This window comes from Podarcis gaigeae (genome assembly GCF_964106915.1).
Source record: "Podarcis gaigeae genome assembly, chromosome: 8".
Lineage (NCBI taxonomy): Eukaryota > Metazoa > Chordata > Lepidosauria > Squamata > Lacertidae > Podarcis > Podarcis gaigeae.
In genome coordinates, this window is record NC_139684.1 from 74,225,504 (window position 1) to 74,450,279 (window position 224,776).

The following is a 224,776-nucleotide window of genomic DNA, read 5'->3' on the forward strand; positions in this document are numbered from 1 at the left end:
GGCTGCGAAAGCTTTTTGGGCAAACACTTCCTCAGCCTGCCTTACCTTGCAGGGTTCTTGTGAGGATCGGGATACATGCATGGTCCTTGTAGGAAGGGAAGGGGGGGGAATTCAGTGGACCCTGACTTTCCTCCCCACCAGCACTCCTAGCCCAGGTTCCTTCAAGTCTCTGTGCCTCTCAGCACCACTGTAGCAGCTCTGTTCTCTGCCTGCGAAGCCTCGTTTTATGGCCAATAGCAAATTGTGTTACATAGCCAGTTAAGAGGTCCTGTGATTGGTGAGCATGCCCCAGATAGCAGTTCTAAGGAAGAGGATCCACAAGCTGCAAAGATACCTGCACTTCTGTGCAGAAGGCGACGTACATACCTTCCCACTGAATTGTTGCTACCTCCTAGGCCTTCTCTACTTTTCTCCACATAATAAGCCAAAGGTATGATCCTGTGAGCCTCTGCACACATTTCCCTTCCTTGCTTGTTGGAGTTGCACAGAGCTGGGCAGCATTTGAGCGGCCAGTCCTGTTCCTTAGTACTGCAGATGATCGCCTTGGTGGCCTGTTTAGATTTTTGGGAGGTCACTCACTTCACTAGGTATGAGGGAACCTGTCAACTTCCATTCCTTTAAATCCAGAACTTTGCATTTCAACATCAGTTTGCTTTTTTAAAAATTTATTTTTAAAGCCCTCGTGATTTTAGTGCAAATTTCTACAGACGGACATATTCTGGTGTGCAGTTTTGGTCTCCCATACAGTTTTGCAAAGCAAATTTCTCTAACGTAATACAGTTTTGCGTGTTTGTTTGTTTTTAAACAATGCACACATTTTTTGCACACACTTTACCTTAGCATATGCATTTCAGTACATGTTGCAAAATTCAGAGAAATGCGAAAGCTGAAGGATGGCTGCATTTCAGGTCACGAATTATGTAGGTTAACCTTTAAATGCAAACTGAATTGGATTTCTCCCCAATCTCTACCATGACACAACTATGCTTCCCTCTCTTCCTGTCTGGTGTCTAAAGGATAGTGACTTCGTGGTTCTGATAAACCACTGTTTTGTCAGGTCGCTTGGGGGCCTGTGGGATTAGCAGTTAGTTGCCTTCTGCTATCCAGCTGTACCTCTTGCTCCTCTGTCATGGCTGAACAGCAACACATTCAAGTTTAGGCCCAAGGATTGGGACCAGATTGCTAGTTCAGAGCAAAAGATTTCACCCAAGCCAGAAGCTGCTCTAGAATTTTCACTAGCAGAATAGGCAACCCAGGGAGTGGCATTGGCTCTGAGTCTGCCTTCCATGGTTTTTCTAGGAGCATGCAATGAAGCAAATTATAGAATCACAGGGACCACCAAGGGTCATCTAGTCCAACCCCCTGCAACGCAGGAACTGCAACGAAAGCATCCAAGACAGATGACCATCCAACCTCTGCATAAAGACCTCCAATGAAAGGGAGTTCACAACCTCCTGAGGGAGTTCAGAAACATTGCATTTATACCAGCAAATTCGTTTGATTGAAATTTTGATATTGCACCAGCATGGGAATTACAAGGTGAATTTATTATTATTATTTTGGGTTCTGCTAAAGGAACACCCATACATTATTGTGAAAATGAGGAGAATAATTGGATGAAAACCTGGTGCAAATCCATATATAGATTTTCCAGAAGGTAGCTGTTCTAGTCCGTTGCAGGAAAAACAACAGAGCCCTGTGGCACTTTAAATACTAACAGATGTATTTATTATGGCATAAGCTTTCGCAGATTGAAGGCCACTTCATCAGATGTATTTGTAAATGTATTTCTAAGGAACAAGGCAAGGCTATGGGAACTTCCTGCTCTTCCTGGGGGAGCAACTGATTTACAGTATTCCCCATACAATGGGAAACACTCACTGTAAAGGAGCAGGACTTTAAGCCACTTTGTGTTGGGATTTTGGCTGTAAAATTCAAGGTTGTAAAACAGTTGCTTTTTTAAAAAAAGGCTACCCTGCATAGGAGGGTCAAAAATTCACAGGAAGCTATTCATAGGAAGTTTAAAGATTCAAGCAGGGTAGCTGTTTTGCTCAGGAAGTTTTGCACAAGAAACTCATCCCAGGAACCTGCCAGTGAAGGGGAAATAGAAACACAACCAAGACCCTCCTGATTGGTAGGTACATAGGACCACAGCAAAGTTAGACCACTATTCCCTCTAGTTCACTGTTGTCTACACCAAGTCACACTGCTTCTTCAGGGTTTCAGGAGATGTCTGGGATTGAACTAGGCCTTCAGCATCCAACGTAGATGTTCTGCCACTGAGCTATGGGTTGTGAGGGGTAGTGAAAAATACTGCATGTAAGTCAAGCTGGAGAATGGGGTAGCTGGAAGTTTGTGGAGTCAGAAACCTGGAGAAATGGAGTCAACGAGCTGCGAGAGATGAATGGTTGAAATACTTTAAGAGAACTCAAACTCTGGAAAGTGTTAGAGAACACAGTTGGGCACTGGGGCAGGAAGGAGGCTAGAGAGGAACACAGAGGACCCAAAAAATGGTTGGGAATCACAGGTGGGGAGAATCTTGCTTTCAGGTTGCTCATAAGCATCTGGTTGGGTCATGTGGGGAACTGGATGCAGGGATACATGGGCCATTGTCTTGATCCAGCAGGAATGCTATGATGCTCATGAAACCGAGAGATGCAAATTGTTAAGTTTTGGCTTGTTTAGGGAAACAGCCTGTAATATATTTAGCTGGGTGTATCTATCTCTGTTCTCTCTCTGTCTCTGATCCCCCCAGCTTAGGAGCAACTACTCAAACTGTAAAATGGGCTTTCCTTCTCAGTTCAATTCATTGCCTTACTAAAAACTAAAAACTTAAGTAAAAGCATAGGGACGCAGGTGGCGCTGTGGTCTAAGCCACGGAGCTTCTTGGGTTCGGATCCCCGCGACAGGGTGAGCTCCCGTTACTCAGTCCCAGCTCCTGCCAACCTAGCAGTTCGAACGCATGCCAAAAGTGCAAGTAGATAAATAGGTACCGCTCCGGCAGGAAGGTAAACGGCGTTTCTGTGTGCTGCTCTGGTTTCGGTGTTCTGTTGCGCCAAAAGCAGCTTAGTCATGCTGGCCACATGACCCGCAAAAACTGTCTGCGGACAAACATTGGCTCCCTTGTCCTGCAAAGCGAGATGAGCACCACAACCCCAGGGTCGTCTGCGACTGGACCTAACTGTCAGGGGTCTTTTACCTTTAAAAGCATAGTTAGGGGGGTTTTATGGGGGGGGGGAATGGGTATGAGGCCTTGTTATTCACTCCCATGCCTAAGTGCCATACCACTCTATCCAACTTAGGTGTGGGTTGGGCTGCCCAAAGTCCAGAAGGTTAAATGGTTGCTTAGTGGGGGAAACCAGTAAAAAAATAAAATAAAGATATCCACTTGGTGGCAGCAGTGAAGTTAACAAGCGTAACTTGTTTTTGCTGGTTTGCTTATAAGCTTTCCCTCTTCACAGTGCAGGAGACAGCAACAGGCGGCTAAGATTTTCTGCAGTGCCTCTGATGTAGCACAGCTTGGTGGCATTGGGGGACATTAAAAATGGCAGCTAGTAGCCCCCGGCGGCCCAGCATGGCAGCCTGGGGCAGCGGTTGGTACTGGTGGACCCTGCAAGAAAACTGGGAACCCGGCATCTGCCTGAGGGTGCCGGGTGCAAATGCTGCACCTGCATAGTCTATTTGCTGTGCAAGATGCAATCAGTGATGCCTGGCCACTTGCTGAGGGTGGAAAAGTGGTTTAAGAACTTGTCTCCCAAGAGCAGAGCTGCCATTCCAGCAGAATCTGTGTGCCTTTGACAGCTCTGCGACTCTCCTCCCTCTGCCCTATCTGTGCTGTCAAAACGGCGTTGATTGCAAACTCCTGGGGGGCAGAGAGCTGTCCTTTTGCTTACGTTGCAAAATGCCACGTAGATGGATGGCACTGTGTAAAATAGGAGTGGCACAGTTGTTTCTGAAGAAAGAAACTGGCTTCTGTGGGTCCTTTTATATATTACATTTAAAAAAATGTGTGCATTGGAAAATGCGAGCGCACCATCACCTCTAAAGTGAGATTGCGAAAACACAAGCAATTTATCTAGAAGTGCTAAGCAGTCCTTTGATCCAAGTATTCTGATTTCACAGGTTCACAGACTGGGGAGCAAATTTCTCGCCCTGACTTCCTAAGCCTAATGATGTCTCTGGGGCTTATCCAGCTCATCATTTCAAAGGTCCAGGTTGGCTACAAAGGTCACACATCTCACCTTACCTGGGCTAAAGAGCTAAAGCAAACATGATTGGATTCTTTTGTTTTCTGCAGGTGGCAATCTGCCTGTTGCTGGTTCCTCCTGGCCTCCCTTTCTTAACATCTATCTATCTAAGGCACGCAGGTGGCGCTGTGGGTTAAACCACAGAACCTAGGACTTGCTGATCAGAAGGTCAGCGGTTTGAATCGCCATGACGGGGTGAGCTCCCGTTGCTCGGTCCCTGCTCCTGCCAACCTAGCAGTTCAAAAGCATGTCAAAGTGCAAGTAGATAAATAGGTACCGCTCCGGCAGGAAGGTAAACGGCATTTCCGTGCGCTGCTCTGGTTCGCCAGAAGCGGCTTAGTCATGCTGGCCACAGGACCCAGAAGCTGTACGCTGGCTCCCTCAGCCAATAAAGCAAGATGAGCGCTGCAACCCCAGAGTCGGTCACGGCTGGACCTAATGGTCAGGGGTCCCTTTACCTTTACTTTATAACAGGGATGGAGAACCTGCAGCCCTTTTGCTGTACTTCAGTTCCCATCGGCACTCTCTGGCATGCCCAATGAACAGAGGCGATGGGAGCTGTAGTGCAGCAACATTCAGACGGTCAGAGGTTCCCCTGAACTACAGAGGAATATAGGGCCTGTTGCCCAATGGCAGACCATGATCTTTGTCTGCAGAAAGTTCAGCCACCAATATCCTCAGGCGGCAGGCTTGGGAACAGTCTCTGAGACCATGGAGATCTGCTGCCAGTCAATACTAAGATGGATGGACCAATGGTTTCAATCGGGTCTAAGGCAGGGGAACCTTTGGTCCTCCAGGTGTTGCTGAACTACAAATCCCATCATCCCTGGCCAGTGGCCATGCTTGCTGGGGCTGATGGGAGTTGAAGTTCAGCAGCATCGGGGAGGGAGTAAAGGTTCTTTGCAAATGGCCTAAGGCTTTTCATGTATTCCTCTCTATAGTTTGGTTCACTGAGCACAATGTGGTGCGAGAGAGGGGATTTCAGCCTGGCTCTATGCCACAGCCTTGCCCATGAGTCTTCTTCCTCTTGTCCAGGTGTGAAGTCCCACTGCTTTTGGCAACCCAGCTGCAGGTTAGTCACCTCTTATCATACTTTTCAGGCGATGAGTGCAATCGCATCTTGTAGCCAAATTGGCACCCACCCACCCACAAGAGGGAGATGCTCAGCAGACATGAGATGCTGATTAGCTTTGGGGAGGAAATAGACCCCTACGGCTGGAAGGAAGTGAACGTGGAGCTCCCTGCTGCAACATTTTCTTTGTGGTTTCCATTTGTAAATCTGAATGTGCACTCTGTTTTTTAAAAAAGGAGTTCTCTTGTGCTTTCTGTCCTGCAGTACCAACATTCACTCACACAAACACCACCGAATCTCCAAGTCTCTCATGGTATATTGTGTAAATAATAATAATAATAATAATAATAATAATAATAATAATAATAATAATAATAATAATAGGCCCTATGGGGGATTTCCCTGTACATTTTCGGCTTACCTATGCTGTGATGTGTTTCTTTCTTTTAAGTATGGTCAAGTTTTCACAAAGGGAAATCTGTGCTTGTTTCTCCCTTTTGCAGTATTTTGTTGTTATTTTTTGAGAGGGGGTGGGCACATTTATGAGATCAAGCAAACATGGGAAATTATAGCAATGCCTCATCTTGTGATGAGATTTTGCTGTAAACAAACAAACAAAACCGATGGTGTAAAGTTAAACTTGCCCCAAGTGAGCTCCTAGGCATGTGCTCAGCAATGAGAATATTCCAGAAGAAGATTATGGATACAGGGAGTCACCAAGGGGCTACTTCCTGCGTTATATATTCCTTACCACCAGATGCATTAAACAAAACCAAAACACATTTTGGCCTCCTGTGAGAGATGCAAACAAACAGTTCAGCAATTACTATCCATGGCCACGATTCACAAACCAAGACTAATGCTTTGCACTTAACACTGCTGACTTCAGAGTAGCTGAGCTTGCATAAATCCTTCCATTTGTAGTTTATGGGGCTCCGATAACAGCTGCCAGGTTGCCTGATACGTAAATCAACTGCCTGCCGTCTGCATGGGCAGCAAGGATGGGAAACCTGTCGTCCTACAGATGTTTCTGGACTACAACTCCCATCATCCCTGGTCACCGTCCATGCTGGCTGGGACTGATGAGAGCTGGAGTCCGTCCAGCAACAACTGAAAGGCCACAGGTTCATCGCTCCTAATGTAAAGTAAGGAAGGACATAGAGTTATAGGCTAGGAATGTCATTTGCTCAGACCAGAGCAGTCAGTGCCTCTTGGAGAAATGAACAGGGTTGCCATATTTTTAATGGCAGGGCTCTTGTGTGTTTAATGAGATTTAGCATGGAAGGCCATCCTGCCTTGCATGTTGCCCCCAGTTAAAGATTTCTTGCAACAGGGCTAGAGAAGACCCTGATCACCTCTGTGTTGCCAGTGTTTTGTAGGAGGGATTCCGTTGCATGCCACACATTTAAGATTGCACAATTAAAGTGGATTAAAACACTCTTGCACAGAAAATTCACTTTTTAAAAATAAATAAATAAATTGTTCTTTTGTAGTTAGTCAAGTGATCAGGCAATGCACTAAAAATCTGTGGGATAATTGATTGATGAGTGGGAAGATGTAGTCTCCATACAAGCAAATCTGGAGGAATACTCAATAATATAGGCCATCTGGAGAAGAGTTTGATTAGAGTTTGCAACTGGGTTAGGTGGACTGATGTCCTGGCAGAATAAAGGTGTTTCCAGGCAGGCAGGCAGGCAGGCAGGCAGGCAGGCAGGCATCCAACAAGTGAAGCTGCGCCTGTCCTGTTTCTGCCTGTGTCATGCAACTGTTACTGTGACTGAAAATAAAACATGACAACTCCCAGAAATGAGAGCAAAATGCTTGCCCAAATCCATTGAGGATTGGGACCTGCATTGCTTCGGCAGTGGGTTTATTTCCTAGGGAACAATAGTCCAACTGCCTACAGCACCTTTCATCAACCTGGTGCCCCCCTGATGTTTTGGGCAACACCCCTCAACCCCAGCCAGCTCAAAGAAGGCTGCCTGTCCTACAGTAACAGCCCAATCCCTGCATTATCAGAAGCCTTTAGAAGAACATGAGAAGAACCTGTTGGGTCAGGCCATTGGCCTGTCTAGCCCACAATGTGCTCTCACAGTGGCCAACCTGTGGGAAACAGGTAAGCAGGACCAGTGCGCAAGAACACTTTCTCCCCTTTACAGCGACAGAACAGAGGATTGCCTCACTTCGCCTGACCCTGTACTGCCAACCCACTTCATTCATCCCTGGCCTCTCTCCATCCTTGTCTTGTCCATCTCATGCAGACTGTGGGCCCCCGGGGTCAAAGAATGCACCATTCTGCCTATGCTCTGTGCATCCCTCCTGCGCCACACTGTTAAATAGCCATAACTGCTGATGTAGATGGATGAATGAATGAATGAATGGGTGAAGGTGCTGAGAAGATGGAACTGAAGTGGGAATGTTGCAGCAGAGGATGGAAAGGATGATGATGATGATGATGATGATGATGATGATGATGGGTGGTTCTGCTACAAAGACAACCTGAATGGAGGAAATGCAGAAGGACCTGAGGCAGATTGGAGTTCCATGAAGCACAGGGCAGGAGAGGAAATGTAGGGCTCAGCTGGGAAGTAAGGATGGGTAAATCTGTCCATTTCGGTTTCAGTTTCTTTCCTTTCTTTTTTCAGTCCAGAATGTTCAGTTTTCCTCATTTCCACAACAGTTTGCATATATAGTCCTCATGGAAATTAACCAGCATTTCAGTGCGTGTTCCTCTTAGTGTAAACATTTCTGTATGCAAACTTGCCTGATTTACACATGTTTTGCAAAGCAGTTTCCACAGATATAATGCATTTTTAACATAATTTTCACAAACATGCATATTTTTAATGCACACATTACAGCAATATGCACAGTTTTGGGGGTGGTTTTTTTTGCAGCTGACTTGGCTGGAGAACTGCACTGCAAAATCTGGAGATGTGCCCTTTTTGAAGGATGGTTGGTTTTTTTGTTCATGTATGGTTCCGAAAGGTGAGGGTGGGTACATTCACCTTTAAATGAGAACTGAATCACATTTCTCCCCCACCCCTACTGAGAAAGTTTCCTGTACAGATTGAAATGAATGGGAGCTGCAGAACTGTCCAGCAAGAGTTCTTGGCCAAATTCCAACTTCTTCCAGGGGAAAACAGCCAGCTGCAGATCATATCTAGCAGCCCCCTTCATTACCCTACTGCTCTTGACCTCCGTCTGCAGCAGTGCTTAATTTATCAAAAATGGAAGGGTTCAAATCTGCCTGGATGCCCTCTCCTTAACCCTGGGCACAAGGGAGAACAGATGTGATGACTCAGTCCTGAAGACAGAATACAGACAGAAGACAACAAAGGTGAGTGAAATCTGGACTGTGTACAGACAGTTGTTTCTCTGGCCGTATGGGGGACCTTCCCCTCTTATCTCTATGTAAGTACACACAGATAATGGAAGAAGAATGGGATTTACTGCCCGGGGTAGAAGGTCTGCTCATTCCGTTCCCTTGCTTTTTAATTAAGGGCCCTTCCCATTCAGTACATGTTTACTCGGAAGAAAGCTTCATGGAGCCCAGTGGGACTTACTCCCCAGTAAGCATGCTTAAAATAGCAGGCTTAATCTCATAGCAGGTAATAAGAGTGCTGAAATTGACTAGACCAAATAAGTATTTCCTGGTCCAGTCAATTTCATTCCTAAGGGGAAACTGTCCATGTTTCCTGCTTGCATGGAGATGCACCTGTTCTCTCATGTACATTTTTTTAAAATAGAAGTGCATCATAATTTAACAGGGGCGCTAAACTGCCTGGGACTGTCTCACCAAAACACACATACAGCTCATACAATCCTGGGTGCCCTGGCTGGAGCTCCTTTTGGCTTTCCTCTGCTACTGTTTGAAGCACTGTGGAACTTTCAAGGAACATTTTGGCTAGAGACCACAGCAGGCCACAAAGAACAAACAAAACCCCATGCATTGAAGGTGAGAAAGCTCCACAAGATCGCCTCTAGCTCTCTGATAAGTTATCATTGGTACTCAGCCATTCTGCAAGCCCAGCAAGGGCAAATAAGGCTTCAAGAGAGACTCCTGCTTCCACCAGGGTTTTTAATGTGAATGGAAACCCTGTGCTGGCTTGGCCAGCATGCTCACCTACATTACAGATGCCTTTCTCTCACTCCCCACTTCTGCATGTACAGCAATCAGATGTTAACACAAGCAAGCACAAGCGAGTCTCTACAGTGATCCAAGCACCATATGCAATACCAGAGCACCACGCTTCCTCCTTTCTGCTGGAGGCACAATTTGAGCATCACCAATCCCCCCAATATCTGCTACTGTAGGGCTGGGGAACCCATAGTTCTTAAGACTACAACTCCCATCATCCCTGATCATCAACCATGCTGGCTGAGGCTGATGGGAGCTGGAGTCCAAGAACACCTGGAGGGCCACAGGTTTCCCATCCCTGTCCTGACATGGGCTTTCCCACCTCCACTGAGTGTCAGGAGCACCTCCAGCTACAGCAATAACCTTGAGAATGTAGGAGGGACAAGGAAATCCTATTCAGGAGGAGATGCCTCTGACATGATACCAATCTAACAAGGTGAGAACTAGAGCGCCTTCCTTCTGGAGATGAAGAAAAGATCCCACCACTCTGCTTCTGTTGGGTGGTGGTGATCCTTGTGTGTCCATGCTCTGGATTCTCAATTATAACCAGGGCTCTGTGTACTGACTGCCAAATGAAAAATTCTGCAGCAAGAGAATGTAAATTCTGCAATATGCATAAACTATGCAAATGAACTCAATATATTTTTTCTCGTCTTGTTTAATTCATCCTACTATTTTTTAACCCCCCCCCCCATTTTTACATCATCATTCTTCTGCTACTCAAGGAGAGGGACAAGGAGCTAAGACCACTTGGGATCTTGTTCAGCCACCTCTTTGGCTTCAGAGATTCAGCAGGCATAGCACAAAAAAGTTTTGCAAGCATACAGCCATAACTATAACAGCTAGGAACTTGCTCTCCCCCTCGCCCAAAAGAAAGAAAGCTGGGATTCCCAGAAAACTGAAATCAACCTCTACCACATTCTGAGTTTTCTGTACTCCTGCAGAATCTTGGCATGTACACAGCTGCATAGGACTGTAGATACTCCATGTTTAAAAAGAAACTAACATTATTCTGCTAACCTACATTCTGTGTCAAGAAATGCTGAGGTCTAGCAACTTGTGTAGGACAGTGGAAACTGAACACATTTGCATGCATTTGCACGATATATCTTACAAACAAGCAGTTTCATTTAAGTGGATTGAGAGGCTACATTACCATTGCTGACTGTAAATGCATTATTATTATTATTATTATTAACCTAGTCAAAGCACATCTTATAAGTTTTGAGGGTTGGACTACACCGACGTTATAGGAGATCTGTGGCTGCTGTCATAAACAGCAACCCTTCATCTCCTCTTCCTCCTTCCGTAGTGGCATTAGCAGCTACAAACAAAACAGGGAGACACACTGATAACTGGAAAGATGCCAGAAGCAAGGCCAATAAGGTGCAGATGTCATCTGACCAGTGATCCCCAGCATTTCTGTTGACTTCCTCCTGACACATTTGGAAATACAACCCCTTTATGGGCATGTGGCATGCTAGAAGGAGATGCAATTTTGTGTCGACTAAATGCCAGCTGCAATGAATTGGGCTTTCCTTATAAACTTGCCACCTATCAGCCTCACATGTGGCATTTATTCAGTTCTCAGCATCTCCCACAACATTTAGTTTGATGCCCAAACCATGCAAAAACCTGCACACCTCACAAGCAGAAACTTCTCTTTCAAGCTACCTCCAATTGTACTGGGGATGGGGGATATATCTGCAGGGAAGGATCACCCACATAGCCTTGCAAATAACTCCACAAAAACTACTAGCCTGCAGGAGGGATTTGCTAACCGGCTCAGGGGCCAGTTTCTTGTTTTTCTGTGTTGGCCACTGAAGTGGAGAATCTCCTCCATGGCCAGCATGAACGCAAGAGGTATTATTAGCCTCATAGCAGTGGTTCCATCAAGACAGGACTTCAGGGCAAGTGTCTAAGGCCCCACTTGGCAGAATGAGTGGGAGGGAGTCCCAGTCACAGCAGGGCCAGCAGATTGCAATGTGAAGCAAGTGAAGCGATGGACACTGCTACCTAAAGAGAGGACCTCAAAGTCCAAAGTACAGTCGTACCTTGGAAGTTGAACAGAATTGGTTCTGGAAGTCCATTCAACTTCCAAAACGTTCAAAAACCAAAGCACGGCTTCTGATGGGCTGCAGGAAGGTTCTGCAGCCGATCAGAAGCCGCGAAAGCCCCGTTGGACATTGAGCTTTCCAAAATAGTTTGCAAACCAGAATGTTCGGGAGCCAAAACGTTCGGGAACTAAGGTTCGACTGTACCTATCTGCATCACTGCCTTTACTGAGACTTTTAATAAACAGGCTGCGGAAAGATGAATAATCTCCACTCTACCAGGCTGCTTGCATTTCTGGATCTATAATTAGCTATGCCTCATCACATCCACAAAGATACCCGCTGGTATTTTCCACACATTCTCGAGCTTATCTTTACAAAAGGACTAGAAACTTTTATTTTTTATTTTTTATGACATATCCAAATGCTGAATTCTATCCCAAACGTTGGACTTTGTGTGTGTGTGTGTGTGTGTGTGTGTGTGTGTGTGTGGTGCATGTGCAGAAGTGCTGAATACACAAAACCCTGATTATAATTCCGTCTGAAAGGGAGCCTTTGAAGTCAGGGCTGGGGGGTCCCGAGATACAATCAGCAATAATGACTCGAGAACTAGGAAGAGCAAAGAAGAAAAGAGGAAGGGAAATAGAATAAAGACATAAATAAGGAAGAATTCAAGTGCCACGGTGCTTTTGTTCAACAAAGATACAGAGGAGAGATACTGGTGTGGGTTTGTGCATATGTGTATGTGTGTGTAAAGGTGGGGGGGGGATGGGAGTCCTTAGCTCAAGGAAATTGCCGAGAAAAGATTTTGTGAAAAGTACAGAAAAAGAACACCATTGATTTTAGAGAGCTGGCAGATGTTCCAAGCAATGATTTTTCCAGCGGAAATATACACCCCACCCCCAATGAATGAAAAACAAAAACCTAACCCAATCACTGTCAAAAGCAGGAAAATTCCTGTGCCAAACAAAGAATTAAACCAGCCATTCCCTCTTCCTGGTTTCTCTCTTTAGGCCGCATAACGTTACCTGGCAATCAACATTGTCAGGAGAAGGTCGTTCTTACCCCTGCTTTTTAAAGGGTGGAAATTCCATGCCTCAAAAAACTTAGCAGACTTGGCTCTATGACCTTTAACAGTTCTTCCAAAGACTCTGGCATGCCGTCGTGTCTAAGGGCTGCGGGTTCGGTTCTCGGTGCTGGTCCTCAGGCAGCGTTGGTGGAGTGCATTTATATGATGTCAGCCTCTCTCGCAATGCCCCAAAGGAGACCTCCTTCATGCCTAGGCTGAGCTCAGCAGCCTTCCAAATATTGCTGATAGTTTTCCTGGCCCCAGGCTGCAAAGAATAATAACAAATGGCCTGCAAATCTGTCTGAATGAATCTGGAAGGGGGCAGAAGGAATTCCACCACCTATGGAGGTTCTCAGCCCAGCTTGTAAATCATAATAATTAAAAGGGAAGCTCCTAAATGTTGTCAGCTGCTGAAATCCTTGCTCCCAAACAACAGCGAAAGAAGGAACCAAAAGGGGGGAAAGGAGGTTAAAATAACAGAAAGAACAAAACCCTTTGTGAAATTGGTATTCCGGGGTCTGTGCATTCGAAGGACGAAAGGTCCCGTCAGCCCAAGGAGGAAAATGTTGCTGTTCCATTTAAGTCGCAGAGGTGAGGGGTGGGGTGAGCAATGTCTGCAGTCAACCCTATAGAGCCCTGTGTCTTTTCGGTTGTGTTAAATAACAAGTTCAACTGGGAGTGTCTGAGATGGAGTGTGAAGATAAATGGCTGTAGAAACAAATGCATATTTTTTTTCCATTTCGTTTTGTTTTCTTCTATCCCTCACAGTGATGGGGTTCTTGATAAATTTCATTTCTCTCTCTCTCTCTCTCTTCATCTTTTCCAGAAAGTAGAGATGCCTCCCCCTCTCTCTCTTTCTCTCCCTCTCTTGGATTCATTCCCTTTCACCTGTTTCCTTCCGTGTTTCTGCTTCAATTCCCCAGCCGCCCTAAACCTTAAACAGCAGAGTCACAAAGGCGGATGACAGCAGGCCCAGGAAGAGGGGAGATTCCATGCTGGAGGCTGCCATGTTGTCCAGAGAACCTGGTCCTAAGAGGAGAAGAAGGGTTCATTTTAACTGGAGTGTTAGAAATAAAATTGGCCCTCTCTACTAGGATTAGGCAAATGTGTCAATTTTGAGTTCCCTCAGTGTCTCAGTTTTTCCAGTCTTTGAAGTTCCGTTCTCCACAATTGTACATCACTTTCCAAATATATATATTTTTGGCTACCTTTGAAGGTGACTCAGAAACTACAACTAATCCAGAATGTGGCAGCTAGACTGATGACCAGGAGCAGCCACCGGGATCATGTAACTCTGGTCCTAAAGGATCTACATTGGCTCCCAGTACTTTTCTGAGCACAATTCAAGTGTTGGTGCTGACCTTTAAAGCCCTAAACAGCTTTGGCCCTGTATATCTGAAGGAGCGTCTCCACCCCCACTGTTTGGTACAGCTCTGAGGGCCTTCTGGTAGTTCCCTCACTGCAAAGCTAAGTGATGTTACAGTGAAGCAGGTAGAGGGCCTTCTCAGTAGTGGCTTCCTCCCTGTGAAACACCCTCCCATCACATGTCAAGGAAATAGACAACTATTTGACTTTTAGAAGCCATCTGAAGGGGAAGCTTTTAATGTTTGATGTTTTATTGTGCTTTTATATTTGTTGGAAGTCACCCAAGGTGGTTGGGGCAACCCAGTCAGATCAGCGGGTACAAATAATAAATTATTATTATTATTATTATTATTATTATTATTATTATTATTATAAATTCACCACCATTCTAGTGTGCATTTCTCCCTTACACCTTTCTCCTAATAAACACATTTCTTTTGCAATTTTGTCTGATTACCGTAACATGTTTACAAAGCAATTTCCCCTAATATTATGCCTTTGGTGTATACTATTGTCATTAACTGATGCATGTTTTTTTAATGCACACATTACTAGTGCGTGCAGTTTTGTACACCTTACTTGCTTGGGGAGCTGCGTTGCAAAATTCAGAGATGGGTGTATTTTGTAAGCGGGCTGAACATTGTTCTGGGAAGTTCTAGTTTTCACCTTCCAATGCAAAGTGGATCAAATTTCTCTTGCACCCACACTACTTCTCATACGCCCAGCCAGTCCAGTGGCTCTCGGAGCCAAACTGAGGGTGCAAGTGGTGGCAGGCAAACCTGCCATTGGGAGGAGAAGGGCCCTTCATAGTGGGCCCAGTTAAGACACAACCTCCATCAGGGATGGGGGAGGTAGTAGCAGGAAGAGGAGAAGAGAGACTCACTGATAAGCCGTAAGCTGACATTGAAGGAGCCTAAGTTGTTGGAAGCCAGGCAGGTGTAGTTCCCATAATGACGAGCGGTGACGTTGCTGAAGAGCAGCATGGAACGAGTGCGCTCGTTCTGGATCTGCAGTCCATCCACGCCGCCAATTACTCTGCTAGGAAAAGGGAGTGGGAGGAGAGCATGGGCGGGTAACATTGTTAAAGCATTGTGCTCTGAGAATATGGGGAATTATAGAAAATACCAGCTTCCAACTGATCTCATGCCCTGTCCCTGATTTGCCCACGATCAGCGTTCTATTTCCTGGCTTCTTTGCATGAGAGTTAGCCCTTTGTTAAAGAGATATAAGTTTCCAGTAATGGCCCTTGTTTATTAGTTCGCACCTCCCACCACTGCGACCCTTGGAAGCTGCTCACGTGCCCTGGCATGTCTGTGCATGGTCGAAATCCCAGTGCACAAAAAGGGGGTCTTTACCCTCTTGCACATTTGCGTTGCTGGATCCTTTTCCCTGCACCATGGCGCAAACACTTTGGATCGCCGCTGGTAACTTGCGAGGAGAAGAGGAGCAGGGACAGAGGAAGTGGGCAGGGGAGATGCAAAAGGGGGCACTTTTCTGGCAAACCGCACATAGGTATTAGTCTGAACCAAGTCAAGAAATTGCAAAGGGGCAGCTTGCTCATGCATCCTTGGAGGTGCTCTGGAAACAAGGCTCGGTGTTTTGGAAGCCTTCGAATCCCGGGAGGCATTTGGACAAGGAGTGCTTCAAAGGCATCCCCAGAAATCAAAAGCTACAGGAGGCTGAATTGGCCAATGCTGTCCAAGGGCTCCCTTTGCAGTTTCCACACCTCTCTATACCACCTTCCCACAGTCCCAGTGGCTGTTTATCTCTGCTCTGGCCTGCCAGACAGGCGATCCATCATCTGTTGGACCACAACCCCCACAGCGGCAGTAGATCTGGATTCACCTGCCTCCTTTTCTCTGATACAGTGGTGTGTGTGTGTGTGTGTGTGTTTGTGTGTGTGAATGCGCATGCACACATGCACATTGTTGCTTGCCACTCCTGAGAGGGAAGCTTCTTCTTTATTAAATGTGGCAGCAAGGATGGTATATCCCACGCCAGCCCTCCAACCAGGCAAAGTATTCCACATACAGACTCTCCTATTATCCAGGCTATTTTCTCTCCCCTCACCCCTGAGTTTTAAATCTATGAAGCCATCTAGCCTGGCTTGGTTTGAACAGCTGCAAAACCCGTGACTCACCAAACTGAATGCAGCCCAACAACCATGTTATTATCTTTCCCCCCTCCCCTTGCTTGACTGCCGTCCCTGTTTTTGCACTCCTGAGCAGCCAGAAAGAGCAGGAGTTTTATTTGGCCTGCAGTGTGCTGGTTATTGGCTCCATTGGTTACAAGAAGGGATGGGAGAAGGAGGTAATTTCTGCCCTTCCTTGGTTTCTCTCAATCAGCGCCGCTTCCGTTCCCCTACAGTTCAGCTTCCACGAAGATCTATGTGATTCATCTCGCTATGCCCCAAATCTACACCATCTAGTCCAATCTCCTGCTTGTTGTGTGAGTTCCAGAGCAAAAATAAAAACATGAGATGAGTCTGGCACATCAGGCCAATGACCCATCTAGTGAAGTGTCCGATCTTTGCAGTGGCCAACTAGATGCCTATGGGAAACCCACAAGCAAGACCCGAGCACAAGAACCTTCACACATCCTGTGGCTTCTAGCAACATTATCAGCTCTGACCAACCTGGTGGTAGCCATTGATAGCCTTATCGAAAATGAGCATTCTTCACAAATGGCTGTCCCACCACTACTCACAGAGAAACCACCACCCCTATAGGAAATGGGGTTCTATTATTAAGCCGAGTCATGAGGTTTCTCTTAATGTTCAACCAAACAAATACCCTGTCCTTTGGGGGCAACAGAGGACAATCCTTTGCCTTTACCAGTGTGGCAGCCTTTCAGGTTAAACACCACCTTCCCCTCTGATGCTACCACTCTGATCAAATTTAGAGCCCTCTGTCACTGCTTTGTAAGTAAAAACAAAAATATTGGGAGAATCTGGACATGGAATATGCTATTTGGCCCTTAGCCCCAGCTCAAATTAAACCCCAGTTGCTTGTTCATCAACCAGAACGTCATAATTTTATGGCTTCTAACAATTTTCTTGTATAAACTCCACATTGCTTTTACTGACAGCTATCAAATCACTGGGTATATATATATATATATATATATATATCCTTGTGTTCCTGGGTGGCTTCCTCCTACCCTCCGCCCTGACTTTTTGCGTCTGATGTTCAGTGCGCCCACAGCTCTGTCATTGTTTCCTAATAAAGTAAGATAAAAAGTCATGGTTTCTTTTCGCTGAGCAGTTCTAACCACAAACAGCCCCCCTGAGACACAAGAGGTTTGAACCATGAACTGTTATCATCAAGCTAGCGCGGGAACACTGGAGGGAAACAACTGGGAAGCTGATCGGGAGATAATTGCAAATCATCTTGTCAGGTGTCAATCCCTGCAGAACCAGAACTCGGCTCCCGAAAGAGAGGCCTCAGCTGTTCAGCTAAGTGCAGAAATTCCCCCTCCCCCCTCTGCCTCTTCCTTCAGGAGCCTTTTTCTCCCCACAGCACTTACTCCTTCCTACCAAGTTGACAAATGAATGCAAACATGGAAAAGAGCAAAATCCAGGGGCAAATTTAAAGCTGTGCAAGTGGTGCTCAGGCATTGGGTGCTGAGCTGGTGGGGGGGATGGGATGCTATCTCAAAGACTGGTAAGCGAGGCTCTGGGCTTTGGGAAGGAGGCATGAGAACTCTGACAGGGTCCTAGTGCCCTCCTCCTCCTTCCCAGAACCTAGTTAGCACTTTCCCATATTTAGGAGGAGGTGAGAGGGCTCTAGGACCAGCCAGAGCCCCCGCACCTCCTTTCCAAAGCCCAAATGAGGGCGGAACAGAGGCAGAACAGGGTGGAATGGGGTTATGCGCACTCTGCCTACACAGGTTCCCCAGGAACGGAACCCCTGTGCAAAATGAGCACATGCCCCCAACCTTTGTTCCCATCGCTTGACTGCAGAACTGCATTGCAAAATTCGGGAAAGCGTGAATTTCGATATTTTGGGTTCCCCTTTAAACGTGAACTAAATCAAATGTGAACTAAATCAAATCTCTCCCTCATACCAATGGTCAAGGGTGATGAGAGTTTTTGCAGAACAGCACCACCAGGTGGGCTATACAGCATTGGCCACGCCTGCTACAGACCTATACAAATTGCCATTTCCCACCTATACCAGATGAACACAACCCACTCATCACACACCAGGGCCTGCCAGAGGACTTGACAACAGCTCTCCTCTCCCCCCCCCCCCAATCCCAGGCAGGCAACCACACCACACGGTTTAGCAAGCCCCCCGGGAGACGAGGGACTATACGTGACTGATGGGCCGTGTTCTGCTTGGAGAGTTACAAATTAATCTGCGTTAAGCGACCATGAGTACGCGCCGTGGGTTTGTTTAATAAGATTGCCATTTGGAAGGTTAAAGCATGCGGTGCTGTCTAACTAATGAGACGCACAGCGAAGTTACATGGTGGGAGGGGGGAAGAGAAGCTGCCTTCTACTAAGTCAGGTGATCCGCCTGCCTATCTCAGAGCTCTCATTGACCACGTCTCCCCAGGATCTCAGGCAGAGAAGGGTCATCACCATCACCTGCCACCTTGATCATTTTTGCTGAGATTAAATTTGGGACCTTCTGCAATCATTGCCTGTGCTGCCACACTGACTTTTGAGTGCCAGTCCTGTAATGCCTTTTCCTTTTTATTTATTTGCTTAAACAGGAGAGTTTGGAGGAGGGCAAAGAAAAAGACGACTGCAGAGCAGACTTTCTCATACTTGGGTCCTTACCGCTGGTCCTAGTAGCTAGGGGTGATGGGAGTTGTAGTCCAACGACATCTGGGGACCCGAGTTTGAGAAAGGCTGCTGGAGAGTAACGACTGTCTTGCCAGATGGAAACAAGATCAAGAAGCTCAGCAGCCAGCCCTGATTGGAGAATTGGGATGCACCTCTGATGCAAGCCTATCCCGGTCTTATCTTGTGAGATATTGTTTCCCAGAGAGAATCCAGGGAACTGCAAGCTACCGAAGGTTGCTGAGAATTCCCTCCCCACCTCCCCACTCACAATGGCTTGGGCTGTGCCTGCAGCACAACCAATACTGAGTTTACAGAATGGACTGTACCACTTCAGATGGCAGGAGGGGGGCGTCATGTTTTAATGCTGCCAAAAAGTGGGGGGAAACATCCCTGCAAGTAGAAAACTAGCATATAAAGGGAGCAGGCCAAAGTTAGAACCTTTCTCCCCACTGTGCCTAGGTCTTTTTTACTCCAAGTATTTTAAAGGGCCTTTTGTCATTGTACATGGAGGAGCATTCAAACGCACACCCCCTATACCTGCAGTAGTTTGGTCCACATTATTACCACATTCCACCACGTGGGTACACCACACCAATTTTACCCTGGGGAGAAGAAATGGCTTGTGTCAACAGGTCCTTAAGGAACACAGAAAGCTGATTATGCCAGGTCAGGATATTTGGACCCCTAGCAGGAGCTCTGCCTGGTCTGAGGCAGTGGTCTTTCCCCTTCCCTGCTAGCTGATCCTTTCAACTTGAAGATGTAAGTGACTGAGCCTAGGATCTCCCTGTTGCAAAGCCGCTAAGCTGCGATTCCCCCTCCCAAACGTATTGGAGGGATATCAATGTTATGGATCTCTGGCCATGGCCAAGAAATGGGCAGAAGAATGACTTACTGTTTGTCGTCTTTGAACCACTGGAATTCTGCAGGTGGCACAGCCATGGCCTCACAGCGCAGAAGTGCATTCTTTCCCATCGGGATACGTGAGTCCTTTACATCTGTGATGGTTGGAGGGTCTGGGAAGAGACAACAGTTGATGTGAAAGGCATGTATTAGTCATGATATGCAGTGTCTTAGCTGTTCCTCAATAGATGGTCGCCAGTTGCCAACCTCTGGTAGAGATGCTTCCCCAAAGAATTCTGGGAACTGTAGTTTGTTAAGGGGGAAGGTTCTTAAGAAGGCCCTGTTCTCCTCCCAGAGCTGCAATGCCCAGAGTTCCCTGTGAACAGAGATCGATTGTTGAAGCACTCTTGGAATTGTGGCTCTGTGAGGAGAACAGAGGCCTCCTAACAACCCTCAGCACTCTTAACAAAGTACAATTCCCAGAATCCTCTGGGGGAAGCTATGCCGTTGAAAGTGGGGTCATATCGCTGTAAATGTATGGTATGGACTTGGGGGAAACACAACAGGGGAGCGTAAAGCTGTGCAAGTTCCAAAAGTTCTTCTCTGACTTGCATAAAAATCTGAGTCAGAGAAGAATTCCCTGCTCCCCTATCATAACATTATAGGAAGTTGCCTTATACTGAGGCAGATCATTTGTCCACATGGCTTAGCACTGCCAACACTGACAGAAGGTCTCCAGGCTTTCTTACCCAGAGATGCCAGGGATTGAATCTAGGACCTTCCGTAGGCAAAGCTGATGCTCTACCACAGAACGACAGACCTTCCCCTGGCATCTGGATCTGATTTCTTTCCGCAGGGCCTGTAAGACAGAGTTGTTCTGCCTGGCCTTTGGCTTGGAATTAATTTGATTCCCTTTCTTTTTCCCTTTCTCCTTGGAACTCTTATTTGGGGACTTCCCTGGCTTTTTTCTGGCCCATGTAGGACCAGCCTTGGTGAAGACTTGACGTTTTTATCCCCCCAAAAGTTTTTGATTGAGTTTCTACTGAAATGAGGTTGCATTTTAATGTTTTAATATTGTATTTTAATCTTGTTTTTGTAAGCTGTATTTCAATCAATTGTTTTTATATTTGGTGTTAGCTGCCCTGAGCCTGGTCTTGGCTGGGGAGGGTGGGGTATAAATAATTTATTTTTTTTAATTATTATTATTATTATTATTATTATCCTCCAAAAGAAGATGTCTTTGGAAGAACCACATCTCCCATAAACCCCTACACCACGGCACAATGTTTGCCTGTGCAAGGGAGTGATAGGAGGGAGGGAGGAAAAAAAAACCCCTCTCCTCTTCATGCCCTTTTGCTGCTTCTCTCACTATCACAGATTTAAGGGAAGGGAAGGGGACAATGCCAACTGCATAATATGTGCCTTTTCACCTAGTATCATAAAGGCCTCTGCTGAGAGAGAGAGAGAGAGAGAGGAAGTGGTGATCCTAAACCTATGGCTCCAGTGCCCCAGAACTTGCCCCAACTTTCTTTAGCCTTTCAAGCCATCGATCCAAGAGCCTGGTCAATATTTATAAAGCCTTTGAGAATCTGGGCTCTGCACATCTTAAAGGCCATCTTTCCCCCCACTGTTTAAAAACGGGCTTCCCTGCCAGCAGCCTGAAGTGCTATAGCCCAGCCTAACAACTCACAACTCCTTATTACTTCATTCCGCCATGTGTGTAAACCAGCTCTGAGCACCCATGTTGCCAAATAGGTTGTGAGAATTGGCCAGTGATGTCTCAGAAAGAAGAGGATGATACTTAAACTCCTCCATCCCCTTCCCAGTTCAGGGCTAACAGAAACTTGGAGGTGATTTATATTCGGGACAAGATAGGGTGGGAAAGAGTTAAGCATCCCTCTCCCAGGGCCACTTCTAATTTGGAACCCCAGCAGTTGAATTATATCTATATGGATCAGGGGACTCATCTGTACACATCATTTAAAGCGTTATAAACACGTTATTAAAATGTGCGCTGCAGAGCAGTGATCCATTGCCATTGGGAAATTGCATTGAGAGCAATAGGACATTTTTAAAAATAGCCTTTAATAGCGTTTTTACAGATCAGTGTAGATCCAGCCAGGATCTCTTACAAGAGATCCAGTCAATTATCTCATAGGTAATGTGTAGTTTAGCCAGGGGAGGAGTAGAAAAGACTATTATTAAGGGAGCAAAGGTCAGTCCCACGGTACATAAGATGTTAATACCCTGTGATTGAAAGCTGGGGAGAAGATGGGGAAGTGGGAGGCAGTGAAAACACTTACAGCTCCACGCTCACCTTTGGAGTCATTCCTGCATTCCTGATTCCCAGTTAAGGGCTGGGTCTCAGCTAGGGTTGGAGGAGAAATTCAGTTCTGTTTGCATTTCACTGAGAAGTCACCTAAGACCCACTTCTCAAACCAAAACTCAGCAAGCCTTTGAAATTCACACTTGTCCGAATTTTGTGATGCAGTTCTCCAACTAAACAAGATGCACAAGAGTAAAGGGGGAACCCTCCCCATCAAACTCCCCATATGCTCCATTGCAAAATTACTCCAGCCAAGTGTATGCACAGCATGTATGCACAAGACTAAAGTGTGCATATAAATGCATATAATTGTGGAAATAATATGCAAAAAACATATTATGTTGGGGGAAATCACTTTGTAAAAAATGTATATGAAGGAAAAAATTGTACATGAAAAAGTTATGCATTAGAAATCTGTATTAAACATTCTGACGAATGTTCATGAGGGTTTTTAAGAAACAAAACCACAAATTACTGCCAAAATGTAGATGATTACATTTAAACAGCAATAAAACCTGATAACATCTTTGTAAAACTAAGCAGAGTCTGGTACGGTTTCAAATTGGATGTGGGACTGCGTGTTGAGATGCCTGCATTGCGGGGGTTGGATTAGATGTCCCTCAGGGTCCCTTGCAACTCAATGTTATGATAAGAGTGGGGGGAGGGGACTTAGAAAACTGAAATAGACAAATCCGTCCATCCCTAACTTTATAGCTGAAGCTCCAGGCCCCAGACATTGCAACCTTTGATCTGGCTGAAGGGGACAGAACTAAGAGGCAAATATGAGGACCACTTACAGTTGACAGTGATGAGGACCCGTTTGCTATCAGGTGTTGAGACTCCGTTCACTGTGATGCACTCATACTCCCCAGCCTGCTGCCTGTTGATTTCCGTGATTTCCAGGTACTCTCCTTCACTGGTGAACCCATCTGTTGGGGAGGGAGGAGGGGGGTGGCGGGGAGGGGGTCAGGGCCAGCAGTAGGGAGACAGACACAAACACAGACTTACACACAAGAAAACACATATGACAGCAACACTGTTATCCACACCTCGGATACGCAGGGGCTGCCTCGCACCGGGGCTGTGACAACAGCACAGGGGGTTGTGGGTTAGAAGGGGGGGGGGACAAGCTTGCACAACCTGCGACCTACCAAGCCAAACACATCCCAGCAACTAGGGACAGCCTCTAGTTAAATAAATGGATTTTATTTGATAAATGGATGAGCTCCAACCACCCCTGTTCTCGTAGCAAGGCTGGCACCAGGAAGGAGGGGACCTTCAGAGTTCCCACCAGCGTGCACCCGTTTGGCACCAGCACCCCACAACCCAACCCCAATTGGGATTACAGCAGGCTCCAGTGGCGAACAGCAAGACCATTCTGACATTCAAAGTATTGGTGCTGACCTTTAAAGCCCTAAACGGCCTCGGTCCTGTATACCTGAAGGAGCGTCTCCACCCCCATCGTTCAGCCCGGACACCAAGGTCCAGCTCCGAGAGCCTTCTGGCAGTTCCCTCATTATGAGAAGTGAGGTTACAGGGAACCAGACAGAGGGCCTTCTTGGTAGTGGCGCTCGCCCGGTGGAACGCCCTCCCTTCAGATATGAAGGAAATAAGCCATTATCTTATCTTTAAAAGACATCTGAAGGCAGCCCTGTTTAGGGAAGTTTTTAATATTTAATGCTGTATTGTTTTTAACACTCGATTGGGAACTGCCCAGAGTGGCTGGGGAAACTCAGCCAGATGGGCAGGGTACAAATAACTTATCATCATCATCATCATCAGGCCACAATATAGGTGAGGCAGTGGTAAAGGACCCCTGGATGGTTAAGTCCAGTCAAAGGCAACTATGGGGTCCATGTCACTGATTTTGCTTTTAGGCTGAGGCAGCCGGCGTTTGCCCACAGACAGCTTTCCAGGTCATGTGTCCAGCATGATTAAACTGCTTCTGGCACAACAGAACACTGTGACAGAAGCCAGAGCGCCCGGAAACGGCGATTACCTTCCCGCTGCAGCGGTACCTATTTATCTACTTGCACTTTGACGTGCTTTCAAACTGCTAGGTTGGCAGGAGCTGGGACAGAGCAATGGGAGCTCACCCCATTGCAGGGATTTGAACCGCTGACCTTCTGAGGCTCAGTGGTTTAGACCACAGCACCACCTGCATAAGGCCTCAATGTAGGACCTCACCAGGGCTTTATGGGGACATCAATATGACAGCTTCTGAACTGCCTAACGTGGCCAGCCCCAGAGAGACAAGCAAGCAGGAGGGCAGGTAGGCAGCTACCAGCAATGTCAGGTTGTATCCAAGGATGCTGAGTCGTGCCGCCATTTGTGTTTCCAAGGTCTGCCGCCTATTTTCTGGGAACTGTGTCCCTGGGGAAATCAGTGTTCCCATTTGCCCCTGATTTCATTTTCATCTTCCTGCCTTTGTAGAGATGTTTGGGAATGCCTTTGGAATATGTTTTATTTATTTATTTATTATTTACATTTATTAGCCAGCTGTTCAACTAGTCCTCCAGGCAATGCACAACATGAATTAAAACGTCAAAGCAGATTAAATAACACATGCTTACACACACACACACACACACACACACACACACACACACACACACATTTCTGTAAGGGTACAGATAAAATACCCGAAACCCTACCAAATTAGAGACTAAAATAGGAATCAATATCAGCTTTAAGGTATTGAAAGGCTTTTTTAAAAGTTTAAAAGCCTGGGAGGACACTAGGCACGAACTAGGGTTTAGAGCGGTTTGTCACCCCTGTGCAGCTCACGATACTGCTCATTCATCAAAACCAGGTGAGGATTTATTCCATCTTCCTGTGAGTCTGTATCTTAGGTTTCCCAGCAAGATTCAATTGCTGCTTGATTCTCCTCACTCCTCGGACACATTTTAGGCAACTCGTCAAAACTCAAAATCAAATCCCAGTATCGTAAGTGTGAAAATCCCACACACCCCACAAGCTATGTGTGCTAAAGCATGGGGAGCAGCTTTGCCTACGAGGTGGAGCTGTGCTTGCTGATAAACAAATCAAAGCTCTGCACCAAGAAAAAGTGGAAAAGCTGCATTCTGCAGCTGGAATAATTAAGCACTGCCTTGTAGAAGTCATGGGGAGGAGTGAGGGGGCTATGTTTAGCAGGGGATTAGATTCTCACTCTCTGAAGAAGAAGAAGAAGAAGAAGAAGAAGAAGAAGAAGAAGAGGAGTGAGGAGCCTTTCACTCCCTTTAAGGTGTCTCAAAGAGGCTAACATTCTCCTTTCCCTTCCTCCCCCACAACAAACACTCTGTGAGGTGAGTGGGGCTAAGAGACTTCAGAGAAGTGTGACTGGCCCAAGGTCACCCAGCAGCTGCATGTGGAGGAGTGGAGATGCGAACCCGGTTCCCCAGATTACGAGTCCACTGCTCTTAACCACTACACCACACTGGCTCTCTGCCACTGCAATATCTTTTCTGCTACAATTCTGGGATTTCACTCACCATTGAAGATACTCTTTCAAGCCCATTCTGCAATTTTAAGGAGTGGAAACTTTGTTTGTTTGTTTACTTATTTAAAAAAAAATAAAGAAAGAGGAGGTGCTAATTTCTGTACCCAGTACCAAATTTCACCTGCTTAACAGATATACATGGGTACGAGTTTCATTTCTTTGGGGCAAAACCTGCTTTGAGATGTAGGCGATCACCGGCTCTGATTTTATTTATTTATTTTATTCATTAGATCTGCATACTGCCCTTCATCTGCGGATCTCAAGGCATAAAAATACAAAACGGAAACACAAAAGACATAATAAAAACAATAACCGGAACAAAGAAAACCCATACCCCCTCTCACATTTAAAGAACACATTTAAAGGGGCATACAATGCTAATCAGCCAAAAGCCTGGTTGAGGAGGAGCATTTTCACCGGGCACCCAGAGGAGGCACAGAAAGAAGGGCCTCAGGTGGCGATTTCAGGGTCTGGGTGGGTTCATATGGTTCTAATCTGTAAACAGGTTTCCTTCTTCCTGCCTTCATTCATTTGCAGAGGAAACCAGTTGCTCAGAGGGGTGAGTAAGTTTCTGCCAGAACAGGGGACAAAGGGGATACCTTCAGCCTCCCTCCCCTCTCCAGCCTCCCTTACCTTTCAACTGCCGCCAGGTTACCGTCGGCTCTGGCTTCCCCACTGCTAGGCAGAGCAGATTCACGTTGCTTCCCTCGTTCACGGTCACTGCTGACGAAATGTTCACGATCCGAGCAGGGACTGCAGAGTTTGGAGGGGAGAGGCAGTGAATATCAAGGCGCATCTGGCCTCCCAACACTAGGGGGCACTGTCTTCCTTGACACAACCCTAAGGACAGTGTCTCTGAGGTTTTGAACAGCCAGTTGCCCTGCAGCAATTAACAAATGATTGTGTTTGACTGCAAAGCTACGCTCTGGTCGCTTGACTACTTAAGAGCATAAGAAGCCAAAGCCCACAAAGCCAACATTCAGTTCTCACAGTGGCCAACTAGAGGCCTATGAGAAGCCCATGAGCAGGACTTGAACACAACACTGCTCCCCCCAGTCATGATTCCCAGCAAGTGGGATTCAAAGGCATTTTGCCTACAACAAGCAGAACATAGCTAGCATGGCTACAAATCATTTACAGGCTTGTCTTCAAATGCTCTTCTTACATATTACATTCAGTGGTAATGTCAGGTATCAGCCTCACTGGGTACCAGCTGAGCCTCAACTTCCAGTAGGGGGCAAGGGAGCACCTTGGTAATATGGCAAAGGCCAAAAGTTGATGCCAGGTGAACGAGGTGCTGGACTTTGGGAAGGAGGCGTGTGGCTGTGGCAGGGTCTCAGAACCCTCCTGCCTCCTTCCCAAAGCTGGGGAAGCATTAACTAGGCTTTGTGAAGGAGGAAGGAGGAGTCTAGGACCCTGTTCAGAGCCTCACACCTCCTTCCCAAAGCCCAGCACATCCTAGGCTTTGGGAAGGGTGTGGGAAGACACCCTCTTGCCCCCTGGGCCCTGTGTGTAGGAACCAGTCGTGCTGCCCTGAATCTGCTTCTGCTGTTTCTAAGAATTCTTTCCCCTGCTCCTCCCCGTCCTTCTTTGCTGGGACTGTTTGTTCGCTTGCCCTCTTGAGTTTTGGCAAGTGCAATGAGGAGCTGTGGATACCCTTGGCTCGTCTTGCCCTCTTTCTCCTGCAGACTGGGTCTGGAGGCAGAGGGCAAGCAAATGGGCAGCAGGAAGACTGTTGAAAGACTCATTCGCTGAAGGCAACTTGCATAGAGGCACCCATAAAACCTAGAGCTGACACTGATTATGTTCAGTGTTTTGTCATGCCCTGGAGTGAGCAAGAGTAACTATCTAGGATGGGCCCACACAGACAGAGAGACAGTGGAGGCTAGTCCACTGGGATGGTGGGACACTGCCCAGCCAACCCCAGTCTGCTCTTAGCCAGCCTGCACCTGCTTGTCTTACTACCTCCACTCAGTCCCAGGGGTGGCCCTGGCTGTCAGCTTCCTCCTGCTGCTCCTTAGTCTCAGTGTGGCCCTTGTGGAACTCAGGAGGGAGGAGGATGGGGACATAACTGGAATCAGCAGGCTCTGGCGCCATCTACTGTTGGGCTCCCTGCCTTCCACTCTACCAGTCCCATTGGACACCGGCCAGCATGCAGAGAAATGAAGGTTTGATTTTTGAGCTTTCATATCTGACTTGATGATGCCCCCAGCTGTCTCCCTTTAATTTATTCCATGGAAGTGTGGGGTTGCCATTAACACCAATGTGAAGCCCTGCACTTGCGACTGAGTGAGGGTTACATATTCTTTTCCCACCCAACATCACAAACATTGAGTGGCCAGGGTACAGCAGATGGGGATTCCACAGGAGAAAATGCAATGTCACTCCGGGCAAGGGGTCAGCAAAGGAGCATTGCAACCCCCTCCCTTTCTCCAGGGGTCCTTGCAATACATACTAGTCTTCCTGTCATGATGTCAGCCACTTTGCTTGCCTTTTGTTGTTGTTGTTATAAATAGCTGTCCCACCCCAGAAACAGCTGCATTTTGAGTGCCTCCTCAGCAAATCCTCAGGCTAGTGCTTTCGGGGTTAATTCCCAATAGCTGCTTTCTCTGCCCCAGCGGAAGAGCCCCCGAAAAAGAAATTGCTTTTTTCCTGACTGGGCCTAATGATCCCCATTGTCTGCCCTGATAGGTTGAGGTGACGTAGGCGACGGCGAATGATGGAGGAGCTGAGAACAGCTGTTTCCTGACGCCCAGGCGCCTCGTTCCGGACCGGGGTCCAATCAGCTCCTATTGTACTGGCTTCCCAGCTCCAGCAACCGTGGGAAAAGGGGGGGGGCTGGGTGTAATTATGGAGTAGGCTAGTATTGCAGTTGTGGCTTTTGCCAATGCTGCAGAAATCCCACAGGCGGCTGGGAACCAGCGGAGGAGAGGAGTCTCTGTTTGGTTTTGACAGCTGGAGAGAGATTCCAAGTTGTCTCGAGCCAAAGTGCAGCTCTCCTCTGAGATGGAGGGCAGAGTTCTGGGGAGCTAGACCTACACAGTCAGATGCAAAGGATGGCAGGACTTTTGCACCTTTGCTAGTTGGGCAATTTGGAGAAATACTGCTGGAGAAACACCTGGTGCCATCAGGAAAGGATTTTGAATTCTGATTTTTTTTAACCCACCCTGGGGCTGCTGCTGGTAGAGGGTGGGTATGAAATTATAACAGTAACAATAGTAATAGTAATAATAATAGCAATACCGTGCACAATGAGGTACACCTGCGAGGTGTGGGGCTTGTCCTGTGTCTGGAAGGAGCAGGTGTAGAGCCCTTCGTCGTACACGTCCACATGGGTGATCATGATGCTGAACTCCGAGGGGCTGTTGGTCAGCAGCTGCACCCGTGAGTCGATGGACCACTTGTCATTGCCGGCGTACAGGATGTTGGAGCGGTTCAACCACGCCACGCGCGTCACCTGCTGGTCTATGTAGCAGCTGCAGAGAAGGGAGAGGAGTTAAGCAGCAAAGATGAGTGGCAGAACGATGGAATATAAACGGGGCAACAGCAGAAGTAGGGGCAGGGCAAGGCTGGTTCCTATATTGGATTCTGGGGGATGCTGTGATGGACGTAAGAACATCTGGACCAGGTCAAAGATGCATCTCGTCAGCATCCTGTTCTCACAGCAGCCAACCGGAAGTCTATGGGAACCCCACTGCTATCCTTACGCCTCCCCCCCCATGAACTTCTGATATCCACTGATATTCTAACCCCCCATGAACTTCTCCAATCCCCTTTAAAAACTATTCAAATTGGTGGCCACCCCTAGTTTTCGCAGGAGCGAATTCCGAAGTCTAACTATGTGCCGTGTGAAGAAATACTTTATTCCGTCTGTTCCGAATCTTCAAATATTCTGGATGGTTAGGGTCAGGGAGGTCAGTAAGGTAAAGGTAGGAATGAGAGAGTTTCTCAATTCAGTTTCCTCTCAGTGTTTTATTAATTTTTTAAAGTCTCCGATTCTCTACAGTCACACATCAGTTTCCTATTTATTTAAAAAACAAACAAAAAAGTTCTCATGAAAATTCATCAACGTTTTAGTGTGAATTTCTACCAGTGTTGCACATTTGTAGGCAATTTGCACGTTTTCGCAAAGCTGTTGCTGTTATATTTATTATCATGCACCCCTTCAACAAAATGGTCCCAGAGTGGGTTACAGCAATGTAAAATACACTATTAAAAACAGCTTATCACCAGTCATGCCTTTCTGCGTGATTCTTCCCGCTAATGTATGCATTTTCAGCCATGCTCTACCCTGATACACATGTATTTTCAGACATGTATTACAGTGGTACCTCAGGTTAAGTACTCAATTCGTTCCGGAGGTCCGTTCTTAACCTGAAACTGTTCTTAACCTGAAGCACCACTTTAGCTAATGGGGCCTCCTGCTGCCACCGCAAGACTTCTGTTCTCATCCAGAAGCAAAATTCTTAACCCGAGGTACTATTTCTGGGTTAGCGGAGTCTGTAACCTGAAGTGTACGTAACCTGAAGCGTATGTAGCCCGAGGTACCACTTTACTTGGCTAGGGAACTTGGCTTGAAAATTTGGAGAAGTGCAAGTTTCAAAGGTTGGGCTGTGCTTCGGTTCGTGTGCCATTTCAGAAAGGACAAACTTAATCAAATCCCACTTCCTTTCAATCCCAGCCATCGCACAATATATCTGCCTCAAAGAGGGACACATATACAGCACAAGCGGGGCCTACTTACACTGGCATTTATGTACCCAGGCCCTGTCAAGGGAGCACCCATAACCTCAAGGCCTAGGTTGCCTCCATGACCCCAGTCCAGGCAACAGCCGCCATCTTGGGGCTTGAGAGAACAGGGACCTCAGCACCTGAACAATATCCTGCTCTGTGTATCGCTCGGTTTGTAATCTGAGGGAAAGCTGGGCCCTTTTCCGCCTCTGTAGCACACAGGCAAGCAGAATTTATTACGCAGCATTGTAACATGTGAGGGAGAAGTGTGGTGGGGAGGGAGGAGAGAACGAAAGTACTCCTGAGTTTTCCTTACAGATTGCTGAGGCCTTTGGCGCTCTCTCGTTCTCTCCCTCTCTCTTTCCCTCTCTCCCAAGCCCTTTGAAGTCCAAAAGCCCATGTTATTACAGCTCTCTCTCTCACACTCTCTCTTTTTATCAAGCCCTAAAAACTTGAACACCTTCCAAACTGTGGATTTACAGAAAAAATGAGTGTTGGGGAGAGGGAGGAGAGGGGGGGGGGACATTAAAATATCCCAGACTTTGTGAACTCAGCTGCTGAATTTAAATCCTGCGCGGGCACGTTCAAAAGCAACCCTTGCCTTGTAAATGGGCTTGGGGTGTTCTTGGTGCAGCCACCCTCTCCGAGGCCCTGGCATCTGCCCACCCACCTCCTTGGCATTTCGCTACTATTCCTGCCACTTCATTTCTCTTCTCTCTCTCTCTCTCTCTCTCTCTCTCTCTCTCCCTTCCCCTCTCTCTCCTCACCCCCCCTTGCCCTGTGGCTCCCGGCCTCGAGATTTAATTATCGGAGTGCTTTTTCTCTCGCCTTCAAGGCGAGTGGGCGCTAAGTAATCCCGTTTCTAGGTCCCTGACAGCTGTCAGGCCCAGATTGGACAAGTCTTCCAAAGATAACTGGGGAAAAGCTGGTGTGGGGAGGGGGAGGGCTTTGTGTTCCCCCCTTGAATTTGCAGCTGACCCTGATGTTTTATATAGATGCTATTCCTCCACACACCCTGCCCTGCCCCTCACATTCTGCCACGGACCCAGAGCTGAGATATCTGCTAGTGGCATCTTGCTGCACAATGCCTGGCGAAAGTGTCCGGGAGAAGGTCAGATTCCTGGGACAGAAAGGGCCAAATCTACAATATACCTGGTTATTTTTCCTGATTTTTTTTAAGGAAAGCTTTAAGGAAAGCAAAATATTGCTTGGTTGGTTGGTGGGTGGGTGGGGGGTGGGTGGGTGGGTAGGGCCTGCTTAACCCTTTCCTCCTGCCAGCCATCGGGAGGTAGGACCACGTACAAAATATACAGAATGGCAGAAAGCTATTGTAACAGAAATTGGGATCACCCAATAAGTCCGATGGGCTTTAGCTCTGGGACTGGCAAAAAGGAAGTGGTTCCTTCTTTTCAGAAGGTGGGATTAATGGGTGGAACTCACTGCTGCAATATGTCAGGCTTTGGGGGATCCGATCCCTCTCACAGTAGCAGCCAAGAAACAGAAAAACAATAAAAGTTCTTACCATTTAATTTATTAATATTCACAGGGAGATATGAAGGAATGCAGTCTTCCCTAAATAATGGTGTTGCTCCTAGTAAAGTCCCCCCCCACCTCTCCTATTCTACATCACCCCTGTGTCGGCTAATCTGACCCTTCTGCCTCTGAGATCTTTGTTCTACTACCCTCAATGCATGTCGGGTCCTGGGGGTGGGTGGGGGTAGGTGGGTCAGGAATGCTTTCCAAAGACACCAAGTCTGTCAGTTGTCCCTCCCTGGTGCTTCTTCTTCCTGCTGTTCCTCTTCCAATATCCCCCAGCTTCTCAACTCTGCAGCCTCTGAACTATGCCCTTCTGCAAACCACTGTTCTGAATCTATACTGGCGCCCCCACCATTCCTCCTCAGTCCAGTCCCTGACACCATAAGAGTTGTGATGGTAGCTAGGGGAGAGAGGATTAAAACCACAAAAAGAGCCTTGCTGGATCAGACCAAAGCTCCATCTGATCCAACACCCTAATCCCACAGTGGCAAACCAGCACTCTAATAGCAGGACATGAGTTCAAATGCTCTCTCCAGCACAGAGTACTCAGTGTTGCCTTCTGCTTCTAATGCAGCAGGGAATATATTGCATAGGCTCCATGCCTAGTTACCACTGAAGGCCCCTGTGAGCTTGTCTGGTTGCCCTTTTAAAACCACCATCTTTTTAAAAGGTGGTGGTAGACGACAGGCATACCAGCAGCCACAAGCCAGGATCTTAAAACCTCCATGCAGAGTTGCAGTATATCTCAGCATCCAAGGAAAGGAGGCAGCATAGAAAGGCATCATTTCCATGGCCGTTGTGGGAAAGAGAGAGCACTGGACTAGTTGGATCTCTGCTCCAGCTCTGCCAAAATTCCTCCATGGAGATAGGGTACTGGGTGGGGGTGACCTGCCCCTGGGAGCTAACAAAAGACGTAGGCTCTGTACTGCAGCTCGCTTAGTATTCCTGCCAAGCAAGTCAGCCAGCGAGCGAGGGAGGGAGGGCTCCTTTCCACCTCCTCCCCCTTCTATTCTGCAGAGAGAGAGCAGGAGGGAGAGGTCTTGGGAAGTAGGTCAAAGCCTCTGCTGATTCAGGCTGGTGGGAACCCGGCACACTGCAGGCTGTTTGGAGTGGGGGGCTGGTGGGTGGGGGGAGGAGGAAGGGGGGAATGGCAGAGAGACGATCTCCGCATGCTGACTCACAACTTCCAGCTGGGCGTGTGTGGAGGGGGCTGGATGCAGAGAGGGCACATGGGGAGGGGGGCTCTCCCTGCTCTCCCGCCCCATGTTGTAGACCCAACATTCCCTCAAAGAGCATCCTGGTTGCTTTGATGTCTACTGAGTGAACAAAGCAATTTATATTTTAAAAGGAGCAGGAGAAGAACAAAAGACAAACACGGCCGGATCAGGCCACGGGGCCCATCTAAGCTAGCATCCTGTTCTCACAGTGACCGGCCAGATGCCTGTGGGAAATCAGGATTTGAGCATGGGAGGACTCTGCCCTCCCGTTGCTTCCAGCAACCAGTATTCAGAATAATAATAATAATAATAATAATATTATATAATATTATTATTATTATTATTATTATTATTATTATTATTATTATTATTTATACCCCGCCCATCTGGCTGGGTTTCCCCAGCCACTCTGGGCGGCTTCCAACAAATTAAAATACAGTAATGCATCAAACACTAAAAGCTACCCTAAACAGAGCTTCCTTCAGATGTCTTCTAAAAGTCTGGTAGTTGTTGTTCTCTTTGACATCTGGTGGGAGGGTGTTCCACAGGGTGGGTGTCACTACCGAGAAGGCCCTCTGCCTGGTTCCCGGTAACTTGGCTTCTCGCAGTGAGGGAACCGCCAGAAGGCCCTCGGCGCTGGACTTCAGTGTCCAGCAGAAGGATTGTTGCCTCCAGCTTTGGAGCCAGAGATTAGCCATCGTGCTGTCCCTACCCTCCAGCATTCCTCAGATGAAAATGGGGATGCTGTCCTGGGCTTTGAGGCACACCTTCTTCTTCTCATGCTCCATATGGCTCTGTCGTGTGGCCATCTCCACCTCTAGCACAGCCACTTTCTCCTGCAGTTTCACCACCTTAGTGCCAGGTGGTCACAGGAGTTTGCCATCATTCCACAGCCCACCGCTGTCCCTCCTCCTCCTCAGAGACTGGAGCAGGGACACAGATGCAGTGGCTTTGTGGACAAGCCCCACCCTCTTTGCTCCCCAACCCACTGCTTTCTTCATGGGAGACTGACTGACTGAGAAGCAGGGAAATGGTGAAAGAATTTCTTAGGGGCATTCAAGTGACCCATATCTCGTTTTCATTTTTTAAAAAAACACAGGAAGTGGCGCCATTTTGAGTTGGGGAAATGGAGCGGGAGGCCTAGATCTAAGAAATGTGTTAGTGGGACGCATGGATCTGAACTTCCAGCAACATGTTGAAATACTGCACTCAAGGGAAGGTCCCTTGGGAATTCGGGACTTGGCGTGACCAAGTGAGAAGCCGTGATGGCTTAAGGGTTTTTGTGACAGTCCCGGAATTTTGGGGGCAGTTGGAAAATATGTTTGTCTACTCCTCGTTTAAAGCCATCTGGATTGGTGACCATCACACACACACACACAAACACACACACACACACACACAGAGAGAGAGAGAGAGAGAGAGAGAGAGAGAGAGAGAGAGAGAAATTTATCGCCAACCACTTGCTTCGCATTCGTGATAGGGGAGGAATTTGATTTTCTTTGCATTGGAACGAGAAACTACCAAGCTCTCACTTTTTGAACTAGCACGCAAGCCATACAGTCATACTCCTTCAGTGTGGTTCTCCATCTAATGTGCCAAAAAGAGAGAGCATTTATTGGTGAACATATGCAGAAAAATGTATGCTAGTACACACACACACACACCTGTTATATAGGGGAAAGTTTCTGGCAAAACATGATTATTCATCAAAACTTCATACAAACATGCGTATATTAGTAGAAATTTGCACTAAAACATTGACAATTTTTCACGAGGCTTCCTTTGTTAAACCAACAACTCACAAATGGCTGCAGAAATGTGAGAAACTGATCCCAACATGGGGAAAACAAGAAACCAAAATTAACAGGCACATCCATCCCTATTTCACACCAGGCATAATTTCATACACTTCTATCATGTTCCCCTTTTCTCCCTGTCAAGGTCAATTGCCTTAAGGTATATTAGCGCTCAGCTCTGATTGAGCTCAATTTTGGGGAAATAAGCATAAAGGAGGGGAGGGTTCTGCTCTCCTAGTGTGCATCTCTCTTGTGATTTTAAAATGGAACCCTTGCTCCCCGTCTAAATGTTTTTAAAGGCATGGAACTGCTCCTGCCATGTCCAGTCTGGGCATTTCCAGGTTGGGGGGGGGCTTCAGCAGAATGGCTTTTGATGGGACATCCTGGTGCTGGGTCTGGCGGGAGCTGGAGTCCCAACAATGCTTAGAGGACCACATTAGCCACTTTGTGACTAAGTTGTGAATATCATGCCTGCAGGAAGAAATGGCAATGAGAAGTGTAAGCCTATCCATACCAGTGAGATCCTATTGTGCATGCACAACAAACATTAAAAACTTCCCTAAACAGGGCTGCCTTCAGATGTCTTCTAAAAGTTAGGTAGTTGTTTATTTCCTTGACATCTGATGAGAGGGCATTCCACAGGGAGGGCACCACTGCCGAAAAGGCCCTCTGTCTGGATCCCTGTAACCTCACTTCTCACAATGAGGGAACCACCAGAAGGTCCTCGGAGCTGGATCTCAGTGTCTGGGCAGAACGATGCTGGTGGAGACGCTCCTTCATGTGGAACTGAGGCCGTTTAGAGCTTTAAAGGTCAGCGCCAACACTTTGAATTGTGCTCGGAAATGTACTGGGAGCCAATGTAGGTCTTTCAAGAATGGTGTTATGTGGTCTTGGCAGCTACTCCCAGTCACCAGTCTAGCTGCTGCATTCTGGATTAGTTGTAGTTTCCGAGTCACCTTCAAAGATAGCCCCATGTAGAGCACATTGCAGTAGTCCAAGCAGGAGATAACTAGAGCATGCACCACTCTGGCGAGACAGTCTGCGGGCAGGTAGGGTCTCAGCCTGCGTACCAGATGGAGCTGGTACACAGCTGCCCTCGACACAGAATTGACCTGCACCTCCATGGACAGCTGTGAGTCCAAAATGACTGCCAGGCTGTGCACTTGGTCCTTCAGGGGTGCAATTACCCCATTCAGGACCAGGTAGTCCCTCACACCTGCCTGCCCCCTGTCCCCCCAAAACAGTACTTTTGTCTTGTCAAGATTCAACCTCAATCTGTTAGCTGCCATCCATCCTCCAACCGCCTCCAGACGGACACAGGACCTTCACCACCTTCACTGGTTCCGATTTGAAAGAGAGGTAGAGTTGGGTGTCATCCGCATACTGACGAACACCCAGCCCAAACCCAAATGTCCAGCCCGAAACATGAGGTGCTAAAGTACTTGGGAAGGGCTGTAGCTCAGTAGTAGAACATGTGTGCTGCAATCAGAAGGTTTCAGGTTAAATCCCTGGCAGCTCCAGGTAGGGCTTGGAAAGAACCCTGCCTGATACCTTGCAGAGCTGCTGCTGGTCAGTGCTGGACAATGCTGTGCTAGATGGGGCCAGTGGTCTGATGGAAGATAAGGCAGCTCCCTATGTTTCGAGGGCTAATTGGTCAGATCATAATACAAAAATCATCCGGCGAGCGCAAGAAATGACGGCCGCATCTGGAACTGGCACCGAGTCTGCTCCACTGAGACCCATTAGTGCATGGAACACCAAAGAAGAGAAAGAGCAATGAGCAAGAAACAAGCAGAGGTCCTTTGTGCTGGGAACAAGAGGTCATCATAGGGCCAGACGGATCCCTATAATGCAGCCACGTGAAACCTTGGCTTGGTGGCTGCTTCCCCCATGAAAAGAGGATAATCTCTGGCAGCCAGCAGTCATTGAGAGCTGCAGTTGTTCTCTTGTTGAAAGTCAGGTGGGCATGTGTTCCAAACAATCTGTGAGATGCGCTAATGGCTGTCCTTGAGCATGTGCAGAGTATCTTCCCTCCTCTACTACAGCTCTTGTGCTCTAGGACAGCATGAGTTCTAGTCAATCTGGCTGCAGCCCACAGCATCTCACTTACGCAACTAACCATCACTCCTCCCCTAAGCATGTGCAGAGTGGAGAATGCCGTTTTAAAACCCAGGTTTGGTGTCAGTCCTTGCTCAGAGAGGGAGAAAGGAGATCTCAGTGGGGTGGGAGAAACTTCTCCGGCTTCCTTTCTGTGTGCTAGGCTTTAGTTAAAGCAACGGCAGTTAAAACAATACGGTAACCCTGGCACAGGTTTTGTATAACTGGACTTAATTTTGGAACGCAGAATTTCACATAATTCTGCGCTACTGATGTGGTTGAAAGATGCAAGGTGTGCTCTCCCTCACATTTTTGGGTGCCGTGCTGCCCCGCGAGAGCACGCCCCCCCAAAAAAACCAGGATGTTCCGATTTAAACAGGACAGTTGAGGGGTATGAACCTGATTTGGGGGTAATGGAATTCCCTCAGAATACAGGGAAGGCTCTCCTATGTGGGCCTACTGGGAAGGGTTATCGCTCAGTGACAGAGCATCTGTGTGCAGGTGCCAAGTTCAGTCCCCAGTGTTAGGGATGGGAGAACTCTGGAGGGCTGCTGCCAGCCAGTTACAGGCAACACTGCTTTTGGTGGTCTCTCGCACTGACCCAGTTCAAAGCAGCTTCCCTATGTCCTCTTGCTTCGAAACAATGCAGAAGTATTCGCACCAAGGCCTAGTGAATTTATGCCGCATTTGACAGAGTTATTAGCCATCCCGAAAGTCACCGCCGGCTGCTATTAACGCGTTATGAGAAGGTAATTGTGCGTTGTGCCGTGAGGTGGGGGGAGGGGGGAGAGGGCATATTTTATTTAAATACTGTCAAGATGTTGCGATGAAACTTTAATAGGCAGGGAGAGCTAAATGATTGAACTGCGGGACGAAACCTGCTCTGGGTTCAGACATCAACGGAAGGGGGAACGGGAGAGCAGGGTCAGGGAAAGGTCCCGCTCTCTGCTGGAGCAAAGGCTGTAGATGAAAGATGGCTGCGTCACCAGAGAGTGTGCTTCTGTTTTGCTTTGCTTGGAAGGAGCCACTCTTCCCTTACATGGGAGGTCTGTGATGCTTGGTGGTCCCTGGGCCCAGCAAGCCCAGCACTAGACCTGTGTACGGTGGCCTGCTAGGTGCTTACATTTGCTAATCCCCATTCATCCTTTTACCTCAGGGCAATTTAATAAAGAAAGTCAACATGTGGGCAGCAGGCAGCTGCCCCCACAAATCTTGCTGGGCTCCAAATCCCCTAGGTTGGGAGGAAAGGCCACAGCTCAGTTGGGAGACCACCTGCAGAGGGTCCCAGCTTCAATCCCTGGCATCTCCAGGTATTGCTGAGAATGTCCCCCACCTGGAAACCTGGAGAGCCAGTCAGCATAGCAGTGGAGACCAAACCATGAGGGAAACTGGGGCACTGCCCCACTGACTTCAGTCTTCCCCCAGCTAGCCCTTACTTGTCTGCCTTCTTACAGTCTGTGGAATGGCTCTGCCTGTCTTCTTCTTCCTTCTTAAACTCTGTGTTGCCCCCTCCAGCAGGGAGGAGAATGGGGACAAAAGTGGAATTCGTTGGCTCTGCTTGCCATTCACTTTGGCGCCACCTGCTGTTGGCCTCCTTGCCTTCTGCTCTGCCAGCAGCAGTGGGCACTGCAATGTAGGGAACGTGAAGCTAGATGGGCCAACGGGTCTGACTCCCTATGCTCCTATCAGCCCAAGCTAGTGCGACCAGTGTTCAAAAAGGATGGGAGCTGTAGCACAACAACATCTGGAAAGCCACAGGCTCCCTATTCCCAAAGACAGAGGTGTGGGGTTGAGTGGGCGCTGACATGGAAGGTCTAGTAAGTTTAGAACAGGAGGAAGATATGAGTCCATACAGCTTGAGAAACTACAGCAGCCTTCCTCAACCTGAAGAGGTTTTGGACTATAAATCCCATGAGCCCCAGCTAGCAGGACTCTACTGGCTAGGTTGGATGGGAGTTGAAGTCCAAAACCTCTGAAGACCACTAGGTTGTGGAAGGCTTTGGTCTGGTCCATGGTAATAAATTAATGGGGAGGGCTCATCACTCTCTCAGCCACCCACATACACACACACACACACACACACACACACACACAGTGGTACCTCAGGTTACATATGCTTCAGGTTACATACGCTTCAGGTTACGGACTCCGCTAACCAAGAAATAGTGCTTCAGGTTAAGAACTTTGCTTCAGGATGAGAACAGAAATCGTGCTCCGGCAGCGCGGCGGCAGCAGGAGGCCCCATTAGCTAAAGTGGTGCTTCAGGTTAAGAACAGTTTCAGGTTAAGTACGGACCTCTGGAACGAATTAAGTACTTAACCTGAGGTACCACTGTATATATATACACACACGCACACACACAAATACGCATTCCTCAGTCAGGGGGAGAAACTCACCTTAGTGTTGCATTATCCCCTTGACAAACTGTGTAATTGTCAGCTGGCTGGTTAAAATCAGCACCCCGAACCAGCAGTCCTGCACAGTGAAAGACACAGAGAGAAGTTGCTGTTAGAGTGCGGCCGAGGGATTGCCATGCAGAGTGATCCAGTGATGGCAAAACAAGCAACACCTCTTTTAGGAGTAGAGCTTTTAAACCGAAAAGCCGAAAGGCCGAAACCTCTTGTCGATGTAGAAACAGGCAAGCTTTCTGAGCTCTCCCATTCTTAATATCATCCTGTAAGAATTCTGCCTGAAGAAGAGTTCTGTATAACCTAGAAGTGACGCAGCCCTGCACCAGCAGAGGATGATGTTCACAAATGATTTATGATTAGATATCACTCGGCTGTCAATATATTGAGCTGCTCTGAACTAGGAATGCTTGACTACATCAGTTTCCAATTCTCTCGGTTTCTTGTTTTTCCCCCAAATCTTAAATTTGGCTCTCCACATTTCCACATCAGTTTGTGGTTTATTTTTTTTAAGTTCCCATGAAAATTCACCAGCATTTTAGCACACATTTCTACTAATACACACATTTTTGTGAAGTGATTTCCCACAACAGAATGTGTTCTTGTATTTATTTTCACCGCACTAAACATACTTTAGCCTAGTCCATGCATTTATGTACACACAGCTTGTCTGGGTAGCTGGACTGCAAAATTCAGAGTGCTGTTCAAATTTCGAAAGATGGCTTTGTTTCAGCTTCAGAAAGTGACAATAAGGCAAGTTCACCTTTAAATGTAAAAGCAATTGAATGTCTCCCCCATTCGCCCTTTGAGCTAGCCACTCTATTTTGGGGTACAATAGTAGAAAGCAACACTGCGCCTTGTTTACTTTCTTGTGATATTCACATGGCAATCTCACAGTCCCACCCTGGAGTCAGCACTGATGAGGAACAGAGCATGCAACCCTACTGATTCTCTCAAACCATTGCCTACAGTAGACATAGGCAAACTCCAGCCCTCCAGATGTTTGGGACTACAACTTCCTTCATCCCTGTCCATCGGGCCTGTTAGCTAGGGATGATGGGAATTGTAGTCCCAAACATCTGGAGGGCCAGAGTTTGTCTATGCCTGGCCTACAGTTTAGCACCCACAGGCAGGTCCAGAGACCTTTTTTAGTTAAAGGGACCTTTCTTGGCTGTCTTTCCCCCCCTTCAGCACTGCAATGGTTGTACTGCACACACACACATCATGCAAGCCCCTCACCTGCAGTTTGAAGTGGCACAGGCTAGGAATAGCATTGCCACATGATCTGCTTTTTGTGTAAACTAACTGTAAATCTCCTTTCCCATTCATTTACATCTCCTTGGGGTATTAATGACTCATTAGCATTGCTGTAGTTCTCTTTGAGGTATCATTGACTGAACAGCACTTAAGTGTGTTGAAGTGCACGGTGTGATTTCTTCTTTACCTGACAGCAGATGCAAGCATTGCATCGCTTACCCGCACTGTCAACGACGCTTCTGCTTAAAGCGACAACAACCTTGACGATGCCTTCCCCTGCTCCGGACCCAAACACACAAACACGCAAATATGAAGACATGTGTCAGAAGAAGTCCATTTGGTCCTGACTCATAGGATCTCCTTTCTCTAAACTCATAGGATCCCCTTTCTGTTTAGCCTGGAGAAGAGGAGGTTAAGGGGTGATATGATAGCCATGTTCAAATATATAAAAGGATGTCACATAGAAGAGGGAGAAAGGTTGTTTTCTGCTGCTCCAGAGAAGCGGACATGGAGCAATGGATCCAAACTACAAGAAAGAAGATTCCACCTAAACATTAGGAAGAACTTCCTGACAGTAAGAGCTGTTTGACAGTGGAATTTGCTGCCAATGAGTGTGGTGGAGTCTCCTTCTTTGGAGGTCTTTAAGCAGAGGCTTGACAACCATATGTCAGGAGTGCTCTGATGGTGTTTCCTGCTTGGCAGGGGGTTGGACTCAATGGCCCTTGTGGTCTCTTCCAACTCTATGATTCTATGATTCTATTCTATGATTCTAAACATTGTGTTTCTCTAAAGCACAGGTGTCAAGCACAAGGCCCGCGGGCCGAATCGGGCCCGCCGGACCTCGTCATGTGGCCCGTGTAGCCGCCGCCGGCTGCCAGCCTTCACCTTTTATTCTCGCTTTTTTTTTTTTTTACACAAGAAAGCCGCCTCTTCAGCGCATGCACGGCAGCCTACAAGCCAGAGAACGTCTGCCCTCTAGCAGCGCCGGCCGTTCTACACAGGAAACCTCCACTTTACATGCATTCAGGAAACCTCTACTTGTTTTTATATTGAGTGGACACATGGTCCTACAGATACAACCGGCCCTTTGAGGGTGACCAAACTGCGGCCCCCAGTGAATTTGAGTTTGACACCCCTGCTCTAAAGCAAAAGGAACAGAGACAGAAAACAGAGCGCAGCAGTGCTCTGTCCACCTGCAGTTCCCAGCAACCTGTCTTTGAATGCATACTCTGCCTTTGAACATTGAGGTTCCATTTAGATAGAGTGACTGATGGATTTCCTAGCCACCTTCACCTGGATCTGACTTGTGAGATTCCACCTGTGCGAGGCAACCACTGACTGAGTATATGGCAACCACCGAGGACACTGGAGTGCCAGCTCCTATCAGGGCTGTTAAGAGAACATTTGTGAAACAATCTGACTCACGGTACAAGCCTCCCTTCTCTTCTGAATTGGGGTAGAAGGTGCATGTGCATACATAGCCTAGATTGCCCGAGGGCTCATCAACAGGGATGCCTCATCAAATGTGCCTCAGTTTTCTATCCCTGTCAAAAATCCACCGACTCTCTTTCTCCCTCTCCCAGTAATCTAAGGTCAGGAGGCTTAGAGGCTGGGCTGACAATAGCTGGAGAAAGGGTCCAAAAGACAAGTCCGTAGATCCTGAATGTCATGATGTGCAACCTGGTCATTAACAGGTTCTGATGCTGCAGAGTTAGGAATGTCATGAGTCAGATGCCTGGCTTGACTCTTATTTGAGGGGGCTGGAGGTGTTGTTGTTGAAGCACAACGGTCCCTCGGGATGCCCAGACCCAGATTGTTTGTCATCACGAGCTTGCGATTTGAAAGCGAGCCCAGGATTTCAAAACATGCAAAGGTTGGGCAGCAGTAGTAGAGATAAACTGCACCATTTGTCATTTCCAAAGTCTGGCTCGCCCACGGCAATTCATCACTTGATATGATGACTGCTGCCATCAGGAGGCGGTGCTGTCATCAGGGCAAGAATTTGGGGCAGAAGTCAACAGAAGGAGCAGGAGAAAACACACAAACGCACACTAAAGAAACAGAGCAAGGCTTAGCTTCTCACATGCCAAAGTACCGTATTTTTTGCTCTATAAGACGCACCAGACCACAAGGCGCACCTAGTTTTTGGAGGAGGAAAACAAGAAAAAAAGAATATTCTGAATCTCAGAAGCCAGAACAGCAAGAGGGATCACTGCGCAGTGAAAGCAGCAATCCCTCTTGCTGTTCTGGCTTCTGGGATAGCTGTGCAGCCTGCATTCACTCCATAAGATGCACACACATTTCCCCTTACTTTTTAGGATGGAAAAAGTGAGTCTTATAGAGCAAAAAATACGGTAAATGAAGTCAATACACATCCCAGTCTAAAGTAGCCCAGGAACTATGGCCCAGAGTCTAAAATTATCTCCCTGCACTGCTGCTCAAAGGGATGAATAATTAAGGTGAAAACCCACAGAGAGACTAAAAAGAGAGGGAGTGAGCTTCCAAGCTGCCGCTATTTTGGGGTGGGGTTCAACCACATACCAGCAAATTCAGGTTGCAAAGTTATAGGCTAGCTGGGAGCTCTTGCACAGCACAACTGCTTCTCCAGAAGATCAGACATTTTTTGCAACAGGGAAAGGGAAGGGAAAATTCACTGGGAATGCAACTGGGAATTTTGCACCCCTGCAAACAAATCAGGCCAAATGCCCATTGAATAGCTAACATCGTTTAATCTCCCTGGATAAAATGACCAGGATGCATGTTCAATAAGCAGGTCATCTAGAAGCATCCAGATAGAGGGGGAGGTGTACGTCAAGGCTCAGAAAGCCACATCCTCTGATTCGGAAGGCCTTGAAAGAAGGCGGGGCTAGCAAACTGGGGGGAACCCAGAAAGGAGCACTCCAAGCTGCAACATTTGGTTGCGGCTCCCACTTGCTTGCTTTGCTACAAAGCTATGGACCCTTCCCTTTTGGAAGGCTTCTCTTTTCTTGACTTCCCGAGACAATGAAAATTTTATACCCCTCCGGTGCTGTAGCTAGAGTGGGAAGCCCCCTGCTGATTCCAGGTTGCAGCTGCTCCCCTTCCATGGGAAACTGGAAATCAACCAGCCCTGTGACATTTTGCACATCCAAAGAAGGCTGATCGCTGAAGAATTGATGCTTTTGAATTCTGGTGCTGGAGGAGACTCTTGAGAGTCCCATGGACTGCAAGAAGATCAAACCTATCCTGAACCTATTCTGAAGGAAATCAGCCCTCAGTGTTTACTGAAGGACAGATCATGACGCTGAGGCTCCAATACTTTGGCCTCCTCATGAGAAGAGAAGACTCCCTGGAAAAGACCCCGATGTTGGGAAAGATGGAGGGCACAAGGAGAAGGGGACGACAGAGGACGAGATGGTTGGACAATGTTCTTGAAGCTACCAGCATGAGTTTGACCAAGCTGCGGGAGGCAGTGGAAGATAGGAGTGCCTGGCATGCTCTGATCCATGGGGTCATGAAGAGTAGGACATGACTAAACAACAACAACAAGCTCCAGGCACTGAAAACAAGGCCTGAAGCTCAGCCCTGGCCTTAGAGCACAGAGGCATTGCTCCTGTCTGAGATACCCAGTCACTACCCCCACCCTGCCCATATTCCATCAGAACTGGGGTCCAGGCTGTGATTGACAGGCATCAGCATCTGGGAGAGATCTGAGGGTCAAAGCTTAGTCAGCAGCTATGCAGCAGGGGACCCGACCAGCATCATTTTTATTATGGATTTATTTATTTATGTCCTCCAAGTGATTTCCTTCCACTGCCTAGCACAGTGCAGGTCACTCAGTGGTGTCACCAGCATTTGGGGGCATCTGCTGCAAAGATTGGAGCCAGGGAAAGAGGTGGAGGGGTTTGGACAGAGTCAGCCCCCTATCCTCTGCCCTATGCATGAGATCACACCCCTTTTTGTCCTATTCATGGTTAATGATGCCTCTTCACTAGAGCTATTAAAAAGTGTGTGTGTGTGTGTGTGTGTGTGAGAGAGAGAGAGAGAGAGAGAGAGAGAGAGAGAGAGAGAGATTTTCAAGCAAATTCTCCTCGCCCTATACTGGCCTGCAAAAAATCCGAATCTCTCTCTACTCCTAATTTGCCATCAGTCATGGGCTACCTGTTACATACTGTCATAGCTATCTTTTTGTCCACAGGCTTCAAATATCAAGGACTAGCAGCTGCTCAGCAAATACCATCAAAAACACTCGCTGTTGTGATGGACCGGTGTAGTAAAGAGAGAATCTGCACATACCAAGGACTCAGACTGGGTTTGCATGCTCCCAACATGCAGTGCATTTATGGGAGCTCGGCACACGGAGGTGTTGCATATACCCCAACATGTTGGGAACCCTGTAAGTGTAGGTCAGACAACTCAGATTTGGGGTGGAGGGTAGGGGTTGCCTTTTGGTGCGATAGCACCCCCAGGTTCTGTGCTTTATTTTTCCTCAAAGAGTCAGGAAAGCCGGGGGGGGGGGGGATCCATTTAGGCACAGTGTCATTCCCCGCAAAAGTCCCCATGCTACCAAATTTGTTAGTCGCAACCCAAACACAGAACATATTTGGTAAAGTCCTAAAAATCCATTCCAGCAATTGTGAATTAAAGGGGTTGCATCCACTGTTAGTCGTACTCAGATTCACACCCATTGACCTCAAATCGTTTGTTTGTTTCCCAAAATTTACACGCCGCTTGACTGGAAAAGCAACCACCACCCTCGGAGAAGTTCACAAAAAGAATAAAGCAATGGAACTATCAGTAGAAACAATATAAAAGCAACTATTTACGATGATCAAAAATAGGGGAAAGCAGCCATAGGCTAAAAAAAACAAAGAAGACACATTCTACAAATTGGGATACAGGTCTGAAATGAGTAGAACTCCCTATGGAATGAGTGGTGAAACACACACACACACACAGAGAGAGAGAGAGAGAGAGAGAGAGAGAGAGAGAGATTTACACAGATATATATAGATATATTTCCAGTTTCTAAATCCAGATTAGGAGGGTGTAATCTAATTTTGCTTGTGTGTTTGTGTGCCTGTGGAACTCAGACCAGGTAAGGCAGCCTGCCTGACCTTGCCGATTCTTAAATCTGTCCACAGATCAGCAATGCATTGTGTGTATGTGTGTGTGTGTGAGAGAGAGGGAGAGAGAGCAGGAGCCTGCCTGGGCCCCTCCGGTGAAGTGCTTGATTAAGATTCTGTCTGGCTGACGAATGGAGCCGGACACAAGTCGGAGAGGCAGACGATTGCTTTGCATGCAGAACCAGGGAGAAGGTGACGAGGGAAGAAAGAGACATGGACAGAGATCAATCACAGCCCGCGCAAGCCCCGCTAGCTCTCCTCAGCAATGCCTCGCAAGCCTCCGGCTGTCCTTTCTCTCTTTTCCTCCCCGCCACCACCAAGCCCCTCTCCATTTCTACACAGCTTGTGCTCCACCAATCCTATCAACGTCCCTCAGAGGGCGGAGGCTGTGTGCTCCAGGTTTCCCTTTGGCCCAGCTCCCCATCCCTCTCCATCCCAGATAGCCCTCCCCTATGACAGATTGCAGTGGGCAGGTATCTAATTGGCGGCTCTCACTTGGATGTGACATTGTGTTTACTTCATGTTCTCGCTCTGGCTACGAGTGGCGACTGTCAATATCCAGCAACTGGCACCGTGGCACACAGACAGCTTGAGGGTCACAGCAGATGCTGCTAAGCCAGCAGTCCCTCCTGGACCAGGACGTCTGCTTAATGCATGCGCTTAGCACCATTGTCAGGGCCTGGAAGCGCCTAGGACACATCATGCCTCACCAGAAATCTGTGCACACATGCACACACTCACTGACCCTGTTACTTGGTGCCCACAGGCTGTCTGGAGGAAGGGCTAGCCCCTGAGCATGAACAGAGTTCTTTTCTTTTAACATCAAAGACAAATGGAGGGGCAGCCAACGTGGGACCTTGCAGATGTTGTGGAGGGCAACTCTCAATCTCCCCATGCTGCCTGGGGATCATGGGGTGTTGGCATCCAAGAACACCTATGGGGGTCACCACATTGCCTTAAAGGTAAAGGGACCCCTGACCATTAGGTCCAGTCGTGACCGACTCTGGGGTTGTGGCGTTCATCTCACTTTATTGGTTGAGGGAGCCGGTGTACAGCTTCCGGGTCATGTGGCCAGCATGACTAAGCCGCTTCTGGTGAACCAGAGCAGCACACGGAAACGGCGTTTACCTTCCTGCCGCAGTGGTACCTATTTATCTACTTGCACTTTGACGTGCTTTTGAACTGCTAGGTTGGCAGGAGCAGGGACTGAGCAACGGGAGCTCACCCCATTGCGGGGATTTGAACCACCGACCTTCTGATCGGCAAGCCCTGGGCTCAGTGGTTTAGATCACAGCACCACCTGTGTCCCTAAAGTACTGTATAGCATATATTCAACACAAAAAACAGCAACAATTTGTTGTTGACAAAGGACAGCTGGACATATAAAGAGCCCCATTACCTTCAGTAGCTAAATCCGGCCGTGTCTCCATGCCATTCATGTTTTTATAAAACTTGGTAGCTCAGGAAGAAAAGGCGGCATTGCGAACTCCCCCAGGCAATGGTTTGCTAACATTTCAGGAAGGGTTGTAACTCAGAGGCGGAGCAGTGGCTGTTGGCTACAACAGGATGCATCCTTCAAGCCTGATTCAGCAGTGGGGAGAGGTGGGGGCACATCTCCTCCTGCAGGCACCCATTGGTGACCCCTCCTGCAGACAACATTGAGCCGTGTGGACCAAGGGTCTGCTGTAACTCAGTATAAGGTAGCATCCTATGTTTTGTGGTGTCGCCTCCCCCTCAATAAAGATTGGAGTGCCCCAGTTTAAAGACAAAAAACAGCCTTGCTAGATCACATCAGAGGTTCATTGTTCTAATACTCCTGATTCCCATTTTTAATAAAAACGCACCCCCAGATGCCACCAAGTGTAGGGAGGCACTGTATAAAGTAATAATAACAATCAATTACTCTGAGTGGAGCTCTACGGGAGTGTCTGGTGTGGAGGTTAAAATAGATGATGTGCAATAAAACAACAACAACAACTGTTGTCCTTATACTCTCCTTCCTTGGAGGTTTTTTAAAGCAGAGATTGGATGGCTATCTGTCATGGATGCTTTCGCTGAGATAATTATATGCCTCTGGATTTTATTTACTATTTATTATTATTCCATCCCTCCTTCCCTTCAAGGAGCTCCAAGGGGCATCTCTGACTCCTCTTTCTATCTTCACAACAACCCTGTAAAGTAGGTTAACTTGAGAGACCATGACTGGCCCAAGGCCCTCAGTGGGCTTCATGGCTGAGTGGGGATTCAAAACCTTCTCTCCCAGGTCCTTGTACAAGAACTATTAACCGCTACACTGCACTGGCTCTCTGCTATCTGATTTCCATTGGTGGAAAAAACATGCAAGCTTTCCTCTTAAACAGAACACACACTCTCTCTCCATCATACAATACTGAAAAGTCACTCGTTCCCTGGTATATAGAGGGTGACGTTACATATTAAAGCAGAGCAGAAGGTTAATATGGATGAAAAAAAATCCTCGGGGAATGATATTCTGTTCCTTGCCCTCACCCAAGAAGCAGACATCACAGTTAATTTTGCTTCCCTTCATCTTCGTGTTGCAAATGCCCCATTTTCAGGTGCCAAGTTCCGGTATCTTTCATAGTAATGGGATATAGACAGCTGTTGCCGTGTTGGTCCCAGAGATTAAGGAGTGACAAAATGAGTTAAGCAGTGTTTTTATTGCAATGTGAGGTGGTGCCTAAGGACTCCCCTGTCTGCACTGACTGACTTTCAAGCACGATTCAAGGAGCTGGTTTGGATGAGGGATGGTGCCAGCCTGGTCCCTGAAGGGCCAGATTTGGGAAGTGGCAGGGCAGGGCAAGGCGGCAGTGTTATTGGGGCCATTTCCAAGCAATGGGGGGTCAAATGCTTGTATTCTGAAACAGGGCACGGGGTTAATTTAGCTGCCATGGGCTGAAAGAAAGAGGGAATAAGCAAAACACAGACACCACACCCAGCATGGAGACAAGTATGTGACCACGTTGCCATGCCAAATACACTGTACAAGGTCTAACCGGCAGTGACTACGACTTGCCTGCTCATGGTCTGTTTATTGTTATTTGCAAGCAGAGCTTGCAACAAGCCTTGCAGTGCAGATTGCTCCTATTCAAGAGTCCAGCTGGCCAGCAATGATCCATTGAATTCCGCCTATTGCTTTAAAAAATAAATTTTAAAAAATTATTATTTATTGAATTTATATACCACCTTATACCCAGGGGTCTCAGGGCAGTTCACAGAATAAAATCAAGCTATAAAACCACAAAATACATAATAAAAATAAAAACAACAACAACAACTCAATAGCTCCCCCCAAACCATATTTTGAAAGGGCATAGGATGTAAATCAGATCAACCAAAGGCCTGGTTATAAAGGAACTTTTTGCCTGGTGCCTAAAGGTGTATAATGAAGGCGCCAGGCAAACTTCCCTGGGGAGAGCATTCCACAGATGGGGAGCCACTGCAGAGAAGATCCATTCTCATGTTGCCACCCTCTGGACCTCTTGAGGAGGAGGCATATAAAGAAGGGCCTCGGAAGATGATTTAAGGTCTGGGTAGGTTCCTATGGAAAGAGGTGGTCCTTGAGGTATTGCAGTCCTGACCTATCTAAGGCCTTATAGGTCAAAACCAGCACTTTGAATTGGGCCCTGAAACTAATTGGTAGCTAATCTCCTTCCACCCACAACAGTCAACATTCTGACCAGACTGGTTTGGGGATTTTCCACAGTAGCATTGAACTCTTTGGACGGACAGAAGGGTTGGAGCTCTGGGGCAGAGATAGCATGGTAGGTTTGCTGAGGAGGTGGCAGATTCAGCCTCCAAGGAGTGCATCTCGGCTGTTGCTGCTACTGTGGCAGCTGGAGATGCAAGCCTTGGAGGCTGCACCGACTGTCCCTGTGGATCCAGCCACCTGAGACAGCCATCTCACCTTGCCTCATGGGAGGACCGGCCCTGGTTGCCTTTTTATCTAATCGCAGTCCTCCTCCATTTGAAGCAAACCATGAAGAATTGTACCCAATGCCCATTGAAATGGGTGGGCATGGCTAACGTAGGTCCATTAATTGTTACAGGTTACTCTGACTCAATTTGCCACAAGTCAGAATTGGCATTCGTTTGAAACTGATAGCGTGCACCTCTGCCTTGGTAAGCGCTACATCTAAAAGGGAGGACATAGCATGTCAAAATCTGCATTTGCTCAGTATGGAGGTTGACAAGGGTGAGATAAGGAGAGTGCCCTGCCAAGGACTGGCAGAAAATAGCCTGGCACTGCAAGGGATGAGTCTCTGTCTCCCCAGGTCTGACCTTCCTGACTCCATCAGGTAGAAAGGTTTATATTGACAGGCAGCCATGTGTGCCAATGGGACATGGAAGAAATTAACCAAGGAGGGGGGAATACAAGGTTAGGGCTCTCCATACGGATGAGCAGAGGCTGGTTACTGAGCTGGAAAAACAATGCTTGGGAATGTGGTGATGTCTAACCCAGAGATGCATTGACAAGATACATCCAGATACTAAAAGTAGATTTAGGAAGTTCTAACACAGGTCACATCTAGAGATGTTGAAGAATACCTTCAGGAATGCAGCCAGGAGTGGAAATTCCTGCAAAATCAGGAAATCATGCAAGTGAATACAAGTGCCATTTGCTACCACTCTTTTCTTTTAGTCTGCAAATATTGTGTAATTAATTACTTTTTTCAGTATTTCAAAGCATATTTTTTTCCCTCAGAGAATTCTGGGTGATGTAGTCTGCACATGCGCGCGCACACACACACACTGAAAGAGAATTCTCAGCAACTCATAGCAAACCATAGTACCCAGAATTTCTTGAGGCAGGTATGTGCTCTGAATGCATTTCAGTGGTTTAATGCAGTGGTTTCCAATTAGCAAAGTACTGCAGACCCCCTGTTTTTCAAAAGCCAGGCCATGGGCTCCTTAATTTTGGAAAATTTTGATGTATCTATGGTAGTTTTTGCTATGCAAATGGTGCCACGGACTCCCTGGGTGGGTTATGTGGAGCCCCTGTAGTCTGTGGGCCACCAGCTGGGAACCACTGGTGTCGTGTATACATCTCCTCAGTCTAGAATGTGCATGAGCATCGTGAGTGGAAGAAGTTCATATACTCAACCAGGCAACTGCAGACTGCAGCACCATCACTAGTACCCACTGGTCACCACAAGAGTCTCATCTGCAGCCTACAGCCTTAAAGAGAAGCCAGGGAGTTCTTTTGGAGCAGAAGGGGAAGAAACTCTATCCGGAACACAGTTATCTGACAGAGCACATCTGCACTGGTCAAGCCAGTGACATGCACTTGGCTCTTCATCCTAGGTTATTGGCAGTGGGGGTGTTAGCTACAGAAAAACTCTCCTTGTGTTATATTTATGCATAATGGGTTAAGGGTGCATTTTCCCACATAGAGGGCCAACTTCCATGCTGTACCCCCATTCTTCCTTGGAAGATTTTATTTTATTTATAAGCTTCATAGATTACCCACCATCACATGTATCCTGGAATGGCTTACAAATATAAAACAATCATTGAATACCTTATAACACAATGTATTCATTATAGAACGAAATGCATTTTTTTGGTCCATTTTTTTTATTTCTTACTGTTCTTTTTAAAGAAAAGAAACCTTTCAGCAGCAGAATCACCTACCTCAACTCTGTATTTGACATACTTAAAAAAACACACACACAAAAGGCTAAACTAAAAACCCACCTAAAATGTCCTGGAGGTATATATTATATATTTAAAGTGGAATGACAAGGTATGTTCCCAAGGAATAAACTCAATGAAACCCTGCTGTAGGCCTCTGTAGAGAGCGCCCTGCTGAATACTGAATTCAGGCTCTACACAGGTGCTGGACATGAAAGAGGTTTATTAAGCCAGACAAAGACCTCCTCAGTCCATCTCCCTTGCCAATAACACATCAGGGCCACAGTGAATTCAGCACACTAAATATTGACCCCGTTCAGCACAGCATAGCCCCACTCCTGACTCGCCCTCAAAAAACAAACCAACAAGGGTTGGGAAGTGGCTCTTGATTTAAAGGAGACACTAGTGACCCTTCTGGAGACGCTCAACACCAAAAATAGGCGATGACCCAAGCTAAGCGGAGGCACTAATCTCAGGGTTCTTGCCAAGGAGGGTTTCAGGACCATGGATAGTGATCCTATCGGTGAGACAAAGGTGTGTCATAGAGCAACTGACAAGTGCTTCTAGCATGGGTGGTGCTAGTGCCCATTGCAATTGGCAGAGCAGAAGGGGGGTGCGCTCAAAAGTAGACAGAGGTAGTGCCAATGGTAGGTGGGGGGTGAGAGCCAATGAGAAGCAGAGCCAACTAATTAGCGTTTCCTCCCCATCCTCCTGTAAGGAAGATCACTGAGACTGAGGCTAAGGAGGAGGAAGCATATAGGCTGTGTCATGCTCCTGGGCTGGTTTAAGTCAGAAGAGAGACAGATGGGAGCTGGTTGAGATTAGGCTGAGGTTGGGGGAGCAGTCCTCCACTCCCCCTAATAAACCGGCCTGCACTGCTAGGTATTCCTTGTTCTGGTCTGGAGCCATGACACTGTCGCATTCCCTGTTCCTTTCATTCCATGCATCTCTTAGAATGTGGAGATGCATGGACTGGTCCAAGCCCACTCATATATAGGACCATAGAAGCATAGAATTGTAAAGTTGGAAGGGACCCCAAGTGTCATCTAGTCCAACCCCTTGCAATGCAGGAATCTCAGCTAAAGCATCCATGACAAGTGGCCACATGGGGCTCAAACCCATGACACTACTGGGGAATGGCATTGAGATAAAATTATTGCCTGTACATTTTTCTGCAGAACAAGCTCCTGTTACAGGCACTGGACTAGGAGATGAGCAACCCTTTCCCTATCCCATAATATATCCCCTTACTTTTTAGCCTAGCCTATCCTTCTTTCTGCCAACCTAGCAGTTCGAAAGCACGTCAAGTGCAAGTAGATAAATAGGTACCGCTCCGGTGGGAAGGTAAATGGCATTTCCTTGCACTGCTCTGGTTCGCCAGAAGCGGCTTAGTCATGCTGGCCACATGACCTGGAAGCTGTACGCTGGTTCCCTCAGTCAATAAAGCGAGATGAGCACTGCAACCCCAGAGTCGTCTGCGATTGGACCTAACGGTCAGGGGTCCCTTTACCTTTACCTTTACCCTTCTTTCACTGCACTCAGAGCCATGTGCAGAGTCTTCCAGCATCACAACAAGCCTGTTAGGTAGGCTAGGTTGAGAACGCATGATTGGCCCAAGGTTAGCCACTGAATCTCATGTCTCACAGAGCATGCTAATAAATGTTTACTCAGAAGTAAATGCCACTGAGTGGTTCAATGGGGCTAACTCCCCAGTAAGTGTGCAAAGGGTAGCAGCTACAGCGGAGATTTAATCTCTGGCCTTTCTGGTCCTAGCCTGGCATTCGAACCCCTAGACCACAACAAATGTCTTTATTCCCGCGTTACAACCTGGAAAAAGCCATCAAAAGCCCTGCAACTGTTGTTTTCTCCTCTCTGCAGTAAAAGAATTGAGTGTGTTCAATTCAGAATGCAGAACTACAATCCAAATGAAGAGGCCAGTCTAGGACATCCATGAAAGTTTATGGCAGGCTCCTTGCATGTGGTGCCCTCCAAACATCACTGGACTTCAATTCCCATCATTCCTGACCACAGGCCATGCTGGCAGGGGCTGATGGGAGATGAGGTCTAAAGCAGCTGGAGAGCACCAGATTGGGGGAGGCTGCTCTAGGAAAACTCGTTTAGTCCTGCCCATTGCTCAGAATACCTGAGGATGCCCCCTGATTTTTGTCCTTGGTTGGATGACTGAATCCCAAAATTCAGAGGAGTGCAAATTTTGGAAGATACTTCAGTTCATATATTATAAGTGTGAATTGGACAGGTTCCCATTAAAATCATGAGCCAAGCTTCTCCCCTATTCCAACCTCCAGCTGCTGCTCCACAGCTCAGGCATGAACCCTAAGTTGCAGGTAAGGAAGCTGTGACTCTGGAGATGTTGATGGACTACAACTCCCATCATCCCTAACCATTGACTGTATTGGCTGGTGCTAATGGAAGCTGGAGGCATCCACATTGGCTACCCCTGATTTAGGGTTTCAAAAGCAGTAACCAAAATCTTCCGTTAAACCAAGGAAGAGACCGATAGCCAAATGCAGCTGGAACAACTGAGATCTCACGTCATGTTCCAGAGGACTTGGTCAAAACTTTGACAGTCACATTTTGAACCAGCTGCAGATACAGAAATAGACTTAAGGAGGGCATGGGGCAGTTTGAGGAGCCCCCATTTTCTCCACCCCAAGCTGTTAAGCCTCTCCCCCCCCATTTGCCGCTACCCCCTTAACGCTGCTCCTCTCCGGCATTCACTTCACTGGCTCTGGCTAATTAGAATGATTAATGGTGCCTGGGAATTATGTAAATTGGAGTGAGGTGAATTTGAGAGACAGCAGGAAGAGGGTGATGTGGTGGTGCTGAGAAGTCAGGCCTGGGAGGCTTTGCTTTAAGTTGCAGGGAGGGAAAGGAGAGTGTGGGCTAAGGTTGTTGTTTTTTCTTTCCTCAGTTGCCTTCTGGGAAAACCCTCGATTTCCTCCACAGCTCACAGGGGGACAATGGCAGAAAATGTCAGTAATGGTGGGCATACTTCAGAGAGAGAGAGAGAGAAAGAGAGAGAGAGAGAGAGAGAGAGAGAGAGAGAGAGAGAGAACGCTTGCCAGCTACATTAGTGGATGCTTCCTGACATGTGAAGCTTGAGGGAAGGTTGGCCAGGCCTCAGGGTGAGGAAACTGCGGCCCTCCAGATGTTGTTTGACTCCAGTGCCCATCAGCCCCAGCTAGATTGGCTAATGGTCAGAGCTGAAGGCCACATGTTCATCACCCCTGATTTAAGGCGTGCTTTCACAGAACATTCCTGCCAACCTAGCAGTTCGAAAGCACGTTAAAATGCAAGTAGATAAATAGGTACCGCTCTGGCGGGAAGGTAAACGGTGTTTCTGTGCACTGCTCTGGTTCGCCAGAAGCGGCTTAGTTATGCTGGCCACACGACCTGGAAGCTGTACGCCGGCTCCCTCGGCCAATAAAGCGAGATGAGTGCCACAACCCCAGTGTCGGCCATGACTGGACCTAATGGTCAGGGGTCCCTTTACCTTTACCTTCACAGAACATGGAGGAGAGGAACATGGGGAAAATGGGAAGCTGCCTATACCAAGTCAGTCTAATGGTCCTTCTAGCTTAGTATTGTCTACACGGACTGGCAGCAGCTTTCTGGAGTTTCAGGCAGGAGACACCCCCAGCCCTACCCAGGGGATTGGGGCATGGAAAGCACTTTGCTGTGGCGCTTCCACATGATTTCTTCCTAGTAGGGCTGCCAGGTAGATCTGGCGAACTGACCATTTGCCCTCAGTCTTTTCCCAGAATGCTCCACGGCAGACACAGAAGATGCACAGGAAGAACTCAGGTGGCAAGTCAGTGATGAAAAGGTTACCGGAAGTGAGGGGGAAAACATGGCCTAGTAGTTGCATCAGCAACCTCTTGAGAACAGAAAAGCCTTGATGGGTCAAATGAACTCAACAGAGGGAGCGGAAGGACAAGGAGCATGAGCTCTTGCCCCTTGGCCCTTCTCCTTCTAGCATATTTTCATTGTTCGTCCATTACAACTTCAGCTTTTTTCTCTGCAACAACGAGGACTAGAAATTTATTTTTTCAAGTATGGGATTAGACTGTAGGACAGACAGAAGACACTGCAGGAGACACATGTGGCGGATATGTGAAAAAAAAGTCATTGTATTCCCTGCCCCCTGGCAGACAGATGTTCTGTTCAGAGTTTGCCAGTTGCAAAAGAGGCAAAAAATTAGCTGCTGCATCTCCCTCCATCGCTGCATCTTCTTACTGGGAAAAGCTGCTTCTGCTCAACAACTTTTATTTGCAGGGAAATAGGCAATTGTGCCTTCTTTACTCTTTACAATATATTTAATACTCTTTCTATGCAGAGCTTCTCTGTGTGAAGAACAACTGCTCTGAATGATGTGGCCAGAAGTGGTTGCACAAGATTTGCCTCTCCGCATTCTGTACATGGGCAGGCATGCAGCTGTGAAAGGGGCAGCAGCTTAAACTTATACACAGGGAAAAAGCATTTCTATGCAGCCTCCAAGCCAGACTACACAGCAGGGGTAGCGCAAGATATTTTGGTGGCTGGGGCAGAAAGCCCAAGTTGACTATCCCTCCTAAGACCACCAACCTATGATTTTAAAAACACCCATTCAGTGGGTGGAGACACATAGGGGAGGGTTTGGCCACTATGGGGTGGAACTAGTTTAACTTTTTAACATGGGGCACAGCCTGGCAGATCAGGGCAACTGATGGAAATGTCATTAAACTGCAGGATTTCCAAATTTGTTTTTAATTTACTAAAATATTTCCACCCCACCTTTCAGGTGCAAAAGCACCAGCTTGGGGGGTTGTTCAACAACAACAAAATACCCAAGGCAGAGCTGAAAGCAAAAGTCCCAAAACGGACAGGTAAGATGCCTGATGGCTGGTCACTTTCCTTCCCTTCCCATTACTCTTCCACAGCTCCTGCCTGTTTCAATGAAGCTTTTGCAAGAAAACACGGGGAGGGGAAAGAGATTCACTTGACGCATCAGATCATTCTCTATCCTGTTTGCTGCCATGTGTGACATGCAGATCTGCAAGCCATCATCAGCTCCAGCTCTGCTCATCTCCCCAGTGCAATATTAGGTACATTATCATTGTTTCATCATCATCATCATCATCATCACCATGCTACCTTGCCTGATGCAACCTTCTTCCCTCTTCCTTCCCTCCCCTCTCCTCCATCCAGAAATCTACCGCCAAATTTCATGCATCTCAGCTAGACCACATTTCAGGTTTCAGCACTGCCTATCCATCTCCCTGCTGCATCCAGCACAAATGTCCCATCCTAATTTCCAGGGCCGGCCCAAGACACTGTGACAGTTGCAGCATTACGGCCCCTTCCTGGGGAAATCCAAATAGATGTTCCATTCTGCCATCATTTCTCTGGTGTTAGGAACTGGAAAGACAGTCATTATGTCAGAACAAAATGAATCTTTGGGATGACATGAAGACAGAATATAAAGCTGGCCCCCCTCTGCTGTAGCAAAATTCAAGCCTCACACTTTTAGCACCTCCCCTGCCCTCCCATACCAGCCCAAACTCCTGCTCATGTCAGCACCTAAAAAACCTAGCCTGCATTTTCTGAACTTAAATTCAGGTCTCCACATTTCTGCAGCAATCTGTGATTATTATTTTTAGATCCTCATGAAAATTTACCGGCATTTTAATGTGAATTTCTCCTGCTGAGCACTTTCATTATATGTGGCTTTGACTAACATTTACATTTCACCAGGCAGTTTCTCCTAATGCCATGCATTTGTGTATGTCATTTTCACTGACACATGCACATTTATGCAGCCTTTTGTTTAATTTTGTACACATTTCTTCATTGGAACATTGCACCGCAAATTTCAGAAAAGTGCAGATTTCAAAGGATAACTAAGTTTTTATTTGCAAATTGGTTCAGAAGGTGTGAATAAAGTAGCATCTCATTCAATTTCAATTTCTGCCCTGTCCCTAAGAGGCAACCACCCCATTCTGCCTAGTCAGCCTTGCTTACCTCTAAAGCTCTCCCTCTCCTGGCCTAACTTCTGCCCATAACTACATGTAATGCAAAAAAAATTCCTTCCAGTAGCACCTTAAAGACCAACTAAGTCAGTTCTTGGTATGAGCTTTCGTGTGCATGCACACTTCTTCAGATACACTGAAACAGAAGTTTCCAGACCCTTCTATATAGTGAGAAGGTGGGGAGGGGTATTACTCAGAAGGGTGGTGGGAATGGGTGGTTGGCAGATAGCTGTGATGAAGAACTGACTTAGTTGGTCTTTAAGGTGCTACTGGAAGGAATTTTTTTTGTTTTGACTATGGCAGACCAACATGGCTACCTATCTGTAACTGATACATGTAATGCATTTGCCTGTATTTCACCCCTTGTTTATCCTTCCCCCTCCATTGCTTTGCAGCACCATCCCACTGCCTGCATCCAAATAGTAGACTCCTAGGAGCATGAACCTACCTTGTTGCACTGTAAATGTGCTTTGCACACTGATGAAGCTATATAATAATAATAATAAAGAGGGCTGTGTATGACGCCCCCCCCAACCCAATCCAGGTTACATTCGATCCTGATCTGACCTGAACCAAATAGATTATGGGAAGCAATCCTAATGTTTAATTGCATCCTATTAAACATACAGTCAGGAGTGCGAAGGAAAAGAAGCAGGTACTGCATGAGCTGGTGAATGGAGGATTCAATCCTGTTCAGTTTGGCTGTGTGCGTGCGCGCCCCTGCTGGGTACAGATTCATGCAGTCCAAGTGAAGTGTGGGGTTGTTTGAAAGCCCATCTGCAAACAACTATTCCTTAAACCTTGCCTGCCTGCCTCTCCATCATTCCCCTCGCTGTCTGACCATGTTGCCTTTGGGCAGCTCCGGATGATTCCTAGTGGGGCTACCCAACTCAGGGCAACCCAGGGCTGTCTCAGGGCCCAGATCCACCCAAACTGTCCCAATTTTGTTCTGGATTCAGCCCGATCTGTTGCACAGCCCTAAAACAAAATAACCAGTGATATTGCACACACAGTTACTCATCCACACGACATTAAAGGCGACAGAGTGGGACCGATTCCATTATTTTTGAAATATTGATACACAGGGCCTGCCTCTCTCTCTCTCTCTCTCTCTCTCTCTCTCTCTCTCTCACACACACACACACACACACCAATTGCTTAAGCCTGTCTAATCCCCCCTTTAAGACCATCCCTCCTCCTTAAAACCTTCATAATCCTACAAAGAAACTTAAAGGAACTGAAATCTCCTGGCACGGCCTCAGGAGCTTCTTCTTCCCTCTCATCTCTTTTTTACACAAAATCCCCACTCAGAGCCTTCCCCGATCCACCCATCGCCAGGGAAACTGAGACAGGAGGCCGGGCCTAGGCCTCAAATGAAGAGCGCAATTTCAAATGCAAGAATCCGATCCAGAGGCTCAGTCAATTCCTCTCCCCGCAACCACCGCAGTGGAGAACTTTGAGGCTGCTGCTGTGTTCCTACCGCATGCTTCTTTCCAAGGCTCTACCACGAGACAGGTCTGCCCCAAGGCTGCACCCACTCCTGGGTTTGGAGGGCTGGCAGGTAAGATGTGTGGAGCGGTCCCCACTGCCTCCTTACTGTCACTGCTGACAATTTGCCTCCTCATCTCCTTCTGGGTCTAAACTGCCCCAAGAGAGAGCACATGGCCAGTGGGAAATAAAGTTTGGTTGCCTCACTCCTCATCACTGCCTACATAAATCTGTTTTTTTTATTGTGCATTCAGGATGATTTGTCATCATGATGCTATTGGGGTGGTTACACATGATCCTGCTATAAGTATGATTTTCCTCCCTCCCCCACCTCCGAAAAAAGGTTTCAGGGCAGAAACTTATAAAACAGTTTCATAATTGGGCTAGTGGAGTTTGTGCATGTTCACCAATCTCATGTTTTGGGAATTTTCCTGCATGTCTGAATAGCCTTGGGTTCCACACCACTGGAAGTCCAATACGAGAGTCAGTAAAGCCAGTGATTTGCCTTATTTTCAGGAGGAAGGGTTGGAGAGCTGGCTTCACACTGTGTAAATTGCAAGGGGGCAGGCTGGGGGCATACTAGTTTGGAATCCCAGGATTTAACCATTAATTGTAGATCCCCACTTCCCCTTTCCCCTTTGTTTCTGGGGCTGTAGGTGACCAAGAAAAGGTGGTGGTAGAAGCAGCTACCAGAGAGTGAGGCTCACTGGCAACACTGCAGGGCTGTTGTGTAGCAGTTAGACAAGGAAGGGTGTGTGAGAGAGGCTCCCCTTCACCCCAGACACAACGACCTCTAACCACCCCCACCCCCCGAAAAAACCACAAATTGGAATGAATGCTCAATAAACAGCTGGCATAGACTAATCTCCCTGCAAACAAATCAGGATGAGTCCTTTATCAACAGGTCATCTGGAAGCAACCGAACCTCTGCATAAGCTTTGCACAGGAAAAACAAGAAGTCTGGCTATTGCATTTGAATAAACATCCACAAATTTATTAGTTGAACACATGATAGATAAAGTAAGGATATGTACAATTTTATAATATTCAGAGAACAATATGTGCAAAGAAATCAGGGAGGGGAGCTGAGGGAAGTCCTTGGTGGGGGGAAGAGGGAGGGGTGGGGGGAAAGGGGGGGAAATAATGTGATATTGATATTTTGTTATGCTGAAATTGTTTAATAAAAATACTTTTAAAAAAGAAGAAGAAGTCTGGCTATTACAGAGAAAATAACTTACCAACTACTGTATATGTTTCTAAGGGTAAGGAAGACCCAGAACATTGGTATACCATTTGGTGGGATTTTATTTATTATGTGTCTAACTCAGTTATGCAAAACTCTTTTCCCCCACCAAGTCATGAAATATGGCTTTCATGATGTGCTTTTCCGCTTTTATTTTTCTAAATTATCTTGTTCCGAGTCTCTTCTTTTTATATATATAAAAAATACAACCTCTGTGCTGCTCCTGTGTTTTGTAACTTTGATGGTGTCCTTTCCTGTGTGTACTTTTGACTTTACACTAATAAAAAAAACCCTATGAAACAAACAAACCCTGGTGCACCAGAAAGGAGAATTTTGACAAGCGCCGCTTCTCCCCAGAAGGCACAATATAGGGGAGAGAAGTTGCCCTCTCCAGCTCTCCCCTCTGTGCCAGTCTTCTGTGTTGATTAGCATTTAACAGTCTTATCACGGCCGTCTCTTATCCTTCATGCGCTGCACCAGCATAAGGAATGCTCACTCTGTTTCAGATCATGGGCGCCATTTCAGATGTGGGGCCGCTGATCAAGTCTGTCACGCCTCAAGTGACAGCAGGGGAGGGGTAGCATAGAAGGGGTGGAGGAGGAAAGTTACCACTGTCTGAGCAGTGTGTTTGAGGGGGGTGGGGGTGGGGAGAAATGCGGCAAGGAGATGGCTGGGTTCAAAAGACCTTTAAAAGTGGGCTATACTTTTATGGGGTCCCTTTCATGGGGTTGGAAGAGGCAAGATTCTCATCTACATTTCATGGCTCACTCTTGGCAGAGTGAGAGCCAGTGTGGTGTAGTGCTTAAGAGCGGGAGACTCGTAATCTGGTGAACCGGGTTCGATTCCCCACTCCTCCACTTGCAGCTGCTGAGTGACCTTGGGCTAGTCACACTTCTCTGAAGTCTCTCAGCCTCACTCACCTCACAGAGTGTTTTTTGTAGGGGAGGAAGGGAAAGGAGGTTGTGAGCTGCTTTGAGACTCCTTCGTGTAGTGATAAAGCAGGATATCAAATCCAAACTCTTCTTCCTCTTCATGCAATGTGCGTGTCCAATTGATGCATGACTGCCGACACCACTTTTGGGCCCTGGAAGGAGGCAGAACGGTGGTGGAATGGGGTGGAGCAGGCTGACGGGCAACCACTAACATCATTCTGATGTGGCCATGGTCTAACTACCGTAGAGGTTTCATGCAAGCAAGTAAGGAGCAATGCTTGATAAGCAGGTCATTGGGAGGAGCCCTAGGTCTCCGAACTACAGTCGTGTCATGGGCAGAGACGAGCAACCCTCACTTTTCTTCCTCTCTTGTAAAGGAACTGGTGTCTTTGTCATGATAACTTAGAAAATTTAATTGGTCAAGACACAGGTGGCGCTGTGGGTTAAACCACAGAGCCTAGGACTTGCTGATCAGAAGGTTAGTGGTTTGAATCCCTGCGATGGGGTGAGCTCCCATTGCTCTGTCCCAGCTCCTGCCAACTTAGCAATTCGAAAGCACGTCAAAGTGCAAGTAGATAAATAGGTACCGTTCCAGCGGGAAGGTAAATGGCGTTTCTGTGCGCTGTTCTGGTTTGCCAGAAGTGGCTTAGTCATGCTGGCCACATGACCCAGAAGCTGTACGCCGGCTCTCTCGGCCAATAAAGCAAGATGAGCGCCGCAACCCCAGAGTCGGTCACGACTGGACCTAATGGTCAGGGGTCCCTTTACCTTTACCTATCACCATTCTGAATGTTGAATCAGAAAGCAGGCCAGGAAGAAGGAAAAATCAGATTTGGTCTGAAATACTCGCCTAAATAGCAAGCTGCTAAATAGCTACTAGCCATCAAGGCTATAAAAGACAACTCTGAAGTGCTTTTTTTTCTTAAAAAAATGTTTAGGGGTACTCTCATATTGAAATACTGCCCCTCAATGAGGCCAAACTTAGATTCACAAAATGTTTAGGGGTATGCGTACCCCCAGGAAAAAAAGCACTGCACCTCTGTATACTAATTGCTGGGGGTTTCAAGTGAGGAGTGTGAGATCAAGATGCTGGATGAGGTGGGCTTCTGGGTCTCATCTAGCATGCCTCTCATTATGTTAACCCTGTTACTGATTCTCTGTTTTTGTTCCCCCCAGCTTCTCAAGGGACTGTGGGGGGAGCATGCATGGGACTTACAGGATTGCCAACTTTACCTTCCACTCCCATGCCTTTATCATCAGCTTGGCGTTCAGCCAATTGCAGGTGATTGCGCTTATCTCCGGACTGTGAAAAGCTTCACCTGCCAATTTGCAGCTCCAACTCCTATAAAAGGCACAGGAGCAGGCCAGGTGTTTGTTCTCCCTGATGAGTTGGCAACCGCACCTCCCAGCTTGCTTAGCTTCAAAAGAGAGAATCGCATCTGACACCTTGAGACCGTTATCTGGGCATATAAGCTTTTGTTCCTCTTCCCTTCCTTTTCGACTCGTCTTCCCCACACCTTCCGTCCCCGCAGCCTGCAGAATTCACCTCCTCCTCTCCCGATCTGCCCCCGCAATCAATCTCTGCCAATAAATGGCTGGCATTCCCCAATTACTCAATTAACTCTTGACCCCTCTGATGTGCCATCAATCACTCTTCACCTGGGCAGAGTGTGTCACTGCCCTTCTTCTCTAGGCGCCAGCTCAGATCCAGCTCAGCAACTGAGTCGAGGCCGAAACCAGACAGGTGCTTAGCTGCCTCCTGAAGACTGCTTGATTTGGTTTAGGAACACTTCCCCCAAAGTGCAAACCCAGCCATTTCCAAAAGCTTTGACGAAATGCTTTCATTATTTTTAGCATTTGTATGGATGTTCTTTCTTTTTTTAAAAGAGTATTAAATAGATCTTTATTTTTCTTACAGCTTGTGTTTCTGTGCTTATTTCATTTTTACCCCTTAGCACCATGAAGCAGTCTATAAATTTGTTTAATAAATAAATCTTTTTTTAAAGGGGGAGGGGGGAAATCTGGTAGGAAGCCCCAAGTCTCCATCTGGAGAGTCTTAGAAATCAAAGGAGGCTGGGAGAAGAGACAAATAGGCAGGAAGCTCTAATGAGCTACTCACAGATGACATCTGTTCAGAGGTGTCCGGGGCAGTGAATTCATTTGGTGTTTCATCCAATGTTTGGAAGACCTTGCCATCCTGGAGGGGCAATGTCCAGGAATAAGATAATATGCATGTTTCTGTCTTAGAGTTTTCTTTTCTTAATCTGCGTTGTTCCTGCACTTTTTGGCACTCCTTCTGCCCCCAATCAGATCAGCTTAATCTGTTTCAGACCTTCTGAAAGCAGGTTAAGTGAATGTGCGAAAGCTAGGGGGTCAGACTCGCTTCTCGGACCCTGACCCAGTGGCGGAGGAAGGGGGTGCAGTGGGGGCGGGCCGCTCCAGGTGTCACGGCTGAAGAGGGTGACAAAATGCCGGGCAGCACTCACCGCGGGGCCTGCAGTGCACCCAAGCCACACATCTCTCCTGGGAGAGGCTTCGGTGCACGCAGGCTCAGCTCTGCCCAAACAGTCCGCCCGCTGCCTTCCCCCCAGCTGTAGGGCAGCTGAGTGACAGGTGGCAGGCAGACCCCAGAGGCCCCACGGTGCGCCTTGCCCCTATGGGTGGTGTGCCCCACCCCTGGGCGCCCTGTACCAGGCACCCGAGTGGCTTCCTCCACCGCTGCCCCGACCTCTGTGCTTTGATTGTGTGAACACAGCACATCACATCCAACTTGTCTGCACGTAGGCTATGCACCCTACTTTGCAGAGGACGGTCCTCTATTTTGAATGACTTTTAGGTGAGAATCCTCTGTTTGACAGCGGTCTAATCTAAGCCCAGTTTAAAGAAAAAAGGAAGCTTAAGAAGGGAGATCAGGAGGGGCCTTGAAGTTGCCCATCAGCGCTGAGCATCTGTGTAGCAGACAGAACACGTCCCCTGCTCACAGTCTCCCCACTATGGTGGCATGGATTGTATTTTTATTTCAGCCATCATTTTAAAATTCACATCTATATGTGGAAATCAGCACGTGCAAATTTCATCTGACTCTGTGCCCTCGTTTGTGGTGATGCATCTCTTCTAATGCAGGCTGTTTTTGCACAATTGGGGACCCATGGGGACCCATGAAAATAGGGGCTGCAGGCATGCATATAAAACCCCTCTTCTCACCCCAAGGAACACAGTCCAAAGACTCTGCCAGCCCCCATTGTATGCAACTCCATCTTCCAGGGGGAGTTGCCAGCTACTTCAAGGATTTAGGGCACAGGCCCATGACACAAATATGCATAAATGTACAAAGTGCCTCTGGGCAAATTAAGCTGGTGGGTGGCTGAGGTCTCATAGGCATTGTAATCCGCAGCGCACCCAGCTGCTTTGTAAGCAAGGTAAAAAAAAGGAGGAGGTTTTTTTTTTTAAGCGAGAACAGAAAGGGCAGGAGTGGGAATTGGTGACTCAGCCTAAATTTCCTTGGTTCTCATTTTTCCAGCTTCCAGTTCTGTTCTCCATATTTTCATATTTTGTTCTGTTGATGAACATCCATCAGCATTTACGGGACAATCTCTCTCCATAGACACAATTTTACCTAATACACACTTTTTGTTTGCAACACACTTTCCCCAAATATAATGCATTCTTTCTATGCTGTTTTTACACATAATGTGCATTTATGTGCACACTTATGTGTACCCTAGTACGTGCATTTTTGTACACGTTACTTGTCTGGAGAACGGCATTGCAAATGTGTAGAAGTGAACGTGTTCTCAGGCTTTTGCAGGCCATTAGTACCAGCTGGTTTCATTTATTAACAACAGATTGTAGCCAACAGAGACAAACTCAAAACAGATCCATTGGAATGCGTGAACCTCAATTAGTTGTTCATATTACCTTCAATGGGTTTACTCTGAGTAGCATTGGATTCAGCCTTTTCTGTCTGGACTGACCTGTTGGCTGCTGTTTGGTTTCACACTGTAAATCACAGTATTTCTTTTTAACCATATGTCACCTTTTTGCAATTTTACAGTTGTTATAGATGTACAGTGGTACCTCTGGATGCAAATGGGATCCGTTCCGGACTCCCGTTCGCATCCTGAATTGAATGTAACATGCATCTGAGCATCTGCACATGTGCAGGTTGCGTTTCGCTGCTTCCGTGCATGCACGTGACGCCATTATGAGTCCCTATAGATACAAGCTGAAGTCAGAGACAGTGATGTTTCTGAATACCAGTTTTTGGAAATGACAGGAGGGAGAAAGTTCTCTTATGCTAAGTTCGTGCTCAAGGTTTTCCCTGTGAAAACAGGATGCTGGGCTACATGGGCCATTGGCCTGATCCAGTAATTATCAGGGGCATTAACCCTTTGGCCACTGCGATGGGCCCAATGTGAACAGGCCTGCCATTTACAAAAGCGGCAAACTTTCACCAAAGTGAACAAGAGCTCTCCCTCTGATGCAAATTGCTCAAGCAGCACAAACTATTTGATTTGGATCAGGACTGGTGCTTTTTTCTGGAAGATACTAAAGGGTACGCAGTACCAGCACCTTTTTTCCCTAGAAGGAAAGCACGGATGAAGACCACGATGGGTGTGAAAGGTGTACAGCCCCCCCCCCCCTGCCCTCCATGTAATGGTTGCAACCTGGATCTCTCACACAGTAGTGGCAGTTTGTGCCAAAACACCAAAAATGAGCAAGCAAACGAACCTGAACTTCATGGTGTCGTTACACAGCTAAGGCAACATGCAGCTTTCATGTCCAAGCACATGAGGTTGCAGGTGTTCATACTACAGATAAGATGCATCACCCATCTGACTGCTATAGACTGGGGAGGGGGTCTGGAGCCAAAAGAGTGACAACTCCAGTAACTATTATTAATAACATTTCCATAAGACATCTCCAACAGGCAAAAGAATAAAGGACGGCAGTTTGCCAGGGGCCAGGAAACAAGAGCATCCCCCTGATAAATTTGGCACATTTGAAATGTATGCCTTAACAGTATCTCAAGGGCTCCTTCTAGTTCAGCGCCAGACCTCATCTTTTCTGGGTCTCTCTTCTCCTTTCCTGTCTAATTTTTATCCACCTGTCTCTCTCTACCTCCGCCGACCTAATCCAGTCTGTCTCTCCTTGGGCCTGGGGCTCACGGTTAGCTGTCTCTGTCTGCTGTGACCACATCCCTTCATCATCGCAGAGGCAAGAAAAGTGAGCCAGGGAACGCCAAAGCGGGGAGATGTCTGGATTTTAATAAGAAAGTGGCTCTCCGCGAGCTTATTGATTGTGAAAAGGCCACTAGGGTGGGAGTGGCAAGAGCGCGAGCGAGATGGGTCTGCCAGCCATGTTCAGCCTCATGCTGTCACTGAGGCAGCAGTTAAACCAAGGAGAGAGAGACAGACAGACAGACAGACAGACAGACAGCACCACTCCCTAGATCTAGACCTGCTTCCGATGGAGGCTGCTCCATTAGAGTGAATGGGGCCCTGCTCCACAGTTTGCCCTCGGCCTGCCCCCACTTGCCTGCCTTCTTACTTATAAATAGCCCAGGGCTGGCCCTGCCTGTCAGCTTCCTTCTCCTCCGTCTCTGTTTTGCCTCTATAGAACTGAACAGGGAGGAGGATGGAGATGAAACAAGCATGAATTGGCTCTTCCTGCCACTGGCTCTAGCGCCACCTACTGTTGGTCTCCCTGCTTTGCTCCCTACCAGATCTAGCAGGCACCAGGCACTGCTGCGTGCTTCTTGAAAGCCAGGGTTTGGAAGAGGAGGTGAAAAACAAAGTAGAAGTTGACCAAGCCCCAGAAACACACACATCAACAAAGGGCCAGCTGCCTGCCAAGCATCACGGTGATGTCAGCCGATGATCATTGGGGCGTCAAAGAGCCCTGTGTGGTGCTTTGAAGTGGCACTGAGGAGCAAGCTGAAAGCCACTGCCCACCAGTGATGGGCAGTGACTTCAGACCTGGTTTCTGCAGGAATCGGCTGCATGACCAAATTCATGCTGGTGATGCAGCCAACCCAGCAGGTTCGATATCCCCCATGGTAGAGTTCCCCATGGATTTTGACCTGCCCCACATTTGACGTCACAAACGATGTCCAGTGTGCAGCAAATGGTCACCGTTTGGGGGGAAATGGCTTCCTGAGCAAAGCTGGGATCCATGCTGAGCAAAATTTGGCCCATGGGCCTGAGTTCACCCACCCCTGTATCAAAGCATGTGAGACAGGTTGCCTATAAGATACACTGGAGAGACTAGTTACAGATAGGTAGCCGTGTTGGTCTGCCATAGTCAAAACAAAAAAAAATTCCTTCCAGTAGCACCTTAAAGACCAACTAAGTTAGTTCTTGGTATGAGCTTTCGTGTGCATGCACACTTCTTCAGATACCTGAAGAAGTATTTCAGGTATTTCAGTACTTCTTCAGGTATCTGAAGAAGTGTGGAAGGAATTTTTTTTGTTTTGATTGGAGGGACTGTCTTCTAATGACCAAACAGAAAAGAACTGCCCATTAAGGTATCTATTGCAATGCATCCAACATATCCAGTGTCTTGATAAGCACCTTCCCAAGCCTATCATGTTTACCATCACCTGCATAAAAAGCACCTAAGTTTCTGAAAGGCCATAAGAGTCCGTGTTAGAAACTGAGATATGAAAGCAAGGAGCTGAATGGCACCTTAAACCTACGTTATGGGTGCAACAATGGAATGTCTAGGTGCACTTTTTTAATAACAAGAATACAAAGCTGAAAAAGAATGAACTGCAGCTAAAATACTAAGTCCATTTTTCACACGGTCTAGTCCTTTCCCTGCCCACCCCCACCCCCTAATATTCTTAAGAGGGTCTCTTCGCCAGGCTTCAGAGAGTAGCTTGGAGGTGGGGAGGCAGAAAAAGGTCCTCCTTTCCTTCCACTCTGCAGTTTTTATCTGAAATCTTAGGCTCAGTACTGCGCCCAGAGGTCAGAAACTGCTCGAGCTAATGAAATTCCGTGTCGCAAGATGTGCCTAGAAGAAGGGGAGTTTTGAACACTGATAAGAGTGCCCTGGGAAGGGTGTGTGAGACTGATCTGCAAGAAACTTCACTACCAAGCGCAGATGGGCCCAGGCAGACTAATGTCTGGGGTTCATGCAGTCCCACAACTCCTTCCCTATGTCCCCATTTTGGTACTAAGCATAACTTTTCAGAAGAGGCCTCACAACAGCCCTTTGAGGTAGGCCTGTGTGTAGATTTTGTATAGTTTATTTGCTACTGGATCAGGAGGTTCCTCTTCTGTTCTTGTTTAGGAGATAATACAAAATCTTGCCCAGACGGCGTGTCCCCTAAGCCTTCCACAAATGCGCTGTCAGGAGTCAAGCTTTAAAACCACAGATTCCTAACAAGACAGAAAATTGCACTGTCACCTTCACGGACAAGCGTTCGGCTTTAATCATCCAGCGGCACTACCTGAAAAGAAATATTTGCTTGCTTTTATCTGGCCACAAAGCTTCACAAAGAGGAAAGAATGCTGCAGGTAAATCCAATCCTTCATGCTATGGGCATAGCAGCCAGCGATATCTTTAAAAATCCCTTATTTTTGCCAAGTGGATAGTAAGTGAGGCTGTTTTGGCCATGTCTGGTACCCATTGCACCTGCTGATGATGATGATGATGGTGATGATGATGATAGTACCCCACCTATCTGATTAGGTTGCCCCAGCCACTCTGAGCAGGTTCCAACATATATGAAAACATAATAAAGCACTAAACATTTTTTTTTAAAAAAAACTCTTCCCTAGGGCTGCCTTCAGATGTCTTCGAAAGGAATTGTACAGTGGTCCTTTTGGGTGACTGGGGCACTGCCCCACCAACCTCAATCTGCCCTCAACCCGCCCCCACCCAAATGCCTTCTTACTTGTATCCAGTCCAGGAAGTGGCCTTTGTGGTCAGTTTTCTCTTATTTAATTGTTTATTGAATTTATATACCACCCTATACCCGGGGGTCTCAGGGCAGTTCACAGAAAAGATTGCAATATATAAAATCAAAATAAGAACAATAACCCAATCACACACACACACACACACACACACACACACACCAAGCCACATTCTAAAAGGGTGTTGGATTTCAATAAGATCAACCAAAGGACTGGTTAAAAAGGAACGCTTTTGCCTGGTGCCTAAAGGTGTATAATGAAGGCGCCAGGCAAACTTCCCTGGGGAGAGCATTCCACAGTCGGGGAGCCACTGCAGAGAAGGCCCGTTCTCGTGTTGCCACCCTCCGGACCTCTCGAGGAGGAGGCACACGAAGCAGGGCCTCAGAAGATGATCTCAGGGTCCGAGTAAGTTCGTATGGAAAGAGGCGGTCTTCCTTAATCTCAGTGCTGCATTTTAAGAATTCAGCTGGGAGGAAGATTTGGACAGAGCTAGGGTGACTTGCCTCCAACTGTCACTGGCTGTGGCACTATCTGTATTGGGGTCGCTGCCTTCTGCACAAGGAAGCTCTCAAGAGTCTCACCAACCATTTTGCCCAAGCCTGCATGAGTTTGGCCTTATGATCAGTCTGATAAAGGCCAGTATTCTGGGTCAGGATGTTGCCAGAACTCTGTGCCTCAGCATTGGCCACCACATGCTTGAGGAGGTAGAGATGATGTTATCTACTTGAAACCTCTCCATCAATGCTGAACTGGACAAGTGTATTGGCAAGGCATCCATGGCAATCACTTTTTTCTATGGGAGAATGTGATGCTAATGACCAATAGCAAGATGAAGGTCTACCAGGCTTGTGCGTTGAACACACTGCTTTATGGTAGTGACTTACACCAGTTCCACATTTCTAAGAGCTCAGTGCTTTAGTGTGGCAGCATCTACACTTTGGAACTGCCTGCCTATTGATATCAGGCAGGTGCCTTCACTGTATTGTGTTCAGCGCCAGCTCAAAACATTTTTGGTTAGACACCCCTATCCCAATATTTAGAAAGCTGATAAGAGTTTTCATCTGCTGTTAGCATATTCTTATTTTAACTTTCTGAAAGTCTTCCATTATATAGTCTTTTCTATTTATTTATGCGACCACGGCTGCACGGATGTTACTGGCCCAGAGATGGAAGGAAGATAAAATTTCCTACCAGTGAAGAATGGCAGATGAAGCTAATGGACTATGACGAAATGGCTAAAATGACCAGGAGAGTCAGAAATCAGGAGGACCACAATTTTAATAAGGAACGGGAAAAATTTATACCCTATCTTAAAGACCCTTGTAAACAGTTAAAATCGTTAGTAGAATTGGAATATCACTTGTAGTGTAAGGTTGATTCTGGATATAATGGAAGAGGTAAAGGGTTTGGATTATCATAAAAGATGCAGGAGGAATTGATTAATAATAGGACCCACAAAGAGGAGGGTGGAAATCCAGGAGATTCCTCCAGGAGATTCCTTGGAATCTCATTTTTATTATTTATGTTTGATATATCTCTGTAAAATTTTAAGTTGAAAAACCAAATAAAAGAAAGTCTTCCATTCTCAATTCTTCTGATTGAGAATCTTATTGTTTTATCTGTTTTGAAAACATTTTAATCTGTGTTCCCCCCCCCCCACCATCAAGCAGTGTATATGTTTTATGGGGGGAGACTCATTAGTGGGGAAGACTGTAATCAGATGGCCAATGTGCAGGTATGGACGCAACCTTTAAAGTCACACCCATCCCAGTTTTGTCTGCCTTGTTCTGTTACCATGCGGCTTTTTTAAAAACGGGAAAATCCTTTAAAATCTGCAAGGGAAACACAAAGTGACTTTTTTAATATATAAAAAAGAAACAAAAAGGAAGATAAAAGCAGTGGTGGTCTGAGGTTTGCAGTGCAGGCTGGTTTCCCCCCCTTTTACATTAAAAAAGAAGATATTCTAGCTACCTGGAGTGGCTATCATTAGGGGCCCCCAGCTGCTGTGTGCTTAGTTCTGAAATACAGCAAGTCCCCTATGGCAACTCACCAAGGGTTTTTTCCCCATTCCCCTGTGTGTTGTTTTCATACAGGTCGCCCCTGAGAGCAATGACATCACCATCAAGTCGTGCTGCTCCCAGGAGGACTTGCTGTATTTCAGTGCAACCAGCCTGGCAGCAAGGAGCCCCACACGCTGGCTCCTCCAAGCAGCTGGCAGATCTTTTTTTTTGGGGGGGTGACATATAAGGACAAGAGGGGAGCTGGACCATCAGGAGGGAAGCCCTATCCCACCTGGGGCAGGAGGAGTTGCTGCCAGGGAGATATTGCTGCAGAGAAGAGGCTGTGCCAGACCATCAAGGGGCAAAGATTTCTGCCTGCTCTGTCCCGTCTCCCTGCCTGCCAACATTATAAGGAGGACCTGTTCCCTAAAGATTTGCTTCTGCTCTACTTGACATTTTTGCAGGCACTACCCTTTGCACGGGGGACGCGGGTGGCGCTGTGGGTAAAACCTCAGCGCTTAGGACTTGCCGATCGTATGGTCGGAGGTTCGAATACCCGTGGTGGGGTGAGCTCCCGTCGTTTGGTCCCAGCTCCTGCCCACCTAGCAGTTCGAAAGCACCCTTAAGTGCAAGTAGATAAATAGGGACCGCTTTATAGCGGGAAGGTAAACAGCGTTTCCGTGTGCTGCGCTGGTGCTGGCTCGCCAGAGCAGCTTCGTCACACTGGCCATGTGACCCGGAAGCAGTGGCGTAGCGTGGGGGGTGCAGGGGGGCCGGCCGCACCGGGCTCAACATCTGGGGGTTAGGGTTAGGGGGCGCAAATCCACGGGTTAGGGGGCACAATTACTTGCCTTGCCCGGGTGCTGACAACCCACGCTACACCACTGCCCGGAAGTGTCTCCGGACAGCGCTGGCCCCCGGCCTCTTAAGTGAGATGGGCGCACAACCCTAGAGTCGGACACGACTGGCCCATACGGGCAGGGGTACCTTTACCTTTACCTTTACCCTTTGCACAGAAGCATGAATAAATTTCACTTTTAGCCCCCCCCCCCCATTCTTAAGGTTTCGGCGTTGTTTGTGAATTGCATTTCCCACACATTGAATTTTGTATATGTGCACTGCCCTTTGTGAACCACCTTGAGGGTCTTTTGGGCAGGAAGGAAGTGCAGAAGTAAACTCTGAACAATACCAAGCGAGGAACCAGCAACTTTAGTGCCGGTGGTCGTACAGTGGTTACAGTGTTGGACTAGGACCTGGGAGACCAGGGTTCAACCCCACACTTGGCCATGAAGCTCAGTGGGTGACCCTGGGCCAGCTACGACCTCTCAGCCTAACCTACCTCACAGGGTTGTTGTGGAGATTAAATGAGGAGGTAGAGAACCACGTACACCACCTTGAATTCCTTGGAGGAAAAGGTGTGGCATAAATGCAATAAACAAATATATTCACATACAGTGGTACCTCGGGTTACGGATGCTTCAGGTTACAGACTGTTATGTACTGAAGTTCTCACCCTGGGCCAGCAGGGGGATACTGTAGATAGTTTTCACTCAGGTCTGCATATGCAAATAAGGAACTGAAAGTGACATTCAGTGATTGGATAGTTACAGAAAGTTGTTACTGTTGCTTTGTAGTTGCTTTGTAGTAGCTCTATATAAGCAGGTTGGCTGAACCCTTCACTTCAGTTCTGTTCTGGCCTGTGAATAAACAAGAGCTGTCTGAAGAATCGCTGTGTCGTCTGATATGTTCACCCACAACTTAACACAGACGCTTCAGGTTACAGACTCCGCTAACCAAGATATAGTACCTTGGGTTAAGAACCTTGCTTCAGAATGAGAACATAAATTGCGCAGCAGTGGGAGGCCCCATTAGCTAAAGTGCTACCTCAGGTTCAGAACAGTTTCAGGTTACGAACGGACTTCCAGAACTAATTCAGTTCTTAACCCAAGGTACAACTATACATAATTTGCAAAACGATCCACGGCATTGGAGATTCCAGTGATGGCTCATGATCCAACCCTGTTTATGAATGAATCAGGTGAGTCTGCTTTGAGGTCCAAGTTCAGCAGATTCCTCCCGAATCTCTATGTGTGCCTGACCTGGGCGTGGATCAAAACAACTGGAGGCCTTGGGCTTGGAGAGCTTGGGAGGCCCAACCTTAATAGCATCGGATCATGAGAAACAAAACCTCTTTCTCTTCTTTTTCTACTCAATGAAAGTAGAACTTTGCTCAAATTTTAGCACTGATGAAAATATTGTTTATAAAGTTATAACCAGGGCTTTATCTCAGACAGAATTCACCGGAACTCAGTTCCGGCACCTCTCAGGTGGGTGCCGTTGCCATTATACGAGAACAAGGGAGGCGTTCATGGTGAGTTCTGGCATCTCTTTTTCTAGAAAAATAGCACTGTTTCAGTGTTTTATAATCTTTAATAAGTTTACAAAAGTATGGAATTAATGAAGGCATTCACACAGAACATGCATAGGGAAATCACAGCTATGTTATAACATTGCACTACAGTGGTACCTCAGATTAAGTACTTAATTCGTTCCGGAGGTCCGTTCTTAACCTGAAACTGTTCTTAACCTGAAGCACCACTTTAGCTAATGGGGCCTCCTGCTGCTGCCACGCCGCCGGAGCACGATTTCTGTTCTTATCCTGAAGCAAAGTTCTTAACCTGAAGCACTATTTCTGGGTTAGCTGAATATGTAACCTGAAGCGTATGTAACCTGAAGCATATGTAACCCGAGGTACTGTACCACTGTATATACAAAGTCAGAACTGTTTCTTTCAAACTTGGATGCAAACTTATCAGTTATGTCATTAAAATCAGTAAGTTGCAGTTTATCATTTTCTATGCAGAGAATGCTTGGATCGGACAACCAATCTTGGGACATTCTTTACCACAGAGATCATTCTTTAGCCTATAAAATGATATTTTGCCAGTACAGCTTGTAACCATGGAACACGGGAACAATCCGAAACGTGATTTGTCTTTGAACGTTTGAGTGTTTCCATCTGTTATTTCCACCGCTTTCGTTTACCAGCACCACTTTCGTGTCGTTTGCTCGTTATTATTTTCACAAAAAAGCCAAACTTAAATATTATTGGCATTCACAATGATATAAAAGAATCCCCACTTGTTCTCAGAACACACACTGTAATGACAGACAATGATCTGAAGAGTTGAATTGCTTCACAGCTGACTTTATCATTTGATTCTGAGTAGCTTTAAAGTCTCCACGAACTTCACTCAACAGTAAGTACGCACTTGCGTAACTGGTTTACAGTCATCGACTCATACGTCACATGTTTAATGTTACTAAGCAACTGGGACTAGATAGTAAAATCTGCCTGTGTGTTTTTTTTTTATTGCAATTGGGTGAGCCCCCCCCCCTCCTCCAGATTATGGGACCCTGGGCTACAGCCCACTCAGCCAGTAAGTAAATCCAGCACTGGCCAGTCTCAGTCTTCTGGCCAGAGTCTGTTAATGGGGCATTCCAGTGCCTTTGCTATGTTTTTTCAATGATTCTTTATCTTTAAAGCCTACTTGCAACAGGCAGCCCTTCAAACAGAGGACTGCCCTCTGTTAAGTTGGGCACACGGCTAGCCTAGTGGCTTTGCTCTTCCATTACTTTACAAGGTGGAAATGGAGTTGAAAAGGATGGAAGAACGTGGGATAAGGAAGGCAGTCACCAAATCTACCATGTGGTGTGCAACAGTTAGAATCATAGAATTGTAGAGTTGGAAAGGACCACCAGGATCATCTAGTCCACCCCCCAAAAAATGCAGTAGTCTTTCACCCAATGTGGGACTCGAACCCACAACCATAAGATTAAATGTCCCATGCTCTACGGCCTGAGCTTTCATGATTCTGTTGTCCATATCATCAAGAATAATGTGAAAATACATATCTGTGTAGTTCTGTAAAAGTCTAATGAAGTCTAATGAAGGCACTAAGGGGGCTTCTCTTGAAAGTGACAGAAGTCAAAAGTATTTTCCACATTAGATGTCTCTCAAGTGGTCTCTAGCAAATAACTGGCCTACTAGAGTTCAAAATTGACTACAGGAATCAAGCCCTTTGGGAACTTCTGTTTTCAGTGTTTGCCATTTGGGATCACAAGCGCTGCTGGGATTTTTCAAAGGAAGATGACAGAACTCCTCAGAGACATGAAAAAAGATATTTTCTTCGTGAACGATGTCCTAATCCACAGCATATCAATGGAAGACTATGACACAATGCTGGGCATCATCTTGAATCGGATCTTTGAAGCAGGACTCAAGTTAAACAGAGATTTCTTTATTATTTTTGGAGGTGATGGTCAAAGTGAAATATGGTTCGTGGGACTAATAATTATACAACGTGGGGGGAAGCCATGACCAGAGGAGGTTAATGCCCCCAGACAGCTGAAAATGCAAACTAACATTACAGAAATGAGATGCTTTCTATGAATGCTAAATTATCTCGGTCCGTGTTCCCAAAACATCTCAACAGAAGCACAACTACTAATACTGAAACCGCCATTTCATGGTTTGGGGGACCAAATCATAACACTGTCTTTAAACAGATTAAAGGATATGATCACCAGTAACCCAATCTTACATGTTTATGATGTCAACAAGCTCACAAAAACCATCACTGAAGCAAATAGTGATGGACTAAGTAACAACTGCATTGATGACAGGTTTTTTTCTGCTCCTACCAAAGGAGAAGAAAAACACACTAAGCAGAATAATAGAAGCATAGCCACCTGACTCCACCCCCTCGCCTCTCCCCCCTTTTTTCTTTTCTTTTCTTTTCTTTTCTTTTCTTTTCTCCTCCCCCTTTTATTCTTCTTCCTAATTGTTTAAACCAATTCACAAACCAAGAACTTATACATTGACCACTAATAATGAAACATGTTCTAGATATTTCCCCACATTTATTATGCTATTCTTGTGATATACAAATGGCATGAGAAAACTTGGTATACAGTGGTACCTCTGGTTACGTACTTAATTCGTTCCGGAGGTCCATTCTTAACCTGAAACTGTTCTTAACCTGAAGCACCACTTTAGCTAATGGGGCCTCCCACTGCTGCTGCTGCGCCACCGCCACGCAATTTCTGTTCTCATCCTGAAGCACTATTTCTGGGTTAGCGGATTCCGTAACCTGAAGCATACGTAACCTGAAGCATATGTAACCTGAGGTACCACTTACAGATAGGTAGCCGTGTTGGTCTGCCATAGTCAAAACAAAAATATTCCTTCCAGTAGCACCTTAAAGACCAACTAAGTCAGTTCTTGGTATGAGCTTTCGTGTGCATGCACACTTCTTCAGATACACTGAAACAGAAGTTTCCAGACCCTTCTATATAGTGAGAAGGTGGGGAGGGGTATTACTCAGAAGGGTGGTGGGAATGGGTGATTGGCAGATAGCTGTGATGAGCCTGTTGACGACTCTTAACGACTGCAATAGGTCTTACAGGAAGAAGCAAGGGGTGAAAAGGTGAAAAATGGCTTTGTCATGTATAATGAGATAAGAATCCAAGGTCTTTGTTCAGGCCAGGTTTCTCCATGGGAAGAAAAGATTTGGAAAGAATAACGCTGCAGTGCCAACATCTTTTAACAAATGATGAAATTCAACCCAGTAGGCAAGTATTTTCTGGCAGTTGGGAAGGGCTGTTCACAGCAAGACACTTTTATCACAAATCCCCACAATGCCAGCACACACTTAAATGTTAGAGGAGGGCGTTAAAGTTTATGTTCACGTTGTGCGTACTTCTCTAGCAACATCTGAAAGTGGGCTTCATCAGATTCCAGCAGTTACTCACAGACATCCAGATACATATATCAGATCGGAATGCCTAACTAGCTCAATAATGCTTCAGAGATAACTTTGCTTACTGTGGACAACTGAATGAATCAGAAGGCCTGAGAGCAAAAGGAAACCATATTGTTATGTGGAAAGAAATCCTAAACCTTATCCACAAAGGACACAAATGCCCTGCCCCAGCGAAGCAGACACTGTAGAGGCCTGGTGTTGAAAGTGATGTAAAGACTAGATCCCGTGGCTAATGCAAAAGAAATAGATCAATGCAACAGAAGGAACCTTTAATCATCAGTCCCTTACCCAACAGACCATGGAAAAGACTAGCAGCTGACCTGTGCGAATTAGAAGGTCAACACTATTTGGTTGCTGTGGACTATATTCAAGATATATTGAAATACTGCCCTTGCCCGACATTAACTGCTGCAGTTGTTGTTGCACAACTGGAGAATGCACCTTTGTTTGTTTGGCATTCCAGATGAACTTGTGACCAGCAATGCAACCCAATTCATGCCTGCAGCATTCATCACTGAGGACATCTTATATTCATCACTGAGGACATTACCACTAGCCCTCACTACCCTCAAGCAAATGGTGAGACAGCGAAAGCAGGACAGGCTGTAAATCTCAAGACAGAATAATGATATACCGCTATGTTAAGCTACAGGTCAACATCACTGACAGCTACTAGAAGTATCCCAGCAGAACAGCTAAAGGAAAGGCAAATCAGAAGAAGACCCCTTTCCACTTCTAGAGAAGAATCTCATTCCAACACGGCATGACCTGGAACAAGTTGCCTCTTCAGATTACCAGGGTAACAGAAGTTATGAATGTTTCTATAATCAGTACAATTTAGCACAAGAACTATTGTTTTCTGCTTGGCAGGGGGTTGGACTCAATGGCCCTTGTGGTCTCTTCCAACTCTATGATTCTATGATTCTATTGCGTTTAGAACTGGGAGAGAGAGTTTATATCATATTTGATGGAGAAAAAGCATGGCAGACTCCAGTTACTGTATAAGGAATAAATGAAACACTGACATCCTATCCTATCCTATCCTATCCTATCCTATCCTATCCTATCCTATCCTATCATATTGAACAAACTTAGTAGATGTGGTTAAGGCTGATGGGAGTCCAACAACATCAGGAAAGCCACAGGTTCCTGCCTGTCTTCTATGGCCACAGCCACTTTGTAAGAATGAACAAAGTCCTTTTCAGGTGTTCAATGTCCTTGCATGTAAGCAAACATGAAAGGAGAAGCAAGACCACAGTGCCCAGCCCCACGCTTTCTAGCGTGTCACTGCTGCAGTTTAGTGCCACCCATGCATCTGAGGGCAAACGACTGATGTGGGGAGACTCCTCTACTCATGAAGTCTTCTCACTTAGTTGAAATCCCTGGCTATGATTTATTAATATTAAGGAATCAAGTGTATTTTGCATGCGTCTCAAGGCTATTTACAAATATATCATTAAAAAAAGCTAAAAACGATGTGTTTAAAAGAGTACAAGCAACTAAAAATAACTTTAAAACAATGCAAAATGAACACCTAAGGCAGAGATATTTTTTCATCCAGCTGCCAAACCTTGCCCAAACAAACACATGTCTTAAATTGTTTCCAGAAAGTGATGCGCTCAGATCATTGCTTGCTCCCATCAAATCATTTGGAAGACTCTGAGATTTGCAAATCAGTGACAAATGCACTACCAAACATTCCAACAGTGTTGATTTAAAGCTGCATTCCTTTGATATATTGTAAATATTAAATAAATAAGTGCATGGATAGTGTGATTATAAAGCTTAGTCACTAGGGGGTGCTGGACTTAGCTGAACCTGGGTGGAGTTAAGTGTTTCCCTTTCTCTTTTCTGTTCTTGTACAAGGGAATAAAGTTCTTACCTAGCTTCCACACTGATATGTCCTCTAAGCCTTCCATGACAGCCAGCATTATTCCCCCTTCATTACGTCCTCAGAATAAATCTAGGCAACGTGTGAATAGGTGGCATATAAATATGACGAATAAGGGAAAAGCCAGGAGAATCCACTTCATGTCACGAAGGCTACAGCCATCATGAAGACTTTCAGTGTTCCTGTGCATGCCCAGCAGCCTCATGGGATATGTAGTTCCCATAAAGTCCAGATTCCCTTGACACTTGCAGCCTTAATAGTATTATTTCAGGCTCCTGGCCATCTTCTCGGTGGAGTGAGGGCCAGGGAAGTGACTAGGAGGGATAGCTCCATACCATAACTGTGGGTTGCTGGTGCCCATTGGAACTGGTGGGGAGGAAGGCAAGGAGCCCAGCAGTAGGTCGGGCCCAAGCCAATGGCAGAAGGGGGAGATTTAGTCTCCATCCTCTTCTCTGTTGAATTCCATGAAGCCAACACTGAGACTAAGGAAGCACACCCTCCAGTGTGTTGCGGTGGAAAAACCGGGATGCCCGTCTTCAGAGGTGTACTCCAGCGTGAGTCACGTGACTTGCGAGAGAGCACGGTGCCCCAAAATGGGATATCCTGATTTAACTGGGACGGGTGAGGAGTATGGGGATGAAAAAGCTGACAGACAGGGCCACCTTGTGGTCTGGTTGTAGATAAGAAGGCAGGTAGTGTTGGAAAAATGCCCTGGGGTGCCCTGCAGCCCCCAAACTCTGAGTTAATACAACAGAAGAGATAAGACTGTCTTCTGTTCCCACACTCTTCCTCGACAGGTATGTGATTTACACCAATCTCATCTGCAGGATCGGAGGCGTGAAATACCAACAGGTAGATGGGGGGGGCAGCTGCACCTTAACTTTATTTAAAGATGTAATAGAGTATTGAGGCTATTGAGCCCTGTCGCCTAATGATGACATCATGGAGGCCCATGCTTGACCCAGACGCATTTCAAAGGAAACATTGACTGGAGGAGAGTCAACATTCCCATTCTGAAAGATGTCCCTTATTTTAACTTTGGCAGGCACTGGCAGCACCTCCGATTTCTGCTCCTGTTCCTTTTCACACAAAGAAATGAAGCTGGTGCAACTTTTTCTGTCACAGAGAGAGATAGTGAGAGAGAAGGCTTCACTTGCTTCTGATGTCATGAGTCAGACTGCTGTGAAAAGCACAAAGGCATGCCAGTCATAAAAAGGAGAAGAGGTAAAGACAAGGTGACTTTTTTGTATTAGATTAAGAGTAAGGAGCATTTTCTGGTCTGAGGGCCACATTTCTTCCTGGGCAACCTTCCAAGGGCCACATGCTGGTGGTGGGTGGAGCCAGAGGCAAATCTAGGCAGAGCAACAAATATAAAATTTGCATTTGTACAGCAGGCCTGTATCTATTTACACTTGCACACAACCTTCTCCACCCTCCATCCAGACAAGCCAGGGCATTATGAGCAGCTCAAAGACATATCCCACCCAGGTAAAAACACTTGGGAGTGTGAAGCAGAGCCAGTCTGGGGATGAGGACTATGGAGGGTGCTGAGGGCCAGATAGAAAGGTGTGAAGGTCCGCATTCAGCCCCTGAGCCTGAAGTCCCCCAACTCTGCTTTAGATAGAAATGGAATCATAGAATATTGGAATTGTAAACTTGGAAGGGACCTCAAGGGTCATCTAGTCCAATCCCCTGCAATACAGGGATCTCAACTAAAGCATCCATGGCAGATGGCCATCCAACCTCTGCTTAGAAACCTCCAGTGAACAAGAGTCTACAACCTTCTGAAGGAGTCCGTTCCACTGTCAAACAGTTCCTACTGTCAGAAAGTTCTTCCTGGTGTTTAGTAGGAATCTCCTTTCTTGTAAATTGAAGCCACTGGTTTGAGTCCTACCCTGGTTGAAGATGGCTATCTTCAAATCCTATCTCCTCTTAGCTAGGCTAAGTGTTCTCTTCCAGGCTAAACACACCCCACTGCTTCAAGTGTTCCTCATAAGGCTTGATCATCTTGGTTGCCCTCCTCTGCACACATTCCAGCTTGTCAATATCCTTCTTAGATTGCGGCTATCAGAACTGGACCTCAGTGTCCGGGCTGAACGATGGGGGTGGAGACACTCCTTCAAGTATACAGGTATATTCGAGCAAGGATGAGGGCCTGGCAAGATCTGGATGAATCCCTGCAGAACTTGATGGCTCAGGGAAGGGCACAAAGAGTCATGGCAGTTGCCTTACAGAGTATGATGGAGCCCTGTAGAATCTGATGGGTCAGGGCAATGTCTAGTGGTGAAAGCTTGACCGAATCTGCTCAAGTGCTTGACCTAGAGCATGAGAAGAGCCTGCTGGATCAGGCCAATGGCCCACCTAGCCCAGCATCCTGTTTTCAGAGTGGGCACCCAGAGCACCCGAACACGAGACATCTCTCCCTTCCTGCAATTTCTAGGAACTGGGATCCAGAAGAACGACTGCCTCTGATCATGGAGGCAGAACAACCACTGACATCAATATCCTCCACGAATTTGTCTAATCCTCTTTTCAAGCCATTTGAGTTGGTGACCATCGCTGCCTCCTACCTGCATAGTTTACAGCCTTTACAGCCTGTCTGAATCTGAAACGAATGCCTGTTCTCCTCAATCTCCTCTTTCCAAAAGAAGCCCGGGACCTCTGCTCACAAAACCGCTGACCCACCGCTCTCTGCTAGCAAAGCAGCCTGCGAAGAACTGATGGACAGCGGGGGGAGAGGGAGGGGGAGTGGGAAGGAGGAGAGAACCCAACCTCCTGCCACTGTAATTACTCAAGGATTTTCCATCTCCTGATCCCAGCCACCAAGTGATTAGAAACTGGGAGGAAAAGTGCTTTTACAGCCTGCGGCATCCCCTAGGGAAGAAGGTCACCCCGAACTGCTGCACATCTGCCGGATGGAAAATCCAAACTCGCTCCAGGCACAGATTACAATGGAGACCAGGTTGGCAGTGTAGGGAGCCTGGGGCTTTGGGATTAAATAAAAAGGGGGGGAGGGCATCTTGCCTCCAGCAGGTGCTCTGCCAGCTCTGATCCAGCCCCACAGCATTAGAAGCCCCCTTCCCACCAGACACCCTCTCTTATTCCAACCACTAGGGTGCACTTCCCTCCCAGTGCCAGGGGTAAAGGCAGTTGTTGGCAGTCTAAGTCCGGTTCTCATCCCAGAGTTTCTTTCCTTAATATTCCAGGGTTATTTTGAAGCATGGGGGCGTGGGGGGCAGGAATGCAAACATTACCAAGGGATGAATTGTCCCTCTTTTCAAAGGTTTTGTATGAGATGATGGAGAGGCAAGGGCAAGAAGAGGAAGCTGGGAGTAGCTGATAGATGATAGATATAGATAGATGATAGATATAGATAGATAGATAGATAGATAGATAGATAGATAGATAGATGATACATAGATATATAGATACATAGATACATAGATAGATACATAGATCTATAGATGATAGATAGATGATAGACAGACAGAAGATTAGATAGATAGATAGATAGATGATAGATAGATAGATAGATAGATAGATAGATAGATAGATTAGATAGATAGATAGATAGATAGATAGATAGATAGATAGATAGATAGATAGATAGATAGATAGATGATAGATGATAGATGATAGATGATAGATATAGATGATAGATAGATGATAGATAGGTAGATGATAGATAGATGATGATAGATAGATAGATGATAGATAGATAGATTGATGATAGATGATAGATAGATACATATTGGAAGCTGTAGCATTTGGCCACCTTGTAATAACCACCCGTCCTATTGTTTCCCTGTTCCTTTGTTTGACGTACAGGGAATCAGGAATCTAAATGTGACCCCCCTCCTTCCCCCCCTCCCCCAAGCCGGCATTTTCCGAGGGAGCTGATCTGATAAACGTGGAGACTGAGTCTGCGGCAGAACCGCCTTGGCGCTATTTCCCGGTTCACTTCACCTGCCCACCTCCTGATGCTGTGTTGGTGGGCCATTGCGGTGGAAGACAGCTGCAGTTAATCCCTGTGCACTGCGAGGGGCAGCAGAAGGAAGGATCTGCTTGATTCTCACCGAGACACAATGCAGTAGGAACCTGAATAGTAATCACCACCCGGCTCTCCCCTGGACACACACACACACACACACCCTTCCAGTCCAGTAATAAGGGAAGGGGTTTTAAGATGTAGCCAGAAAGCTGACGTTCTGCTCAGGAGATATGCTATACCCCATCCATCACACTCGTTCATCTCTATCTTCCCTAGTAACCACCCTCTGCAGTAAGGCATAGGAGTTTCCAAAAGTGACTAGGAAGCAAAACAGACACCAGACTAAAGAAGTTGGGATCAGCGAGGTGGGGATGGATGCATTTCTTTTCACATTTAAAGGCGAACTCCCCTAATGTGCAATTTCCGAAACAATATGCAAACTGAAACACACCCATCCTTCAAAACTGACACTCGTCCAAATTTTGCAACGCAGTTCTCCAGCCGAGTAACGCATACAGAAAGGTAAAAATATGCAAAGAAGAGCATATATTACAGAAAATAACATACAAAACTGTATGATCTTGTTAAGTCACTTTGAGACCTTTTTTTTGTGTGTAAAGCAACTAACCATTATTATTATTATTATTATTATTATTATTATTATTATTATTATTATTGGAAATTGCATACAAAAATGTGTAATTGGGAGAAATTTGCACTAAAACAGCAATCATTTTCAGGATGAAAATTTTATAAACAATAATAATAATTTGATGTGTGAATGCGGAGAAGTGAACACTGGGAAATGAGAAACGGAGAGAAAGCAAAATTGACCCATCCCTATAAGGAACACGATATAGATATAGATATAGATATATAGATATAGATATACACACACAAAAATGGAAAAATAAATGTTGGAGAGGATAAGAGGGAGATACAAATATATGTGGTCAACCACATGTTCTGCAAGATTAGTGAATATTCCAGGTTCAGTCCCAACCATCTCTAGGCTGGGAAGCAAAGACACCCCGCCCCCTGCCTAAGAGCTGTCTGCCAGAGAGGACTAAACTAAATTAGATGGAACAAGAGTCTGATTCACTACATGGTGGTTTTTTTATTTAACTTGCAAGAGACACCTAAGTTCCCTTGTCTGAGACAGGGAAAGAGCACAGTTTTCGCACCAGCTGGGAATTTAAAGGCCCTTTCTGGTGCTGTCGCTGTACATGGCATCTTATAGAACTACATGAAGAACGGGTCCCCGCTCCCAAGGAGCTTACATTCCAAAACAGAAAGCAGGGGACAGACAGAGGGACAGGGAACACAAGGGCAGACCTGATGGATCGAACAACAGGGCCACATCCTGCATCACACAGAAGCCAGACAGATCCACCCAGAAGGTTACCACAAGATCCTGAAGGTAGTGGACTGCTTCCCATCCCCATGTGTACACACACACACACACACACACACACACACACACACACACAGCATTCAGAGGCACCGGAGGTACTCTGCAACAAAATATTGCAGTGCGCAGTACTGCTGTTTAGGATTCTAGCTGTTCCGTTTCTGACCTGCCCCCCAACATCAGAACAACAGTAAGGTATTCCCCACCCCCAGTTCAAACAGCTCAGTCGGTAAAAGCGCGAGGCTCTTAATCTCAGGGTCATGGGTTTGAGTCCATGTTGGGCAAAAAGATCCCTAAATTGCAGGGGGTTGGACTAGATGACCCTCATGACCCTCCCAACTCTAAAATTCTATGATTCTATTCTATGCTTCTCTGGTGGCCTCTGAGCATGCTCAGTCTTTATTGGGCTGTTTTTTGTCCTCCCCTTTTAAGACTTCTTATAATAATTATAATAATAATAAATTATTTCTACCCTGCCCATCTGGCTGGGTTTCCCCAGCCACTCTGGGTGGCTTTCAACAGAAAATCAGAAGCAGAATAAAACCTCAAACATTAAAAACTTCCCTAAACAGGGCTGCCTTCAGATATCTTCCAAAAGTCGAATATTTTTTTTTTTGGGGGGGGGGGGTATTATTCAAATCTCTATGTTCTCCTACTACTGGCTGTTATATTCCTCTTGTTGGTGGATTAGGGAGAGTGGAGAAATCCAAAATAGCTCGTATTTAAAGGCAAACCTGCCTAATTAGCACCTTCCAAAATATTAAGCGTACCGAAACACAGTCGCCTTTTTGGAATTCTCACTTCTCCGAATTCTGCAATGCAGTTCTGCAGGCAACTAATTTGTAGCAAAACACAGACATCTGGGTAAATTGTGCACTTTGCAGTGTGTATATTAGCGAAAATAACATACAAAGGTGTGTTATATTAGGGGAATCGTTTTGCAAAAAATGTAAGACTAAGTTGCACGCAGGCGTGCATATATTAGGAAAACTTCACTGATGAATTTTCATGAGGACTTCGTTTAATAATAATAATAATTGGAAACGGATGTGGAAATGTGGAGAACTGAAGATAAAACAGGAAAAAGGAATCTAAACAGAAAGAAACCGAAATGGACAGATTCACCAGCATGGATGGTGCAGTTTTGGATACAAAAGCAACAGCCCGCACCTCTGAACATTAGAGATAGAGGGAGCTCCTCTAACATGGACACAGGTTGAGAGGAGAATTCATGCAAGCACACTCATCCCTCAGGGCTGCCAGATTATAACCCAGTGATTCTCTCTGCACATTTAACTCCTGCCGGGCGATGATTCAGGGGACTGAGCTGCTGAGGCTTCTCCTACTTGTTTTTCACTCTCCTGCTTTTTGCCCACCCCATTCCTGATCCCTCCTTCTGCGGCAAGCAGGTGCAGTGTAGAAGAGATAGGGAGAAGGGGCAGGCAAAAAAATTGGGAGGAAATGAGCAGGGGTAGGCATTCATTGGTCGATTGAGAGGGAAGGGAAATTCTGCATGTTTCAACTTGGCAATTCTGTCTTCAACGCCTGCGATGATTCCTCAAACGATGATTTGCTGTGATGAATCATCGCAAGACAATTTGCATGGGTGAAAGAGCCCTCGCAGGCAGGCGACGTACCACACAGCCAGCCAGAGCTTTCCATACCAATGGATATATGGGGAGGGGCTGGGCACACAGCGTGCTGGGATCTACGGGCAGATCTTCTGAGGGAATTGCAGTAGATCCACATGGATTCCGATTCTCAATCGGTTAATAGGAATCTCCCCCCACTTCCCACTAAGTTAGACTGCTGAGATGAAGAAAGCATGGAGTACAAACAAGGAGTTTGAGAAGCTGTTGGCCCTCTGAGGGCTGTTGGGTTCCTGATCCACAGCAGCCCCAGAAAGCATGGTCAAAGGGCAAGGATTAGGGCAACAGAAGCAGATGTGTAGGGAAAAAGTGGTTGGTGTGTTCTATGGTAAGAGGCATGGGGAAGGACCGTAGGTCGCTGGATTTGCTGCCTTAGCTGTGTTCAGCTGTTTACTTCCAGCTGTGGATGATAGGATAGCACCAAGATATTTGCCTCCCCAAGCAGTCTCTAAGGTGAACAAAGGCAGGGCTTCTGCACCTTTAATAGTTGGCATGTACCTGCTGAAATTCCTCTTTTGCACAACTATTAAAAGTGCAGAAGCCCATGTTCTCAATCAGTTCTTTGGCGATCAGCCTTCTCCTTCTTCTTTGTGAATATATTTGAATATAATTATGTCTACCTTGAATCCCAAGACCTGCTGGCCACTGCACAGAAGTGGAAGATGCTGGAGTGTTTGGGCTTGGATATAGGTTATCATAATGTGTGGACTACCACCCTACTGATCAGTCACACTCCTTGTGGATATTGTAGGAGATCCACTTTTATCCACAGCAGAGCAGAAACCGCTCCTCTGTAGTGTAACCCCATGGCCAACTTCAAACCCTGGATGTAGATGTTGTTGTTAACCTTAAAATGTCCACAGGACTCTGGGTTGGTTCAGTTGTAATGCCAAACCATGTTTTGCGCTAGCAATAGTTTAGAAGCCAAATGATGATTTGTGTTCCAAAACTACATAAGAAGAACCCTGTTAGATCATAATGAAGGTCCGTTTAGTCCACCACAGTGGTATGGTGGACAGAAACACACTCTGGGGTGATTTTTTTGGGTGTGCCTTGGCAAGGTATATAGTGATATCCTGCCTCAGAACATGGCATTCAGAGGTATAGTACTTCAACCATGGTTATGGGCCACTGCTTTAAGTACATAACAACAGCACTGTAAGCTAATAAAGGCAAACCATGGTTTTGCAGTTTTCCTTACCCCACCCCAGATCGTTTCTGAAAATACTTGGCTGATAACTTGAACAGAGGCATTTGAGGATGCAGTGATGCTACAAACCATAGTATGCTGGTTCAGAGGTAAGCAGCTTCAAAACATGGTTTTGGAAGAAGAGTTTGGATTTGATAGCCCACTTTATCACTACCTGAAGGAGTCTCAAAGCGGCTCACAACCTACTTTCCCTTCCTCCCCCACAACAAACACTCTGTGAGGTGAGTGAGGCTGAGAGACTTCAGAGAAGTATGACTGGCTCAAGGTCACCCAGCAGCTGCATGTGGAGGAGCAGGGAAGTGAACCCGGTTCACCAGATTACGAGTCCACCGCTCTTAACCACTACACCACACTGGCTCTCTGGTTCCATTAATGCTTATGATCCTTCTGATCTCTCTCCCTTATCAACTTCCCAAAAGCCATTTAGAGAACAGAGAACAGACTTCGAATGAGAGAGCTTCCAGGCTGCCTCTGCAGTTATTACCGGAACATGATTTGACATCTGTTCAGAAACCATGGTTTACCAGATGGAGTCTGTTTGGACATCACAACAAACCTTGGTTTGGCATTACATCTGAACCACTGATTTAGTTGCCTTCACTACAACAGGATACCCTTCTGGGGATTAGTTCCATTAATGCTTGTGATCCTTCTGATCTCTCTCCTTTATCAACTTCCCAAAAGCCAGTTTTGGGGGATGTGCCCTAGAGAACAGAGAACAGACTTTGAACGAGAGAGATTCCAGACTGCCTCTGCAGTTATTACCAGCGCACCTGCATCAGCCATTGCTCCCTTTTATTGTAGAGGGTGCAGAGATGCAGCCAGCTCTGGGGCAGCTGGGGGAACATCTGCCTAGGAGGGACACTGCAACGCGTTTACTCGCCCAGCTGAGATGCAGAAAAAAGAGGAGGGAGCAGCCAGGTGGAAAATGCAGAAGCAGCAGAAGGGAGAGATGGAAGCATGGAGGGGATGTGTGTGAGGGGATGGATTAGAGCTGGGGATAAGGAAGCAGCCAGGGCTGCAGTGTCGGCAAGGGAGGGGGAAGGAGGGAGGGAGATTCCCCAATGTATACACACAGAGAGAGCTGTGCTCAGCCTCTCTCTTTCCCACACATAATCAAGCCCCCTCCATCACAGTCCTCAGCATAAAACCACCCCCAAATTACACTTTAAAATGCAGAAGCCAACACACTCTCACATCCTTTGATCTGATGTCAGGACATGTTTTTCACCCCCAGCATATCCTGCGGAAAGGATTCGGTGATTCTGCAATCGGAATAAATTAAATAAATCCTCCCTTTGCTGGTTTTCCACAAATGTGTATATATGAATCCACAGAAGTGTGTGTATGAAAGGCATTGTTAGCACAACATATTAAACCATAGTTTGATGCTCATTTTAAACCATAGTTTAAAATGAAAGCTGTGGTTTCAAGGCGAGAGCCCAGCACACTCAAGCACGCTGCTGAAATTCAGGCGCCTTGCTTTAGCTCAGTGTTACAGCCAAACCAAGGCTGTTGGGTTTTTCTCTCCAAGCAAATCACAAGTTATAACCATGTCCTTGGCTTACAGCTCATGGTTTGTTTCGGAGAAATGAATCTCGGGCCTGGGCTCATTCATAACATTAAGCCAACCCATGGCTTGCTTCCCTGCAGCGCAACAGTAGCAGCGGAGGAGGAGTGAAATGTCTAAATGTTTACTAGCATTCACCTTTAAAGCACAGCTAAATTTCGCTATGATCATATTGACACCATACATTTGAAGCACATTTAAAGCACATGGCTTCCCCCAAAGGATCCTGGGAGCTATTTTGTGACTTGGTTGGACGAACTGTTCTGCAAAATTTAGAGAAGCGCAAAGGGCTGTGTTTTCGTTTGTAAATTGTTTTGGAAAACACAAATTTGGCGGGTTCACCTTTAAATGCAAATGGAATTCATTTTCTCCCCTAGCTCTATCTCCACTACACCTGAGGGCAACAGGCTAGCTTAGGGGCCATAGGGAGGCTGCATGGCAACATGCAGCTCTGTCTTTCTGCCCAAGAGGGACTCAAGAGAAATGGCTAGGAGGTTTGCTGCTGTGCTAGATGCTCTCTACTCTCTAACATCCTCATTCTGCCTAATGGTAGGGCTGGCCCCTCTCCACAGCTCACTCTCTTCTCTCCAGTTCTCTCCCCATCAAAAATGTGACCACTATGCAGTTCTCCGTTTGCTACCCGGCACTTAACAGCAACGTTCCTTTCAAGCCGCACAAGCCTCGAAGAGAAATTCTCCTGAGAAATGTCTCCGTCGAAAGGCCCTGACTAATGCAGTCCAGCAGTTTTTCAAACTTTCTACTTCTGGGAAGTTTGCGTCTGCCACAGAAACTCTGTGCATTGTTAAGGGGGCTAGTCCAAAGCTCAGTGGTGGAAAACATAGGTCCTAGAATCGTAGATCTGAAAGGGACCACAAGGGTCATCTAGCTGCAACACCTTGCAATGCAGGAATTTCAGATAAATATTTCCAGGTTCAATTCCTGGTGTCTGTTGGTCGTGTTGGGAAAGACTCCTGCATAAAATCCTGGCAACGCATTGCCAGTGCTGAGTTAGATGGAGCAGTGCTATAATTCGGCTTATTCTCACACGTTATGTTGTAGGTCAGGAGCGGATCCTGTCAGCACAATGCTGAACACCTGAAAGGGGCTATATTGAAAGTTGTTAGGAGGCCCCCAAACAGAGCTTCAATTCCCAGGGCTTTGGGGTGTGTGGAGCCATGACTGTTTGAAATGGTTTGCTACTGCGTTAAATGCATAATGCAGATGGGGCCTGATTTGTGCTAGTAGTAGATGCACTGAAATGGATGGACTTACTTAAGCCCATTGATGCAAGTAGCTCTATTCTGAGTGTGACTAATATTGGATACCACCCACTGTCTTACAAGACATCTCCTGTGCAGAGGTGCCAACTTGCACCAAAGATTTAGGGGGGGGGGTCGGGTTGCACCTGTGATGTGTGACGTTTCAGGAGATGCCAGGGGATGCGGACGGATGCAATGGCCAGCGGCTTCTCTGCTCTTACACTTGGCAGTTTTGCATGGCTTGGCTCTGGGCTCAGTCTCCTCTACCCCCTGAGGACAGGGAACATTGGGAGACTATCCCTCTATTTTGAGAGGGTGGGAAATGCTCAGCCTCCTGGAGTTGGCCCCCTGCTCCTGTGTCACAGGCCCTAAATGGCCTCAGCCCAGTATACCTGGAGGAGCGTCTCCACTTCCATCGATCAGCCCAGACACTGAGGTCCACCTCCGAAGACTTTTGGCGGTTCCCTCCCTGCGAGAAGTGAGGTTCCAGGGAACCAGGCAGAGGGCCTTCTCGGTGGTGGCACTGGCCCTGTGGAACGCCCACCTATCAGATGTCAAGGCAATAAACAACTATTAGACTTTTAAAAGACATCTGAAGGCAGCCCTGTTTAGGGAAGTTTTTAATGTTTGAAGTTTTATTCTGTTTTGAGTCCTCTGTTGGGAACTGCCCAGAAGTGGCTGGGGAAACCCAGCCAGATGAGCTGGGTATAAAGAATAAAATTATTATTATTAATATATCTTCTCAGGTAGCAGTTGCTGCTCACCATTTCTTAAGATTCTATATTAAAACATTTCCGTGTGTTTTTGCTCCTGCTCTTCAAACACCCAAAAAGAGCCCTGTTGGATCAGAGGAGTCTGCTATCCTGTTTCCCACCACGGTCAAGACAAAGAAGCCTACAAGCTGCACACAGGCTCGGTCCCAGGTTTGAGGGGGTCCTCAGCAAAAAGCCTTATGGTGGGGCCCCTCATACACTGGCGTTTAGGGGGCTTACCAAGCAACAAGAAGGAACCAGGTGCTAATGAGTAATGAATGACTGGTGTTGGAGCCACCGTTTATATTTCCCACAATGCTCCACACCAAGGCCATTACCGAAGACTAAAATGGTGGCTTCCAAACTCCTGTGAGTGCTGAGGGGGAAAGAGTTCATAGGTAAAGGGAGGATGTGTGGTGAGTCCTGGCCATGTTCGATGGCCTCAGCAGTTCCCCAAGAATGCTGTGCATTTATGCTGGACCTCCACACAACCAGAATAATTGAACAAACTTTCCCTCTCAGAAGCAAAGAGCTACATACATTCATGCATATATGCATACAGGCACACAGGCTGAGAAGCGGAACGCCCTGTACGTCAGACCAGAATTCAAGAGAGTCTTCACGCTCAGCGTCTCAGAGATGGGATTACACCACGTCTCAGGGAAGATCTTTCTCTGCCTGTTTGGAAAAGGAGGTCAGAGCCTAGGCAGCAATGGGACAAACAGAATAGTGGCTCAAAGAGAGAAGACGGGCAGGCTGCACTGCTACACTTAAAGCACAGAGAGAACCAAAGCAAAGCAAAGTCATTCATGGCCACAGATAGACAAAATTTGGGGTGAAGAATGGCTTCTTAGGGTTCCTTGTTTTGCCAGTTTCCAGGGGTAACTGCTTTACTCAGCTTATTACATTTTGCATTTATTTATCTTCTTTCCCCCTGTGTGGGACGCAGGTGGCGCTGTGGGTTAAAGCCTCAGCGCCTAGGACTTGCCGATCGAAAGGTCGCGGTTCGAATCCCCGCGGCGGGGTGCGCTCCCGCTGCTCGGTCCCAGCGCCTGCCAACCTAGCAGTTCGAAAGCACCTCCGGGTGCAAGTAGATAAATAGGGACTGCTTACCAGCGGGAAGGTAAACGGCGTTTCCGTGTGCGGCTCTGGCTCTGGCCAGAGCAGCGATGTCACGCTGGCCACGTGACCCGGAAGTGTCTCCGGACAGCGCTGGCCCCTGGCCTCTTGAGTGAGATGGGTGCACAACCCCAGAGTCTGTCAAGACTGGCCCGTACGGGCAGGGGTACCTTTACCTTTACCTTTTTATCTTCTTTCCTACGTTTATATAGCTCTCTTATAAATAAAGTTCTCTGGGTAGCTCAAAAAGCAAGCAAGCAAGCAAGCACGCACACACACTCAAAAAGAAAAAAAGAAAAAAAGGTGGAACACAGACAAACCACAATTTAAAACTCAAATCAATGCAACTGAATAAAATAATATAGAAGTGCAGCCAACCCATGTGGTCTGTCTGGCACTTTCACTATACATTTTTCATTGCGTGCTAAAGATGCACCTCTTATCCTGGCCTTTGACACGAGAGAGGTACATTTTAAGGCCCCAACCCTGTTATTGTGATTACAATTTGTTTTCAGCTGTTTTCAGCTGTTGTATTTCAAATTGCAGCGACCCACCCTGAGACCTTGGGGTGAAGGGCAGGGAATAAAACAAAACAACAACACAGTCCCAGAGTCAGCACACTTCCGTGCCCCAAAGGAGGCCACCTCTGACACACACACACACACACCCGGGCCCTCCTTTGCATTTTTACCAGCAGGAGCTGCCATTTTAATTTCCCTCAAGTCCCCTGAGCGATGTGGAATTGTGGGGAAGTAAAATGGGGGGTCCCAAGCTCTCAGTGCAGCTGCACACACACACACACACACACACACACACACACACACAAGCACATGCATATTTCATGCAAATCTGTTTCACTGTCTTTTTTGGGGGGGTGTAAGTGGCCACACTACACTGTGGAGGACTTTGGTGGGGGTCTTTTCTTAACCCTTTCTCCCTGCAGTGTTTTTCTGATTGAAATCTCCCCATCAAAGCTGCTATTTCCAAGAGCTGCAGGCAGGTGTTTGGAGGCAAGAAGCAGCCTCAGGTTGTGGGAAGGAATTGTAGAGCAGACAGAACATCAATACAGATAGCCTGATATGTTGAAAGGTTTCTTTCTTTTTATTTAATGCATTACTTTTTTGGTGAGCCACTGGGCAGAATCCTGCTCGCACACTTTCCCTTATGTTGGCACAAGTGAAAGAGACACCTAGAGACACCTTGCAACTCTGTGCAAACTTACTTAGGAAAAAGCCTCATGCAACTTAATGGGACTTTCTTCCAAGACAATATGCATAGGATTGTGCTGTTAATTTCTTTTGTCTATTAAGGAAACCTGATTTTTATTATGTCGTCAATGAATATACCTTCCTTCTCTCTCTCTCTCTCTCTCTCTCTCTCTCTCTCTCTCTCTCTCTCTCTCTCCCTCCCTCCCTCTCCCCCCCCCCCATTAGCCATGAAGCAAGGGAATGGATATAAGTCAGGAAAAGCGAAGTGTAGAAAAAGTGTTATCCCACAATGGTGTGGCAGTTCCAGTCAAAATCGCCCCTCCTTCTAACTCCGAGATCAAGCTCTGAGGGCCTTCTGGAAGTTCCTCCCTGTGAAAAGTGAGGTTGCAGGGAACCAGAGAGGGCCTTCTTGGTAGTGGCACACACCCTGTGGAATGCCCTTCCATCAGATGTCAAGATAAGTAACTATACTACCTTTAGAAACCATCTGAAGGCAGCCCTGAATAGGGAACTTTTAAATGTTTGATTGCGGGAGGCAGTGGAGGACAGAAGTGCCTGGCGTGCTCTGGTCCATGGGGTCATGAAGAGTCGGACATGACTAAATGACTAAACAACAACAACAAATGTTTGATGTTTTATTGTGCTTCTGTATGTGCTGGAAGCTGCCCAGAGTGGCTGGATCAACTCAGTCAGATGGACGGGGTACTAATAAAAAAATTGTTATTGTTATTCTGGAGGCTGCTTCTAAAGCAAAGACCATAATGCTTGGGGATCCAGTCACAGACTTCCCACGACACATGTCTTCTTTGGCCCTACATCTAATTAGTAATAATTCACAATACTTGAAAAGCACAACAGGAATATGCATCTGAACATGCTCTGGCCAATCAATGCCTGTTGCCAAAATCTGCACATACTGAGTACATTTATGCAGGATTATCACTAGGTTGGTCTTGTGTTCTACTCAACACAGGACTATCCTCTATTTTAAAAGGATGTCAGAGGGTAGTCCTCTGTTTAAAGCTGTCCTTTATTGGAGAGCTGTCTAATTCAAACCTGTTTTAAAGATAAGGAACCATAAAAAGGGAGATCAGGACCCTGGACAGCAGATTGAGTAGACACATGAATCACCTGGTACAGAGGTCAGCAAACTTTTTCAGCAGGGGGCCGGTCCACTGTCCCTCAGACCTTGTGGGGGGCCGGACTATTTTTTTTTGGGGGGGGATGAATAAATTCCTATGCCCCACAAATAACCTAGAGATGCATTTTAAATAAAAGGACACATTCTACTAATGTAAAAACATACTGATTCCAGGATCGTCCGTGAGCCAGATTGAGAAGGCGATTGGGCCGGATCCTGCCCCTAGGCCTTAGTTTGCCTGGTGTCTTCCTCACTATGGTGAGGTGTATTAGAGTTAGGGATGCTGAAGAGTTTTGACCAAAACAGAAACAGCAGCAGAAATTGCCAGCGTCCACTTACACGTCCTGTGCCCTGAACAGAAATCAATACGGCAAACACTATCAGTATTTTCTAGTGTTGCTGCTTTCAGTCCACAGCCGACACACAACTGATTAGGTTTCACCCCTACCCAACATTTGCACTTCATCTCCTTTGCACTGAAACAAATGGGGTGGAATAATGCAATGGCAACGTAGCTTACATAACTCCCAAAGTAATTATGCAAATTCCTTAAGTTGTGTAATTTTGCCACAGCGAACACCAAGCTGGATAACATTTCTGTTGGAAGACTAACGGCAGCAGAATGGAACCAGTGCTGCAGGCGGCAAATACTGAGTAGAATGGAAAGTGATACCATCTTAAGTCCCTAATTATTCTTCTATTTAAATTATACTAATTATTTTGAAATTCGCACCTATATGTCTTAAGCTACCATATGCATATTTCATGCAAATCTGGGCCCTTTTTGTGATGTAAATGCAATTTGGAGGCAATGCATAACTGGCTACCCTACCTGCCCCTGTCTGAAATCTGTGGGTTGGGCTCCCTCCCTCCCTCCCTCCCTCCCTATTCTTGCGATGAGGATCAGAGTATTCCCAGACATACCTCCAAGACTGAAGGGTAAAATGTCCCTAAGAGGACCCAGAATCATTTCTCCTTGCCATCTTTTTCACAGAAAATGTAAAACCTGCCTTTTGGGGGAGTGAAGAGCGAAGCTTTTGGCTGTTAAGCCTTTTTAATTTGAGGCTTTATAAGGCTTTATATGAGCATTGCCGAAATTTTCTGGTTCTTGCATTGCTGTTTTTAAAACTGAGGAGAGTTTGTTTGTTGTTATTGTCTTTTTATGGCCGGAGAATGTTGCTGCAAGCCCCCTTCCGCTTCGGAGAGGGAGGCTTTCCGAGCCTTTTAAATAAAGAAATAAAGCCCCCCAAATAGCACACCAGCCTCTGAAGCACTTTCGCACATGTCGTCTTGGCAGTCCTTACAACAACACTGTAAAGTAGGCAGTATCCCCAGATTGCAGGTGGAAGGCAGCTATTCCAAAAACCAAAAGCAATACACAAAGCGAAACACAACCGTCCTTTGAAATATGCCCTTTTCCAAATTATGCGCTGCTGTCCTCCGGCCCCATACCAATAAAATGCACCTATCAGCCTGGGTAGCTCACTTGGTTAGAGCATGGTGCTGATAATGCCAAGGTTGCAGGTTCCATCCCCGTATGGGACAACTGCATATTCCTGCATTGCAGGGGGTTGGACTTCAGGATCCCTTCCAACTCTATGAGTCTGTGATTGCGAATAACATACAAAAATGCATTGCATTAGGGAAAACTGCTTGGAGACAGGCTATTCTCACTGCTGCCTCTTCTCCTGCCATCTCTGTGGGTGCAAGGAGTCCCAAGAGTGAGGAGAAGGATTGGCAGCCTCCGTTTCCATGCAGATCTCAGTGAAAATAGCATGCCCCAAAAATGCATTCTATTAGAGAACATTGCTTTGCAAACAGGCACAAAGCAAAATTGCATACAACCATGTGCATACTGGGGGAGATGTGCACTAAACGCTGATCCGGGAATGTGGAGAGCCGTACTTTGGAAATGTAAGGAACGGAGAGAAACTGAAATTCACTCAACCCTAACCTAAAGGTGGGGTCTGAGCCAAGAAACTACTTGCTTCCCAGCTTGCGGGACTCTACCAGCTCTGAAGCCCAGGCTCAGAGGCGTGGTTGTGCTGCAACTCCCTGCTGCCACCCAAAGCACTAGTCTCTATTCTAACTCTTGTGAAACACAACAACAGCAACAACAACAACAGCCACAACACCACTTTTATTATTTATACCCTGCCCCTCTGGCTGAGTTTCCCCAGCCACTCTGTGCGGCTTACAGTATATATAACAACTTGTAAAACATCAGACAATTGTAAAACATTAGACATGGTAAATGATGGCAGGTAACACTTGCTATTACATCCTTTCTTCTTCTTTTTTTAAAAAAATGTACAGGTGCTCGGTCCAGAAATAGCTGTGCACATGCTCAGAATGGAAGATGATAGTGGAGGGCAGGGTGAGGAGTGACTGAGGAGAGGGGCAAGAAGGGTATCCTGGGTACATGCCACACGGAGAAGTGGCTAGCAAACAGCAGAACCTTGGGGAAGGGGAGCAGAAAGGAAGGTGGGATAGCAGCCGGCAGGGAACAAGACTCAAAGCTCAAGCCAGACATGTCACATCCATTCCCCACTTTTTAAAGAAGATCAACTGAGAGAAGGGACCTACTTGGAGCCGGCCGTGAGTAGGGATGGAGGGTGAGGGGGATTTGGTTTTGTTTGCATTTCAATGACAAATTGTGAACCTAAACATACCTCTCCTTCTAATTTAGCAGTTCTCTGACTTTTGGGATGCAACTCTCTAACCCGTGTGTACAGAAATATACATATATTAGGGGAAGGTTTGTGTTAAAAAGGCATAGTGAAACTCATGCATTGTCTATGGGGGAATTGCTTGCAAAATGGTTACGTCTGCCCAAAGTGCAAAGGGAAGCTTTGCTTGTTAGAAATAATTAACAGCAAATTTCTGCTGAATTTCCACGAGGATATATATATATATATATATATATATATATATATATATATTCACAAACCGTTCTGGAAATGTGGAGAACTGAATTAAGATCAGGAAAAGGAGAATCTGAGAAAAACCAAGATCTGACCGCTCCGTGCATCTCTAGGTGTGAGAGCCTCAGTTCTGCTCAAATCCTTGCAAGACCTCCAACTTGAGATCCTCAGCTCTCAGAAAGTAAAAAAATAACAATAACAAACAGGCAGTCCAAGGAGGGAGAGAAGGACAGTCAGATATGAAAACACACTTCATATTTTCACCAGGGACAGCCCCTGTTTTCTGAGGGCAAGTCAGGCAGGCCCTCTTTCTGCCTGTGGGGTATGCATTGTTCAACCATTTGGGACAAGTTGGGCAAGGTATTATTTTCCAGGGCTCAGCTCCCTTTCTGAAGCCTCTAGAAGCGAAATCTAAGAGTTGGGGAGAGTAGATCTTACAATCCACAGGGCCCATCTGTGTGCTCACGTTCAGCAAGACCACAGTCTGCAATGCCACACGTTGCAGCTGCAGAGGTGCATTCTGAATCATCCACCTCGCAGGATTGCTGCGATGGGAAAACACAGAGGAGGAGAACCATGTACGTGAACACAAGTTCCTTGAACGATATAAAATGTGGGGTATAAATGTAAAAACTGAACAAGTACAAACACCTTTCTGGCTTTTAAATCAGCAAGGGATTTTCTATTGCAAATCCTTGGGGTAGACTGGGGTGGAGGAGGAATCCTTTTTAAAGGGACTTATACATGGAATTTGACAGTTCTGACCCAGCTAAGCTTCACCCACATCTCTCAGATCAAGCCCCAACTTCTATGTATGAGCTGCATCTGCATGAATGGCTACAATAATTATATACATTTTTAGATACAGTTATGTTTTATACAGTTAAGTTGAGGTTCCTGAAGCCAAAGCAGGTACTGTGATTGTCCAGCAGTTTGACTTCACCCCTGGAGGCACCTTCCATAGTCTCTCGAGACAGAAGGATGCCAGTGGTTGACCCTACCAGTTATATGATTCTATGTGTATTGTTGTAGGCATATAGAACCATAGAGCTGTAGAGTTGGGAGGGGCTCTGAAGGTCATCTGGTCCAACCCCATACAATGCAGCGATATCATCATGCAGTCCCCCATCCAATTTGAAACCATACCAGACCCTGCTTAGCTTTGCAAATGTGCTATACAGTACGTTTATGTGCTGGCTACTTTAGGAAACATAGACTGCAAATGTGTAATAATAATAATAGGTCTGTGATATCATACATATGACAGTGCATAAAATATCACATACTTTATTGCATGTAGCAATGTGTATAAGAATGCATAGGATATGCAAGAACCGTTCATATTTTTAGACGAACCAGGGGGAAATGAGCTTGCTTCTTGTCAAGATTAAGATAAGAAACAAGATTGGAAATAGGGGGAGAGAGAAAAGCACGTTGATAAGCCTGAAATAAAGATTTTCAGAAAATCCAATCCAATAAGTGGAGGAGCGAGCTCAGGAAGTAGTTTTTGACGGGAGAATCGAGACATTACAAGCATCTCCCTATTTTTGCCTCTGAAGTCAGAGCCAGTTCCAGGATTGTGTCAGAGCTGTGTGTGTGGACATGCTCAGAATAATACCCTCCTCTTACACCAGTTCCCCCACCCACCAGCAGCTAGCTCACCTGGTGGCGGTGTTCCTTCTATCAGTGCTGAGCAGCTGCCATTTGGATTTCCCACAATGGACCCAAATGAAACGTTGCTCCAGGGCATTGTGGGAAACTGAAATAGCAGCTGCCTGGGGTTGAATCGCTGGTGGTGGTGGTGATGGGGAGATACATAAGGAGGCCCAAGGTAAGTTTGAATAACAAGATAGGAGTGGGGTGGTGGTACCCCAAGACGGGTGGGAAGACAGGAAGGGAGAGGAATCACTTAGCATGGATCCAGAAGAGTCACAGGCTGACGGACAGGCACGGGAGGTTGCCGCGTGATAGATGGAGAGAGGCGAGACGGTTGGAGCCGAGGGACTCTGCAAATGCCGTCCAGTGTAAATATGCCTCGCAACAACAAATCAATGCTCCCAGGAGAACCTTCGTCGGCTTTGTGGGCAGAGCAGGCAGGAACACAAGACCACCACCCCCCCTGCAAAATAACCAGCCAAGACCTTCGAGTCGCCGCGCTGCAGTACCAAGACACGGAACAATAACCAACTGGCCCTGTCCTGACCCGGGGCAAAGGAGGCTGCAATAACAAATCAAAGATCCTGAAAGGCCCTGCAGTGCCCAGATGGTTTCAGCACTCCAAGAGTCTGTGCAGTTACAAATTGGGCTGCGTTCTCCATGTCACAGGCAAGGTGCTCCTTTGACCTCGTTCTGTGGCTGCACCACGAGGCTTTCCAGACTGGTGCAAGTGTCAAGCGTTTTCCATCTGTCCTGCCTCAGGGAGGAGGAGAGCAGGGAGGAACAGTAGTTCTCTGTCTAGGTAGCCAGACAACAGGTGGGGAGCTGCAGCCGAGCAAAGACTGCCAAGGGAGAGCATCCTGTTCTCCTGAGAAACTGCAGCAGAGGGCAACTTTATGGAACAGTTGAGAGCCAGTGTGGTGTAGTGGTTAAGAGCGGTGGACTTGTAATCTGGTGAACCGGGTTCGCTTCCCTGCTCCTCCACATGCAGCTGCTGGGTGACCTTGGGCTAGTCACACTTATCTTATGTCCCTCAGCCTCACTCACCTCACAGAGTGTTTGTTGTGGGGGAGGAAGGGAAAGGAGATTGTTAGCCACTTTGAGACCCTTTAAGGGGAGTGAAAGGTGGGATATCAAGTCCAAACTCCTCCTCCTCCTCCTCCTCCTCCTCCTCCTCCTCCTCCTCCTCTTCTTCTTCTTCTTCTTGCCTGCCTACAACAGGAATGAGGAGCTTATGCCCTCCAAATGTTGTTGGAGTACAACTCCCATCATTTTTGACCACTGGCCGGAGGCTAGCTGGGTCTGAACAGAAGCTGGATTCTGACAGTATTTTGATCCCATTTCTGTTCTACAGCCATAACCGACTTCTCATTAAGCCCTCGCTGTAGCACCTAACTTCATGTCTTCTCTTATCATGCAAGTTTGTCTGCCTGCCTGTAACAAACTAGTTCCCAGGATTATTTCTGAAGGGGGCGTATGCATACCCTCCAACATTTCTCCCATGAAAATACAGATGTCCTATTCAACAACAAGAAAATTTTTATTATTTATACCCTGACCATGCGATTGGGCTGCCCCAGCCACTCCGGGTGGCTTTCAACATATATAAAAACATGATGAAACATTAAGCATTTTTAAAAAATAAAACATTCCAATATAGGGCTGCCTTCAGATGTCTTCCAAAGGTTTTATCCTTGGCTCAGGGGGTCACATAACTGCTTACCCTCCAGTATTTCTCTGATGAAAATAGGAACGTTCTAAGGAAAAGTGGGACATTCTGGGATCAAATTAGAAACCGGGCAGCTTCTGTAAATCTGGGGCTGTCCTTGGGCAATAGGGACACTTGGAGGGTCTGCAGATACTTTAAACATATGCAGCCTCATACTGAAATCCTATGTGACCATATGTTAGAGCAATATCTATCATCTTTCTTTCTTTCTTTCTTTCTTTCTTTCTTTCTTTCTTTCTTTCTTTCTTTCTATCATCTCTATTTATCTATCATCTATCTATCTATCTATCTATCTATCTATCTATCTATCTATCTATCATCTATCTATCTCTATCATCATCTATCTATTCAGTGCTATTTTCCTAGAAAAAGAGGCACAACAACTCACCATGAATACCTCCCTTGTTCTCTTAGAATGGCAGTTGTATCCACTTGAGAGGTGCCTGAACTGAGTTCTGTCTCAAAAAAGTCCTCTATCTATTGATGGATTGACCAATCAATGTATTTATATTTATATTACACTCCAGGTAGAATGCATGGTTTATCCTCATGACAACCCTATGAGGTGGGTTAGGCTGAGAGCCGGTGTTTGGCCCAAGGTCACCCTGTGAGCTTCAGGGCCAGGTGGGGATTCAAACCCTGTCCTCCCCAGTCTTCATCCAACACTTCTGAGTAAACATAGGCTTGCAATACCAGCCCCTTCTTCCCACATAGCTCATACATACAGGCACAGGGGTACCTCAACCCTCTCTTCCCTCCCCTTAGTATGCACCTTGGCTTCTCATTTCCCATTTCCCTCGGTGTTTGTTTGTTTTAATTCAATTTAAAGTGTCGGCAGTGACCTTTAAAGCCAGCCGAAACTGCCTGGGCCCAGAGTACTTGAAGGACTATTTCCACAATGTGAGGTTTAGGTCATCCTCATCAGAGGCGCTGCTCTGTGCTCTTCCCACTCTTTGAAGTGGAGCAGGCAGCTATGCGCTAGAAGAGGGCTTTTCACCGCTTGCCCCCAAGCTCTGGAGCCTTCCCCCATGGAGGTTTTTGTGGCTTTCTTCCTTTGGGATTTAACCAGCAGAAGGTCAAGAGAGCCTCTTCTTTCAGGGGGCCTCTGGTGCCGTGGCAATTCAACAGAGTATTTTGCTGCCGCTGTTGTTATTAACCTATTTATTTATATTCCCAGAGCGTTCAGTGGAGTGTACTTCCAGGTAAGAGTACATAAGGCCCTATCTGCACGATACATTTAAAGCAGTATTGTACCACTCTGAACAGTTATATATACCTTTCCCCCCAAAGAATCCTGGGAACTGTAGTTTGTTAAGGGTGCTGGGAGTTATTAGGAGAGCCCCTGTTCCCCTCAAAGAACAACAATTCCCAGAGTTCCCTGGGAAGAGGGACTAACCTTTGCAAATTGTAGTTTTGTGAGTAGAATAGGGGCCTCCTGGTAACTCTCAGCACCCCAACAAACTATAGCTCCCATAATGCTTTGGGGGAAGCCATGACTGTTTAAAGTAGCATAGTACAGGTGGGGCCTAACTGCATCTAAGGCTGGAATCCTAAACATAATTCTCTGGCAGCAAGCCCCACCGGATATGCTGGGATTAGCTTCTGAATAACTCGTCACAGGAATGCAGCCCTGGCACTGTTGTTGTTTTTTTATGTCAGTGTTTGCCTTGGGTGTATTTTTCAAAACACGCATTTTAAATGTATCATGGCTTTGCTTTTGCATCATGGCTGCTTTGATTCCCCCTGCCCAAATGACATTGCTTGGTTAATTTATATAGAAAAGCAGGATGGTGATCCTTTTTAATATATATATAAAGAAAGCACAATCATACACACACACACACACACACAGCTTACACAAACAACCCATGCCCAATTCAAAACAAAGAACATGCACAGATTAGAAATGAAGATGGCAGCAGGGAACTGTTAAAACCCCCCACACCAATTTAAATCAAATAGATCCACTAAGATTAGATAAAAGCAGCAGATAAAGGCAGCGAGGACACAGATCGCTCCGTTTAAAGCCATGGAGATTTAAAAGGAAAAGAAAAAAGGACTTGACCTGATTCCAGGAGGATGCCACTGCTGATGCCTGATGAACTGGCAGGGGGACAGAGTTTTACAGATGCGGCTACCTAAACCACCTTTTTCTCAAAAGCCATTCCCCACCACCCACCACCCCGATAAATTACCCCATACTTCAGAAAAGGGAAGACTGCGCTGCAAAACTTTGCCTGAATAACGCTACAATTTTTTTTATGACCATCATTATTCCCCACCAGCACATGTGCATTCAGTGCCCCATAATGATGCCAGAGTTGGGGCACTGTAGACGATACAAAATGGTGGCCATCATTGGGAATGGTGAGCTCCTCTGGACAGGCAGTGTATTAAGCAGTCACCCTGATTTCCTTGCCCAAGGCTTCTATGATGGTTAACTTATGGCCTCATTCACACCATGCATTTAATAATAATGATGATGATAATCTTATTATTTGTAGGCCACCCATCTGACTAAGTTGCCCCAGCCACTCTGGGCACCTCCCAACAGAATATTAAAAACACGGTAAAACATCATACGTTAAAAACGTGCCTAAACAGGGCTGCCTTTCAATGTCTTCTAAAAGTCAGATAGTTGTTTATTTCCTTGACATCAGACAGGAGGGTGTTCCACAAGGTGGAACTACCTGGAACAGTCATGGCTTCTCCCAAAGAATTCTGGGAGCTGTAGTTTGTTATTCTCCACACATCCCCACTGCCACATTCCATTGGTGGGTCAGGGTCAGGCACTAAGGTGGGCAGAGCAATAATTTTGATGGTTACAGGCTATGTTTCAGTCGTGCAAAAGTCAGAAGAAGAGTTTGGATTTGATATCCCGCTTTATCGTTACCCGAAGGAGTCTCAAAGCGGCCAACAATCTCCTTTCCCTTCCTCCCCCACAACAAACACTGCGTGGGGCTGAGAGACTTCAGAGAAGTGTGAGGTCACCCAGCAGCTGCATGTGGAGGAGCGGGGAAGCGAACCCGGTTCACCAGATTACAAGTCTACCACTACACCACACTGGCTCCCGCCGCGCCAAGCAAGCAAGAGGACAAGCAACCTTCCAAGTGTCCCGATTTTCCAGGGACAGCTCCGGAACTACGAAAGCAACCCCAGCTTCTGATTTGATCGCAGAATGTCCCCATTTCCCCTGCTGGTGCTGCGGCCACCGAGCTCAGGAAGGAGGCTGAGATGGTGATTGTCCTGAACGGTGGCAATCTCTCCATGGCCGCTGCTGCCAGTTGCCTCCTTTGGGCAGCTCATAGCAGCTGCAGGAGAGCAGGCTAAGAGGAAGAAGGCTGCCATCACCAAGGCCCAGCCCCACGTGATGAGTGGACTCTGAGGTGCAGGAGTCGACAGGGTGGGGGAAAAGGGGGAGCAGCGTAGAGCGCAGGGAGTCCTGATTATTTTTTTTAACACAACAAAATCTTTGTGCATTTGTGTCTAATCCTACCCCTTTCTGAAACTTATGTACAGTGGTACCTCGGGTTAAGAACTTAATTCGTTCTGGAGGTCTGTTCTTAACCTGAAACTGTTCTTAACCTGAGATACCACTTTAGCTAATGGGGCCACCCACCGCCTGGAGTGTCTGTAACCTGAGGTACCACTGTATTGGCTTGTGCTTTTCTTTTAGTAAATCTAAAAAGGTAAAGGACCCCTGACAGTTAAGCCTAGTCTCAAACGACTCTGGGGTTGCGGCGCTCATCTGGCTTTGCTGGCCGAGGAAGCCGGCGTTTGTCCGCAGACAGTTTTTCCAGGTCATGTGGCTAGCATGACTAAGCCGCTTCTGGCGAAACCATTGAAGTGCACGGAAACACCGTTTACCTTCCCGCCGGAGTGGTACCTATTTATCTACTTGCACTTTGACGTGCTTACTAACTGCTAGGTAGGCAGGAGCTGGGACCGAACAACGGGAGCTCACCCCATTGCGGGGATTCGAACCGCTGACCTTCCAATCAGCAAGCCCTAGGCTCAGTGGTTTACACCACAGCGCCACCTGAATAATAAAATAAAATCAGGGCCAAGGGGTTTTCTCGGGGCGATGGAGGGCGTGTGTGTTGTGTCCCATTGGTACAGTCGGGGTGGTACTCACCCTTCTTCTGATAGGAAATGTTCTCTTTGTGTGAGACACATTAAAATGGGGGGTTGAGGAGGATCAGTTGTGGGGGGGGGGGGAGTGAATGTTGGAGGGCATGCTATGCAGGGGTGGCATTATCAAGGAGGTTATTCTGACGCAACCCAATACTGCCCAGAACAGGCAGCTTATTGCTCCACCTGAGATACACAGAGGCTTCTACAATGCTGGATTGCCCAGTTGCAGAGATGAGCTGCTGTCTAAATACAAGACAGACCAAAAGGGGGAAAAAGAAAACCCATCTTAACACGAGCCCCAGGGATGTCGGAGCTGGCTTAGTAGGTTAGTGCAGAGTCAGGATTCCTTAACAGACTGCAGGAGAATCAATACGAGGAGGAGGGAGGGAGGCAGAGAGGCTGGGGACCGCTGAGATGAAGGGTCTGCGCTTTCCAGAGATAGCAATGCAAGTTGGATGGTTTTTAAGCAAGCTGGACTAGGGAAGAGGTCCAAAAGCTGAGGTGGAAATGTACACATATGCGCGTGTGCGCGCACACACACACTATGAAAATCACTGATCTCTGAGTTTTACCTTAGAGGGGAAGGAAATTTGGTTTGGCAGACCCCCTTTCCCCAAGGAAATGTGTAGGCTGTGGGAACCTCTACAGGGCCAGCCTGCGATGGAGATTCTTGGGAATGCAGAACACAGTCTTACACCTGCTTACTTAGGAGTAGGGATGGGGAGTAATTCGATTCAGTTCACCTTTAGAGGTGAACCCACCTACGCAATACGAGAATTTGAAACACAGCCATCCTTTCAGAATTTGCACTTCTCTGGATTTTGAATTGCTGAAGCAGTTCTCCAGCCAAGCAACGGGTCAAAAAATGCATCTATTGTGGGGAATCGTGCATAAAAATGCAGATAGTGGTGTAAATGACATACACAGACTGCTTTGCAAATGTGAACATTGGGAGAAATCTGTGCAGAAATGCTAGTGAATTTTCAAGATGACTTTTTTTTTTTAAAAAAAAGAAAAAGATCAGGGTCATGGGTTCGAGTGTTACATTGGGCAAAAGATTCCTGCATTGAACGGGGTTGGACTAGATGATTAGAGAACAGAACTTAGGACTGCAAAAAAGAGAACCTGAGAGATGATGATGATGATGATTATTTATACCCCACCCATCTGGCTGTCTTTCCCCAGCCACTCTGGGCAGCTTCCAACAAAATATTAAAAATACAATAAAACATCAGGCATTAAAAACCTCCCTAAACAGAGCTGCCTTCAGATTTCTTGTAAAAATTCAGATAGTTGTTTATTTCCTTGACATTTGATGGGAGGGCATTCCACAGGGCGGGTGCCACTACTGAGAAGGCCCTCTGCTGGGAGGATGAAACATGGCAGAATAACTATGAAGACATCTGAAGGCAGCCATGTTCAAGGAAGCTTTTAATGGCTGGTGTTTTATTGTGTTTTTAATATTTTGTTGGGAGCCGCCCAAAGTGACTGGCGCAACCCAGTCAGATGGGTGGCTAACAATAACAACAACAACAACAACATATACCGCCTTCAGCTAATAATAATAGTAATAATATTTCCAAAGCCATAAGCAAATGATACAAGGATGGATTAGTGTAAGGCTGACCTGTGGGCTGTTGTTCTTTTAGAAACTTGAGTACTTTTTAAGAAACTTAAAAAAAATGTTTCTGCAACTCATGGTAACATATAGAACTGATAATGCAAACACCCATTTGAATCAGAAAAAGTGAAGTATGCAGTGAGGAGGGAGGGAGGGAGGGAGGGAGGGAGGGAGGGAGGGAGGGAGGGAGGAAGGAAGGAAGGAAGGAAGGAAGGAAGGAAGGAAGGAAGGAAGGAAGGAAAGCCCATATGCTCCCCCCCCCAACTATTTTGCTTTCAGGGTCTGTACATCAAGGCATTTCAAGGGCTGACACAGGTTTTTCACACTTGAGGGCAACCATTTCAGAACGGGGAATCTTGTAGAACAAATGGAACCTGCTCACCCAGCTGCACTTTGGCATCTGCTCCATTCATAAGAAAAATATGCAAAGTATGTTAATGATATGCAAATTAATGGCGACACTCCATCTCGGGAAATGATCCCAACGTGGGGCTCTGTAGTGAACAATTCGCCCAGTCCTGGGTCAGATAGGCAGATAATCTGGAGGTGGGTGAATAGATACATCATATGAGGAGGGATACCAACAAGAGGGCAGGGGAGACAGGGATGATGTGTGAGTATATGGTTAGCATACAGAAGACAGAAGGGAAACGATTGGTATTACATTTGTGATGGATGAGAGGAAGACACGAGCTTAGATGGCTTGAAAAGGTGATTCAGCAAATTCATGGGTGAGGGTCTATTGAAGGTATTTTGCCCTGTCAGCTAAATTGAACTTCCATCTTTAGTTGCAGTATACCATCAGATGCCAAATGCTAGCAATAAATAATGGGTGACGGCCAATGGTGGCATGCCTTGCTTAGGGGACTTTGTAAAGGCCTCTGGTTGGCCACTGTAGGCGATCTCTAATTGAGGTACTGGTTCTTGTTCAACCAATCTTACTTTGAGTAGTTGAATATACCCCGCAGGGTTGCTGTGGTAAGATAACATGTTTCCCCGATGCCCATGTGGAAAGCTGCCTTTATGAGACCGGATGGATGAATAATATAGCATGGGTGCGTGTGTGTGTTTTGATTCTATCTTGCTGTGTTTTAGTACCTCAGTGGGGAAGCCATTAGGAAAGCGTAACCGAAACACTTAAATGTTTTAAAATTTATTTTTAAAGCCAGCCTCCAAAGGATTACTTGCTCAGACCTGAAGGCCTTGCATTGCTTTCAGAAGATATTGGAGAAGTGGATCCATTTCAACCCCCTAGGTATGGTCTGAATATCAGAGCAGATACATAATATGAAAGCGTGGAGTCGATAATTATATGATATGTTATCAGATGTGGAGAGGTGGATGCAGAGACAGAACAGTGGCCAGGCTCGGAGGTGGATAGAGAACCCTGATCTGCAACTAATTTTAAGCACAGCCAACATCTTTCGCCCTATTCCTTGATTCCTTCTGAGTCGGAGCTCTCATTCGGCAGTTATCAACTGAAGAAGTCCTTTCATTACACAAGCCCATTGCTTGGGCCCCATCTGCACCATACATTTAAAGACAATTCCAACTAGACACCCATTGATCTATCCATTCATCCAACCAACCAACCAACCAACCAACCAACCAACCAACCGGGAAAGGCTATCAGAACAGAAATGTCTTCAACTGTTTCTGGAATGTGCAGATAGCGGGTGCCTCTCGAATCTTGAAAGGGACGCTGTTCTACATAATAGGGGCAGCCACACTGAAAGCCCTGTTCCGAATTAGTGCAGAGTGGGCTTCTGGACTCTTTAGTGCTTAGAGGAGAAGCTCTCCCACAGACCACGGTGACCTCCTGGGTATAGGTAAAAGGTAAAGGTAAAGGACCCCCGGACAGTTAAGTCCAGGCAAAGGTGACTGGGGTTGGGTGCTCATCTCACTTTCAGGCCAAGGGAGCTGGAGTTTGTCCACAGACAGCTTTCCAGGTCATGTGGCCAGCATGACTAAACCACTTCTGGTGCAACGGAACACTGTGATGGAAACCAGCATGTATGGAAACAGCATTTACCTTCCCACCGCAGTGGTAACTATTTGTCTATTTGCACTGGTGTGCTTTCAAACTGCTAGGTTGGCAGGAGCTGGAACAGAGCAACGGGAGCTCACCCCATTGCAGAGATTCAAACCGCTGACCTTCCAATCGGCAAGCCCAAGAGGATCAGTGGTTTAGACTACAGCGCCAGCTGCATCCCTAATGATGGACCAATGGTCTGACAGTATAAGACAGCTTCCTATGTTCCTGAACTTGTCCTAGTAGTAGAATGGCAACAGCTTAGCATTCTTTCAATAAGGTAGACCAGCGTGAGGGACATGTTGTTGGATTCTACCTTCTACAGTCCATGACCATTGGGCCATGCTGGCATGGGCTCTGTCAGAATCTGTAGCTTACCTGGGGTTTTCCCCAAACCGCCCCAGTATGGACAGCACAGAAATTTAGTGGCTTGGATTGGTATCATCACAGCTGTGTGGCAACCCAGCCACAGAAAACAGTTGCTGTCCAGAATAATAGCGAGACGAGCGCCACACCCAATAGTCGCCTTTGACTGGACTTAACTGTCCAGGGGTCATTTACCTTTACCTTAAACTGTGATAAGCCTTATATAGACTGGGTTAGACCCAGGTGTGGTCTGACTCAGTATACAAGGCAGCCTCTTCATCTTTTGAAAGGGAGAACTCATATTTTGCATAGATAAGGGCATAGAAATGGTTTTTTTTTTTGTTTGGTTTTTTAAAGGGATCTCATAGCAGGGATGGCAAAGACCCGTCTAGGATTCTGGCAAGCTGCTGCCAATCAAAAGAGGAGAACGAGAGCTATGCGATCCGACACACACATGCACACCCAGCAGAAAACCTCGTATGTCCTACCTGCCAATAGGGATGTCGGAGAATTCCGACAAAGACAGAAATCGGAGCAGAAATTGCTGATGTTCGCTTACTCATCCCATGCCTTGAATGGAAACCGATCCAGCAAAGATGAGTGGCATTTGTTGAGGCTGTGGCTTTTGATCTGCAACTCATACGCAACTGATTCCCCTTCCCCCTGTTTGCATTGTGTTTCCTTTGTGCTGAAATGAATGGGGTGGAATAGAGCAACAGCAATGTAACTCACATAATTTCACCACATTGGGTAACGAGATGGATAGCATAGATTTGGGCGCAAGATGAACAGAAACAGAATGGAAATGGTGCTGTGTGTGATCAATGCAGGGCAGAACAGGAAATGATGCAAGTTTGCAAAACACACTGATCTCCTTTTCAGATGGAGGTGCTCAAATGGAAAATGGAAGGCTGACATCACAGCATGCCAAAACATCTTACAGACTGGGTGGTGAAAGGATTTATTTAGCACAAAGGAGGAGGAAAATGTAAGCCAGGACTGCCATATCTGAGTTGTGCCTTTCCTGGCCCTTTTCTCCATGCCCTGTGGTACTTCTACCTGTTCAATCAGAAGGGCTGGAAGGTTGCTATCCTGCCTCCCCCCCCCCCCAACCAGCTCTTATTTGGATAGCTATAATGAACTGTTATAAATAAACAGAGGAACAATTACCACCAACAGATGAATAAACAACGTTCATCAACAATATCTGATATCATACAAAACGTTGGTCTCATTACCATACATTCATTAAAAACGTAACAAAATAATTGCGGATCACACGGCACCATTGGGGCACTGAGAAAGAGAGGGAGAGAGAGAGAGAAGAAATTCAGAAATGGTAAATTAGATTGCAAACTGTCTGGCCTTTGATTTTATCTGTACCTTCTGTCTTCCCAGACAAAACCCTGAGGGCCAGAAACTTAGTTGGGGGGGGGGGGAGAGAAAAACAACTACAACAAAACTGGAATTCTCAGAATTTTATTCTGCTTTTTCTCATGGGCTCATGATTTGTTTGTTTCTCCTGTATCTCAACCTTCTCATGAAGAACCCAGGGTGGCTAAAAGCTATCAATAGCACTTAAAACAACATTAAGAACCCAATTCAAAATGATGTGTATAGACAATATAACAGTCAGTGAAAAATTATGCAGGTAAACTCATTTCCTCTGCATTCTGAAGGCCTGCAGAAATATGTATGTTTCAATCTGGCATCTAGAACTTTAAAATGATATTGTTCCATAACTGGGTGCCACCACCCAGAAGACCCTGTGGCATGTGATAGTAAGGCCTCTCCCATTGATCATAGAGCCTGGGTTGGCTGGTATTGGGGAAGGCATTCCTTTAAACCATGTACTAGGACTGCAATACATGGGATTTCCCAGACATATCCAGGATTAGGTAAAGGGACCCCTGACCGTTAGGTCCAGTCATGACTGACTCTGGGGTTGAGGCACTCATCTCGCTTTATTGGCCGAGGGAGCCGGCGTACAGCTTCCGGGTCATGTGGCCAGCATGACTAAGCCGCTTCTGGCAAACCAGAGCAGCGCATGGAACACTTTGATGGAAACCAGAGTGTATGGAAATGCTGTTTACCTTCCCGCCGGAGCGGTCCCTATTTATCTACTTGCACTTTGACGTGCTTTCGAACTGCTAGGTTGGCAGGAGCAGGGACCGAGCAACGGGAGCTCACCCCGTCACCAGGATTCAAACCACCGACCTTCTGATCGGCAAGTCCTAGGCTCTGTGGTTTAATCCACAGCGCCATCCAGGATTAGTCGATCGGAAATAGTATCCTTAACTTTCCTTAAGTATAGCTCAAAAACTCAAAAACTTAAGCAAAAAAAGAAAGAAGCTGAACAACTTTGCCTAGTATACACTGGAACCTCGGCTCCCAAACGAACGAAAATCAGAAGTAATTGTTCCGTTTTTTTAACGTTCTTTGGAAGCTGAACACCCGGCGCAGCTTCTGTGGCTTCTGATTGGCTGCATTTTGGTATACATTACTGAGCCGGAGAACTGCAATGCAAAATTCAGAGAAGCGCGATTAGAAGCCAAGGCCACCATAAACCACAAGCCCTGCCTTCCAGGCCTGCCAAATTCTACAGGGCTCCACCCCCAGGCCCCACCTAGGTACCAGAATGTCTGATTTCAGGAGCAGGCAGCCTTGTTTAGCTAACAGGCCACGCTCAGCTTGGTGGGTCTTAAGCCTGTTACAGGACAGCTTCCCATCCTGGTTTCTGAGCTTAACCTCACCATTGGGGATACAAGGGGATGAAAAGCTGAGGCACAGCCTTGATGGAAGCTGTCTTTTCTGTTTCAGATGCAGGCAAGAGCTCAGGCCAAGGCTTTGATTTGTTCTGATGTGCTATTTTTGCAGCACCTTCCTTAGAATAAAAACCAGCAAATGATCGTTAGTTGTGATGGCATGGAATGAGAATGCAATGGAATGGTTGCATTTTAGACTTGGACATTGCATCAAACATGGCAAGCATCCTGGAAAGAAAGAATGGATATCTGGGGAAACAACAGATTAGCTATTTGTATTTGATTTGGGTGGGTTTTTTAATTTTTTAAAAATAGCTTTAAATTGCTTGCACAGACCATGTTGCTTGAAGCAGACAGGTCTGATCTCTTCAGCTTGATATAAAAATCCATATATTTACTCCTTTATGATTTTTTTATCCCCCACATTTCCTTGGAAGAGTCCTCAATGCATCTCTTCCCACTTCTATTTCCCACAACAGTCCTGTGAGGTAGAACACAGTCCACAATTGCTCAGTAAGCTTTGTAGTTGGGTAAGTAATTAAACCCAGGTCTCCATGGTCTAAATCCAATTGCTCTAAGTGCTGATGTCATACCATTGTGGATGGGCCATATCTTGAACTGCAAGGCCTCTCTGACTTGTGATTTGGACCCAGGGTTCCTGCATAACAACTCCACTTTTCTCACTCAGACCTTAGAGCAGAGACACTGAGCTTCTTGGTGCCAATGCTCTGAGCATCATTGATTCCCCCAAACATCTCCCCCACTCTGTCAATGTCAGGTGGCAGGAGGAACGTCCAAAGCTGTGACATGTTCTGATGCTTCTGGGGAACAAACGAGGCCTGAAATCTTTAGCTCTAATTAAATGAATAGCATTTTATGCCTCTTCTAGTATGAATCACGGAGTGAATCAGAAGGAGAGAGTTCTGCATGCAGAGGAAGACGAAACCACACACGCACACACAGCAAAGCGCTGCAGGTAACACTGGACTTTCAGGCCTTCTCCTTCCAATTTCAGACAGGGGCTAAATTCAGCTCATCCTCCAAACCATGTTCTGCATCATCACCAATGAGCTGCAGAGTTGAGCACAGTTTCCACACTCCCCTTCCTGTTTCCTGCATAGCCTTAACCATTGTTTGCCATCCAAAGTGTCCAACTATGCTTAGTGTAACTATGGTTAGTGGATATTGGAAACCATGGTTTGGACTGGGTTTCCAGTCCTGCTCCAGATGGAAAGCGCAAACCTTCGTTTGGGACATCATGGCTTAACACCCTAACAGGAAACCACTTGAGTTTACGGCGGCGATTTCATAGTTTGGAGCACCATCAGAAGCAAAGCACAATTCACACACATTTTGACCTGTGTTTTCTACTCTGTAAATATAAAGAGCAGTAATCATTTAACTGCCAGGCTGGCAAGAGGAATTTCGGGACTGTGGTGGAGTCTCCTTCTTTGGAGGTCTTTAAGCAGAGGCTTGACAGCCATATGTCAGGAGTGCTCTGATGGTGTTTCCTGCTTGGCAGGGGGTTGGACTCGATGGCCCTTGTGGTCTCTTCCAACTCTATGATTCAATGATTCAATGATTCAATGATTCAATGATTCAATGATTCAATGATTCTATGATTCTATGATTCTATGATTCTTGCTCCCCATCCACACTTTTCCTAGAAAGTCTGTGAATTCTGCAAGTGACCCCACCACATTAAGTACACATGTGCATGGGACAGCATCCTTGCTCCAAACTGCAGTTCCCAAATCCCCTTTCTCAAATCTTTCCTTGTTTGCAAGCCTGCCTCAGCTGCCATCAAACTCCCTGGCTGGGTAGCCTAGGATGAGTCAGTTTCCGCCTAATCTTAGAAGGGTAAAATTATGTATCAATCCTATTTCTATCCAGCGTCTAATCCAGATAGCTTTCCACTTGAAATGAGCTGTTGTTGTAGGAGGGCAGACATGCATGTGATTTCCCTACCCACATTATGAAGCCATACATAAGCACATAAAAAATAATCCTTCCAGCAGCACCTTAGAGACCAACTAAGTTTGTTATTAGGGATGCGGGTGGCACTGTGGGTTAAACCATAGAGCCTAGGACTTGCCAATCAGAAGGTCGGCGGTTCAAATCCCCACGAAAGGGTGAGCTCCCGTTGCTCGGTCCCTGCTCCTGCCAACCTAGCAGTTCGAAAGCACGTCAAAGTGCAAGTAGATAAATAGGTACCACTCAGGCGGGAAGGTAAACGGCGCTTCCGTGTGCTGCTCTGGTTCGCCAGAAGCAGCTTGGTCATGCTGGCTACATGACCCAGAAGCTGTAAGACGGCTCCCTCGGCCAATAAAGTGAGATGAGTGCCGCAACCCTAGAATCGGTCACGACTGGATCTAATGGTCAGGGGTCCCTTTACCTTTACCTTTAAGTTTGTTATTGGTATCAGCTTTCATGTGCATGCACACTTCTTCAGATACACTGAAACCAGACCCTTATCTATAGTGAGAGGGTGGGGAAGGGTATTACTCAGAAGGGTGGTGGGAATGGGTGATTGGCTGATAGGTGTGGTGAACCTGTTGACGACTGTTAGCAACTGCAATTGGTCTTACAGGAAAAAGCAAGGGGTGAAATGGCAAAAAATTGCTTTATCATGTATAATGAGATAAGAATCCAATGTCTCTATTCAGACCCGGTCTCTCCATGGTTTTAAGTTTGGTAATAAGTTGCAATTCTGAGTAATACCCCTCCTCACCCTCTCACTATATATAAGGGTCTGGTGACTTCTGTTTCAGTGTATCTGAAGAAGTGTGCATGCAACTGGTATTCAGAAGCAGAGCATCGGCAGGGAAGGCGACAGTAGATAGTCTTATCCTAAAGCCATTCAAGTTGGTGACCATCAGTGCCTCCTGTGGCAGAGAGTTCCAAAGTTTAACTATGCACTGCATGAAGAAATACTTTCTTTCATTGGTCCTGAATCTTCCAACACTATCGGATGCCCATGAGTTCTAGCGTTAGGAAAGCCGGACAAATCCTTTTCTCTATTCACCATCTCCATGCAACGCATAATTTTACAAACTTTTCTCATGTCACCTCTTACCTTTTCTCTACAGTCCCAGGTGGGCTATACAACCCAAGAGCTTTGGAGGATGGGAAGGAGAGAAACAATCAGGCTGTCCCCGGTGCGCTTGCTGTTGTGCAGATCAACAACAACAGCGAAGTGTGACATGGTTGTTTCTCTGTGGGATTTGCAAACGACAAGACGGGCTGAGACAGAGATGGTGGGAAAGGTCAACGACTGCCAAATGAGGCGAGGGAGTTGTAAGAGACCCAAGAGTCTGACAGCAGCAGAGATGCAGGCTAAGATGATGTGGAAGTGGTCCAAGAAACTCTTGGGTCAATGAAGGTGAAGCTGGAGAGTGAACAAAGCAGGGATGGGGAAGCTGTGACCTCACATGTGCTGATGGACTTCAACTACCATATACTGCTGCTCTGTAATTTATGCTACCAGATACCTTTGGACTACAGCACCCATCATCCTGGACCATTATCCATGCTAACAAGAGTCCAACAACAGCTGGAGGGCCACAGGTTCCCCATCCCTGGCATAAAGGGGGTGAACATGCTGAAAAGATGCTCTAGCTGTCACCAGGACTTACTAATTTTATTTGTTGCATTTATTGTTGTTGACATCTGTCTGTCTCAAGAGACAATGGAGTGCGCCTCCAAGGGTGACGTCAAACCACTGCATTTGCAGCAGTGAAGTGACTTCTCCGGGGCGCAAGCCTGGGCAGTGTACATGGAGGTCCTGGGCTGCCCAGACGACAAGACCCCCACACTTGACCTCGCCGATGTGGTCCAAAGGAAAGCAGAGCAATATGTTTGGCACCTGGAGTTGCCAGAAGGAGGTGTACAAGGCAACATGCAACCATCTTAGGGAGTCCACTTCAGATTTCACTAGCGTTTATTCCTTAATCTTTCCTTTTCTGGAAGATATCCCACAAAGCAGTGGGGGGCTAGGTTCAGAGTTTTCCTCCTCCTTGATGGGCTACATTCCCAGGCTGACGAGCCCAATCTGCCCCTCAATTCCCTCTTCAGCACTTGCAGAAAATGCCTTCTTGACTGTTGGACCCACTATTGGTCTTGTCCAGTCAATCCACTGGTGCCTGTCTTCACATATAGGTGGAGTCCCTAACTCACTGAGGGTTTGAGACCCATCGGCTACCCTCACCTGGTTTAGCCAGCCAATCAAAGCCATTTCCTGGGGTGTGGCCACTGTCACATGCTAAGTTTTTGGGAGCCATAGATGAGAGCTGAGTGCAGGGTGGGGACCAAAGCCAGACAAACTATCCCAGAAGGAGCACGACATGTCCCCCGTTGGAGGTACTACCCGTCCCCTAACACCCCATACATCCTATTTACACCCTACCATTTTCTCCAAGGAGCTCAAGGTAGCGTACAGGGTTCTCCCCCTCCTCATTTAATCCCCACAACAACCCTGTGAGGTAGGTTACGCTGAAAGGTAGTGACTGGCCCAAAGTCAGCCACTGAGCTTCATGGCCAATTGGGGATTTGAATCCTGGTCTCCCAGGTCCTAGTCTATTTAATAATAATAATTTATTATTTATACCCCACCCATCTGGCTGGGTTTCCCCAGACACTCTGGGCGGCTCCCAACAGAATGTTAAAAACACAATCAAACATAAAACATTAAAAACTTCCCTAAACAGGGCTGCTTTCAGATGTCTTCTAAAAGTCAGGTAGATGTTTATTTCTTTGACATCTGATTGGAGGGCATTCCAAAGGGCATGTCCCGCTACTGAGAAGGCCCTCTGCCTGCTTCCCTGTAACTACCACTTCTTGCAGAGAGGGAACTGCCAGAAGGCCCTTGGCGCTGGATCTCAGTGTCCAGGCTGAACAATGGGGGTGGAGACAGTCTTTCAGGTATACTGGGCCAAGGCTGTTTAGGGCTTTAAAGGTCGGCACCAACACTTTGAATTGTGCTCGGAAACGTACTGGTAGCCAATGTAGGTCTTTCAGGACAGACATTATCTCTGAGGCCACTCCCAGTCACCAGTGTAGCTGCCGCATTCTGCATTAGTTGCAGTTTCCAAAGGTAGCCCCACATAGAGTGCATTGCAGTAGTCCAAGCAGGAGATAACTTGAGCATGCACCACTCTAACCACTACACCACACTGGTTCTCTTGTGCCTCCATGCTGCTCTGAACCTAAGAGATGTCAGGCAGGAAATTCCAGTCTGTGGGCTCCACTGACCTGCTCTGGCCAAAGGGGAGGAACTGTAGAGTGATCAACCACACCACAAAGGAATCCTCTTAACAACGGGTCAGAGTATGGCCTTGGTAATGGTGACCAGGTAAGCCTCGCTCTCTGGTGCAAGCAACTGGAAGACAAAGGCTTGCCCTAAGAGGCAGGGGATAAAGAAACAAACAGGAGGCAGGTGTAACAGCCCATAGAAAGTAGCCTGGGGAACCAGAGCATGAAGGAAGAGGAGCCCCCCCAGTTCACATGTATATATGAAGTAGCCAGCACTTGATCAATGATGCCAGTCCCACAGAGGGCGCCATCTGCACACTGAACAGATAGGGATGAGAGGGATTCAGGGCAGTTTGATTGTAATGCAAAGCTGCCCAATTCGTACTTCCTGCAACATTACGTGGAACGAAACACAAGTGTCCTTTGGAAATGGCAGGTTTTGGAATTTCACGAGGCAGTTCTCCGCACAAAGACTGCATGCAGAAATGTATATGTTGCAGGAGAAACTGCATTTGTGTGTGTGAAAATAACTTACAAAAAGGTACTCTATTGTGAAAGAATTGGTGATTAAAAAAATGTGTGTAGTAGACAAATCTGCCTGCAAACTGTGTGCATCTGGAGATACACACACTAAAAAGAAAGGAAGACGTTTGTACCCTAACAGGGAAATGCAGTGCCATCAACTCACAACTGGAAAAACGAGAAGCTGAAATGGACAAATTTGTCCATCCTTAGAGAGGGAGAAGGCACCTGCAGGTCCCAAAACATCTCTGCATCTAAGCTACAGACCCTCCTCCCAAGCCACTCACCTGGTATGGTGGCTTAGCGTTAGGGCAAATGTGGGTAACCCTTGGCCCTCCAGATGTTGCTGAACTACAGCACCCATCAGCCCCAGCAAGCCTGGCCGACGCCTGGGGATGCTGGGAGTTGTAGTTCAGCAAAGATATGGTGGGCCAAAGGTTCCTTTCACCTGCCTGTGTGTCCTGCTTTGAAGAGGGCAGCCCTCTATCTGAAGGAGCCAAGCACATCAGAAACTAAGGGGAGTTTTGCTTTCTCCACCTCTTCTAAGTTAAAGAAAACTACATCATGTGCAAAGACACCCCCCAAAAAAAACCCCACCACCACCACCCCCAGAGCCACCACCGCTGCCAATTTCTCTGCTGCTTTTGTTTATTTGTATTGCTTACTGCAGAGAGGGAATGCGCCCAGCTGCTGATGTTTATCCTGATTATGTCTCCATTCCTCCAACGCATAAAATATTCCTCCGCCACAAGATTCTGGTGTGATATAAATAGGCAGATTTTTCTCTCTCACTCGCCTTTCCTCTTTCTGCAAACAAACATACCTAAATGCAAACTCTCGCAAGAGCCCTGACACTCGCACAAAGTTTGATGGCCCGGTTTTGGCAGGCGCTTCTTGTTATCTAGGGCTGATTGGCTGCTTCTTTTATCAGCGTGGCACTCGGAGCAGGAGGTGAGTCTCTCCAAGGAGACATAAAAAGGCTGACAGAGGAGGCAGCAGCCCTTCCAGGAAAACTCCTAACATGGATGCAACCCTGCCGCTTCCGTCTCCAGCCTACAGGCAAGGCGATGCCTGTTTGAAAATTCTGCAGACTGGCAGGGAAAGACGACGATGAGGGGCTGGGTCAGCCTCACTAGCATAGCAAGGGTCTTTTAGATGTGCATTTCTAGCATTGGCATGGATGTGAGGGAGACTGGGATTAGCATTGGGAGGGAAATTATCTTGGATTTAGGTATGTTTGCAAACCTCCTATCTTTCAAAGGAGATCTGGGTGTGCCCTCAGTTCACAGGAAAAAAGGCATGCACCCTGCACCAGAACCCTCTGTGATGCACACATGTTCAGGTGACCCTCCAAGCATGCCTATTTTCCAGGGACAGTCCCAGATTTACAGAAGCCATTCCAGTTTCTGATTCGATCCCGGAATGTCATGGCTTCCCCCAAAGAATTCTGGGAACTGTTGCTTGTTAAGGGTGGTGAGAGCTGTTAGGAGGCCTTCACAGAACTCCAATTCCCAAGTGGGCTAACAATCAATTCCTTTTCCTAGAGAACTCTGGGAAATTGTAGTTCTATGACGGGAATAGGGGTCTCTACAAACTACAGTTCCCAAGTATCCCTATTTTCCAGGGACAGTCCCGGATTTACAGAGGCCATTCCAGTTTCTGATCTGATCTCGGGATGTCCTGCTTTTCCTTAGGATGTTCCTATTTTCATCAGAGAAATGTTGGAGGGTATGGAGTTATGCGACCCCTGAGCCAAGGAGATAAGTAACTATACAATCTTTAGAAGACATCTGAAGGCAGCCCTGTATGCGAAGGGTTTTTAAAAAAGTATTTACTGTTTCATTATGTTTTTATATATGTTGGAAGCCACCCAGAGTGGCTGGGGGAACCCAGTCAGATGGATGGGTTATAAATTATTATTATTATTATTATTATTATTATTATTATTATTATTATTATTGAAGTCCCTATGTTCATTGGAGAAATGTTGGAGGGTATGCAGGTTCCAAATCAACCACTGCTGATTTTCATTTGAAAGTTGACTAATCTCTCTGTGTGTCACACAGAGTTAATATTCACAAGAAATAGTCGATACACAGGTGGTCTTGAATATTTTTAGGGTTCAGGAAGAGTTGATGGGATGACCTTTGGAATTTAAAATTGTATATTCTCCACCATATGGCCAGTCTACACTCAGATGGGGTACACTGTTTCTGGGACCGCACTGTTTCTGACTAAAGGTAGTTTGCATGCTTGAATGTTCTCCTTACATCAATATCTCCCATCACTGTGAAAATGGCTGCAGCATGAGAGTGTTCAATCATGCAGTTTTCAACATTCAGCCAATATATAGTGCAGGCCCAGAAACCCATTAAAACGTGATTTTTCCGAATGTATAGACAGACTCTCAGTTTGAGTGATGCGTCAAAGTAGCCCAGTTTCTGTGCCCGGGAAAGCAGAATTCCGCAACCTGTGTGAATTTTTCAAATGAAACTGGTTCGCTTTGCATTGCATAATTTAGCCTGTTTGCTGTAAGAAAAGCAAAGAGCATTGCCAAGTGCTTCAATCTTGACCCCGCTGTGAATCTCAGCTTTTACTTTTTAAACAGTCACACTTTGAACGCTTGAGGCTTAAAGTCTCCTGGAAGGAACCCTGATTCTGGCTGCCGGGGTTTTGTCAGGCATCACCTACACACTTTCAAGCACACCTGTGCAGCTGGGTGTGTGGGTGTCTGCAGATACCATATCCCAGGGGCATGAGGGCTTCCACTTGAGTAAGAGCACATTACCTGCTCTCCTCCCACTGTGCTTGCCTCGTGCCCTCCCCAAATCTGCTCTGAAGGGATCTCCAGAAAAGGCTGGGACTCTTCCCTGTCTGAAACCCTGGAGAGAGCCCTTGTCACCCTTGTCACTGAGTTAGAGGGACCAATAGTCTGACTCATTATAAGGCAGCTTTCTATGTTCTCCTTGGCCAGCTGGACCAACTGCAGAGAGATATACAAGAGGGAAAAGGATAGGGTCATCCATCAAACTGGGGAGGGGCACCAATGAAAGAGGCCACAAGGGGCCCCTGCAAACTCAGAGCCAACCCTGGTTGGTGGGGGCCCAGAGGGCACAGCCTATCACCCTCCTCTTTGCACATTTAGCAAACACCTGGAGTCATGAGCAGCGCTTCTGCCTTCCAGGGATGCTGAGCTGTTATGACTGATCTTCTCTTTTCAGGCAGGCAGACAGGCTTCCAAGGAATTCCCTGTACTGCAGCTTGGAAGGCGCCGGACAAAGGCTTTGGAGGCTTAGCACGGCTCCTTTTGTCCTGCGCTGTTCTTGGCCAGGTAAACCCTCAACCGCCCCGTCAGCTTGTTTCCCCATCTGGCTCTCCGCTTCATTTACAGTCTGCAAGACACCCTTCAAGGATCCTTCCTGGACGACCTTTCCTCTGATCTCCTCGCGGCTGTCGCTGGCAACCTAACCTGTCACTTCCTCCCCGTCCCTTTGCAGAAATGATGATGACATCGGTTCCCTTCCCTGAGCTGCCAGATCGCGAGAGCGGTGGTTCTCTTGTCCTTCAGAAAAGGGTGTCCAGCCGCTGCTTCTCGGATTTGTCTGGGCTGTGGGTGTTTCCCCCGCCCCCGGGGGAAGGTGGAGGGGATGAGGTTTAGCAGCAGCGTCTAAGCCTCGGCTCCCCCGGTATAAGACAACAGGTACAAATCATAGCCTGCCACTGCAACCTTCCCTTTTGACAAAGCAGACGCCGCATCGCTCTGCTGAATGCTAGCCCTGCTCAGTCTTTATAACACATCCGATCAAGGCAGATGACTCTCACGCCCATTCCCAGCGCTGCCCTGCCTTAAATCTGGGTCCTTGACAGCTCTCTGGAGCTTCCATCAAGCACCACAGAGGGCGAGAGCATTGCTAGGTATAGGCATAGCGTGGGCAGCCAGGGGGAAGGTATCCCTGAGTGCATGATTGGGCAGGCGCAAAACCAGGGACTCACCCTTCCTGCCACCAGGGATCTCTGGACCCCACAGTCCAGCCTTGCCTTGCCATCACGACCCTGCCACCCTCACCTGGCCAGCCTAGGAAGGATGCACCTGCCAAGGGCCATGTTGGCTGGCCGGGCTCCCCCCTGCATGAGTGGGCAGGCAGGTGGTGCAGCACAGCCCTGTGAACCCGGCGATGGTGAGGGCTGGGCTGGCGCAGCAGGTATTGTTCACCCTCTTTGCCCTGCCCCTAGTCCTGCCTGGTGCAAGTATACATGCAAGCAGACCCCGGGCACTAGCAAAGGATGCAGTGCCACTGATCGGGTGACCTGCCTGGCTGTTTGGGGCTTAGAGGCTTCTTAGGGTGGGAATAAGGAAACTGGTGGTCCTCTAGATTCTCACTGTTGGGCTCCAACTCCCATCAGCCCTAGTCACTATGGCCAGTGGGCAAGGATGATGAGAATTGCAGTCCATCAGGGTCTTCTTCTAAAGCCACCCAAGTTGGTGGCCATTACTATTTCCTGTGGAAGGGAGTTCCATAGTTTAACTATGTGCTGCATTATCTCGGGCCCAGAACGGCTGGGCCTCACAAGACTCAGGGTCAGCCACTGTGCAATAATGACTATGGCTAAACCTGCATGTATTCTGTAGCCCAGGGGCAGTGGCTGACCTTGGGGCCTCAAATTTCAGCAGCACCCTTTGTGATGCTAAAGTCTGGCATCCCCTCGCCTCTCATGCCATATTCTAAATAATAGTTTTGGCGTCCCTTGTGGCGCCCCTGAGCTCAATGCAACTGAACCAGTTGCACTCTACTAAATCTGGACAACAATTCCCATCATCCCTGACAATTGGCCAAGCTGGCTGGGGCTGATGGAGTTCAACAGGTTGGAGATAGTCCATGTTGACTATCCTTGGGGCAACCATGGAATTCAAGGGCAGACATTAGGCTTTGGGATCCTTCATGTTTCAGCTCTTTTTTAAAAAAGCATTCTGGTTTCCAGATGTTAAGAAAATGCATACCCCGCAACATTTTGGGAGGCTAATTCAGAGCACCCCCTGACCCCGTGACCCAGTCACTTGCCTGCTTGCCCCCTCCTTGCCACTGCCCCCTTCCTTGCCCACCCACTCACCGCTACAACCCTTTCGCTCACTCCATCCCCTTCTCCTACCTTTGTCTGCTGTCTTCCAAGTCCTGCTCTGCAGCCTTGGGAAATGCCTAGCAGGAGGTTGGCCCAGCCTGCACAGGGTCTGGAGACGCAGACCAGACCAGCTTTCTCTTCCTCCTCCTGCATGTAGATGTACTTCCAGAAGTGCCATGGCGAAAGGAAGGAGAGGAGTGGTGACGCATGGGGTCAACGTACGTTTTTCTTCCATTATTTGTTCCTGTGCTCTGGTGTGAGCCAACTGACTTGCACTGCAGCACAGAACCAAAAAACACCCATATTTAGGTCCCATGCTCTGTCGCGGCCAGAGCTCAGGAGCTAAAATGGGACGTCCAGGATTGGGCTTAGAAGCCAGGGTTGCTTCTGTCAATCCAGGACGTCCCAGTAAAATTGGAACACTTGTATGAGCTATATCTCATGAAATCTTGGAAACCTTAGCCTGGGCAGAGCTAGATTTCCTGTCGAGGGGTCAAGGTTTCAAGGCCTTCCCGTGACCAGTGCAAGCAGAATAAAGTATGCATAATGAACAAAGCGCATGCAAAAAATGTTTAATTTGAATGATTCTCATGAATCTAACTTATTTTGTGCATGGCACTGTTTAGTGAGGAGCACGCACAAACCTGGGTAGGCTCAAAGCTGTGCTCTTGACAGGTTTGCACCTTCAGGAAGCTCTCTGCTTCGATGTGACCCAAGAAGTAAGATTCTAGATCTCATAGTCATTGAGAAAAATCTCGGTGGACTTCCCCACCTTCCCTCCCACTTTCATGCATGCACAGAAAGCCTTGTCACTCGGCTTGTTTGCATGGGTTATTTCAGATCACAGAAACTGGGCTACCCAGTTACAGAATCTGGGTTTTGATTTTTGACACGGAGCACACGTGGGGAGGGAGGCCTTTCGGTGTGACCTTTATTGTCTCCTTGCAATTCATATGCAGATCCAGCTTGTTCCTTGTCACAGGGAGGCCCCCTGAGGCGTCTATCTGGGAAAGTGAATGAGCTTCTGCTACAGGGCGGGCTGGAGGAGGCCCAAATGTTTCCTGTAGATGTTTCTGCACCCTTGTCTGACTTGTCATGTTCTTTGAAGGTTTCCTGCTACACAGTACAGCTGCGAACTGTTTCAAGGATACAATAGCACCTTGCTACGCTTCCCTGACAGGTTTAAGAGCAGTTTATACATTCGGCAGGATCCATGCGGCATAGCTGCTCCCGGACGGTGCCACGTCACGCTCCGTCTAGGGGGGGTTGTTGTCAGGTTTCCATTTGTTTGCTTGGCATTATTTGCATGCCCCCTCACCCCCCATGAGGAATGAAGCATCTGCCTGATGCAGGGGGTGGGAAACAGACTGTTTAGGAGAAAAATTATGTGCAGGTCATTTTCTCTGACCTGCTAATTTTCTGCACGCAGTACTTTCCCCCTCTCTCTTTCATACAGGAGCACCAAAACACACACGCAGCAACACTTCACTGGCTGAAGCAGCCCAACCCAGAAAACCTTTACCACTTGAGTCTGCAGAACTGATAACCCAAGAGCCTCAAGCCACCAGTTTAGCATTTGTACTGGCAACGGGGGCTGGTAAAGAAATGACTATGTCCTGGAAATGCTGCTTTCACGCTTTCTGTGACATTGGCAGGGGTGGTTAGGATGAGGGGTAGCCAACTGGCAGCCCGCAGGCAGCATCCGGCCCATGGTTTTCTTTGGCTCCTGTGACCCTGCAGAAAGCCTTCTGGATAGAGGGCAGGAGGATGCAGGGGCAGAAATGCCTCTGCTTCCTCTTCCAGCTGGCTCCAACGAGGGCAGAAGGACTGCACCTCAGTGGTAGAACATCTGCTTTGCATGCAGAAGGTCCCTGGAGGTCCCTGGCGTCTCCAGGCAGGGCTGGAAGGAAGTCCTGTCTACAATCCCAGAGAGCCGCTGCCGTCAGTTTGCACAATACTGAGCAAGGATGGACTAACCTCACATGGTATTAAGCAGCTTCCTCTGTCTTAGTGCTGTGCTGAAAAGGTCTCCCTTGGATGTTCTTGACCTTAACTATTCTCCATTGGTTAATGAGAAAAGAAATGCATTCGGAAATTATCAACTGGGAGAGAAAATTTCTGTGAAATGCTCATGGGTTCAACTTTTCTGTTGTGCTCACTGGGGGGCATCTTTGAGTGTCCTTTCTGTCACTCTACAAATCATCTCTCCAGTGGCCTGCGCTCTGCAGCCTTCCTGGGTGCCCACCCTTCAATTATAGGAGTGCATGGATATCTCCCCCAATGGACCTTTTTCAGATCAGGAAGCTCAGGCAGTCAGGGAGGCTGCAGAATGGTGGATATATGTTGTCTAGAAAGAAAGAAAACATGCACATCGCCCTTGGCATCCTCACCATGCTGAGGTTAAGCTCCACACCCACTGAAATTGTACAAAATTTCCCGAGAATGAGGCAGAAAACTGGAAGCTTCTTTTGCAGAGTAAGAAAGTGTTTGAGCAACCGCAGAACAGATTTCAGGACAGACTGCGTCTTCCAAACACAACATCTTCCAAACACTACATCTTCCTATACCCAAAGTGGAAGGGAAGACAGTACAGTCAGAAGATGTGGTGATGGCCACCAGCTTAGACAGCTTTGAAAGAGGAGGTGCTAAAATGGGTATTTGTCATTATTGCTATGTGGAACCTCCAGGTGCCACCAGGTGCTAGTTGCTGAAGAGCAACTTTGAGCAAGGACTATTGCCTTCATGAGCTGCTCTTACATTCATGGAATCAAGGCTATCAATGACTACTAGCCATGATGACTATGCTCCACCTCCATTGTCAGAATCTTGCCACTGGCTTCTGGTTGGCCACTGCCAGAACAGAGTGCTGGATTAGATGGGCCATTGGCCTGATGGAGCAGGCTCATCTTATGTGAGTTTCCTGGAGACATTTGTTTGGCTACTGTGGGAAGCAGGATGCTTGATTAGGTAGACCCATGTTTCCCAAGCTTGGGTCTGCAGCTGCTTTTGGACTACAATTCCCACCATCCCTGACAACTGGTTCTGCTAGCTGGGGATGATGGGAGTTGTAGTCCAAAGAAAGCTGGAGACCCAAGTTTGGGAAACACTAAGGTAGACCTTTGGTCTGACCCATAAGGACATAGGAAGCTGCTTTATACAGAATACTGCCCCATCTGACTCAATATTGCCTCCACTTATTGGTAGCTGCTCTCTGTGAATTTTGGCAGGGGTCTCTCCCAGCCCTACCTGGAGATGCTGGGGGGTTGAGCTTTGGACCTTCTGAGTACAAAGCAGATGCTCTACCACTTGCTGGATGGTAGGGGCTCCACCATCCAGGAAGATGCTTCTGCTCATGGAAAAGGCAACTCAAAGTACTCCTACCCTCACTAGAGCCAGCCGGTGCCAACAGCAGTAGATCCATAGTTCTTTTCCACCTGGACTGTCTCCTCTCCCACCATGGGGCCATTGGACACCAATTGCCCTGCAGGGAACAACATGTTTATGTTCTGTTTTCATTTTAAGTGTGTGGTTCTTGGTGTATCCATTTGACGTCCATAAATGCTGCAAGCTGCATTAGAGGCCTGCAGTTGAAAAGCAGGATGTGAAACTGCTAAATAAATAGCCGCAAATAATCAACCACAAACCTACCCCTAAGAAGCTTAGTGGCACAGATGGGGAGCATGTAGACTACAGCTCCCATCTTCCCTTGGGCATGCTGGCTGGGGATAATGGGATTTTGAGTCCAACAACATCTCAGATTTAAACAGTTGGCAGCGTTGGCACAGTTGGCAGTGTGGGCAGCCACTATAGGTGCCGATGGAAACACAGGTGTAGAACAGTGTTTTTCAACCTTTTTTGGGCAAAGGCACACTTGTTTCATGAAAAAAATCACGAGGCACACCACCATTAGAAAATGTTAAAAAAATTAACTCTGTGCCTATATTGACTATATATAAAGTAATTCTCTTGAATAGGAATCAAATAAACACAAAGAAAGTATTTTACAATTACTTTATTATGAAATAGTAAGTAAACAGAAATATGAAAAATTATAAAATACTTTATTTTTAAATCTTTTGAATTTTTCAATTTTTCCCACGGCACACCAGGCAACATCTCGCGGCACACTAGTGTGCCGCGGAACAGTGGTTGAAAAACACTGGTGTAGAAGACCAATGTGGCAATCACTGCCTGGTGATCTACAGCCATTCAAATTTGACATATGCCATAGTTGCTGACTACAGTAACCCTTATGCCAACAGCAAACTGATAGTACCAGCCAGGATTGGGAAAATATTCTAAACTCATGCAAGAACAGCAGGAAACGGGAGGGTGTTTGTGGTTGCTGACTTTCAGCTATCTGGTCCCGAGGTCAACAAGGATGCCCAAACAGGAACTTCATCAGATTTGGTAGCACAGGGAATTCATTGAAAACTCTGCCTTCAGCACGTTCACCCTGCTGGTCCCAATTCCAAACTCTGCTGTTTCAGCAGAAAGTGTTATTGGAATCTGTTTGGTCACTTGAGGTGGTATACAATGCTAGTGCTACTCCAAGCAGTCCTACTAAAGTCAATGGACATGACTAACTCAGATCCATTAATTTCAATGAGTCTACTCAGAGTAGAAGGTAATTTGAAACGACCCATCAGTGGAAACCAAGGACTGGCCTAGACAGACCTTTGATTTGATTCAGCAAGGCGGCTCTTAACATTGGAACAAATGCATATTAATCATGGTTCAATTAAAAGACACACACAAAGAAATTCGTTGTTCAGCATCGTCAACATGTCCCTGAACACAGAGCAGTTTGGGGAAGTAATGGAATTTTACTGGGAGCTAAGGTGAAAGTTTCTTGGAAATCCAGAACACAGCTTTTGTAACGGCCTCACAACCAAATCATTTCTGCCGTAACTATAACAACACCAGCAAGAATGCTGTGGCCGGGATCCAGATATGTACTTCAGGCATGCCCAAGGGCTTGGGTACATCCAGTGGGATTTTTTTCTCTCCTTTGAAAAGCAGTCCCCACTCCCCGTCAGTACCATTTCACAAATTGATTTGGGATTCCCTTGCCATGTGGCAAGTCTCCAAATCTCTCTTGGGTGTGCCAAACTAGTTGTGCAAGTTCTTTGGAATCTTTGGGGCTGCTCTCCATTAGTGCTGATAATCGAGAATCAACATCAGCATTGCAAATGATGTCCAGGCCAGTGCCCACCCACTTGCATTATTAATAAAGGACGCTCCCAACAATAATAGGAAAGGCAGCCTCTGATTTCAATCAATGCCTTCAGTGATAACTGAGAGCTGTTTTACCAAAGCTGTGTACACAGTACACATTTAAAGCACACGCACACATTGAAAAAGAATAATGGGAACAATAGTTTAATGGTGGAATGGTGGACCTGTGAGAGCTGAACTACAGTTCCCAGGATTCTTTTTTTGGGGGGGTGCTTTAAATGTGCTTTAAACAATATACACAGCCTGAGTCTGAACTGTTAAAGCCCTCTCTCTCTCTCTGTTAAGGAAATCTTAAATCAATTAACTGTGAGTTTTAGTTGATTGATCAGCTGATTAAATCTGCATACATTTGCATATGAATACAACACTGGGGGAGGGGCACTCTTTCTTTGTTTTTAGATTATGCATGCATGCACCATCATCTCAGAAAAGACACTCCCTCCTGTGTCCCTCCTGAAGTTAGGAGGTAGACCTCACTAAGAATGAACAATCCAACCATGGATTTAAGAATTGCCCTGCTTGATCATCCTAAATGACTCTTGAGGTCTAGAATCCTCTTTCCACAGTGGCCAATTAGATGCCATCTGGGAGACCCCTCATCAGGGTATGAAGTCTCCTAGGACATAGTAATCAGTTGCATGCTGCCTCTGATTCTGTGCCCAGTCGCTGTGATTAGTAGTTATTGATAGCCTTAGTTACAATGAAGGTGCCTGATTCCCATTTTAAAATACCTAAGTTAGTGGAATTGAGTACTTATATTTACTTTTCAATAAAAATAAAAATAAAATAAAATGCCCCCCTTTAATTTGGGGTTCCTTTTTAATTGATCAGAAGGCTTTTAAAAATCCAACTGATTAATCAATGCTGTGCATATATACTTGGAAATAACTCCTACTGCAGCGACAGATAGGTAGCCGTGTTGGTCTGCCATAGTCAAAACAATAATGAGATAAGAATCCAAGGTCTTGTTCAGACCAGGTCTCTCCATGGTTTTAAGTTTGGTAAAAGGTAAAGGTAAAGGTACCCCTGCCCGTACGGGCCAGTCTTGACAGATTCTGGGGTTGTGCGCCCATCTCACTTTAAGAGGCCAGGGGCCAGCGCTGTCCGGAGACACTTCCGGGTCACGTGGCCAGCGTGACATCGCTGCCAGAGCCGCACACGGAAACGCCGTTTACCTTCCCGCCAGTAAGCGGTCCCTATTTATCTACTTGCACCCGGAGGTGCTTTCGAACTGCTAGGTTGGCAGGCGCTGGGACCGAGCAGCGGGAGCGCACCCCGCCGCAGGGATTCGAACCGCCGACCTTTCGATCGGCAAGTCCTAGGCGCTGAGGCTTTAACCCACAGCGCCACCTGCGTCTGCCTTTTAAGTTTGGTAATAAGTTACAATTCAGCAGCTTCTCTTTCCAGTCTATATAGAGAGCTGAAGGACACTGTTGGCATTTGATGGCATACACAATGTTAGACGATGAGCAATTAAATAGTCCTGAGATGGTATGTGTGATGTTGTTGGGGCCAGTAATGGTGTTGTCCGGGTGTAATGTTTTTCCTTCAGCTCTCTATATTGGACAAACAGGCCAAACCTTACGCCAAAGAATAAACGGACATAAATCTGACATCAGGAATCAGACAGAGAAACCAGTAGGAGAACACTTCAATCTCCCAGGACATTCTATACAAGATCTCAAAGTAGCTGTTTTACTACAAAGGAATTTCAGAAATAGACTGGAAAGAGAAGCTGCTGAATTGCAACTTATTACCAAAATTAAAACCATGGAGAGATCTGGTCTGAACAAAGACATTGGATTCTTTTCTCATTATACATGACAAAGCCATTTTTCACCTTCTCAACCCTTGCTTTTTCCTGTAAGACCTATTGTAGTCGTTAAGAGTTGTCAACAGGCTCATCACAGCTATCTGCCAATCACCCATTCCCACCACCCTTCTGAGTAATACCCCTCCCCACCTTCTCACTATATAGAAGGGTCTGGTAACTTCTGTTTTAGTGTATCTGAAGAAGTGTGCATGCACACGAAAGCTCATACCAAGAACTAACTTAGTTGGTCTTTTAGGTGCTACTGGAAGGATTTTTTTTTGTTTTGTTCCTACTGCAGCGGTGGGGGACGTGAGTCCCTCCAAAAGTTACTAGACTCCAACTCTCATCAGCCACAGTCAACATAGCCAATAGGTAGGGATGAGGCCCAGAAACATCTAGAGACCCACAGGTTCCCCAGTCATGCCCTACTGTGAGGGTAGCCGATGGGTCTCAAACCCTCAGTGAGTTCGGGATTTCCCCTGCATGCGAAGACAGGCTCTGGTGGACTGAGCGGATGAGACTAATAGTGGGTCCAGTGGTCAAGCAGGCAGTTACTGCATGTGCTATAGAGCAGCGGTTCTCAACCAGTGGGTCCCCAGATGTTGTTGGACTACAACTCCCATCACCCCTAGCTAGCAAGGCCAGAGTTCAGGGATGATGGGAGTTGTAGTCCAACAACATCTGGGGACCCACAGGTTGAGAACCGCTGCTATAGAGGGAAGTTAGGGACAGGTGGGGCTTGTCAACCTGGGAAGGTAGCCCATCTAGGAGAAGGGAAACTGGTGTTAAGCCTCTGCTGCCTTGCAGCTATAGTCATTTGTGAGAAAGCCTTTGGGAAGAAATCCAGAGGAAAAATCTGCACCGCTGCCTTGTGGGACATCTTCAGGAGAAGAGAAGACTAAGGAGTAAACCCTACACAAATCTGGAGTGGACTCCCTAAGACGGTTGGATGTCCCATTTTACTCCTCCTTCTGGCAATTTCTGCAGCCAAGCTGGTGCCAAACATATTGCTCTGCTTTCCTTTGGACCCCATCGGTGAGGTCAAGAGGGTCTTGTCATCTGGGCAAGACAGGACCAGCACACACACTGCCCAGGCTTGTACCCCGGTGAGGTCACTTCAGTGCTGCCAACGCAGCAAACAAGGCAGGAGGCAGCAGTTATGAGTTACCAGCCTCTGCAGCCACGGCAGGTGCTGTGATTCTCCAGCAGCTTGACTTCACCCCCGGAGGCACACTCTATTGCCTCTTGAGTCAGATGGATGTCAACGACAAGCTAGTAAGGAGAAATTCCTCCCTGGTTAAGGACAAATTCCTGCTATGCTTCCACAGTTGGAGGCAGTAATGTTTCTGAATACCAGTTGCTAGAAAACACGGGGGGCGGGCGGGCAATGCTCTTGTGCTTAAGGGTTGCCCTCAGTCATGTGTCTGGCCAATGTGCAAACAGGATGCTGAACTAGATAAGCCATTAGTCTGATCCAGCACAACATCTTTTTATGTTCTTAGGTTCTCAATTGCGCTCAATTGCTCGATTACCGGGTTCGCGTCTCCGCTCCTCCGCTCCTCCTCCTCCACATGCAACTGCTGGGTGACCTTGGGCCAGTCATACTTCTTTGAAGTCTCTCAGCCCCACTCACCTCACAGAGTGTTTGTTGTGGGGGAGGAAGGGAAAGGAGAATGTGAGCCGCTTTGAAACTCCTTAAAGGGAGTGAAAGGCGGGATATCAAGTCCAAACTCTTCTTCTTCTTCTTCTTCAACCTAAATACTGAAGCCCTGCAGGATGGATGGATAGCCACACATAGATTTTTGTGCATGCAACTATCATGTGCAGGGGGGAACGCACAAAACTGACTGGAGAAATTTGGGTTTTTCTGAGACTCCTTGCTGTCATTTCTAAGACCGCAAGTTGTCTTAAAAAATGAAACAAAAAACCCCAAAAAACTTCCAAGTTGTGCTTGAAAAAGTGTGGTCAATACCTGCCAGAGAGGTGGCTGAAAATGGTTTGTCAGTGGCCATTGAAGGGAAGTAGAATTCCTGAATAGCAAACTGTCCTTCCCTGTAATGAGTCAAACCAGAATAAATGATGAAACATTTTAAGTAAAGACCACAAAATTAATTATGCAATAGAAGAGATATCAGGCAACATTGCTCAATTTGCATAATTTAGACAAGCCCCAGAATTCAGTTTCTCTTTGTGCAAAGTTTGTATACCTGGGTGCAGGGCTATATTTTATTTTATGAACAGGGCAGGTTTAATTTGTAAAAATTTATTTTGGAGCACTCACAACCCTTGTTAGGGCTCTGTAGTTCTGGGGAGAGAGAAGTTCTCTTTCTCCTCCAATGTCTTTTCCCCCAAGGAACTGAGAAATGAGAGCCTTAGCTGACTTTTTACATCAGTTAGCGGTCTAGGATCCCTCTCTCAGAATTAAGTCCTACTACTTGGCAGATTTTGAGGCAAACGTCACACAAAGGATGACGAATTTTGGCATTCGTGCAGCCAGAATTAGACTGAAATTTGCAGAAGTAAATCCGATTAATTGCAAGGAGGAACATTTGTTCCACTCGATGATCCAAATTGCGCCGACGGACGTATAAACCTGTCTGCTGCTTTTTATCCCAGCCATGAGTTTGTCTCCCTGCCTACCTGTTTCTTTTTTTAACTGTTTCTTTGCAGCAGGATATTGCGGTGGCCCAAAGCCAGCTATCGTAATACAGAAATAAAAGAAAATAAGTACTTTACACAAGTCTACAGATTTAAACAAGGAAAACTTTCAAGATTCTGTTCCAAGAAATACAGAATGTATTAGGAAAAGGCAAAGATGTAGATCATTGGGGCTTCTGCTCAGAGTTCTCACACACTGAAATCACCAGTGGCTGGTGATTCTCTGGCAGGAAGTACCTATAGGTAAAGGTAAAGGGACCCCTGACCATTAGGTCCAGTCATGGCCGACTCTGGGGTTGCAGCGCTCATCTCGCTTTATTGGCTGAGGGAGTCGGTGTACAGCTTCTGGGTCATGTGGCCAGCAGGACTAAGGCGCTTCTGGCGAACCAGAGCAGCACACAGAAACGCGTTTACCTTCCCGCCGGAGTGGTACCTATTTATCTACTTGCACTTTGACATGCTTTCAAACTTCTAGGTTGGCAGGAGCAGGGACTGAGCAACAGGAGCTCAGGCCATCGTGGGGATTCGAACCACCGACTTTCTGATCGGCAAGCCCTAGGCTCTGTGGTTTAACCCACAGCGCCACCTGCGTCCCAGGAAGTACCTATAGCCACAGCAAATAACTGGTAGGAGGGCTGACACCCACACTAGACATTTAAAGCACTTTTATACCACTTTGAACAGTCACCACTTTCCCCCAAAGACTCCTGGGACCATAGATGCCAACTCCCTGGGACCCTAGGTGCCTGAGCACCCACAAAAATTCCCCATGAAGAGGCTGGGCACCCACAAATTTTGGTACCAGGGCCATTCATGCTGCATGGCACCGATGACCCCGGGCACCCATGGTCACAGGGCCAAGCTGGCACTCCTGCCTGGGACCTGCAGTTTGTTAAGGGAGCTGGGGAGTCACTGCTCTGTAAGGGCTCCCCTAACAGCCCTTAGCACCCTTAATACACACAACAATTCCCAGGATTCTTTGTGGGAAGCCATGACTCTCTAAAGTGGCCTGATGCTGCTTTAAAGGTACAGTGTAGCCAACATTGTATAAGCCAGGAGCGGAAAACTCTTTTCCACCCAAGGGCTACATTTCTTATTGGGCAGCTTTCTGAAGGCTGGCTAATAGGTGACAGTCCATGCATGCAAACGTCAGAGGTTTCTCTCTCCATTCATGCAATAGGTGTTATTACCGTTTGATACCTTTCAGCCAAGCAAAGTATTATTATTATTATTATTATTATTATTATTATTATTATTATGCCCTTCATCAAAGAATCACAGGCTGGTTCACAAGTACAGTGGTACCTCGGGTTACAAACACTTCCGGTTACAGACTCCGCTAACTCAGAAGTAGTACCTCAGGTTGAGAACTTTACCTCAGGATGAGAACAGAAATCGTGCTGCGGCGGCGCGGCGGCAGAAAGAGGCCCCATTAGCTAAAGTGATACCTCAGGTTAAGAAGGGTTTCAGGTTAAGAACGGACCTCCAGAACGAATTAAGTTTGTAACCAGAGGTACCGCTGTACTGGAAGAAGAGGCAGGGCTAGCCTGGAGAATGTCCCAAGTGCCCAGAAAAAAAGCCTGAAAGAATTTGGTCCCTGAACCTGAGATCACCACCCATGATGTACTAAGACCGCAACTGTTCGCTGATGATCAGCTCCTGGCACAAGCTTCGGACATCACCAGAGCCTGTGGCTAGCCAATCAGCAAACAACACCTTTGCCTGGTGCTGACTAAGGCTGACACATGCAGCAGAATGAGACGGTGGAATCCCAAGGTAAGGAGCAGCGAGTGGACTGCACCACTTCAATCCAAAGGTTGAGGCTCCAGTTTTGAATCCTTCTGCAAGGGAGAGGGAAGGAACAAACTCTCCGTAACTCAAGATCTTGACCCACTCCCCCTTGAGCTAGTTTGCAGGATATTTTATTTTATTTCGCAAAGGGAAATATTTTAAAAATTGTGACACACACACACACACACACACCCTTCATAATTCTAGAAGTCAGGCACATACAATGAAGCTGAATGTTAGAATATGCAGGATGGACCAAGGAATGCATTTCTTCAAGTAGAGCAAAGAGAAACTATGGAACTCACTGCTGCAATAGCCACCAACCGAGCATCACAGAATCATAGAATCATAGAGTTGGAAGGGATCCCAAGGATCATCCCTGCTGCAGTGCAGGAATCTCGACTAAAGCATGGTAGATGGCATAAAAACCTCCAAGGAAGGAGAGTCCACAACCTACCAAGAGGGACCATTCCCTGAATGGCTTTTAGAAGAAGAAGAAGAAGAAAAGTTTGGATTTGATATCCCACCTTTCACTCCCTTTAAGGAGTCTCAAAGCGGCTCACATTCTCCTTTCCCTTCCTCCCCCACAATAAACACTCTGTGAAGTGAGTGAGGCTGAGAGACTTCAGAGAAGTGTGACTAGCCCAAGGTCACCCAGCAGCTGCCTGTGGAGGAGCGGAGACGCCCCCAGATTACGAGTCTGTCGCTCTTAACCACTACACCACACTGGCTCTCTAGATAGCAAGATAGCAAGATCAGGCTATCAATGGCTACTAGCTATATTCTCCCTTCACTGTTGGAGGCAACGGCCAATTGCTGGCCAGCTCCTGCTTGTGGGCTCCCCATTGGCCACTATGAGATCAAGGTGCTGGACCAGATGGGCCTTTGGTCTGGGACCCAGTAAGGTTCTTTCTGATGGATGCCATGATAGCATATGCACTCAGATAAATCATGTCAACCTCACATCTAGGCACAGGTTTTCCAGGTGCCTTTTCCACCAAAGCTAACTCAGAGAAATCACAACTGACTATTCTGCCACTGACAAAGTTGAGAGTGCCAACCATATTGAACCTATAGCAAAGCCAATGTTGTTGCATCACCGCCATGTACTCAACACTCAGGATCAAAGCAATCTTCAGAGTCTGACCACTCAGTACGTACAGTATGGTTTAGTGCCACTGTTGTGGAAACTCTGCAAGTAGCTGGCAGCCCGTGCCATCAAAACCGACAGGTACAAATTGGACATTAACAGATTTAGACTGGAAATCAGAAGGCAGTTAATATTAAGAGGTGTAAAATTATGGGGCAGTCTCCCCGGAATGGCGATTTGAGCGAAAAGACCCTTGTGAACATAGGGAAGCTGGATAAATTTAGAGGGGATCAACTGGTGATTACTTTTCTCAAGCTTCATGGGAGTCGCAAAGGTTTTGTTTAGGCCCAGCTTCTCCTTTGCATGCAGAAGGCTGGCTCCGCCATTAGGCAGTATGAGGCATCCGCCTCAGGCGGTTTGATCTTGAATGTCATGAAAGGGCAGCAAATTGTTAGTTACTGGATTTCTCTTGCCAGAGCGCTGGAGAGATGCTTACTTTCTGCCTCAGGTGCCAAAATAACCCAGCTGGCCTTGGATAGCATGCACCTTGACTTGGGGCAGGGATGCATTTGCAACGAGGCAGCGCATGGTCTTGGGCCAGGCGGCTGAGATGCAGCAAACAAAATGCCACTCTGGATAGATCTGTAGATGTGGGGAAGTGCTGTGGCTCCATAGCAGAGCACATGCTTTGCTTGCAGAAGCTCCCAGGCTCAATCCTCAGCATCTCTGTGCGGCACTGGAAGAGGCTCATGGAGAAACCATGGAGAGCTGCTGCCAGCTAGTGCTGACAGCACTGAGCTATATGGATCAATGGTCTGACTCAGTGCTCCCCCCCCCCCAAGAAAAATAGGTCCCTCAACTCACCACAAAGTTGTTACAATAAGTCACCAGGTGACTCTGAGCATCCTGAACAGATGCCAGTTTGCCAGCAACTGTGTTCACCACCCATGGAAGTGCTTAAAACTATGGCAAGCTGTCTTCCTAGCTGGTTTTAGGGATCACCCCTGGTTCTGGTGCAAGTCAGATAAATGTGCTTCCATCTCCTCCTTCTCTTAGATTCGGGCAGATGGTTAGGGCAGCTCAGAAGGGCCCTCAAGCAAACGCACGCATGTGCAATGGTAGAAGCCTGTCTGGAAAGCTTAAAGCCTGTGTTCCTCTGCTTTTGCCTTTCCTTGGTCACCGAAGGTAGATCTACCAGGTATGTTTAGCCTGAGTAAGAGAAGACTGAGGAGTAGCACAGTAGCATCCTTCCAACAAGGCTGGTTTGCTACTGCACTCCCAAGGCAGGCAAGAAAAGACCAAACTGGCTTAAGTTGCAGGAGGGCAGATAGCAGCTGAACATTAGCAGAAACTTATTGATGGTACATCATTTGTTTGATAAAGGAACCAATTACCTAGGGCAGTGGATGAGCTCTCCCTCACTGGAAGTCTTCAGGCCGAAGCTGGGCAGCCATCTGTTTAGGGTGGTCTAGCTCTGGATTCATAAGAACACAAGAAGAACCTGCTGGATCAAGCCCATGGCCCATCTAGTCCAGCATCCTGTTCCAACCAGATGCCTGTGGGAAACCTATGATCAGGACCTGAACACAAGAACGTTCTCCCCTCCTGTGGCTTCCAGCAACTAGTATCCAGAAGCATTATTTCTTCCATGAATTTGTCCAGTCCTCTTTTAAAGCCACCCAGTTCCCTTTACTGAGCAACTCTATGATTCTGGCATCTATTAGCATGTTCAGCGACTGCACACACACCATACATTTAAAGCATGTGACTTGCCCAAGAATCCCAGGAACCATAGTTTGTTCCAGGTGCTGGGAATTGTAGCTGTGTGAGAAGGTACAGTTCCCAGAAATCTTTGCAGGAAGCCATGTGAATGTACGGTGTGTGATAGTGTGTGTCTCCATGCCAAGTGCTGGGGACAAGCCAGAATTGTGTTGTGGTTAGAGCGTAAGACTAGGGCCTGGGAGACCAGAGTTCAAATCCCCACTCCACCATGATGCTCACTTGCTGACCTTGGGTGAGTCAGTCTTTCAGCCTAACTTACCTTACAGAGTTCCAAAAGGCATTTGACTGGCTGGTGTGGGAAACAGGATGCTAGGCTAGATGGAGCTTTGGTCTTGCCCGGGGGTGTGCACAGATATGCTTTTTCTTACTTCCTGAACTTTTGGAGAAGATGCAAACCTGACCTTTTCGACAAATTCACGGAGCGTTGGGCTACTGACAGACTATTAGCCACAGCAGCTGAATGGAACCTTCAGGTCCAGTGATAGCCTACCTCTGAGTACCAGGTAGCTTTCATGTCTTGCTCATTAGCTTTTAGACAAGTCAGACTAATGGACCATTTAGGCCAGTATTGTGCACACTCACTGACAGCAGATTTTCTGGGTTTCCCCAGCACAGCTTGAAGATGCTCCGGGGATTGAGCCAGGGAACCTCTATACTCAAAGCAAAGGCACTGAGTCACAGCCACTCCAACCCCACAAAAAAAAAAAAATAGATTTGTTCACCGGCGTTCCTGTTGCTCCTATCGATCCTTTGCAATGGCAAAGGATATTGAGAAGCTGGAATGTGTGCAGTGGAGGGCAACCAAGATGATCAAGGGTCTGGAAACCAAGCTTCATGAGGAGCGGTTGAGGGAGTTGGGTATGTTTGGCCAGGAAAAAAGGAGACTGACAAGATATAAGATAGCCATCTTCAAGTATCTCAAGAGCTGTCACATGGCGGAGGGAGCATGCTTGTTTTCTCCTGCTCTGGAGGCTGAGCCTGAACCAATGGCTTCAAGTTGCAAGAAAGAAGATTCTGATTAAACATCAAGAACTTTCGGACATTAAGAGCTTTTCGACAGTGGATGTGGTGGACTCTCCTTCTGTGAAGGATGCTTCAGCTGAGATTCCTGCATTGCAAGGGTTGGACTAGATGGCCCTCGGGGTCCCTTCCAACTCTACAGATCTATGAGTCTATAAAATCACAGCGTAAAGCCAGTAGGCACAAGGTCAGTAACAGCCAGTGCAAATAGCACAAACTCAGACAACCTCATCCTGACACTCCCAGCCATACTAATGCCTGCAACAGAAAAACCTCTGCAGCCTTCCACGCCACTGCCAATACTTCTGAACATAGTAATCCCAATCATATCAGCTGGGAGTAGATGTCAATCATGCATGCAAATAAGCAGGAATTTCAAGGAGTTGTACTTTCTGTGTCCTGAGCCTGACGTTACATGCCGCAGATTAATGTTCGAAGTGGGAAAATCAGACATGCTCCCTGCGCGGGGACAACTGAACCATTTCCCACCATTGGCAGCAGGGCGGGTGGGGGGTGTTGGCAGGGGGGGGGCCACAAGCCACTGCACCCTAAAGCCAATCAGGCTGATTTACACTTTCACTTCCCAGTCTGATACACAGATTGGGGTGGAGTTACTCTTTGGCTTTTGCACTTCTGCATTTTGTGAGACAGTTCTCATTTAAAATAAAGCCCCTCACATTAGATGCATATTTTAGTTCCAAATCGGGGGGGGGGGATGCTTATTTTAGAATGAAACCTATACAGAAACGTGTAGACATACATCTTTTTAGAATGGAAAGTGTGCAAAATATGTATTTTACATTTGAAGGTGTACAAAAATGCCTTTTCCTGCAGGTTTTTTTTTTAAAAAAACAAACAAACACACACACACGTTATTGCAGAATGATGTTGAAACTGGGTAGAAAAGATTTAGATTCTGGCATGGATCAGGAATTCAGTGATAGGGCCACACTTTGCTTGCATGAGATGCTTGCAGTTCAGCCCGATATTTTCAGTTATAGGAACTCATAGGAACACAGGTCCCATGCCACAACTATCTATTTGCCCATCTAGTCCAATATTGTCCACTCTGACCAGCAGCAGCCCTCTAGGATCTTGGGTAGACGTGGGCTTTCACAATGTCAGTTACCTGAAATATTGAATAATTTTACCCCATCCAAGCATCTGTTCTACGATTAAGCTATGGTCTCTCTCCCTAAATTGTAAAGCATGGGTAGGCAAACTAAGGCCCGGGGGCCAGATCAGGCCCAATCGCCTTCTAAATCTGGGCCACAGACGGTCTGGGAATCAGTACATTTTTACATAAGTAGAATGTGTCCTTTTATTTGAAATGCATCTTTGGGTCATTTGTGGGGCCTGCCTGGTGTTTTTACATGAGTAGAATGTGTGCTTTTATTTAAAACGAATCTCTGAGTTATTTGTGGGGCATAGGAATTCGTTCATATTTTTTTCCCAAAATATAGTTTGGCCCCCCACAAGGTCTGAGGGACAGTGGACTGGCCCCCTGCTGAAAAAGTTTGCTGACCCCTATTGTAAAGGTACAGTAGATGGATTTGGGGAAGAGGGTAACAGCTCCTGGAACCTCAAGTGCCCTCTGCAGTCACAGCAAGTAGTCCTGTTGGGCTGGGTGGGCCAGCTAAACTGCCTTCCATCATCCTGCCCCCATCACATATATCCCAATCGCACCAGCCATGCTGGCAAAAACCCCAGATACCCACTTGAATTTACATCAAAACTCTGAGCTTCATCAGGCTCTGCCAATGAAACTGCTCATTCTGGTGATGCCACCACTGTGTGGCACCAACCAACAGTGGCTGGCTGGCAATGAATGTCACCCCAGCAGCCAGTGAGAACATTGGCCTCAAAATAGGCCAGAATCAGAGCACCTGCTGTCCACAGACCTGACCCATGGCTTGAGCATGGGCACTAGAAAGAAAGAAAGAAAGAAAGAAAGAAAGAAAGAAAGAAAGAAAGAAAGAGAGTGTGTTGCACTGATGGAAAAGGCCTTTCCATAAAAGGCTGATCCAACTATTCAGAGCCCACAGAAAGGTAGCCGGGTTAGTTTGCTGTAGCAAAAATAACAGAAGAGGCCTTCAGCACCAGAATATGAACAAACTCCTTATTGGATACATAGGCAGTGGTCCACAGAAGGTCATGCAGCTACAGACTTGATGGTCTCTAAGGTGGTATGGGATTGGTCTGGGTTGTTCATGCTGACCAGAGGTCTTCCAATTCCATCAACTGAACAATACCCACACCAGAACCTCATTGCCAACAAGGGGATGCAGATGTCACAATCACCCAAATGACCCTTGTGATTTGATTTGATTTTACTACCATTAATACTAGTGTTTCCTGTCACACCAACCTCTGCAAACTGGGAGAGGGTGGGTGAGGAAGTTCTTCTCCTTCCCTCCCCACCTTCCTCTTTCTTCCTCATAAGGTATGAAGGCTCAGGACTACTCAGTTAAATTGTTTGGCAGTACATTCAGGAGAGATGAGAGAGAAGTAACATATAATTAATTTATGGCATTCACGACCACAGGATATGATGATGATGTCCGCTAGCTTTAGATGGATTAGGCAAATTCATGAAAGATAGATCTGTTGATGGCGGAGACCCAGGACAGCCTCCCAGTATAGAATGTGGACCTCCTCTTTCAGGAATTGTGCCTCTCTCTCTGCATGCCAGGTGCAGGGGGAATCTGGGAGATGGCTGTCCTGTCACGACTGGAAACAGAACATTGGAATAGGTAGACCTTTGGGCAGACCCACCAGGGTTCTCACATTCCCATTTCAAATGATAAAGCCATCCACAGAGTTCCAAAGCACTAGCCTGGCATTAGCCTGACCTGCAGTGCCACAGCTCCAAGCAACCACACTTACAACTCCTCACCTAACCACCCCACGGTCAGTGCCAGCAACCGCACCATAATGCCAATGTTGGCATCTGCGCGGAGATCAGGACCATTGGTCAAGCTGTGGCAATGATGCCTGTCCACCTCACCACCACCACCCAGTGACAAGATTAGGTCTACTCACAAGGCCAGGATTGGTGGCATCAAATTCTCACCAGGTGATGGAGCGATGGGCTTTGGAAGGGCGGCAAAGGGAGACAGCAGGCCAAGGATGAGAGCCAAGCATCAAAACCCAAGCAGACAGATCCTCTGCATGTTTACTTGGAAAGGAGTCCCCCTGAGTTCAATGGGACCCATTCCCAAGTAAGTGCTGTACATAATGTTGCAGGCTCACTGTCCCAAAGTGAGCACCATGGCATGGTGTCTCTGTGTGCATCTCTTACCTTCTACAGCGTCCATCCCAACATCTATCCTTTGGGTTTATCTATGCCTCTATAAATATTCTGGTCATCATCAGCACCACCATCACCTATCATCACCTCTCTTCCTTTCCCCAATCCCATCTATCTCCTTCCCTCCCTCCCTCCCTCCCTCTCTCACACACGCATTACACAAGTCCCCTTTTTGCTCTTTGTTTATTCCCCCACAAATGTATCCATCTGGTGATTAGCATCCATACAAGCCGTTCATTCATAGACCAGGGTGTCTCCATCCTTCTCCATCTCTCTCCTGTATGGTCATCTCTCCAACATATTAGGAACACACAAATCCCCTCCTGTTTCTCTCCAGATCTGCGCCCTGCGCCCAGGAACCCCTCTCTTCCCTCCACCCGCCAGAACCCTTTGCAGATCTTTAGGCGGCTTGCTCCCTCTCTGCCAACAACTACCCCGTGGCAAACAAGTCGTGCAAAGAGGCAAGCGGCGCACTTAATTAACGACCGGCATCTCCGACGTTAGCTATCCGTGGCAGGAAATGTACAGTAAGCATTCAGATACGCAGACCGAGCGGTCCGGCGGAGAGAGTGAGCCGGATGTTGGAAAGGAGGTGCCAAAATTGTGCATTCACAAAGCACGCATGCAGTTGTTGTGACACCTCATTGGGAGTGGGGGGGGGGGAGGCGAGAGAGAGCTGGGTTTCCGTGGCATGCATTTGCGACCAAGAACGACGTATCCCTAAGGGGCCGCGCGGATATTTGCAACGCGGTTGGGGGTGGGGAACCCCACGCTTATACTTGGGACAACTCCAAGGTACCTCGGCGAAATGTAGCCCCCCCCCTCCCAAAAAAAGACCCCAATCGTGCGCACAGCCACGCACATCTGTGGCGCTCGGTTGGTCTGCAGACCCAGGGACAGAGCACCGCGCAACTGTGCTACAGAGATGCTCCCAGCGCATCGGTGCAACTGCGCTACCCCTGTGGCACGCCACACAGCCGTGTCTCCCCGTGGCGCGCACACAGGTACGCATTGGGTATTCCGTCCGCGCACTCCTGCTCTCCCAGCCCAGCCCCCCGCGAACCACCACCAGCACCACGCAAACCCCGCCACCGCCACCCCGCGCAGCCGGAATGCAGCACCTTGATAGAGGAACAGCATCCCCATCCTGTAGAGGAGCGTGACCAGGAGTGCGCAGTGCATGTCTCTGGATGGTCCTGGGTGCCGGCTGGGGGGCGATGCTGCAGCAGCTGCCGGAGGAGGAGGAGGAGGAGGCGGCAGAGGAGGAGGAGAGCGAGACACAGGCAGCGATGGAGGGAGATACAGGCTGGCTCTCGCATTCAACCCACCGCCAGCCTTGCTGCATCTCATGAGAGGGGGGGTGTATTGTGGAGGGAAGAGAGGAGGGAGGAGGAGGGGAGAGAGAGGGAGCTACTGAAGGGGGTGAGAATTCTGACAGACAGCTGGGCAGAGATGAGGGACGCGCCCGGCAGGGCCAATCCGGAGTCCGGGTGGCTGGGAAAGGGGCCGGGCATGCAAATGAGGAGGGAGGGGGACCGCCAATGGGAGGGAGGGAGATGAGGCTGGTGGGACGGGCCGAGGAAGGGAGGGCTGATTTATGAGGGGCTCTTTGTTACTGCAGCAATGCTGGGGATGAGGAGAGTGGGGAGGAAAGAGAGCAACCCCCCCCCCCACGCACACACAGCCAGGGAAACCCAGAGAGATCCCGGCTAGGCTGTTAAGCCCCTCTTCCCGCCCTCACCCAGCCCCCTTCCTCCGGCTTTCCCCATAGAAGAGCATCTTCTGTGGGTACCTCCTGGGGATGGAACGGAGGAGGGAGTTAACTCTTGCAGCCCATGTCTCAGCTCGCTCTCTCTCTCTCTCTCTCTCTCTCTCTCTCTCTCTCTCTCTCTCGACTGTCTCTCGTCTAACCCCCTTTCCAAGCGCGACGACCTCTTGGCCCTGCAGGCTTCCCCTTCCTGAGTCCCTGCAGTCCTGGATCACCTTCAGCTATGTTAGCCAACCCCATAGATCCAAGATGTTTTTCTCAGCTTTTTGCACCTTACCTAGACTCTCTGCTAGAAAGGCAGTGAGATGTAGTGGTTAGAGCACTGGACGGGGTTACCTGGGCAATATTGGCCCATGTCCCCCTTTCTTTCTTTCCTTCCGACCCTCCTCGGATGCCCTTTCACACCTCTGCCTCCTTAAGGCTTGCACAGCTGTTTGTTGCAGCAGCCCTGGCTACAGTGGTACCTCGGGTTAAGAACTTAATTCGTTCTGGAGGTCCGTTCTTAACCTGAAACTGGTCTTAACCTGAGGCACCGTTTTAGCTAAGTGCTGCCGCTGCGCCACCACTGCGTGATTTCTGTTCTCATCCTGAAGCAAAGTTCTTAACCTGAAGTACTATTTCTGGGTTAGCGGAGTCTGTAACCTGAAGCGTATGTAACCTGAAGCGTCCGTAACCCAAGGTACCACTGTACAAGCTCCCCAGGTGAATAGTGCCTCTGGGGCAGGCCAGGGGGTGCTTCCCAGCAGGGCCATCTTAAGCATATCTGGGACCATGGTGCAAAGATCCCTTCTGTGCCCCCCCCTTTCCAGAGTTGTCTACCTTTTCCCAAGCATCTGCGGGGATTGCTCTCCTCCCATGGAGGCTTGGGAGGGAAACTGCATGCCCACCAGCCATATAGTTGGCGGGGCACAGCTGGCAGGTGTGCAGGGAAAGGGGAGGCCGCCAGCAAAGCCGCACAGCTCCCCCACTCGCTGGGGCACCCCTGAGAGGCAGGCGCCCTGATGCAACGTGCCACTAAGCCCAATGGGAAAGACGGTTCTGCTTCCCAGGCCCCTGTGGGGCAGTGTGAGGAGACACCTCTCTTTGGGTTGGAGGGGGGCGCTCAAAGACCAGGGGCAGCAGCTGTGGCTGCCCAGAGGACTCCCAAGGAGAGGGGAGAAGAGAGGAGGCTGAGGGAACACTCCACAAGGGAGGGTGTTCAAAAAATGGTGCGAAGGTGCTGGCTCTGCAGGCAAGGGGTAACATAACTAGGCTCCTGAGTCCCACAGGGGTGACACAGAAAGAATGTAGTTGGTTAAGGGAGTCATGGACTCAAAAAGGTTGAAAATCTTTGGCTTAGAGTAAGGGCTGCTTACCTTTAGCCCCCTAGGTGTCTTTTGATGACAGCTGCCTTCAGCCCTGCCCATACGAACATAGGACTCAGATACATTAGTCAAGAAAGAGTGTTTTGAATGCATTATAAACATGCAACACCAGATGGCACCAGAGAGCAAAAAAAATTCTAAGCGATTTCCCATAGTGTTTTCCCCCCCTTTTGTTTAATTTAACGTTTTAATTTCTGACTTTTTTATAGCGTGGTTTTTCCCCCTGTGTGTAGATCCACCCGTAAATTTTTTTGCATGACATGAAGAAAGTGGATCAAAATAAGTTTTCCTTCCCATCTCAGAATTCTAGAACTTGCAGGCATCCAATGAAGCTGAATGTTGGAAGTTTCAGGGAAGACAAAAGAAGACACCTCTTCGTTCAGCATATTGTTAAACTATGGAACTCGATTTTGCAGGAGGCAAAAAAGAGGATTGGACAAATTCATGGATGATAAGGCTTTCAGTGGCCACGAGCCAGGATTACCAGCCACAATGCTTCTGAACACCAATAGCTGGAAACTGCAGAAGAAGAGAGGTCTTTTGCCCTCAGGTCTTGTTTGAAGGCTCCCCACAGGCTTCTGGCTGGCCAGTGTGAGAACAGGGTGCTGGACTAGATGAGACCTTGGCCTGATCCAGCAGACTCTTCTTGTGTTCTTATTGGCCATGCTGCCTGGGGTTCATGGGAACTATAGTCCAGGAATGTCTGGAGAGCCACAAGATTCCTATCCCGCAGTCTTAGAGGAAGATTGTGGCAGAAATGTGGAGAGGAAATAAACACAGGGTACATTCACACCACCCCTTTAGAGCACAGTGAAGTTATTTCCAGTGCATTCCACAACTCTCCCCCACCCACAGGGGTTCACATCGGCACGTCTTCATTACTGTCGAATTCGTTTCTGTTGGTGTGAAGCCGTTTTGAGAAACAAGCAGGCGCCTTCAAGCAGTAATGTAGTGCAAGACACATATGCATTTTGGATAACATCCTGTGAATGAGGATCTAAAAACCCAGCACTGGAGAACACAGTAAACAGAAGTGTGATCAGAGCCACAGGTGTTTTTTTTTGGGGGGGGGGGGCTTTCAGGCAGCAAGATGTAGAAAAGGGGAGTCTCCACAAGTGTAACTTGTCAGAGGGAGAATATGCTTCGAGTGCCAAAGGCCAGGAAGCAGCGATAGCAGTTGCCAATGCTGGGCTAGAAACAGTCAGACTCCCAGTTGCTTATGTATTGCCCAGTGGAGAAGCTTGCGGGTGGGGATTTTAACCAGGAAAATGGTGCAGCAGGGAAAGGGTTAAGCTCACAGATTTCAGGTCAGGTTGTTCCCCCCTCCCCTTCTGCAATGTAATAATTCCTGTTCCTGTTTCCCTTATGGTTTTAAGTGTTATTATAATACTCTGTAAACATGTTTTCTAGAATGTATGTACACCGCCCCCCCTTCTGCGGTGTAATAATTTGTCATTGTTTTCATTGTCTTTTAAGATGCCATTTTAATGATATGTCAACATGTTCGTAAACAGTGATGTGTAGCCATAGAATATATGTATCCCACCCTAGAACTTTTTCTCTTCTTCCCTCCCCCTTATTTCCCCTTCTCCCTGACATCTATGTCAGGTCTTTTAGACAGGGGCTGGGGAACTTTTTTGGGGAGGGAGGTGGGGACACAGATCCTTATCTCTCCTCACCTCTGCTACCCACCTTTAAATCACAACATGACTACCCACCTTTAAATCACAACATGTCAGGATGACACCAGGGGACTGATAGTTGGCAGCCCCGCCCACCTGTCAAAGTTGGCCCATGGAGATGAGTGGGATCTCCCACAGGGATTGAACCCTGCCCATCAGCTGGCACCATGCAGTGGCATCAGCTGATGGGCAGGCAGATGTGGTTTGGAGGGAAACAGCTCTGCGGGTCAACTTGGACCCCCTGGCAGGCCAGGATTTGTTCATGGAACATGGGCTCCTCACCCGTGTTTTAGATGATAACCATTCAGGGATTCGTGCTTCTCTCTCGCCAAAAGAGGAGATATAATAGCCATATTCGAACATCTCAAGGACTGTCCCATGGAAGAGGGAACAAGTTTGTTTTCTCCTGCTCTGGAGGGTAGGACTCAGACCAATGGCAGTCAAGTTACAGGAAAGGAGATTCCGACTACACATCAGGAAAATCTTTTTGACAGTAAGGCTGTTTGACAGTGGAATGGAGCCGGAGTGCCAACTTGGCCCAGTGACTGTGGGCACCATGCAGCGTGCATGGCCCTGGCACTGAAATTTGTGGGTGCCCAGTCCCTTCATGGGGAATTTTGTGGGTGCTCGGGCACCCAGAGCCCCAGGGAATTGGCACCTATGCTTAGGAGGTTGTGGACTCTCCTTCCTTGGAGGTTTTGAAGCAGAGTTTGGGACCATCTGCCATGGATGCTTTAGCTGAAATTCCTGTATTGCAGGGGGTTGGACTAGATAACACTAGGGGTCCCTTCCATCTCTACAATTATATGATTATATTCTCTCTCTCTCTCTCTCTCTCTCTCACACACACACACACACACACACACAGAGAGAGAGAGAGAGAGAGAGAGAGAGAGAGATCACGAGCTCCTTTAGGCTGTTTTTGGGGAAAGTTGATACAAATTTAATAAATCACCATCCTCTTCTCCAATATAGGTATACAGTGGTATGTCAGGTTAAGTACTTAATTCGTTCCGGAGGTCCGTTCTTAACCTGAAACTGTTCTTAACCTGAAGCACCACTTTAGCTAATGGGGCCTCCTGCTGCCGCCGCACGATCTCTGTTCTCATCCTGAAGCAAAGTTCTTAACCCGAGGTTCTATTTCTGGGTTAGCGGAGTCTGTAACCTGAAGCATATGTAAGCTGAAGCATATGTAACCTGAGGTACCACTGTAATACATTATCACTGAAGGGCATGCAGCAACATTCAAATACATAAATACAAAAGCATGGTCCTCTTCCAAATGGAAAACCCAACTGTGGGAGATCCTTAGCCGCAACATTTATCTCACAGTAAGGAGTCCAAGTTGCAATCCTGGAAGCAAGGAATGACACTCAGACTCTTGGGGAAATCTTCCCTCTGCTCCACTGCAAGGCATCTCCGTAGCACACGGTGCTCCGCTGCTGCCTCCCGAAGCAGGGATGTGTAAATTGTGGCCCTCCAGGTGTCATCGGGCTCCAGGTGTCATTACACGCAGCCAGCATGGCCAATGCTCAGGGATGATGGGAGTTGTAGTCTAGCAGCACCCAGGGGGCCACAAGTTAGCCACCCTTGCTGCCAAGCGATCTCTGCCCCTGAGCAACCACCTAGGCTGTTAGAAAGGCAGGGGAAACAGGCCAGCGGAGGAGGAGACACAAGCCCAGAGGCACAAACAAAGATTATTTGACCTTAAAATCGAGGGGGGGGGACCCTCCACCCCCTGTCTTTAGATTTCTGCTGCCCAGAAATTTACCGGGTGAAGCTTTCCTTCCTCTGCTTCCTTCCAGACTGGTAAAAGCTTTGCCCTACTGAACTTGCATGCGCCTGTCTGCTGCGAAAGCCACAAGTGCAGGCTCACAGTCAAAACTGGGGCAGAGTCAAGTCTATTCCCCCATATGCAACCCTCCCCGCTCCTCCTTAAGGAGGGGAGGCAGCCTTGACCTCCCAGTTCAAGGCTGCAGGCCACTGGGGACGGGGTCAGCAGTGCCTGTAATGAGGGCGCCCCCTAGTGGGCCGGAGACTCTCAGTACAATATCACCGTTCCAGAAATGCTGATGTTGGTGAGCTAGTGATGGATGCTAATTACCAGGGGTTTAATTGCTCCTCTTTACACCATTAGCTACGAACCACTCAGCTTCTGGGATAGGGAGAGGATCATTAATATGAGCGATTCCCAGGGAGCTGGGTTGGAAAGAATGTGGCGGGGAGAGCTCCTCTCTCTCTCTCTCTCTCTCTCTCTCTCTCTCTCTCTCTCTCATCTTTCCGCTTCACTCAGTCCATCTATCTACAGTGTTCACGTTGCCTATTTTGTGCTTCCTGCTCTTTCAGCGGCACTGCCAACTCCCCCCCCCCCACACACATACACTAGGGAAGTGTTGTGCAGTAGTTAGAATGTCAGACTCAGACATGGGAGACCAGGGTTCAAATCCCCATTCAGACACATGAATGGGTGTGACATTGGGCCACTCAGTGCCTCTCAGCATAACCTACTCACAGGGTTGTTGTTTGGATTAAATGAGGAGGGGGAAACCATTTGTTTGCCACCTTGAGCTCCTTGGAGATAAAGGTGGGGGTTATGTACTGAGTTGAATAGGATCCAAACTGCAGCAGTCTGATTGGTCCTAGAACAATAGGATTCAGAATGCAGCAGTCTGATTGGTCCTAGAACAATAGGATCCAGAAGGCAGCAGTCTGATTGGTCCGCAGGAGCCACCCAATCCAACTCCAGGTGGAAGTGAATCCGCAACCTGATTGGCCTACAGGAGAACCCCGGAAATAGCCAATCACGTGGGGCCCATTGTGTAAATAATGTATATAAAGCAGACAGTTCGGGGAAACTTACATTCCTCACTACTGTGAGCTGAATAAAGAGCATGAAATCCACACTCGGTTCCGAGTATATTTCAGTGGAATAGAAATTTAACAAAGAAATATAAATCAATCTTAGCAGCTATGGGAGAGGAGGAATGCGTCACTTGCTAAAGTCCTGGGGATAGGGTCAGACAGGGGAGGCCTCAGTTTGAATTCCCCCTCAGTCATCAGACCCACTGGGTGGCTTTGTGCTGGTAATAGCCTTTCTCCCCAACCCACCTCACAGGGTTGTTGTGAAGTGGGAAGAGAATCAGCACATGCTACTTAAGTTCTTTGGAAGAAAGAGGCAGGGGTGTAAAATGAATGGGTGGATTTCTGCCTGTGATACAGCAGTGGCACAGGAGCCCTGGCAGAAAATCAGTTGGCAACCAGGCTTCACCAGAACTCAGAAGTTAATCTGAGCCCAGGGATCAGGACGTTTAGGGAACATTTCGCCTATGAGATCCTCCCATCTCAGAATCCTCCACATTTCGCGTCAACGTATTAGATCTGTCCACGACATTATTCTTAAAAGGCATGCAATGCAAACCTAGGCATACTTCCCCAGTCATAACTCTCATCAAGTTTAATTATTTAGAGCGCTTGTACCCAGCTCTTCTGCCAAAAAGGCTCCCGGAGCGGCTTACATACAGTCAATATAAAGACCATCTTTGTCCAAAGACTTGCAATCTTAAAATAAATCCAGCACACAAGGGGAAAGGGAAGAGGAAAATCAAAACTCAGGCACCAATTTAGAGAAAGGCACATGAAAATGCTGATGAATTTTCAGAGAGACTTTTAAAAAATTGATTCAGAAATATGAAGAACTGAATTTAAGAAGGGGAATGTGAAGGCAAAACTACATCAATGCATATGGAATGCATTTGATGCACACCTAAGACACGACTTTTCCCTCCAAAGATTTATGGGAATTGTAGCGTCCCTCATCACGGAGCTACATTTCCCATCACCTTTAACAAACTACAGCAGCTTGTTGCAAAGTTGCCAATCCTAGGAGCATCGCTCGACGGCTGCAGAATTGAGTGAGGACGCAGTATCAAGGGACGACTCGGTGCGTGTGTAAAAGACATCACAGATCAAGCATCACAGCTAGAATTTTCGTCCTACTCGGTGTCACCTCAAAGGCATTGCTTTTCACTCAAGCCGGCTCACACATTCAGCTATCAACTGTCAAGAGCTGGCTGGATGTACTTACTTATGTTCAGCTACCCGCATCCCTTTCTACCAAAAGCTCTCCTGTCGCAAGGCCCTATTTGAGCTCCTCTTTTAGCCAACTCTGAGCTTTCTCCTCCTTCCCTCACCTTCCCTTCAAGCGTTCCTTTAAAAGGAACATGAGAATAACCTGCTGGATCAAGCCAATGGCTCCTTTGGCCTAGTATCCTGATCTCCAAGGTACCTGTGGGAAACCAGGAAGCAGAACGTAAGCCACCAGAGTATGGTTACCAGATTTTTTTCAATGAATCTGGGGACACGTTTTTTTGTTGTTTTTTTGAAGCTGAGTAGCAACAGGGAGTCAGTAGTGGGGATGTTGAGGCAAAAGCACACATGCATATTCTATAAAGGTGCAAAGGGGGGGGGGGAGCCATGTATGCTGCCCTAAGCTTTGAAAGTTGGGATAAAAATGGGAAGAGTTAAATAATCAATAAGTCCTGAGCATGACTACTCAGGAACACTGTTTTGCCATTCTGCCCAGCCCTGATAGCAGGAGAGGGTGATGACATATTTGACTATTTAGGGCATGACACATAAACTATGGAACCTCCCTCCCCAGGAGGCACTTTTGGCCACCAATGTGGGTGGTATCCAAAGATTTACCCTTATTGCAAATATAACTGGCTTTATCATTTCCCCTTGTGAATGTAACATCCCATGCCAGACTTGCTTTCCTTTCCTTTAGGGCTTAGTCCCCAGGAAACATGGCAGCAGCAGCCTTAGCAGCCCAGAGCCAGTCTGGTAGTGCAGTTGGCTCTGGCTGGCTTCAGGAGCTGCTCGCTGCCCGCTGCTGCCACCACTGCCGAAGGGGAACCAGGGACGTCCGGCGGTACAGATCTCCTGCCCCCATCCCCCTTTGTTTTGACTTATCGGGGGAGGTTCGGGAGTTGCGGGCGGGCGGGCGGCCGTTGCCCAGTTTTTTAAAAACTCTGCTCATTTATGTTTCACAGGGTGTGAAAGAAGGTCTTTGCAACTTTATACAATATGCATGCGTGCTTGGGCCCAGGGTCTTTTGCCTCACATTCCCCACTATTGACTCCCTGTTGCTAATCATCTTCAAAGGAGGAGGAGGAGGAGGAGGAGGAGGAGGAGGAGGAGGAGGAGGAGGAGGAGGAGGAGAAATGTCCCCAGATTCATTGAAAAAAATCTGGTAACCATACACTGGAAGTCAGGTTTAGAGGCTCCCCTGCCCCTGACCTTTCCCTGCAAAAACCCACTCAGTAGGACGCAGGTGGCGCTGTGGGTTAAAGCCTCAGCACCTAGGACTTGCCGATCGAAAGGTCGGCGGTTCTAATCCCTGCGGCGGGGTGCGCTTCCGCTGCTCGGTCCCAGCGCCTGCCAACCTAGCAGTTCGAAAGCACCTCCGGGTGCAAGTAGATAAATAGGGACCGCTTACCAGCGGGAAGGTAAACGACGTTTCCGTGTGTGGCTCTGGCTCGCCAGATGCAGCTTTGTCACGCTGGCCACGTGACCCGGAAGTGTCTCCGGACAGCGCTGGCCCCTGGCCTCTTGAGTGAGATGGGCGCACAACCCCAGAGTCTGTCAAGACTGGCCCGTACGGGCAGGGGTACCTTTACCTTTACCTTTTAGGAGGAAACGACAATTTGGGTAAGTGTGGATAAGCCCTTAGTTTTTATGTGTTTGTCTCATTATAAAATTCAAGAAGAATACAGTGGTACCTCGGGTTACATATGCTTCAGGTTATGTACGCTTCAGATTACAGACTCTGCTAACCCAGAAATAATACCTCGGGTTAAGAACTTTGCTTCAGGATGAGAACAGAAATCGTGCAGCAGTGGCGCGGCAGCAGCAGGAGACCCCATTAGCTAAAGTTTCAGGTTAAGAACGGACCTCCGGAACAAATTAAGTACTTAACCTGAGGTACCACAGTACTGTAAAAAAGAGAGAGAGAGAGATAGAGAGGTCTGGATAAATTCATGGAGGCTACCAAAGACTACCACCTACAATACCTGTGTCCTACCTCCACGGCTGGAGTGAGGCTTCTGAATGTCAGTTGCAGGAAAACACTCGAGGGGGTGGAGCTCTTGTGCTCTGGTCCTGCTTGTGGGATCCCAACAGGCCGTGCTTTTCCCCTAAGAAAAACAGATGCCAAAACTCAACATGAAATTGTTACAGTAAGTTGCTGGGCGTCTCGGGGCAGGACTGAACAGATGCCAGTTTGACAGCAGCTGCATTCGCCGCCCGTGGAGGTGCTAAAAACCATGGCAAGCTGTCTCCCTAGCTGGTTTGGTGCAGGTCAAATAAATGTACCCTGCCTCCTTTGTTCTCTTAGATTCAGGAAGGTGGCATCTCGGAAGCCCCGTACACAAACGAGTGGGCTTTCAACAGTAGAAGCCTGGCTGGAAAGCTTAAAGCCTGCCACCGCTGCTTGGGAGACGAAGAAAAGGAGATATGAATTGGCCCTGCCCTGATCAATTGTGGCTAGGAGCTTGGTGGACTCATGGATCTTTAAGAAAGTATAGACTCACACACAATGACCAGCTCCCGTTTCGACTTAAAATGTTTGTTTGGGGCTTCTCGGAGTACATAAAGGCAAGAAGCGGCTCAGGACCACAATACCTCAAGACCACCTCTTTCCATATGAACCTACCTGAGACCATCTTCTGAGCCCCTCCTTCATGTGCCTCCTCCTTGAGAGGTCCAGAGAGTGGCAACACGAGAATGGGCCTTCTCTGCAGTGGCTCCCTGACTGTGGAATGCTGTCCCCAGGGAAGTTCGCCTTCATTATACACCATTAGGCACCAGGCAAAAACGTTCCTTTTTAACCAGGCCTTTGGGGACGCAGGTGGCGCTGTGGGTTAAAGCCTCAGCGCCTAGGACTTGCCGATCGAAAGGTCGGCGGTTCGAATCCCTGCAGCGGGGTGCGCTCCCGCTGCTCGGTCCCAGCACCTGCCAACCTAGCAGTTCGAAAGCACCTCCGGGTGCAAGTAGATAAATAGGGACCGCTTACCAGCGGGAAGGTAAACGGCGTTTCCGTGTGCGGCTCTGGCTCTGTCACGCTGGCCACGTGACCCGGAAGTGTCTCCGGACAGCGCTGGCCCCTGGCCTCTTGAGTGAGATGGGCGCACAACCCCAGAGTCTGTCAAGACTGGCCCGTACGGGCAGGGGTACCTTTACCTTTACCTTGGTTGATCTATTTGACATCCTATACCCTTTTAAAATGTGGCTCTTTTCTGAGGGGGGTGTGTGTTATTGGGTTGTTTTTATTCTGATTATACAGTGGTACCTCGGGTTTCATATGCTTCAGGTTACATACACTTTAGGTTACAGACTCTGCTAACCCAGAAATAGTACCTCAGGTTAAGAACTTTGCTTCAGGGTGAGAACAGAAATCGTGCTCCAGTGGCGTGGTGGCAGCAGGAGGCGCCAGTGACGTAGCGTGGGTTGTCAGCGCCCGGAGCAAGGCAAGTAATTTGCGCCCCCTAACCCATGGATTTTAGCACTCAGGCAGAAAGCTGCGAGTGCGAGCGCACCCCCCCCCCCCAGATCTTGCGCCCGGCCCCCCCTGCACCCCCCACGCTACGCCACTGGGAGGCCCCATTAGCTAAAGTGGTGCTTCAGGTTAAGAACAGTTTCAGGTTAAGAACGGACCTCCAGAACGAATTAAGTACTTAACCTGAGGTACCACTGTATATGTTGTGATCTTTTCTGTGAACTGCCCTGAGACCTCTGGGTATTGGGTGGTGTATAAACTCAATAAATAAAATAACAATAACAATAATAACAACAATAACAACAACAATAATAATAAAGAAGCAGGCAGGAAGGGGTGCCGGGCCCACAATGTGGCCCACCTGAGAGATGCCAGAACTGCGCTCCACGTTCCTTTTTAACCAGGCCTTTGGTTAAGGGTGGTGTATAAACTCAAAAATAGAATAAAATAAAATAAAATAATTTTTAAAAAGAAGCAGGCTGGAGGTGGTGCCGGCCCACAATGTTGCCCACCTGAGAGATGCCAGAACTGCGCTCCAGCATGCTCCAGCTGAAAAAAAAGCACTGCCCACAGGCATCTGGTTGGCCAGTGTGTTAAAAGGATGCTGGGCTAAATGGGAGATTGGCCTCATCCAGTAGGCTCTTTGTACATTGTTGTGTGTGCTCCATCTTTATTGCTGTGGGGTCTTTAAAGAGACAGGAACTAACTCTGAGTGACCACTACTGCCCTACCCCACCTCTGCTAAATCCCAGGCTCACTTCTGGAGCTGCTAGGCATCTAGGAATCCTGCCCCCACTTGGCATCCTTTCCTGCCTGCTGGAAAAAGGCCCCAGAGATGAAGCTTCCAATCCCCCATACGCTAATCACCAAACAGCTGCAGCCGACGCAGCGGGTCAAGGAGTCAAATTCTGCAGTTAGATTTAATAAAGGGGTTGGGGAATTTTATGACTGCTAATAACATCTGTTGCTATAGCAATGAGGCTAATGATAGGGACGTGGTAATCGAATTTCACGCTTCGAGGCTAGATAGGGGCCATTGGGCTGATCTATTGGGGCAAAGGAAGGAGGACCAGGTTAGGTGGGCCCATTGGTCTGGCATGAAGCATCCGAGTGGGTCTGAAAGAGATGGCAGGACTGCCAAGACAGTGAGGAGAGAAAGCATCTTCTGGGATATGCCGCTGGCTCGCTGTTCTCACCTTCATGGCAGAAAGGAAAGGTTTAGTGGCTGCAGGCTCTCTGTCCGGGCTATAATTCTTGGTTTATTGCTCTTTTCCTTACTCTATTTTGCTGGCAAATCCTGAGCTAAGCAGCCCTTGCAAGAACTCAGCTGCCAGCAAACTAGCAGCCCAGGTTTAGAAAAGGCTTCTCATCATTAATGATTTCCACAGCATAAATTGCAGATGGAGAGGGGGAGTCCTGATTGGCCAGGATGGGAGTAAGCCTAGAAATCTCACTATTTGCCTTTGCCTGGTCAACAAGCCCATTACCCTCTCTTCCCAACGCTCCTGGCTTCAGAACTAAATCCATCAACTGATTGCTGGGATGCTGGGCCTCAGAAACACCCATCTCTGGTGCCAACCATTCAGCCCGGCCTTGATGCAGGAAGAACTGAGGGCCTCCCCTACCCTCTGTACACATGCTGTTAATTGCTGGGCAATAAGGCAAAGACGATGTGTATTCTTCACTTTATAAAGAAAAATAAATCTGCACCTTGACAATCCGAATCTTGCATTGCGGAAAGCTAAATTCTACAACTTAGGTATGATTATTTGCTCTCCAAAGTTGTATAGTGTCTCTCCTGTTTCACATAACAGTTATGCCTGCTAAGAAGCTGTGAAGAAGATATACCAGTCAGAATAGCCAGAATGGTTCTGCTCAGCCACCACGGCTGGAAGCAGTGATGCTTATGAATCACCAGTTGCTGGAAACCACAGGAGGGGAGAGGGCTCTTGGGCCCGGGGCCCACTTGAGGGTTACCCACATGCGTCTGGGTGGCCAGTGAGAGAACAAGGTACAGGAGGGGGTGGCCCACTGGCCTGGCCCTGCAGGTTCGAAGAAGAAGAAGAAGAAGAAGAAGAAAGAGGAAGAAGAGTTTGGATTTGATATCCCGCTTTACCACTACCCTAAGGAGTCTCAAGCAGTGGCGTAGCGTGGGGGGTGCAGGGGGGGCCGGCCGCACCGGGCGCAACATCTGGGGGTTAGGGTTAGGGGGTGCAAATCCACAGGTTAGGGGGTGCAAATTACTTGCCTTGCCCCGCTACGCCACTGGTCTCAAGTATGGACGCGGGTGGCGCTATAGGTTAAACCACAGAGGACTTGCCAATCAGAAGGTCGGCGGTTCGAATCCCCACAGCGGGGTGAGCTCCTGTTGCTTGGTCCCTGCTCCTGCCAACCTAGCAGTTCGAAAGCACATCAAAGTGCAAGTAGATAAATAGGTACCACTCCGGCGGGAAGGTAAACAGCATTTCCGTGCACTGCTTTGGCTCGCCAGAAGCGGCTTAGTCATGCTGGCCACACGACCCGGAAGCTGTACGCTGGCTCCCTCGGCCAATAAAGCGAGATGAGTGCCGCAACCCCAGAGTCGGTCACGACTGGACCTAATGGTCAGGGGTCCCTTTAACTTTAAGGAGTCTCAAAGCAGCTAACATTCTCCTTTCCCTTCCTCCCCCACAACAAACACTCTGTGAGGTGAGTGAGGCTGAGAGACCTCAGAGACTAGCCCAAGGTCACCCAGCAGCTGCATGTGGAGGAGCGGAGACGTGAACCCGGTTCACCAGATTACGAGTCTACCGCTCTTAACCACTACACCACACTGGCTCTTATGTTCTTAAAGGCACTTGCCACCTCCCTAAGATTTCAGCAGACACCACCAGCACATCATGAAGTTTGGCGAATCCTCACCATGATCAACTTGTAAACCTATGTCCCCACTGTGGAAGGATGTGTGGATCCAGAGTTAGCCTCCACAGTCACTTATGGGTGCATTTTGATCATATGTGGAACATTTTATCATATGTGGTGGGAATGCAAATGCATTAAAAAAAATTTGGGAAATGATATACAGTGAACTGAAAAAAATGTTTAAACTGAATTTTGTTAAACACCCTGAAGCCTTTTTGTTAGGTATCTCAAATCAAGAGCTACCAAAAGTAAAATGGACATTATTTATGTATGCTACGACAGCGACAAGAATCTTGATTGCACAATATTGGAAGGCGGAAGAATGGCAAAAAAAGCTGGTGAACTATGCAGAATTGGCTAAGCTAACAGACAAACTACGAGAGGACAAAAAGGACTTCAAAAGAGTCTGGGGACCATTTATGGTTTATTTGCAGAAACAACAGAACAGACTGTATTCACTGGCAGGATTTGAATAAACTTTCACAACTTCATTTGAGTAACAGATATTTTAGAGAAATAATGAGGGATTTTATTTTTGTGTAGAAAAAGCAGGATACGATAAATAAAACTAAATAACTCAGCAGAGGGGGAGTTGAGGGAAGTCCAGAGGAGGGGAGGGAGAATAATTGTAAATAGCATGATGAATGAGATCTGTATCATTAATTGTTATAAAATTTAATAATTTTTTTATTAAAACAAACAAAACTTATGGGTGCACTGTTAAGACCGTGTTCATGGAAGATAATCTTACTCAGCTACAAGTAATCGCCAAAGAGAAGAGGGGAGAAGGAGATTATCCTGTGCCAATGAGGACTAGAGGTTTGCCTCTTCTGAAGAGAGAGAAGGAGAAATCTGGGATTCGCAGGCAGCGGAGCTCTGTGCCTAGTGCTACATTCTGTTTTTCCTGCAGCTCCGCAAGAACACTGCCCTTGACAATTGGTTTGGCAGATACGTGCATGAACGGATCCAAGCAGCCAGCACCATGAATGAATGCTGTCTACTAATGATGATCTCTGGCACACGGCCAGGGAGGTTGTAGCGAAGGAGACTAGCCCTACAGTGAGGAATCTTCTGCTCAAAGCAGAGTAACTGGCACAACCGTGTTCCAGATCTCTGTGTGCACACCACGCGTGCAGATGGCAGAATCCGCTGGATGGATGGGTTTATTTTTAACGCAGGGTTCTTTGGAATCATGCAAGATTGGACTGCATTTTTCTCTCACTCCCCTGTCCCCTCTGCCCCCACTGAGTTCCTTTGCTTGGCACCAAACCTTTCCCCTATTCCTCGCTATAATAAATGCCTTTTGGCTAAATTGTATCATTTACCCGCTGGAGCAATCTGGGATTCACATATCTCCATTCCTTCCCCCAGCCCCTGCCCACCCCTGACCGCCTGCCCGCACATCCTAATTTCAATTTAACTGTTGACTTCTTAGGAAATAACTCAGCCGCTGTCTTGCCAAATTCGTCGCCTCTGCTGTTTATATATTATTTGTTTATATTAATGTTTTTGAGGCTGCCTCACCACCCAAGGGCCTTCAAAGTGGCTGACGAGCTGAAAACACAATGGAACACAAGATCAAGAGATATTAACGCAGAAACAGACAGCGGCGAGACTTAATGCACAGCAAAGCCACCTCCAGCTCTGGTGGCTTGGCCCTTCCTGGTCCCTTGGCAGGAGTGACGTCCTCCAAGAACGACCTTGAAGCTGGGCTCAGTGTGCCCTGAAGGTCTTGCACCCTCCATGCTGCCGGGAAGATGAGCCTGAAGGGGCCTCTTCCACTCCACTTCTGCAGGCAGAAAGGAGGGGAATGTTATTGTTAGACAGGGCATCACTGTACAGTGCTTTTGAGGGTCAAAGCAACTCACTCTTTCTTTAGGAATACAGGACACTGCCTTATACTCAGTCACAGAATCATAGAACTGTAGAACAGGAATCACAACTAAGGAATCCCAGACAGACAGACAGACCAACCATTGTTTCATGTAACCCATTAATGACTACACTGACTGGCAGCAGCTCTCCAGGGATTCAGGCAAGGGTCTCTCCGAGTCCTGCCTGGAAATGCCAGAATTCGAACCTGGGACCTTCTGTGTGTGAAGCAGGTGCTCTGCCACGGAGCCACAGCCCTTCTTGCAACCTGGCTTGCAACAACTCTGTGAGGTAGGTCTGTATTGTACTCTTGTTGCAGGTGGGAGGCTAGGCTGAGGAGGGGGTGTTTGACAGTAACTTTTTCCAGCCTGCTTTCTCTGCATGCGTAACCTTTTTGGGCACACGTGCCAGTGGAATGTAGGGCAGAGATGAAAGTGGGTGTGGCTAGAGGCAAAAGTAGGTGGAGCAACGGATGCGACGCTTAACCTTCGGACAGCTCTGTGGCTGGCACTGAGCCTGCCACAGGGTCTTTTCAGTGGTGGCACCCCATATGCAGAATGCACGACTGTCTTCATCATTAACATTCAGGAGGGGTTGTTTTTTTTTTTAAAAAAGGCCCTGTTTACTCAGAAATTTGATGGCTGAAGAATACTGCTCCTTGCAACCCCAAATTCACTGGATGAAATAATGTTTTAATGGTCACTGCCTTTTGAATGCTTTTGTCTCTGTTTTTATAACATTTTGGATGTTTTTGAATGCTTTTTTTTTAAAAAAAAGATTCCTCTCACAGAGCTCGAATTCCCAGAGTTCCCCCATGAAGAGGGATTGCCTGTCAAACCACCCTGAGACTTGTAGATCTGACAGGCAAATAGGGGTCTCCTAACGACTTTCAGCACCCTTAATAAACTACAGTTCCCAGGATTCTTTGGGGGAAGTCATGTGCTTTCAATGTATGGCATGCAGGCAACCACAGTGACCAAATGCTTCGTATGGGAAGCTTGCAAGCAATACCTAAGTGCAATCAAAGTTCTCCCCCCACTTGCGATTCTCGAAATATCTACAGATATTCTCCAGGGTCTCAAAGAGGGGTCTTTCACATGTCACCTGATTCTTCTAACTGGCAATGCCAAGGATTGAACCTGGAGCTTTCTAAGTGCAGAATGTGTGGTCCCTTGGGGAGATAAAGTGATGGGAAAAAGCATCTCCTGCTAAATTGATTTCTGCCACGTTCCTGTTAGAGGCACGGGAGCGTGAAAACGAAAGCGGCGGCTGGCAACCTCATTGGTATGGCTTGCTAGCCATTTGCTGTAGACCTCCAACAGGCAACAGTGGCTGTCAAATTATGCAGACTGTGCAAGGGTTGTGGCTAAGGACCCCAGCTCCCGCCAGCGCCTGCCTGCCTGCATGCCCAATGGTCAGGGTTGATGGGCGTTGTAGTCCAGTAACATCAGGACACCACCTGGTTGGGGGAAGGCTATATATAGCATGGCAGACAAACCAGGGTTGCATCTGGCACTGTCTGCCCCTGCCATGCAGCAGTGCCCTCTGGGTAGGGGACTCTGTTGCTCCCGTGCCATTTATTTGCTAAACAAATGGTAAATACTAGTGGCGGTTGCGGCAGACATTTAATTAGGGATTCATTAAGTCCATTGTATTGGAGGAGAAAATCCATAGCAACACTCCAGGAGGAGACGGCAGGAGTTCTGGCTGATTCCCCCTCCCACATATAAACACAAAAGCATCACATCCTCTATCCCATCTCTGGTTGGTCCATGTGATCTACTTACCCCACCTGCTGCCAGGACACCCCCAAACTAATGGCATTTAATGCTCTCAAACAAACAAACAAACAAACAAACAAACAAACAAACAAACAGGAATGCTTGCTGCTGTCAGTATGGCTTCCTCATTGTGCCGCTCACATGGGTGATTTCTTGAAGCGAATGGGGCGGCTGCCCAACTCAGTGCACTATCATAAGCAACTGATGGGGTTGGGATGGGGGAACAGTGGCGTAGCGTGGGGGGTGCAGGGGGGGCCAGCCGCACTGGGTGCAACATCTGGGGGTTAGGGTTAGGGGGCGCAAATCCACGGGTTAGGGGGCACAAATTACTTGCCTTGCCCCGGGTGCTGACAACCCACGCTACGCCACTGTGGGGGAATGTAGGGTTGCCATATTTTGAAAATAAAAACCAGGACACCTCGAAAATTGTTGAACTTTTTTTTAGGAAGGTCCCAATATTGTTGAGCTTTTCAAAAGAAAAACCCCCAAGTTGATCTTTTCTAAGACAAACCCCAAAGTTGTTGAGTGGAAAAAACCACAGCATTTTTACGATTGACTTGCCTAAGATCCAGAACAAACTGCTGCCTTTCGGAAATTCCCACACCCACACACCCAGACATCAATTCTGCCTTTGAAATGTATGGCTGCCCTAGGAAAGGACTTATCAGAGAGCTGTGTAATCATGATTTTTGGCCTCACTCCTCTGTGCTTCTTAGATTCTTTACTTAAACAAGTGAAAAGAAAAAGAGAGAGATAAGCTGGTCTGACTATTTAAAAGGGCAACAGGCTAATGAGCATGTCCAGAGTGCCTTTGCACTGTTATCTAATGTATCTGTTTGTCTATCTATTGGAATATTTCTATACCACCTCATCATGAAATATCAAGGTGGGGTATGCCGCTAAAACATAAGACATCATTTTGAAAACAAATAAATACACACAATCGCCAAGGCGACTGGCTAATGAAAATCAAGCCATTTACAAAGACCCATCAGCACAGAAACATCTTCAAGAGTCATCTGAAAATGACAACGGAGGGTGCCTGTTGAATCTCTGCTGGGTGATCATGAGACCACCTTCTAGTTGAGGTTGGTTGTGTCTCTGTAACACTTGGAGCAACTAACGATAATCCTCAGAGTGATGGAGCTTGGATATAAGGACTCAAGCGGTTATTAAGGTCTCCCAGTGCCCAAGACGATCAGGGCTTCACATATCAACACAAGGAAATTGAACCTGGACCAGCTAACGGAGGTGTTTCCTGCTGTCGGCCACCTGCCCCCATCAGCAGTCTAGGCACTGCGTTGTGCACCAGCTGCAGCTTCTGGGCCAGGCCCAAGGGCATAGAGCACGTTGCAGTCATTCAGGCTCAAGGTCACCAATGCATGGACTGCAGTGGCCAAGTGATCTCTATCCCAATATGGCCATAGCTGGCATAGTAGTAGCCAAGTGGGAGGACAATGAAGGTGCTCTATAGAAGCACCACAGCTCAGAAAGAAAGAAAGAAAGAAAGAAAGAAAGAAAGAAAGAAAGAAAGAAAGAAAGAAAATGCACTTCTCTCTTCCTATCTGGCGAGGAAGATGAAATCATAACCATGAGGAAATGTTAGTTCAGACAGCCCTTGGGATTATATACCCCATGTGCCCTGTAAAATAGTACAGGTAAAGGTAAAGTTAAGGACCCCTGGATGGTTAAGTCCAGTCAAAGGTGACTATGGGGTTGGGGCGCTCATCTCACTTTCAGGCCAAGGGAGCTGGTGTTTGTCCACAGACAGCTTTCTGGGCCATGTAGCCAGCATGACTAAACCGCTTCTGGTGCAATGGGACACCGTGACGGAAACCACAGTGCACGGAAATGCTGTTTACCTTCCCACCCCAGCAGTACCTATTTATCTACTTGCACTGGTGTGATTCCGAACTGCTAGGTTGGCAGGACAGAGCAACGGGAGCTCACTCCGTCATGGGGATTTGAACCGCTGACCTTCTGGTCAGCAAGCCCAAGAGGCTCAGTTTAGGCCACAGCGCCATCCACAATAGTACAACACTATGAAGAAGCTGTGTTTTGCCTTAAGAATGCTGATAGTAATTTTAAACACCCGTAAGAATTTTCTGACAGTACGAGCTGGTCAGCATTGGAACAGAACCCCTAGGAAGATGGAGGGGTTTTTTTCCATGGATGTTTCTAAGCAGAGGTTGGAGGGCCATCTGTTATGGATGCTTTACTTGCGATTCCTGCATTGCAGAAGATTGGACTAGAGTTGGTGCCTTCCAACTCTACAATTCTATGATTCTAGGAGGAAGGGTAGTGTGGAACATATGCTTTGCCAACAAGTGCAATGGTCACAGGTCAGCCCACAAACCTTGAGGGTAAGATGCATTAGACCAGGGGTCAGCAAACTTTTTCAGCAGGGGGCCGGTCCACTGTCCCTGAGACCTTGCGGGAGACCGGACTATATTTTGGGAAGGGGAAAATGAATTCCTATGCCCCACAAATAACCCAGAGATGCATTTTAAATAAAAGCACACATGTAAAAACACGCTGATTCCCGCACCGTCTGCAGGCCAGATTAAGAAGGTGATTGGGCTGCACCTGGTGCCCGGGCCTTAGTTTGCCTAACCATGCATTAGACCGTAATCAGGGATGGTGGTGGAAGCTGTGGTTCCACAGTGCCTCGATGGCCAAAGTTTTAACATCCTGGAGACAGGTCTTTGGTCTGATGCGCCCAAGCTATTCTTACGTTCTTGTGCTATTCTAAACACACTGCTTTAGAATGATTAGAAGGGTGCCTTGGAGGAAAAACTAAGAGAAGAGACAAGCTTAAAAGCATCATCAAAGATATCTATCACTGGGTTTCATGTGTGGATTTAAAATGCCTGCCCCTCCCTCCTTGCCCCCTGAGGTAGGTTTTCTAAACCTCATTTCCAACAAGATTCAATAGGGGCAAAAAAAGCTTTCAACAAGATTTGTAATCAGGGTTATAGTTTCAAAAGAAGAGGGAGCGCTCCCCCCTCTCCCTTATTTTGTATTATTATTAATAATAATATTTTGAAGGGGAGTTTCTGATGATTGTTTCTTTGAATTCTGGAGTATAGAAACAGAATCTGCAAAAAAAGGGGGGAGAATATAATGAGCCTCGCCGAGTCCTCCTCATTATGCAGTACAAGAGCTCAACCACTTCATTAAACTCGTGCCACACATAGTAATGAAGGTCTTAAGTGGCGTCATGGATGGTGAGCCCAAGATGGTTAACAGGTACAAAGAAGCCATCTCGTACTCAGTCGGCCCAGATGGGAAGAGGAGAGATACTGACGGTAAAAAGGGGGGGGCGGGAAAGTGAAAAAGAAAAGCTCTGTGTGTGTTGGAATGAAGGTGAAACTTGGATGCAGGAGGTAAGATAGACAGCTCCTCCTATTCCCATCAGACCCACCCCTTAATTCCACACACCCCATGACATTTTAAGTTGTTTTATCTCATGGCAGTAGACTTTGAAGTCCAAAATAAAGTGAGCACAATTATAAACACACAATCCACCTTTGAAAGAACACAAAAACTTACAGAGATGGGTTTGGGTTTGGGGGCAGAGATGTAAGCTTGAGCAGGAGATTGGGGGTCCGATGATGCTCATGGGATGCCGGGAGGAGCCAGCCTGCTCAGTTGAAGGAGGAAGAGGCTTTCTAGCTTGGTTTTGGCCTGACAATTATTCTCATTTTTTTATTTTGAAACCATGCATGTGGTTTTCACCGAGAAAGCACAACAAACCAGATTCTTTGATTTTGCCATTTCTATCTGATCTTGAGCCTAGGGTAACTGCTGGTTCCCCAAAGGGGAAATGTAGTTTTCAGGTAAGGATGCCCACATCTGTCATTTTTAGGGTGTGCCTTTCATTTTCCCATTTTCCCAGTCTCAAATTCAGTTCAGCACATTTCTGCATGAGTTTGCATTTTTTTGTGAAAAAAGAAAAAAGTCCTCATAAAAATTCATCAGCATGCTAGTGAACATTCCTCCTAATACACATTTTTGTGCAAACTGATTTCTCCTAATTGAATGTTGTTTTGGTATGGTTACTTTCACCAATACATGTATTATTATTATTATTATTATTAAAATGCATTTTTTTAAAAAAAATAATTAAATGCATTCCGTCCCATAATATATGCATCTTTGTTAACATTATCTGGGTGAGAAAGTATATATTGCAAAATTCAGAGAGGTGCAATTTTCAAAGGATAGATGCATTTTGCTTTGCGAATGGTTTCAGGGAATGCAGATTCGGTAGGTTTCCATCAAAGGGTGAACTGAGCTGAGTTTCTCCTCCATTTGCATCTCTGGAGGCCTCGGTCCAGAGCTTCTGCCCTGATCAATTCCACAGTTTAATGGTGCTGGCAGGTAGGAAAAACAGAGGAGAGAGCAAAATCTTCCAGTGCACAGATTAAGGATTGGAATTTAATGGTTTAACTAGATTAAACAGATGAAGAGATTAACAGGGTTAGATTAGAAGGATCATTTTAAACACATTAATGTATAAGATTAAGTGCTATCAATTAGCTTGATCCGTCTAAAGGCTAGCAGAGAGGAAGGTGGGTGGATGGGATCAAAGGGGATGAAGAATTAGGATAAACGGTAATAGCTGCACAGGTTAAGTCAATGTTTATTTATTCTCCAGCCCACTCCTGTGGCCCAGTGCGTGCCTTTAACTTCTTCCTCTTTAACTGCACCAAGACTGAGGGCTTATCCACGCTCTGGGGCAGAAAAAAGTGCTCCGATATGGAGTTTTAAAGCATAGGCCTATGTCTGGAAACCGAGGTCCAAAAGGTAATTGTAGATAAACCCTGAGACCTAGGCAGAAATCACAGGGCCTTGCCCTGAGTTCAGGGGCACTGACTTATAAAAAAATATTGGGGGGGCCCATACCGGGGTCCTGCCCCGGGAAGTTTTCTAAGAGCCGCTCCTGGCCCATTGCTGCTGCTGCCACCCGCCTCGTGGCCCCCTCGCCAGCTGAGGGAGGGAGAGAGACCGAGAAGGAGAGAGATGCGTGGTGGGCAAGGCAAGTGCCTCCCACCGCCCCTGGTGCCGGCCGCCCCCTCCCCTCCCTTCCCCGCGCGCGCTCGCTCGCTCGCCCTCCTCACCCCAGCTCTTGGCCGTTCGCCCCAGGAACTCGCCGCTGTTGGGGTTGTAGATGAACCTCCGCCACTCGGCCAGAGACTGGCTGAAGGGCTTCTCCTCCTCCTTGGCCATAGCGAGAGAGAGAGAGAGAGAGAGAGGCTGGAAAGAGAGAGGGAGCTCGGCGGTTCACGGGCGGCGGTTTTTCCCCTGCCGAAACAACAGCGGCTCCTCAGAACCGCTAAGTAACTCTCCCTCAGGCGCCCAGCGGGAGAGCAGAAGAGAGGAAAAGGAAAGAGGGGCTGGGCCAGTCGCATGCACCGAGCAAAACTACTCGCGCCGCCTCTTTTACTACCGTAATAATTATTTGTTTTAACTCATTACTGAATGTATTTTAAAAGGTAACCATCGTCAAACAAGGAAAATAAAAAATACCAACATAATTTTGTGATTTTACAAAGCATAATATAACTAATAATTTTCTTAAATTATTGGGGGGGGCAGAGCCCCCCCAAATGAATTTTTGAGGGGGCTCGGGCCCCCTCAGGCCCCATGCAGTCGGCGCCTATGCCTGAGTTAGACCCCTTGGTCCATCTACCTCAGTGTTGTCTGCACTGATTGGCAGCAACTGTCACTGAAATTCTACTCAATATTGATCCAGAGTAGATTCCAATGTATAGTTAGCAGAGGAAAAACTTAAACACACTGCAGGATTCCCAAAAAATAGACCAGAGGCATTACATCTAGCAGAGCTTTACTGCTACTGAAGGCAAATGAGCATAACGGTCACAAATCCAGTATATTGGCACTGTCCATAAGGAATCCAGTTGCAGCAGACTTACCTTAAACTTAACAAACTTATAATAAGACTAAAACCTTAACACTTATATATACGGAATACCACACCTGAAAGAGAGACAGAAAGAGAAAGTGTGAAACCCAGGCTCCTTCTGGCCCTACTATTAAAGTCATCACGACCTTGACAGAAAGAGATAACAGAACCAGTTTCAGCCAGCTGTACCCAGCTTCTCTGAAGGGATAACCCAAACATCATGAACCTTCTGTTTGTTTCTTTCACAAAGAGAAGCTTCCAGAACCCTCCTGAATGAAGTAGAATAGGAAATATCTCTACACATCAGATCAATACTTCCTGTACTAGGAAATGCAACTGACAGCAACTCTCCAGGATTCCAGTCAGGAGCCGTTCCCTGTCCTATTTGGCACTGCTGGGAACTGAATCTGGGACCTTGTTCATGAAAGGTAGCTGCAATATCACTGAGCTACAGCTCTTCCCTTCTCCCTTAAGAGGTTCAGCTCTTTCACTGCAGGTGTGACCTTCAGAAATACAGTCTGGGTATGCACGCCTTGCAACTTTTTCTGATGCAAAATTGGGACGCGTGTGTTCCAGGATGCACTCCCAGGCAACTCATGAGATGTGTGCCTCACTCTCCACCCCCCAAAAAAGTGCTTTTTGGGGCAAGAGCTTGCACAGTGCCCCAAGTGCAGTGTGAGAGTGCATGAGAGCATGGCGTCCAAGATGGCCGCTGAGTTCGCATGAGAAAAAATGGGATGTCTCATATTTTTCCCAGGGCATTTGGAAGGTATAGGTATGCTCAGAGGTGATCTTTCCTTTGTGACTTTGCTGCTTCTTTCTAGGATCGATTCTTAGCATACGATGCAACCATTAAAAGCCAAGGAGAACAGGATGGACTTTTCCTAGTATATAAAAGATACAGTGGTACCTTGGTTCTCTAACTTAATCCGTTCCAGAGCTCCGTTCCAAAACCAAAGCGTTCCAAAACCAAGGCACGCTTTCCCATAGAAAGTAATGCAAAATAGATTAATCCGTTCCAGACTTTTAAAAACAACCCCTAAAATAGCAATTTAATGAGACCATTGATCCATAAAATGAAAGCAATAAACAATGCACTGCAGTCACACAATCAATCAATCAATCAATAGCTGAACTGAGTTCCACACACACACACACACACACACAAAAGAGCCATAAAAATAAAAACGCAAAATAAATAGCAAAAACAGAGAGACCTCAGCATAACACTTAAAATGGAAGTGTGGCACTCAAATAGGAAGCGTAAAACTCAAAACGGAGCACGTTTGGCTTCCAAAAAAAGTTCACAAACCAGAACCCTTCCAGGTTTGCAGTGTTTGGGTTCCAAGTTCTTTGAGTACCAGTGTACCACTGTAATGGCAAAGGTGTCAGGAGCACATATCTAGGAAGAGGATGCTATTTTGGGGGGTCCTCCCCAACTGCCACCTGGCAGTGTCAATTCTGTCAGGCTGTAGAGCAGAGGGAAAGCAGGGAGAGCAGGGAAAGCAGAGCTCACCTCTGCTGTGAGACCAGCTGCCTTTGGCTTTCCCTGGTTTAATGTATGCCAGGGGGCACTGTGATTCAGGTTAATGCTTTTTGGGCGTCTTGAGTTCCTGCAGTTGGCCCATTGCAGAGCACCAGAGTGCACTTTTGTTTCCCGTTTTTGTTTTGTAGTAGTAAAGGACGGTTGCGCTTAGAAGGCCTGCTTCCTCCTGATACACATTTTTGGGACCCCAAAACAACACCCGAATCTCAACGAAGTGGTCCAGCATTCTGACTCAGTATCAGTTTCAGTTTCCTACGTCCCCAATTTGGGAGAAAAGGGCAGTCAGAGAACTGGAATGGAAAGAAAAATGGGAGCAGAAGTTCGTCCCAGGCCTGGAACAGAAGTCCTTCCAGTGAATAGGACTGTTGTTTGCTGTTGTTCTTCAGTCTACAAATGATTCTATTTATTCAGATTTTTAATAGATCTTCATAGCTTTAACCAATTAATTTCAAACTTCAAATTTGTTATGCATTTCTCTTATAATTTGACTTCCCACCTTCCTCTCCATGCTGTTTTATACCCATCTGTTTTGTATACTGCATAATATTGCACATTTCACCTAATAAATATTCCTCTATTACATCACATTTCATTTAATATATATTCCTCTGTTTCATATATTAACATTTCTTTCCATTGGTCAAATTTCAAATCCTGCCCATGATTTCATTTGATTATGATATTTTTTCGAACCATCCAAAAAAGGCTTGAACTCTTCCACATATTGTCCGTCGTGTTGATCTCTTATCCAAACGATGCGTAATCAATTGCTTTCTCCCAATTTGCATTGCGTTCCCACTGCACTGAAGCAAACAGTGTGGATTAATGTAGGAATGACACTGTTAATAATGTAATCAGATTATGTAAAAACTCGATCGCCACAGATGGCAAGAAAAATAGCATAGTTCCCCTCACCAAACACAAAAAGGCAAACTGCAGCAGAATGGAAACAGCGTTGTGTGTGTGATTAGGACGGATCAGGATGAAAATCGCTGCAAGGATCTGGCTTGTGGGACAAAACAGATTCCCCACCCCTGTGCTAAACTAGGAAGGTCGTTCCATAACCCTATTGCTCTGGCAGATTAAGTCATGGTCCCTATCCAGGAAAAAGTCCCAGAGTTGCAATCACTCTGCTGCATTTCACCTCCACTAGTTGGAGGTTGAGGTCTGCTGAGCGCAGGCTGGACCTTCTCAGAGTTGAACTGGAGGATGCAAATTCCCCCTTCTCCCCACCCTTTAGCACAGCCCCCAGGAATTTGCACAACTGGAGTGCTTATTCCCACCTGCGTTAGACCTTGCGCCAGTCGTTCCCTCCATCTCTGCCCGCGTATGTGTGTGTGTGCGTCTGGCTGCCATAGGAAATCAATTGGCCAGTTTACTGTCTGGTCGATTCCCAAGTGGTTTCTAGGTTACTTGGGCCATATTGACGCAGCCAGTGCAGCTCTCGGATCAATGGGAAGCCATCAGTGTTACCTTCACGTCCTTGAAAGAACTGAGTGGCCCAGGCACAGAGAATTTCTGAACCAGGAAGGCCCCACTTTGCAGCACCTCCCTCGAGCCGAACTGAGAAGATAAAAGTGTAGGGAAGCCCCTGTTTACAGTGTTGACTCCTCATAGCTGTGCCGAGATTATTAGTGCTAATAACTGGCCCATCTGTGGATTGAATGGGGGAGTTCAATAGGGCAACTGATTGCAGAATTCCAAATTAAGTCATAAATTGTAGAGTTGCAAGGGAACCCAAGGGTCATCTAGCCCAACCCCCTGCAATGCAGGAGTCTCAGCTATAGCATCCATGACCTCTGCTTCAAAACCTCCAAACAAGGAGAGTCCACCACCTCTAATGGGAGTTCATTCCACTGTTGAATAGCTCTTATTGCCAGCAAGTTCTTCCCAATGTTTAGTCAGAATCTCCTTTCTTGTAACTTGAATCCATTGGATTGAGTCCTACCCTTGGGAGCAGGAGAAAACAAGCTTGTTCCGTCCTCTGTGTGACAGCTTTTTAAATGCCTGGGTGAGCAGGAATGTTTTCAAATTTCTCCTTGAAAGTTAACAATGGAGACAGGCGCACCTCACTAAGGATAGCATTCCACAACCAGGGGACTACCACTGAAAAGGCCCTGTCATTGTTTCCCAGTATGTTTCCAAGCACAATTCAAAGTGTTGGTGCTGACCTTTAAAGCCCTAAACAGCCTCAGCCCAGTATACCTGAAGAAGCGTCTCCACCCCCATCGTCCATCCCAGACACTGAGGTCCAGTGCTGAGGGCCTTCTGGCAGTTCCCTCACTGCAAGAAGTGAAGTTACAGGGAACCAGGCAGGGGGCCTTCTCGGTAGTGGCGCCCGCCCTGTGGAACGCCCTCCCATCAGATGTCAAGGAAATAAACAACTATCTGACTTTTAGAAGACATCTGAAGGCAGCCCTGTTTAGGGAAGTTTTTAATTTTTGGTGTTTTATCGTGTCTTTAATATTTTGTTGGGAACTGCCCAGAGTGGCTGGGGAAACCCAGCCAGATGGACAGGGTATAAATAATAAATTATTATTATTATGGGCCAACACCAGCTGGGCAGCCCCTAGCGGTGGCACCTTCACCTACGTGTCAATTGTAGGATCAAAGATGGATGGTATCACCACAGCTTCACTCCACACAAACACCCCAAACTCCATCTATAGCACACAGACCATCCTGCCAGTCCCTTGTCCTCAATAAAGCTGTTTCTCAGCAAGTTGCTTAACCTTCCTCACAAATTCGGCACTGTTTATCAATATTCTATTGCTGACTGCCCTCTGTGACACCATGGCAGTTCAGCCAACAGCTTGGAATGAGCAGCTTGATAAGAGGCAAATGTAACTTTACTCAAAGGCAGATCTAGGGGTACATACCAGGTCAGTCACACTGGGTGTGGAGCTTCTGGGGTGCTACGGAACTATGACCCCGCAACTATGAAGTCCAAGGGCACCCACACGACACCACTAAAATTTGAGACACCAAGGTCCACCATTGCTTTACTCTTTAAACAGTTGCATTTCAAATTATGAGGTATTTGTTCACCTCCAGTATTCAAATTTGAAGTTTCAACTGAAATTTTCACATCCCCTGCCCAAAGAAGCACTGGAGAATCTGAGAGGCTCTCCTAAATCTTGAATCGCTTGCAAATAATTAGCTGCGACTCTAACTTTCTTAGAGTGTGGAAATAAAGGACGAGTGCAGCTTTTGAAGTTGCACTCACAATGTTCTCCCAGTGTGCTGCAAGTGCGAATGAAGACCAGCCCCTTCTCAGGTGATCCACACTGATCAGCTGTGGAATGGAGATGGGACAAGTTTCATCTCTATCCTGGTGTGTAGGGAACTCAGTGACATAAGAAGGGTGATGGCTTTCCGTGCTCCAGGGAGAGGGCTGGGGGCCAGATTTACAGCCAGGTGAGTCATATTAGACTGGAGGTTCTCTATCCCTGTCATAAATGATCTACTTGAGGTAAGATGGAAGTTTAAGATAGCAGACCGTCCAAGTGTCCCTATTTTCCAGGGATAGTCCTGGATTTGCAGAAGCCATACCAGTTTCTGATTTGATCCTGAAATGTCCCGCTTTTCCTTAGGACGTCCTTATTTTCATTGGAGAAATGTTGGAGGGGACACCTCTATTTTCATTGCCAAATTCTGGGGGTCTGGTTGGCCAGATTAGACTCACAGGCCAGACCCTCCCCTCTAGTCGTGTCTCCGTCCAAGTGTCCCTATTTTCCAGGGATAGTCCTGGATTTGCAGAAGCCATACCAGTTTCTGATTTGATCCTGAAATGTTCCGCTTTTCCTTAGTACGTCCTTATTTTCATTGGAGAAATGTTGGAGGGGACACCTCTATTTTCATTGCCAAATTCTGGGGGTCTGGTTGGCCAGATTAGACTCTCAGGCCAGATCCCCCCCCCCCCCTCTAGTCGTGTCTCATCCCTGTGAATTAGTCTAAAAATGGATAAGGAATAGCTAGAATTGAGAGGACAGGGTTTCATGAGTCACTGTTGTAGGCCCAGCCTATATCGAACATACAATGGAGCCCTTTGACTCACTTCCCGCTGGTGCGTGAAAGAAGGAAAAAAGGGGCGGAGGGGGGGGAGAACGGTGCCTGTCAAAAATGATGCATCTCTGCTGCGGTCTAGTTCTCTGTCTCTCAAACCACAGGCGCTGATATTCTCATTGATTTTCATGCTTCCCTCCCACTTGCCAACCCACAGGCTGCAGGAGGAATCCTTCATGCCGCCTTGTCCGCAGGAGAACCGCTCCCACTCAGAACAGAGACTTCTGAGGTGAAATATGGCGAGTCATTATCCTGGGTATTAGAGCCATGCACACAGCTCATCACCTCTCCTCATCCCCTTTCCCTCTGACTATCACAAATCTGAGATCTGCCTGTTCTGTCTACAAGCGTTAGAACATACCAAGAGGCCTACTGGCTCAGGCCAAGGGTCCATCAAATCCACCGTTTGGTTTCCACACTGATCAACCACATGCCTCTGGAAAGTTTGAAGGCAGCAACGACAGCAATGGCCCTCTCTTACTTTTCCTCTTAAGAATGTAAGAAGAGTCTCTGTCATGGGCCAGGAGTCAGCTTCACCTGCTGAACAGCAGCCTTGGTTGTAGAAAGCCTGAAAGCTGTTTACAACAAAGAAGAAACCATAAAATTATCACTTTAAAAAATGTCCAACTGTAATTTAAAACGTATGGAACGTTAAAACTACAATAGTATAGACTAAAACAAGTTAAATCGCCTACAAACCTTCATCAAAGATCACAGGGTAGTCGGCAACATTGAAAACAGAAAACAACAACAACTATTATTATTATTATTATTATTATTATTATTATTATTATTATTATCATCCCATCTGGCTGGGTTTCCCCAGCCACTCTGGACAACTCCCAACAGAATATTAAAAACATGATAAAACATCAAACATCAATATCTTCCCTAAACAGGGCTGCCTTCAGATGTCTTCTAAAAGTGAGACAGTTGTTTATTTCCTTGACATCTGCTGGGAGGGCATTCCACAGGGAGGGTGCCACTACCAACAAGGCCTTCTGCCTGGTTCCCCGTAACCTCACTTCTCGCAGTGAGAGAACCACCAGAAGGCCCTTGGAGCTGGACCTCAGTGTCCGGGCTGAATGATGAGGGTGGAGACATTCCTTGAGGTATTCTGGGCTGAGGCCGTTTAGGGCTTTAAAGGTCAGCACCGACACTTTGAATTGTGCTCGGAAACGTACCGGGAGCCAATGTAGGTCTTTCAGGACCGGTGTTATACGATCTCGGCAGCCACAACAGGACACCATTAACTCCCTACCACAACCCAATTTCAATTACATAGCAGTTAGAGAAGTAGGAAAATTGAATTCCAAGAGGGCCGGCCCTACCTTAAGGCAGAGTGAGGTGGCTGCCTCAGGCAACAGATGCTGGCAGGTGAGAAGCTGTGGTGAGATATTGGGAGGACAGCAGGCTCAACAGAGTGCTTTAAAAGCATGGTGTGCTGGTGGCCCAAATGTGAAACTCCCTCCCACTGAACATTAGACAGGCACTGTCTCTGTTGCCTTTTGCCCACTCACCCACGTTGAGCAAAATATTCCTGTATTGCAGGGATTGAACCAGCTGGTCTGCATGGTCCCTTCCAACTCTACAAAGACTTTCCCAAGAAGCCCTTTCCGTTGAGCTCTTTCCTAGCCTGCCTCTCTGTATTGGAATCATTTTTCTGATTCCACTTCATCACGTGTTGTTTGCCACCCTGGGCTCCTTTGGAAGAGTGGGATATAAATTTAATAAATAATACTGATGTGAACAAGGGGCTGCAAATGTGATTCGAAATGCAGCTCAAGGCAGAGGGGACACACACAACTCCACTTAGCGTTTTAAACTGATAATGCACACAGAGGCGGAACTAGCTGCTGTGCACCCGGGGGCAAGGCCATGGGGGTGGGGTGAGTGTCCCAGAGTGTCCCATGGGGGGTGGAGCAAGCCGCCCATGACAGGCTGCTTCCTGGATGGGGAGAAGGGAGCTGCGCCACTTTGCCAGCAGCCTTCCTCCCTTCCCTCTTCCTTTTGACAGCTCGAGGGAGGCTTTTTCCATCCCCCGGAAGTAGCCCGGGGGTGGGGGGCAATGGCACGCCGCCCACCCATGACCCCCAAGCTTGCCCCGAGCCATCAAAATGAAGGGAGAAGGGGGGAAGGCCGCCGGCAAGGCGGCACAGCTTCGCCCCTTCCCCTGACGGCTCAGGGTAGGCTTAAGAGTCACGGGCAGGCGGTGCGCCAAATGTCACCCCCTCAGTGATGATCGAGGCGGACCGCCGCCCCTGCCCCCCCCCCCCATTCCTGAATTCCCACACAGTCCCATTCTAACCTAAAGCAAAATGGAAACCAGGACAAAGAGAAGCCAGTTCCTCCTCGCACAGTGAGTCTAGGGCTGAACCACAAACTGATCCCTGGTGTTCCCGGTCTTCCTCCAGCCTCACACTTTCTTTGCTCCCCACCGCACCATAACTAATTCTGTGCCTGTTTGCCCCTCCTCCCTCCCTCCCTCTGGTCCTGAGCAAATGCTCCTTCGGCCCATCAATATCAATGCATGGATCCGATTGCAACATTACTTAAACCTTGGAGGAAAAATAATTTCAAGGATAAATTATTAATTTGTATCGAACCTGCAGTAATTGTCCTATTAAGTCTAACAAAGCCATATGTTTGGTTGGGGTATTTATTCAAGGCCGTAATCCCCATCGACGTCCTCAATTCTAATTAACGGACGTTTAGCAAACAGGTTCCATAATTGATATACCCCCACCCAAATCGATCACCTTTGTAGAATCCTCCCCCTTCCTTCCACCCCTCTCCATCTGTGTCCCTAACGGCCACTTGGAAGGATAACAATTCATTTTCTTTCTTTCTTTCCTTTTTTTAACAACAACAACACTACTTTGATTTTTACCTGGTTCAAAATGCAGATGCCTCTGGCATAGGACAACCAGATGCAAAGGAAGGTAGGGCTTCTGAATTGCATTTAAGGGGGGATTTAAGCAGTTGCAGGTTTTTGTTTTGATTTTTAAACTCCTAAACTTCCATGAGTTTCTTCCATGTTTGCATGTGAATCATAGAATTATAGAGTTGGAAGGGACTCCAAAGGTCATCTAGTCTAAGCCCACATCGGAAACATACTGGGAGCCAACGTAGGTCTTTCAGGACCTGTGTTATATGGTCCCAGCTAGGGCTGGGCGATATCTGGCTCTAAACATTGTGATATATCATCAGCTAAAAATCATGATATACAGTGGTTCCTCTGGTTACATACTTAATTCATTCTGGAGGTACGTTCTTAACCTGAAACTGTTCTTAACCTGAAGCACCACTTTAGCTAATGGGGGCTCCCGCTGCCGTTGCACTGCCGCTGCACGATTTCTGTTCTCATCCTGAAGCAAAGTTCTTAACCCGAGGTACTATTTCTGGGATAGCGGAGTCTGTAACCTGAAGCATATGTAACCCGAGGTACCACTGTACCAATATATCATGATGTCTGAAATAAGGGTGTAACTATGTAAAGGCATCAGCCCTGAGTGCTCACTGGAAGGACAGATCCTGAAGCTGAGGCTCCAATACTTTGGCCTCCTCATGAGAAGAGAAGACTCCCTGGAAAAGACACTGATGTTGGGAAAGATTGAGGGCACAAGGAGAAGGGGATGACAGAGGACGAGATGGTTTGACAGTGTTCTCGAAGCTACAAACATGAGTCTGACCAAACTGCGGGGGGCAGTGGAAGACAGGAGTGCCTGGCGTGCTCTGGTCCATGGGGTCACGAAGAGTCAGACACAACTAAACGACTAAACAACAACAATGTAAAGACAAATGGGGTAATGTCCTGGCAACTGCTACTACTTAGGGGTCTAAAACCGATCCATTTTTACTTACCTTTAACATATTGTTACATCTGTTACAGTGCAGAGCAACAGGCGCAGCAGGAATCATGAGAAAAGCGATGGACAGCTTCATGGTTTTTCAACATATCACATTTTTTTTGCATATTGTCATATATCATGATATATTGCCATGTCAAATATTATGAAACCATTATCACAACGTGGACTTCAAACCAATATTGAATTATATATTGATGCACTGACCAGCCCTAGTTCCAGCAACCATATACATTTCAGCAATCCCAAAGTTTGAGAGTCAGTAGCACAGATGTGGTCAAGGTTGTTGTAAACAACCCCATTGAAGAAGATAACTGTGGTGAACCAAGCCTCATTGCTGGTTGCGAAGGGGTCCCCATAAGAGTTGAAGCTTCATTGCCCCAAAAACGTAGGTCCTAGGATGACTCTTTGTTGTTTGAATGGAGAACAGGAAAGGGAGCGTGAGTGTCCACAGAAACTAGCCTGCTGTACAATGATTTGCATTTGTTGCTCCATCCACTTTTGCCACTAGCCCTGCCCATGTGAGGGACTGGGCAAAGGAGGAATGGTGGAGACTGTCTCCCCAGCCTGACCCTTCCAGAGGAGAAGAAGACACTTCAGAATTACAACAGGGGTTTGAGGGAGGTCACAGCTCAGAGGAAGATGAGAGGGAAAGTTGGGAAATAATGGGAGAGGAGGAGGAGACAGAGATGGAGCAGTTGGCTGACATGTTATCACTAGGAAGCATTCCAGACCCACCATCTCCCAGGACCCAGCGAGCCTTAAAAGTAGGAGAGCAAAGATTTCGGAGATAGGTGGCCGTAAGGTGCTGTTGACAAATGAGAGAAGGGGAGTGGAGATTTACTCAGGACAACACCATTATTCCAAGAGGCTGCATTCCCAAGCCTCCCTCTGTAAATATTGAATAAAAAGCAGATGGTAAGGACTTTTCCTTGTTGTCAGGGGACTCCCATCGCAACAGGGGAGGGAGGCAGGGGGATACAGAGAGCCCCTGACGCTTCTGCGGAGCAGCCCCTCATTGAGCGGAGGGGGAAGGGGGTAGCCAGGCGAGGGGAGGGCTTAAAGATACTAGTGAGAGCCCAAGCGCCTCACCCAGCCTGGCTGGCCAGGAGACAGACACGCCGTTTCCGTTGCCCAGCTTGCGCAGAGGGGTAAAACGTAAGGAGGGGAGGTGGAGATTTGGAGTGTCTAGGTTGTTATGTTGGGGAAGAAACCCGAAGGGGCCACTCCCAGAATCTGCAAGTGACTAAGACGGACATGAACTTTGTGTTTCTGCACTCTAAATAGTTTTGCACCAATAAAACCTGTAAAAGACAGGTCGGAGTCCTGCCTGGTTACTCACGAGCAACCACCACCAGCACCTGACACTTGTCTTATCCGTTCCTGGCAACCTGCCATGGGCGTTGGTTCCTCTGCCCCTGACAGCCCACCATGTGGCCCCCAGGAGTTTGATCAGAAGGGAATTCGGCCCTCGGACAGAAGAAGCACCCCTCATTTCTGTTCTAGAATATGCCCACAATCCTTTTCAAGGAGTTGTGGTTGCTCAGGGCTGCCCTCAAGAGATAAGGCAGTCTCTGGAAGCATGTAGATTTGAAAGCCCCTGCCTTGTTAGCCACCAGAGCCTACATCCTTCAGGTGAACTAACATGACCGGGAGTGATGATAGTCTGAGCAGAAAACAGAAGCAGAGTAGTTACCGCAGAAGTACCACTCAAATAGAATCGGTTGTAACGACCCTGCAAAAATACGACCACTCAGGCACTTCTCCTCCTGCTGTTTGTAATAGCTGGTCAGTCCGTCCCCAGTGCTAAGTATTTATTGGAGTGTGTGTGTTTTTATTGCTTGGAAGATGCTGCAGGAGAAGGTCAGAGGTTTACGATGTGGTGATGAAGAAGTTATTATGGAGCTTGCAAGCTAATATTAGCTGAAAATTATCTGGAGTTAATAAACACAGCTTTTAGATATACAAACTCCTGTCAGACGCGGTCAGATGCTGAGGTGCAGAGTGCAAGTGGCAGGATTGGAAGAAGAGAGTGAAGCGGTCGCTTTGGAGCATACCTGCTCCTTGCTTCCTTCTTTCTGTGCAATTATTTCCCTTCTCATACAGAAACTAAGAACAAAAATAAGAAACCAACATGACAGACTATTCATGGAAGAATGGAAGCCCCCCGCTTTTTTTGGGAAGATCTGAAGAAATGTCGTAATCCGATGAAATCACAAGCAGTTTTTGAAACAGGAGCAGCGGAAGAAAAATGATAATGTTTGACATAGAAGAAAATGTCTTAGGTGAAATGTTTGTTAGAATGCAGCATGCAGATTGGGATGGGATCAAGAACAGCATGGAAGGAAGGGCGGGATGTCAAAGTTGAAAGAGAAACGTATAACAGATTTAAAAGCTGGGATTTATATGTAAAGATTTTAAAGTCTGATAAAACATTTGACGCAAACAAAATGCATTGCTCATGCCCAGGTATTATCTCCGGCACCACCCACCACTAGATCCAGCCCCCAGAAGGGCTACCCACAAGGTTCCCTCACTGCGAGAAGTGAGGTTACTGGGAACCAAGCAGAGGGCCTTCTCGGTAGTGGCACCTGACCTGTGGAATAACCTCCCTTCAGATGTGAAGGAAATAAACAACTATCTGACTTTTAGAAGACATCTGAAGGCAGGCTTGTATCAAAAAGTTTTTAATGTTTGATGTTTTATTGTGTTTTTAATATCCTGTTGGAAGCCGCCCAGAGCCAGATGGGTGGAGTATAAGTAATAAATAATAATAATACATTATTATTATGAATTATCACTAGGGCTCAAAAAGTTTCCCCACCCAATGTGGAAAGAACTTCTGTTTTAGCAGAGGATCCAAAATACACAGCCCCTCATAAATCAGGAAAGCGTTTGCATGGAAACCTGCCTGATGGAGCAGGAATTAACCCCCCCTTGTCAGCTGATGAGTGAGGGTTAAATCCTGCTCACGTCAGTTGTGCTTCTTTGCTGGGAACAGCAGCATGCATCAATGGAGCATTTAGGCCTTCCCTCATGATGTCACAAGTGATGTTGGCTGAAGGGTAAGTGAGCACGATTTGGGGGAAATGGCCTCAGGGGCCAACTTGGATCCCTGGTGCGCAGGCAGGAGTTTTCCTGCTTTAAAGCACAGTCCCTCTTCCTCATCTAGTCATTTCGCTTTGGTGGAGCACCACCCCAGAAGCACGAGTAATTCAAGAATAAAACTCAGCACCTCTTGAGGAATACTTAGCTCTGCACCAACATTGGCTCCCAATTCTGTGGAACGAGAATGGCAAGAAGAAGAAGAAGAAGAGTTTGGATTTGATATCCCGCCTTTCACTCCCCTTCAGGAGTCTCAAAGCGGCTAACATTCTCCTTTCCCTTCCTCCCCCACAACAAACACTCTGTGAGGTGAGTGGGGCTGAGAGACTTCAGAGAAGTGTGACTGGCCCAAGGTCACCCAGCAGCTGCATGTGGAGGAGCGGAGACGCGAACCCAGTTCCCCAGATTACAAGTCCACTGCTCTCAACCACTACACCACACTGGCAACACCAAGCCATGTTGATGTGTTGCTACAAAGGTGTACAGGGCAAATATGGCAAGGGGCGCTTGCACACCCAAAGGGCTGTGAGAGGAGGAGAAGGAGAAGGAGAAGGAGAAGGAGAAGGAGAAGGAGAAGGAGAAGGAGAAGGAGAAAGGGAAGAGTGTCAGGGATTCACAGGCTCACACAAAGGGCAAGCTGTGATGATAGAGGGGAGACAGCCGTAACGCAGAGTCACAACTGTATTAACCTCCAAACCAGTGATTGCTTGTGACCTATGCCCTCCCCACGTCAGGGTGCTGGTTCCGCTCCCCCGCCCCAGCCACCGTTTTCATGCAGCTGAATCTTTGTCTCTTCAAGGTTCAACCTAACCCCAAATATTTCTATTATATTCATATTGAGAGGGGAGCAATATAGATAAAACCTCTGACCAAAATTATGTTGTTATGGCAACACCTCAGGCCTAAACCTCTCCACGCAGCCTGGGAAATATTGTCCAATACATCATGCACCAGGAGACCTGACAGGAAGAAAATTGTCCTTAACCAGCGCCTGTCGGGGTGATTTATAATGTGTTAATTTCCCCGTGACAATAGGGTATTTAACTTCATTTGCTACCAAGTTCCCCCCACATTGTCCCCCCTGGCTAACGGGGGAGATTGTCGGCTTCACCTCTTTGGGGCAAGTTCCTTCTCTTGCTCCCCTCCCCAATTAAAAAAACAACAGCTATATTTTTCCATACTTGGTTTAATTTAATAATGGGGGAATGGAAGGTCTTTAAGTGACATTGTGCTGGGCTTACCACATGGCCTCAGCTGCCCCTTTGCCAGGCCCATTGCTGCGATCGCTCTACCACTGCCTCAAACCTTCCAGATAGATAGAACATGGGTAGCCCAAGTGATGCTCTCCAGATGATGAGGACTACAACTCCCATGATCCCTGATCATTGGCTGTGGATGATGGGAGTTGTGGTCCACAACAGCTGGAGGGCACTACATTGCCTACCCCTAGATAGATAGATAGATAGATAGATAGATAGATAGATAGATGATAGAGATAGATAGATGACAGAGATAGATAGATGACAGAGATAGATAGAGATATAGATATAGATAGATGATAGATGATAGATAGATAGATAGATAGATAGATAGATAGATAGATAGATGATAGATAGATAGATAGATAGATAGATAGATAGATGATATAGATAGATAGATGATAGATAGATGCTAGATAGATAGATAGATGATGATAGATAGATAGATAGATAGATAGATAGATAGATAGATAGATGATAGATAGATAGATAGATAGATAGATAGATAGATAGATGATAGATAGATAATATAGATAGATAGATGATAGATAGATATAGATAGATGATAGATGATAGATAGATAGATAGATAGATAGATAGATAGATGATAGATAGATAGATAGATAGATAGATAGATAGATAGATGATAGATAGATAGATAGATAGATAGATAGATAGATAGATAGATGATAGATAGATAGATAGATAGATGATAGATAGATAGAAAGATAGATGATAGAGCTACCTGGAATTGGTGAGCTTAGTTTCTTTGGTTGAAAGCACTGAACACTGATAGTGTCTTTGTAATATCTGTTTAAAGCAGGGATAGGGAATCTGCGGCTCTTCAGATGTTGTTGAGCTCCATCTCCCACCAGTCCCAGACAGCATGGGCAGCGGTCAGGAACAATTCCCCATCCTTTATTGACAAAGGTACAAGCAGAGGAAAAGGAGAGGCTAAGAGGTCCTTCCTCCTACGGGAGAGGGAGAGAGGGGGGAGGGGGACCCACAGAGGTCTTCCTTGGCGCCTACAGGGTCCCTTGCCTCCCACTCCCCCCCCCCCAAAAAAGCATTGAAAGAAGCATTCTACTGCAGCCAATGGAACAGCTTGCAGTGAGTGCCTAGTTGCAGTACGGGTGTGTGAGAGAGTTAGAGAGATCCCACCTTTCAAGGTTATGCCGTTTTAGCTAAGGACTGACAAAGCCTGTCAATTTCAGCTTCTCTCGGGGTCTCATTTTTACAATATTAAATCCAGTTCAACAGGTTTCCTCATCAGGTAGGGCTGCAATACTTCAAAAAGTAAAAGTCAGGATACCCCAAAAGTTGTTCAGCTTTTTTTAGACTAACCCCGAAGTTATAGAACTGTTTTTTTAAACAAAAACCTCACGATTTTTCGATTGACTTGCCTAAGATCCAGGGCAAAGGGCCGCCTTTTGGAAATCCTCCCCCCTCCCGACATCAATTCAGCCTTTGAAATCCGGGTAATCAGGAAGACCCAGCTGCACAAATACAAGATGAGAGACACCTGGCTTACCAGTAGTGCATGTGAAAAGGATAATAGGGGTCTTAGTGGACCACAAGCTTCGCGTGAGTCAGCAGAGTGATGCAGCAACAAACAAAATGCTATTCTAGGCTGCATCAATAGAAGTATAGTGTCCTGATCAAGGGAAGCAATAGTTGGCATAGAGCACCACAAAATTCAGATAAGTACAAATGCCGGCGGGACAGCTGTTTCCCTTTCTGGATTGTTGCAGGAAGTGCAAATTAAAGGTAAAGGTAAAGGGACCCCTGACCATTAGGTCCAGTTGTGGCCGACTCTGGGGTTGCGGCGCTCATCTCGCTTTATTGGCTGAGGGAGCTGGCGTACAGCTTCCGGGTCATGTGGCCAGCATGACTAAGCCACTTCTGGCGAACCAGAGCAGCGCACAGAAACGCCGTTTACCTTCCCGCCAGAGCGGTACCTATTTATCTACTTGCACCACGTGCTTTCAAACTGCTAGGTTGGCAGGAGCAGGGACCGAGCAACGGGAGCTCACCCCGTTGCGGGGATTCGAACCGCCGACTTTCTAATTGGAAAGTCCTAGGCTCTGTGGTTTAACCCACAGCGCCACCCGTGTCCCTAAGTGCAAATTAGTTTCACATAAAAATAAGAACCTAACCAAATTGCTTCCCAGTCCCTCTCAACTCCCAACTCTTTCTCCATCTGTTGCTTTATCCAATCTGTTCTCACTCACACCCACCTTACATTTTACACCTGCCCCCTTCCTGGGGAGGTCACCTTCTCCAACCTATGATGGCTACAGAATTGCAACAGGGAGGTTCCTCATCTGTGAGGCAACCATCTCATAATAACACCTTGATGAACCAACTGACCATGCTGGACAATCAACCAGCAAACGTAACAAACAAAGGAGATGGGACAAGACCTCTCACAACAAAGGGAAGTTTCCAAAATCCCATCCTATTCTCTCAACATCCTAGTCCTGCTTGGGCATTTATCATACTCCCCAACATTTCCCCAATGAAAATAGGGACATCCCCTTCCATAATGATAATTTTACTATTTATACCCCACACATCTTATTGGGTTGCCCCAGCTCTCTGGGCAGCTTCCAACATAAAGTGGTACCTCTGGTTATGAACTTAATTTGTTCTGGAGGTCCGTTCTTAACCTGAAACTGTTCTTAATCTGAGGTACCACTTTAGCTAATGGAGCCTCCTGCTGCTGCTGCACCGGCGCCGTGTGATTTCTGTTCTCATCCTGAGGTAAAGTTCTTAACCCAAGGTACTACTTCCGGGTTAGTGGAGTCTGTAACCCGAAGTGTTTGTAACCTGAGGTGTTTGTAACCTGTGTTTGTACCACTGTATATAAAAACATAAGAAAACATTAAACATTTTTTAAAAAACAAAAAAAAAATACACTTTCCTATACAGAATTGCCTTCAGACAGCTTGGGGATCGGATAACTCCATACCCCCCAACATTTCTCCAGTGAAAATAGGGACATCCTAAGGAAAAGCGGGACATTCCAGGATCAAATCAGAAACCGGGACTGCTTCTCTAAATCAGGGACATCCCTGGAAAATAGGGACACTTGGAGGGTCTGATTTATATTCATGCATATTGCTGGTTCTGCCCATCTCATGCATACAGTGGTACCTCGGGTTAAGAACTTACTTCGTTCTGGAGGTCCTTTCTTAACCTGAAAGTGTTCTTAACTTGAGACACCACTTTAGCTAATGGGGCCTCCTGCCGCCGCCCCGCCGGAGCACGATTTCTGTTCTCATCCTGAAGCAAAGTTCTTAACCCGAGGTACTATTTCTGGGTTAGTGGAGTCCGTAACCTGAAGCGTCTGTAACCTGAAGTATATGTAACCCAAGGTACCACTGTGTTGACTCCTTACTTAATTTAGTACCCTGCAGCAGTGCTATTTTCCTAGAAAAAGAAATGGCAATGGCACTCACCTGAGAGATGGGGGAAAAACAACTCTGCCCTGCGCAGTCAAGGCCCTTCTGCGGCCTCCAGCAACTAGTAAGGAGGAAGGCAGACTAAAAATGGTAGAGCTGCGCCTCATTTGCCCAAATGCACTAGCCAACACTGCTTAGAACTGTTAGAAAGAGATGGAGTGGATGGAGTGAACAACACACCTCCCACCACAGCGGCAGCCCCAAGGCTTAGTTTCTCCTATATAACTGAAATGCTGCTGTGTATTTTCTTTGGGGGAAAGTCGAGGAAGCTGCATTTGGAGAATAATAATAATAATAATAATAATAATAATACCCCGCCCCATCTGGCTGGGTTTCCCCAGCCACTCTGGACGGCTTCCAACAAAAGATTAAAAATACATGAAAGCACCAGTCATTAAACAGGAAAGTTGCAGCGGGTCGAAGACCTGCCCTGTTCCTTGTTTATTTGTTTATTTAAAACCTGTACGTCGTCTTTCCACTTATTTCGTTAACAAAAAGAGCATTCTTAAAAAGCACTGAGCAACAGATGAAATAAAAGCATGCCAATACACAATCATGAAAGAAAACATGTAGCATTAAAATCCATTCCAGCTGTCATCAAACCAAAGTAAGAAGAACAAAGTGAGCAAACTAGGCACAGTCGCAGGAAAGGCTCTATTCCCAGTTGCCTGCCCGGAAAATTACCTCTGATCTTGGAGGTAGCATATAACAGCTTGGAATCAATTTAGTTGAAGGATCGCCTTTCCCCAAACATGCCCACTCAACCACTTTGATCAGCAGAACTGGCACTTTTGCCAGCGGCACGTACTCTCTGTTCCATACTTGGAAGGGATCCATCTTCCAGGATGGCAGCCCCTAAACTTTGGAACTCCCTGCCCATGGATAATGGACTTTTTCTATATTATTTTTGGTGCCATTAACACTTTAGAGGTCTGGATGATAAAACAGTATATGAATCCTGTTAAGCAAAGAAACAAAGAATCTTCATTGCCAAAAGGCACTGATGGTCTTATTCCCCATTCATTTGTCTAAGCCCCTTTTAAAGCTATCCAGGTCAAGAGTCATCACTGCTTCTTGTGGCAGTGAGTTCCACTGTTTAACTAGGCTGTTAACTTTCCTTATACAGTGGTACCTCGGGTTAAGAACTTAATTCATTCTGGAGGTCTCTTCTTAACCTGAAACTGTTCTTAACCTGAGGTACCACTTTAGCTAATGACATTCAGAAGCATCACTCCAGCCGTGGAGGTAGGACACAGGTATTGTAGGTGGTAGTCTTTGGCAGCCTCCATGAATTTATCCAGACCTCTCTCTCTCTCTCTCTCTCTCTCTCTCTCTCTCTTTTTTTTTTTTACAGTACAATAGTACCTCGGGTTAAGTACTTAATTCGTACTGGAGGTCCATTCTTAACCTGAAACTGTTCTTAACCTGAAGCACCACTTTAGCTAATGGGGCCTCCTCCTGCTGCTGCTACCATGCCGCCGGAGCACGATTTCTGCTCTCATCCTGACGCAAAGTTCTTAACCCAATGTACTATTTCTGGGTTAGCGGAGTCTGTAACCTGAAGCGTCTGTAACCCAAGGTACCACTGTATCAGGAAATGCTTTATATTGGTGGTGGTGGTGGGGACCCTTTGCAAAGCTGTGTTTGGTAGGCAGAATTGCATTTAAAAATGCATGTAGTAAGAGAAATCTGCCCTAAAATGCTTATTAATTTCCACAAGGACTCTTGACTCGTGATGTGGAAATGTGGAGAACTGAACTGCAAGCTGCAAATATGAGAAGGTGAAATGGTCAGATTCTCCCATCATTAATCTAGTGTACATTCATATGGTCTCTCCCATGCCTATGCTTTTTAACATTTCAACTCAAGTTCCGACACGCTGCATTCTACTTCTCCCTCCTGTGGCGCAATGGGTTGGTGTGCCTTGCTGTTAACCGGAAGGTTGGAGGTTTGAGCCCACTCAGGGATGGCTGTGGGCAAGATTCTTGCATTGCAGGGGGGGGGGGGGTAGGAAAAGAAAACCCTTGGGTTCCTTCCAGTTCTATGATTCTATGTATGATTCACCTCTTCCCTGTCTGGGGAAACTGGGTCTTTGGGCATGTGTATGTGTGTGTGCCCTCTTTATATGGATTTAAGGTTTTGAGCTTGCAAAGATTCAAATAAAAAGTCAGGGTGGGGGGATGGAATGGGGGAAGGGTGTCTTTTGTGTGTGCATGCGAACGAGGCGATGGGGAGATACCACTTTGGAAAGCGCTGTGGTCGTCAAGGCGTGTCGAGGTCAGGATTAGCGGCTGCCAGCTTTTCAAGTTGGGCTTTCTGTGCCAGCCAGCTCCCCTCTCCTGCTGCGAAGGACGAGGACAGAGGGGCAAAGGGGAGGGTTCTGGCCAGCATCCAAGGCCTGTGGCTTCTGATGATAAGGAAATGGGGCGGAGGGAGGGAGATGCCGCTCAGCTGCCACTGGAACAGAGGCCAGGAGCAAAGCTAGGCATATATAACCAATTTGGTGCCAGCCTGGAGTTACAGCAACAAAATGAAGGGGGTGTGAGGGGGAGGGGGGGTACGTGATCCTTTTCCAAATCAAAGTAAGAGCTCTGAGGATCCCCAGAGCAAATCTGCTCTTTTTTCTTTCTCTTCCCTCACACTGCCCAGCCGTGCTCCCTGAACTGCTTTGTTTTCTGCCTCTGCATTTTGTCACGTGGGCTGAGATTTACCGCCACTTTTTTGTGGTAGAGCTGCTGCCCTTGAATGGCAAAGCTGGGATTCAACAGGTCCCCCTCTCCTAACATCGATCATACCCTCCAACATTTCCCAAATGAAAATACAGAAATCCTATTCTATTATAATAATAATTTTATTATTTATAACACAACCGTCTGACTTGGTTGCCCCAACCACCCTAGGCAGACTCTGTTATGTACTGAGGTTCTCACCCTGGGCCAGCAGAGGGATACTGTAGATAGTTTTCACTCAGGTCCACATATGCAAATAAGGAATTGAAAGTGACATTCAGTGATTAGATAGTTATAGAAAGTTGTTACTGTTGCATTGTAGTGGAGCTCCATATAAGCAGGCTGGCTGAAGCCTTCAGTTCAGTTCAGTTCAGTTCAATTCTGTTCTGTTCTGTTCTGGGTCTGTGAATAAACAAGAGCTGTTTGAAGAATTGCTGTGTTGTCTGACATGTTCACCCACAACTTAACAGACTCACATATACACACACACACACACACACACACACACACACACAATAAAACTTCAACCTCTCCCAAAGAATCCTGGGAGCTGTAGTTTGTTAAGCATGTTGAGAATTGTTAGGATACCCCTCTTCCCGTCATAGAACTACACTTTCCCAGAGTTCTCTAGGAAAAGGAATTGATTGTTAGTCCAGTCAGGAATTGTAGTTGTGTGAGGGAATTAGGGGCCTCCTGAGACATCACCTTGCCAACAAAGGACCATATAGTTTAAGCTATGGTTTTCCCAGTAGTGATATATGGAAGTGAGAGCTGGACCATAAAGAAGGCTGATCGCCGAAGAATTGATGCTTTTGAATTATGGTGCTGGAGGAGACTCTTGAGAGTCCCATGGACTGCAAGAAGATCAAACCTATCCATTCTGAAGGAAATCAGCCCTGAGTGCTCACTGGAAGGACTGATCCTGAAGCTGAGGCTCCAATATTTTGGCCACCTCATGAGAAAGCTACTCCCAACCTAAGGGGGGGGTTGCGGGATCGCGCCCCTGTCCACGCTCCCGTGGGGCTGGCGTCAGCCCCGCGGGACTCTGGGATTCTCCAGCCTCTTGAATATTCATCGCCCCCATTGGCTGGCAGCAGAGGCGGGGTTTCTAGGTGCACTTAAGGTCAGGGCAGCCCTGGATCGCCCCTTTCTTTCTCTTCAGCAGCAGCGGTTTCCCACCCACCCGCCCTTTAGGTTCGCTTGCAGACTTTGCTATGGGCTTCGGCTGGTCGCTGCAAGGGGCCTGGTAGGAGTTTTTCCATTTGGCTAATTGGCTGTATTTTAGAAGTCATTTGGTTTTTTCGCCTACCTCATAGCAAAACATCACAACTCCCTGGTTTTGGCGGTTAGGCATTGGCAGGTGTATTGTTATGCAAATGAAGTCGGGGGGGAGGAACACCATCACCTCCCCCAAATCCTGAAGTGTAGTTCGTTAAAGGACTCCGGGGGGCGTCGCCTCGTCCGAAACCTACGGAGGCTAGGGCCTAAAGCACGCTCCCGAGCGGTAACCCCTTGGGGAGCGCCTAGGGATGTGCATCTCGGGGGCTCCCCCTGTTGGTGCTTAACCCTTCCCTGTTAGACCGGATAGTCTGTTAGGGCCAATGCCTAAAAGCCAATACCACTCTTACCTGTAATCAATAAAGTTGTGGCCATTTTCGCCCATTAACTTAAAATTCCGTGTCCGTTGTCTTTACTTACTCCATCAGTGGGAGGGGGCGGGTATTGCCACGCAAGAGTCGGACACGACTAAACGACTAAACAACAACAAACAGCGCTCACCACCCTTAACAAGCAACAGTTCCCAGAATTCTTTGGGGGAAGCCCTGACATTCCAGGATCAAATCAGAAACTGGAATGGCTTCTGTAAATCCGAGATTGTCCCTGATAAATAGGGACACTTGAAGGGAGCTGCTCCCAGTCAGTGTCAGCTAATGACCTCTTGTGTCTCTCAGGGGCTGAAAATGCACCTGTTTACCTTGGTGTTCGACACCTGAGATGTGTGCTTGCAGGACCCACTCTGTTCCTGTCATCTGTTTAAACTCCTTTTAATTCTGTATTTTAAATTGCTGTAACCCTCCATGTGACTTGCTGTGGAAAGGTGGGCAATATGTTTAATAATAAGAATAGCATCAGCCTGTTTTGTATCAGTGGGGCCTCTCTACAGGGGGAGCCGCAGCTTGGGGCTACAGCCAGACCCTCCAAGTGTCCCTGTTTTCCAGGGACAGTCCCGAATTTACAGAAGCTGACTCAATCTCGGAAGGTTCCACTTTCCCTCAGGAAGTCCCTGTTTTCATGAGAGAAATGTTGGAGTGCCTGTCATTCCCAACCCTATCTGGAGACACAAGCGAAGGAACCTGGGGCCTTCTTCATGCAAATCATGTGCTCTCCCACCAAGCCGCGGTCTCTGTGTGCTGCGACATCTGCCTGCATCGGAAAACAAAGGCACAGTCGTTTCAGAACCATTGCTTTTGCTCCAGTGCAGATGTCTGCAAGCTTAATCGACGTGTTTCAATTATATCAGTTAATAGGATCAATTGACAAAGCTGGTGACAGTCCTGGTAAATACTGGGAGCCATTCTTCCTAGCCCACATGCAATCTCATTACAGGAACCAGCAACAGTAGAAAAGGCAATTGAGCTTCCCCTGTGCAAATTCCCATTAAAATATATAAACAACCCTTAACCATACATATGTAAGATCATACCCGTAGCACTCTATGAGTTACCGTAATTAACCTGGAATAACTACCATCCTCTGCTTCAATCCACATAACCGCTAATGTAGATGAGAATCACCATAAGAACGCAAATTGAAAAGTGGGGCGGGGAAGGGAATGCACCCTATATTTTCCACCCCGATTGGGAGTGTGACAAGCTGCTTAAAGGGTGTTAAGGGGTAACTAATCTGCATTGCGTGATCTTCTTGCATGTCCCCCCCCAACCGCCTTTCAGAAATATCCTTGCTGCAGTGCTCCACTAGTTAACCCTGATGGAAATTAATTCCCCACTAGTTTGTCAGTTGGCTTCACTCACACTTCATTTTGTTGGGTCTAAATTGGATGATCCATCACCGCTCCAAAGAGACATGTTCCTTTCCCCGCCGTTAAGCAAAGCACAGAATAGAAGCGTCATTAAACTATAACTTATTCTGGGCTTTAAAAAGATCGCAGAGAGCATGAAAAGGGGCTCTCTGATCCGTGGAAAGGCAGCGTTCCCTAATGGTCACAGCAATGATCTTCTGAGCCGGGTCTCCTGGGGACGATCTGTAGCTCTGGAAGGGGAGCAGCCCCCCTGAGCTCTCATAAAAGGATGCCAGAGGGAGAGAGAGATGGAGGAGAATTTATTTCAATCTGTATTTTAGTTCGCGGTTCGCGAGATCGGAACCGAGTTAACCATCAGGTGCTCTCTGGTTCATGAAACGAGGACCAAACCACGCGTTGTGCAAAAAAGATGCATAGTTTCAGGGGAAGTGCATAGGAAGGCATACAAAAGTGTGTGTTTTAAAAGGGGAAAGGTTAGATTTGGGGGGAAATACGGTTTTTTTGAGAATGCGGTTTATTTAAAAATAATAAAATGCAGGAAAAGGGATGCGATAGACGTATGAGTGAACACGTGTGAAACTGACACAGAATAGAAAGGGGACTGTACCTCTGACATAAGGTATATATCTCTCATAAATAGCATACCCTTCAACATTTCTCTCATGAAAATCCTAAATAATAATAATAATAATAATAATAATAATAATAATAATAATAGCACTATTTATACCCTACCCATCTGACTGTGTTGCCCCACTCACTCTGGGCGGCTTCCAAGATATATAAAAACATAATAAAACATTAAACTTTTTTTAAAAAAAAAAAAAACTTCCCTATACAGGGCTGCCTTCAGTTGGCTTGGGGGTCCATACTCTCCAGCAGTTTTCCAATGAAAATAGGGACGGCCTAAGGAAAAGAGGGAAATTCCAGAATCAAATAAGAAACTTGGATGGCTTCTGTAAATCTGGGACTGGAAAATAGGGACACTTGGAGGGTCTGAAATAGGCCCCGGATCCAGTCCCTTGTATCTCTGCAGAAAAGGCCTGGGAAGACCTCTGCTGGAGACTTTGCAGAGCCACTGCCCATCAGATTAGGTGGTACTAAGCCAGACTGACCAATGGGCTGATTCATCACAAGAAGATTCATAGCATATATAGCCGTGATCACTAGCTTAGATTACTTTTTTAAAAAAAACATCAAAGGCAAATGCAAGACAGAGCAGTCTTCCCCAGTGGCTATTAGCAGCCAAGAGCACAGCCTCTATGTTCAGAGGGAGTGTCCAACTAGAATATTAAAAACCCTCTGGATCACCCCCACAAAGATAAACCGCTTTGTTTACTTGAGCCAAGCAAACGACTAGAAGAGCAGAAGGACATTTGGGATAGGGTTTGCTTGACCCGCTTTCAAAGCCAGCCTCTTTGCCTCAGTTTGCACCCACAAGGATGCCTTTTCATTTTCCCTTTCTGAAACGCAAGCTGAGATTCCGCACCCGATACCAGTACCACGTTCTGTGCATGGGAGAAACCGTGGTGCGCAAGTGTGGCAATGAGGATGCTTGCTGCAAAGGGTGCTCTGCGAATGTCGTGCCAGAATCCAGGCTCTGGACCCCACGACGGTGCGCGCACACACATCTTTGTAGGCCGAGGGAGAATCTGTGCCGCCCGGCTGAAAACACAAGAAAGCTGCAAGGAGATGCCAGATTGTAAATTCTTCGCCTCCATCTTCTCCCCACCTAATCAATACCTGCTCTTTTTGCCAGAATGACTGAGCTAAAGGAAAGAATCGTAGCTAATGGAGGACAGCGCTTCAGAACTTGCCGCAAGGCCTTTTGATGGCTTGGCATCCGTACAACCCTGGCTTTTAAGAACACCAGGTGACCCCTTAGGAAGACCTGGCTCCTGCTTCAGGGGTGACAGGATCCCTGATGGGGATCCCTGCAGGAGTGGGGAACCTAGTGAGGGCACCAACTGCTTCCTGTTCAGCACTGCTAAGGGTTTGCAGGATTTGAACCCTGCTCTCCCAGATCCAGTAGTGATGTATGGAAGTGAGAGCTGGACCATAAAGAAGGCTGATCGCTGAAGAATTGATGCTTTTGAATTATGGTGCTGGAGGAGACTCTTGAGAGTCCCATGGACTGCAAGAAAATCAAACCTCTCCATTCTGAAGGAAATCAGCCCTGAGTGCTCACTGGAAGGACAGATCCTGAAGCTGAGACTCCAATATTTTGGCCACCTCATGAGAATAGAAGACTCCCTGGAAAAGACCCTGATGTTGGGAAAGATGGAGAAAGGGACGACAGAGGACAAGATGGTTGGATAGTGTTCTCGAAGCTACCAGCATCAGTTTGACCAAACTGTGGGAGGCAGTGGAAGACAGGATTGCCTGGTGTGCTCTGGTCCATGGGGTCACGAAGAGTCGTACACGACTAAATGACTAAATAACAACTCCTAGACCCAAGTCCAGCACTCTAACCACTGAGCCACCCTTGTCTTTCTACTGCCTTGAGGTGTAGGAGCAGGCTCCTACCCAGACCTGGCCCTGCTGTGCATCGGGGAGAAGGAACCAACTTCAGGAGGGTACCATGATGAAGACAGAAGATTATGGCAGGATCTTATGTCAGATCGATTCAGCTGGACTTCTTAAAAGCAGTGGCAATTTAAGGCTTTGCTTCAGGCACCGTAATGTCTTGGGCTGACCCCTACAAGTCCCAATAGCCAATCCCTGCGGTGTCACCTTTTAAATCAGTCCTGCTCCTCTTTAAAATCATTGAATTGTAGAGTTGGAAAGGACCACAAGGGTCGGATAGTCCAATCTCCTTCAGTGCAGGAATCTTTTGCCCAACATGGGACCCGAACCCACAACCCTGAGATTAAGAGTCTCATGCTCTCCCGACTGCCTTTAGCAGAGGTAGGTCAGGCAGATCTCTAGATGGTGAGGCCTTTCCTGCCAAGGAGCTCAGCTGTCTCAAAAGCTGAGGGCCTAATTCCTGTTAAGTTGTGGATCACTCCTTCACTTGTGTGATGGATAAGTGTGGATAGGTCATGTCACTTACACGCCACCTTCTAAGTGCCTGATAAGTTGTGGTTTAGTCCTTCCCTCTGTGTGGACAGGTGCCAGTCACTTAAGTGATGGATAAGTGTGGGTAAGCAACATCACTTTGCGGAGAAGTGATATAGCTTACATTTCGCCAGCAAAGTGCCTGCTAAGTTGCGGTTTACTCCTTCTCTCGATTAAGGCGACGCCGGTTATGATGTCATTTGCGACTTCATTGTGTGCATAAATGACATCACATATGTTTCACCTACTAAATGCTTTTTAAATTGTGGCTTTCTCTTTGCCTCAATCCATCTGAGCGGATAAATAACATCGTGTAGTTTAGTCACTAGGTAGCACAGGATTTGGTTGCATCTAGGTGGAGTCAGAAGTTTCTTTCTTTCTTTCTTTCTTTCTTTCTTTCTTTCTTTCTTTCTTTCTTTCTTTCGAGATGTAAAGGTTCTTGTCTAGCTTCCTGATTGGTATGAGCTTTCAAAGGCACCCCTACTTTCCCAATCCTTCTAAAATTTTAGGGGAGGGGGTTATTGCTTTATTTTGTTTTTGTTTGTTTGTTTATTTCTTTTGTGCTTTTATCTTGTATTTTTATCTTATGAACCACCCTGAGATCTTTGGAGGAAGGGTGGTATACTATTACTTCCTCCTCCTCCTCCTCCTCCTCCTCCTCCTCCTCCTCCTCTTCTTCTTCTTCTTCTTCTTCTTCTTTATATGGCCATGACTGCACCAACCTTTCCAGCACCAAACGCACATTAACCATTGAAAGACAGACTGGAGCCCTAACTGACCAATCTGTGTTTGTTTATTTATATTCAATGGAATCTGTACACTTCACAAACTATGCATTAAAAATTAAGCCAGAATTTCAAAGCAAATTGGCTCCAAAAAGCAAATTGAAAATAGAAATAAAACCAGCAGTACAAACATTATAAAATAAACTTGCACCTTAAAATACATGCCAGCTTTACATGTCTAGGTAAGCAATATAGCAAAGGTCAATGGGCAAGGAGTTGCAGAGTGCAACTGCTTACCAATCATGTCTTCTCTAAAAGAGGGCACGTGTTGCGGTGAGACCTGGAAACTGACCTCCTAGTTGTGGGTGGGTCTATTGGATAGCCTATTCGTAGGTCCCTCGTTGCTGGGCTTAATCTGGCCAATGAGGTGCAGTCTAAACGGATTGAGGGACCTATCTATACCTATGCACGTGACCCAGAGCTTCCTCTTTTGGCTCATGCATCAGAACACCTACCCACCTCTCCCTATTTTTAGGGCATTTTGCAATTGACCTTGCTATGTGTGTCGTCTGTTGTTGGGACAGGGGCACGGTAGCAATTTTCCCCACTTGGTTGATTGGCTGTTGACATTTGGGTAGCAAATCGTCACAACTTATAAGGTTGTGGATAGGCACTGGTTCAGGTGATAGGGATGGGAGAATGGTCTCACCATCCCTATGTGAAGGGTTTTCCTTTAAAGGAATCCAGGGACTCAACTTGGTTTGGTCAACCCCCGAGAGAGGCTTGTGCCCCTGCCTGAGTCTAGGGGAGCATCTGGGGAGTGAACAGAGTCTGTTCCAGGGCTTTTCGCCTACCTCAGGTGTTCACCCTTGGCTGACCTATGCTGGTGCCCTGGGTCAGCGCTTCCTGCAAGGGTGCCGGGAGCTAGTCGAACTAGAGCCTATGCAACGACTCACTTTTCTGTAATCAATAAAGCTGTGGCCTAAATTCTGCCAAAAACCAAAACTAAAATTTGAGTCAAATGTGTGTTTATTTAGGGGGGAGGTCTCTGGGTCTGAACACGCCATACAAAGACATGTATATCTGCAGTACAGGTTTAAATGGTGAAAACAGAAGTTTCATTGGCAGCGAGATCTCAAAACCCCACTGAGCATCTGAGGATTTCTTTGTGGAAACCTTGTCACTTGGGTTACTTCCACACTCGCTTGGAACACCCATCCTTTTTTGAACTCACCTTTTACAAAGAATCCAGGCATCATTACCAGCCCATTGCATTTCAGTCTTTCTTGTGTGGTTCACCTCTCTCTTTTCAGACTCCGTGCTTTTCTGTTTAACGTGGACTAGCAAATTTCTGCTTTTCAGTGCTTCGGCACATTAAATGAGAAGCTTTCTTCTACTGGAGTCTGCCTTTAATTACATCCTGTTCAGCACAAGTAAGCGATTACTAGTGAAATAATCCCTTAACTGACTGTTAGTTCTTGTTTCCTCCTCGCCATTGTGGTGGTGGTGAGGAGAGTGTTATTAAGCGATTGCTCTCATTCATTCCCACTCCTCCTTTTTCAAATCGAGAAATGGAGCTATTTTGCAACTACAGAAAAGAAAAATGGTGAGAGACAAGTAGCTAAATTCCCACCCGCCCCCCTCAAAGGGAGCAAGAGATAAGTAAATTAAAGTTTGGCTAAGGACCCCTGTCCATGATGAACAGGAAACAATTAAAGGCAGATGCTGCAGGGAGGTTGCAATTAAAGATGATGAGGACGTTTGCTTAAACAGAAAGTACTTCTGCGGAAAGGTTTCAGTAGGATCGTGGCCGGAGGATGAGCATTATTAGAAAATATAACGATACATTAAGCGCAGTGTGGAACCATCATTTTAATTCCGTTTCTGGCTAATTGTGGAAAAGCAATGCTTTAGCAGCATTAAAAGCAGCTCGTGGGGAAGTAATATTTGTAAGGTAGAAACTGCCCCCCATCGCAATACCGCCATCCCCAGTTTCTTACACACAAGTGGTTACTGTTGTTCCATGATGCAATAATAATAAGGTAAAGGTAAAGGTACCCATGCCCGTATGGGCCAGTCTTGCCAGACTCTGGGGTTGTGCGCCCATCTCACTCAAGAGGCCAGGGGCCAGCGCTGTCCGGAGACACTTCCGGGTCACGTGGCCAGCGTGACATCGCTGCTCTGGCGAGCCAGAGCCGCACACGGAAACGCCGTTTACCTTCCCGCTGGTAAGCGGTCCCTATTTATCTACTTGCACCCGGAGGTGCTTTCGAACTGCTAGGTTGGCAGGCGCTGGGACCGAGCAGCGGGAGCGCACCCCGCCGCAGGGATTCGAACCTCCGACCTTTCGATCGGCAAGTCCTAGGCGCTGAGGCTTTAACCCACAGCGCCACCTGCGTCCCTGCAATAATAATACTATAATAATAATTTTTTATTTATACCCCGCCCATCTGGCTTGGTTTTCCCAGCCACTCTGGGCGGCTCTCAACAGAATATTAAAAACACGATCAAACATTAAAAACTTCCCTGATGTCTTCTAAATTCAGATAGTTGGTTCTTTCCTTGACCTCTGATGGAAGGGTGTTCCACAGGGCGGGCACCACTACTGTGAAGGCCCTCTGTCTGGTTCCCTGCAACCTTTTTTTATCGCAGTGAGGGAACTGCCAGAAGGCCCTTGGAGGTGGACATCAGTGTCAGAGCTGGAGCAATAAGGGTGGAGATGCTCCTTCAGGTATACTTGGCCAAGGCCATTTGGGCTTTAAAGGTCAGCACCAACACTTTGAATTGTGCTCGGAAATGTACTGGGAGCCAATGTAGGTCTTTCAAGACCGGTGTTATATGGTCTCAGCGGCCACTCCCAATCACCAGTCTAGCTGCCGCATTCTGGATTCATTGTAGTTTCCGGGTCACCTTCAAAGGTAGCCCCACATAGAGCACATTGCTGTAGTCCAAGCGGGAGATAACCAGAGCATGCACCACTCTGGTGACACATTCCACAAGCAAGTAGGGTCTCAGCCTATGTACCAGATGGAGCTGATAGACAGCCGACCTGGACACAGAATTGACCTGCACCTCCATGGACAGCTGTGAGTCCAAAATGACTCCCAGACACTGCACCTGGTCCTTCAGGGGCACAGTTATCCCATTCAGGAACAAGGAGGCCTACACACCTGCCCGCTTCCTGTCCCCCAAAAACAGTACTTCTGCAAGCCAATGCTGTTAGGTATCCATGTGGATCAGGGATGATCATGTGACTCTTCCCTCACCTCTGTCCACATGATAAGCATCCTAGCACAACCTTAAAGTGGTGATATTCACACATACATTCCCCAACGGCTAGGGAGTACACCATGGTGCCTTACTACCTGTGACCCAGCCCCATTTGCACAAATCTGCATACATTTGCATATGTTAACTTATATGAAGGTTTAAAAATAATTATTAGAACTTCATGGAAGGCAAGCCAATTAATGCCATATCCAAAATCAAATACCCCAATAAATTTTTCAATTAATTTGCACCCAACCCTGATCACTCAGATCAGTTCAATTAATTTTCCTCCATTACCTCTAATTAATTTCCCACCCAGATGATCCAGTTCCTGCTGCAAAATCATTTTCTCTTACGGTACCCCCATTCATTAACCATCAAATTATTGCCATCCCACATCTTCAAAATAAATAAATTAATCAATTAAGTTAAAAATAAGGTACACCTCATGATTCTTTTCAGGTGCTGGAGGGAGGAGGAATTTTTTACTGTGGAATAAAATTTGCCAGCAATGGTATCTCTTCTTTAAAAAGAAAGAAAGAATTTAGGGTACCTCCAGAATACCAGTATCTCACAGGAGAAATTCAAATATGTCAGAAAGTGTGGATAACTTTAAATGGACATTATATAAATTCATGGATGACAGGGCTATCCATGGCTACTAGCTCTACTCTGGCTCCATGGTTGGGACAGTAATCACAGAGTTCTAAAAGTGGAAGGGACCCAAGGGTCATCTAGTCCAACCCCCTGCAATGCAGGAATCTCAACTAAGGCACCCATGACAGAAGGTCATCCAATCTCTGCTTTAAAAGCTTTTTTGGGGGCGTTATTCTTATGATCCTTTGTTCTCCCATATAACTGAAGAGCTACTGTGCTTCTCTTTGGAGGATAGTCAAAGGCACTACATTTGAGGGGCAAAGTTGTACGGAGCCCCAAACTTGGCTTATTTCGTATTTAAAACCTCTGCATCGTCCTTTCTTTTTCTTTTTAAAAAAGTTTTTATTTATACTTTTCAAATTTATACATTTCCTAAGTTTTACAATCAATTTAACATTTCAAAGTTTGACTCAACTCTATGATTCTATGATTCTATGACTTCCTTCACCTTCTTTCTGCAATTCCTTAAATGTATTTTTTAATATCTTCTGCATATCCAAATTCATTTAATTTGCTCCTTTAATTATCTACAGTGGTACCTCTAGTTGTGAACAGGATCCATTCCGGAGGCCCGTTCGCAACATGAAAAGAGCGCAACACGCAGTGGCGCATCTGCGCACGCGCAGATTGCGATTCACTGCTTCTGCACATGCGCGTGACATCATTTTGTGCTTCTGCGCATGCGTGAACAGTGAAACCCAGAAGTAAGCCTTTCTGGTACTTCCTGGTCGCTGCGGGACATAAACTGAAAGAACGTAACATAGAATCATAGAATCATAGAGTTGGAAGAGACCACAAGGGCCATCGAGTCCAACCCCCTGCCAAGCAGGAAACACCATCAGAGCACTCCTGACATATGGTTGTCAAGCCTCTGCTTAAAGACCTCCAAAGAAGGAGACTCCACCACACTCCTTGGCAGCAAATTCCACTGTCGAACAGCTCTTACTGTCAGGACGTTCTTCCTAATGTTTAGGTGGAATCTTCTTTCTTGTAGTTTGCTCCGTGTCCGCTTCTCTGGAGCAGCAGAAAACAACCTTTCTCCCTCCTCTATGTGACATCCTTTTATATATTTGAACATGGCTATCATATCACCCCTTAACCTCCTCTTCTCCAGGCTAAACATGCCCAGCTCCCTTAGCCGTTCCTCATAAGGCATTGTTTCCAGGCCTTTGACCATTTTGGTTGGCCTCCTCTGGACACGTTCCAGTTTGTCAGTGTCCTTCTTGAACTGTGGTGCCCAGAACTGGACGCAGTACTCCAGGTGAGGTCTGACCAGAGCAGAATACAGTGGCACTATTACTTCCCTTGATCTAGATGCTATACATGAAGTGGACATAACATGAGGTATGACTGTACTTCAAATATATACTCTTATGAAACTGCAGATTATTACAATAATCCTGCTAAAGTTTTTATCTGTTTGCAATTTATCTGTAAATATTCAATAAACCATTTCCATTCTTTTATAAAAAGTTTGTTATCTTGATTTCTTATTCTTCCAGTAAGTTTCGCCATTTCTGCATGTTCCTTAAGTTTTGTATCCATTCTTCCTTCGCATAAAAAAGCAACACGATGGCCAGAAACAATAACAATGTGAAAAACTTTATGGAATAATTCAAAACATCAAAACTAACAAACTGAAGTCTCTGAAAGTCTCTGAAAGTCCTTAAATGAATCACGGTGCCAGACTTTACAGAGAGCAAGCTGTGAAGCTTTGTACAGTGGTACCTCAGGTTAAGAACTTAATTCGTTCTGGAGGTCCATCCTTAACCTGAAACTGTTCTTAACCTGAAGCACCACTTTTGCTAACGGGGCCTCCCGCTGCTGCCGCACCACTGCTGCGCGAGTTCTGTTCTCATCCTGAAGCAAAGTTCTTAACCCAAGGTACTATTTCTGGGTTAGCGGAGTCTGTAACCTGAAGCATCTGTAACCCGAGGTACCACTGTATAATCAGCAAATGTCCAATTCTGATGTCCAACTCTGAACTCTGCTGAACAGTGTTTCCATATAACAGCTACTGTTTCATTGAATTCTTCAACAGCCAATTAGTTCAACACTTGTAAGTAGAAAGATATGTAGTTTCTTTATTAACCAATCTTTTTTCAAATAGATATAATGAAAAATACTCTGGAACAGTGCTCATGCGATTATGTGGCCACTGTGAGAACAATTGGCTGGACTAGTTGGCATATGGATCTTACACAGCTTTTCTTATGTTCAGAACTTCAGGTTTGTGGAATTAAAGGGAACGAAAACACTCTGGCACCCTAGCACAAGAATTCCACTTAAAAACAAACAAACAAACCCAGTCTTTTTGCAATGAGGAAAGTGAAAGGGAAATTCATTTTTTAAAATACCCAACAGTGAAAGGAAACATCTAATATATCAACAGACGCTTGGGTTAATAACATCTGGAGCACTGCTCTATCAGAACGCTTCACATACCATCAGCAACTAATCAAAAGCATCTCAAAAAAAAAAGATACCTTTGACACAATTTGGTCTCCTTTTTTCCTCTTTCATTGAAGAAGAACAGATTCTTTTAATGACATCCTCATCACAGAGGTGTGTGCGGAAGGGATATATAAGTAAACCAGATCGGTAGCTGGGTTCCTACTGAGGATATTTAGCATGCCAACATGACAGTGATGAAGGGTAGATGACTGGAGGGATCATTCTGTGATATTATGGCAGTGGGCAAAGCTGCATGGTAACTTTTGAATAAATGTGCTTTAATATTAAAGGGGGGAGGAATAAAATGTGCAGTGAACAAATGATGAATGAGAAGATGTGAAACCACCCCGCGAGCAAATCAGGATGGGTGCAGGATTGGTGCTCATTGTCATATATCCATGAATCTGAGGAATGAATGCTCAGTTAAGACTCACCATCGCACAAGTTCTGAACAAGTAAATCAGGATGAATGCTCAACAAACAGGCTTCCTTACTTAAACCGCAAGGTGCGCTGGCAGCTGAGCAGCTGCCATTATCGCGCCACAAAGTGAAACCACAAATATCCCTGGGAAGAGGAAACGTTTACGCTTCCTTTTCTTTTACAGAGACCTTTTAAAGAGAGAAGAAATGGCTGTTTAAAGAGAGAAGAAATGGTGTTGGTGCTGACCTTTAAAGCCCAAATGGCCTTGGCCAAGTATACCTGAAGGAGCATCTCCACCCTTATTGCTCCAGCTCTGACACTGATGTCCACCTCCAAGGGCCTTCTGGCAGTTCCCTCACTGCGATAAAAAAAGGTTGCAGGGAACCAGACAGAGGGCCTGTCATCCCTTGCGAAGTAAAGGGAAGCGACATCGGCTCCCTCCTTCTGCCTTGGTGCTGGCAATCCCAGTTTGCAGCGAGCCACGCACAACAACGACCGTGGGAGCCTAGCTGCCCAGTTGCCTTTGCTGAGGAGTTAAAAGAGAAGAAGAAGAAGTGCCTTTGGGCAAGGAGTAGCACAACTCACCACTATGAGGCAAAGGTTTCCATGCCTGCAGTTGTTTTGCCACACAGTGTGTTTAAAGCACTACGATACCACTTTTAGCAGCCACAGCTTCCCCCAAAGAACCCTGGGTATCGTAGTTTGTTAAAGTTGTTAGGAGACCCCCTGTTTTCACAGAGCTGCAATTCCCAGAGTTCTCTGTGAAGTGGGATTGATCGTTCAACAACCCTGGGCTGGACTGAACTGGCATATGTGAACAGAGGTAAAGCCAGTCAGGCAGTGGTTGTCAACATTTTTGGCCTGTTGGCACATTCATCTTTTGTTGGAAGCAGCCCAGAGTGGCAGGATGAGAACAGAAATTGCGTGGCAGCAGCACGGCAGCAGCAGGAGGCCCCATTAGCTAAAGTGGTACCTCAGATTAAGAACAGTTTCAGGTTAAGAACGGACCTCCGGAACAAATTACCATAAATTCTTAACCAGAGGTACCACTGTATTAGTATTAGTATTTTCACAAACAGGAGTTTGCCTGGCCCTGCGACCATGGGTGCCAGGGCTGTGGGTGCCATACACTGTGCATGGCCATAGCACCGAAATTCGTGGGTGTCCGGCCCCCTCATGGGGGATTTTGTGAGTGCTCAGGCACCCAGAACCCCAGGAAGTTGGCACCTATATTTGCAAACCAGAGAAATGGTTGTTGGCATCACAAGTGTGCCAAAACTCTCCCCTTCCTAGCAGTGGGGCTTTTTCAGCTGGAACTCACTGGAACTCAGTTCCAGCACCTCTCAGGTGGGTGCCATTGCCATTGTAAGAGAACAAGGGAAGCTGTACACACCTACTCCATGCCAGAAGGAGTGCCGGAAATAGCGTTTGCACATGCGTTCATGCGTGCGCACACACAAACTCCAGCCCACCATGGTGTCTGCGGGATTGTGAACCGGCCCAAGCCACAAAAACTTTGCAGACCCCTCCTTTAGACCATATCTGAAGGCAGCTCTGTATAGGGATGTTTTTTGATGTTTCCTGGGTGGTGTATAAATAATACAATTATTATTATTACTACGGAATCAAACATTTCTAATTTCATCAGAGAAATGTTGGAAGATATAGGTGTTATAGAGCTTTAAACATATGGTGCAGAGGTGACCTTACATGGAATAAAGGCAATGCAAGAGAGTCCTCCTCAGCACCCAACAGCAGCAGGCTACCTCAGGGTCAGTACAGGCCTTGTGGCTCATGAAGCAACCCTTTGGTACTTGCAGCTTGAAGCAGCATTTTATTCTGTCCAATGGTAGGGCAGGCCCCATCTACTCTAATTCATATTCAACATTTTTCTTCTGGGTGATGCCGGTGGATGTAGCCGCAGCAAAAACGCAGGTGCCTTGCAAAGCACGGAACAGATTTTATCTGCCCTGAAATGGCACTGTTAAGCACCTGCCACATTCTTTCCATCCCCCACCAGAGGCACATGTTTTTTCATATCCGAAGGATTGCTGAAATACCAGGCCTCCGCCTCATCCCTTTCGGAGGCAGATGCTTCTCAGTGGTCGGTGACCGATTTCTGTACAAACACTTTTAAGATGTTATGATTATTTTTCCTGTTCGGAGGCCAAATTGACCATTTAAAAAATTAACTCCGCTGCTACCTTTTCCTGTGTTGAAACCCTTTTCATTACACCCTGGAAAATGGATCTTAATTGGATTAGGCACTCATTTGTCAACTAATTAATTGGCTTTCAGAGATACCTGGAGCCATTTCACTTGAAAAGATGGCTATGAATGCAGACAAGAGCTTTTTTTTCTTATGGCGCAATTATCCCATGGTGTGTGGGTGTAACAGAGAGGGGTGGTGGTAAAGAGAAGTGGAACTATTCATTCTCTCCTTGGGAAAATTTCATACGCTGCCTTGCAACGTACTTACAATATTTCAGACATGACTATACCGTAGGTCAAGAAGGCGGAACCTCAGGCCTGACGTCCAAAAGGCGGCCCTCTAGAACTCTCTTTGTGGCCCCCAGATCTCTCCCTGGGACACGCTGTCCCTTCCTCCACACTCTGAATGTTTTTTGCCTGGCTGGCATGTGTCCTTGAACTCTGACCGTGCCTCTCGCTTGCCTGGATTCAACCTCCTATACACCCCAAACAGAAGGACCAATGGTCTTACGTTCTTGCGAGCACTCCAATTGGAGAACAGTCTTTACCAAAGGTGTCGTAGTCTTTGAAAACACTCAAACTCAGGACGTAAGGGGGAAACGAGCTAAGAGGAAGGCATGTTTGGCAAACCCTCGCCGTGATCAACTCCCACCCACAAACCAATGTTCCCACTGTGGAAGGATGTGTGGATCCAGAATTGGCCTCCACAGTCACTTATGGACTCACTGTTAAAACTGTTACAGATAGGTAGCCGTGTTGGTCTGCCATAGTCAAAACAAAAAAAATTCCTTCCAGTAGCACCTTAAAGACCAACTAAGTTAGTTCTTGGTATGAGCTTTCGTGTGCATGCACACTTCTTCAGATACACTGAAACAGAAGTTTCCAGACCCTTCTATATAGTGAGACGGTGGGGAGGGGTATTACTCAGAAGGGTGGTGGGAATGGGTGATTGGCAGATAGCTGTGATGAGCCTATTGACGACTCTTAACGACTGCAATAGGTCTACAGGAAAAAGCAAGGGGTGAGAAGGTGAAAAATGGCTTTGTCATGTATAATGAGATAAGAATCCAATGTCTTTGTTCAGACCAGGTCTCTCCATGGTTTTAAAACTGTGTTTATGGAAGCAGAGGTGTTGTTGTTTAGTCATTTAGTTGTGTCCGACTCTTCGTGACCCCATGGACCAGAGCACGCCAGGCACTCCTGTCTTCCACTGCCTCCCGCAGTTTGGTCACACTCATGTTGGTAGCTTCAAGAACACTGTCCAACCATCTCGTCCTCTGTCGTCCCCTTCTCCTTGTGCCCTCCATCTTTCCCAGCATCAGGGTCTTTTCCAGGGAGTCTTCTCTTCTCATGAGGTGGCCAAAGTATTGGAGCCTCAGCTTCACAATCTGTCCTTCCAGTGAGCACTCAGGGCTGATTTCCTTCAGAATGGATAGGTTTGATCTTCTTGCAGTCCATGGGACTCTCAAGAGTCTCCTCCAACACCATAATTCAAAAGCATCAATTCTTCGGCGATCAGCCTTCTTTATGGTCTAGCTCTCACTTCCATACATCACTACTGGGAAAACCATAGCTTTAACTATACGAACCTTTGTCGGCAAGGTGATGTCTCTGCTCCCCCCCCCCCCAGTGCGAAAAAATGCTTGTCAACCCCCCATTGAAATTTTTGGGAATGTTACCAAAATGTTGTTGATCTTTTTTTAGGGAGGGTTGGCCATGAAACAGATACATCCGCAGATCACACAAATCCACAGTGTTACGGTAAAATCTGGGTGCGAGGCTGCTCTGCCACCCAGCTCGTCGGACTAAGTCCGCAGGTCCCTGTGGAGGAAAATGAGCTTAGCCGGAGACAGGAGCAAGCTGCAGAAGATCCAAGTTTATTGCCAACAGGTTCAAGGCGAGATTGAACAGCGAGAAAGGGGTGACATGAACTTTTGAAACTTCCCTCCATGCCCCAGAATACAGTGCAAAACACATCCCAGTTACATCATGAATACATTAAGAAGAGTTTGGGTTACACAGATTACATCATGAATACATTAAGAAGAGGTTGGGTTACACAGGATTAACATATGGAGGAGGGAGGGGGGAATATGCAGAACTGGAGATATGCGCAGATAAGCACATCCTGAGTACCGGTGATGAAAAGACAATGGTCCATGTACTGGCATTGCCTGGAGGAAAGGCTTGGCAGAGTGATTTGACAGGATTAGGGTCTTGACACCTTGCTTGAGGGATTATGGAGGACAGGGGAGGTGTCATGGAGTCCTAGAGAAATTGAGCAAATTGGCACTTTGATTTTCTATGAATTTTATAGATTTTAGTCCCTTTTGACATTGACAATTGGAAATAAATGGATATATTGTAGCGAAGAAGAAGGTGAAGAAGACATGCCCCCCCCTTCCGTATCACACAGGTTGGCCTCCACGGTCACTTACGGACCCATGTTCATGGAAGACAATCTTACTAGGCTACAAGTGATCGCCAAAGAAGAAGAGGAATCTGCAGGAAATCAGCACAGCAGAGAAAAGGTTGCTCTCCTGTTCCTTTCTATGCAAAAGAAAGTGGTTTGAGAGAGTTTTGGGGATGGAGGGCCCCTGGGACGGCCCACCTCTGATGGTTTACTGCTTCGCTGCCAACTCCCCCCCCCCCGACTAAATTTTCCTGGATGGCACCCAAGGAAAGACAGAACTCAGGAGGGGAGAGAGTGGAACTAATGAGGGTGGCGTGATGGTGCTAATGGCTCTGCTGCAGCCGCCTTCCTGCCTCCATCATCCCTCCTTCGCTTCTGCCTGGACCGTAGCAGCTGGAATAACTTGCAGACAGCTGTGGGAGACTTCCCAGCAATGACTGAGTGATGGAGCGGAGAAGAAACCTTTTGTTGTCAATTGTGTTTCCTGGAAACTGTAGATGAAGACCCAGACTGGCTGCCAAGCTTTTGGTTCTAAGGTGCTGAGTGCCTCCGGGACACACCAGAGGCTTGCCTGTAAACCACATGTTCTGCAGACAGGCACGTGCACACACACACACACACACACACACCCCGGCTGTGGTTCTGGGGTTAAGTTTGTCTGCTTGTTTTTCAGAGTGGGGGAGCGTTTTGTGTATGCTCAGAGGCACTCTTCGTCTTCTTCTTGTTTCAGAGTTTGTCTATTGTACTTTTTATTTATTTCATAAAATCTCCATGCTACATATATATTTTTTTTAAAAAAACCAACCACATCAAAGCTGTTTACGGGGGTGGGTGGGAAATAAAACCATGAAATTATCAGTTTTAAAAGCAGTTGAAAATTAATTAAACCAGATTAAATTTAAACCAGATTAAAGACCATGTCAACATGTCTGGATAGGCAACTTAAGTTCAGTTATCCACATTTACACATCCGTTTGCCCCCCCTTTTTTTTAGTCCTCATGAAAATTCATCATCATCTTGTATGCAATTCTGCCTCATACACACATTTCTGAAAAGCAGTCCCTTCCCCCACTATAATGCATTCTTCCACATTGCCTTTAATGAACATATGCATATATATTTTTGTACACACTTCTCCTTAACGTACATGTTTTCGTAAACATCATTTGGCCGGCGAACCGCATTGCAAAATTTGGAAATTTATGGATTTCGAAGTGCTTTGGTTCGTGGTTTAAGCACAAATTAGGTGAATTCGCCTTTACATGTCGACTGAACAATTTTCCCCCCCTATCCATGTTCATACATCAGGATTGAGGTACACTGGCAACTGCCTTGCTGTGTTGCCTACTCTGACTGCAACCACTTTCCAGGGTGTCAGGCAAACATTGCCCCCGCCCCCAAATCATTTACCTGGTTCTTTTAACTGGCAATATCAGGACTGATCCCTTCTGAATGCAAGCCGAAACAACAATCCAATGTGGTCCACTGCAGTGGAGGAGATCAGGATCTGCTGTCTGAATCCAATTTCCCTCTCATAGCATAATGGTGTGTGTGTGTTTTGCTTTTTCGTTTTAAATGGAAAGTTACCTCAAACACTTCTGCCCCTGCTGTCCCTGAGCTTAAGGCGACCTATAAACAATTTAAAATAGCATGCACAACTTGGAAATGAAAGTGGGCTGCAGATTTGAAGGAGAGGGAGCCACTTGGGTGGGGGGGTGGCCCCCTCAAATATGGTGGTGAAGATGCAGAAAAGGGAGGCTGTGAATTCCCGGCTCCCTCGAGGGTATCCCACTCCCCCACTGCCTGAACGTTCAGCTTCCATTTCTTTAAAGTAAGCCTTTAGTCCTTTCGATTGCCTAGCTGTAAGGAGGAAAAATCTAAGGGAAAGCGATCAGGCGGCCTTCCATCCAATAGCTCGCTGAGAAGTAATTAAATGACTTTGAACGTATTAGGCTACCTGTATTTATGCTCTGCCGGCTCGACAATTATTCCCTGCCCCCCCCCCCAGGCCTCATCACCACGTCTCTGTTTACAGGCCCACCCAAAGACTTAGGACTAGCTCTGGACGTGTCTTTTGTACACACATACAAAAAAGGGGGAAAGCGTTCCTGTTTCAAGGTCAGTTTTATCGCCTGTGATATTTCTTAGGGGGTCAGTTGGTTGCGGAGCAGAAGGGTGAGCGAGTCCATATAACATTTTCTCCTTGCTCTGCCTGTTCTGCTCTCTCGAGTATCCCTCCGTAACCCTTGCGTGCCCAAGGCCTCTGACATCCCTCTCTCCCCGCCACCGCCGCAGGCTGTCGCTTCTCTATGCCCCCTTCCCCAGCCCTTAAACGCTTTGCCATTCCCCCATAACCTCACAATGATTAGTGCCTCATTTGCATTCCATTTGCATAATTAGCACCGTGGCGATTACAAAGCAGATTACAGGGCAATTTCCAAAGGAAAATAAAAATTTAGAACCAATAAGGCACACAGCAGCCGGAGAATTTAATTGGCAAGTGAGAAGTGAGGTCTAGTGGTTAAGTGCTTGCACACCGGGGGACGGGGGCTGGCAGCAGTGGCAGGGGGGGGGGGAGAGATGGGAGTTGGGATCCCTGGCTTTCTAGAAGGAGAGTGAGGTCTAGTGGTTAGAGAGAGGTGCATGTCTTTGCTCTGCTGACTCTTGCTATGGAGGAGGGGGAGACAAAGGATGTTTTGGTTAAATTCCTCCAAACAACCTTGGAGGTTTTTAAGCAGAGGTTGGATGGCTCTGTCATGTATGCTCTAGCTGAGATTCCTGCATTGCAGGGGGTTGGACTAGATGACCCCTGGCGTCCCTTCCAACTCTCCAATTCTATGATTCCATGAACCTGTTCACTCAGCATCTCCCTCGATTTCCTTGCTCAAACCTTATGTGGTGGTTAGGCTACGGCCAGTCTTTATTGAGCCTTTGTTGTGATTTGTTTGCCAGGCAGCACTATGACTACCAGCCTTCATCCTGCACCCACTTGGAACTGCTTTACAGTGGTACCTCGGGTTACATATGCTTCAGGTTACATATGCTTTAGGTTACAGACTCCCCTAACCCAGAAATATTACCTCGGGTTAAGAACTTTGCTTCAGGATGAGAACAGAAACCGTGCAGCGGTAGTGCAGAGGCAGCAGGAGGCCCCATTAGCTAAAGTGGTACTTCAGGTTAAGAACAGTTTCAGGTTAAGAACGGACCTCCGGAACGAATTAAGTACTTAACCCGAGGTACCGCTGTACTGGGTGTCCACACGTCTTCCAGTTAATCATCCACCCATCCTGCACTTTTCAGGGGATTTCCCCATCACTTTCCAAACAGCAAAAAGTCGTGCATGTATTTGTGTGTGTGTGAATCAAGTGGGTAAAACCACTTTAGTTCTGCAAAACCAAAGTCATGCAATGTGCTTGAATCCCACCTGCAAAATGCTGCGAGGTTGGAGACACCCAATGCAACGCTTGCCAATGCTAGCCTGCTTCTTTCCGGAACCTTCTTCTGAGCCGTGGAGAACCTTTTCTCTAGAGTCTGCCTTCGTTCCAACCCTCACTCCAGACATGCTGTATCAACTTGTTGTGCCCATTCTGATGGGGCTTTGGTAGATTGATTTATGAACCCAGGAATCACAGAGATAAAAGGGGGAATCAGAAAACCATCATGGTCAACTCTAGGTCTCAAAGGAGAATATTCCATAGACATAATGCCATACTCTTTCCAGAAGGATTGCCAATATACCAGTGCTTTACTGGTCTGCCAGGTAGGAACACAGGAAGCTAAGGAAACCCATTGGACCACCTAGCTCATTAATGTCTGCAATGACTAATAGTGACTCTCTAGGAGACATTCCCAACCCTACTTGGATATATTGGGGATTAAACCAGAGACTTTCTGAATACAAAGCAGACACTCCACTGCTGAGCTACAACCCCTGTAAAACCACGTGCTTCAGGAATACCCATTACTGATATCTAAGAAGCCAGTAAACTCCAGGTTCTGCTGTGACCCAGCTAGATTCTGCCATAGTCTCATTCCTGACCTGCCTGATTCTGGGGAATCCAGAGATTAAGCTCTTGAGTGCAACGTCTCAAACAACAGCCTTGGTTTGAGTGTTTCTGGAAGCCCCGATTCAGATGTTGTTGAACTACAAGCCCCATCAAACATGGCCATTAGCAATACTGGCGAGGGATTGTGGACGTTGTGGTACAATAACATCTTGAGGGCATCACACCAGCTTTTTCACATTAACACATTCTATCATCTCAATCGAAATACAATGCATCTCACCATCATGGGGAAGACAGTGCCCAGGTGACTTGTGTGTCTTCTTGGTCTGCTGCTCAGGTGCTTGTTTTTGATGGAATTTGGAAAATTGCAGTGGTCTGCTGAAAGAAAGAGTCTGGCGAGGCAGCTGGTTGAAAGGATAAAGAAAACTTGAGGTTCATGACTCATGGCAAACAAAGCCGTTCTGAGCACAGGCTTAATATGCGGCCAGAAATGGAGTCAAGGGGTTAACATGGCCGCACGCTTACTCTATCCTTAACTAACTTGATGAAAAAGCAAGATGCAAAGCCTAAAAGGAAGTGATCTACTGTATCAGGAGGTAAAGGTAAAGGAACCCTGGAGGGCTAAGTCCAGTCCAAGACAACTATGGGGTTGCGGCACTCTTCTCGCTTTCAGGCCGAGGGAGCTGGCGTTTGTCCGCAGACGGCTTTCTGGGTCATGTGGCCAGCATGACTAGAAGAAGAAGAAGAAGAGTTTGGATTTGATATCCCGCCTTTCACTCCCTTTAAGGAGTCTCAAAGCGGCTAACATTCTCCTTTCCCTTCCTCCCCCACAACAAACACTCTGTGAGGTGAGTGGGGCTGAGAGACTTCAAGGAAGTGTGACTGGCCCAAGGTCACCCAGCAGCTGCACGTGGAGGAGCGGAGACGCGAACCTGGTTCCCCAGGATTACGAGACTACCGCTCTTAACCACTACACCACACTGGCACAACGGGACACCATGAGAGTGCCAGAGCACATGAAAACACCATTTTCCTTCCCACCGCAGTGGTATCTATTTATCTACTTGCACTGGTATACTTTCAAACTGCTAGGTTGGCAGGAGCTCGGACAGAGCAATGGGAGCTCATCCCATTAAGGGGATTAGAACAGCTGACCTTCTGATAGGCAAGCCCAAGAGGCTCAGTGGTTTAGACCACAGCGCCACCTGCATCCCACTTTATCAGGAAGAAGAGAAGGAACCAGTGAGGAGGAGGAACAAGTTGCCTTTCTCTCTATCACCTCCAACTGGTTCCAGTAGAGTATTGCAAGCCTTGTTGCTTTACTCACAACAGCACCCCCTTCTTAGGGCTCCGTCCACCATCTTTAAATCAGACTTGGACCAGGAAGTCCTTCAGGCAGAAGATGTATTCAAACAGGGGGCTGTCCTCTGTAAAGTAGGACACATGGTCAGCCTAAATGGATGGGAGTTGTATAAAGTCGGTTGGTGTTTGCTCCATACCCCAGATGAAGAATTGTGTGAGGGTGGCATTCCATCATTTCAGTTTAACATCCTCGAGGTCTGCCTGTCTGCCTGTCCGTCTGTTGGTCGGTCTATCTATCTTTACTCATCTAAGTCTCTCAATCTAATGAAGCTATTCTAATCGAATCATGTCTAATCCAGCACTGCCCGCTCTTATCTTTTCTACCTAAATGATAGCCCTGCAGATTGCCAGCAACGGATAAAACAGATACAGACTGATAAAAGTTCGCAAATGCAGATAGCGAAGACAAGCAGACCGGCTTTAGGTGTCTCCCTAGTGATCAAGGCAGCCTGGACTGAGACAAGAAGCAGAGAGGGTCCCCCCCCCTTTTTTTTTTGGTGGGCTAGGGGTTGACGTGGAAGAGGGATGATTAACAGGCACAGAAAGTCTGGGAATGATGGAACCAGCTTGCTGTGAAATTGGTGTCGAAGGTTGGGAAATAAAGAGAGGCCGGCTGATGGGTTGGCAGGAAGGAGAGAGGATCAGTGGAAGCTGGTCCACATTTGGGGCAGACAGGGCAGTATCCCACCAACCTCACTCTGTTTTCACACAGCCCCCAACTGCCTGCCTTCCTACTTGCAACCAGTCGGGGGGGGGGTGACCCTCTTGGTATTGCCATTGTAGATGCCGGCCAGGAGGAGGATATGGGACAAAAAGGGAAACTTTGCTATCACTGCCTTGCATTGACTCTGGCGCCACCTACTGTTGGGCTCCATGCTTTTTGCCCTATCAGTTTTATTGGGCACCACTGAAGAAGAGGTACCCACGGTCAGGCACTCATTACCTGGCTGGAAAAGCAGAGGGGGTGTGTGGTCCGTGGCACCCCTCTGTCTTTGCAAGGGATGTCTGGCATTTGGTGAAAGCCCACCTGACTTCCAAAGGAGTGATGCCCACCATGCAGAAGGAGGCAGAGGGCAGAAGTGGCTGGCTGGCTGGGGCAGAATTGCTATTGTTGTTCTCCAGCGATGTGCCTTTCAAACTGATGTTGCACAAAACCCCAGTCTCTGAGCAGTGAGGGCTAACAGTGGTTCCAGCGCTTACCCAGAGTCTGTTTTCCTTGGGCAGAAGCTCAACAGAGACTGTGGTGTCTTTAGGATATAAGGTTTTATGTACACATATATACAACCTGAGTGCAGGATGGAGGGGCTCACGGCATCAACCCTACAACAGATCTCGCCTCCTCCATAAGGTTCCCAGGAAGATCCCCAAGCCATAGCTTTGAGTTGCAGATAAGCCTCTCTGTCCTCAGCTTCTAACATCAACCCAAAACTCTCTCACACGCAGTCCTCCTTGGCCTATTTTTCTCCCTTGCAGGATGACACAGCATCCAACCAAATGAGCTGGCAATAGTCCTCCCCACCCCATTTGTCTCTATGGCAACAGGGCAACCTTTTTGGACATGTAAATGGCAGCACTTCACTAACCAGTTAAGGCTGTTACCTGAACAAGGGAGCTGGTTCAGCAGGTTTGTGCTTATAGATTCTAACCTCGCAGGATCACAGGTTTGGAAGAGACCCTTGGGCATCATCCAGACTGACCCCCAAACCTATAACACTGAATTCCAAAGCATCCTTACCAGGATGTAAATCCTACTGAACTCGTGGGATTTTCTTATTGGCAGTAAATCTGCTTATCACCAGGCTATGCATGCCTCATTGAAGTTTGTGTACAACGTGGTGCTGCGTAATCACCCAATCAGTGCAAGGATTTGTGCTTGTGTAATGGGAATTCCTCCACCTCCATGCCCCATGCATGCTTCCAAAATCTGCTCTGGATTGTTGGGGGGGTACCAGAACAGATTTAGAGAGGACGGGAGTGGGAGAGGCAAGGGAATTCTGTTGCACAAGGGTAAGTCCTTGCACTGAAGGGATGGTCACTTAGTGCTACATTGGGGGACTCAGCTACATTAGTCAAAAAACAGTGTTTAACTGCATTATAAACATGCAGCACCAGATGGTGCTGTAGAGCACAAAATTTTTCTATGTGAATTTACACAGTGTTTTTCTTTTTCTTTGGTTATAACAATTTAATTTATGATTTATTTATAGCGGGTTTTCCCCCCTGTGCGTAGATCCTGATAATGCCTCTTTCTTGTTGGAGTGGAGTAGAAGGTGCACACAGAAGCACACCTACTGTGCTGAAGTAAAATTACCATTATTGTGCCCACTTTTGTTTCTGGCCTCACCCACAACTGCCATACAGCCCCCAGAAGATTGCCTAGAACAGAATATGGCCCTCAGGGTGAAAAGAAGGTTCCCCACCTGTGTTTCCAGGCTGACAGACTCACCTGCACAGTTGAGGTGTGGCACAGATGCTCACTGCCAGTGTCACTTGTGACACCCATGTCACATGACTCTGGCCACCCAGCACGGAAAAGCAGCCGAATTTGCAACCAACTGGAGTAAAAAAGACTCCCAGTGAAAATTTATTATTATTATTATTATTATTATTATTATTATTATTATTATTACTGCTACTACTACTACTACTACTATTAGTTACTTATACCCCGCCCATCTGGCCTGGTCTGCCCAGCCACTCTTTGCGGCTCCCAACAGAATATTAAAAACACGATAAAACATTAAAAACTTCCCTAAACAGGGCTGCCTTCAGATGTATTCTAAAAGTCAGCTGTTTATTTCCTTGACATCTGATAAGAGGGCATTCCACAGGGCAGGTGCCACTACTGAGAAGGCCCTCTGCCTGGTTCCCTGTAACCTCACTTCTCACAGTGAGGGAACCACCAGAAGGCCCTCAGAGCTGGACTTCAGTGTCCGGGCTGAACGATGGGGGTGGAGACACTCTTACAGGTATACTGGGCCGGGGCCGTTTAGGGCTTTAAAGGTCAGCACCGACACTTTGAATTGTGCTTCGTAATGTACTGGGAACCAATGTCGGTCTTTCAGGACCAGTGTTATATGGTCTCAGCGGCCACTCCCAGTCACCAGTCTAGTTTATTCATTCTGGATTAGTTGTAGTTTCCAGGTCACCTTCAAAGGTAGCCCCACTTAGAGAGCATTGCAGTAGTCCAAGTGGGAGATAACTAAAGCATGCACCACTCTGGCGAGACAGTCTGCAGGCAGGTAGGGTCTCAGCCTGCGTACCAGATGAAGCTGGTAGACAGCTGCCCTGGACACAGAATTAACCTGCGCCTCCATGGACAGCTATGAGTCCAGAATGACTCCCAGGCTGCATACCTGGTCCTTCAGGGGCACAGTTACCCCATTCAGGACCAAGGAGTCCTCCACACCTGCCTGCCCCCCCCCCAAAAAAACAGTACTTCTGTCTGTTTAAAACCAGTCATTGAGCCAGTGGCTGGGTGCTGCTATATTATAAAGGAGTACTGCATTGTTTGGTATTGTCAGATCTTAAAATTCACCCCTTTGGTTGTCTATCTCTGCGGAAAAAGCAGGCCGATACAGATTTTCCAGTTTACTATTGTGTTAGGAGGCAGTCAAACGCACGCTGCGACTACGGCTCCCCGGAGGCTAGTTCCGGGGACTTCACAGAGGGCTAATAAATTTGCCAGTGACGCGCTTTTGATTTTGTTTGGGGAATGGAGGAGGGGATCCCAAGCGAGTCGTACATCAGCTTTAATGCCTTCATGAATAAGTGATCAAATAAAAAAAGGAGAGGAAAGAGCCACCCCGAGAACTATAGTGGCCGTTGGATAAAACTGTTCTCCCTTCTCCCCAGAGAGATGGCATTCCCCCCGGAGTGACAAGAAGGAAGAAACACTGGGGAACGGAAAATAGGAGTGGAAGACTTCAGGTAGTTGGGTGCAAGGCTGTCTGAAATGCAGAAACAGGAGAAATTCAGAACAAGAGTCTGGATTTGGAGGCAATGGTGCAGAGGCAGTTTGGGGACTGTCCTCTCCCATCACCTGAGACTAAGGGATGGAAGAGGCATTCGTTAGGAAATTCACACTTCCCCAGAAACAACAGATGCAACCTAAATGCAGCTCTGCTAGGAAATTTCCACTTATCCCACTTGCGTAATGCAGTTCTTCGACCAAAGGACATATAAAATATGTATACTGGTGAAAAGTGGCTGCAAAATAACATACGGAAATCTATGTTGCTTGCAGAAAAATGCATAGGCTTTGAAAAGTTGTGCACAAAAGAGTGTGCATTGGGATAAATGCATGCAAAGAAAAAAGTGTATGGATATCTGTGCATATATGCATGCCTGCACAGATATCTATACACTTTTGTCTTTGCATGCATTTATCCCATTGTACACTCTTTTGTGCACAACTTTTCAAAGTTGTGTATATATATGTGTGTAAAAAGGTAAAGGGACCCCTGACCATTAGGTCCAGTCGCGGACGACTCTGGGGTTGCGACGCTCATCTCGCTTTCTTGGCTGAGGGAGCCAGTGTACAGCTTCTGGGTCATGTGGCCAGCATGACTAAGCCGCTTCTGGTGAACCAGAGCAGCGCATGGAAACGCCGTTTACCTTCCCGCTGGAGCGGTACCTATTTATCTACTTGCACTTTGATGTGCTTTCAAACTGCTAGGTTGGCAGGAGCAGGGACCGAGCAACGGGAGCTCACCCCGTCACAGGAATTCGAACTGCCGACCTTCTGATCTGCAAGTCCTTGGCGCTGTGGTTTAACTCACAGCGCCACCCATGTCCCACCTATATATGTGTGTGTGTGTATGTGTATATATATATATATATATATGCAGGTTTTGGTGTCCTCGGGTGTCTTCCCGTGTAAAAGTTGGGGTGTCTAGGCGACGTTTCGACGAGGTCTCACTCGTCATCTTCAGGCTGGTGCTTTCGGCTTCTTGTTACTGGAACAGAGCGGGATCTCAATGTTTGAGTTCCTATAAATACTGTAGAGGGGGTGTGGTGTCTAGCCTCCAATGTTCTGGGCAGAGAGGAAGTTCCCAGGCTAGTGTGCCTTTTCTTCTTTTGTTCCTTAATTACTTGAGAGATACCTTGAGTGATTTCTTGAGTGATATCCTGAGTACCACTTAGGTGGGTCATTAGGTGTGGATTAGTTGCTAAAGTCTTTGTGTCTTGACCTCTTGAACTCTGTGAAGAGTTTTCCTGAGAAGATGGCTGTATTGCACTTAGTTGTGCTTTGGCTTGGCTTCGTGTATAGGGGCGAGCTGTGGTTTTGTGGCTTGTGTCAGCCAGATCTGTGTAGGGATTGCAGGGGGGTGCAGCATCCGGAGGTGCCACCATGGATTGGCTACTGGATGGTGTCAGTAATTCATCTGTGGAGAGGGTCTGGGTTTGGGTCTGGTGTGGTTGATTGGTGTTGGCGTTCTGTGTGCCTCTGGATCTGGTGTCAGTTTTTGTGGAGAGGGCTAATTTCCAGATGTCTGGCAAGCGGGATGTGTCGTCACGCTTGTTCATGTTGTGAGGGTGTTTCTCTATCTCGATGGCTTCCATGATTATTCTCTTGTGGTGATGTTCCGTGTTAAAGAGCAATTTGGAATCTGCAAAATTAATTTCGTGTCCTGTTTCTTTCATGTGTTGGAAAAGAGAGGAAGTTTTTTCTTCTTTTTTGACGGCATTCTTGTGTTCTGCGATACGTGCATTTATTCGTCTGTTTGTTTGTCCAATGTACGTGGCTGGGCAGACTTTGCAGGGTATTTCATAGATCCCTTGGTTTTCCAACTGGATTTTATCCTTGGGGTTTCTGAGGATATTGGCTATTTTTTGGTTGGTGCAAAAGGCTGTTTTGATATTGTGTTTATGGAGGATTTTGCTAATTTTATCTGTAGTGCCCTTGATATAAGGAAGGAGGGCCATGCCATTGTTTTCTTCTGTGTCTTGGTTTTTGGGGGGTGTTTCCTTTTGGATTAGCTTCGTAATCCTGTTTTGCTGGTATCCATTGGCAATTAACACATTTGAGAGATTCTGTAACTCAGTTGTCAAGTGGTCTTTGTCAGCCAGGCGTTTGGTTCTGGAGATGAGAGTCTTGGCTACGGAGTTTATTTGTGCAGGGTGGTGGTGTGATTGTGCATGTAAGTAGCGGTTGGTGTGTGTTTTTTTCTGGTAGATAGTGTGTCCTAGGGAGCCATCAGGTTTTTTGTAGATTAGGACGTCAAGGAAGGGAAGTTGGTTGTTGGCTTCTATTTCCATAGTGAATTGTATTTTGGGGTGTAAGTTGTTGAGATGTGTGAGGAAGCTATCCAGTTTTTCCTTCCCGTGTGGCCAAATTACAAAGGTGTCGTCAACATATCTGAGCCAAAGTTTGGGTTTGTGTTCTGACTTGTCTAAAGCATTGGTTTCAAAGTGTTCCATGTACAGGTTTGCGATGACCGGTGAGAGGGGTGATCCCATAGGTGCTCCTTCTATCTGTTTGTATCTTTGTCCATTGTGGATGAAGTACGTGTTGGTTAGGCAGTGGTTGGTCAGGTCCAAGATGTATTCGGGGGGATTGTATTTGTTTTGAATAGCTGTCAAGGCTTCATTAATGGGCACTTGTGTGAAGAGAGATACAACATCGAAGCTCACAAGTAGGTCATTAGGATGTAGGTTTTGCTTCTTTATTGTTTCTATGAACTGGAAGGAGTTTGGTACGTGTGAAGAGATGGATTCTGCATAGGGCTGAAGTTGCTTGGCGAGAAATTTAGCGAGATTTTGTAGAGGTGAGCCTATGGAGCTGACTATTGGTCTGAGTGGTGTTCCTTCTTTGTGAATCATCCCCAGAGAAAAATCATCCAGATGCCCCAAACTCTACGGCCTCCCCAAGATACACAAAGAAGGAACACCACTCAGACCAATAGTCAGCTCCATAGGCTCACCTCTACAAAATCTCGCTAAATTTCTCGCCAAGCAACTTCAGCCCTATGCAGAATCCATCTCTTCACACGTACCAAACTCCTTCCAGTTCATAGAAACAATAAAGAAGCAAAACCTACATCCTAATGACCTACTTGTGAGCTTCGATGTTGTATCTCTCTTCACACAAGTGCCCATTAATGAAGCCTTGACAGCTATTCAAAACAAATACAATCCCCCCGAATACATCTTGGACCTGACCAACCACTGCCTAACCAACACGTACTTCATCCACAATGGACAAAGATACAAACAGATAGAAGGAGCACCTATGGGATCACCCCTCTCACCGGTCATCGCAAACCTGTACATGGAACACTTTGAAACCAATGCTTTAGACAAGTCAGAACACAAACCCAAACTTTGGCTCAGATATGTTGACGACACCTTTGTAATTTGGCCACACGGGAAGGAAAAACTGGATAGCTTCCTCACACATCTCAACAACTTACACCCCAAAATACAATTCACTATGGAAATAGAAGCCAACAACCAACTTCCCTTCCTTGACGTCCTAATCTACAAAAAACCTGATGGCTCCCTAGGACACACTATCTACCAGAAAAAAACACACACCAACCGCTACTTACATGCACAATCACACCACCACCCTGCACAAATAAACTCCGTAGCCAAGACTCTCATCTCCAGAACCAAACGCCTGGCTGACAAAGACCACTTGACAACTGAGTTACAGAATCTCTCAAATGTGTTAATTGCCAATGGATACCAGCAAAACAGGATTACGAAGCTAATCCAAAAGGAAACACCCCCCAAAAACCAAGACACAGAAGAAAACAATGGCATGGCCCTCCTTCCTTATATCAAGGGCACTACAGATAAAATTAGCAAAATCCTCCATAAACACAATATCAAAACAGCCTTTTGCACCAACCAAAAAATAGCCAATATCCTCAGAAACCCCAAGGATAAAATCCAGTTGGAAAACCAAGGGATCTATGAAATACCCTGCAAAGTCTGCCCAGCCACGTACATTGGACAAACAAACAGACGAATAAATGCACGTATCGCAGAACACAAGAATGCCGTCAAAAAAGAAGAAAAAACTTCCTCTCTTTTCCAACACATGAAAGAAACAGGACACGAAATTAATTTTGCAGATTCCAAATTGCTCTTTAACACGGAACATCACCACAAGAGAATAATCATGGAAGCCATCGAGATAGAGAAACACCCTCACAACATGAACAAGCGTGACGACACATCCCGCTTGCCAGACATCTGGAAATTAGCCCTCTCCACAAAAACTGACACCAGATCCAGAGGCACACAGAACGCCAACACCAATCAACCACACCAGACCCAAACCCAGACCCTCTCCACAGATGAATTACTGACACCATCCAGTAGCCAATCCATGGTGGCACCTCCGGATGCTGCACCCCCCTGCAATCCCTACACAGATCTGGCTGACACAAGCCACAAAACCACAGCTCGCCCCTATACACGAAGCCAAGCCAAAGCACAACTAAGTGCAATACAGCCATCTTCTCAGGAAAACTCTTCACAGAGTTCAAGAGGTCAAGACACAAAGACTTTAGCAACTAATCCACACCTAATGACCCACCTAAGTGGTACTCAGGATATCACTCAAGAAATCACTCAAGGTATCTCTCAAGTAATTAAGGAACAAAAGAAGAAAAGGCACACTAGCCTGGGAACTTCCTCTCTGCCCAGAACATTGGAGGCTAGACACCACACCCCCTCTACAGTATTTATAGGAACTCAAACATTGAGATCCCGCTCTGTTCCAGTAACAAGAAGCCGAAAGCACCAGCCTGAAGATGACGAGTGAGACCTCGTCGAAACGTCGCCTAGACACCCCAACTTTTACACGGGAAGACACCCGAGGACACCAAAACCTGCATTCCTGTACCCGTGAAAATCTACGAAAGCAAATATATATATATATATGCGCAAATGGAGTTCATTCATTTGTTTTTGAAACATATCCCACCTTTTATTCCAAGAAACTCAAGGTAGCATACATGGTTCTTCACCTTCTCATTTAATCCACACAATCCTGTGAGGTAGCTTAGGTTGAGATGCAGAGGCTGGCCCAAAGTTATCCACCCAAGTGAGCTTCATAGCCAAGTAGGGATTTGAACCAGCAGCCCTCAACACAGCCTCTGAGACCAGCTCTGTCAGCTCAGGCAGGGAGACTGCTGGGCAGCGAAGTGGCCAGTAAACCAGCAGAATCTCTAATCTTTTCCGATTGCTCAAGGCCAAGAATGCACAAGCCAAACAAATCCCGCCCTTCAACCCTTTGATCTTCAATGGAGGAAGTTCAAATTTTCATTGGAGAATCAGCTATACAGGTGGCACTTTGAACTGGTGCAACAGCAGGCCACCGTAGGGCCAGAACTAAGACCCAGGCTGATGCTGAAGTTGGCAATGTTGGGTACCTGAGGAGGTCCACACCTCAACAAGAGGCCTCCTTCCAACCAGCAGAAACCCATTACACATACCCTCCAACATTTCTCTGATGAAAATAGGGACGTCCCATTCCATAATGATAATTTTTATGTTTATACCCCACACATCTGATTGGGTTGCCCCAGCTACTCTGGGCAGCTTCCAACATATATAAAAACATCATAAAACATCAAACATTAAACAAAACTTCCCTATACAGGATTGACTTCAGATGGCTCGGGGGTCAGATAACTCCATAACCTCCAACATTTCTCCAATGTAAATAGGGACGTCCTAAGGAAAAGTGTTGCTTGGTCCCTGCTCCTGCCAACCTAGCAGTTCGAAAGCACATCAAAGTGCAAGTAGATAAATAGGTACCAATCCGGCAGGAATGTAAACGGCGTTTCCGTGCGCTGCTCTGGTTTGCCAGAAGCGGCTTAGTCATGCTGGCCACATGACCCGGAAGCTGTACGCCGGCTCCCTCGGCCAATAAAGCGAGATGAGCGCCGCAACCCCAGAGTCGGCCACGACTGGACCTTTACCTAAGGAAGAGTGAGACATTCCGATATCAAATCAGAAACCGGGACGGCTTCTCTAAATCAGGGATGTCCCTGGAAAAAAGGAACATTTGGATCTGATTAGATGGTTGCCTTTCCTCTTTGCCTGAAGCTCTTTCCTATCCTCATCCTAGGAGATTCTACAGCAGGTGGGCTTCTGTGTGTCAAGCCACTGTTAAAAGCACAGGAACAATTAAAAACTATTAAACTATTAAAAAAAAATAAGCAGGTGCACAGGCCATTTGTGATTACAGAATCACACTTTGCAGATGATCAGAGGCACTCTTGTCCATTAGCACTTTCCATGTTTCAGGGAATGGCTGACATTCCAAACTGGTTCAGCAAACTGAACGCACATTAGCAGAAAAATGAAGTTAAGGTGTCCCTGGCCTTCACATAAATAAATACCTAGACAGAAGTCAGGCCCTGAAGCATGTTCTGTGTCTGGAGCACAGATCCCCAGGCAATTCCTGACCCCTGCCACAGAATGTTCTCCCACATGCTCTCTGTATGAAAGATTCATGCATTGGCAAACATGCTTGAGGCACACAGGAGAGAGAGAGAGAGAGAGAGAGAGAGAGAGAGAGATCTGGCAGCAGTCACTACAGCTGAGCTCAAGGCATCATAGGCTGGTGAATAGTGCCACCTGCTGGGGCCTCCTGGCCTTGCATCAATGAAGTGTAAAAATGGGTGTAATGGTGGTGGAGAGAGAAGCCAATCTGCAGTTTGTGATGTTCTTAAAATGGAGCGAAGGGGCTGCTGTGCAGACTTACAGGACGATCCTGCGCATGTTTGTTCTGAAGGGAGCCTTACTGTGTACAATGAGGCTTCCTCCCAGGGAAGTGTATTTAGGACTGAAGCCTAAAGCAGCAACTCTCAACACAATTACCTGGCAGCAAGCCCCACTGAACACAAGGAGACTTACATAACTTCTGAGCAAAGAAGAACAGGCTTGCACTGTTAGAGTGCAATCTGATATATATATATATATGTCTGCTCTGATATTTATATTTTCCTTAATCTAAGGCACTTCTGTATGTTACTCTCCCCAATATATGCAGCGCTAGGCACACTTTGGCTGAAAAACTCCATTGCAAAATTCAGAGAAGTGTGAATATCAAAGGAAGGCTTTGTTTCAGGCCGCATATTGTTTCAGGAAGTGCAAATGAGATAGATTCACCTTTAAATGTGAACCAAATCAAATACTCCCTGATCCCCAGCGAGGCACATTCCCAGGTAAGTGGGTATAGACTTTCAGTTTGTTCTTAATTAAGCACATCTTGCTGCAAAAAGATCTCAGGTTGCGGTACCCAGAGCCGCAGGAAGAGAGAAATGCTTTGAACATACAAGTTATTCACTTAAAAAGCTGGTGCGATTGAAGGTGCCATCATTTTATTACCAACTCTTGGCAACAAAAGTGGATTAAATGTTCTACTGCCGCTCTCGAAGGTTTGCCTTTACACCTTACGTTTGTTAAATATTTTATATGCATGTCTAAATTAGGCGTTTTCAAATATGTTCATTGTGCAAGTGAGCAGCTTGCCTACTGAGTGCCTACTACAGGTGATGTGGTTTACCTTTCTTCCCCACAACTCTTCCTATCCACTGGTGGTAGTAGTAGTAATAATAATAATAATAATAATAAATTTTATTTATGCCCCGTCCTCCCCAGCCAAGACCAGACTCAGGGCGGCTAACACCCGATATAAAAACAAATTGATTGGAATACAACTTAAAAAGAAGATTAAAATGCAACATTAAAACATTAAAATACAGCCTTATTTCAATGGAAACTCAAATCAAAAACTTTTTTGGGGATGGAAACGTCAAGTCTTCACCAAGGCTAACTATCCAGACTAGTCCTTGCCACTTAAGGCTCTTGCCACTTGTAAGTAGGGGTGTATTGTTTTTTGGTCCACTCTGTGTTCTTTGCATGCAGCGCCGCTTCCGTTCCACTGCAGTTCATCTTCTGCCAAAAAGCTACGTTATTTATTTTGCGGTCCACTGTGACATAATCATGTAACATATGTTGTTGTTGCATTATTTCCCCCCATACGTTTCTATGCAAAGGAAACACAATGTGATCGGGAAAGTATGCAATCTATTAAGTATCAATTGTGGACTGAAAGCAACAGCAGCAAATGCCAGTTGCAGTCAGAAGATTGATTGCCATTCCGGACACAGGGCTGATAAGTAAACTTCAGCAATTTCTGCTCCTGTTTCCATTAAAATTCTCTGTAGGCTAGGCTATTAAAGGCAAATGGAGCTCTGGTGTTGTGGCAACAACAGCCCGTCAGTCTTAGTCCTAGATAAAGGCAGTACTTCTGTCCCAGTTGCACCCAGTGGCCCAACCTAGTCCAGCAACCTGTGGGAAACTCTCAAGAAGAACCCAAGTGCAACTATTCCCCTTTTGTGGTTTCCAGTAACTGGTATTCAGAAGCATTTCTGACTCCAGCCATGGAGGCAGAGTATAGCCATCAAGGTTAGTAGCCACTGGTAGCTTTTCCCTCCAGGAACTTTCTTTTAAAGCCATCCTAATTGGTGGCCACTGCTGCTTCCAGTGGGAGTGAGTTCTATAGTTCAACAATGCATGAAAAAGTATTGTATCTGTTCTGACTCTCCCAATATTCCATTGGATGCCCCTGAGTTCAAGTGCTCAGAAAGAGGTGGCATCCGAAGGGTTGCAGGTTCTCTATAAGAATGTAAGCTATACATTTGTTGAGTCTCTGTGTGCAGCTGGTAACCCTGCGAAACAGCCCTGGCTTGAATGAAGTTCTGGGCAATGAGCATTCACACATGCACCTTTCCCTTTGCAGTTCAATGACCCCTTGCATTCCCCTGAAGCACCGCAGAGAGAGCCTCTGGAGAAAATGACCACACATCCATACTAGGGCCAGGGCCTTTACAGTACTGGCCCCGACTTGGTGGAATGCTCTGTCACAAGAGACTAAGGCCCTGCAGGACTTGACATCTTTCCGCAGGGCCTGCAAGACAGAGCTGTTCCGCCTGGCCTTTGCTTTGGACTCAGCCTGACCCTTATGTTTTCCCTCCCCTTATGGTTTTGATCTATAGGCTACTTTTAAAATGAGGCTGCATTTTAAATTGCATTTTAACCTGTATTTTAAATTGGTGGGTTTTTTTACTGTAATTTTACTGGTGTCAGCCGCCCTGAGCCTGGCTCTGGCCAGGGTGGGTGGGGTATAAATAAAATTTATTATTATTATTATTATTATTATTATTATTATTATTATTATTATTATCATCATCATCATCATCATCATCATTATACCAGAGGCATGGAAGGTCCCTAGTAAATGGTAGAGCACTGAAGTGGCCCATCCTGTTTCATTGCCCGAGGCAACATGTGAGGGTGCTACCCCACCACCACACTCTCCCTTACTTGTGTTTTTGGCGGCACCCACAAAACAGGGGCTGGGGGTTCAGTCGAGAACCTGCAAGTGCACAAGCTCTCTTGAGATTTCAGTGAGATCTTGAGAGTTCTTCACCATTGGCAGAGGGCCTGCTGGGTGCCCACAGGAGCGCTGCCGACCATCCAAGTTTCCCTATTTTCCAGGGACAGTCCCGGATTTACGGAAGCCGTCCCGGTTTCTGATTTGACCCTGGAATGTCCTGCTTTTCCTTAGGACATCCCTGTTTCAATTGGAGAAATGGTGGAGGGTATGGAGTTATGCGACCCCCGAGCCAAGGAGATAAGTAACTATACAACCTTTAGAAGACACCTGAAGGCAGCCCTGTATAAGAAACTTTTTACATGTTTAATGTTTTATTATGTTTCTATATATGTTGGAAGCTTCTCAGAGTGGCTGGGGCAACCCAGTCAGATAGGCGGGATATTATTATAATTATTATCAAATAGGATGGTTATGCAAGCTTTCAGAATATTTAGAATTAGCCAAATTGACAGATATAATAAGACAAAAACCCCAAAGTGAAGTGAAAAAGGAATGGGAGTACCTAAACGAATACCTTAAAAGCCAAGGTTCGAGGACAGAAATCTGGCTGAGTCTGGAATAACCTTGTGAAGTGAAAGGAGAAGAAGGAGGGATTTATATCTAGATGCTAGGATAGAGATGATCAGGAAAACAGGAAGATACAATGAGAGGTAAAGGAGGTGCTGTGGGGTTGGTGGAAGTCAATGTTTGTTTTCCTTTTTAGTGTTTATATTAATAATTTGTAAGATTTGGGTTGGTTTGTCATAAGCTTGTTTTTGTGTTTTGTGTATTGTTATTTTCCATTTTGTTTTTGTTGTGTGGAAAATACTAATAAAATTTACTATTTTTTTAAAAAAAGGATGTCCCTATTTTCATCGGAGAAATGTTGGGGGGTACAGTGCTGTGTCTTGGGGTTCTGCCACCCGAGGTGGCTACCTCAGCCTGTCTCATGGGTGAGCCCCTCCCTTGTAGAGCACATGCTATAGCATGCGTGCAGACATTCCTAACCCTTGACATCTCTAGTGATGGAAGACAACTCTGCCTGAGTCCCTAGAAAGTTGCTGCCAGTTTTAATAGATGGACCCATGACCTGCTTCCAAAATAAATAGATATCCAGGTTTGCTTAGGCTGCGTCATTTGTACTGCTTTTATCCTTGGACGGTGTCATCCCTGTCCCTTTCCGGCCAGCTGATGTCACTGTTGCCGTGTGATTTCTCACACTGACTCATCCTCCTCACACCTTTCCAACAAAGAAAGCTCCTCTCTGCGGATCTTGCGGCACCATGACATCGCACAGCCAGCAGGCCTGCCTGCAGAATGAGCACCACCAGCTGGTTTGACAGTGAGCGGCTATTTATTTATAGAGGAGGCAACCGTCTCATTCTTGCAGCCAGAGGATTGCGCAGCTTGGTTTGTGCCGGGCAGCAAGAGGCGGAAAGGGCTGTTGGAATCGTCACACAGGCTGCACCGTCGCAAAGCATTCCAATACACATTGACAGGTGGACAGAAGGTTTTATTACTCTCTCCCCAGCACTCACTTTTATTCCAGCGAAGGCAGGCAAGATATTTCTCCTTCATTCATTTTGTACTCTCCGTGTCCTGCAATTTCTGAGTCATTGTTGGCATCATTTTTGTATGCTTTGTTTTGCAGGTTTTTTTTTAAAAAAACAGCAGGACTATAATCAGTGCTTTCCCCCCTCTCTCTCCAGGGTATGCAGTACTGGCACCTAATTTTTGTTAGGTACCTTGGGTTACAGAAGCTTCAGGTTACAGGTGCTTCAGGTTACAGACTTCGCTAACCCAGAAATAGTACCTCGGGATTAAGAACTTTGCTTCAGGATAAGAACAGAAATCGTGTTGCGGCAGCGGGAGGCCCCATTAGCTAAAGTGGTAACTCAGGTTAAGAACAGTTTCAGGTTAAGAACGGACCTCCGGAACGAATTAAGTTCTTAACCCGAGGTACCACTGTATTTACTGTTACAACTTTGTGGTGAGTACCTGCCTCTATTTTTCTAGAAATAAAACACTGATTATAATGCATTGTTTACAAAACGAGAACACACCTTTTCATCAGAATCAGTTAAAGAGTGTGTGTGTTTATGCATGTAGCTGGAAAAGATAGAAGGCTAGGGGGAAGTAAAAAATAAATAAACCAGAAACTAGTCGTACTGTAGGCACAATGCAGTCTTTACAGGCAT

General features: G+C 46.8%; 1 protein-coding gene across 1 annotated transcript; it reads right to left on the reverse strand.

Moving 5' to 3' along the window:
• Positions 1 to 12,184: 12,184 nt before the first annotated feature.
• On the reverse strand, positions 12,185 to 142,177 carry IGLON5 (IgLON family member 5; the record flags this gene model as incomplete). The annotated part of the gene is given in 9 exon segments (XM_083754059.1): positions 12,185 to 13,612; positions 14,832 to 14,986; positions 19,633 to 19,753; positions 22,704 to 22,835; positions 26,039 to 26,158; positions 28,649 to 28,881; positions 39,179 to 39,257; positions 141,785 to 142,024; positions 142,027 to 142,177. Coding segments are annotated over 9 exon segments (1,332 nt in total). The 3' UTR covers positions 12,185 to 13,511.
• Between the last annotated feature and the right edge of the window lie 82,599 nt (positions 142,178 to 224,776).